This window comes from Aphelocoma coerulescens, chromosome 3, assembly GCF_041296385.1.
Source record: "Aphelocoma coerulescens isolate FSJ_1873_10779 chromosome 3, UR_Acoe_1.0, whole genome shotgun sequence".
Taxonomy (NCBI): Eukaryota; Metazoa; Chordata; class Aves; order Passeriformes; family Corvidae; genus Aphelocoma; species Aphelocoma coerulescens.
The window spans coordinates 3,918,696-4,190,000 of record NC_091016.1 but is presented as its reverse complement, the minus strand read 5'-3'; the positions used below and the strand labels follow the sequence as shown (position 1 = coordinate 4,190,000).

General features: G+C 40.4%; 1 long non-coding RNA gene across 2 annotated transcripts; it reads right to left on the bottom strand.

Moving 5' to 3' along the window:
* Nucleotides 1–64,878: 64,878 nt before the first annotated feature.
* Nucleotides 64,879–187,454, bottom strand: LOC138107113 (uncharacterized). Of its 2 annotated transcripts, none has more exons than XR_011149234.1 (3): nt 187,392–187,454; nt 147,650–147,704; nt 64,879–65,113 (listed from the first exon to the last, which is right to left on the bottom strand). It is a non-coding gene; the product is annotated as an uncharacterized lncRNA (long non-coding RNA). The 2 variants fall into 2 exon arrangements; XR_011149235.1 differs by lacking the exon at nt 64,879–65,113 and adding an exon at nt 134,038–134,167.
* Between the last annotated feature and the right edge of the window lie 83,851 nt (nt 187,455–271,305).

Here is a 271,305-nt window from a genome sequence, read left to right as displayed (position 1 = left end):
GGGAAGGTTATCGAATTCCCCCATCTCTGCCAGACACACAGAGCTGGAAGTTCTCGGGCCGGCGAGGAAGCTGTGCAGTTGCACCAAGTAAGACGTTAGAACTTGTAAACATGTCATCCAATATTGTAACAGGCCCGTGGGGCACAGACAGGCACACAAGTCGGGAGGGCACAGGGCCGGAGATCCACGGAACTGCCTTAATGCACCTTTTGGGTTCGTTTTTTTGTTTAAACGGCACAATAGGAATTAGCTCCAGAAAGAGGCTGATGCCGCTTTCTTAAATCAACCAGCCTTGAGAATTTTCTTTCTATGATCTTTGGTGGATCTTCTTGGCTGGCAGAGAAAAACAGGGCATGACACTCTTGCACCTTCTACTGGATAACAGCAGAAAAGAGAGGGGAAGAGTTCCGTTCTACCGCAGATGGAAGATTTAGAAAATGCTTATGGGCAAACTTCTGCGTGTTTCCATCCTTAAGAAAGGATGTTTACGTAAGCACCTTTCCCACTGCCCCATTCTTGGCAACCTGGGAACGTGGCAACTGCTTGCAAGCGGAATTGTGCTCACCAGCGACAAGTCCTACAGGACTCACGGTGGCACCGCCTCACTCCGAGCACGCGATTAAACCAACGCAGAAAAAGCGTCCAAGCAGAGTTCACTCACTGAAAACAATCTGAGGGAATGCGGATTGCAACATGACCAGGAGCACAGCAATCAAGAACAAAAATTAGGTTTAAAATACACACACACACACACACAAATCAGAACTACTCCGGACACGAGATAATGCAAACTAACCTTGCCAGAAATGAGCTGCAAAATACCTTCATTTTCTCATACAGTGAAACCCTGATAAAATCACAACTGTTAAGGTCATACAGTATATCAGGTGGAATCACAGTCTTTAGAACTCCATTATTAATGCACACAACCTCACAATCAAAGAGGATAAGAGCACAGTTCCCAGATGCCAATGATTTGATCCTATCTTATTTGGCTGTTTACATTTAAATAATGTGGCCGTATAAATTTAAATAATAAGAACCACCAACAGATGGAATGCAGGGAAAAAAAAAGTGCCTTCCATGAGACCCTGAACATATACTACACGGTGCTTTACAATTTATTTGAGCAGAGCTCATATTAAAATTAAAAAAAAAAAAAAAAAAGAAAAAAAGAAGAAAAAAGAAGGAAAAAAAAGACTCATTTCTTCTGCCATTATGGAAATAAAAGGACTGGTGCTTTAGTTCGTTGCTAGCACTGCCAAAGAAACATGCAGTTCTCTAACCTCCAGTACAATGTACCCATAAGGTACCAAGCATCAAAGCATATTAAAAGATATTAACTGCATATTTGCTTATGAACAAGATAAAAAGCTGTAGGGCCTCCAGGTTCTCAAGCTGTGAGTGGAACAGCTTTGCAATTTGCCTGCAAAACTGCATTTTGATCTTAATGAATATAAAATGGCTGCCATTAAAAGTAAAACAGATTATTTCAGGTCTTTTAGGGCCCATAGCTCTTTGACGGTCTTGGAGGGGCACTATGATCTTTCATTAAAATCTCACAGCAGGACTCCCTCACCAGCAAATCAAGCCTTGCAGTCGAGGAGATTGGCTACATTTAAAAGTAATTTTCAGAAATCTACACAGATTTTCAATTTGGTAATGAAAGCCATAAGAGAATGCAGGCAGCATTTTGTTGAATATTGTTCCTAATCCAGTGCTCACATTCGTTAGAAATTAAACTGCCCCGTAACTACCAGGCTGATGGCAGCCTGCCATTCCCGCTCCGCTGTAAACTCCGGTTGTTAATGAGGAGCATGTGCTAATTGTTGTCAGCATCCCTGCCATACATCCCTTCCCTAACAACGTATTTTACCTGCTGAAAGGTGTTACCTCTTGTGCTGTCAGCATCCCGTTTGAGAGAACAAATCTCAGAACGGTAGGAAAAAAGGTTCGGCGTCATTTTGCACGGCACGAAACCAAAAGGATGTGTTTTAATATCGATATCCACACCCTCCTAGCACCTCATCCTGCATTTGCTACTCCTACATTAACACATCCAGGTAAGGCAAAGAAAGGTGTCGAACACTTTAATGGCAAAGGGAACAACAGAGGTAATTTCTCTGTGTTGTGACACCAAGCAAGGGATGCAGCTCCCAGTAAAGGGAAGTTGAAAGGTTTGAAAAGTTAGAGAGATCATATCTCCCATTATTGCAAACAATGTAAGGGGGGGTTAAAACAAAACCTGAGCTGGAGCTGCGAGGAAGCTGGATTTGGACACAAAGGTTGACTCTAAGTCTTATAGTCAGAGCTGATGACTGTGCTGCCCTCAGGTGGAAGGTCCTGTCGGGAGGGGGAGGCCTCCACTTGCAATGAAAACCCAGAAAAAAGAAAAATAATCATAATAATAATAAAAAAAGAAGAAAACTCAGCCTTAGTGGCTGCAACAAACCAAGACGCTCAGAAATGTGAGCAAGAGGGGTTATACCACATGAATTCTCAAATAAACCAAACGTGAATTGAATTATGGCAGATGAGAACAATTTTCATCTCCTGAATTGTAAATTGGGTTTGTTTCCAGTTCATATTTGAAATGCAAGGTTGATGCTTGGCTTTTCATTTTATTGTTTTCGCTGGGGGGGATTCTGACAGGAAATACTGACTTGAAACAAGTCGCAGCTGATTGAAGAGCCCCACCACACACCCATGTGACTGACACACATCCTCGGAAGCACATTTGGTATCACTGCATCGGGCAGATTTTGGTGTTCCAGTGCCACGAGCGACAATACCCGATATTGCTGCGTGTTGAAAATTATTCAGATCAGTTCTGTACACATACACAGGGCCTTTTAAAACAAACAAGTTTTTTTCAAGGTGCAGGAGCAATCTGGACAGAGCAATATTACAGAGGGTTCTGGATGACAGTAAAGCAGCCTAGTGAACTTGTTTAGCGTGTTCATTCGTGAGGGGGTTTTCAGGGGTGCACAAAGCATCCACAGCATCTCTGAGCTAACAAGATCCTTCTTTCCTCCAGGGCAGCCTAATCAGGGCTACAGCATCCCTCAGATTCCTCCAAACAGAGTCCAAAGTAGAACATCAGCACTTTTGGTTTCAGAACGCACACAAATGATTGACCACTACTCCAAGTGACTGGAAAGACTAAAGATGAGGGATCAGTCCAATCTGTTGGAATCTGAAATGGTAGTTTTCTTTTACCAGTTTCTTGCTTTCTTTTCAAATTTTTTTTTTTTTTTGTTCCAAGTTAGTTAGAACACCTTGATGATATTAGAAATTTCTCACCAGCTTTGAGTTTTACCACTTTCATTTTGGGCAGTTAAATTTTTCTAAAGCAAAAGACAGCAACATGGCTGTGCTGCAGGTTTGATCTCCTATTTTTTCGCTTAGCTGAATGCTGCGTTCCTGAATTTCTCCTGCCACACACAACCACACTCCCTGTGACAGCAGAATCCTCCTCACACCTGATGCTTTCCTCACTGTCAATACCATGGGCTGAGGGATGAGACATCAACTCCACCTAATCTATATCAGCTCATGGAGCAACAAATCATCTCCTTTTTCTTCTGTAGCTGCTCAGGATCCAGAGTCATCCCAGCCATCTCCAGAATGTATTTATAAGGTTACACTGCAGCAGGGGGCTTTCCATTAAATAGCTTTAAACTACTCCTGAGCTGGTTCCAGAAGTACAACCCAGAGCAGGATAGACGCTGATGGACCAATATGTTTGGGAACTTTACCCTACTAGGTCTGGCACTGCCCATTATAAGTCAATAACAGTGTTTCCAACAAAGGAAGAGTCAAATAAATAAAGTTTTATAAGGTTACCTTTTAAATAAATGCCTTTTAAAAAAAAAAGTTTCAGCACTTTCTATAAATTACCCATTTTTTTTTCCTCCTAACAATGCTACTTTTTTGAAAGGAAATGGACCTAACTATATCTTTGCAATCTTGGTTTTCTTTCATAGAAAACATATTCTAATTACTATTTGTCAGAGTCAGTGATCCATTTTGGGAGACTTAGAAGTGACTCTTTCTGCCTTTTTTACATAAAGGCAATTAAAAAAGAAGTGATTTTTTGAATGTCTGTGTCACATTTTGAAATAATTTAGTATAGGAAATATATAAAATAATATTATCTTACCATTATAAAGCCAATGCATTAATTAGATTAATGATCTACTGCATTTTCCTAAGCATAAAACCTGTTAGTTTAAACACAGACTACATTCTAGAAATGACTGAGTTGTTTGGGGCTTTCCTACCCTCTTCTGTTCTCTAATCCCTCTTGCAGGAGCTTTCCATTCACACATTTTGCCTCCAGATGTTACTGCTGGTTGTGGCACTCGTGAATTAGCCCGGGACTTTGAATGCTATTTCACATTCCTGAGGAAACAGGCCCTCCTGAAGAATTAGCTGTCCTCTGTATAGTAGCCGGCAAACAGGGAGGGGGAGAAAACAGGAGCAGGGGCAGAGGGAATGAGGAGTGGAAAGTCACATAAACTTCTAAATAAGAGTCCCACATGGGGACAATTTGAACAACGCAGGAGGAGAACGGAGCTAATGAAGCTGGGGTGCGGCAGTGCCTAATCAAACTCAGCTTTTACAAACACCACATTTCCATTTGCTCTTCCACACCCTTCACAATGCTCTCGATTGAGGTTTTCTGAACAGCCCCATCCAGAAGGAAAACAGCATGAATTAAAAAATGAGCCAAGTGTCACACACAGGATGGAAACTTGATCCCACTGAAGTCTGTGGCCAAAATCTGACTTCAGCAGGGACAGAATTTTTTACCTTAGAACTTGACAAAAGAGAGATGAGGAAAATACATTATCAAATATCATTGAGACAAAAAAATGTCTTTGAGCTGGAAAAAGGCTACAAAATAAGCAATTGGTTCTTATCTCACCAAAAAATGGCCCAAATCCGTCCTATATTTTTATTCTCTGGCTGAAACAGCACGAGAAGTTCTAAGTTCACCATCTTGATACTTAACAGTGGATATTTACACAGAAACTGTAGATCTGTAGTTAAATGTGTTAGACCCATAAAACATATAAAAGACTTCTTCTGTTGGATCTCCTGTGCTGAGGGGACCTCAAAACCAGTCAGGTCCTCAGGTTCCAGAATAAGGCCAAGGTCCACAGCCTGCAGCAGGGCTTAAACTCACTCCCATTCCAAAACACAAGTCCTTATGCATGCATTTCAAAACTGCTTTTTCTTCCTGCAGACAGTCTCTCTTTCTCAACCTTATCTATTATTCACAAAAAGAATTATTTCTGTAGAAGCTAATGCTTCTTTTCCCCAACTTTTTCTGATCAAGGTGACTTATAAACAGCTGCAATAAAAATGCTTGGGTTTTTTTTTTTTTCCATACAAGAGCATCCTCAATAATGTTTCAGAGAGAGCAGAGAGGCTAAAAGATCCGTGACATTCATAGATTTCACCCCTGAAGCCACAAAACCCACACTAGCAATTTCTTCATTTGACCAAAATGAATGGTCACCACAAAAACAAATGTAAGTTTGGTATCACTGATTTGGCTGAGACAGCTTAGGGGCTTGAATTTAATAGACTTCCTCTGACAGATTAGGATCTTCTGGTACGCCTGCATCATCCTGTCACAGCAGAGAGCCAAGTCCAAACCACAGGCATGGCACTGCCCTTGATCCATAACCTCAGAATACAAAATCACTAGCTAAACAATGTAATGAGACTCCGAAATACTTTCGAAGAGAGGATTCATTTTACTTGGTGGTCTTTTATAGAGGGGGGAAAGGCAAAAAAAAGAAGACAATTAAGCATTAGGAACTGATTGATGCTTAAACAAAATGCCTAACAGTGAAAGCACATTTCTATATTCCAAAGGACTGAGCAAAGCCATCCCTAAGAAGGGATTAACTACTATCAGATGATATTACTACTGGATTAATGGTGTTTCGCATTCACTATATTTATATTTAAAAAAAAAAAAAATCTCTTTTAAGGAGGATATAAGTGATTTGTATAACTGCCCCCCCCCAAAAAAAAAGATTTTTCTTTTTAGAGCAGCATGATGGATAGTATTCTCTTCATTTATACATCCTTAATTGCAAGAATTTTTCCCCCTTGGTCTGGAATCAGGCCTTGCACTGCAAGTCAGTTGTTTTGAGAGCCCCACAGCTCATGGAAATAGGAAAGCCATGTGTGGCTCCAGAACTGATGCTTTATGTTCAAGTGGATATTTTAAGCTGTTCTTATTTTAGAGAATTGTTTTTGCAATAGATATTGTAAAGGTGATCATTTTTCTTTATTGCTCGTCATTGCTGACTGAAATATTTTTACCAGATGAAGGTAATTACTATGACTGTATTACTTTTCTAACCTGTTTGGTCTACTGTACCTCAGATATTCCCAGTGTGAGATGCTGGATCCTCATTTACAAAAAACAGAGTGACATCATTGTGTGCTCTGGCCTTAATTACGTAAAGCCCTTATCGATGTTATCCAGTTTTCTTCCCTGCCCATCTCATATCTACAGAAGGTTACAGGAAAATTCCAGTCTAAACACAGAATTGTGCAGGTGACAAAACCCAACAACAGGCTCAAATGTTTGTGTTGCAAGTGACAAAAAAGAATCTGCCTTGACCAGAGCCAAACCACTCAGGTGAAGTTTTTTAAAAAGGATGCAAGAAACAACCACATTCTTATTCACCATTGGTCACTACCAGTCAAAATTATACATTAGAGGGAATTATTCGTTGAGACATCCTCAGGATTATACCCCCTGGAGATGGAACACAGCTATGTGTTCTCACACGAAGTCCTGTGTGCCTGAAAGAGACTTTCTTCAATCCAAACCATAATAAATGCACACTAAACTCACTGTTACAAATACTTCCCATCATATCCATTGTTATGATATCTCTTTTTTTCTTGCTTCTCCTGCTACCCCACCAAGGAGCCAGCTTACCTTAGCTCAAGGATGCTGTTCTATCTTGGTTATCTGAATGCCATGAACTAGAAACGTGGTGCAGAGGGAATAATTACAACTACCAAAACGCCAAACCTCAGACTTCCTCACATTCCATGCCAGACTCCAGCCACACACAACGTGGCTAAAATGGTGGTGGAGGATGCATTTACCCACCTCACTGTGGTATTTCACAACACAGCTTCTGCAGCAATCCAGTCTCCAAATATCTACCTACCCACCTACTGTAACTGTTTTAATCTCAATCCCTAGCAGGTAGGACTTTAAATAAGCTTTTCTTCTAAAATATTTCCATCAGCATTATCTGTTATTAAAGAAAAAAAAAAAAAGAAGGGTAAAATAAGATTTCTTACAAAAGGTAATTAAGCAGTATAATATCATAGTAAGTGGAATGAACAATAAGGAGTTGTACTAAAATATATGCCTTGTGCAGTAGAGGACTGGTGTTTCAGGAGATTAGCAATTATGATCACCAGTCCTCTTCTGTTTCTGTAATACTCTACACAATCTTTTCTAAATTACTTTATTAACCTTTCCTCCTAGCACAGAAGTGCCCGATTATAGATAATATTTCAAAATCATCTGAAGTGTAAGTGTGTTTGATTTGCTCAGTAATTATTTATCTACTTTATTACATTGACCAAGCACACAAGCTCCTTGACCAGTTTTATTTCAAGTCCAGTTAAGAACAGGGTTGGATGATTTTGTGCAATCGCTCCCTTCAGGCCCCTGAGCACCTGGAATTTCAGATGGGAGCTGGGAACTTGGACACAGAAATCCCACACTTCCAGCATGCAGAAATCAGTCTGTGATGCCATCTAAGCCTCAGGGGCCTGCTCATCAAGGAAGGGTTTGGTGCACGTGCCAAAGAAGTTTGTTCACTCACTGCACTGCAGACCACAGACACTTAAGCACAGCCATGCAAATTTGCCTTTCTAAACCTAAAAGGGTGTAAAAACCCCTACATATTTGTCAATGCATGCACTTGGCTGATAATTGATTCTCAACTGTTTCACCCAAGGCATTATTTCAATTTGGAGCTGAGGTATTAGCCCATTACCAGCTCCACTCTCCTCTCTGCAGCCTCATGCTAAACATATGGTGATCACAGGGAAATATGCATTTCTTACAACACAGGCCTGGAGAAAACAAGCCAGCACAAAAATAAAAAATGCAATGAAAAAGTTTCCGTGTTCTAACTTTGCAGCTTTGGAGGAAAGGAAAATAATATTTACATTTTTGTAAAGATGAAAATGCAATGAGATGAAACGCCGTACACAGTTTATTCCTGAGGGCCACCACTAGGATAAAAGCATAAAGCCTGGGGACTTTGTTTACTGTCCACAATCAACAAATCCTGAAATCTCCATATGCAGCAGGTTTCTAAAGCTCTGTTAGTAATACTGTATATTGCTGGTCAACTCAGTCACCCATAGAATTACAGTGTAGGGTATGGATGCCAGTATTTTAGACCCAAACCGAGCATAAAAAACACAAAGTAAAATTCAGTGTCAGCACAAAGTTGACAGCGAATGATTATAACAGCTTCGAAGCTTGAAAAAGAGTGTAAATAACTAGGATCCCCCGCGGGCTCACTCAGCCTGCATACATAACAACTGTGATGGACAGCCACTGTGGTAAAGTACAGCAAAAAAAAAAGTCACTCTGCAAAGATGCAAAAATTTCCCCTGCAACGAGCCTTAACTGTCACCTTTCTGACTAAATCAGCTACTTTTATAGAGAAAAAGTATCTATATTCTAAAGGGCACATTCGCAATGCAGGCTCTACTGGAACAGGTAAACCATTAATATATTTTTCAGGGCTAATAAGCCCCAAGAATTTTTATTTCTTTAAAACAAATGATTCAAAGCTACATCTTATCAAGTCCTTTCTCTCAATTAACCCCAGTGTAGAGACAACTCAGAGCACCAAGCTAAAGAACTTCAAACACGGCACATTTATGAACCTAAGGATGAAAAAACTCTCATCTACCGACACAGAAAAATTAGGATGCTTTTTTTCCTCAGGACTTTTTTGCTCCTAGGAACGTCCATACACAAGGAGAATATGCACATGTGGTAATGGCTCTAAAGTGCTGGCAAATTGCAAGTGGGTAGAAGCAGTGGGTGCTCAGGCTCTGTCAGACCTGTGACAGCACTGTGATTATGTGATCCCTGCACAGTCCCTGGCTGTGGGCTGGGGGCGAGGCAAAGAGGAATGCACAGCCAACACCAGCATATGCCTGCAAATTACTGCATTTTTAAAAAATCAATTAGCAAGCCAACTACTTAATTAACTAGGCTCTTCCCCCACCATTATTTATTCAATGAAAGCTTTCAATTTTAGATTTTAAGCAGTGCTAAAACTTTCCCGTGAACCCATTTTTGGTTATATTTATCTGAACTCAGTAGATGCCTTGAAATACCAGCCTTTGGTCACTGCACTATTTGTTCTGAGAGCTTGATTTTAATTTGAGCTAAACAGGAGCTCATAAATATGACAGAGCAGAGACATTTGTGATGATCAGGCAGTATCTAACTGATGAAAAACAAGCACATCTAGCAAAAAGAAAAGAAAAATTCTCTCATCCAATAGTATAAAAGCCTAACTGTGAAGTTCATGGTGAGTTATGGAAAAAGAAAACTTCTCATCCTGCAAGTCACTAAATGCAAGCACAAAGAGAGATGAGTGTTCGACACTTTGTAGGTTGTGCTCATCATTTTGGTGAATCAGACACATAAATTATGGCTTTATAATTTTATCAAGTGAGAGAGTCACTATTAGGTGTCTGAAAATCCTGAGCATTTTCAAAGCTGGCCCTCAGCAAAGGGCTGACTTCCACCCAGTTACTCAATCCTTATGTTTTGGTGGTGGGTTTTGACCTTTACTGCTGTTTATTCAGAGGTTTGCAATTCTTTTTCCTCACCTGGAAGCACACTGATATTCAAAGACCATTTTGGAAAGCCAGCACAGACACAAGTATTTGGTTTAGGCCACTTAATTTTCTTTGTGCTGTTAAATGTGTCATTTATTCAGTATGTTCCTCAAAAAAATTAATTCGAGTCCAGGAGTGGTGGGATAGGTTACTCTTGTACAAATTTCTGCAGAGTTGTTCTGTTCAGGGAAATACAGCTCTTCCCATGACCATTGGTTTGGCTGAAATAGTGGGTGGAGGTGGGCACCCAGTGCTGTTTCTGGGCTGCTAAACACACATTTGCTTTAAACTGAGTGACAAGGGACAAGCTCAGAGAGCCTTAAGTAGTCCCCTGCACCCCAGCTTTCCTGCATAAAAGTGGCAAAATAATTGCCAGCCTATTAAGTACAGGTTTTTAGCTACTTTAGAAAGGAACCGGTTTTGTAAGATTAAAGATATGGAAATTTTGCCCAATTTCATGATTTACATCTGACCTGGCAGAGTTGCTGTTCTGACCAAAAGGAGCTGATTGTTCCTTTTATATTTTACCTTGACACCACGATGCTAGCCTAAAGAAACTGGGACGAAAGGCAGAGTGCATCTACTTGGAAACCAGTCTTATTAACCCAACCACTTCCATCAAGCTACCCCTGACTTGGGCCAGAAGCCTTTGCAAAACTCTTGAGAAAGAAGAACACAACACAGAAGCAGCAAAATTAATATTGTAGAGTTGTAGTCATAGCAAAATAATAACTCTGAAAAGTGAAATTCAAAGCTGCCTTTTGCTGTCCCTTCCTAGGAGTGACCAGCAGAGCTGCAAGCAGAGCTGGCCACACCAAGTGAAGCTGCATTTGTAACCCCACAGAAAAAAAAAGGCACAACAGGAGATATTATTCCATAGCAGAATTAGCATAACCCAGCACATCAGAATATTAAAATTTAACAAGGATTTCAAACCATCCTTGTATCATCAGCAGAGAGCCATGTCACAGGGGTTTTTTATTGGTTCAGCAGGATAGGTATAATTGTATCAATATTTTAATGCTTGATGCATATTGTCTGTGATAAATTGCTTGCATAAATAAAAAGCACCAATATTCAATTGCCAATGAAATAATCACACATTCTAGATCTTTATTATATCATGCATTATTTAATTACAATAATCAGAATCCTTTTGAAGGTAAAACAAGATTAAAAAGGTTTTGTTTTATTGAATCTATATATTTGATTTACACTTTATATGTTAGCTTTGCATTAAGAATTTATAAGGCATCAATTCAAATGGTGATATTACAAGAGTTTATTCTGTTTGTAATTAGTACAGTACTCTTAAAGTACTCTGGCTACGAGAGATAATATTTCAGTATTTTAATGAGCTTTTTAAGTATAATTGATGTAACAATCGTTGAATTACACATTTCTACCTGAAGAGTAATGAAGGAAACATTTTAATGAGAAATGTAATCATTATTAGCAAATGATCTACTAAACTGCCATTTACTGACATTTAAAAGCTTAATAACAGAAAACTGTATTTTTGTACATCTGCATCACTACAGATGATTATCAGCTCAGTTGCTCAAGCTTTCTGGTATAACTTCCCCTGCTAGGTTTTTGTTGTTAAATTTAAGAAAAGCTCTCTTTTACAATTGTCAGCTTCCTCTGGAAACTATGGGGCTTGACATGTATACAGATAATTTAAATAAATTAGCCCCTTTTCAGCCTTCAGCATTTTTTCAGTATAAAAGGTCTCATTCTGGGGAGTATTCATGCTTGCATCAGCTTGATTTTGATGAATGCCCTGTAACCTCCCTGATAGCACCTCAGACATGGCCATCCTGCCAACGTCGTGACAGCAGTGTGTGAGGCTACCACATTCCCTTTATTAAAACAAAAAAAAAAACCCACCATAAAAACCAAACCCAAAGCACACCAAAAACCCATTGATATATCAATATATTGATCAATTATTGCAGCATGGTACCAGACAGCTTTGGTTCACCAGAGAAAGGCTTAATTTAAGGAAGAAAAAAAAAAAATTGAGGCTCTACTCTGTAATTTTCAAGCAGTGACTCAGTCTCTGAATAAAAATTGGGAGAGCAACACAAAAATAACCTAGTGCAGCATTATTTGTATGAGGTTTCTCTCTTATGACTGCAGCTCCCACTGCCACCCACGAGGAAAAAATTCACTTTGTTCCATGTGGGTCCTAAAAATTCTCTTTCCCAGTGTCTACAGGGACAAGAGTCTAGGAAAGGGGCAAAAGAGGAGTTGGATTTAAAGATGACATTTCTTTTGCTAACAAAATTCTTTGCTAGCAATGATAGAAAGGTCTAGGAAAATCTACAGGCTAATCGAAGCAAACACTACCACCTTCCTCAAAAAAATCCCCACCTGACTATGAAGACAAAAAACCATGGAATTAGCCTCCTGAGCAGGAAGATGTCTGCTGACAGACAATTAGTGCCTGTTCATAACACCACCCAAGGTAATTCAGGCTCCTCATCTCTGGTACCTGGACAGCCTCATTATCTCTTTGAAACACTCCCTCCAATGTGTAGGAATACACCAGGAGTGCTTCTGCTCCTTCAGGAGGAGAGGACTGAAAGGGGTGGATGGGAAGGTATGAGCCCCCAAAAGGATGCTCATCAGCAGAGGTTGCCCACCGATGTCAGGTGTAGCTCAGCTTTCACACGCAAGAAAAGCAGGAGGACTTGCAGCTCCTCACCACAGGTCAGGTTCTGCTCCAGATGTGGATCCTGCAAGTGCCAGCAAGGCTTTCTGATGAACTTACTGAGCTTTGCTTTATTCCCCCTCTGTCTCAAAAAGCAGCAAGCTCACTTGCAGGAAATGTCTTTCTTCTCAGGGTCAGAAAAAGGAGAGAGGCCTCAAGGGAAAATTACATGGAATTAATTCTCAGGGAATTCACACTATAGGCTAATCCATAGGTGGATTACAGAGGAAAGCCCTTTTCTCCTTAATGCCAAAAAGCTGCAAAGGACGTAGCCAGGAACTGATTACCAGCAGTCTTGCAAGGAACTACTGGGGACCCTGGGATCTGCATTCCATGTCCAATCCCTGTGTATCCAGCACAATGGAAAACCGCCTCGGCTCTCCCCTCGCTCCTGCAGAATATTCCTGTACATCTCCACTTGGAGACAAAGCCTTTTAAGACTCCGCAGCATGGCTCTAGCTGGGTCTTCTGAGCTTTCCAGGACAAAACTTACTCCTGTTATCATTAAGCAAGGGCTGGAGAGGCCTTAATACATGGACTTACTGCACAAAAAGCCTTTGTAAAAGTAAAATGTGTCTAGAAATTATACCAAATATATATATCTCCAGGCTCTTAAATAAGAGCTGTTCTGAAAATCAGGTGCACTGCTCAGCTGTTGTGATGATTTAAGTGAGCTACCAGGGAATATCAGCAAAAGTGACACAGAAACCAGAAGTGGACAAAGGTGAGTAATAAAACCAAGAAAAAACCTTGAGCCAAAAATATATCAAAGCCAGCTCCACTGATGTATTTTCATTGCTTAAAGACGTAGTGCCGTTCTCATCTGGTTAATTCCAATTCAGCCTTTCTTTGATATACCTTTTATAAGTTTCAGTCTAATTATAATGAAAATAATTTTTCACTGTAATTTTGCAATAAAAATGTTTCCTTGTTTCCCATTACCCAAGAACACGATCTCAGCCCAGCTCCTGAGCATGCTTATGATGTGCATACTGCACCTTCTCTTTCTTAGCATTTAATCTCTTCATAGTCTGCAGATGTCAAGAGGTTCAGATTAAGCTTGTTAAAGATCTGCTTCACTCTAACTCACTGATGATTATTTATTTAGCAGTTTTATGTAACCCTGTCATTGATAAGCACTCTATTAATTTGCCGAGGGACAAATCAACACCAGTTATTTTTCTACTGGCTATTAGATTCAGTGCTGCTGTTTGTTACAAACCACTTGCCAGTTAATTATAAATTATGGGTCCTCTTTGCCTATATTAATTGATATCTCCTCTGCCTTTGTAATACTAGACAAATAAATTGAAGGCAAGATTTATTAAGCAGCGCGTGTCTTCCATCTCTTGATTAGTATTCTTTACTTTTTAAACATTTATACTTGTTTATACAGAACAGTGCATTAGAGAACGGATCCTTGGGGTGTTTTTGGGGGAGACAGGAAGACATATTTAACAGCTTCCCACAAATTAGATGGAAGTGACACATGGTTTAAGTTCAGCAATTTTTAAATGCTCCTTTTGATTTAATCAAGTCTCGGGTCACAGTGTCTCTCTGTATAGAGGCAGCATACACATATTTTACAGGAATTGTGGATGTGCAGGTATGTGAAGCATAATGCCAAACTCAAGTTCCCTGGTTTCAGAGGAATGCCAAACAGTCACACCACTCTGAACCTGGCCACTCATTCCAGTGAGTTTGAATTTAACAGCAGCTCATTCCACCCTCCAACCTTTAAAGTTCACTGCTCTGTGTGATAAGGATGTGACACACGCACATGTTCATCAGGGTTATAAAAGGTTTTACCCTCCTGCCACTTGACAGGTGTCAGGAACCATTGATCCCAGAGATTACAGTTACATTCCAAACCTAATTATGGCCTGTTTTTAATGCAATTAATAGCTTCATCTGCAGCGCCCCGAGTGTTTTGCTACATACCATGTTAGATAAATTCAAAGAAAGCACATTCCTGACCCTCTGGATGAATGCATCTCTGTATTGACTGTTCACAAGCAATATCTCTCTCATTAATTAACTCTTACAATGCACTCATTAGTATGTGTGTATGTTTTCTACCAGGCAGAACATCTGTATCACCCTCTGGAGGCCAGCTCACAGAGACTAACAGCACCATCCTACCACAGCTCTCCTAATTCATGGAATATTCCACAATCTCTGCTCTCTCTGAGTAAAACCACACAGAAATGTGTACACCACAGTCAAACTGGAGCTCAAGTGCCTTGAAAAGCAGATGTCTGAAAATCAGCTCACATGGCTTATTTAAAGTAGCAAAAGTTAAATTAATTGTGCACATTCTTGTAAGGGAAAACCTGGTGTTTGTATCAATGCAATGCTCCCTCGTCAGCAGGACTAAATACTCCATGAGGGGTGAGGGGATAATGTTCTGTATCTGCCAAGCTTCCATGTTCAGCTTTGTCCCTGCAGAGCGTCTGCACCCAACCCACACCCAGCTGCATCAAACACCCACCTGATGGCCGAGGTGAGGAATGGGTAAATCATTTCAAATGAAATAGGAAATGACCTGAACTGTTGCTGTAAACCAATTTTTTTCCCCAGATTCACAGAAGTTTGAACAGCTTTCTTGTTCTATTTTCCATTTTCTTTCAGAAGAAACGTAAAATTGAGGCCTTGACCACTCAAGGTCATTAAAAATCTCATTAACCTTTTCACAAGGTAGGGCTTAAGTAGGGTTAATTAAGCAATATTGCTTCACAAGGGTCTGAAGAAGCATTTTTCTTTCTAGTTTCAATAGATATGCCAGTAGGTTTACATGCCTCACACCAGTTTTGTTTTAAATTTTGGGTCATGTCCCCCACAAAGGAAAAAAAACCCTAAAACAACCACCAACGAAAAACCTGCAGAAAACCACACAAGACCCCAAATTTACCTGGCTGTAATGTGCACCCTGAAATACTCAGATTCCACATGTCCCACTGAAAATGATGCCCACACTGTTTTAAAAGAGACTCGGTGGCCAACTGAATGGTTTATACACCCTGAAAAAATGTTTTTAAAAAACATTTGTACACTCCAGAAATACTCTCATCACTGTAATGAATTAAAGAAAATACCGAGTCATTTTCCACACACCATAAATAACCATTTGCATTTATTCATTGCTGGGTGCTGGGAGCATTCTCAGAAAAAGAACTCAAAGCAATGATAAATCAGTCATAAAAAGTGAGAGAAATATGATAAACTACGTATTAGGCCAGAGAAAAATCTGCCATACAGAGCTTGGAAACTGTCACCATCCAAGAAGAATCTGTGACTTCCATCTGCAAGTGCCTTCAATCATCTTCCTCCACACCCTTCATCAGAACTCCCCATACACATCATTATTCAGGAATTAGCAACATATAGAGATAATAATCCCCAGCCAGAATCACATTTGCAAGGTGGTTCTTTTCACATACAACTTGAAACACTGCAAAACTCAACTTTTTCACAGGAATCCCAAAGTGTTTGCAGGCAGGAATTGCAGCAGAGGGATAACATGATCCTCTGTGCTGTCTGCTTCTCCTGAACCACATCAAGCTGAGCCCTGGCTGGGTATTAATTCTCCTGTGTTGCTAACTCATGGCAAAGCCACCTAAAAGCAGGCAGAAAAATAAACTTTTCAGCCTGTTGTGTTCAAGAAGTTAATTATGTCATTAATTCAATCAGACAGTAGCAAATTCAAAACATGACTTTTTTCTTTTTTTACAGTGAAAAAATAGACTACAGGACTTCCTGCCACAAGATATCCCTGCTAACAACGCAGCTAAATTAAAAGCATTGGACATTTATGTGGCTGGAAAGCACATATAAGAGCAAAATAAACAAACAATGCTAAAATAAAACACATTTTATCAGGCACAGATTTATCAGTGTCCCCACAGCAACCTTCCTTTTCCTAAAAGATTTTTTATATTAACTGGATTATGACAACAACTGCTTCCAGCCCAACTTTGGGTGAGCTAGAAAAAGCCTCTCTTGTGTTTCTTTCTCTCACCAGCCCCTTTAAACACCCACCTTCCAGCACTGTATTCCCTGGCCATATGAGCTGTACATGGATGGGTTGTCAATGGCAGGACCATTTCCTGACAAAGTGACCTCACAACTCCACACCATCTGGGTTGGGTTGTGACTCTGAAGTGTATTGATACTTGTCAGAGGGAATATACACATTAAAATCTACTTATCTAAGTAGTTGAACAAGAAACCAAAGTATTTTAAGTTGTGACTTTGTCTGAGCTTGCATGAAACTGGTCCCCACTGGGAATTTCAAAGCTGGGCTGGACTTACTCTGCATTTCCTTGTTCATCTACAGCTGAATAAAAGAAGAATGTAAAACCGATGGAAAACCAACATCCTTAAAGTGTCCTGGTTGGCTGCACAGACAACCAGGCATTGCACACTTGTACAAATAACTCTTACTAAGACAAAACTTAACCCACTGTTCCCCAGGAATCCAACTTCTCCTCCTCCAGAACCTTTACAGGAATAACCAACTCAACATCTCACAGAACCTGCCTGATGTTCTGTGCACAAAAATGTCCACGCACAGGGAATTCTGATGGGGAGGGGAGGGAGTGGCCCAGAGCCACAGCCAAATCCAGCCTTAAATGTAGAACCAGGACACCTCAGCTTCAGCTCTCACACTCACGTTCATACAGCTGGATCCCACATCACTATAAAGTATTACCTGAGAGAATCCATATTTATGGAAAGGGAAGTATATATATTTTCTGCTGGAGTGGGAAATACTTCTCCTTTTTTAGCTGTTAATATTAATTTCATGAGTTCTGTGCCTGAAGATCATTATTAATGTCTTCTTGAGATTTCATTAACACTACAAAAAATCCCCAGAAGACAGTTTTGGTGCAAAGCTTATTTTAAGTGGGTAAATTTCCCTGTTTTTCCTTTTTTTTTTTTTTTTTTTTTTTTTTTAAAGCCAGAAAGGGTGGATAAAAGACCTATAAAATAAATGCTGAGTGAATAGGACTCTCTAGCTATAGAACTTGTGCTGTGAAAATTCTACTTTGTCTGGCAAACACTATTAAACAGAAATCTATGAACAGCATTTTTTTTTTTTTCCATTTCATACAGGGGAAAAAAGAAGAAATCAGATCTGACCCAGTGACTTCGATGACAATGGTGAGAGTCCTACTTTGTACAAAGAGTTATAAAGACAGAATTTTTACTCTTGGGTGGGCATTTTAACATTCCCAGCAAATGGTGCTTCACTCTTGGACTTGCTGAGATCACTCAGTCAGCTCTGGCTGGTGGCACCAGTGACTGGTGTGTCCCAGCAACCCTGACAAGCCCTCCTTATGGGCTTGGTTTGGGGGGGAGTTCAGATTATTTTCTAAAACACACAGTAAAATTAAAGAAAATATTGTCCAAGTGTGGATTACTATAACAGACGTCTGAATGCCAAATTTGAGTTTCAGGAGGACAAACTTCACACTTTTACAATAATTTGGGTCATCTCCAATTGGAATTCAAACCCACGTGTCAGCGGTGAAGTGCCTGGAGGCCACCAGAATAACTGACTGTGTCACCTTGTCCTCCTAATGATCCTTATACATTTAATGTAAACAACATAAAAGCAAGTGCTTGTTCAAGCAGGACCACTACATATGTTTACCTGGGACTGTTGCTCTAACTTGCACTGGCTATAAAAAAAAATAACTGGCAAGAGCAAAAGAAACATTCAATGCTACAACAGAGCATCAAACTATGGATTTGGAAGCCTGATGCCTGCTGGTGTTTCAAACAAACCCCAGAAGCTGCTCTTGGGGGGGGTCATAATGGCACATACAGCCTATTTGGAGACCATTTCTTGTCTTCCAGTGCTGTGTGGTTCTCATTATAATGATAATATCCAGCATTTATGTGGCTATTTACATCTTTCACATGCTGTACCAACAACTAATTAATCCTCACAACACCCTGTAGGGTAGGTAAGGATTATTACCCCCATTTTATAACTGGAGAAATTGAGACAGAGGGCTAACAGTGACTTGCTGGAAGGCACTCAGCAAGTTCAAGGCAAAACTCAAATGAAAAGATGGGGGTGTCTGGCCCCCAGCACCCTGTCTCAAGAGACAGCACCTGATTTTAGAGCCACTGTTTCAGCCAAACCTGTCCAAATATCCAACGTGAGAGTTTCCATTAGGTGCCCAAGGCATTTCAATCCTGGCAATGGAAGAAGTTGCGCAGGCTCAGCCTTGGAGCTTCAAGACCCCACTGGACAAAAACTCTGAGCAAGCTGGTCTGATCTAATGGATGAGCTTGCTTTAGGCCAGATGTTGGATTTAGGGGACCCCCTGAGCCTGAATTATCTGATTTTAGGAAGCAGGGGTGTCCTGGAGTGGTTACAAATTTTGCAACGCTTTTTTCCCAGCTGGGTTCTTCCTACAGGTGCTCCCACCTCCACCTGGCCTCTGGCAGACAACCCTGCAGGCAGCACTAGGTCTGTGCCAACATAAAGAAATAAATGTAAGGGCATCAAAGGCCAGTTAGCAGTGAACAAAGCCTTTTCTGTGAACTGTTTCCCTGCTTGTATCCAAATTTAACATCATCACTAAATATGGGCTTTTCCATGAGAAAAAACAGCATCCAGGTTTTCTTCCAGGTCTACACTCTGTGTTAGAGGACAGGAGAAGTCCTGTCCCTGTGCAGCCCTATCGTTGTCACCAGCTCTGGATTCAGGGCCAAATAAGAAATTGGCAATAGCAATATAAACCCTCTTGAAATGATTCTCTGCCTAATGACCCTCACTGCAGAATTACAGCTAAGATCAAAGCTGATACTCCATCTCCTCAGCAGCAGCTGGTTATTTAGGGGAGTTCAAGCTCCTTTTGGGGGAAAAAAACCCTAAGTTTCAAAAACTGCTGGGTATCCTGTGGTTCCTACTAAAATGCAACCAAGCTGTTTGGGAACTTTTGTTATTTCATTCTGATGCCTAATGGGAACTGCTGGATGCAAAATTGTTTTAGGAATTGAGCCTTAAACATCCTTATCAACTCCCCTGCTCAACTATAAAAGATTGTTTGTATTTTTTTCCAGGTACTTCATCAGACAGATAGAATTACAACACTGACTAACTGGAAGGGGAATTCGTAGCCACGTTGTCACGTAGAAGCCAAGAGAGGAGAGTGCACTGAGAGCAGATAACACTGAACAGTAAGTTTTGCTTTTATAGACCCATCACACAGGTTAAAAGCCTGGTTCCCTGGTCACAGCCACCTCCCTTAAGAAAGAAGGGGTTGAAAAGATGAAGTTGGTGGTATTGGTTACCTTTCACCTGTGCTTGTAATCCCTCAAGAGAAAACAGTGGATATCAGTAACTTGTACCTGATCCTACAGCTGGTTTATTCCCAAACCTGACCCATACACCCACCTACACTCACAGACTATTTTGTACAGAACTGCATTGCCTAAAGAGTAAGGAGATCCCAAGAGCCCAGAAGGAGCATCTCAATGACATGAGTTTGTACAAAAACTTTTTTCTCCTACTTTTCTTCCTCTGTGCTTTTCCAGGAGTGAAGCCAAAGCCTGATCTGTATTTAATACTCTCAGAAGCCACATTTAGAAATATGTACAAGCTTGTATTTATCCAGGTAGGGCTGCCTGTCAGACACCTGTGGCAAACAAGGTTCCCTTGCACTCTGTGAGGATCAGTTTGACCAACACACTGGGAATGGCTTCTGTCTCCTGGCCATCCCCCCACGGTGCTGCACCCCACACATAACCAGGAGACAAAAGGCTGGGCTTACACAGGTGGCAAGGTGGGTTTAGCAGCAGATCCTCATGTTCAGAAAGAGCACAGCAGGGTAGTGTCAGAACCCTTTTAAAACACTAAATATATACCTGTACCAGGCTCCCCCATGCAGCTCCCACACATCAGTGTCCACAGGGGTCATAGTGCTGATTACAGACAGCAACACAGACAAAGCTGCTCCAGCAAACCCTTTGTGAGAGTTATTAAGCTGTTGACAATATGAGAATCAGATGAATTTACCACTGGTTCAGTAATTGTCTTTCATATATGAGCAACCCCCTACATACAACTTTTATGATTCATCATATTTATTTTTTGTTTCCTCAAGCAACATCTTTTATTAGTTGCACACTCACTACAGAAATTTAATTTCTGCAAGAGAACAACAAAGCAGTTGATTATTATTATTGAGAATCTGGTACAACACAGAGTGAAATAAAATCTATAAGGCATTAAAATGACAGATTAGGCAAGAGCTGTATTCATTTACAAGTGTTAGAACATCATGTTAATGTCTCACAAGCACAACATAAAATGAAAATCAACTCTTTCATGCTGCTTTACTAATACTGCAAAGCTCCATGGAGCACAAACAGTAGTCCCTGTTAAAGAGGCACTGTCCTTTTGTAGTTTTTACAGGCAGTGGGTTTATCATTAACACTTGACAGAAAACTCTTATAAGTCCATATTAGCCATAAACTTGACATTTCTACCACTTATGGATTTAAAGATGATTATTACCCATCTCTGCCAGACCAAGTGTATTAAGTATATGGCTGTCCCTCAAAGAAACTTTAACATTTGTGCACAAAACCTCTTTGGTTCAAAACATTTGTTAGGAAAGCATTATAGTAAGAACTTCACTTTTCAGAGTCACTGCAAGGCTACCATGCCTGGATTTCCATTCATATTAAAATTTGACTGCAGCTTTATTTACTACCAAAATCCCTGAACATAAAGTGACAGGACATGCAAATAGCAAAATCTGAAATATTCACTTTGCTCACACCAATCCCAATTGATGGTGTTTGTATTCTTTTGATCATATTCTGTGTTAATAAAGCCTTGATTTTCTTGAACATATCACCGTTCTTTTTTGCTTAAACTCACACCTTAGCTTCAAATTTGGAAAATGATCCACTGCTTTGGAATATGATGCTGTTTGTTCAAGTCTTATGGAAAGGAAATCCCTGGACTTTGTTTAGTAACAACCAGACGTACAATTTATTCCTCAATAATTGCTCCTCAATACATCCTCAACTATTTTGTAAAACATTTTGAGGGATGTTTATGCTCAAAAGGACACCTGTCAATCCTATAGAGAGCACAGCAAGATCAGCACAAAATTCAACAGAGCAGGAAAAGGTTTTAATGGGCTGGAGATACATTTTCAGATTTAGGTGGCCCTGACCACCTTGCTGTGGCCACCAAAGCTGCCAAGAGCATCTCCTGCCTGTCTAGAGCCGTAACTTTGGAATAAAGACATCCTTTGGCCAGGTGCAGGGGAGCACAGGACAGGCCTGAGCCTTGGAAAAGGAGCAGATAGGTGGGTATCAGATCATCACAGGAGAGGAGGTAGGGAAGGACTGTGAGGAAGGAGGATTATTAACAGTCACAAGATATTTGTCTCCACATGGAGATGGTTGGTATGCAATTTCCACCTCTTGTTCCACCACTCTGGGTTCCAGCTACAAAGGGGATAAAGCACAAGGAACAATAGCACGTAGAACACCACCCTAGTAGCAATTTAAACTGTGCATCTGAAGTTGATAAATTGTAAATAAATCAAATGCTGGAGCACAACAAGCCTCCTCCTGAAAAATGCTCCAAGGAAATTACCATCACAGATGCTTTACTTCATCAAGGGTTAACACTTTGTGTGTAACATCCCTTGGAGAAACAAACTGCAAACTTTCTGATCTACAAACTCACTAATTTCTAAGAAAGCCAGAAGCAATCCAATTTACTGTGATGCTGAATAAATCTGTAAATTACCTAAATCACAGAGGGTTGAACTTTACCCCTCTTATTATAAACTATCCTTTGATGTGATTATAAATAATAAAAAATAGGCACAATAAAGTAGCTCATGCTCTGAAAGCACTATTGAGGTTCCCTAAAGCCAGGTGCTCCCATAAACACCTGGAGCAAGGAGAGGGGAGATCTTTTCTTAAATAAGACATAAAATCCTCTCCCCAAGTTGCCAGAAGAACAGTTGCTATTTGGAAGACACAGCCACTGGCGGATATACACTGAAGTATTTATCCACAAAAGAGTGAATGACAATATGGAAAATCCTAAAAAACATCAGGAAATAATGAACAGTGCTTTCCCCAAAGGCATAGCTGGAAGTTGGAACAGGATTTCCCCTCTCTCTTCTTTCCAGCTTTATAAAATGCCCTGTCCTCATCTTGCTTGAAGGGTGAGTGACAGCTGGGTGAGGATTCTCTGCAGGAGCACTCACCTGACCTGCTGGTGTACCTTGGTAATAACGTCACCAAGCAAACTACCTTTGCTGGAAACCTGACAAACCCTGTCCTCCAGCAAAGACCCCTCTTCTTCTGCCCATATTGCTTTCCTTCCCAACTCATTCAGTATAAAGTTTGTCTTAATGACTCCTCTGGAACACCACCACCAGATTCAGTGTAAACTGCCCCAAAAAAGATAACTTGACGAAAGTACTTTTCAGGCCACCTTTCATAGCCACAACAGAGATGGTTGTATTTTGCCAGCTCAGTCTCACCAACTTATTTTTCACTGCCCATGAGTTTCTGTTTGAGCTTTAATCTTGCACCAAAAAAAAAAAAAATATAATTCAAGAAGGTTTCTAACTAACTATCTGCGCAGGCAGTATTTGGGGGCTGCTTATTCATATAATTAGCTGCTATCCTTCAAAAGCACTGCAGAAATCACTGCAAAAATCTCAGAACCAGATGTTTTGACATTCTGTGCATTGCAGGCACCCTTATTACTTTTAAAAAATTGATTAATTGAAATATCTCCTCTATTAAAATGTCATTTTAAAAACTTGAGAAATAAGACTTGATAAGGAAGAGGTTTGGATTTTTCCACTAGATGTGTTCTTAAAGATAGACTGATAAAGTCCTGCATAAAATATTAAAAGCACAGATTTAAAAAAAAAAAAAAAAACAAAAAAACCAAACCACAACAGAGTGGGCATGGAATGAATTACACCAGCTTTTAGGTTCAGAATATCACTCCACAATTTCATTGCACATGTAATTGCAAAGGAGGGGAAGAAGTTTAAAGCCTGAAATGGAATGTGCACCTATATTTTTTTTTTCCCTGTTTGGAAGTCAATATTAAAGTGTTACAGGACAGTGTTACAGGAATTTAAAATTATTTTTTACATAAAACATTTCAAACTGTGCACTACATCCAAATAAAGTCTGACAGCAAGCTGCAATAGCATTCCAGGGGATCCTGTTGTTTCAAGGAACCAGTGGCGAAATCATGTCTGGGAAGGAAAGCACACAAAAATGCAGAAATCCTGCTCCAGCCCAGAAAATATAGAAATAAATAAATAAATAAATAAATAAGGAGAAAAAGAAATAGCACCATAAGACAAGTGCAATATTTCCAATGACACAAACATGCAAACTGCTGGGAATAAAAGGGAGTGTAAAAACCAGGCAGCATTACAAAGGAAGGTTACTTCTTCAAGGAAGAGGAGAACCTGGGAAAAGATTCTACCCTACCAACGCCCAGTTGTGTCTCAGCTACAGCCATTTGTTCACAGACTCTTTTGGGGGAAAGTTCAGATGTAGCTTTGCGGTCATGAAAAGCACATATCTGTACAAGCATCTTTACTCAACACTCAAAAACCATCTGAACTGCAGCATACTTGAAATACCAAAGGATTGATAAATATTCCATCTATAACATAAAAATACTTTTTATTGTTACATGCATTTCAAAAGCATTTTCAAAATGACTGCTTAATTCTAACCCATTACTACTTGCTTTTTTCCCAAAATGAGCCTCTCCAACCCTGGCATTGCTGCACTTTTCCCTTTACCTCCAGGAATGCAGGGGTTGGTGTCTTCCCTTGAATTAACTTATCCCACAAACAAGCTGTGGATGCCAACATCCTGCTGAGCAGTTACCAGGAATGGGGTATCTTTTCAGGAATGGGAAACTTTTCAACCTGCCGTGGTCTCAGTACTCGGGGTTTTTGTTCCTGTTGCTGTCCCCCAGGTAGAGTGAGTTCAATCCAAATCCAAAATGTGACAGGGACAGCAAGGGTGAGAGAGTGGGATTTGGGGCTGTTCTCTATGCAGTCATACATAGAGCATGTTCCACAGAGAGAATGAGATTCCAGGAGGCCAGTACCAAAACAGGGGCAGAAGTTAACTTTGCACAAAACTCTCCAATGTTGATAAAAGGGTCTGTAAGGACAGGCACAGTGTGGCTTGAAAAGATTGACCCATAGAGTAATTTTGTGCAATTTTATGCGTGTGTCAAATACAAACACCCAGCCACTATAAAAGCCTGGCTCAGGACAAATTCATCCTGAACAACTTAGGGCCCCCTCAACCTGCAAAGGTGTTTAATAAAGGACAACTTACTCACTACACCTTGAAAAGGGGTATTTGGTGACAATTCTGCTTCTTCCTGCTGTGGAGTTCTTAAGGCAGGGATTCTGTCTTGTCAAGATATTTCTGCTTTCTGATCCAACAAAGAGAAACTTGTCACCCACCTTGTTTGACAACCCTGAAAGGGACAGTTGCCATACTATCATCAGCATGCCTTTCCCTATGCTTGGAGCAATTCCTTCCCTTTCCTAGTCCTGGGAAAAAAACAGGTGCTGTGAGGAAAGTCACTCAGTTAAAGTTCAGTCTGTTATAAGGAGACCAAGATTATGTTAAAAGGAAATTTCTAGGACTGTGCCAGCACCAATAACTGCTCCATTACCCACAGCCAGGGATCTGTCCATTGTCATAGCTCTCCATGGTCTCCAAAATGCCAGAGCTGGATCTGCCCTGACAAGTGTCCTGGAGAACAAAAGGGACAGTGGCAAACTGCTGCCACCTCTAACTTTGTCAACAGACACAACTCCCCCCCTTTTGTTGTGTCTTCTCATCCACTTTCCTTACTTAGAAGTCTTATTAGCTGCAGCATTCCCAAATTGTAATTAAATGAGAAGGCAGGTAGGAGCTTCATTTTGATGGGGGAAGGTTGTCCATCAGCGAGCAAAAACATCATTCACCTCTTGCCTTCATTTTCTGTCTTTCCATAACTGAATAAACAAGGTTCTAGTGGGATTATGGTGCAAAAACTCAGCAACTGCCTGTGTCTGAAGCATAACAAGCAGCACCTCAAGACTGAGCCAGAAATGCCAGAATAAGAACCCTCTCAGACAGAATTAACCTGTCCCCCAACAGCCATCCTCTGAGCGAGATCTAATAACTGACAGGAATGACAATGCTCAAATCTAACTTGGTTACAAAAGGAAGTTTACAGAAATCTAAAAAAATGGGCTTGGGGGCCTGTAAAAGAAATGACATTATTGTTCCTACTAAACATAGGATTTCCACTGGTGGCAAAGCAGATCTATTTGGAACTTTGGCCGATGCTTAATAACTTCATAGATCAATGTAGGGTTTAATTGATGGAACAGATGGAAGACACAGACTCCACAGCATTAAAGAGTTATACTTAATGCATTGGAATAACTTGGGTTTAAAATGTTCCCATAAGTGTCTGGGCACTTTAACAGTGGCATGAATTCTGTTGGATATTTCCACTCATACTGATTTACAAGTTTATAATATAAGTTTGTAAAACTGATGAGATCTGATTTTCTTAGTGAGGAAAAATTTAATAATTAAGCAAAAAGAAGAGAAGTTTTAAAGAGAGCTACTCTTGGTAGGACAGAGAGCTAACAAAGGCCAAGGAAATACAGCTGTAAGGTCAGCATAGCACCCAAGAACATATTTAAGTCCTCCCTGCTCACCAAACAATCTGAGTACACATTTAGATCATTTGATGAAAATGAGTGGTTTGCACAGGGTCTCCACACTCAAGAGCAACACTGAGCAAAAGAGCCAGATCTTCCACAATTAAGGATAAACGTATCTTAAAATTACATTTTTGCTTTGGATTTCTGTGCACCTTTAACATTAATTACAGGTGATTATTTATATACAAGAAGATGGCAGATTTGTTGATAAACCAAGATTTCTCTTCAAGGCTGATTGACCCTGAGGTTTTCTTGAAAAATTATTCTTTCCAGCAGCACACAATAAATGGTAATTTGGTAATAATCTCTCTCATTTATATCAGTGTAGATAGACAAAGTTGGACTAGGCCTTATCAGTCTTTCTTTGAAGAAAGACCAATCATATAAAGTGGCTGGGGCAGGAATGAGGGTGGCAGGGGGATGTTGCATATTGAAAAATAATATGAACCTACTCTAATTTGCTATTATTCTGCTTTCAAGCTACAAAAGGCAAAAAGGCAATGCACTTATTACAATTTATTTCCCATTACGTTACTGTAAATTACAACATTTGCTACAGAAAATAAAATAAGGACTGGGAAATCAATTCAGGCTGGACTGTATCTTCTGGACAAAGCTAAAAACATGCAAGCTGTCCAGTGCCCAGAATGGCCTCAGAGAGTCTCAAATGACTGAGAAAAATACCCACCCATCTCCACCAGCTCCTCTTACGTTCACTGTAGCACTGCATTTGCGTGATCCCACTGTTCCCTAAAAGCCCAGCCAAGGACTGGCTTGTCCCTGTGCTGGTAATTGTTTTCCTGTGGGATAAATAAACACCACCTTCATCTCCTCATCCCAGACTTCAGCTCCTGTTACAATCCTGCAGGATGGTTTCTATAGTCGATGCTATTATATAATGACATCACATCAGCCCCAGTCCACCCTCATCTCTTTAAACATCTGTCTTGTAAACTGCACAAATAGGTTGACATAAAATGCTCTAAAAGGGCAGCCTTAAAAGACTCCAGTCCTCCCTGGCCATATTTTAGAGGCACTGGATGTCTAAGAAGCATGAGACTCCTACTGATTTTCCAGTATAGTGAGATTCCTGGGAATTTTAAAATCCCATTCAGCATGTTTTGCAGCTCCAGGAGCACAAACACCAAAAGAACCTGCCCAGTGCCCTTTAAGATGGCCACTCAATATGGCATTTCTCCTCAGTGCTGATGACAGGATAAGCGGCGAGTTATCCTTTCCCTTTACAGACATTCCCATATGGAAAGGGGTGGCTGTACCCAGACAACTCCCTCCCCACACTCTGGCACAAGGTGACTCCCTACCCAGTAACCCCAGTCTGGTGTTGTACAGAACTGAGAGGAGCTACCAAACCACTCACCCAAAGATACAGCTGTGATTAACGACAGGTAAATTACCCAGGAACTGGATAATTCAGAGCAAGGAATAAACAGGACAAACATCTCTGCAATGGTGCTTCACAGCCCTTTGCCACACACCTTGGCTACACCTTGTTATGCCTCTCTTACTCCATCAGGTTTCTGTTTTATTTTCAATAAGCAAACAGCCCACCCCCCACTCTGCCCTAATAGCAATGGTAATTCACAATCAAAGGGACACCCCCGCCCACGTTAACATTCATCTGCCCTTGCTTATGCAGGAAAAGTTGTTTTATGGGTTGTCAGTAGAGATACAGCCAAACCCTGCCCCTGCACGGCTTCCAACAGAACACAGACCCGGTGTAAATTGTGGTGTTTCCATTCTGTATGAAATTCAATGGGCTTTTCATTTTCAGCATAAACCTAAACTAGTTCAAGTCAGCGTGTGGAAGTGCCTCTGCCATGAAACAGCAGTTTGCATTAAAATTACATTTTATTGTTTTGACATGTCTGAAGCAAAGGTTAAAATCATCTTTTTGCTGGACATTGTTTCTGTAATATTGCCCCACTGCAGAGCCGCAATACGAACAAGCCCAGAATGATGTGAAATATTTCTGATACAAATTTTATTTTTATGTGAAACTATTCAAATGCTGCTGTACAGCATGAACTACCTGAACCAAATCAAATCCTCAGGTCAATTCCTTCTTCCGAGTGCTCCTTAGATAACAAAGTCTTGTTCTGCGAATCTGTTCAATATATTAAAGTTGATTCACTCGGACAGTGTGTAAGATATAATACATTAATCTGGGCCATTTCAATTTCTGAGGCTGGGACTATAAAACTGGTGTGCTGCATATCTAATTTTTTTTGAATACCTGATTTATGCATCCCTCTGATGCATAGTGTCGATGGTATGGTGGATGCGGCTGCTGCATTAACAACGGGCTGCATCAGCACTCAAATCTTATCTTGTTAAATCAGACAAATGTAGCTCAATGAAAAGGAAGGAATAAATGCCTGGGATGGTTGAAAGGAGTGAATTTTAATCCTGTTTGTTAGGGGACTTTCATGGTGGGGGCTGAGTGACTGAGGCAGCAATGTCCACCAAGAGCTTATGGGACTATGAATTATTACATGCTCTCACATACAACTACAGAGGCAGGGTATACAAAGGCACAGTTTTTCATTTTATTCTGCACAGACAGGTAGACATCCCCACACCAACATCCATCCAGATACAAACACACACCTCTATAAAACTGCAGAAATAAATGCCTTTTAGGAAAAGCAGGTCTATATTTACAAAGTGTAAATTTCCATCTCTCTTGGATTCAAGAACAACCGTAATTGCTTCTTTGTATATAATTTATCATTTTATGCAAGGAAACAAAAGTTCTCACATGGCCTAAGTATCCAGGAATAGATTAGATTTTCAGAGTAATTATATATGTTTATATGATTTTGTGGCTGGATGGAGTACTGCCGGCGCTCTATACACAGTCAATATTAATTCTCAAGGAAAGAAAATGTTCCTGTGTTTGCACAATCAGCGAGACCTTTAGAAATACGCTTTCTGCCAGCCAAGGAAAAGTTTCAATGGCACACACTCCGCAGCTTCAGCCGAGGTATTTACAATAAATGGAAGGTATTGTTGGAATTAATTCTTAGGGAAGACCCTGAATCGCTCACTGTAATTTGAATTCCCTTCTCTAGTCAATTCTCCTATTTCATCCTCAAACCGTAACTTGGTAAAGAACCTTAGTTTGTCTATAAAAATGTATTTGGGAACAGACAGGGATCACAAAGCTCTTCTACAAGGCTACAACCAAGGCAGCCCCAGCAGCATAAAGCCTCAGTCCATTCAAAGCCAAGTTATAGTTGGAATTATTTAATAGGCTCAAAGGTAAAATTTCATGCCCAGGAAAACACTGGAAATATATTATTAAAGCAGGCATCAGTTCAGCCCTTACTGCTTTTCTCTCTCCATAAAGATTAATTATAACAGGAAAAAAAGTTGCAAGATCCATCTCTGCAGGCTCTTCCCGTGTCCAAAACTACAAGGTCAGTTCCTCATTTGTGACACCATTCCTGCTTGCTTGTTGTGATGTCACAAACACTGTTTGTAATGATGCAGTATTAATCAGGAGGAGGGCTGAAAAGAGCCTGTTGTGCTCAAATACCACGTCTGACAACTCTCCCATCTGCAAAAGACCTGGGACTAAATCCTTGAAAAGAAATTTGAATGCTGTGTTTCATTTCCCTTTTGACTGAACACAAAGGCTCATCTTTAAATTCATGAAATATAAACATTTTAGAGTTGCTATCTTGAGTTAACTTAACCCAGCCTTAAAAAACCCAGTAGTAAAGAGAAGCGGTGATGGAGGCCCAGACATGACAGAGACAATTCATTATAGACCTTTTTGATCCAATTATCTGGGAGAGGTTGGGATATGCAGCCCAAATACGTGCAGTGCAATGGAAGAGAATACAAATAAAGGCCATGTTCTCACTTTTCCTAAAAGTTCCAATGGCTTCCCTCTATCACATGCATATTAACAAGTGTGCAGATCAATTCAAAGCCTTATTTCTGTTTTCAGAACAAAGGGGGAAAAACGCATTTATACCAACAATTCCAAACCTAATAAGAAATAAGAGCTAATGGCTTTGACTGCTTTGGAAAACTGTACTGCCAGGAGGAAAGGTTCAATTTCTTCACCAGCCTGGTGAGCACTGCACAGTCTGGAAAGCCAGGAGAGGTCTTCCAGAGGGACACAGGGAATGCTCTTTGTGTGTTTTAGGGAATTTACACTCAGCATTGTGCCACAGTGATGGCATTCCAGGGAGGACACGCCTGAAGTCATGGTGGCTGCCAGCCCCAACCACTCCTGCTCTCACTGAGAGCCCTGCTCAGGAGAAGAGCCAGAGAGACAGAAAGAAAATGGCCAAACCTTGGGGAAAATACAGATAAAATGAGCAAATCAAGATAATTGTGCTAATTATCATAATGAAGGGAAGATTCTGTGTTTGCATGAAGGCTCCCCCTCCCCCGTCACATGCGTGGTGCTGCGGCCGCATCCAGGATAAATGAGTTCCAGGCCTGGCTGGATGCTCGGGTTTCTGTCAAAGTGGCTCCATTACATGTGTGTCCCCCAGGGTCAGACTGCATTAGCAGACTCCTTTATTCCATACACGATGAACTAAGGGTTTGGCAGAGCGTGTTCCAAAAATCCATTTGTGATGGGCATTGGCAGCGTCCGCAGGAACTTCGGCTCACTTTAAAGCAGGCTGGGGGTTTCGGTTTTCCTTTCTCTTTTTTTTGTTTTTCTTTTCTGTTACGTTTCCATTGGTAGAAAAATAAACCCCGAAATGTCTTTGAGGTCACGGAACAGTGACCCCATTGGCTGGGCTAATTTGATTGTGCCAGAACAATAGCACTGTACTCCTCTGCCAGCCAAGTGCATGCTAATTATGCGATTTGCCCTTGATAAGACCTTGGTGGGTCATTCAGCAGTTGTGATCTGTCACTGACTTCTAATCATGTATTATCGTCTGGGTGAGTCAGAATGGTACCCTAAGCTTTCTGTCTTTACAGCAATGTGGCACTCTAATTACCTTATGCCAAGTGGATATGCAGAGACTGAATTAAGTGATCACTGTGATTGCCTTCAAAATCTTCTCTTTATCCTTTGTGTTGCTTCTCTGCAATTTACATTTTAAGATGCCGAGAAGCTTTTGGTGAGACTGAAAATGCCACTCTAAAAAAAATAATCATTTTTTAATTAAAAAAAAGCATATCGCCAATTTCTAATAGTATTTAAATGCTGCTAAACAATATACCTCAATAAGACTCTCTCAGTAAACTTGTTGGAAATTATAAGACATCATTTACCTTTTAATCTGCAGCTGAAAGAGAAACAAAAGGGAAGCAGCCTAATCTCTTTCCAAAGTTTTAACAACTCAGGATTACTATTTAATATGTAAAAATTAATTATCAAGTGATTTTCCACATAGATTCTGTCTGTGAAATGTACACGTAGCTATAACAAATACTATGGAGCAAATGTAAAGCTGGAAAAGCTTCACTGCTGTGCTCATCATGTTCATTAATAGCAGCAAAGATGGGTTGGTTGACCCTGGGAGTCTTACAAATTGAGGCACAAATTCCTCACCTATTGGCTCAGGCATTTGGTGGCAATTCAGGGGATCTATGAAAATGCTCCATATTTTACCCAAGACTTTAAAAATCAGGGTTTTAAACTGCACTGTGCTCCCCTATTGTTGCACAGCAACTCTCAAAAACTACAAAGCAATCTGTTATGGTAAACCAGTCCTATTAACATCTGTATTTGCCCCAAGAATGATCTAATGCCTTCTGCAATGAAAATGTGGTGATACATCTGGGGGTTAAACAAACAAAGTAATGATTTATGAAATTTGATAAGATGCATTTATCTGAATCAGCCTTGAAAATATGAACTCTGAAGTGCTACTTGAAAGTTGTCATAAAACAGACAAAAAAACCCTCGCAATGTTAAATTTATAGTACCACTAACAGAAAATAAGGATTTTCAAAGCTTTTCTGTATTGTATGTCAATATTGCAGTATAATTTTTTTTTATAGAAACAAACTGGGGTGGGGGGGGAAGTCAATAAAACCCATAAAGGACAATTGAGAAAAAATTGCAAGCCTTATTTTCCTCGAATCACATGATGCCCAAGCAGCATTATTTGCTGAAACCTTAGTTTGTTTGGGGGTGGGGGGAAAAGGAGAGAGAAAAAGAGAGAGAGGCAGAGTGCCTAGAAATAAGATGCAGTCCCTGGGTGGCAAAACAAAAGAGCCCAAGAAAAAAAAAAAAGCTGTAGAAAGTTGACACAGTCAAGAATAATGGCTAAATCTATCAAGTTTGATCAGGTCTGCTATAATGAAGTGGAGCTTCATATTCCAAGCAGGGACAATGAAGACAGAAGTCAGGCTCTAGAAATGTGCTGCTCACTTTGTGCTTGGAATATGCAGCAGCCAGCAGGGAGCCACAAGATAATTACACAGTATTTGTGTGGTTCCAGGGAGCTTCCTGCGCAGGTTCAATGCCCGCGCTATATTAAAAGGCAGCACAGTGAAATGTTTTTAATGAATATTTTTGTCAGGGAAAGAAAAGGTATTTGAATGATTTTTTGTGTATGCAGGGAAGGAGAGGTGGAACATCACTGTCAAAATACAGGTACCTTTGTTTATATTTACTCCATTACTTACAGTTTCAAGAGCCTGATGTCCCTTCAATAATAAAAACCACAATGCTAGCTGAATGTTATTTAGGGCTAATCGCACTCACAGTCCTACCTAATGTCTGCTGTTAGTGTGTGTTCCACTGAAATCCTGCCTCGACTGCCTTGAAACTACTTTTATTTTTATTTCCAGTAGGAGCTGAAATGTTTAGACACATTTAATCAGAAAACTCAAAGAAGTAACACAGATGTTGATACTTACTATTCAGTAGCCCTTGGCAGTGATAGATCTAAACCACAAGAATACATTATTCCAGCACTCTGTAATTCTCACCTAACAGATGTGAGTAATCCACCGAATTAAAACCCCCCAACATGAGACTCATAAATGCTCGTTTTGCAGTGCGAGCCATCACATTGATCACAACCTGGACTTGGGAAAAAAGTTCATTTCAAAGGCTCTTCGGTGGCCCAGATTTCAATATTATCCACACCTAAGCAAGCCCCTGTTCTGCTCACAATTGAATCCCTTCTGGTTTGCACGGCCTGAGACAATTTGCTGTTCTGTGCTGCTCAGTATCCGCATGCAGGATTAAATCTGGCCCTTCAGATTCCACAGCATCTCCCTCCACAAGAAAGACAGGAACAAACACCCACTTCCTGCTCCATGTCAGGGACTGCAATTCATGAGGGTTTTTTTATTTTTTATAATAAAAAATGAATTTTTAAACAAATACAATGGCCAGTTTTATAATTCAACTGTGCTTCAATAAACTCCCTGACTGAGAACAGAGGCCCAGGAACCCTCCTGTCCTTCCACCCAGGATCAGCATCTCCGCCTGCCCTGCCCCACCTCCTTCCCACCCAGAATGTGGGCCAGGATTGAGTGGATTTATCACCAAATAGCAAACAAGAAAACCAAAAGGTTCTGTTTCTAAAGATTTTCCTAGAAATGCCAAAACAAATACATATAATAATTTCTGGACAACTTGGAATCAAGGAATGCAATTAAAAGGAGTCACCTCTTCGGTGATGATGCTTCAGGTAACCCACAGCAGCAGGAGGCACAAAGAGTTTCTTCACATCATCACAAATAGAGACAACTTCCACCCTTCCAGATTTTTAACTCTGTGCTGACAAAAATAGTGAATATTTGTGATAACAGTCCTGGGAAAACCACAATGAAATAGGAAGATGCTCTATCTCAATTCGGTTATTGAAGAAAATAACCTCAAGGATCAAGATAATGCAGCCAAAGAGGTGTTTGGTTTTGTTTCTTTTTAAAGGACATTAGCAAATTATCGAATACTTCTGATATTACCACTGATTTTACAGTTTTAAGTACCTATGAAGAAAGGTTGTTACAGAATAACTATGGCCACAAATTAATCTGCAATGTACCTCCAGTTATTTCCTGTATGCTACTGGATTCAAATGCATCTAAAACTTGAAATTTGTAAAACAAACAAACAAACCCCCTTTAAACTCCAAGTTGTAAAAATTATTCCTCAGAAATTCTTTTATTTTCAATTCAAATATTCGCTTCTTGTATATTTTAATTTTTTGAGAGCTCTAAATTAAACTTCCTTGAATCATTGAGCACATCAGCAGTGTCACTTCACCCTTGCTACCTGCAGAGACTGATTCTGCACCTTTGAACAGGAGATTCACCAAAGGCAGGAACAAATCCTGATGCAAAAGGGAATAAAAGGGTTTCACATATGTAGCACCTCCCCCTTTTTTGTTTGCATTCCTATTTTAGCAACACTCTATGGTAGGATTTCTGCCATGATCAAAGGGCTACACTGGAAATGCCTCTTTCAGAATGATCAGTGCTATATTTTTGCCAAGGAATTGAATGCAATTTCTGCTCCACTCTTTGTCTACAGCAGCTCTAATTTAAAAGGAAATCTTTCAATTACCAGATGAAGAGGTAAACAGCTGTCACATTTGGAGCCTGTGTGAGCATTATAACCTACATTCCATACCCCTGAGCAAAGAAATCCAGAGGAACTTCCTGCGCCTCAAAGAAGCCGATGGGAGCTAAGTGAGAGTTTGCATTTTATTTTTGGCAAATTGGTAAAAATTTTTGCAGATTTAAAGGCTCGAGCCCACCCCTTGAATGGAGGGGAAATAATTATTCCTTTGGACCCCTGGCTGTTGGAGGTTGCCTTTTATGATTAGACCAAATAGTCACAACTAATCAACCACGACAAGTCATGTTTGCTTGGTTTCAAATAGTTCACTCTACCAAATCTGGTTTTGAGTAACTGAAATAGCTAAGATTACACCTCAATACTTAAGAGCTGAGCTCTCTTCCACCCACCACAGTACTCAGAGCCTGTGCTCTGTGTATGCAGCTCATTTCAGTTTTGCTGTTGTTACAAATAAGCTGAAAGAATAATAACCTCATTGGGTCAGATTCTCGTTCTCGTTCCGCCTGTCCATTTAATTCCATGTAAGCCAGTGCTTTACACCAGATTTACAGCACTCTGAGTGACAACAGGATTCACTTGGGTTCTCACAAGTTTTAGTGAGAGCAGAACTGTGCCTCTAACCCAGCAAAGAAATCTTAATACCATCCTTGCTGTGCACCCTCTTCCCTTGCAGCAGCCATATAAACTGGGTAATGTAGGCACAGCTTCTTTTTGTATCTGTATATTAAACAGTTATTTTGCCAATATTTATATGCCCATATCCCTGGGTACAGGCAGAGCCAGGGATATCAACCATAGCTGTTGCATGAGATGAGCTTTGTATCAAAGGAAAAAAGGCTCCTCTCCATCTTGGATGCTTTATTTTATTCAACCAGCTCTTTTTCACATTGTTATATCCAGTCAATGTAGCACGGTTGGATTCAGAAGAGAACCTTAAGCGTTATCATAATGCTTAGAAGCAATGGCTTCACACTGTATAATCTATCAAAGGTGTCAGATTTACAAAATGCAGATTTTCTGTCAAATTTGGGCACTATAAGCACTGTATCTTTTCACTAAGGTGCTGACTGCTGTTTTAATGAGGCCCTTTGGTGGCTGTAAAAAACTGAAAGGAGAGGATTATAGGGGTTACCCTAGGTATTGTCTATTTGTCTTACAAATTTCACACTAACTACCAATTACATCGCCATAAACCTTTTGGCTACTTCAAGCTATATGCCATATAATACATAAAAAATACGCTGTGTTAACCTCTCCCATATTATACGAGTAACTACAGCCACTGATGCAAGTAACATATCTAATGAAGCCAATAATGAGGCTCTTTAAAAGTAGTCTTGTTATAGGAATAATATTAGAGCAGTTCAGTTAAAGGCTAAGGTCCATTATGGCACGCTTCCTATGTTCTCCGGTCCCAGGGCTGAAAAGATGCTGACATGCTAATTCAGGCTCAAGAAGGGCATTAATCTCACAACCTTCCACTTGTCATGCTTAATGGGACATCCTGCCTAGGTGAAATGAACCTGATGTATTCAGGTAAACATAATTTAATAAGTAAGAAGAAAAAAAAAATAAAGGAATAGCCAGGGTCCAACATAATGGCGAGAGGAATATTTACAATTTATTTATGTTTGTATCTCAGTGGAGCAGATTGTTAACACTCAACTGAGAATTAAGCAGTGTAAGAAAAGGGCAAATAATGCAGGATTTGTTTAAAACCCAACTGCTGAAATATAGGTGCATTTAAAGGAACACGTTAATTTGCAGGAGGAAGAGGAAGGGATACGCTAATGTGGGGCTTGGAGCACTTGAGTGTAAAATAGAGATCTGGAGCCATAGAGCCTGATATTTAAAAGGCAAGCATGAATGTCAGCGGGTAGCTGTAGATCCTCTTTGGGCTGTTATCAATCATAAGTCTAATAAGCCACCTAAAATTATGTCACAAGATACAGAACTGTACCAACCGCAGCAGCTAAAGCAGCACATGCCCCACTTGCAGCCTGAGTGGGAAACACAAAACCCACCTCCCAAACTCCCCAAGGCACAAGGAAAACACACCCGGACATCATGTGCATGGTTCTGGTGGTCCATGCTGCTGAATATACAGGCAATGTTTGTGGCCATTCCCTGGATTAGCAGGGGATCAAAGTACAAAGTGCAAAAAAATAAAATGTTGCCAGCTCCATAGGAAAAACTGATTCATGAAGAGCAGTCAGGTACCTAAGAAAGCCAAAGCATTAGGTATGAGGCTGTAGGATGGAGTCACTAGGTTTTACCCCTAAGAAAGGGTCTTTATTGCCCTAGGATTTGCCCTTCACTGCCCCCAAAGTCTAAAGGTTGCTCTACATACTTCTGTGCTGGGTGAGGGAGCAGGATGGAATCATCAGACACTCAAAGGGAATAAAACTATTGCAGATGCTCCTTGGTGACTGGAGAAAGCAGAACCCCCCCACCAGCGCAGAGTAGGGCTGTCGTTCCCAAACTCTGGGGCACTTTTAACAAACTACAGCTTCATGCCTTTTCAGCCCAAACATCACTGCAGCATCAAAAGCCCAGGGGAAAAACTGTGCAAGCTCTTTGGCTGTTGTTGGGTTTTAATTGTAGCTACTGTCTAAATGAGCAGGGAGTGTGTGTCACATCACCAGGGTAATGGTGTTGAGAAACCAGAGAGAATTAGGTAAACATCCCAGTGTCATGATTGTGGAACAGCTGTGTTACAGTCGTGTCCTGTTCCAGAAAGGGAGCCATACCCACTTTCCTCCCAAAAGTGACTCCTTTTGCTGGACAAGCAGAGCCCAAACTGCCCTTGTTTCACAGCACTGAGAAGAAATCAAAACTTCACTTTTAAGCAGCAAAACCCCCCTGGTACAGAGACAGCACCATTCAGTGGGGCCCTTACAGGCTCACACACACAGGCGTTAATCTTGTTAAGCCTCCAAACGCACACTCCAAATAGGCCTTTGCTGCCTCACTGGCTCCCAATGCACCTTTTGACCATAAACATCTGGGTATTTTATCTGGGCTGATTTTTGCAAGCAGTTTCCTCTAAAGCCACTAATGCAGGCTTGTTGCAATGGGGCTCCACGGTGTCTATCAGGTGCTGGCCATGCTGAGGCAGGGTGTGGGCTGTGCAGATGAACTGCTCCACAGGGAGCTGGAGGAGACTCTGCTGCTGGAAGGCACAAACCCTCCTGGAGCTCTCAGGTGCACAGAGGAGTGCACTTGCTATTAAATTATTTCACAGGGAGAGGCCTATTACCTGGGAAAGCTTATCATGCTCTAAAGGCCAGTGCAAAGGGACCATAACCCTTCTTTGGGGGAGATGAAGAGTCCGGAGGAAGCAGCCCCAGGAATCCCAGGCAGCCACAGGCTGCAGTGAAAACAGGCACTTGTGCCAGGTGAAGGTTGTTTGATGTGCAGCTTCCCATCCACACAGACCTGATTCTGCCACAGCATGGCCCAAAGAAATCAGCAGTTCAGAAGTTCAACCCATTTGTTCCCAGCAATAGCTTGTAAGAGGCGTGGAAGTGGAGGCCAGTGAGATTACCCCAAAAACACTGACAGGGTTTGTTGATCCAGCACAAAACCTCCCCCTTAAGGAAAAGGCTCAACAATATTCCCATATTTGAATGCATTCTCTCTCCAACAGATACTTTCCCAGCCTCTTTCCTGAAGTTCCCCAGGTGTTGCCAGGCAGTTCTCCCCTCACTCTTTATGATTTTTTTTTTCTCTCCATCCAAATGGGAATCATGTTCTGCTCTGTATAAAATCAGCTCTGCAGAGCTGGATAAAATATGTCACCTTAGGCACCTGAATTAATAGTTTGGTTATGTACTCTGTTAAGTCTTTACTATAGATCAGCATAACTGTGCCAGACAGACAATTCTTTAGAGCTAACATTTTAAAAAGGTGCCAAAGCCAAGGGCCCTTTGAGATCCCACTGAATTATCCAGATTAAAAAAAGAAAGCACAAACCCAACCCAAAATAGACACCTTTTTTTTTCCTCTGGCAGCTTTCTTCAGTACCACTAAATACAATATAGTGGAAAACACTGGCAGGAATAAGCAGTTCCATGGAGTTGCTAAAGCTGCAATTAATGTTTATGAAGCTGTACCTTATACAGAAAGGAGCCATAGTATAAATTGGATAAGTAAGAAAAATGATCAGCCATTGTGCTCTTCCCATACCGTCCATCAGGGTATTGCCTCTGCGAAGCCATCTTGATTTGAAACCATTAAATAAACCAAAATAAATCTGCAAGCAGGTGTTCCTTGGTGTGGGAGTGCTGGAAGTTGTAACGCAAACAGCCTAATTTTAGCTTCTACGGAGAGAGTGAAGTAAATTTACTGCTCAGCGATGCATCGAGTGCAGGGAGGACACGAGCAGCGGGAGCTTCCAGCAGGATGATGCTATTAAGGCAGGAAGACTTCCCGCGGCTGTAAAGGAAGTAGTGGAAGGCAGGTGATGGAAGTGGGGGTTTGCCAGGCAGCCACGGGCCCACTGTACATGTTAAGTTGTTGTTTTCTGCTCAGCTAAGCAGCAGAGAATTGATATGTTCGCAATGAAGTGCAATGACAATTAAATTGTAACTGACCTACATGTTACCATCATTACGCTTTCTCTTTTTTACTGCTTTCCCTCTTATTTAATCACACAGTATGGGGTTTTTATTAGGCTGTAATGTTAAAATCTTCATCCATTTAGCCATAAATGTTTGACTGGATATCTATCAGACTTCCCCACACTATACAAACAAAACCATTTTGCTGAATCATTGTTGACTTGTTTGTGGCCTAATTTAATGAGTGTAATAACTTACATGACTACCCAGTTAACATTTAGGAGCCCAGAAAAGACCTGCTAGCATGCAGCAAGCTACTGTATATGTTTTCTATTCATATCACTCCTCTTTGCAGTAAATTTTATACAATAATACGCACTTCTTGCAAGGCTGCCTTTGCTTTTACTCAGCCCAGGTTGAGTGTTCCTTAGCCAGACTGCAATGCTGAAAATCCAGGGCCACAAATTTTCAGTGGAGTTTCAGCTTTCTAAGAGTCAGGTAACCTCTTAAACAGCCATCAAAATCAAAACATCAAGCACAGACAACTCGGCACACGTCCACCACACTGTGCCCATGCAGGAAGCCACCTTACTGAGGAGAAAAACACAAAACCAGTTCCTAACACTGACACAGAAAAAGCTTTTTCACTTAAACATAGAAACTATGGGAAACTAAATCTTATTTCAGATGAGGTGAAAGAAACATGGCTGCCTTATGACGTCAGGGCCAATCCCAGGTGTTTGGGACTGGGCCTGCCTGAGGAAGGAGGAGAGGATCCCCTGAGCCTGGGGAATCACAGCAGCAGTGTTATTCCATGGGATGCTGCAGAGCCATTGAAGCATCATTTTTACTCCATTATCCTGAAAAAAAACCCCAAACCTTCTTGTCACTACCTACACTTTCAGATTCATCTGCCAGCTGACAGCCCTGCAGATCAATTAAGTAACAAACTAAACTCTCCATATTCATACACTAATTTAACACATACTTGGCAAGACAGAGGCGTTTTGCTGCTTGCAAGGCCATAACTCAAACACCAGTAGATGAAGGGTGACAATTTGTGAAGTGCAAACGCTGAAATTTTCCATTTTCCACACAAAAATATAATTTCAGTGTGACAAAGGGATGGCACCAATTATATTTTATTGCAGACATCCTTTGTTAATGGCAATGAATCAAGCTGTACTGGGGAATTGCAATCTCTGCTGTAGAAGTGATGCTACCCCAGGTAAATCCCAAAGCATGGAAGAATCTCAGCTGTCCCCCAGACACATTCCAACAATCTTCTTTTATCCACAGGAGACCCCTAAAGGCATCACAACAGACAACAGGGTCACTTGGAGTCCCTTTGAGTCTCTATGAAAGGACTGAGCACAAGGATTTCAAGTTTAGGACAAATGATCACGTATGGATTTGCCATTTTATAAATATTTTACCTGGATTTCTCTATTTTTATGGAATGTCATGAACTTCCAGTAAAATTTCTTTAAAACAAATATGAAACAGTTAATATTTGATGATTATTTATATTTTGGTCACTGTTTTATCATGAAGTGAAAGGCCTTGGGGTTTTTGTTCTTTCAGTCTGCAACATGAAATGCACTCTATCAATAGCATAATACTGACCTAGGAAAGTCACATCAATGATTTAATTGCAGGAAAGGTTTTTGGGAAGATGCTTGAATTCAATACACAGCTCTATTTGGTTTTAAAATCCTTTAAAGACCTCAGTAACAGCAAAATGGGGTATTTGTCAAAGAGGGGTGTATTTCAAAGCCTTTGCAGGACCATGATCATGAGTTTTATTTTGAATGGATAATACACACCCCATGTGGCCTGGCAAGTCACTCTGAAGACTTCTATTATTAAATCCTGCAACCTTAAATATTTGATGGTTTTTCATTAGTGTTTCTGACTTTCCTTCTATTCCATTTGGAGGATTGAAGAACAGGGCTGGTAGTAAAAAAATCGGATGGAACAAGCCTCTGACTCACAATTTTTCTGCTTTTTTACCTTCTCAACATGGCACAGAAAACACAGCCTGGAGAACTTTCAGGCTACAGCTCAGACAACAAAAAACCCCCAGAATTCCCCATGCATAGGATTCAGCCCTGTGGAATCCAGCAGGAAATGAAGGTAATATTCATAATTGAGTACTTCTGCAACTTCCTGAACAGAAGATCTCCAAAATTTCTACCAAAAATATAATCCCATGTTATTTTTTCAAACTTCAGTCGCTGCTGTCTGTGCCCTGCGTGGAAAACTGAGGTAGATGAACTGGGAGTCACAGCAAGACCCAGAGAAAAATCTAAATGCTTTTATGCTGGATGAATATACAAAAGCTGGATAAAGTTAATCCTCAGGGTTTGTAAAAGGAAAACTGCCTTCCAAATCCCACAATCCTGAGATGGGAAGTGAACTCCAGGAGTTGTTCCCTCACTCCATGCCTGCTCTGTGCTGTGCAGAGCCAGGCAATGCTTGGTTTAACAAGGATTTCTCCCTGATGGTGCTTGTGGGTGCCTTCCCACTAAGGATATTTTCTGATTTTAAATCCAGGAGCACCCCTTTGCCAGCCATCAGTCCCAGGTGTCCCAGGACATTCAGTCCCAGCCACTGCCCCACCAACTCCTCTGTTTTGACACTATTGCACTTCTGGCTCTATCAATACCTCTGTGAAGGATATTTGTTCTGGTCCTACACTGTAAACAACCTAAGCTACCTCAAAATATTTTTCCTGTTATTGGGATGAGGCAGGTTGGGAATGGACTCCAAAATTCTTGTTAGCACAGCTAATGGGTCATGTGAAATGTAGATACATGTCTGAACAAACACACAATTCCCAGTGTTTCTCCCTTCCTCCCCAACTCTACAAACTTACTTTAATTATTTAATCAGTTTGGTTGAAATTCAAAGTAGTAAGTTGTTAGTTGCTACTTAACATTCCTTATAAATTGCATTTATTAGTTGCAGGAAGGAGACTTGCCATTGTTACAGTAATTTAAATTGTTACCACATGGCTACAGACTACTGCTAACTGAAGGGTTTGGGGCAAAATCAGCTCTTTAAAGATCTTTAAAAAGACACTAGAGATAAGCTAACCAAACTTTTGTCCTGGAAGTCACAATTTATCAAAAATGTAATAAACCATGGATGAAATATTCATTGTAAGCAGCATATAATGTGGTCCATGAAATTACATCCTAGCATCTCTCACTCTGGTCATACAGAAGTTTGCTGACAGTGCAGGGTGATGCTCCATTGATATTTAACAGTTCCCAGCTCTGTGGTCCTTTGTGACACTGCAACTTTATCCACTCCAGTCCATTCTTTCCCCAGCACTAAATCAGTCAGCTCTGACACACAACACTGTTCCAAGTCCCTTTGCTCAATTTTAATGCTGGAGATGTTTTAACTTCCCAATATTACTAGGTTGGAAAGCAACTGAGGAAAGAATCTCCTCCCCTCCCGATTTTCTCTGCACTGCTTGGATATGTGCACACCCTCGTGATAAACCCTGGCATCCTTCTCCCAATCCTAAGGAAAAGGATGGTCTCTTCTGGGGATCACTAGAGAAATTTTACAGCTGGAGACTCTAACCTTGATGTAGCACAGACAAGAATACATCAGCACCTCATAGGAAAATTCGGATGAACACCACACATAAAATAACAAAATAAAATAATAGATTCATCTTCCTGCAGCTAAAGATAAATATTAAATAATCCTATCTGCTTCTGGCTGAAAATTAATTTCTTCTAAGGCAAATAGTGTAATATGTATGTGTGTTTCAATTCCCATTTGGCAAAAAGCCTATTTTCAGTCTGGAGTACATAGACTTTTGAAATACCAGAACTACATTCATCACAGACACACTTAAACAAATAAAATCTTCCTTCGGGTACCAATTCGCTGTGGTCTAGTAAAATATATATGTATTTCAAACCATCAGTGTTCCCACCCAATCCAGACAGCTAGATTAGAAGCTAAGCTCTTTGTTTAATATTTAATTAGTCCAGAAAACCCCTCCAGGAGGGTTATCCCCAGCATCCAAACTCCTGTGCCAAGCAGGACCACAGACACTGCCCACTCATGCAGCCCGGCGTGTGCCACACCAACAAACGTCTGTGTTTTGGGATTGAGCCACCCACGAAGCACTCCTGATTAACTCATTGCCTGGGAAAGGACAGGAGAGCAAACACAGAACATTCCAAGCCCAAAGTGTGAGCACTCTTGTCTCCCTGCCTTGGCTCCGATACAAATGTCTCCATCTCCCCGTGCCTTTGTCATTCCCATGTTGCTGAGTGCTTGGAGACACTACTCCACAGGCACAGATTCACTGTGCACTAATCAGGCCCTGCTCCTGTGTGGTGTGTGTGTGGCTTGCCAGGTGAAGTGTTGTGACAGAAAGCCTGACGTGCCATGACATTGTGCAGTCTCATCAGCTTCCTGGGAATGCACATTATTCTCTCCCTTTCCCACCAAAACCCTCTCCCTCCTGTTGCAGGGCAGCATCCAGTTGTTTCTTGCACCACCCTCCACAGAACTTCTTTCCCATGGCATGTTCTGGGTGCATTTTATCCTCTCTTGCTATTAAAAAACTTCCCTCCCCATGCTTGGAGCCCTCAGGAATATGAATTGCTCACTGCCTTGGAAAGCCTGGATATCTTTCCAGGCCCCATCCTTGTGCATACAAGCATACGCATTTACAGGTTTGCCAGCCTGTTCTTCACTCAGACCCTTCTGCAGTCCAGCCTGGGCTCTGACAAAGTTTGTAGCACGCAGTTCTTTCTCTGAAAACTTTTGGAGATCTCTTCATCTCAGTCTCTTACCCAGGACCTATTTGGCAGTACCCAAAGCCACTGCTCTGATGCAGGATGCACAGATAAGATATTAGACCCAGCTACCATGGTGATTGATGTTCTAAAAATATCCAACTCAGCTGTACTGACAGATGGGTTAAATATATGGCTGTACTATACCTGGATCTGTTAGGATGAGGATGCAGATAAGGACCAGCAAGTACAGTTCAGTTTGGGAAGTTTAAAGAAAAATGCACAAAAAGGTACCTATAAACCCAATGTTAAGGAAGCTCTACTGGTTTCATATGTTAAAAAGGCTTCTTTTTCATTTTCTCTCTTTCTACTCTGGCAATGCTATCTGGTCCCATTCTGCACTCAAGGAGATGACAAATATGCAGATTGCAGTGGTAGGGAGAAGGAATCCAGTTCTTAGCAAACAGAACATGACAGAAAGCATTTGTCGCTGCTGCTGAAATTTGTGTATCTAAGCATTCTGTGAAGTCTGATGTGATCTTAGGCTGCCTGCTGCCTTGGAAACTAGTGGTCAGATACCCTCAGCAGTGGGTATAACCAGCTAGAACATTTTGATTAGATGAAATTTCATGGAACTGAAATATTTCACACACTGGCTTCAGTGAATTTCTGTCAAGGACCGAAAGAGAGAGAGCACTCCTTGAAAATAACAACCCCCACATCCTGGTGGGTTTGGACACAGGGATGTTGCAGCTCTAGACTAAAATCCCTGTTGGACCAAATGAGCTGGAATTAAATCAATTGCACTTTAAGCCAACAACAGGCCAGTCAGGCTGCTCACAGAAAAAGTCAAGAGATGTAACTCTCAGATACAAAAGAGAAAGAAATAAACACAAACACATGCTTATTTTCCATGCTGTTTGACTCTCCATTGCAACCCTGAAGCTTTGAGAATTCAAATAAAATTTGTCCATTTGCCCAAAGCAAAACACTTGGGTTACAGAAGTTACCTAGTACAGAGCTAAAAACTACCAAACCATCAGGTAATGAGGATTCCACTTCCTAATAACATTGGAGAAACAGAAATCCCTTTTCCTCAGATACCATTTTAAGGTTAAGAGGCTGAACAGAGAGTTCTGTTATTGTAGGAATAATTGAATCAAATTAGCAAGAGAAAATGTATTCGGATCATGAGGTGGATTTCCCCATGTCCCATCTCGGCAGCACAAGGACTGGAGTTCTGAAAGCAACTTTGGTGCATGGGGCAGCTACCAAATATTGTTTTCCTCCAGCCAGCAACCTGGAAGCAAGAACATAAACTGGGTGTGGGCTGTCCCCACAGCCTCCAAACCTCAAGGGCCATTCCCAAGCTGTGAAAGGCATTTTGCTTTTGGCAGCTGCTGTGATTACAGGGAAGGGCCCATTTGCAAAGTGCCCCCTTCAACCCACAGAGCTGCCACTGCAGCTCCTTCATCCGATGCAAGATTCCAGCAATGGGTCAGGCCAGAACTGCAGTGGCAAGATCCTGCAAAGTGCCTCTGACTGCCCATTAAATTAATGCTCTTTATTAAAAATGTCTTTTCAATCACTCGTGGTTTTTGCATCCAGATCTGAACACTCCTGGGATTTCTCAAGGTCAGCTGTGCACAGGGATGTCCCTCTCATATTGCAACCCCCTGAAGTGATGATTTCTCCTTCTGTCTTTGGGCTCAGAGCAGAGCTGCCCTTTGCAAGCACCAGGTGGGTCACACTCCCCAGTAACAGCCATTAGAAGGTATGGCTGGGATTTGGATTTCAGCATATCTGTATGGAAATCACCCTTGTGGTGTCATTTTACTCCTTATAAATCACTTCAATACCAGGCTCATAAACCCAAGTGATTGTAGAGAACAAATAAATACAGATGCATTCCTGGAAATGTGCAACAAGGAATGTCGCTGGACTGTTCTCCAAGGGCCACAGTCAGCACAGGAGAGGTTTTCCACCCACTGCTCCCTTTTGCAGCCACCCTGTTTCTACAATTTCAAATTTAATACTTTTTCTAATATATTATACGTTACCTCCCATGTATTTAAACTGTACTTAAAAGCATGCTAAGAACTGGTAATTCTTTAATGGTTGTTCACTTACAAGCGATTGTGGGTCATTACACAATCATTTAAAGGGCATTAATGAGAACCATTTAATGGTTTTAGTAGAATATCATTGTAAGGGACAGGGGAAAAGTTACTGGCTGTAAATTTTTATGACCATTTCTTACAAAACGTATTACTTTAAAGATTTATGTATGTAACAATGAGTACAATAAAAGCCATGCTAAAAATAATTTGAAATCAAAGTAATGCATATAGATAAGGTCCCACTTGCTGCAGTTTTCGATGCAGAAAGATTCTCTTTTCTTTTAGAAACCTTTCAACTTGCAGTGCAGCTTCAGCTCTCCTTTATGAAAAGTCAGAGCAGAAAAAAAGGTGCTCAACTCTACATTTTTTGCAAGGCATAAATTGTCCTTTACAGTCCATATTTTATTTTTACTTTTCACTCCTTGTTTTGCATATAAAGTCAGTGTTTTCTCACTTTTTCCTCAGATACAGCACAATAAGACAGCTTTTAACCAGAACGCAAGGAGAATAAGGAGAGTTACTTCCATAAGCATCTCAAACTGTACATTTCATTGGCTTTTTACGAATGGAAAATAAAGGAGAATTCTGCACACCAACATTAAAAGGTTGACTATTTCCCCACATGGAAATTCTTTATTACTGTACTAGACCAGAGCTTTCCTTCAAAACTACAGAAACTTATTTTGAAAACCATTCATATGGATGCATTAACCTTATTAAAGTGCTTTAATAACAAAACAGTCATCATATTATGCCTGGTTTTGTCCATTTGTGATTCATGTGGAATATCTAATGAGGAAGACAATGCCCTTTTTCCCCAGTATTCTTGCATAAGTAGGAGAATATTTCTAATTAACAGGCAGAGTTAGTACAGCACATGAATTGAACTCAACCATATCTCTAGAAATGCTGATATTTTTACTGTTTGCATTAAGTAAGGATTGTATTTCTCTCTGAATCTGACCCAGTACCCATTACCAATAAGATTAAGATTTAAGATAACTTGGTCAAAAGATGGTGAATTATAACTTTTAATTAAAGCACAGAAAATAGTTTCTTTAAAACAAACATGGTAATACTTTCAAGATCATTAATTTTTTATGTAATGAACAACAAACCCAACCTGAATACTTTCAAGTGTGACACTGCAGAGGGAAGGAAGGGGATTTTTCAAAACTTCAAGGCAACAAACATAAGCAATGTAGCTCATTTGCAGCTTTTGAATGTTTGGAAACACTACTGCTTTTTCATGGGGAGTGTTGTTGCCCTTACACTCCCCAAAATTCAGTTTAAATTCTAACTGAGATGACACAGATATCAGTGAGTTATTGGGTAATGGTTATTACTGTGCTTTCTTTTACTTTTTAGCACTTGGCCCTCTTGTGAAATGACTGAAGAAATTTAGGAGCTGGACTGATCTGATTCACTTCTGTGTTAGAGATTGTGTACAAAGCAATGCTACCAATGATTAATATGGTGTGAAATGGGTGTCTCACCTTTAATACAGATTAACATTTGATTGGCTTCTCAGAATTCTTGTGGCTGCAGCTTAGTCTCCAGAATTCTGCAAGAGCAGGATGCAACTGATTTTATTTAAATTGTAAAGCACGGGGAGGGACATGCAGGGTCTGTGCAAGTCATAAGTCCATCTCCTGCATATTTCCATGAAGTATTCCCTGTGTGAGGCAGCAGATGCATCCCCACATCCCATCCTCAAGCTGCCCCAGGATTCTGTTTCCTGACCTCTTGTGAACAAGAAGCGTCACTCACACTGGACTGTGTCACAGCCATAAAACAGGGACTAATCCTGGCACTAGGATGAGCTCAAATCCCCTTTTACCAGCACCCTGCACTGGGACTTATAACCTGCATTTCTGGAAACAAAAGGGCGACACACTAAAATCAATGGACCACTTCATTCCCTGGTTTTGTGATCCTGCTCATTATTGGCATTTTTCACCTCTCTCTCACATTTTATTTTTCACTGGGTATTAATCACTGCTAACTGTATTTTCCCCTACCAATTCTTCACCTCATCAGAAAACAGCACCTGCACTCAGAGCACAAAATTAAGAGATTCATAAAAATCAGGGAATGAAATGGCACATTGGTTTAGTGTGTCAGAGTTTCACCTCCAGGGACACAGGACTGTGAAAGAGGAAGGGGGGAAAAAACCCAAGAAGCAAAAATTTAAATAAAGAGACTAATAAGGACACAGATCGGAAGAAAAGACAGGCAAAGAGGATGAAGATGGGAACATAACTAAAAAAGAAAAAGGCAAAATTTGGGTGGATGAAAGATTAAGAATTACATGACATTTTCTTTATACACCTACACACATTTCCATGTGCTATAGCATGCACTAAAATGAAGAGAAAGGTGAAGGCAAAGCATTGAAATTGTTCACTTTTTTCCTACAGCCCCACTAAAAAAAGAGGAAATTGAATGCCATAAATATCTTCAAACAATAAAGTTTTGATTTACAGAGAGAAAAGCAAATAAATTGTGAGTAATGATCTGAGGTTGTAGAGGTCTCCAAGCACTACATGATTTCTATTTGTCATGTGTGTTTCAGTATTTAGATTCACTCAAGTACATTCAGAACACAGATTCTGCTGAGTTTTTTTGAAGGTGTTTGGCTTGCACTGAGCTTTCTCCCCTCTCCTTAATCAAATTCCAACATGGACTGCACAGGCACCTTTGTAATTGCAAGACAATATGGGTTTGTTGCAATTATTGACTTCACACGCACACACGAGTGCCTCTTCTTCACAGCTTTTTGAATTTAATCACGTTTACTGATGATCCTTGGCTACTCATAGAAACAAACATCTCCACAACTGCCATTATTGTGAACAGCATTCACACAGGGCTTTAATCCATTGCCTTGCCCCTAAAACTGTTTCAAATAGCCAAGAAGCTGCCTACAGTTCTGAGTTTCCTCTTCTGGCTTTGCAGAAGTTAGCGGCAAATGGATGGAAAATACAAAATGGAATTCAAAGATAATTAATTTACTGTATATTTTCAAGGTACCAAACTTTAAAGCACCTGTAACTGCTATTTTCAGCTTTCAGTCAAAGTAGCTGCCAACACCCACAGCACAAAGGAATAATTGCACAGAGGCTGGGAAAGCCAGGGAGACTTTCAAAGCAGAGTCAGTTTGGCTCCACTGATCTGATCCATGACATCTTAAATGCAGATATAGCCAGTGTCCTGGAAAGGTGATTTGGGATCAGTCATGGAACGGTTTAGGTTGGGAGGGACCTTAAAGCTCATCCAATTCCAACCCCCTGCCATGGGCAGGGACATGTACTTGTCACTGTGGAACCATGAGTGAACATTCAAGCTCTGTATTTCAGACATGCAAAAGATCCTGCTCAGAAATACATTTTCTGGCAGAAAACACAGAACTTGAGCTGTTAATATCTGATCTACAGGGTCACCAAAAGACAGAAGGGACATTTACTGCACCCAAGAAGATTCAGAGATACTACATCTGCTGATCAATAAAAACTATTTTAAGATACAGTAGTTAGAAATGGTTTATTAAACATGATTTTATTACAGACTGCAAAATTTCCAGGGGGGGAAGTCATTATACAAATGGACCCAGAGCCTACCACACACTGGAGCCCTGACTCTCTCTGGCTGTTACCAGGATACAGGCATGGCTGTCACAGCACTCAGGGGCACAGATCACCATCACTGTCCTGGTGTGCTAACTTCCTTGGAAAAAAAAATCCTGGTGGCTTCTGAGAGAAGCTTACAAGCCAGGAAGCTGGGAAGAGGGACTTGTGAACAATGTATTCCAATAATCCACTCAATCCAAGTACAGCAATCAGGCACAGAGTGATCAAAACAGCTTTAGAAGTGTGTGCATGACAATCTAGGACAGGTAGGAAAGATCCCTGCATTTTGTTCAGCCTGGAAAAGAGAAGACTTTGGGGTGACCTAATTGTGGCCTTCCAGCACCTGAAGGGAGCCTACAAGAAACATGGAGGACTATTTACAAGGGATGGAGTGACAGAACAAGGGGGCATAGATTCAAACTAACAGAGGGCAGGTTTAGATTGGGTATTAGGGAAAAAAATCTTCCCTGTGAGGGTGGGGAGGCCCTGGCACAGGCTGCCCAGAGAAGCTGTGGCTGCCCCATCCCTGGAAGTGTCCAAAGCCAGGCTGGACAGGGCTTGGAGAAACCTGGGATAGTGGAAGGTGTCCCTGCCCATGGCAGGACATGGAATGAGACAAGCTTTAAGTTCCCTTCCAACCCAAACCATTCTGCTATGGTTTTGATTTTACAATTTTGCTCTTCTTCCCAGCACTATCAGCAGACATTGCTGGTACATAACACTGAATTTCTGGTATAGCACCTCTGCATTAAAAAAAAAAATAGCCATTTTGACCTGTGTGGGTCTATGTGTGGATAATTTTACCCCGCTGACACCTCAGCTTTCTCTGTGCATTCTTCTGCCTACCATGCCTCTGGGCATGCCCAAAGAAAAGTGTTAAAGAATGGTTTAAAAACAAAATTTGGGTTTGTGACTGGGGCACAGGAGCAGTTTCCCTGTGAATCTCTGCCACAGCCCTGTACGCTCCAGCTGAGGTGTAAGCATGGTAGAACTGATGTGCCAGGTTATTTTCCATGAATCCAGGAGCACATTTTAATGCTGTGATGCAGGCAGTGCATCCTCTGACACAAGCTGGGATGCAGACAGTCACCAGCCTCAGTTCCTGCCCGAGTGCCAGTGACTCCCTGAAGGATTTACCTCTCGGCTTTTGATTCCCCATGCGCCACTGGGGAATAACAGCACTTACCTACTTCACAGCCAGGCTCTTGTGAGAGCTAATTACTGTTTGTTGCACAACACTTGGAATTTGTAAAATGTCATTTAAGTGATAAGTATTATTGCCATTATCATCAGTGTTGTCCTGGGGACCACAGACACACGAAATGTGGCTGCTCCAAGAGCTACTTAATACATTAAGAACAAGGAGCAAAAGAGTACAAAAAGCATCAAATCTCTGATTTTCTTAGAAACAAGAAGTGCTTCAAGTATATATATAGTGATTGACATCACCTGCTTGCCTTAAAGGCTTGTCATGGTCTCACTCTGACTGGGTCCCCCCAAGAAGCTGCTCCAACTGGTTGCCAATGGGACCATTGTGGAATGGCAGTGGAGCCCACCACTCCAGGACCTGCCCAAAAGGCTGCCCATGTGCAGTTTAATAAGTCTATTTTCCCCCAGCTTTTCTTCCTGTGGAACCTCATTTCCCTTTTTAATTTCATTTTCCCTTTCTAGACAGCAGAGTTAAGGTCATCAACCAATGATGTAATAAGCTGGTTAGGAAGGTGCTGGAACCACATGAGATCATAACTATAGTTAGAAACTTTCAACATAAATGATATTGCAAAAGTCTATTTATACAATTCCTTCTGTGGATATATTAAAAGCTATTTTAAGTATTCATACTCGTTGGGGGGAAAAAAGAAGCTTAAATTATGCCCAAAAGGTAAGGACATGATTCAGTACATGAGGAGAAAGACACTGAAGGTTTATCTCCTTCCAAAAGGCAGGGATTCCAGAACAATCCATTAGTTTTATCCGTGGGACAGACACATACACAGTTTGGACCTTGTACCCTACCAACTCAGCACACTCTGAAAAACTCAAACTACAGCACAAGGACTGTGGTTCTCTGGAAACTTTCTCCTCATTAACTTGAGGTTCTGGGGAATCAACTCCAACCAGGGAGATATTTACATCCAGATCAATGGGAAATGAGACTTCCCAACACAGATTGTGTCCTGCACAATATTTTAGTGTCCCAAACCTATTAAGTGCTATAAGATTTATACCATCAAGTTCATGTACCATGCTATAATTTACATTTGAAAGTTGCCTTGCAGCTGCTTCCCCTTGGCCTGTTCTTCCATTATATCCAAATTAATAAAGTCTATAACCTGTGCTTTCCTGTGCTAAGGAAAATGAAGGAATGGAGGGTAGGTTGGAAGGAAAGAATGAAAACAACAAAGTCAACATTAAATGACAATATTTCTGAACTGTTGTAATGTGGCTGAAAAAAACCCTTAATTCATCTATGATATTGTGTATTAAAAACAAAAGACTTTTTCATATTTTTGACTTCTCAAATGAGTGCCTCAGCAAGGGATCACTGTGGCAGCCACAGTATGCAAATACAGAAGGCTCCAGCTGGGATCATCTCTGTTAAATCCTCTGTGATGCAAAGCATAGACAAAAGTGCAAATAAATTAATAAATAAATAGCTTTCAGGATATCAGTCATAGCTTGAGAAAATAACCCTTGTAAATATAAAGTGATCTTGCACCACACAGGTGGGGACAGGTCATTCAACACCCAGCACAGGGGGCTGACATCAGTGGGACATCAGTGAAACTGGGCTGGGCTGCTACCCCATGAGCTGAATTCAAGTCCCCAGCCAGGAAAATACATGGAATTTTCCTTCCAAGTTATCAACTACTCAATGGGAATGAAGAATCCAGGAAGACAAAGCACATAATGGAATGCAAATTACTGAGGGAAACTACCTAAGGTGAGGTCAAAACGTGTTTCTGCTGCACATTCTCTGTGCCCCTTAGAAGGGCTCATAAGAAGCAGGAGAGGAAGAATGGTTGGTGTGGTGCAAGCCAACAGACCAAAGGACAAGCAGGAGCAGGAATGGGAGTGGTGGGAAGGGATGAGGTTGTGTTAAACACTCAGTGCTTTCAGACAAAGCATCTCATACCCTCCAGTAAGAGCTGCACCAGCCCCAACCTTTATTTACTACATATCCACATATCTTTGACCTATATTTTGAGAGCCATTAACAATCTAGAATAAGGACAAACAAAAATAAGAAGAGAGGGTTTTTTTCATTGGGTTTTTCCTCTTCTGTGTTAAATAGCACAGCCTCGAGCCATTCCTTAGAGTTAGAGATGTTCAAATGAGGCCTTCAAAGGCTGGAGGCTGAACTGTCCCGGGTGGACTCTGTTGTAATCATTAGGCTAAGCAGAAATACAAAATTGCTGTAAACAACACACTTATAAAAGAGAATGTTAAATATCATGCCACCAAGTCAACAGGAAACTGAAGCTCTCTGATATACAAGTCACGGTCATGATGCACACTGTGCTCACATCAAAATATAACTGGGTTTTCTTCTGTTTATTCTTCTATTACTTTGTGAAGAATGAAAGGCAGCAGGAGAAGAGAAGCAAGACAGACAGTTGCAGTAACAACAGCACTCTCAGCTGCCTTTAGCCCCCATAACAGCACCATGAAGACAACGAAAACGACCATATGCTGCAAGTTTATAAAGGAAAAAAGGAGGGGAGAACTCCCAAAGAGAGCACAATCCAGAAACAGCAGATTTTGTACTGATTCATCTTTAAAGCTGGAGCTTTTTCACAAGATAGAGAATCTGGAGAGCACAGCCCTTTAGCAGGCAATAATTAGGGATGGCACCCCTGCCTGCCTGCACAATCCCTCTGCTCCTAAGGCCTCTCCTGCTCCAAGACTTGGAGCAACTCATCACTATTGCCCCCAAAATGTGAAACTTGCTGCAGATGCAGCTCAGCTGCTGACTAAAGAAGCCAACAGAGCTTTCTTGAGCTAAAAGAACAACTTGATTTTTGTGACAGCAAACTAATGGGTTTGTGATCAAAATAGGTTAAAGGCAAAAACTCTGTGCACTACCACTGGGTTCAGACCACCACTATCAAATATACAGATGTGCACATCAAATAATTATTTCCCAATGACATAAAAACCAAAGTGCATTCAATGATAAAAGTTTTCAAAAGAATGCTCACAACAATTAACAGAACATGCTGCATTTTCACTTTCTAATGTCTCCAGCTAAACGCTTGAAATTACTAGTAAAAATGTATTTATAAAAATACATTTAAAAGCAAAGAGATGAAATTGGAATTAATAATAAACTTACTGCTTGCAAAAAAGCTGCTTTATATACAGCATATTTACTGAAAGCACATTCCCAAGAGCCCTGGGTTCCGACTGTAACACTTTCCTGTACAATTGCACACTCTGAATACTAAATTTGGGCTTAAAGGGCTTGCACACTTTGTTGCACCCAAGCTCTGTGCAGGCACAGCACAGGAAGCTGCTCTAATCCAAAGCTGCCTTCTGAGCACTGCTCTAAGTTATGCCACTGGCATTTCTTCTGAGGTACTGCCTTGGTCAGGGACAGGGACAGCAGAGGGGACCACATCCAGTCAAATTCAACTTCAAAGACAAACAGACCTTTGTTTTGCCTGATTGGGAAAGCCAAAATCTTCCTCTGAAAAGCATGGCACTTATGATTTGTCATGTAAATTGCTCTTAAATTATAAAAAACAAAATAAACTTTCAACTCATGCACTGCCTGGCAAAGAGAGAGAAACGCCCAGCTAAAAGGACTTTAATGAATTAAGTTTTCACTGCAGGTGTTACTTTTCTGCTTTAATTCCTCAGGTATTCCCTCTCAGGACATTCACTAGAATCATTTAATGCTGATCTAATTCACTTCCCAGAGCACCCCCCAAGTACCTCTAACATTTACAGACCCCTGCCCCAACCACTAATCCAAATGGAAGCAGCTGTTTTCCCACCTCATTGTTGGCATCTAGACCAGCTGCAGCACCTCTGTGGAGCTCAAAGATTTTCCTGTAAGGAAAACACCAAAACAGTTCAAACCAACGAGGGTCTGAGCCATACCATGAGTCCCATGGCATGTAACAAGTAATTTCTTTTGTTCAATTTCAAATTTCACTTAATGCTCTGTTGTTCTGGTACAGATTAAAATATTAATAACTTCTTGGTAAAAATTAAAGCATAGAAGTTTCCCACTTTATCACCAAAATTTCTATGATTCTGAAGCAGAATTCCTCCTTCCTCCCTTGGCACAAGCCTCCCCCTTCAGAGAAGTAAAATTAATAGTTTCCATTCACACAGCTCCTTTTGGGAGTGAAGTTCCTGGCATTGCTCAGATCCTACAACACCAGCTTTAAACTCCAGACACAACAGGTGTGCTGAGCTGCCCTTCCCTAGGAAAATACCCAGTCCCTGGAATATGGGATTCACTCAGGGCCATCCAGACCTAGGGCCTTAGAAGGATAAATGCAAGAAGGTGTTTAGAAAATTTTCATCTTTAAGCTGAAATTTTCCCCAGGGATTTAAATTTTTTACTTTCCTAGAAGTGGGTTTAGGCTAATTTTGAAAGAAAATCTGCCATGACAGATGAACCTCTGTCAGCAGGAAGAGGAGGCCCCATGGAGCCACGTTCTTAAAGGGAAGAGTGAAAATGAAACCTCTGCTCCAGCATTTCCCTGGATCAATTCTCAATCAAGCCCCAATTCCTTTTGTTTTGACAGTTTTGGAATGTAAAATAGAACACACATACAGTAGAAACACAATCAAAGTCCTTGCTACTCGAGACTCTGGAAGTCTCTCCTATTTATAAATAGCAAAAATGTATGTTTATGTAAAGGGAAACACTGATTTACTAGAACTGATTGCTTCACAGTCTAATTACTTTTCAACTGGCTGTTCCAAATTAAGATGTCATTGATGGCTTTTTGTGATATATTTCATTTTAAGCAAATTTATTCTATAATAGAGCACATCATAATGGAAAGCAGAGTTTCCACTCTTCCCTCCTCTTTGTAGCCTGATATCTTGACAAGTAAATTAAATTTAGCAGTTAAAATGCTTCCATTAGTAATTTTATTAAGTTAATTAAGGAATCTCTCTTTCTGAATTTTAACTACATTCATTTCAGCACAACCTTGATTTTCTTTTTTTTAAAAATTCCATATATTTAGTAACCATGATGGTTTCTAGGACAAACAACTACCTTTAGAACAGTCACGAGATGATGACAAACTTAACTAAAGAAAACCAGAGATTTTAAAATAAAAGCTCATTTTTCTTTAAATTCTTTTGCTTCAAAAATCAAATAAGACTCTCCTACTCAAATCTAGGGACAATAAATTGCTGTGAGCAATTCCAAGCTCTAGAAACCACAGCAGAAATTGCACATCTAGAACATTTCTGCTCTAGAAAACAGGTTAATACGTGTAAACTGGTGTCACTAAAATGAGAATTAGCTGAACCCTCAGCTGTCGCTTGAGCCAAATTCGTAACTCCTGGTATACAGAAAGTCTACATTTCATGAATACTGCCTTCCCTTTTATCTTTTTCATCTTTCAAAACAGAAAAAAACATGGATATAACCAAACATTATGCATGCAACTGTTTGCTTTTCTATCCCTCCTCCCTGAAATGTGGGACTATGAGAAACCCCCGAGATTTTTCAGTCACCTCCAAAGCAAAGAATTAGCAGTAATTTGTATCCAAACTAAATTCATATATTGTAAACAGGAGCTAATAAAGTGCTTTATTTTTTCAGTCACTGCGATATGCAAGAAGCCTCTTGTCACATTTTCTGATAGTAAAAAAAAAAGAAAATCTAGTTTATCTTTTCACCTAAAGGAAGGGGATTTTTCAATAAACAGCCAAACTTTTAAGGCGCCCCAGGAGCGGGGCCAAATAAATGATAACGTCCACTTGACATTCCATGGTCTGCTGCAAAAAATGTCTTCAAGAAGTAAAATATGATTATTTAAGCCCAAACACTAAGCACAGGGAAGGCTGACACTGATTGTGTATGACAAGGCCACCCAGGGGCACGGCTCAGCACAGGCAGATTAACATGTACAGATGTAAGAGTGCTCCCTATCACAGCCCAACACGGCCAGCACAGGCAGGAAACAACAACTGGAATGGGGAATTGTTTGCTGTAGCAAAGATCAGCTGACACAGGTACGGGAGAAGATTTGAGACATGGAAATGGGGAGAGATGCTGCAAGACTCACTGATCCAACCTGATCCCAGCAGGGACCAGGCAAGACCTGCAGCCAGGCCCTGAGGTGCTGTGGGACAAGGAAAGCTTGGGCAGAGTCAGCTTTGGGAGTGTAGGGGAGGAAAAATCCACTTGGATGAAGCAACTATGTAAGCATCACACACAAAATCCATTTCTGACTGTGAACTCCTTGGGTATTCTTTTCTTTCCTGACTTTCCTCACCAGAGCTCTCCAGCACCCACAGGACAGGCAAGGAAGAAGAATGCTGGGCCAAGGATGAGGTAAAACAGGGAGCCTAAATTACTGCAGCACAGATCATCCCTAATTATGGCACAGTGGGGCTGCAAATAAAAACAGTGATAAAATGGACTATTAAAAATGATATTCATGTTGTACTGATGGAGCACTGCCTATGGAGATGTTGATCCCACTTCACAATGCAGTTCCAAAAGCTTTCAAAAAGCACCAGTAGGCGCCTTCTGCCAAGAGTTTTGGCTGAAAGATGGGAATGAGGTCAAAATACAGCAGAATTTCTCTACAAACAAGAAGCAAACATAGACTGTGGTTTTTTTCATTAGTAATGGTCAGAGGACTCAGGATGAAACTTCTCCCAGCTCTGTTACAAAAATCTGTACCGTACAATTTATTTTTGCAGGAACAGGAAAGCCTCAGACAAATTTTCCAAAGGGAAAATATAAACAAAGTTCATCAGTTTCAATCAAAACATTTGGTTTCATATTTATAAATTAAAATATTTTTGGGGTGATAAACTGCATTTAGAGCAAGGTTTCAGTCATGGAATAAAAAACCAGTAAATTGGAAAACACATGAAGCCTTTAAGTCTTTTTTCCTACATCAAGCACAATTAATCAACCATTACTGATATATCACTGATATTAAAATAAAGTAGTAAAGCAAAAGTTGGTTAAAATTCTTTAACACTTTGTTAATAATAAATATTTCTAATACTTAGATACATACACAAGCTTGCAGAACCAACACACTTCCTCATCCCCAACATTTAAGGTTAATTACCTTCTGAATCTTAAAAATGGAGCTGATTTACAAGTAACAGTGATCAAAACATGATACACAACTTCTCACTTCATTTGGTCTGAAGCCTGAACTCTACTTTTACAGGTAGGAAAACAACAAAATAAACCAAGAAGCCGAAATAGTCTCCCCAAAGTGATTTTTGAATCAGACTAGGACACAACTTCAGTGCACTCACCACCCCATTGTTCTAGAAATATTCTGTACCATGGTTTTAAGCAATGAGCAAAGCTTTTAGACACAGGCACAAGGTTTGTTTGGGAGAAGATAACACCTGAAAAAGAACAAATAAAGTGCAACCCACACCCCTGATTTTCCTCATTTTCAACCTTATTTTTGCTTTGTGGTGGCTCAGTAAGGGACAGTAGGAGACCAAGTCAACTTCCCATCAGGCTTCCAAGATCTGAGAGTGGGACATTAAACTGGGAACAGAGGGATCCAGACTTTCACTACATGAGGAACAGCAACTTGCTAAACATTACCTCAAACAGGAGGGAGAAGCAGGGATGTGCAAGCAATTCCTAGGATTACATGCCTCAGACTCTCCCAGTTTTGTTTTCAAGAACTGGATCCAAAAAAAAAAAAAAAAGGTGCCTGGAACTGTGGGTCTTTACTTCCACCTGCAGCCACCCACAGGTGTTACCTATGAAGTGATTCTGAGGAGAGCAGTTTCTCTCTGTCCCTTAATTCAGTCAGCCCAAAAAGTCTGGCAAAGTTTAACCCAAACAAAAGTACCATCCTTCCTTAAAAGTTCCTACTAGGGTTGGATTTTCTTTCCGTAAGTCCAGGGATTAAAGACTGTGAACAAATAAACAAATGCTGCTGGAAACAGTCACCATTTTAACATCTCTACCATAGAACTGAAAGCTATTTGCAAAACCACAGGAATGTGAGAGATTGGGGAGTCCATCCTCAGGCCCTAAATCAGGTTCAGGTGTATCTGCATGATTTTTAAACAGGTGTTTTTCCATCTTGTTATTTAACACCTCTAATTGCAAGGTTATACAATTGCTCTCAACAGCTCATCCTCATGGTTAGAAAGTTTACATCTGCACTAAAAATAATTACCAAAAAAATAAAAGAATCAACCTTGCTAATAATCAAGTCAATTATTTCTCGTTCAACACTTGGTGGATATGGAGAAGAATGATTGCCTCATAAACTTCCATTCTTTAAGACTATTCAAGGACCTCTCACAAACTAATTCTTTCTAAACTAAACACACACAATTATTTTGACCAGGAGATTTTCTACTTCAAACATTCCAGCTAAAAAGATCCACAAATTTCACCTCAGTTTGTAGAGTCAAAAAGAAAGCATCAACTTGCCCCCAGTTTGCAGCTTCAAAACCAGGACCACATTAGGACTTGGAATCAGGCATCCCCTCTCATTCTCCACACTCACACTATGGCCATTTTCTCTCTTCCCTGGATTCCATCAACCACAATCCTAAAGCAGAAACACCAGACTTCTCTGCTCAGTCCTACAGGACCTCTGTAACACAGGGCATTGCCTCATCTCAAAGCACCACTTAGCAATTTACACAAAAAGAAGAGATAAGCTTGCATAAAGAATTGTTTTCTGGCACTTCCCAGTCCCAGCACAAACACACAACTTCTCAAAACACTGAAAACCAAAATAATATCCTTAGTCGGCTTTGGAAATAGAGAACTCTTTTTCTCCTCAGCATTAAGTTGTTTTAAATATCTTATCAATGCATTTATTTCCTTCATTAAAAACAGACGTATTTAACTCCATGGCTTTTATTGATGTACACTTAATTTCCAAAGCAAAGCAGACATATACAAACCCAGCACAAATCTTTCAATAATATGCACCACACAGTGTAACCAACAAACAATCCTGCAAAACTTCCATAGAAGACACAAACTTACTTTTGGAGAAGAGCCTCTGTGTTCTCCATGTGTCCACTGGTGGCAGACAAAGGACTTTCGGGTCAAGACCAGCTCGCTGCAACTGGAGAAAATCTAAAACTCAAATGTAGCCTTCCATAATTTTATTTGTAGAAAACTGAGGAACAAAACTCTACAGAGTAATTTTAAATAAATCCCAATTAATTACAAATGCATCAACTAAGTGTAGCAGCACAATTAAATAACTAAACCCAGTCTGAAAAGGCTGGAAATCAAGATTACACTGACCTGGCCCCGGCCTGCCCAGGGCTTTCTCTTTGCTCCCAGAGCCCAGGATTGGTTCCTCTCTAACAAGGGGCACCTGTTGAGAGCACCTGAATCAAATTACACTCAAATTATAACGGCTGATTTTCAGGTGGGGTGTTAGTTTGGTTTGGTTTTTTTTCCCTTCTTGGTCAAATATAACAAATTTTCAAAAATTTTCCATGGAACTCTTTCTAGAGTATCAACCTGGAACAAAATCAATCTTAATGTGAGAGCTGGAGCTAGAAAACATTCAGTTAAAAACACTGAAAAACACAATTGGAAATAAGTGCTTCTCTCCCAAATGCTCTCTGGTGGATCCTAACATCCTGTTTAACTCCAGTGCAAACCCACCCTAAATGAAAACACACCATACTTCAGCTAGTGAGTGTTTGTGGAAGTTGACAGAACACCAAATTAATTCTGATCTCCTTTACCCTGTGTTAAATAGAAATATTGCATGAGCTGTCAACTTCTTTCTGAAAGATCTTCCTTTCTATGCCAATTTTATCCTGCCAGCAAGTACAAACAGCACACTGACGTTATCTCCAAACATCAAATAAATACACTTCTGGGTCTGAAGGGAGCTGATTTGATTCCAGACTGTGCTTTCCCCGTCACTGGGGCCAGGATTTCACCCCTGTTTCTCAAATGCTTTGCTGGATTGTTCCTCCTTTACATAATACTCTTGAAATGTTTCCCATCTAAACCAACCCAAAAAAGTGCTGCTAAATAACTCAGAAAACTAATTTGGAAAGATCCAAACTTTCAAAAGCTCACATACAAACTGCCTTTAAAGAAAAGCCTAACTCTCCTATTGCTGTGTCCTAATCCAAGTCTGAAAGTCTCCCTGAACAAGAAGTTGCCACACAGGGAAGACTGAGGTCAGAAGGGAAGGATTTATTCCTTCTGGTTTTCTACTGTTATTCTTGTCCTAGAGTAAAGACCTCCAGGAAAACAGAACCTGCAAATCCAACAATAACACTGATAATAACTTAGAAATTGAATACCTTATCTGAATTATATGTGAGTTTATTATTGAGGATACCCTGAGTCATGGCAAGCAGAGAACATGAAGACTTGGGGGGTAAGAGGGCAGCACTTCATCCCAACACTGCAATGCCTGTCTGGGCAGAGGGAGCTGAGACAGGAGAGCCCAGACAGTTTCTGTTCCAAAGAGCTGGAGCCCAAACAGCTGCTGATCCCTCACAGACTGTACCTTGCATGTTTACAGCTCCCACCCAAGCTGTGCTGCTCACTGGTGTTTACCTGCTGGGCTGGGCCCTGCACTGCTGTCTATGAATTGCAATTATAAATTTAGCACACCTACCTGTACATGAAGCATCTTTCAGCCATGGGAACAGTCAGACGGCAGCTAACAGCTCCATAATTCTCCAAGAACTTTTGAGGCTGGTGGAACTCAGGGCTAAAAGACAGTTCACAAAAACTGGTGGGTTTGGCCCTTCAGAATTTGAGGGGGATGAATCCGAGGAGCTGTAAATATACAGGAGATGGACAGGCTGTGACCATGGACCACACTGGATCTTGTGGAAACTGCTGGAATTATGGTTCTAATGAAATTGTCAATAGTAATTCTGTTACTGGGAGCTTGAAAACCCTTTTTAATGAACTAGACAGTAGCAAAGCAAAAATACTTTAAAAGCTACAGTAGGAGGAAATGTCCATGCAGGAATGCAGAGGGACAGCACCACCACCCAGCAGCATGAGGATCATCAGGGCACTGCTGCTTTGTCACACCTCCTGGAATTATCAGCTGGAATTCGGGGGTTGCTTTACCAGCACAAATTCCTTGTCATGCACCATGTGAAATGGTCAAAAATGTAATGGCATCTGTGTGGAGAAGTTTGCAAGGGTTCAAACAATTTGATGCTGAAAAAATCACATCAGCTGGCAAAAAAGGATGTATTTCAACCCAAGATTTTTAATGCCCTCAATTTCTGTTCACAGCAGACAGACAAATGGGGTGCAGCAGTTCCATAGCACCAGATCCCTTGCACAGGTACTGAGGCTGGATTTGGGGATTTGGGGGTTCTTTTTAATGTTTTCTTCAAATTTATGTGGCTAAGGTGCTGCTACAGTTTCACACAAAACATATAAACATGAAAAAAAATCAAACAGCACACAAGTTTCTGCAAAGAATTCATTTTTATGGGGAAGAAAAGGAACACAGGAGTGCAGAGCTGAAATCTTTACCTGACACCAACTAAAGCAGAATGCCAGACACAGCAGAAATAGGAAGATAATTTCCTCAGCCTACTGTTGTGAAATTTAGTAAAAATTACTTCTCTCCACCCCCAAAGAGACAAAAGATTTGATTTGTCCATCCCAGTGGATAAAGGGAAAAATCAAGATGGATGGTTTCACCTGCACACCTTTAATAACAACACCTCATTCCAGCAGATCCCACAACACTTCTGAAGTGCTTTGAAAATGTGGGGAAAGCATGATGAGAAAGGATTTTTATCAGAATATGCATCTAGGAACAGAGCTTGGCAAATGGGATGCAATTCCCTTTTGTTGCATGCGGAGTAAGCATTAGAATATGAAAAATGTCCTTGTTTTCTATATTTTCTCACTAAATATACAGTTTAAAGACCAGGATGAAGAAAACCACAATTCTTGGAAGGATGGTCCTTTGCTGCTGATAATTCCTGATATAAAAGGGAGAGGGACAGGACCCTCCTTATGTTCAGCAGAGGACAGGGATGGTTGTATTCTGACCACAGAAAAGAAATCAACTACAATAACCTGGGCCTTGGCTACAACAACTTCCCTCAGGCAATTTGTCCCCTATTTAATCTTTCCTCCAACACTGATTTAAAGCCTAAATCTGGGTTGTGTTTTACAAGGTGCTGGTTTCAGATCAGAGACTTTACTCTTCTGAGTGTAAAGGGAGGAAGACCTTGATGCATCTCTGAAAGAAGTGGGTCTGAAGCCAAAGTGAGCCACTGTCATTTGCACAGGAAATGCAGTTATACAAAGTTTGGGGAGGGTTCATTATTCAGCACAACATATTAGTCAATGTAAGTGTGATCAGGGCAGGCTGGGATAGGCTGACAGGCAGAGAAAGGTAACACTGAACCTTTGTCCTGGGTGAAGATGTACCAAACCAACCACTAAGAGGTGGCAAGGAAAGTCAGCACAGCTAAAAATGTCACAGATTTTAAGGATGCTTCCAAGGGTCGGTACAAAGACACTGATATTGAAGCACCTGCCTGCTATTACTGGCATCACCATCACTAAAAATTCAAAGTAAGACACTCTCCTGTCACCAACCACACAGTCATGTTCTTGAAGATTATTCAAAAAAAAAAAACCAATTGGACATTTGTTGTTCTTCCTGGGATGGAAAAATGCCACTAGGAATGTGCCAATAAAAAAACCCCAAACATAAAAGCAATAAAAATATTTACGGGGGTTTATCAGGGAAACATTATTGTCTATTACTTATGTCTGTAACATGTCTATTAATAATAACACCTAAATATTTAAAAAATCCTTATTTAGAAGCCATGTCAGCACTGGATTTTATTAAAAGAACAGACAACAATGTCTTCGATTCACCCATACTTCCAATGGCTTTATTTAAAGAAGAATAGTGAGGATATATTAATTGCAGTTACATTATTCAGTTTTGTTTCTAATAGATCTATAATTGCAGAGATGTTGTGCCTAGAAAACATAAAATGCCACAGAACCACCCAACCTCATCATCATTGTCCTGCTCTTGTTGGCTCAAACCAAGCCCAGCTACAGGAGGACTCAAGCACCTGCACATGGACATGAGTCCTGGGAAGGAAAATTATGAATAAAGTAATTTCTTTGATGGACAGAGACTGAGTTACAGAGCCTGGCTTCTGAGTCCTCAGGTAGCACTGACTGAAGGCATTGTTGGGGAATATTTAGGGCAGAGTGAGGGATCTGTTTCTCACGCAGGAGGCCCTGCAGATGGTGGAAGAAAGCTGCAGTAGCTCAGATTGCTCAATCTGGTAATGAAAACCATGGCAGAGGACATGGCTGAAGGCATGTTCACAGCTCTGGCCCAGCCCACTTGTCTCAGATGTGCCACCAGGCACTCGTGGCTTGCATCACTCTCAAGCCAAGGTCATTTAGCACCTGCTTTATTCATCTGTAGGATATGAAAGAGAGATTGGGCCCAGCAGCTTCTGCAGCCATGGGCAGATCCATTGTCTAGACCCCACATCTCCATGAAAGATAATGTGTTTGGTTGGGAGCAAGTGAGCTTGGACAAGAACTCGGCACTTCTTCTGTTCTTATTTACACTGTGATGAAATCCACCCCCCACACACGGGTGGTTTTAGAGAAATACTGGCTCTGTTTTCCCAAAGTCTCTGCTGGGCAGCCCCACTGACCCCACACAGAGCTGCCAGTCCTGCTGTGGGACCCTGCCTTGCACCTGAGATGCGCCACTCTCACTTCTGCTGCCCACATGGGCTATGTGGCTCTTTCACTGTTGCTCTCTCTCTGCACAACACATCATTATTCCAAATCCCTCTGTTTCTTCTCATCCCAGACAATTTGTCCTCCCACATTCATGCGAAGCTGTGGATACACAGAAACAGAATGTAAATGCAGTTTATGAACTTGTAATTAAAGATGATGTTGTTTTAGGCTTCCACGCTGATGCAGCTGAAAACGCAACCTATAGTTTCAGTAAGAACATGACCGTAAATTTGAGTGAAACCACTTTCTTTGCTTAGACCTTTCATGCCTTCAAACGTATAAAATACAGAAATACTAAACACAGCAAAACTTCCATTGTGAGCTCATCACAGAAACCTGAGGCTTGGTTTGTCTCAAGGCACCAGGTAAAGAAAAACTTTCATAAAAGGTTGTCGGTATAAAAATGTAATAGATACAATGAAGGGAGGTGTTCACATAGAATTAACAGAGTTGGGAGAAAGCTTTGAGTAGAGGGAATGGGGTTTCAATACATTTATAAAAACTGTTTTACATGGAAACAAAGAAATTCGTTGAAAGACAGTGGATATCAGTTTAATGTAATGCAATTACTTTCTGCCCTGTGTGATTTGGTGAGCATTTTAAACAGCCAGGTGTGAATCCAGCAGAAGGTGTGATGGTTTATTTTTGCTTATTTATTTTACTGCAGGAGGAGGAATTACTATTGGTCTAATTAATGGAATTGAAATAGCTACATCACAAAGAAGATGAGAGTTAAAGATCAAAGTGTGACTGAACCTAGAGAAGTCATTTGGGAGCAGATTTACATGCCAGATCTGAATCAGCCAGATTCAGGTAGCCTGGGCTCCTCGCAGGCCTTCTGCTGTTTTTCCTGTCTGATTGGCTTTGTCTTGAGAGGCACCCAAACAATAGGAAATGCTCTGCACTGGGGCTTAAGAGAAAGGAGCCTCCTGGGGCCTATTGTGGTTTCAAAACTCTGAAATCAACAGTAATTAGGTGCTCATTTTCTTTTTTAATACCTAACATGCAACTATCTGCATTTGCAGATACTAAAATACCTTCAAAACGAAATCTTTGATCTTGCTCTTAATTTAACCACTTAGATGCCACAAAAGTACTTTGGGGGAAGGAAGCAACAGGAGAACTGCAGACAGGGAAAGTTGGGAGAGTGATGTGGATCTCAACATTCATTAATAGCACTTCTACAGAAAATAGATGGAATTGTTCATGAAGTATTTTTGTGCTAAGGTTCACAGGCTCAAAATCTAAGCAACTGGGATGGTGATATATCCTCTTAACCTCATATGTATTTACAAAATCTATGCAAATCTCTATAAAGTCAGTTTCCCAAAGAAACAAGACTTAGCCCTTTTTTGTCTCTCCTAAATAGTCAATGCCAACAGGCCAGAATGCATGAGTAACCCAGTAATAATAAACCAGTAAGTCCACATGAGAGGGAGTGGAAAGCAAAGAAAACAGATCTTAGGTTCAAGTTTCTAAGAATTTTTTGTATTGAAAACTAAAAAAAAAAGCACTCAGTTTGCCCAAAATGAGAGCTACAAGGTTTATCATGGGCTTTGCAGCCAAGCAGCTTCTCTCTGACATTTTCCATTGTCCACTGCCCTGTTCAAACGCTTCCCTTCAGAACATGAGGGGAAACTCCCACCTGCAAGAGCTCCTCTGACTGTGGATGCTCAGGCAGGGCTGAATCAGGAGTAAATCTCCAAGTGCTGGAACGAAAGGCCAAGGAATGTTACCTGTGATTACAAAGGCTTTGCAGCAGCTCCTTTGGAACAGTTTGCAAAATCCACATGAATCACAAATGCTGGCATTTCATCCAGTTGTTCTCTGAAAAAAACTACCTGGATTCATGGCAAAACACAGCACAAACAGAGCTGCGGTTCCAGGCTTCCCGAAAGGGGCTCCCTCCTTGGAGAGTTCATGAACTTCTCCCGATGCTCTGGTTTAGGTCATCGAGCATCGAAAGCATCGAGCTTGGCTGGCCTTGGTAACGAGTGTGGAATAACCAAAATCAGTAATGATCAATGAAGTGCAAGAGGAAAAAAGAAAAGGCAAAACTGCAAGAGAAAATGTTGATTTCCCAACCATGGCAACGAAAATGCTCTGATAAGGAACTGGGTTCACTTTCCCAGTCCCAAGCATGGCAAGCATCCTTCCTTTTCTGAGGAAGTGCAGGGCCTGAGCTCTCTACCAACATTTACTGCTCACTTTAAAACTTAACTCCAGCCATATAAACACTGGTGCCTATGTGCAGGGCTGAAGTGAGTAACACAGCTATTTTGTTTAAACAGACCATGCTGAATCTGTCAACCTTTTTCGGTGGCATGACCAGTGGGTTCAGGAATGCCGTGTGTTTGGACAGTGTAAGACCTTTGTTGTTGTTGGGGAAACTCTGGCTTGATGCCTCTATCCATCTAAATAACTGGAATAAAAGCGCCTGGAAATGAGAACCACATGTGGGTCTCCAGATCTGTGTTTTCCCTGTGCAGGATAAATAGGGACTTTTCATCTCTCCCCAAACCATTCAGGCATTCACTGCCATGTGTCTCATTAGCCAAATGAAAGGTTCCCCTGAACCTCCCAAGGAAAGGGAAATGGGGTTCCTGCCTCCAATAAAAACATTGGACTTTCAAAGACTGGCCAAGAACATTCATTTTGTGCCTCTGCTTTCCTAAGTACCACCAGTCCAGAAGGCCACTGAAATGTCAGCTTAGGGGTGTTCCCTGAGAAGGAAGAGCCTTTTGATGCATTTTAACACATAGTTGTTGTGCAGCCAGGCACAGACTTACTGCAAATTGTATTTTATACTTCTTGTTTTATCAAATGAAAATGAAATTGAGGAGGGATATAATCCTGGATGTGAAATAAATTACTGGGATAAAAAAAGGAGCCTGATTCCCTTCATAAGCTATTAATAACTGGCTTTTGCAAATATCATTAGTAGGTAAACTCCTATTATAGTGCTTTTTGTAGTCTTATGAATCTCAGTGTAAAAGTATTAAGATAAACCTTGAATTCCGAGTCTTTCATGTACCCATTTAAAAATATAAATATGGGCTGCCCCAGGAGAATGGTGAGTTCAGTATCTCTGCTGGTCTTGGATGCTTTGTTAACACATTTTTTCCATCAGTTATGGAATCACAAGGAGAAAAGTGCTTGGAGCAAAGGCCCACAGTTCCAGTCTTTTCACTACAGGTCCATCTCTGAGCTGAACAGTGATCTCCCATCAGGCAATGGCAATGCCTTCTTCCCAAGACACCTTCCAGTGAAATAAATAATAATAATTTTAAAAAATTCTGGCCAAAAGTGTGCATAGAAATATTTAACTTAATGGCTTTTCATGATAGCTCAAGAGCAGGCTTGTCTGTTTTGATAATAAACATATCAATGCTTGGATGGGGGTGACAAAATGTTCTTGGGTGACAAGAGATTCTGAATGTTACATACACCGAAAAGTTACAATTTTCTTAAAACCTGTGAAATACTTGGTGATTTCATGTGGAGATGAGGTATAAAGAAAGCAAATCAATGGTAATTTATTCTGTTTTCCTTGGTTTTCATTAGGTATCTGTTTTCCATGACAGTGTCCCTACACATGTTTTTCAAACCTCATGTTCACTACGAAATCCTTGGGAAGCTGAGGGCAACTACAGTATCACCATGAAAATGAGCATTTGACAGAAATATTTCTTAATGTTCATGAAAATATTTACAAACTTTTGAATGTCTGAGCATTTTTATAATCCTACGGTTATTTGGTACTTTCCCCACAATAAGAATCTCAAGTCCATGTTTGAAATCTGAAGTGTTACATTTCACTGCTAATCCAGTTTCATTGTCAGAGCTGATCTTTATGCCAGATTCTGATTCCCCTTAAAATATTCCAGATTCAGGAACACATGCACCAATGACAACTGAAATATATGACATTTTTCAAACCACACAGAGAGGAGAATCAGGTCAAATGTGCTTCTGGCAGCAATCTGGAAATTCCATAGGAATCAGAGCCCTCCAGAGACCTCACGACAGGGGCTGTGCAAGAACATCCTCTGCTGAAGTTTTTCAACAAGTCCACCTAAAAACCATCACTTGTTTCTGAGCAGGGGGAAAGCAAAGGAACAGAGAAAATGTCTGAAGCTCTGGAAAGTTTTTAAGATTCATGTTTTGAAGATCCCAGTCTGCCTTAGAAATCCCAATCAATTCTGCTGGGCCAATGACCAGCGCAGAGCCAAAGTCTTGCAGACTCAGCTTGGATGTTCACTTTCCCTATGGAGTGGGACATGACAAGCAAGGCTAAATTCAGGGATGAGATAACACCTCTAACTCTGTGGCTTCCACCTAGATAACTGAGTTTCAGGCTGTCATGTACATTACAATATAGGATGGCGTATGATATGCACAGTCCTGTCCCTACAACAAAACATAAACACTCCTATAAACACTTCAGTCCCCAAAACAAAAAGGAGCAAAATTACCCTCAAATTAAAAATAGGTAGTTGAGGCTACTGAGCTGAATAGCAACACTCTGACAGTTTTCTTAAGAATTCCTAATCAATTAATTAATAATTGACCAGGTTCCTACATTTCCTGCATGTAGGTCTTACATTCATAGCACATCCTTCCTCTCTCCTCGATTTTTCAAGAGGCCCTGTCTTCCTCTGAAATTCAAGCTCTAATTCTTATTTCCTAATTTTCTTAAATGTAAATTGAAAGTATAAATATTATGTTCAAAAGCACCAAAACAATGGTGCTGAGGGACAAAGAGACTTGTTCACTCATTCACTCAAAAGCTGCAAGGAGAATGCGGGATGTAATTTGCATGGGAAGAATGGTACCAACATCAAAAGTTATTCCAAACAAAATGACTGATTCATTCCCAGGGAGAGGCAACGATCTTGTATATTCAAGCACATCAGGCAGAGTGAATTACAATACATAAACACTATTGTATTTTAAGATAAAAGCACGGAGTTCCCAAAACATAGTAGAAAATTAGCATTTGAGTTCTGAAGACCCGAGTAAGCGGAATACATTTCCAGAGAGAAAAACCACCTGGTTCACCCAATTATAAAAAGCTCCCTCTCATTTAGCTACATGGAAATGACAGCTGGATCCTCCCTACACCTCTAGCTTAATTTTTAGGTATTGCTGCTTGTTTCAAAGCATGCAGGACAAGATGATGATGAAGGAATTCTGTGTATTTATTACCAGTGCAGATAAGATTTACATCTGACATCCCAGAATAATGACATCTACACTGGTACCTACGATATTCTTGTTTCAGAACTGAGCAACTTTTAAAATCCCCTTTTAAGCTTCGCAGCCGCAGAAGACTCTTAATAATTGATTATAATTGATTTTAACCTTGTCCTAACCTGGGCAAAATGGCAAAGCCAATCATCTTTGTCCAGATGGGATACGAGAAAAGAGCCCCCAACACACAGCTTTAAAAGCTCCAGACATGAGCAGAAGATAAAATATTTAGTCTGCAGAAGCCTTGACCTCCCAATTCCAGCCAGTTTTGAACTTGAATTGATTTCCGACAAGGCATCTGGGAGATGATTACAACAAAATGCACTAAAGCTGGGCAGCCTTTATTTTAACATCCCAGCAGCTTAACCTGTTAATAACAGCAATTGTTTTAGATACAATACCAATTTCAGTACCAGACACTGGGAACGGGCCATGGGATACAGTGGTGTTAGAGCACAGCCACTCGCATTCCTCTTGTTTGTGTTTTCACCACAAACCCTGTGTTTCAGGGCTTCAAAAAACTCAGCTGAGGAAACACCGGCCAGGGCTGAGAGGCTGGAGATGGGCAAAATGCTGGCTGAAGCCAAGGGGGCTTTCCCTGAGTAAGGATAAGCACAATCAGAACTTGGGCATCAAAGAATTTATTATGAAGTAAGAGATGAAAATACCAGAGCTATGTATTTCTTAAAGATTTCACTCAAAGGATGAAAAAGCCTTTGCAAGTAGAACCACAGAATGGTTTGGTTTGGATGTGACCTTAAATCCCATTTTGTCCCACCCCCTGCCATAGTCAGGAGCACCTTCCACTATCCCAGGTTGCTCCAAGTCCTGTCCAACCCAACCTTGGACGCTTCCAGGGATGGGGCAGTCACAGTTCTGTTCTCTGGACAACTTGTTCCAGTGTCTCACCACACTCACAGGGAAGAATTTTTTCCCAATATCCATCTAAACCTACCCTCCGTTTGAAACCATTCTCCCTTGTCCCGTAACCATGTGCCAAATAAGGATTTTCCCAGAGACATTCCCACTTCTGAGCAGCCCCAAAGTTATTCTAATACTTGGAAAGAAAAAGACAGATTTGTGGATTACTTATGGATAGAGATTTGCTGACATTACTTATTCAAGCAAGTCAGTGGAATTAGTTTAATGAATTAATTAAATAGGGTGGGGCCTTAAGTTGCCAACACAAAAATCCCACTTGTATCTAAAGAAAAAGATCCAGCATTACATAATTTCTCTCACATTTTCACTAATTTCCCTTGTATCACCAATAGTATTTCCTACTGTAAATATTTTATGTTCTAATATACTTACATATCCCAAACTTACATCAAATTCTGAAGCAAAGAATATAATTTACAGACTGCATTTTCAGATACCATAAAGGAAGGTATGTGAACTGCCCATGGAACAGAAAGCAGAAATATTTATAAACTTTAAAAAATGAAATTGTGAGACCACAAATTAAATTGGCAGAAAGAGCAGGCAGACAGAATGGCTTGGAGATACTCTTGTTTCTTCCCACCCTATTTGCCTGGGATCAGCAGTCAGGACCTTCAGTCATGTAGACTTCTTTAGTACTTTACTATTTAGATTTTATATTAATAGGAAAAAATAAGGGGAAAAAAGCCCCACTTTTACAAAGACGCTCCTGTTTGAAGAATTTGCAAGGTAAATGTCAGAAACATCAGCGCTGGGCATATCCTGTGGGAGTCTGGAAACAAGACTAAACTGTACTATTATATTATAAACACCACCTAATCCAATCACAATTAATAAAGTGGTGGCTCAAACTGCTGTTTGATTGGGTGGATTTTTTTGCAATAGTAATCACTATTGAAATATTCCTTATTTTAATATGCAGATGTTGCTTTAAGCAAGGACATTTTAAGCTCAGCTCTGGTATTCCATGCAGTGCCCAAATTCCTAAGCATATTTTTTGACTTCACCCCTTTCCCATTAGGGCTGGAAGATAAACAAGTGTGTAAATGCAAAACAATCCTACATTTATGACTAAAACAATATTGAGATTTTCACAAGTAACCCTGAGACAATTACAGCAGTTGGTACCATATTTTCACCGTGGAAACTTTTGTTTTCGTTAACAATTGAAATTACAATCAGATGTGCTCATCCCTTGTTGAAGTAATGAACAATGGTACATCTGAGAGAGGGATTCAAAGTGCATCATTTATCTTATCCCATTTTCAATTAGGCCGAGCGCAGTGTAAGATGGTTCCAAACTACACCACAGTAACAGGGCAAGGAAATTTATTACCACTCCAGTGCTAATCTTAGCAGATGGTAAAAAAATATTTTTAGCATGAAATATGCTAAAGCAATAAATCTAAACAAGGTAGATGTTATCAACTAATATCTCCCCAGTGTGAGGTAAAACTCCTGCATGACAGCTCAGCATTCCTATAAACTCGGGGTGAATGCTGGAAGATATAAGTCTCTCTATAGGATGAAAAATAACAGAAATTAGTTGAAAAAGCATTCCACATGCAGTTTAATACAGCATGCCTAGTGGAGGAAAGAGAGGGGCAGGATTTTGCTTAGCAAGATTTTTTTCCCCTAGACAACTAATTTTTTTCTTACAGGAAATTTTTCGTTGACTCTGGGAAAGATATAAATCCAGTAATTCTCTCCTGCTTTGGAAAAAACTCCCTCACTACCTAGTCTTTAAATAGAAAACAAGAAGACAAATATTAAAATAATCTTAAAAAGGAAATAGGCAAAAAGGGATGCAAAGAGAACCCTTCTCTTGCCAATCTATAAGCATAACAAAAAATGTAATAACAGGCAAGAGTAGAAGGGAATATGGTTTCCATTGTTATCAACACACATTACAGAACATGTGAAATTCAGAAGTTAGAGTTCTGCACCTGTGCAGCAGTGAAGATACTGAAAATACAGGGAGTAAAAAATGCTCAGGAAACTTTGGAGACATTTTATTTATTGTATTATAATGAAAAGAGTTCATTAAGTTATAAGAAAATTAAAATCAGTAAGAATTTGCTACAGGCAATGATGCCTTTACCATTTTAAAACTCCTCCTGCTGCTGATCTATGTGATGGATAGTGAAAATAAATGACAGGTTCCAAATTATAAATAAATAGAAAAAGTGGTCCTTTTTGAGGACAAGAAATCAGGATTTTGGCCAAAGCTTTTGCCTGAAACGGCAAATAGCAGCATCAACCCTTCTGTTTCAAAAGAGGAAAACAAAAATAAAGACTTAAAACCAACTTAAAAATTTGTTTAATATATTTGAATGTGCATTTCAATTTTCTTAAAAGTGTTAACTTGATGAGCAAATGACATAAGGAGTTCCTGTCAGGAGATGGACTTGTGAGTTTTAGGTAGGGAATGGGCACCGCATGAGAAATAAAGGAAGTATACATAGCTCAAAAAATAAGAAAATTTGCTCCCCCTAGGAATCCTGCAAATTTTTCTTTTTTTTTTTTTCTTTATTCCACCTTTTCCAAGCATCAGGTACAAAGTATTTAAAATTAAAATAACTGCTCATAAACTACCAAACAGGACACTTGTGATTCCCAGTAATTTCACCAGACTGAGCTCTCTGGGTAACGAAGCAGAACTGATGACCAGCTTGGTGGCCACAATTAAACCAAAGAACAACAGGAATGCAAGAACCTCATATATTGAAAACAGGATAAAATGTATAAATTGCAGGCTAGAGAATTACCCAGAACTATTCCACTCCCAAACCTTTCCAAGGGAAGACTGTCCAAATTGAAATTAGTTTAATATATTACCCAAAACACTGCTGTAATCTTCATTCTCAAATCACTTGGCTGAGTGGCTCAAGTTTTTTCTTCTAAAACCCATCAGAGCAAAAGTAAAAATGAGGAATACGTATTTGTCCCAACAAAAGCTAAAAAGCTCAGGTCTGTAGTTTTTACTCAACAGAGAGACTGGCAAAAGGAGACCTACCTGAATGAAGGCTACAAGAGCAAGCCCACAGAATTTAAATAACTTCCTTATCTATTAAAATATAAAAACTTATAATAAAATTGTGGCCATTAAAATCATAGAATTAATCTATATTGTGTCTTTACAGTTTTGCTTCAATAATAGAAGTAAAATAGATTAAGGTTTTAAAAGCAGTAATTTTGTTGCTCTAAGATTTGGCTCTTGCATTTTTATGCCTCGATTAAGAATTTCCTTAATTTTTTCCTTGGTTCAGGTGCACCCCAGCCTCACAGGCTGACCACACAAAGGCTGAATTAATTCAAGGACTTTTAAATAAACCTCAGAAAGTTTTTACAAACCTTATAGATTAACCATGAGCCCACAAAGTGGAGATGAGGATTCAGACTCTGCCAGCACCTGAGGCTGAGATGGCATATGCTGGAGAGGGCTCCCTGTGTGCCAGGCAGGCACAGGAGAGCATCTTTTCAAACTCAGAGATGCTCAGATCAAGAGTCTCTGTGGTGCCAACATCAAGTCCAGAAGTTCGACTTGTACAGAATCAAAGTTTTAATTCAGCAGGCCCAGGAGAAACCTCCCAGGGGGCTTCGAGTAGGGGAAAAGAAGAGGGGAAAGATTATGCACAATAAGGGAGCAGAGGAAAATCACAGACCTAATTTGGGCTGGGGTTACCTTTGCATCAGAAACTGTGAAGAAGGTGTACTGGGAGCGAGTGATGGATGATACGTGAGGAGAAGCAGCTCCGGAGCCGTGAGGGCAAGGATCGGCCCGAGCCGTGAGGGCAGGGATCGGCCCGAGCCGTGAGGGCAGGGATCGGCCCGAGCCGTGAGGGCAGGGATCGGCCCGAGCCGTGAGGGCAGGGATCGGCCCGAGCCGTGAGGGCAGGGATCGGCCCAAGCCGCTTCCGCGGGAAGGAGCTGCTCCGTGCTGACAGTAGGGCCTCTGCCAGCACAATTCCCGCCAGGAAGGCTTTGTTTGTGCCCCACACAAACTGATCCAAGGCTGGAAACTGCTCTCAGAGTGACACAGATGCCCCTGGGCTGTAACGCCATCGCCAGACGTGTGTCAGCTCCGAGCTCCGGGCTTTGGAGCACACACGCCTGAGGAGGTGAACCTGTTCCGGGGACGTGGGACTCCAGCAGATTTCTGGACACAAAAACCAGCAGGTAAAGTAACAGCAAAACCAAACAGCTTAGGGAAGCAAAGCAAGGCGCCTCTATATAATTCCTGGAAAGGATTTATAACCTATATAAACACGGATCATAAAGTCATTGGCAAACAGATACAAGTTATTTCTAAAAGCTGCTTAGTTTAGATGTCAGAATTTACAATTCTGAATGAACCGACCCCGCTCCTCAGGACACCTAATTCCATGCCTTGGGAATGTACTGGCTGTTCTTAGCAGAGACTTGACTTTTGATCCTTCCCAGCGCTTGGATTCCTGTCCAAGGATAGGCTCTCAAGTAATCTTATGAATGCACTTTGAGATAAATGTCCAGATGAAAGATTTTCATAAAAAAGAAGCTTACAGCATCTGGCCACTCTGCTTCCCTTCAGCACAGTTCTGAAGGACTTAAATGGAGATATATACTGAGGGGTCAGCACCCAAAGTGTAATATGCATGGCAGGGAAGCTTTCCATCACTTGTCACATGGAGTCAAGTTGCTATAAATCTTGGGAACAAGATGGCTTTTTCTTCCCTCTGTTTTTATGAGAAACAGGTTGCTGATAATAACTGGTCTGACACTTCGACCTACTTCCTAGTGAATTCTGCATCAGTAGGTTACTGTACATAACTCTAAGAGGAGAAGCTTTTCCTCTCAGAACTGCAGGATGGATCTGAGGTTCACTGTGCTTTTCTGCTGAGATGCAGAGATCTCACACGGCTGTCAGCAGTGTTAGCACAGAGCCAGCCAGACCTGCCGACAGCGTGAGGGCTGGGATCCTAAATCGTCCACAAGGTACTCAGCTTCTGGGCAGCTCCAGATGTTACTTTTGGCATTCCTTGTATATTTTTTTCCTACTGAAGAAGCTCTTATAACACAAACCCATTAAGGCACAATCCCAGATTTCTCTGGTCACTCAAGAGGCAACCAAACCAATATTGACATTTCACAGGGTGTCAGTTCATAGCATCATTTTGTTCTGCTCCAGAGAAAAGACCCCCAGCTCTAAATCCAGCCAGCAGGAGAAGATCAGGAGATCAGAAATACACCTGCTTGTTAGGGTGCATCCCTGTTGTCCAGAGGCACAACTCCCATTCAACTGAATCAACAGATATCCCATATAGGAAATAAGTAGATAAATGGACTTGGTACTATAGATTCATCCTGCAGTGCAAAGCAGTGCAAAGTTTTATGCAGGGAGGACATCTGTGTTTTGTGTTTCTGTAAGTTTGGGGAGTTCAAAACATCAACTACAGAGAAAAAGCAAATAACAAAACACAAGTATGGTTGTTGCAATGGAATTTTGAAAAATATTTCACCTGTTTCAGAGTAGAAAATGCTGAGGGAAACCATGTCATGACTATTACTTCTGTTACTTAACCAATCTATTCTTTCTAGTAAAGAACCAGGAGAAATAAAAAACCATTGATCTTTATTTATTGACTTCCTAGTGAGTATAGTTGAAGTTGACACAAATCAATCACAATAAAGTTAAAAGGATAATATAGCGTAATATGACTCAAGATTGAACTGCAAGTTTAGTTACTGAAACTCAAGGTTTTAGCATACATAGAAATGGCCAGTTAATAGTATTCACATGCACACTGTAAAATGAAAGGGAAATTCTTAGTGCTTGTAACATTTGAAAATGTTTTCTTAGCCAAAGCCAGTAGAAAATACAGAAATGTGAGGAAAAATAGGTCTCTTTCTGAGGGAATAAATGGCTCTTTGATTTTCTTTTCTCTTCACTTGTTGCCATTAATTTAAAACTTTCCAGGCATTCTGCAGGCAGTAAAATGGGCCAAAATATTCCTTGCTGTCAAAAGTAAATCTGGTTACAGTTTTGCTTTAAAGATGGTTGGCAAATGGCAAATGAACATGCCAATAAAGAGCACTGCTGCCTTATGCTCCTTAAACATGGTAAACAAGAACAAGAAATCTTTTGAGATGAGGGAAAGCAACACTAAAATCACAATTAAGAAGACAAATCCAGCTGATTTCCATGGCCTGTGGCCCTGGGAACAGGCTGATTGCCGTGGGATGTAGTGGAGGTTTGTAAAACTATGAGTGGCTGGAGGCAGCATCAAAGCACGAAGGAAACTGCTGCTTCCTTCCTTTTTAGAAGGATCCAGGAGACAGCAAATGAAATAGAAACATGTCATTCAGAACAAGGAAATATTTGGGAAAGGTGGAGGGAAATGATGTGGAATTGCTTTTTAGCATCATCTCCCCAGCTGCCTGGTGATGGTGACACCCTCCAGAGCACCCAATACCAACCCTCTCTGAAAGACTGAACTGACTCAAACACTGGAATAGAAATGAAAATAAAGGCAACCTTGCCTAAACTTCAAAATGGAAAACATAAAATTATATTAATTGGTTAATGTCATCAAAAACTAATTATCATAGCTGTAATTTTCCTACCCAGCCCTTTTTTCTCCCTACTGATAAATAATAATTATCTATTGGCTACAATAATGTGATCGTCACAAAAGCACAATCTGTTGAGATTTAATTGTAATTCCTACAAGGAAAAGTTTCTCCTTTTAGAGGATCCAGTGGGATTTGCAGTGTTGGGACCAAGCTCTGCAAAGGCATCTTGGGGTGAGCACAGTACTGGTAGTTCTGATGTATTGCTAAGGACACAAGTGAGACCAGGGGTGTGGGCAGAGATTCCTCCATCAAGGAACACTGGAAAAACACAGAGTAGGGTATTTAACTCTCATTCCCAGTGCCCTACCTGTGGAAATAACACAGTGAGTGATGTGGAGTGTCTGTAGTTTTCCCACTGCTCAAAACCCGCCATTGCCTAAGATAAACAGAAACTTCAGCTTTTCACCACAATGCAAATGGACCTTTAAAATATAAACAGCACTTAGAACGAGCTCAAACTTCAGCAGCCAGAGGGGACATTAAAGAAATTCCTGGCAAGAGCAAGTGCTGAGTCATATAAAACTGACAAAATAATATGGGCAGTTATCACCCAAATGCATTATTTATCACTGAAACCCATTGACGCCTGTGCTTACACAGGAACCCTCCTGTGATATTGAAGGCCAAAGTGTCTTCTCTCCCTAACAACAGTGTTGTATCTTTGGCAACTCGAGCAGGGACTCGGAAAATCAATAGCACTTCATGAGCAAGGTCTCGGGCTTCCTCTTTTACGAGGACTCTGTCAATGCAAGTGGCCATTACTGTACTTTAAAGGCACGATATAAAATTGCCTCAACAAGATATAAGACACACGGTTGGAAAGAACCTGGGGAGAGTATTTTAGTCAAAGTTAAATAGTTTCATCATGTAATTACTTCTATTGGCACATCTCCAGCTGGAGACACTCATGCAGGGTAGGGGCTTTCTGGGATGGGGTGGGGAAATTGGAAGAGAGGGCTTTCGATTGGGCTCGGGCTGAGCTAAACAAGGTCAAGCTGTTAAAATGGAGCCACAGCCAAGCACCAAGACTATTGACAGCAACACAGCAAAACAAAGTTGCTGTCTTTTTGTTTTCATCTTTTTTTTTTTTGGAAGCTAAGTGGTCTGAAAGTAGTTTTAGTTTTATAGCTGAAAAATATGTCATCCTGATTTGCAGACTGGTAATTCATTTTCTAAGGACTGTTTAGAATTTATTCAGGGGGAAAAAGGAAGCTGTGCTGGTTCCTATAACTGATTCACATTATATGACAAAATTTAACTTTTGTGTTTTATGGGATTTTATGAATTTCACTAAAACCATTAGCTGGTTGTCTCTTTGTGATTAAATTTAACCACTTATGCAATACTTTAAACTGATGACAGTCTGGCCTTTATTTATGTTTTCTTTTGTTTAAAATGCACATCATTGCAGAGAATAGAAAAAGACACTTCCACTGATTCTCTGGGAATGAGAGAAAGACAGTATCAGCACCAAAAAATAAAATCACAAAAAACTAGAAGGGTTAAAACATTTTCTGCATGAAAAGGGCCACCCACAGCAGAGGTATTTTCCTGAAAAGGCTTTTCAAGTGCTAAATACATTAATTCCATGACTTGAGTGTCACTCCCAGGGTTTTCCACCTGGGTTCTTTTTTAGGAGTGCTCCCTTCAGTCAAAACCTCACAGGTTTGGGTTAGAGTTCAGAGCAGGACACTGCCATCCTACAGGGCAGGGGATCCAAGACTTGCTTTGCCTTTTGAAGCCATCTCAGAAGGCTTCGCAGCATCTGCCCACACGGCCTCATTTTATTCCCTAAAACATATCAGAGCTGTCCTCGGGGCCAGGGTATAAAAATTCCACTTCAGTGGCTCAGAGTACATAATTCCACGGTGTTTCACCCCAGAACACTGGCTCAGCCACACCAGGAACCACACAGGGTCAGGTGTTACATGACATGGCCGTGAACGCGCGGCCGCACAAAGCCCCGATCGAGGGGACATCAGTCACTTTGCACTGCTTGGTGTGGGAAGTGGAGAGCAGTCCTTGATCCTGGCTGAACTGAGAGGACTGATGTGCTGTACCCACAGGACAAACCCTCTACTTGTGTACACATGGATAATGCAGACATGAGCTTCCCATATTAAATTGCATGTATGAAGCTACTTTGATACCTGCACTTGTCCTCTAATCTGGTTCACTTGGGTTTTTTTGCAGCTTCACATTAATCAACTGCTTCAAACAGTTCCTTGCTTTTTTTTATTCTGTAATTAACCAGTGTGAGGTTTAAGACAAGAAATATTTAGTCCTGGAACAATGACAGAAGTAAAAATGAATACTGTATCACCCAGCAAAGCCAGACATAGGGTTTCTGACCTCCATAAAAACCCTTTCTCTCTATTTCCAGGGAGACACTCTCATATATATCTCTGCAAGCTATGTCAAGGCCTCCTAGAAATTTTTCTAATACATTCATTATAAGTTCTGCATCTCTCTCTCTCTCCAAGGTGAGCCAGTGCCTTTGGACTGAGGAGCTAAAGGGTCAGGAATATGATAAAGAGTATTGATAACGCCCTTAAAATGATAACTGCTTAAGTGGGATATATTTAAAAAATCATTGTATTTCTTCTGGAGGCTGTGATTTTCCAAACTTCACATTCTTAAGGCTCTCAGAGCAACCAGAGCCCTGTACCTGAGGGATGCCAGTAGCTACAATTACAGGGAGCTGAGGCTTTCTTAACCAGGATCCATGCTAAATATCTCATCACAAATTGCATGAGATGATGATGTGTTCCTGGAGCTACCAATTCATAAAACAGTAAATTCTATTTATTTGATTTTCACCTTTTCTTAGAGGCTTCCAAAATACTTTTTCTTAAAATGCATTTATTGAAACATTTTTGTTTTCACAACCCAGTTAATTTATGTCTATAAGGCCTCTGGATTTCTCCTCCTTGATTTCTGTCAGACTGCCCCCTCCATCTAAAGGCATTTCACTTGCTAGTATGGATCAAGGTTATTGGCATGTGAGCTCTGTGTTGTTGCACAGCCACAGGGAGGGAGGAAAATGCCAAAAAATGCTCCTTAACATAACAAAAAGCAACATATCCCGTCTATGCACAAGGATCACCTAACAGTACACTACAGACTGGATCTGGCTCATCAGAAAAGAATAAAAAATTAAAATTCCGACTATTTATTCCACTTCTCATTCTTTTCAGGTGTTATTTAACTGTGTGCTTTGTACCCTCACTCTTCACTTAATAACCTCTTAAACTTTTGAATCCTTGGGTGGGAATTTGACATCACACCTGAACATCTAAGTGCTGTTTTCCAGGCAGTACAGGAGCACAACATGTTAAATAACCAGCCATTAATGTCAAAAAATCAAGCTTTACCATACATTTTTGGCATTAATTTTATAAGTACCATAAAACAAGCTTTTTACTGGGTAGTTTTGGTATATAATTTCTTCCACAAGAAGAACAGTTTCTGTATAGTTAACACATGTGGCAGGGTAAGGAAGCATAAAAACAACATCACTGTAAAATTCATACTAAATGATGGAAATAATAACTGGAATAAGTGTAATTTGAGTAGCAGCCTGAAACAACCGGCAGAGAGTTGAGCAGTGCTGAAGTAGACACACTGCAAAGGCAAGTGGTCAAACCTGAGACCTGAGCAGAAAAAGGGGAGCACTTCTCAGTCAAAAATACACTTGCCATGGAGAAGGGAAGTATTTGAAGGAGCTGGTGTGACACCAGTCGAGGAATTTCATGGATGTGGAGCTGTGGGGGCTTCAGCATCTCTTAGGAGGGGGGAGAGGCTGGGAGGGAGCTCAGGTATGGACACCTGGCCGTCTTAGAGTGGGACCAGCCCTGTAATTTTCCAAGTAGAGCAGCAGGATGTTATTTAGCACAGGTGTCTCTGTAATTGTGGGACCGAGAGAAATCGGTGCGCAATGGCCCACGGCCTCCCCCTTCCACCCGTGTAATGCGGCAAAGAGTCTGCACACGGGGAAAGGAAAAGTGGGAATCTGTGCCATCCACGGCACAAAAAGCATTGTTAGCCCCTCACTGACTCTCCTGGGTGACAAACATTTATTCAAGGGCTGCACTTTCTGTTCCAAACCAACTTTCCTCAATCGAGAAAACAGATAATAAATTTACCACTTCGGTATTTTTGTACTGGTGTAGCAGGAGCCATCCTGAAATGTTTCTGTTTCTTCCAGAGGTAATTATGTCCCCCACATAAAAAGGTATATTTCAGACCCATATAATCTTTCAGGCTTTTTCATTTCAACTGCTGCAGTTTTAGAAACAATGAAACTCCTTTCTGAGGACAAATGGCATGAATAAGTCAAAGAGTAATTTTAAGGAGCAGTGTGAACATCAGTATGTGGCAAGCCCACTGTATTCCAGTTCTATCCTTCCACAAAAATATGGGAACCCACAAAACTCCAGATTAAGAGTAAAAAACTTCATGTTCAAGGGAAGCAATACTTCTGCCATAAATCTACAGGTAGGAGTCTCACAAAAAGAGAAGAATTTGTTTACTCTTCCCATGGAGGATTTTCTTCTCCCTTTCCACCACTTAAATAGCTACTTGGGAAAGTCAAAATAAAATATTTAAAGGATTAAGAAGAGGCAAACATGCTCTCTAGGACATCAACTTACTCACAGACATGTTAATAACTTGGGATTGATTGAGTGATGTTACAGTAAACCAAATATGAAATAAGAAACAACCGGTGCCAATATCCACCTGGATTCATTCCTGTCCATCACCTGGCATTTGAGACACAGCTAATAAAAAAAAAAGCTCTTTTTGGAAAATTTAGTTAAAAATTCAATACCTAATGATGGTTTTGCTTTCTTACTGGTCCTGGTTCTAAACTATGGTTGTTAAGGCTACGTGCAAATATTCCTGGCCTTAAACCCATGTCAAATATGTGATTGGGAATCCAACTAAATTGCCATAAACTGCACCTTCAGCTAGGAAAGACTCAAACAAGAGCGATAAATTCCAGCAGGGAGGATGCTCTGGTTTAAAGACGAGGAGGCACTCACATGCAAACGCCTTTAATGCCAAGCACACTAAAAGGCATGCTCAAAAACCTCAGTAGCTTCTAAACTAAGAAAAATTGAGGAGGAAAAACCCGGAGTAAATCTGTTTATCTGACAACATGCAGCATTTCACAACATAGGCCAACACAGTTTATTGTGCATTTAAAAAGTCTTTTAAAAGGGATTTTTTTTTATTTTTTTCTAAAAAAGAAGGTAACAAATTTGCTCTGTATGTTCTCATGCTCTCAGATTTCGGAATAATTCCCCTCTAACAGCAATTGGACCCTGCTATGCCAATCAATTAAGAAAAAACACTGTCATTGTAAAACCCCACACAGCAGAGCAACGTGGGGTTTTGCACTATATAATTGTGCCAGCCTCAAACATGCATTAAAGGCAGCCATGGGGAAGCTGACCATGCATTTCTTGTTAAAGACAACAAAATTATCCCAAATCCTCTTAAGAACTAAGCATTCCATTTAAAATATCAAGTGCAAGTTAATAAGATACTTTTTCAAAATCAATAATTCAGATTTTTTCAATAAGTTTTCTATTAGCATTTCCCCCATCCCCCTAAATACCATTATTTTTTCCCCAGCTGTATAAATAGTCTTATAGAATGTGGCCTGAATGAATGCACCGTTCAGAAAACAACATAATTACAGCCATTTCCAGCAAACTGGGTGCCAAGAAAGTTACAAATTAATTGAAGGTTAGCACTGAAAATTAAATCCTAGTCAGGTTGAAGTCATTTTTTAGGCTAGTTTATATAAAATTAAATAGGAAGTTCAGTCTTCCAGTGTTCCATCAGCTTAGTGGAGAGATTTTTAAGGTTCAGCTGAACAAGTGGCTTGTGCTGTTGTGTCATGTGGAAAACCCTACATTTTTCCCTATGGGTATTTCTTCTTCTCAGCTTGTTTTCTAGGTTCTCCAAATGGAGAGACCAAAACTCCTGGGTTCTTTCCCAGTTCTCCTAGATATGGACTCACTCCAGAAGAGAGAAGAACCTATTAAGGTTCATTGACCCCAGTCATTATGAAGTCAGTTTTCACTTTCTAATTCACAAGCACACACTTCTCTTTTTGACTGTTGTGTACCTCCAAAATGCAATGGCTAAAAAGTTTTATTCCTAATGTAGAAAAAGCAAGAAAACATAAATCAATTATTTAGAACCCACAGTTTCAGGTATTTCAGGTCTTTTCATGGAGTCCAATCACAAAAAACCAAGAAGGAAAGATTCAACATGCCAACATCAAGAAGCTCAATTAAAATCCTACAGTTAGATCAGAGAACCCAGCAAAAACCACAATAATATTCAGAAAACCCCTTCCATCCATCCAGCTTGGAAGCAGCTGTGGAGCTGTTGCCTTTTTGTTTCTTTGATCATCCCTCTATGGAAGCACAGCATCTGGGGATGAGAATCAGGTGGATTTTCATGCCCTAGGAATACATCAGATGGGCTGGCACTTAACATCTTAAATCAATTCCCAGAGTTATCTGGAAACTTTACATGAAATCCCAAAAGCTGTTCCTATCTTTGCTGGAAAGCTCTGCCCACACTCCCTATCCATGCTGGGCAGAACACTCAACCTCAGCCATTAATCTTGTGTTTTGCCTGCAAGGGATACAAACATGCCTGTGTTGAGAGGTAAAATCCAGGAGGCTTTCCAGCATGGAGAAATTCAGCTTTCGGTCCAAGGAGGATCTGTTTAGTTTCCTTCTTCTCTCCCAAATCAAAGCAGCTCCCTAAGGAGACATCCTCTGCTAGTTAGATTTCCCACTCCCTTTGGGAACCTGCTAAGCCCTCCTCATCCTAAATGAATTTAATCTTTCATCTCCCAGCTCCCAGGGAACTGCTGGAACCATCAAGCTGAGACTGGACAACCCCTGCCTTTGCTCCTATTTGGCAGACAGGTGACAACAAAGTAACAAGGTGACCTGGAAAAAAAGTTACCAGAGGACACCAAGGAGGCAGTTCTGAGGGGCCTAGGCATTCCTGGAAGAAGGGAGAAGCCAGGGCTGGATGTCTGCTCTGCGGGATTTTTATTCTTGTGTATCAACAGTTTCACATTAAAGGCATAAAGGAAAATTTCTCTCCTTCCCTGCTCCGACCTCAGTGCCCAAACTGACTTCTGCACCCACCTGCCAAAGTTACAAGACATCTCAGTAAGTAGAATCTCAGTCAAAACTGCCAAAGCAAAGTCCAAATATTTCAGAACTGTTTCTCCAATGAGTTACAATTAGTCCAATATTCAATTGAAATATTCTTGTTGAGCCTCATTAGCTTTTAGGGATCTAGAAACACAGCTGGGGAAGCTTTAGGTCAAAAGGCTGTTACACAGGAGGCCTGAATTTTGAAAACATTCCTGGCAAGTATTTTCTGACTTATTCCCAGCCCCTTCATTCTTTGTTTTCGATGCTCTTTTTCTATCCACGAAGGGTATATAAAGGGCATCTAAAACTTTAGTCAATAGATCCATTATTATGATTGGCTGAAAACCATAAAATGCATCCATCAAGCCATTGTGTTGCATCTTGTGTTAAATTATGGTGATAAATAGTCCTTCTTTCATGACGTCACCTACTCAGCTATGCAGAAATCCATTCCCTGCTGCCATTATGCATCACTCAGGCTCGTGCCAGCCCGCTGAAAAATCCTCCCCACGCCACGGCCCTGCAAGGCTGCGCTGCTCTGCCGAGACAAATATTTTCTGTTGCTTTTATGTCCTATTGTGAAACAATTGTTTTCCTGGTTCCCAGCGTTACCCCAAGTGTGCAGTAATGTCCTCAGCTATCAGCTCTGGGCATTGTAGCTCATGTACTTTTAATTGTTTACAACTTGCATCAGAACTGGATTGAGTCCATTTGTACTCATATTGTTTTATCACTACGAGATGATACATTTTGCCACCTTCTTCTAGGTCAAAATTGAATCCTATGGAGAGCCTTTGAACAGAGAACTAATATTCACAGGAGCTGAGCTGGGGATGTATAGCAATTTTATTATTATGTTTGGGATTTTGCTTTGAATTTAGACAAATCTTTCTTGTATAATTAGATTTCATAACACTTGAATTACAGCTTACAAAAACAACAATGAACAAGAATAAAAATATTTGCCTAAAATTACTTTAAATCAAATGATTGCCTATGAAAACAAAGAACACTAACAGCTTTAGGGTTTTTTTCATGTTTCCTTATTATTATACATCCAACTTATCTTTTGTTTAAATAAATTGTCTTTTTCTTCCCTCATTTAGTAAAGAACAGACGAGACAGGATAAGTCAGGGACAGCTTTTCTAAGATACTGCTCTTCCATTTTGACACAAAGTGAGGAAAATGAGGGATGTATTCTAAGGACCGCAGAAATACCTTGCATTTACAATTCTCATTTAAAATTAAAAAACAACCCCAAAATTGGGCTAATTTCCTACTTCTAATGGGAAAAGTATGATGTGAAGGAGCAGCGTCAGAAGCAAGAATCAACAGCAAAAACATCCTATCATTTTCAGGCTCACATAATCTTCTTTTCTTGTTATTATCAGCAGTACAACATAAAAACAAAACCAGAGAAAGCAGGTAGCACCTCTTCTTACACAGAAGGATCTGCATCACTTCAGGCACAAAAAGCAGCTACATTTTTCCCCGTCTCTCTTCCTCTCTTTGGTGTTTCCAACACTACTAAATGTTGAATTAAGCCTGGGGGAAGTTGGCTTCAGCTCAAGGTAGGAACAAAAAACCTAAGGGATGTAGTAATGATTCTTCTCATCCCTTCTGAAGGAGGAATGGACATGCAACAGGCTGAAAAGAGCTGTACCTGAGCACAAACCCTTCCATGATGATGCTGGAAGAGCTTTCCATGTGCACTACACACAGAGCCACCTTCTCCTTCTCCTATGGGTTGTGGATGTTCCACATTTCAACACTCTAGAAAGGAGAGGAGGAAGGGAAGGGGAAGAACACTCAGTGCTTATCTGGAGCCCAGGAGCCGAAATGTCACCTGCCAGAGCTGTAATCACCACCTGCTCTACATCAGTGACAACCCCAGTGGTGGTACTGTCACACCTGCAGCTCAGCACCTCCCACTCCTGCTCCAGGATGAAACACATCTCCACATAATTAGCTGGAGAAAGTAAAGTTCTTTCACCAGCACGGCTGAAACACAGGAATAGATTGAGCTGCCCCCAGGGAAACACCAACCAAACATTTCTAGACAGCTCTGAAAATGCAGGAGTAGCTTGGATCCTGTCTTTAGGCACAGCCCTTCTTTGCTTTTAAGGTACTGGAAGGTACTTATCCAGACTCAAAAGGTCTGGATCCGGGCTGGGATCTGGATAGGGGAAAACCCAGATTGGGTCTGGGCTGGGATCCAGAATCTGGTCTGGAGTAAAGCCTGAGATCTGGAATGGGGGGGGAAAAAACCCAGACTGGGTCACAACCCGGATCTGGAAGGGGCAAAACTCAAATTGGATCAGACTTGGGATCCAGAGTGGAGGCAAACCCTGACTGGATTTAGGACAGAATCAGGAATGGGAGGAAAACCCAGACTGGATCATAGCTGGAATCTGAATAGGGGAAAACCCAGACTGGATTAGGGTTGGTATCTGGAATGGGGGAAAACTCAGACTAAAGTGGGGCCAGATTCAGGAATGGGCTTGGTTTTCCCATCTTTAGGCATAGCCCTTATTTGCTCTTAAGGCACTGGTTCCAAAAGATTTGGGGGAAAAAAAGCTGAAAAGTGAAAATTATCACTGTGATATTTTGAAGGGATTCAGCTGCTGAACAAACCCCAACTGATTATGCAGCAGAACTTAAACCTAAAGCTCCCCAATATCCTAAATACTCGTAATAGAATCTGCAGAGCTACTTAGTGGAAGAGAATAATGCCTTGTGCCCCTTTTTGTCTCATTCCTGTTGCAGCTCTAACCTCTACCCTGTGCCATTACCTTTACTGCTAAATGATGAAAGAAGGCACCGTGCAGTTCATAAATTGGATTGGGTTGGAGGACTAAATACCTAAATATGTCTGAGCACTCAGCGAAAAGATTTGAGGTGGGAGAAGGAAATTTCCTTCTAGAACCCCTAGAAAGCCAAGAAAATGTAGAAAGACAGCTGAAGTGCTTTTGGGGAATGCAAATTGTCAACATAATTTTCAAATTCTTTTCAAATTCAAATTGCGGCTTCTGTGGAGAGCTGCTGTACAGTACATAAGGTACACTTTGGGCAGCGTCACTGGGAACATTTATAGAAACTTCCCTTTTTTCCGGCCATTGAAAAAGTAAAGCGTAAGTAGGATACATTCAAAGATGATTTGCAAAATTTTGGCTTTTGCTTATGTAAGCAGACTGTCAGCTGAAACTCCCCCCCAAAGATGCTCGTAAGGCTTTACGCTGGGAAGTTTGCTTGAAGAGCCTGACCAGAAGAGAACGTTTGGAAAAAATCCATGCTAGGAGAACAACGGGAATTTGGTTAAAGCTGAATCAACACGAGTATTTCATTTGCTTTTGATACCTCCCAGTTTATATTAGCAATGGAAATCAGCTGCCTGAATGCTGAGAATCAAATGGAGATTTGATCAAATGGGGAATAAAAGGTGGGGTTTGATGCAGGATTAATCCAAGAGCAGGGAAGCACCCAACAACTCTGAAATGACCGGTTATTGTCAAACATTTTAACCAAAACTCTACCAGAACTTACTTTGAGAATGGCATTCAAATCCTAATATTCAGAGGTGCTTAACACTTGTTGAGGGTTCACAAAGGGGGTAGGACTGTACAGAAGAATTGGCCACAGAATCTGAGCAGTTTTACACGACACCTTTGTATTTTGTACCTTCAAAAACTGATTATAACAGGGTTTAGTTCTTCCCTGTCTCATGTAACAGCTGCTGATGACTGAGGCGATAAATACCACCTTGGAGAGTGTCCCATGAACAAGCAGTGATTTTACATTTTCGGAACACCACACAGCCGTTGCCTTCCTGAGTGTTATTTACACCTCGTTGTGGAGCACGTAGCTGTGCTTTACTTTTCCAAGGGATGTACTACTGCGCCGTGGCATCAAGCACACTTGTCTCATTCCACTGACTTCTGAGGCATGATTTCTGTGCAGCGAGGGATATATTTATCCCACTGCCTGCTGCCCACTGTATTTACCTGCTAAGTGTCCATAGTACGAGGTGATAGTATCTATAGCACCAGGTGATAATGCGCTATTGTGTTTTCAACAATCCAGAGTGCAATGGAATACACCATTAATTCTGATAGGTCTGTGAGGACACCTTTGAAAATGTTTTAAAAGACAGATTAGTGTCTCATCAAGGCAGAGATTAAGTGAAAACACTTTCAAATTTGTCATGCAGCGTGGTATCTGTTGGGTTATTTATTATTTCATAGCACATGCAAAGTAATAGATCAAATACACCTTAGAGACTCCTCGGAGATATCAATGCCTTTCAGTGTATTTAAATACACTGGCCAGCACAACTGCAGCTTGGCATTTTACTTTCTTCTTAAGACAACAAAGAGATTTTCAGTGCCTACAGAGACGCTGCAGTTCCCTGCATCCCTTGGTTAGGAGATCCAAATTCCCTCTAGACTTGTTCTCACTGGGCTGAACTGCCGTTCTATGGACGGTGCTGCATCACCTGCATGTCCCCTGGAGTCTCAATGTTAGACCTGGCTTGGAAGGGCTGTTTTTCCATTGATGTCCATTTTCCTCTAATTGCTAGGTTCAGATGGAATGCTGGGATGGAGCTGCCACCAGCACTGGCCTGGACACACGACAGCTTCTCCTTCACATGGGAGAGTGGGGCAGCGGGATGGACGCAGCCGACAGCAAGGCAACAGGAAAAGAACTTACTTCTCCCTCTCCCTCCTTCATCTGATTGCACATAAGCAAAGAAGGGAAGTAATACCACAACATATTGTTTGCAATATGCTCTCTTGGCCATAGGGAAGGGAAACAGTTTGGGGATTCTTTTAAAAGCACTTAGCATGACATACAGTCTTTATATTTTGCTTGGGTGATGCCTGCCTTCTGCTTGTCTTACTTATTTAGGTTTCAAGTCCTCTTAGCAAGAGTGTTCCTCTCAAATACATTTTGCAAATCCAGCAAATGATAAAATAATTAAGACATTATTAACATTCATCCTTACAGCTTCCCACTCTCCTGACTTCCTCACCATAATGTTCCTGCTGAAAACACGAAGTTCCCTACCACAACGCTTGCCTTTCTCCAGATACTTTGTCTGGAGACAATTAAAGAAAATCAGAATGACAACGATTATCAAAGGCAAAAGATAATATCATATTCAAAGAACAAAAATAGGATATGAGACCTCAAAATATCTTTACACAAATATCAAAGTTAGAAAGAAGGAAAGAGACTTAAAAAGAAATTATTAAGTAACAAAAGGCTCTTTTTTTTCCCCATGCCCTTCAGATCATTCATGGCATTCTGATTTGAAAGGAGGATGACAGAAAGAGTGGGAGGTTGTCTGAAATTTTACACTGGAAACAAACAGGTGCAGACAATGAGAGAATAAGTGTGCTGAAAGCTGCAGTTCTCCACTAAGAAATGTTAATGCACAAGTCAAATCTATCGAAGGGGAAATCGCCTCCCACAACAAAGGGAAAATGTAGATGTGACAGACAGAGAGATGCCAGGCAACAATCAAAGAAAACAGATATCTAACCTAGTTATTCAGACATGCAGTATAACTCCTATTATCCTCCCATTATTATGAGGATAGTGGCATGTGCTGGAAAGTCATACACAGTGTCCCAGGACACACTTGAAACACAGCAGAGAAGCTCTTGACTTCAAGGATCCTATATTCAGTCTCCAGTGAAGACACAGGGTGAGATATTGCAGATCTAAAGAATATCATATAGTTAAAAGCTGTCAGAGGAGAAAAGGGGAGATCAGCTGTCTTGAGAGATAAGCCACAGCACAGGCTCACCACAGAAATATACAGAAATTAGGGCTTAACAAGTTCCCATACTGAACATAGCTACAGATCTGGCACACAAAATTTGTGTTCTCTATATTTACTTCTGTATTATCTCCCAAATGCTTTTATCTTGGTTAAAAGAGCTTTAATTTTGGAAGGAGAACATCTAGTCACTTTGTCATTACCCCTAATAATGTGAATGGGGAACAGAATTCGTCAGTCTTGCAGTGGTGGAAACAGCTGGTGTGAAACCCTCCAGGTTCTCTTTGTCCAGCTTGGCAACTGCAAGCACAGTCCCACTGTGCTGTTACAATCACAGTCTCCTTAAGAATGGACACACTTTTCCAGAAAGAAGGAAAGACTGAGCAGTGCCATTTGTAGGATGAGAGAGAACGGGGTTGTCCTCCAGCAAGAGGCTTGCAAGGGTGAGGAAGATGGTAAGGAAGAGTGTGTCAAGCATTAGCTGCTTCTCTTCTGTTTTTCCTTTTGTTACTCCTTTATGGTTTTATTAATCTTGTACAATCTGGATTTCAATGAAACCTTCCGTTTTATTCCCCAGTTTTTGTCCTTGTAGGATGATTCCTTTTAATGGCTAATCTGGAGGTTTGCTTGTGGCTTTGACCTCACCCTGCCACTTTGGGATTAATGATGCCCACCAAGGTGCACCTGATCAGCTGCACATACTGACAGAAGCATCCCCTGAATGAAGCAGCAGCTTTCCCAGAGTCCCTTTTGGGCTTGTTGGGAGAAATACATTGGGATGGGCCGCTCAAAGCACTATCAAGAGAACAGAAAAAGTTTAAATTTTAACAGCCCATTCACAGCACCTATTCTTACAAACACCCTGTCCAAACATGAATCCCAAAAGGAGTAAAAAAAAGAACTTTCCACTTCCCCAGAATCCATTCCCCCATAAAGATGGAGTGAAGAGGACACACACTTCAGCCTGATACCTCCACAGCACTTTGTAAAACAAACTGATTTCTCTGGGAGGGCTGTTACTCTTGGCAGCTTTTCCCCAACATTTCCTTTATTCCAAAGCCATTTCAGGTACTGCACTTTGCACCTCTAAGTGCAGGTTAAAATATTGTACAACAGCTATGTTTCAACAGCAGCACACAGCCACTCAGTAGACAAAGATGTGCTCAGAGCTTCATGAATATATTCAGCAGTTAGGAATTGGGGAGAGAGGAGCACAGGGACATGGATTTACTGTTTGCATTCATTTCTGGGCATGAAACATTTTTCTCTCATTTAAAGAACAGTATTTGACTAGTTTGACATGTTGAAGATCCAGCTGGAGAGCAGCACCAGATGAGACCATGCTCACCAGCAACAAGGAAATGTCTCCAGTGCATGTTTCCTTGCCAGTGGTTTCTAGGAAGTGACAGGCGGCGCGGGATCCGCGGATCAGCCGCTTCATTGTGCTCATTCCACATTCCGGCGCTGGAGAAGGCACATGTTGGGAACTCACCCCACTGCTAAGGAGATCAGCACCGTGATAGCAAACGGGGGGAAAACTGTCCCAGGAGAACTGGAAAGATGGGAGCAGAGCCCTCCCGACACCTCAGGCAGTGCCTGTGCTCAGGCTGTGCTGGTGGGAGCCATGCTGACCACTCTGTTAGGGAGCCAGGAATACTCCTGCTTTGACTCCAGCTGTGATGGTAAATTCAGTAGTGCCAGGAGTTCCTGAGCACTGAGACAGCACTACCTGCACATAAGTTACCAGCAGCTTGGACCAGGGTCAACTGCAGCTCTCCCAACAATTCCTGGGTCAGGCTAGGACTCAATGTATGGAAGGGCAGATGCCATTCCCAGTTGGCAATTTTCAATAGGACAGAAGTGGCCAAATGTCTAAATGTTCCAGAAGCCAAGATTCCTGTAAATGAAAGGACTGAATGCAGGGGTGTGGAAATCAATAGGGTGACTCCCTGTACCCCAGACGTGCTCTCTTCAGTTAAATATGTAGCTTAAAAATTCAGATTCATATTCAAGGATAAAAACACCCTTTGCATTTGCCCTTTCTATTTGGCTGTCCACCCTGTATACAGTTCAGAGCCTTGTCCATCACCGGGACAGTGATCTCCAATTTTAGACATCTGACTTCCCCTTGGCAATTCTGAGTGGGTGTTTAACGTAGGTGAATCTGAACTGTCCTCTGGAGGAGCCTCTCTCTCTCTGTCCACTAAATATTTATTAATGAATAGACCTATATTCCTAATTTAGGTATCTGAATTTGATACTTAAAATTAAGCAAACTCAATCCTCACTAGAGTTCTTTTTGAGGTTCTGACACTGCTGGTGGCTTTCCGCAAACACAAACTCATTGGATCATTCTCCTGTCAAGTAATCTTCATTGTTGAGCAACAAAACATGTTCTTCCTCTTATCTGTGTCTTTGTTTTACAGGATAAAAAACTGTAAATTCAGGTGTAAATTATGTCCCTATCAAGGCCTTTTGGTGAAAAATTTGAAGGCAGGGTTTCCCAGTGAGGTAACCAAAGCTTAAAGCCCTCATCTTCCAGCCTCTGGGACACCCAGTGTTTCTTTTGCTATGAGCCATTTTTACCCTTCCTTCTATTCGAACCTCTCCCTTGACTCCAAAGAGCTGTAGAAAGCTCTGCCACTCCTGATTCTGTTCCCTTCTCAGAGCACACGAGGACTGGCCCTGGTGTGCACCTGAGTCTGCCCATGGTGTTTCTAAAGGAGACAGCTGCTGGAAATCCTGAAGCCAGAGGCCAACAGGAAAGGAAAGATGCTCATCAGCTTTCCCAGCCTGGTCCTGCCTTTTCACCTCTGATTAGTCAGCTCTTAAACATCTCAGCTGGAGGATGCCACTCGCTCCCTGTTTGATTGAGAAGGTGGGTAAAGCTGCAAGTGTCAAGGGACAAGGGATGCCACTGTGTTTCTGACTTCTCTGGGTAATCCTGACTGCCACTGATACAGTCACTGCTGGTGTCTCTTTCCCAGCTGCTTTAAGCTGCCAACCAGTTTGAAAAGATGGGAACTTGGATGTGCCTTTAGATTACCAGGAAAAGCAAGGCCGCAGGTCTGCCCTGCCAAAGCTGGGAGTTCTGTATCAGCTTCTCTAATTAAAATACTTTGTATAATGCACACAAATACACAACTGTTGGGTTAAACAGGAAATTGCCCTCTCCCTAAGGAACCTAAGATTTCCAAAGAACAAATAATTGCTCAAGACAGAGCAATGAAAAACTCACCATGCACCAACCTGAAACTACCTCACTAGTACAGAAGAATTACCTTTCCAAGCTGCACAACATTGTGCTTCTTTCTAGAAGTTATTTATAACTAAATATTTCTAAACAGTTTAAAAAGAAGAGCTACATTTACCAAATCTCAAATTGGGAAGCTGGCCTCAAATTTCCCTGCATGGTAGATCAGCTGTAGAGGACAGCAAAGTGGCTGCAAGTGCCCAGAAATAAATAAATAAATAATAACTAAATGTGGACAAGCAGTCAGGATGTCTGTCAGGGATGTGCAGCGCCTTGGGTATAAATCAGTGTAGCTCCACTGACTTTGATGACACCAGGGCACTTGGAGGCAGCTGACACCGAACTGCGTTTGGGCTGTTTGTACCACCACAGCATCATCAGCTGCTTCCCAGGGTTTGCCTTGCTCCTGGGGCCAAACACATTCACCATCTGCACCTGAGAATAATCACCCAAAAGGGAAGTTAATCTATCTAAAAAGTGTTCAGCTTTTTGTTTGAAATAAGGTAAATGAATCCAGATTGTTGTGGGTTTTTTTTTTCCCAAAAGCAAACGTGGGGAGTGATGGAAATTATTTTTCTATAAAAAGAGAAAAGGCTCAAAATTTAAAACTTTTCATTATTATTTTTAAAACATCAGAACTCTTCACTACCAGGCCAGCTGGATAATGCTGCTGAGATGATCCCACCAGCTATTTCTCCCTGCAAATCAGGGGACATGATTAGATCCTAAGTGGCTTAAGACCTGGCTGGTTCGGAAATCTCCTCTCTTCTTATTGTCATATCAACAAAGATCAGCAAAACTGCTACACTTGGAATCCCTTTCACATAAACAAAAGGAATTGCTTTAGCTTTGTATTCCACACAGACAATCCTCAATTTTGGAATTTTATCCTTTCTGATTCAAAGACCCACTTTATTAACCTCCGGAGGGTCTGCCCAGGACCATCTATTTTAATTAAGCAATTCAGGAAGTGGGCAGCTGAAGGCCAAGGAGCCTGGGTTATTATTGCTATGATTACTTTGAAAGAGTGTTATTCATTTGCTGGTGCTTGCTTGTTGCATACTTGCTTCTTTTATTGTTATACAAAGGTGTTCAGAAAATGAGAGCCTGCTTTTAAATATTGAATAAATCAAAATAAAAAGCAGTGTATTACAGAGGGCAGAGGCAGGGATGAGCACCACAAACACTGTTGAAGTCTGGGCACCATCCTGAAAATTTTCTGGTATTATATGAACAGATGAATAAAGCAAATTGTATGGGGACCCACAAATTTTTCTCTTATTAGGATTTACTCCTGGTGGTTTGATCTCTGATCACATGTAAAAGCAGCTCACATTTTTTTACCAACAGGGTTGCCAAACTTTAAAAACAATCATTCACTTCATAAAATATAGAGAGAAGAAAATACAAAATTACTGGGACCAGAGCCTCTTGGGCCTCCCAGAGCCATAGGCTGAATTCACCTTTGCTGAAGTGACCTAACCTTTGAAAGTCCCATTTAGGAATTGTTTGTTGAATTACAGATTGTAATGTTTCCCCCAGATGCTGTTTCCCTTACAAGGTGTCATTCTCCCTTTCTCCCTAATTCACATCAGAGCCATGTTCTCTGACAGTCCCTTCCCAGTGGGAGCACCAGTTGTGTCCCATGTTCTCCTTGGCATATGAAGAATTCACCGCTTCACCTTAAAGAAAATTTTGCCCCAACTGCCCATTTTTCTTGTGTTCAGAAATGGAACCCGTGTTTGGAAGCACATCCTGTATCTAATTTTCAGTGAGTTACAAGCATACAGCATTCCACCTGTAATTCCTTCAGATTCTAGCGCCCTGGCTGGGATCAAATGAAGCAGACAGGCCATTTGACATAACCAGCAAAGCCATCCCATGCCCACATTAACACAGCCTTTTTCTAAGATGTCCTTTGACAAAAACACCGAGGCAAATGGTGGGCAAACTATGCAGGTTAGAAAATACCCATTTTGTACATTTGTTAGGGGCCTTTTAAAAGAAAATGTGCCATTATGAGATAATAGCTGTGTCTAAGGTTCATAAAGGAGCATAAAGAAGTGAGGTGTTCAAATTATGTTCCTCACTTGCAGTGTTTCTGCTTAACTGGTCATCTATCCAAGACTCCCGAATATTGTAAAGTAGATTTTAGCACCACAGAAATGACTGGTGATGGCAGCAATGAGAGAGCAGCGATGACAGACTGTCCCCAATGAATATTCCCCCTAATAAAACCACACTTACAATCTGTGCTCCTCCCATGTTTTCTCAAGGCATCATGAATCCAACCCTCAACCACTGTAAATCACTGCAGTTCCCAATTTAAAATGGGTAAGGATCAGACAATGAGTCTTTAATGAGCGCTGGGTTGTTTTCATGCAACTGTTACACAGGGATGCCACAGGAAGGAAGTATTTTAAAGGCCAACTGAAGTAGAAAAATCCCCCATAAATAATATCCAATAAAACTCTGGTACGTGGAAAAAGCTCCAGAACCTCATCTAGTGCTCAGGCCCATGGATTCTGTATGTGGCACTGGCAAACTGGGAACACAGGGGCTGTTTACTGTCCTGCATTTCAAACTCTGTTGGAGGACCAGGACTGTGATCTGAACAAATCAGGTCTGGAAACACCTCACACAGACCTGGGGAAATCTCCGTTACCGCTCCTACAGCCAGGGAAGAGGCCACACGCAGCACAGCCCATACAGATCCCACAGTAATGTTGGGAAGCAGGATTTCAGGAACCTGCACAGCCCTGAGATGCAAACTTAGAATAACAAAGACATCAAACAGTTCCATATAGCAGCTAAGGATATTTTTCTCTCCTGTCTCCCACTTTCCCCTCTCCAAGCAGGATCTGGTCCCTCGTTAGGCATTTCTGACTCCTCTCAGGACTGAAAATCTTTGAAAAGACACTTTTTTCCCCCCAAAAACCTTCCAATTGCTTTGCTCCCTATTTAAATAAGAAATACAAATGTGATAATATAACTGCAGACTAGGAATTCAACCTACTCTGGTAATTGTGTTCCTTATGTTTCAAAAAAATGGGTAGGGCTCCAAAGACAAGTCTTTGGAAAAAGCATTACAATCCTACAGGGGCTTATAGATAAAATCACATGTACAATTTCATGTTAAGTAATAAAGAGTTAATGGTAATTTAAAAAAACACATGACTTTAGTAATCGCTGAATCATTTTTTTTAATTCAGCACTTACATTTAGAGGGGTAGATTTTTTAATTTCACAGAAGCTTTGCTCATTATTAAACATTTCCGAGAAGGTTTACAGCCATAAATTGTGGATTTTTCTGTATACAGCAATTCTATTGTTATGACTTAACCTAAAGAATACTAAATTAAAATTGATTTACTAAATAGGTTAAGGATAGCATACTTATTCAAGATTTCAACCCTATTTCATGCTTAGACAGGCAGATCTTAATTATACACAAAAGAATACAAATGTTATTAGCATGATAATAATTATTTAGAAATCGTCCTCTTTAAAAAAAAAAAATTAAAGCAGCATTGTCATTCGTGCAGGCACATTTTTCAGTGGAGTGACAGCTCCGCTAGTCCTAGATATGTTCAAAGAACATATACAATATTCAAAGCTGTGCAGCCGACATGTTATCAGGATAAGCTGGAGTAGGTACTGCCAGCACGGCACTACACACTAATCATTATGTCCTACCCATGCTACTACATGCAAATACAATCCTTTGTGACATTTTGTCAAATATTTGGAGCTTTCTGCACTTATCGTGGTTCCCTTTGCACTCATTAACACGCAGCCACCCCGAACCCAGCTTGTTTGTACTTGGGTTCTTCACCAGGATAACACCATGACAAATTAATGAAAGGCAAATTAAAGATTTAAGTATTTCCAAGTCTGACAGAGGAGGCGAAGGGCAGCAGAATTTAAGTTTGCCTTTGCAGAGGGGTTTCCTCCTGCCTGCTGCAGCTGTGCTGTGCAAGATGTAAACACTGCATGCAGCACCCAGCACACGACACCCCGGATAAATCAATTTATAGGTGCTGGGTTTGCCCAGCCCACGCTGCAGGTCAATACTGGCTGTCAATGAGCCCACGTCCTATCAGGCTGAGAAAATGTAAAAATGGCTCAGGACTAAACACTTGGCTCCCGTACAAACGATGCATTTCTCAGCATTGATTTGCCAGAAGTGTTTCTGTTGTCTTGTTGCTCTAGGCTGGCATTTTTAATTATTTCTGAGACAAATGGAACGTTCATACACAGAAAATCTGTAGGGCTTCTTGTCAAATTAATAAAATAATAATGAAAGTAGTCATTTTGGACTGCAAACTGTCAAAATACCTGAAAAGCTCTACAGTAATCTACATGCTTAAGCAAACTAAAATGCTTCCCCGTGTTATTTTAAATCCTAAGTACTACGACATAAAATAGATTGTATAGTGTCCATTGTATACAATGACACCTACTGTGACAAAACCGACTACGTTTAATGACCTTTTTAAATCTTATACCTAGAGTCCATAAAAGCATTGTAATTCAGTTGTAAAACACACTTTAATAATCAAAATGCAGCTGTTAAAATAGCATTGCTCATAATTCTAACTTCAGGCAATTTTTTTGTTTTCAATGCAGAAGAGCAGACCACAGTTTAAAATTCCTATGAGGTCACTATTGGCCATTACAGTGTTTTTTTGCAACTTAATAATAGATGTTTTAAAGTTTAAGTGCAGCCTCAGGCACTCATAAGCATTTATTACAAATCGCTGGTTGCCTCCCTTATGCAGAGAGGAATAACATTTACATACAGTAGCACAGATTAATAAGATAAAAAATTTGAAAAAGCCGTCAGTCAGGGAGTGAAACTGGTGCTAATAAAGCCCACTATATTCTTCGGAAATATCAAGCCGTCTGTTCCAATATTTTGCCATTCCCCATGAGGTATACAAATCCAAATCAGATAAGACTCCAGCAATGCCAAAGACATGCTGCTCTGCTCTCCAGTGGCATCCAGCTGAATCTTTTATTTATCTTCAGAGCAATTGTACATTCTCGGGTACTAAAGACTGAAATAAACCCAACATCCCTCATCTGAAAGTTTCATAAAACGGGGCCCCACTCCTTCCCTGCTTGCTAACCCTGATTAGTGGCTACAACCTGGAGTAAAGGGTGTGTAACAGCAGGTGAGGTAAAAGCACCACGTCCTGCTCTGCATTAACACGATGCTCACACGGAGCACAACACGGAGGAAATCAAATTGCTTAAGCAAAGGAAATCTAAGGAGCCTCACACTTCCCTGCTTTCTATTAGACAGAAAACTCAGGAGCTGGGCTGCCAAAGGCATTAGGAACAGAGCAGGTCTTGGAAAACAGCACACACAATGTGGCATTATGATTAAACTGCAAAGGTACTTGTTAGAACAAATCACTTTGTAAATCAAATAAACTGCAGCATAAAAAAAGAGTGTAAAATCATTTCTGCACCCTTGTAATGCCAATAATTTTAAAAGTATGGCATTAAGGACAGGAAGTGGGGAGAAGACCAATCAGGAATTTTTAGTAAGATTTCTCCCAAAGATAAACCACGTTTATTTACACAAGTATTTGTGCGTCTCTCCTCCTGAGCAGGGCTGTGAATTGAAGACAAAACAGAGATACTGTTTCCTTCTCATTTTTCTTCAAGAACACTGTCATATTAACATTGAATAATTACTAAAAATTCTAATACACTGGTGTAATATTACCTTTTGCCAAATTGCATTAATCAAAAAGTGAGCCCACTGCAATCAAGTAATTAAGTGTAAAAAAATTCGGTGGATTTGCATAGCCTATGTGCCCAGGATTGTTTGCTGTGCTGCCGTGGCTTGAATTCCTGGGCTTTTTTCCTTAGGTTCAGTTGCAGAGATGCCAAGGTGAGGAAATGGGAGTAAAGCAGGGGATGTGGAGTAGGGAAAAAGTGCCCAAGCCGGGCTGAGGAATGACAGGCACCTTGCCTGCTCCGAGTGTGCACACAATAAAATAAATCCTGCCTGACCTCCTCAGGAAACCAGACTATTGTTCACCAGGAGAAGTAGTAAACACGGCTGCTTAATTACACACAAGCAAGCACTCGGGTCCATCGGGCTCATGAGACAAAATAAGGAGTTTCTTGTTCTCCTGAGGTTTTTTCCAGGGGAAAAAAAAATGTATCCATAGTAAAGATCATTTCAGGTATATATTAAACTGGGTAAAGTCAGAAAGAGCTCCTTTGTATAATGTCACAAAGCAACCTTCAATGCTAACAGAACAACTGCTCACACAATTATTTTTACAGCCTTTTGTCTCCCAAGTTTATTTGAGAGGGGAGCAAAGGTTTCTTTTCCATATCAGCACCTGAACTTGTAGAACTGCCGTGCCCCCCAAAAATTCTGAACTGGGGAGAGGAGCCTTGTGAGAAGCAGGGGATTTTTGCGGCTGTTTTTGTTGTGTGAGGGAGCAGTGTCTGTGCAGTGTGGTGGCTCCCACCAGCCTCTCCCGGGCTAGCTGTGAATAGTGCCCATTTTGAGATTAGGAGATTAGGTTATTCATCACTTGAGATGCTCCCTGCTGTGCTGCTACTATCAGAGCGCAGCCAAATCAAAACATCTCTGGAAGGCATTTCAGAATAATTGAATGCATCATAATTTCCCTATTAATACATATCTCATATTACAGATTATGCATGAAATGTTCACATTATCTGTTACTTTTTGTTAACGTCTTGCTCCTTGCCAGTAAATTTAATACACAGAGTGAATCAGCATGCCATGATGAAGGGATAGGTTACTGATAGCCATTTTTTCAGGATTCAGTAGAAAATTAAAGTAAATCGATCATTTTATAGCCCCACTGGAATGTCTACAAGGGCATGTTGCTAAGCAAATGGTAATTTAAATGTACTGTGTAATTTTTCTAAGCAATTTACTGAGAGCAGATTTTATTTCTCACTTACTTAATATCAGATGCTCTTTATCTGTTAGTGCATGATGTATCAGTTATAGAAAAATTATTAATCTATGCTTTAATCAAATGGTAAATATACAGCGATTTGACAGCCAGTATACATATTAGGATGTCTTAATTCATGTGAATTACAGTGAAATCACTTGCTATTATCTTAAAAGACACAGGATGATTAAATTACATACATTAAAAACACAGTAAGTTCCAGGTAACTCAGCATAAATCCTAAAGAAACAGTAATCCAGCTGTCTATTAAATTTCACAAAACCCAGCAATACTTGTCATTTATACTTTATTTTATTTTTTTGCGTGAATAGATCTACTCTTTCAAAAGTTATCCAGCAACAGGGAACACAGCACCCGTTATGGCACCCACAGAATCCACCCAGCTTAAAAATGAAATAGTGGAAGTGACAATTGGGATGGGATTGAAAAAAATGCCACGAATGCTTCAAGGCGATTAATTACCAGCTGGGTGGGAGCTGTGCCCAATTTATACATTCAGTGCACATATAGTGCTTTTAACAAAGAATATTCAACATACACCCAGGTAACTCCTCACCCTTGTTTAGGCAAAATGCCAGGTGGCTTTCATTGCAAATTCTGCCCCAAAGGCAGGAGGATCAGGTTCATCAGAGTATTTTAACTTTAAGAATGCTTCCAAGTATGAGAACAGTTTAAAAAACAAATAAGGCCATAGAAAATAATCCCTCTCTGCCCCCCCGCCTCTAAAATGGGCTTGATGACAGCCTTCATTTTTATGAAATACAAAGAAGTCTCCATTTATCCTTCAGGTTCCTTAGAATGAATGTAGGGTCCTCCTACTGCTGATGCACAAAATGTATTATTGTCATTAATGAAAAAGTTAATGGGCCATTTTCTTATATATCAATTTACATTTTACAATTTGAGTATACAAATGATATGTACAGCAGAGAGCTGATTATTTTTGCTCAAGGAAATAGTTTTAATGTGTTTTATGGACATCAAATGTTGTGAATAATGATGCATCCACAGAATGCAAATAGGATGACAGTTCTTGTGCTGTGATCAACAGTCCTTGGATAAAAGGTCTGCAGCGACAATAATATTCTATGGAGGGTCTGAACAGTAAAAAATGGGAAACAAGAGGATACCATGATGTTCAAAATGTACACCAGGAGAAAGATTTGAAATTGTCACTAGCAGCATTATTCCACAAGTACAGGAGAATGGCAATTTGCAAGTGAAATACCCCCCCAGTTTGGGGGCTTTCCTGGCAAGTGGGTCATCTGGCCTTTTTAAACAGCTTTTTTTTCTCAAGTTGAAACTTGTGTTTTTAAGCAAATATGCTTATCTGGTGCATGCCCCGTGTTACATGAGGCCGGCAAAAATTTATTAGCAGCATCTCCCAGGCGTATGAGGCTGTAAATCTGCCAAGACAGCCTGGGCAGTGGGAGTGACCACACTCCATCATTGCGCTGGGAGCAGGGTGCCATCCCTCAAAACATCCAGGGGCTCCCCAGGACTGTCTCCATAAAAGGCTGCTTTTCCTAAAGGAAGAATTTCACTAATTCCCAACAGGAGATTCCAAAGGGGACTGGTTGTATCCATTGGACTGAAGTCATTGCTACTTTTGGGACCTAAAATCACACAGAGCCAAAAGCAGAGGAAGGATTTAGAGCAGCTGCTTTGCACCCCAGCTCTGCACAGCACAATTCCCTACCTACCTGAGGAGAATTTCCTACAATATATTTGGATCCTATTTGAAAAATAAAGTACAAGATACATGATCAGACAGAACTAAAATATTCAAGTGTTTCCTTCCACAGCACTGGACTAATTTTCACCAGGATATGTTTGTGGATTGTTACCAGACCTGCAAACTGTTTTCTAGAGTTTCTCACTGTGGCTATAAAAGGAGGTGAAATTATTTTTAAAATAAGTTTTTAAATTGTTTATGATCCAGCAATGCATGTCAAAGTGCAACACAGGATTTTTATTTCTCTTTTCCCCCAAATCCAGTGCTGATAAACAAACTCTGCTGTGCCAGCACATCTTGGGTAGTCTCAGATTTCAAGATATACTTCAGTTACAGTGGCCTGTGTAAATCAATCTGAACCCAGGGTATTAGAAACAGAGTTACCCAAAAGATATTCAGTTCATAAAGTGGAGGGGGGGAAAGTAAGACCAGATGTTGTGGTGGGGTTCACCTTTGCTCCATGTGCCGCGTGCAGTGCCCCGTAACCACTGGCTCTGTCAGCAGTGAGGGAGGAAGTCTCAGGCTCACTGAGGTTTTTTTCAAAGGCATTTAAAAAAAAATAGAAAGCATGACTGGTCTGATGCTCCTCTAAAGGCTTAGATGTTGCCAAAAGACAACTGTACGCCCCCTTCCAAAACCTACACAGTGTTCTGTGTAAAAACCCTGCCAAAGTACTTTCCTTGGTCTCCCTGAACTCCTGGGTGTTGCACCTGAGCACAGTTACAAGGAAAGAAAATACAGAGTTATGTCAGTTCATTGCTGCGTGCCCTAATTAAAATCGAGGTGATGACTAGAGCTTGTACGTGAGCTGAAATATTGTGCATGGATACAAATACAGGAATTGGGGCTGGGAAACCTCCAGGAAGCTGCAGTGGGCAACTTCAAACACATCTTCTCCCACTTACCAAAATTCAGGCTGATGACAGAGCTCTGCCTAGAAACCAGAATCAGGAACAAATTTAAGTTGATGCCATTCAGCTGATAAAATCTGGCAGATTGAGGGCCTTGTTCTCTAGTTACACCTGAGGTTTCTTCTCGTGAGGGAAATGGGACTGAATTCCCTTCAGGCACAACCCCTTATGTTGGAACACACGTTTGGAGTTTGCTGGTGGCACTTTCTGTTTGATTCATGTAGCAGGAGGACAGCAAAGCTCTTGGCCACCTTTGGGTGCTCTCTTTGCACCCGGAACTTGGGAGGTGCACATCAGTCATTCCTGATCCTTGTTTTTAGGAGACCAGTGCTGATTATCTCACACTGGCAACAGTGGGGTTGGGATGAAATCTATCCGGTCACATCATCAACAACAAAACATATTTTTGGTTTGGTGCTGGTGCTGGGGAATCTAGTTAAGCATGAAGCAAACCATCAGTTTTTTGGGTGCTGTGCAATCTCTTCACCATTATGCTAAATCTCAATAGTATTTTAACAGCTTTCCACACATAACACCACCCTGGAAGCATTTTAACCATACTTTGAGCTGATCATCTGTACAAAGCCAATGTTACATGAAGTGACAATTCAGTGCCATCACCCCGTTCCTTTAATTAGCATTTCTAATTTTTTCCAAATCCTTCCAACAAAACAAAGCTTCTGATCAGAGGGAAGGGCTCATCTGTGCAGCACTACCTCAACCCAGAGTGACTGCCATGAAAACAGAGGAGGGCACTTGTCTGCTCTGAGCTCCAGGTGTTTGTTGTGACACATCCACGCTGATCCCATCTCCAATGGAAGAGGGAGAGAGTCAGAGTTGGAGCCTCTCCCGTGCACAGAACATGAGGATTTCACCCTGCTCACAGAGCTCTCCTCAGAGCTGCTCTGTGAGCAGCAATAATACAACCCCACCAGGGCAGGGACAGCAAAACATGGATTTCAGAGCTGGGAAAACACAGAGAAGAAAAGAAACATTCCCTCAAAGTAAGCCACGTTAATAAAACAAAAATATAATTCTCCCAGACATGACAGACACAATCTTTTTTTTTCCTGTAAGTTAGCAATCCATCCTGAAAAATATAACAAACATCCTGCTGCACATCGATGCATTTTGTAACAATACAAAACTCTCCACCAGCAAAAACACTTGGAATTTGAAATCAGGACTAAGATTTACTGTATTTCAGGATATATGCATCAAGATGCAACTTCTGAATAATACCAATGATTTTCTTTTTTACCATTCTGTATCAAACTGTAACTTAACTGTGTCAAGGAAGCCGGAAAGAAAAACCAGAAAAATCTGACGAACAGCTTTTTCAAAATATTGATCCAGTCCAAGTCCTGATCACCCAAAAACCTCACTGATATAAAATGAGGGGTAGGCAGGCACTGTGGTACATATTTCCTCTGAAGGCATTAGGTACTGCAAGGATGTTTGCTTTTAAGCATGTGGTAAAGTGTTTTGATGAACAAGGATAAATACAGGTTTGCCTGTGTTGAAATGAATGTCTAAATGCTTTTTTGGACTGCAGGTCATCTTTATGTTTACAAAAATACAAACAGCATCTATTTATTTTCAGTTACCTGCTTCTTGTTGTTTGCTATTAACTTCCTAAACAAGATCACAGCACGTTTGGTGATAAGAAAAAAGTACCACTGTAGATTGAAAGTAGCAAATGCAGCATCAGCCTCAATAAAAGGAAGCATTTTGTACAGCATTTTTGTGGTACAAAAAAAAATTATTTTGAGCATAATCTTTCTCGCACTTAACACGCCAAAGATGTTCAGTTGTGAGGTGGAAAGATGGGATTCAAATTTATGAAGGTAAATTTGTTATTTAAAAAAGCAAGGATAAAAGATCATGCAAATCAGAGGCTTTGATTGGTATCTCTATTCTAGGAGCTGATTACTAAAGCAAGGAACTGGAGTTGGCCAGTTATTTATTTACCTGTTAGCCAAAACTCCTGATTTGCTGACAAGCTGAGAACTCAATGACCAAAAGCATCCTGTAATTCCTGTGCTGTAATACCCAGGATAAACTTCCTGCCATGTGCCACCAACTCAGTTCTGGTTTGCCGATGTCCAGCCCAATTCCTAATTTACTATAATGTCCTTCCCCCTTCCAAGTCATCTAATTCAAGTGTTGCCAGTGGAGGTGACTGAAAATGGGTTCCTTTTCCTGGGAATTCTAAGCAATCTCCCTGGAGGAGTTGGTTCACCACCATTGCTTCCTAAGAAGCCCTAAGAGATGTTCTTCCCTGGAGCAACACGAGTTTGTGCAGATACTCTGCTTAACCTCCAAGCTGTAGCAGAGGAGTAGTAATTTTTGAACAATGTATTTACTTAATTGTGCCAGTGGGTATCATTTGCAAGTTTGCTTTCGGTGGAAATCATCTCCTTCATTTTAAAGGTGTAAAAATTGAACCTCATGAAGGTTAAACGGCTTGTCAAGAATTACTGTAATCCTGATTCTGACACTAACTAGCTGTGCCAATTTGGATTTGTCACTTCATTTCTCCAAGCCGCTCCTTCCCCATTTGTAATGTCACTTGCAAACTTTATTTAGTGGCAAAGTGCTAATGTAAGTGCAAAGTATTACTAATCCTGTGTGCGGCAGACACTGGGACGTAATTCAAGATCTTCTGGCTCCCAGTCCTGTGCTTAACTCCATAGATCTTGAGATTGCTGAGGACTGTCTTCCCTTCTTGCATCTTTTAACAGAATGTCATAGGTTAGCAAGCATAATCCCGGAAGGGACATCCTTGCTAAGGGGTGCTTACAGCTTCCTCTGGGACCTGATAGAACCTATCAGCTGGCCAGTTTGAATATGGACAATTCTTTAAGCCACTTAAAGTTGTGACCGCCTCTGTGATACACACTTAAGAACAGCAAACTCCCCCTCCAAGCTCTCTCTCTCGTTTCCGGCGCTGGGACAGGTGGCTGCAGGCCCCGTGCAGGGGCCAGCGGGCCCGGCCAGGCCCTGCTTGGGCCAGGCCGGGCCGGGCCACGGCCAGCCTGGAGCCATGGGCCTGTTCCAGCCATGGAACCCCCCCCCACTGCCTTGCCGTGGGCAGCCAGAGCGGCTCGGAACCCCCCCTCTCCACTGCGGCCGAGATTCAGCAAAGCGGCCCCGCTGTCCGGCAGAGGTCAGGTGACCAACTGCGATAAGCCACATTCCAGCTGTAAGGCCGAGGTGAGATTAACCCTTTTATTGCTGTGAAGAGCTGAAAACCTGAGGGAAGAGAGAGAGGAGATGCTTAAAGCTGAAAGTCTGTTGTGAAGCTATGATATATTAGAGTATCCTGTTGTAATTTCATGAAGATATGGGGGGTGGAGTGTTCAACTCATAAGCAGAAGCACCTGCGCTGAGATAGGCAGATGCTGACGCAGCTGTAATTTCATGAGAAGTTTGGACAGAGAGAGATGAACCAGATGAACCAGATGAGGACTTTTGCTCCAAAGAGGAAAGGAGAAAAACCTCAATTCCTAGAGATGCTTCCAGAGATAGTCTTAAAGATGAAGATGACCCTTTGCTCCCAGGGAAGGAGAAGGGCCTCTGTTTTTTTCTTTGTTTCTGAACAGCTCAACCTTAAAATTGTACCCCAGAAAACTTTCAAGAGTGGACCCTCGAAAGCAGTTGCGGGAAAAGCTGCAAGTCGGAGGGGGAAGGGACTCACATCGCAAGCAGAGAGACTCCTCTTCCTAAATGGACTGAACAGTATTTGGAAGTGGGTGGCTGTCTCGGTGTGATACTGTTTTCATAGCATGAGCAAAAAGAGACTTCTCTTTCTAAATGGACTGAACCAGGTTATTATGGAAGTGGTAAACAGACTGAACATCTTAAGGGTTGTCTTTACATTGTCAGTGGGAGAAGGGAGGAAGGTGGGGGGAGGAGGAGAGTTCTACAGGTGGTATAATTTTTTTTTTCTTTTCTTCTTTTAGGTCTGTTAATAAACTTCTTTATATTCATTCAAGTTGGTGCCTGCTTTGCATTTCCCCTAATTCTTATCTCACAGAAAATAAACAGTAATGAGTATTTTAGACCAAACCACTACACTAAATTGGTGTTTCTGCCCGGTTACAAACCCAACCCGCGACACAGACAAAGGGTTGGGGCTTCTCTTGTGAACCTCATTAGGAAAAATATTTCTGCCAGTTTCAGGAGACTTTTACTTCTAGATGCTCTCTGAAAAACACACAACTTTTTAACTAGAGAAATAGAACATAAAATATTTTGGCCAGTCCTGTTCATTGCTATTCTGCATAACTGGCAGCAGGAGTACATAAAGGCAGACAGAAAGATAGAGGAAACCTAAATGGGAATTAAAGGCTGTTGTTTTAATTGGGATGGGAAGAGAAAAGTGGGAAGATGTGACCTGCAGCTCAGTTGTTTATTAAAGTCCTCATCTCCGTGCCTTAGGTGAAAATCATGGTGCAACCTCCTTGCAGATTTTCACATTTCCAGCTGTCTAGCAGGAAGCCACATTGATCTTTAAGCACTGAACAACTCAGGATGCTGAGGTACAGCCAGAACCCTGGGCTCATTTGTTCCACAAAAGTTTATTGCTGCTCCTTGATAATAAGTTTTAATTGGGTTGTAAAATTCTTCTGTCCCCTATTTTCCTCCTGACCTCTGAGTAAACAAATTAACACGTGGCACACATGTGGGATGTGCTACTTCTGTGCAAATCTGGAAAAGAGTTTCTGCGTGTATTTTCCAAATAATCACCTGATTTAGGACCATGAACTTGCACAAGGAAACACAGATTTTGATGGGATCCAGCAGGAAAGGCTGTCAAACGTGAACAGGCTGCCAAGGGAAGTGGTGGAGTCACCATTCCTGGAGGGATTTAGAAGATGTATAGATGTGGCACTTAGGGACATGGCTTAGTGCTGGACTTAGCAGTGCTTAACATTGGACTCCTTGATCTCTGGGCATTCCAGCTGAAATGATTCTGTGATCCCAAGCACTGATAACCCCCTGTGCCATTTCTTCTCCAGAAAGCACCTAACCCACACCTGGCCTGTTCAGGCACTGGGCATGTGACCCTCCCCTGCTCTGGGATCACTGCAAGCATTCCCCAGTGCAGTGCTGCCAGCTCTGAGCACAGTTGTGGCAATCTGAGGTCTGCCAGAGCATATTTAATTACAGATAACACTATTTATGTGTCAAATGTGTCTGAGGGAAAAAAGCATCTGAGGAAGGCTAATTTCCCATGCTTTCATTATAAATGGCTGCAAGTGGACGATAAACACATGATGCAACTCATTATTCCCTTTTGGCCTGACTTTTATCAGAAGTTCATTAGATTCTCCTGGCTTGGAGCAGCTATCCTTTTCCAACATCAGTTTCTTTGTATTTAGCGTGGAAGGCACCTACTCGCTCTGGCACAGGGCCATGAAAAGATGAGCTCCTACAAAGGAGACCAAAAAGTTCTTTATGGCTGACAAGTCTGTCATGTTTTCCTGCCCTTTAGCAGTCGGTTTAACAGAAGGAGAGACAGAACAAAGAAACAACCATCAGTTTGTTATTGGCCATCAGAGCTGCCATTTGTTTCTGTAGTTAAGCAGCAGGTATTGATTTCTAGGTCAAAGTCACGTTGCATAATTCTCCCATTTCCAGGGCAGAAACAAGAGTGGCTTTGACCCACCATTTTGTCCTGAAGATCCAGGCTGCCGTGCTACAAATCCACAGAATTTCCTCCAGCTCCGTGCGTTTCCCACAGCCCTGCTTGGGGAGTTCAGCCATGCTGAAGCAATTCAGGGGGTAGATGTGCAGCTTGCTTAAATAGCTCTTCCTCCCATGGGCTTGGGGAAGCTCTGACCAATTTGCAGAGCGGAGGATGTGGCTCACTGTGTGCAGCAGGGAAGGCTCTGCCCCGGCTCTGTGCAAGGAGCACGGGCGGGATCACCGGAGCAGGCTCGGGAAAGGGGCTCTGGGCCTTTGGGGGATGCTGAGGCTCACGCAGGAAAGGTTAGGACTGGCCACTTTTTTATTTGTTTAACTCCACCAGCTTCCTTCTATGAAATCCTATTTACTCTGCTGCTCTTCTGTGGCAAGGAGAGTAAATATTAGCTTAATGTAGAGAATCTAAGTAACACTGAATGGAAAAAAAATAGTAGCAGGAGAGGAGGCAACAAAATGTGCCTTTAACTCAATCAGTGCTTCAGTTTGATTATTATTGTTTTTTGTTTATTGGGCTGCTGCATCTGGAAGTTCCTAGCAGGAATAGCGTTAGTATTGGACATTAAACAAGTTTCCTCATGAGAAATGGAGGATGAACCCTTCTGGTGGATGAAAGCAGTAATACTATGCCATTTTTAACTGCTGCCCTCCCAAAAAGCTCTGGCAGAGCTGGAAAGTGACCTCCCTCCCCACAATCCAGTGCCTTTCTCTGGCCACATGCAGCCAGTTCTCCACAGGGAGAGCCACTTACGTCACTTATATTCTATGACCGAAACATGGGGAGAAGAGCAGGGTTGGACTTGGGTTGGGTTTTTTAAGGTGAACTGAACAGCTGAACCTTCCTCTTTTGTGAGTTAACCATTTTTATTTTTCTTCCAGCTGCCACCAAACTGATTCCAGACTAATAGTTTATGGCAGTGGATTAGAGAGATCAGATTTCTTCAAGACACAGAGCAGAAAAACTAAAACTGAATCGACAAGTTAATATCTTGCTGGAAAGTGGGTTGGGATAATGAGTTGTGATGTAAGAAGTGATAGGCTGAGCTTGAAAAAAGTAAAGAAATAAGATATTTGCTTTATTTTGAGATTCAGAGGGCCCAGCCCAGCTACTGGCTGAGCAGATGAAAGCGTCAAAGACTTCAGTGGATTTGCCTGTGTTTAAATCCTTCCCAGTGGTCTGATCTCTTCCCAGTTCCTCAAGGAAGCAGAATTTGGTTCAGCAGCCCTCGGAATCAGCACGACTTTGGCCCATCTTAAACAACAGTGAAAAAAGGCACTTTTAATTCAGAAGAAATGCCAGACTCGCTGTCATTCAAACCTGCAGTGGTAAACCACTTTCTAAGGCTTTTCCTCCTTTTTGTTCAGAAACCTGCCATTTTTACATTTTATCCTCTTCATTCCAGGAATATCTGCCAATCATTTGGATTCTGCCAGCTCTCCTTTATTAATTGATTAACTACTGGAACAACCTACCAGTATTTAACAGACTTCTATCCCCAAATAATTACTCTGAAAACCTAAATATATTTAACTGTTTCATCCTCTTTCTGAAACCACGTTGCTTCATTTTCCTCAGATTCCCACCAATGGAAGCACACTGTAGTCCAAGGAAACACTGATATTTTGATGTTAAACCCCACACTAAAGAAGTTTCCTGGTTTTTAAATATCACTTGAATGCAGAGCTGCATTACTGGTGTGCACGTGGCCATGTGAAGTAGGAAGACCTAATGACAGAGGGCAGTCAAAGCTCAGGGAGGTTGGGTGAACAACTATTTAATGACTCTGAAATTACTATTTCTTTTACAGAACATCATTCCAATCCTCAAGGATGTGAAAGCCAGGGAGAAATATTCTAAACCCAATTTGGGAAATTTAAAACTTGATATATTCCAAGTTTCTTGCAGCCCTGATGCTTATTTTGTAAGATAAAAGCTCATTTTGGATCCACATAAATCAAAATAATGAAGATCCTCTTAGGAAGAAAAATGTAGAATTTCTTAATACATAGAACAATGTTTAAGCAGCACAGAATAAGCAAATTCTCACATGGGAACAGCTGAAGTCAAGTCTAAATATATGAGCTTCATTTGAAAATGGCACTTTTAAAGGAGTTCAGTGGTTTCACTGACTAAAAAGGTAGCATGGGGAGTCTAAAGCACTCCAGGGATTTCAGATGGAATCCCACTGTGGTTTATCAAGTGGGGAATCATAACCTTAAAAGAAGTGAATTTCTAGGCCTTGACTTGCTGAGCAAGGAGGAACTTCTTTGGATGAAGTAGCTCAGGTAGGAACAAAAAAAAAATCCACCTAGACAACTGCAAGTAGTGGTGCAGGATTCCTGCACAGCCAGGCTGGAGATCCATGGTCCCTCCAGCACCTCGGGGAACCACGGAGCATCCCAAAGCCAGGAGAAATGAAGGCTCCTTTGTGACTCCAACAGTGGGACTGTCTGAGATGTAGGAGTCACCAGAGTGATCGGAAAGAAAATCTTTGGAAACAGAGACTTCAGAAGTTCCACTTCATACTAAAATAAAACATATTTAGCCCTTGGGCACTAATTGGGTATTTTGGTACTTGGCTCTTGGAATGTGGATTCTCCTCTTACTTCACCTCTGCTGCCATTTTACTGGAATATACTTAGAAATGTTGCTCTATGAATAAAATCATTGCAGAACTCTCATGGCAAACCTGCACAGATTCCAACCCTTTATTCTTTATTTTATCAACTCTGATCACAGCATAACCAGCATTTACACACTAAAAAAATCTGTTTTATTCACGCCTCTCTACAGCTTAATGTAACCAATGTGACTTATAGAGAAAATACATATATAGAGAACAATAGGGCAATGAACTAAGTTCACTTTAAAGCAGGTTCTAAGTTTTCTACCGGCATTAATTAGAATCTTCAGTGGAATTTTGCTTTATTTTTTTAAAGTGGTTTATAATTATATTTTATTTTTAATGAGAACCAGTAATGAAAAACATAAATAGTGTATCCTTTAATGATCAACACACTGACTAATTCCACTAATGCTGAGTAGCATGTGCTGAAATGATGGATTATCTTAAAATATAATTTTACTAGCTCTGCTATGTAATTTGTTAAGCATTTAGTAATAAGTATGTCTAATAAAATATGAAAAAAATATTTAGAAAATGAACCATAATTTTAATATAATTTTAATTAATGGGAGTGCAATTGCAGTGGTTTAAATTACATTCCCAGTGGTAAAAAGCCTTTCAAACCTAATTTGTAAGCCAAGATGGTGGCTTTAATGACTGGCAGCAAAGTTTCTTCAACAGATTTCATGGGGCATGATCCAAAGATAATAGGTTTTCAGCCCAATGACAATCCAATTACAATGCCAATCAAAGCCAACTTCATGCACTCTAATTATCAGATTTAGCTGTCAGTTCAAATACAAACATAACACTTTTATTTAAATAAAAATTTAATTTAGAAAAAAGAAGACTTCATGTGTGATTTATTGAGATTGCGAGAGCAATCTAACTTATTCCTCTAGTAATATAATAAAATCAGTCTTGTATTAAAAATGTGAAAACTTTTCATTCTCCTGTATGTGCAATGCTGTATTATTCAGGAGTTAATTTAAGCAAAAAAAAGCATAACATAACATGGCAGCAGATATTTGCAGACTAGAAGTAGGTTAAATAGAGTAGCAAGGTTTCAATGAGACAAAACTCCAAGTGAATAAATGACAAAACCTAATTAGTTTTTTACCAGTAATCAGGAGAAGCTGTGTTAAGACCACAACCCATTTATATGGGTCTGGCACAAGGAATTTATTGTACCTCTCCTCCCTTTTCCTTCTGCTCCTGTGCACAAGGGGTGTGTAAATGCACAGCTTTTTATTACATGCACGTATTTATTTGGATACATGCAGAAGAAATATGTAAGTTATAAAAAACCACAACAAATGTTACCTTAAAATGAATTTAATGTTCCAAATATAGGCATCTCCCAGCTGAAATAGCCCCATGGTACCTACTGACTGCAACCTTGCTGTTATTCTCTCTCTCTATCAAAAGTTATTATTTATTAATTAACATCATTATAAAGTTCTCAATATAGGAAGGAAAAGCTAGTTCAGGACTCTGTATGGTCTAATACATTATAGCACAATTACCAATTCAGGCTTGGTTGAAACAGAGGTAATTGTCCTATAACATATTTAATACCTATAAAATCCTGTCTCCCCACAACTACAAGAAATAGGAGAAAAGAATTAGAGAAGGAGCAATTATTATACCATTCTTTAGGAGTATGAACTAATTTCCCCTGGCCATTTCCTGCCCCTGGTTTATATCAGCTCCTGGGTGTTTGGCAGCTTGTTGGGTACAGCCAGCACAGCAAAGGGAGCAGATCCTACAGGCTCCCATCTTCAGGGGATTCCAAAAAAATATGTCCAGCAGATATTGAATATAACAAAAGCAAGTCCTACATTGGGGCTCACCGTGCGAGGTGCAAATGCTAACAGTTACAGGCCAAATATTCGGAATTCATTTCTATAGCTCCACTGTATCCAGACACTGTAATGGAAGGAGAAATCCTGGATTAGAATAGCAATTGTTGGCTTGCCTGTGCTCACCTTTTTTTTTAAGCCTTTATGCTACTTCTGCAACGACAGTATTCTGTGTCATAAAACACAAGCCACGCCAGCCTCACCTTCCTACTACTTTCCATCATGTAATTCCCACTACATTTCATTCCTCTCCCTCTCTCTTTCAGATGTCCATGACATCATTCTTTGCTACTGCAAGGGACTCAACCTCATGACCACTGCAAGTGCAGAGAAAAAGGATTTCAGGAGCTGGAATAAATGGGAAGGAGAGGTACCACATTTATACATAATTCTGAGCGGATCATCAATCTGAAGATGGAGCCACCAGATTCTTGAACTCACCATCATTGCTCATTATTTGGGGTTCTAAATAGCCCTGTAATCCTTGCATTTGAATCCATAATGACTTCGGAGTTCAGCCAACACAGAAATATGAAATGGAAGGGCAGAGCTAAGTTCAGCAGTGTTACATTTAAAACCTCTCTGGAGATAACCATCCAAAGCCAAGCTGCTTCCACAGTTGGTGGCCCCTTTTTCCCTGGCTCTGCCAGTCACCCTGCAGCTCCTCTATTTCTCTACCAGAAAGCCCCTCCATGGGAGGCACAGGAGGATCCTGGATGCAACCTCAAGACCAGCTACTACCTCAGAAAAGATAAGAAACTCACAATTCCACTTTGCCAAGGTCATGACATTGCTCTGCTCCCTCCAGCCAAAGCTGGAAGTTAAGAACTCAGTTCCACCATTCACTGCAGTTGTTTCAGCTTGTGGTATTACCACTGTTTGGCTAAGACATTGTTTTCTATATTTTTTATGTACATAACATTGTAAATTTAGAGAAGGAAGGTAGTAATGATGTAGCTACTGCACATGGAAGGCTAAAAAGGAAAAGCACAGCATATTTAATATACACCTCTCAGCAGCCTGGGCTGGGCCACGCTTTAAGAGTCCCTGGATTTTGTTTGCATTCCTTGCCAGATGTAACAGTAAAATCTCCTGACTTAAATATCAGGAGAACAAGAGCCATAATTTATCAATGTTACTATTATTTTCATTACTATTACCTTTATTCTCTAACTTGTTCAGGCATCAATAATTAGAAAGATAATTTTCAAAGCCTGTTTGACCATGCTTCCACATAGGGAATTTAAAAAATACACTGAATATCATTAGAATTACTGTACTACCTACCTACTGTTGAGGTTTGGTCAGGGATGGGAGGAAATGTTCTGAAAAATACCTTTTTCGGTCAGCTTGCCTGGCAGCACAGCATAAAACATGTCATGATCTAAATGTGCTGCCTCCCATTGCTGATCCAATTAATAGGATCTATAGAAAATTAGACCTAGCTTGTAATTACATCACTATTAATTGGCTTTTATATTTGTAGTATTTTATACTGAGATAAATGAAAGAAAACTTTTTGTTTGTATAAATTCTTCTGTATTGTCCAAGACATTTTTTTTCCTGCCACGTTACAATTAAGCTGAACATTTTGGAAACAACAGCCAGCCAAATCCTACAAGGCATTAAAAATGTTTTCCAAGGTAAAGCATCATGCCAAGGACAATGCTAACACTCAGCACAGAGGAAGAGATAAGAAAGTAAAGCAAAATATACCAGAAATTTATCCAGCTAACCTCAATTAATAGAAATACCTGAAATTCAATACTTCCCTCATCCTGGGTCTCTACACAGAAGGTGAAGTTTGTTAGGATGCTGAATGAGGAATTTAGCCCTGCGTGTTTCATGCCATCCATGAAAAGCTAAGGTGTTTTATTTTCTGAAGACAGGTAAGAGCTGATGCACCACCTCTGTGCATTTCAGCAGAATTTCACCAGCTTGCAAGCGACAGCACAATTTTTATTATGATTGATCCACTCAACCATCACATATGCAACATGGAAACCCACACTGAACTGGTGAGCTCGCAGTGTGGACTGGGGTGCACCCTGTTCCAATGGACACAGCTACACTGCAGCATCACTGCTCCTAAAAACCATTGTTTAAGTCTTCAAACCTGCAGATTTCTTCATATTCATAAGGACTGTACGACAAGGACTCCAAATTTACAAATTTACACATCACCAATCTTTTGCTTCATTTTAAAAACAAGATTTGAATGCTGAAAGCAGCCTGACCTGTATTCCTGATTTACGTTTTTTTATTTCCTTGAGGATAGTGACCTTTCACAGAGTAAGACGACTTTTATCAGCCTGAGCTGGAGAAAAATGTGACACAGATTTATATTCCTACACTCTTTTCTGATTTTGATGTGGATCCAACTCTGCCATCCTCACTCAGGCCGGCAGAGTCAGGTCTGCAGTGCCTTAACAGTGGAGATCTAGAGCGCAGGGAATCTGCAATAAGCAATTACAAGTTCTAGACAGGATGAACTGGAAAGATGGAGGGGGGTTACTTCATTTCATTAAGATAATGCAGTGGGAAAGGTGAATAAGTGAAAGAGTGCATGTGCATGAGAGAAAGAGCTCAGCAAACATCCTTCTTAAATTAGATGGCTTCTCAGTTCTCTGTTACCTTGTTTGCCCTTCAGGACAAGCAGAAAGGCAAAGGATGATTTTTTTATTTTATTTATTTATTTTAGAAAGTTGTTCTTTCGTGGATGCTCCTGGCTGGTAAAGGAAGGTCATTTCTCAATGACTGTTCTTTGAGATGAGCAGTGATCATGCACAGTCTAACTAGGCCACACTCATGTCTCAGCATTGAGACTCACAAATTTTCCTTTGCTCTTCCCCTCCTCCTACCTGTTGTGGGACACACAAGGAAAAACACACCCTCCACTATTCCAGGCACCACTCAGTGACAGGCTCTTGGGGTGCCAAAGAAGGAGCGGATTTCTGTTGTCACAGATTGGTGAATGGAGCCCCTCACAGCTGCACAGGAGATACTGGAAAATCCAGACTTTGTCCAGACCAGCTGCAGTCTGTTCCCTCACGCTGTGACGCCATTTTGGAGGAAAAATGAATCCCATTACTCTTAGCTCCCACTAGCTCCAAAAAAGAGAGTAATCTTGTGACATTACCAGTGTTTTGACAGGGATCCATTCCACTCCAGTATATAATATTAATTTTAAACATTTTGGCACTTCTCTAATTTTAGAAGATGAATATTGCTCCATTACACCAGAGATCCAGGGAGCAAATGCCACAGGCAAATGGGATTAATGCTTCTCATCTCAGGTAAAGAAACACAGCAGGTCAAGCCTGTGTAAATAGGTTTTAAGTTGTCACTTGGAGCCAAATGAAGTTTGAGACTTTTAAAACCAACTGGAGGTTTTAGCAGCCTTTCTTCCCTGGAATGGGATTTTGGATTGCACTTTACCTCTTTTGTCAGCTCGGAGAGAGTGGGCTACTTGTGCTCCAGGTGAAATCTCCCATGTTGTTATGCAAAACCAAGCTGATGGAAATGTAAACATCTGACTTATTATATGCTTGTTCCTTCAGCAAAACAGAGCTTTAGCCTTAGCAAGCCATGGCAGTATAACACGTTGTAAAAACAGTAACAATAGCAAAAATTATTAAACATTTATCTCTCCCATGAGTGAACATCTGGCATGTATCAAAACGCTGCCGTGGGGATTTAGCACCAGAACCTTTAAGGTTTTATGCAACAATGCCTAGAGAGGGCAATAACAGAGCATATTCCACATAGGATTTTTAATCACTGGCCTCTTGAAAATATCAAGAGCAGAAGCTGAGCCAGGTATCAGTTTATAAATGAAATGTTGGCGTTCTCATTTGTGACGCAGGAAAAAATATCAGCCACATTTTTAATTAAGTAAGCAGAAATTTAAAATAAACAGAATACAAGATATGATACTGCAGATAGCAAACAGATGTGATAGAGGTTCCCTTTGTAGACCTCTCATGAAGGATGCTTTGCTAAGAAGGACTTCTCTGACCTAGAAATGTTTCTGATGGTTTTCAACTCACTACCTCTACAAAGCTTTTTGTCTCTTCACCCAAGTCTTACAGAAGTTGCATTTTAATCTTGTCTTTTAAAACATCTTTAGAAAAATGTATGAATCTGTTTCTAAATCTCTCCAAGAACTTGAAAGCAACTGCTTAGAGGGAGGGGAGGAGCGAGTGGGGTGTGTGGTTTATGATTACATAAAGATCACATATGATTACACAAAGATTTATGTAAGGCAAGGGAGGAATGCATGTAGTGAATGATACAGGGAAGGAACAGAGCAAAACCTGGTAGTGGAGATTAAAAGTGCAGGGATCATGTGGATCACGTGTTGGGTCAAGAAACAAATGTGAGGGGAGAATATCAAGGGTTCTGTTTGGACTCTTGTTATAATAAGAAACTATTATACAACTGTACAGCCATGTCCTCCAGCAGCACTTTCCTCTCTCCTGGTAATTACAGAGTTGGGGCTTTCTAAAGGGAAGAAGAAAAACTTGAGAATTTTGTGATTAATGTTACTATTAATGAGATTGTCCCAGGGCCATAATCTCATGACTAATCCTGTTAGTTTCTTAAATAAGCAGCATGAGAAGTAAATAATTTCTGATTCTTTGGTTTTGTTTCTTTGTAATATTCTAAGATCTATTAATACTTTTTGTCAGTATTTAAAATAAATGAAGGGTTCGGCTATTTATCTTACCTAAGTGTTTTTCTAATGTATTTGAGGTTCTATATAAGCCCATAGCAGATTTCCTTTCTTCATAAAGGAGCCCAGTCAGTTTATGCATAATGTTCAAACAAAAGGTTCTAAAATAATGCATTTTGGAGGAGATAAAGATACTGGAAAAGACAGAATTAGACAGAGGATATACATTAGTCTAGTACTTCCAAAGATTAGCATTTCTGGCTAGCACAAAGGATTCTGCTCAGGAATTCAACCCTGATTAAACCAATGGTGGATCTGGTACAAGGAAGGAAAGAATGGGAGTAAGCAAAGAATGCTGTCACAGGGAAAGGGAGGAAGAAACCAACAAATTGACAGACTGATGGAAAAATAAAGAACCCAAAGAGGAAATCACATCCAATACCCTAGTCATGTACTGTTTAAAATTTAAAAAATCCCTTAAAGGTTGGGGACATCTTTTCTGATGACCAGGACTCGGCACATGTAGGAACCCAAGGGCAGTGCCAGGAAAGGATGTTCAGCAGTCCCTAGACCCCGCTGTTGAAGAGGAGAACACACACTCTGCTGGGAGAGGTTCCTGAGCTTTTCCAGGCACAAGGAAGCAGTGCTGCTGTAAGCTCCATGAATACACCCGCCTAGTTCAGCACTAAGTAACCTAAGTTTAAAATGGTATTTGTAGCATGAAATGAAATTATGATGCCAAAGTAAAATAAACGTCGAGCAAACTCAGTCAATCATCTGCATCATTCTTTATGGCTCTCATTTATATTTGATATTGAATTGCTCACTTTTTAAAATTCAAATAACTCCCTCATCGATCCGCTCCTGAATGATTTTACTGAACATATCTTTTTAGTATCTAACACACTGTGATTTTGTTCCACATATGTTGTGCACTGGCTGATTCCATCCTAACCTCACAAAACATATTAAGCTTAATAAATATATTTATGAGAATTACTTTGTATAGTCCTTATGCAATCAGCCATGCTGTGTATGATAGCCCAAGACGATGAAAACCCATTGACTTTTTGTAGCAAATTAGTCTACCTCCTAATCGGTGAACCCTGCTAAGCTTTTGAATTATGACGAGAACCAGCAGCTCAGTTAGAACACTCAAATGAATTATATCAATTCATAAACTTGTTCATGTCCAGATTTCATTAGCCACACATTAACAGCATTTTATGTTTATTACTGCTCTGACATAATCTATAAATAACTGAAATGCTAATCATAGTGTTCTGCCAGGCATCATCATTTAATCATAAAGAGATACATTATTATAAACTATAATAGATAATAACAAGTCCGGGTCAATGGCCGCATATTAAAAGATCACAATTATATCCTATAAGGGTATGTACCTCATACATTTGGTGACACAAAGGTCCATATCTAATCACTTGCAAATGTTTCCCCTCTGACACACTTACAGTACAAGGTGACACAAATTAAGAAAATATGCTTGTAAAACAGGGCAATCTTTGAGCATCAAAGTAAACAGAGAACAATTAATAGTGAGGGGAAACATTACAGCATTTGCCAATGGCAGTGCTGGTTCACTCTTCATTTCTGGGTTTTTTTTCCTTACTAAAAGAAACCATAATCACAACACTGGGAGAGTTTATTATAGATGAGAACACTGACTTACTACTGCAGCAGCCACCAAGCCCGGGCTGCTGGGTGTTACCTCTTGGGCTGAAAATGTGGCCCAAAAGGTTAAGCTGCCTTTCTTTTGCAATCCTATTGTCCACTCCAACTCATTCTTTCAGTAACCTCATGTCATTAAACCCCTGTGATTTTCAAACGTAGCCTGTGTGTCTTCTGTTAAAGAACATCTCAACTGAAGCCACTCTCAAGGGCCATTTTGGAGGCTCCTCTCATGGGGGCATTCTGATATCAAAGCTGCTGCTTTTTTCCCCAGAATTATTTAGATTATATTTTGAATTTAGGTGATGATGGTGGAATCAGTGGCTTACTGAGTGAAGGTAGTTCTATGTTGTTTACTAAAGTAAAATCTCCTGGCAATACACCACTTCCTAAACAAATAATTTCCATAAGAGCTTTACCAACTAAACTAGTTCTGAGTGAGGAATTAGTCTGACCCAAGGACCAGGAATTAATTGCAGATTATTAGAATAAAGTTGTTTTCTGTGGGTTTAATTTTTTTAGGTTTTGTGTTGTTTAAAAAAAAGAAAAAATATTTAGACTAATTTAAAGCTTTAGTTGAATAGGAAGCAGAGATGCAGTCTGTCATTGTGAGCACTTGCACCTCATAGCTCAGGGTGAACTGAGGGAGATAAAGAAAGGAATGTAAAACACTATGGAAACCAACCTCTGGAGACTTAATATTCTGATCAGCTCACCTCCGAACATCTGGCTCTTAAATGTTCAAGCACAAAAACAAGAGAGCTAATGAAAGCAGTACATATTATCTCTCCCATCAATGTACCTCACAAACACCTGCTAAAATTAAAACAAATTGAATCTTGATTGCTGATTAAGTACCCCTTCTTTAGCTAGATATTCTGTCATTATTTGCCCTGGCACACAATGCATAAACTGATGAAAAGCCTGTGGTGGGCTGCAGCAGCAAAGGTTGATAAAAGACGATCAAGACAGAGCTGCATGTAAACTGCAGCACATTAACTTTATGTACTAGAGCCCTCAAAAAGTTACTTTTAGATTTTTTTTCCTCATTTCCAGGGCAAAAATTATTTTCGTTTAAAAGAGAAAGCACATAAACTGAGCACATTTTTTTCCTCCAGAACACTCACATCCCAGAGGGGAGGTGATAGATGGACCTCACGGTATTGACCAACACCACTGCCCAGCTACTGAGCTGAAAAATCCCTCTGAGCAGCACTGCTGTGCCCAGTGTGCTTGTGGGGCATTATCCTGGATGTGGGAAGACTTTCAAGCAGTCATCCATGTACAGCCATGGAAAAAAGAGCCCAAAACCTTTTCAGGAATGTATGGCCTCTATTTCTCTTCAATAGATGCTTAGGCAATGGCAGGAGAAAGGTTACAGAGTTTACTGCCAATAAACTGGGGGAATGGTCTTCTTGCACACTTCAGGCAGGATAAAAACACCCATTAGGAATTTCATCACACCCATATAAATACCCTCCTACGTGAGCACCGCTGACAGATGTGTGGCTAATCTACCATGTTAACTTCATTTGAGAAGTTGTGGTTTTGTTCAAACTTTATTAGTTAAACTCGAATTGATCCCACTACATTTTAAGTGAGTATTTATTCTACTTTAAGTATGTTTCCAGATATCATAAACTCTTCAGACATCATTGTGTTTACTATATATAAATATGTGTATTCATGTAAATTTCCCTGTTAAAATAATCAACTTTTATTTGACTCACAGTTCTCCAATAATCAAAAAAGAAAAAAACCAGCAACATGACAGTGTGTAAATCCTTCTCAACAATAGCACCCACAAAACCTGTTTCTTGACTGACAATAAGGTCATAACAGCACATATGTTTGGCATATGTATTTCATCAATGGTGATTATAATGTGAACCAAGAATTAGCTTCAAAATGATGGGTTACTTAAAGACCTGGAAGAGGACATTTAAACAAAAGAAAAAAAAAAAAAGGCCTGAATCACTTACTAGAGCTTGACTTTTTTTTTCCCCCTTATTGCATTCTAAATTATTTAAATATACTATTAGACACCATATTGGAAAAAAACAGATGTTTTCTAATTATGAACTGATTTTACAGTGTGATGGTGTCACATATTTAAATTACAAATACACATTTTTAGCATTCCAGCTGTGCTTTACAAGAGTTTAATTTGCTTCTTGTGATATGTCACATTGCACCTGCCTTTTAAAACTCCTATAAATGTAAAGCATTAGCCAAGCACAAGTATTAAGACATGCTGATGAATTCTAAAGATTTTTTATCATCTTACAGAGGATGAAATTTATAGAAAGATTTAATAATGAACCAGCTAAATGTTTATTGAAAATAACATTTACAGATACTTTCCAGAAGTACCAAGAGGGACTGATGACTTGTGTAGGCAGCACAGAGAATTTAATTGGCGCTGCTCTGCTCCTTCCACACACAAAGTATTCCACAGCAATCTATAAACTAATGAGGTTAAACATGGATAATACAGTAAAATGTTGTAGAAGTCAGCTTTGCTCTCAGCCACCCCACACACAGAGAATCTGACACATGTTTAAGACCATCAATATCACAGTCAGAACAGGGAGATTGTCAATGACAACGCTGGTGATAAACTATGATAATGTATTTCTGAGAATAGAAGAGCAATAATTTCTAGGATAAACTTAAACTTTGAAGTAATTAACTTGTGATTCAGAGAAACATGATGAGAGCATACACAGCTATTTCTTGTCTTGCACACACCCTGGAAATAACAACTATTGGTTTAGATTCAGGCATAAAAAGAGACGATAAACAACCCATGGAGAAGATGTAACACTGTGGATGCACCTTTTAAACCTGGCCTTCTAACAACAAAGGAAGAAGAAACTTCTGAAGCACTGCTCTTACAAAGATGTATTAAACAATATTGCAGGCAAGTGGAGATGCTCCTTTAGAGGCAGTTACCTGCTGCTCACTTTCTAAACACAGGCAGGGACCTGCTCATTAACAAAAGTAAATTAAAGGCAGCTTTTGCACCGCCATCGATAGGACCTGGTGCAGGCTCTCCCAATGTCCCCCAAACCTCATTGCAGTGACCTGCACTGGGTCCCTGTCACTGAATGGGGCTGGCACACAGGGACAGCCCTTCTTCCTGCCCCCTTGGACAAGCACTGCCCTGCCCATGACACAGCACAGAAATTATTTGCCCCAAACCAGAGCTGTCACCTTTGTGGCCTAGTTCAGCATTGCAAAGCCCTCAGTGTGCACACACAGATGAAATGGCAAAGGGAAAAGGGAAAGGAGGGCAGGGAAAGCCCAACGGGAGACATGACAGTGAGGAAGTTGTGATAATCAAACTGTGTTGGATAGATTTTAAAATGTGGGATTTTGGTGGCTGCACATCATCATACCTGCAATTCAAAAGCTTCCATGCACTTCAATGCATTTGAGAATAAATGTGAGGGCACTTGGGCTGCAAAAAATGTTATAAGTCCTTTGGACACGCTTTAAAGAGACATTTTCAGGGCAAGGTTGTGTTACAAAACCGAACAATCCTTCCTCAGGAGACCTTTCAAAGCTTCCTGCCTGAGTTTTGACATGTGCTTTTTGTTTCAGCACTGCCCGGTGCAGGAGCCTTTGTCACACGCTGCAGTGGCACAAACAGGCAGGGAGAGATCACGGGTGCTCTGCCAGAGATGAAAAGGGGATGCTCTGCAGATCTCAGGGTTTTCAACCAGTCATTAGGGAAATTATTTTTGCTTTTCTGCCATGAAGTCCATGGTACACGCAGCAGAAATTCTGCGCTCTGTGCAGGTGAAGTCATTTTGCAGGAAGTTGCACTTTCTGCAGTGAGCAGACTGAGGCAGGAGAGCTGCTTTACCTGCAGCTCCCTGGTTTGTATCACATTAGGAACATTCATGGAATATTCACCTTGCATTTTGCACAATTATTTTTTTAGACTAATTTCAGAACTTAATGCAGTCTGAAAGCAATAATAAAGAACAAAAAAAATTTCAAAACTATCTGAAAGTCTCTAGTCATGTGTTTTTCCACTGCCAGCAATATTTTAGCTTTTATTAAACATGCCAAGCCAAATTTACTCTATTTGAGATCACTTCTGTAGATATCACTGTACATGATATACTCACAGTAAATTATTAACAGCAAAAGATGGAGCTAGGATAAACCAAGCCCATTCTGGGAGAGGAACTTGAGTCAAGCCTTACATTTTTATTTTCTTTTTGAGAAGTGTGTTATCTTTTTACCCTGCTTTCCTTGATAAACAAAACCTGCAGTGGGGTTACTTCATGCTAAAGGAAAAGTGGGTGAGACTCACCTTCCTCCTTACCACGTGAAGATGGAGGATCCTGTTCCCCTCAACTGGCCTATTCCTATTTGGCCCTAATTCTCTATTAAGTCAGAACTTTCACCTTGACTCCATTTGGAAGAGTCAGGGAGAGGCTGTCTAAAATTAAGAGTTTTCTATTCCTGTTCTTGAGATAATATAGATGAAATGCAAAAATCTAATTAATTTTATTTCTTTCTCCAGGATTTGACCTGTTGGAATATCATCCCTAACTCTTTTACATTCTTAATAAAGGAGGAGAAAAAGAAATCAACAATTCAGTCCATGTTTCGGGAATGCTTTGTCTGGGGTTCCATGCTATTGCTTCCTGTATCATGAAAGTAATATCAAATTGAAAATATTTCTGTTCAGCAACTTCAGCAGCTCTAAATTAAGAAAATGTGTAGTTTATTGGCTTTCAATGCTTGAGCAGGTTAAGAATGTGTAAGCAAGAAAGATTTCATTTAGAAAGAGAAGTGCAATGTCCATGATACCAACAGAGACATTAAGAGAGATTAGGCCATCTTCATAAACTACTTTTCAGCTACTAGATTATAAAAATAATGAATGCCACTCATTAAAGAAAACAATTTTTGAAATAAAGAAAATTCATTTTTAAGGCAGTAACAGCTCATGGGGATAAAACTGGATGACAAGCAGCAAAACAGTTTTTACACTGTTGCACCAAAACAGGCATTGACCACCACTTGCTCTAGAGCAGGTGGCCTTTAGGTCACACTCTGCACGTGGCAGAACTGCCAGGGACTGGGAAAAAAAGGTGGTTTGAGGAAGATTTTCTTTCTGTGACTGGAATGGAGATCTGTCTCTTCCACTTTTGTTGCCAGTTTTAATAGAGCATGATTAAAATCTGACTAATACATTTCACTTTTAATGTGTGTGTGGGCTTCAAAATTAAATCTCATTTACGCTATTTTAGAAAAGATTAACAACCTCTGAATGAAAAGGTACAAAAAACAAAGATGCTTTAAATTTTGGTGGTATCTTAGCTACTTTGAAATGTAGCTGGGGTGTGATGGCATTGCCCTTGTTCATGTTCCTGGAAATGCACTGGGTGTTTCCTGTGGTTGCTCCCTAAGACATCCAGAAGCACAGCCTGCTACTGGAAGTTGAGCCAAAGCATCTCCAGGGATAATTTAGCCCTGCACACTTCATCTGAAGTTCATGAAGTAGTCACTCAGCTCAAGTGGTCTCTGCAGAGGTGCTTCAGAAGGGCTCTGCAGCAGGGAAGTGATCAGGCAGAACATGATCCATACCACGATCCCCCTTCAGAAGAACTGGATTCAGGAGTTTTCCCCCCAAAAAGGCAGGTGTCAATAAAAGGAAAGCCCTGCCATTGAGGGCAAGTGGCACAGAGAGAGGCTGCAGTCAGGAAAACTGTGGGGATTCATCCCTGCTGAGGACCCCAAGCGTAAGGAAGTTTCATTCACCTGGAGCTGATGGCTTTGTTTCAAGGGGGGAAGCAGGAAAATGCAGGTACGAAGTTGAATATTCAGAGTCATGATGAGAGAGATGAATCATCTTACAGTGCAGATGAAAAATGAAAAAAAAAAAAAAACAAGCAAAATATGTGTTAAAACCAAAGTCAGAAACGACACTTTTAAGAATTTTTAAGAAAGGACACAAAGAATAACCCAGAATTTCTAAAGCATGGGTAAATATGAACCAATTACTTATTATTTCATTAAAGTGGAGATGGGAAGGACCAATTCCTAACTCTCAGTGTTTGCCTCCTGGGGTCCTAGATAGCTTTTCCTGTCAAATTAAAACAGAAAAAAAAAGATAAATAAACATGAGAAATTAAGATTGTCTAGGTAGGTGAAGGAGAAAGGAAAAGAAGCAAGGAAATAATGTTCCACAATTATTACCAGAGCTAAGAGAAACAAAATTACTTGATCATAAATTCAGGATAATCTGGTTTTCTTTATGAGTTTCCATTTTATTAATGAAAGGAAGGTAACACCTTAGTGTACCCGGATGAATTAAAATGCCTATTTGTAGAAGCAATCCTCCATAGGGGTCTTTAATAGAATCTGTGAACAATTCTGGAGTCGGATAATTTAGCTGTAAAAAGGCAATATTAATAGCTCACCTCTGGGTACACAGCCCAGGCTGGACAGGAGCAGGAAGGAGGGAATATTGGCATGGAAGGCTGGGAGGTTTATTTGCATTATCCCAACCTCCTGCAGCCAAAAGGCTTCACACAAGCAGCTCTGTAAAAAAGAGGGAGAAGGTAACAAGCACCAGATCTGTAAATTGTCCGCCTTGTTTATCAAATCCAGCACATACTCAAGCTTTGGCCTGGATGAGCCTGGAACAGAGAGTATAAAAAAGTGGGATACCAGTTCACAGATGTCTTTTTTAAATCTCATTATTCTAAAAGAAATAAAATTTAAAAAAAAAAATCTTCTTTTAAATACAATTGATCAAACACTTCAACCTAACTCCTCAGCAGGGTTTAGTACACCTGAAAAAATATCCAGGTGTTTCATCTGCCTCAGCTCTTGAAAGAAAGTTCCCAAAACTTTCCACAGTCTTTGTCCTAGAAAATGTGTGTACATCGGGGATGTAACTAATTTTAATGATGTATCATACTGCAAAAGACAATGACTTTAACACTGAAAAATATTTACTTCCTAATTTTAAAGAGGGTTTCTCATTAATCTTTGAAAGAGAATATATAAAATATCTGAAGTATCTTCTCTGTTATTTTGAGCAAATCTGACAAAGATGCTGCTCATGAAAATTCCAATCAGACCTTATTAGCTGTAGTTCAATTCCATACATGGCAGAAATTCTCTGTGAAATATGAAGAGAAGAAACAGATGAGAGGAAACAGTTCAGGCCAGCTATGGGTACCTGCGACTCCTGCACCAGGAAAGCGGGATCATTTCAGACTTCAGAAAATCAGGGGGTTGTTCACTGGGGTTTGAAATGGGACCAGGACTCTCTTTCCAGAGGAGAGATTTGCAAAAGGCAGAAGATTTCTTTGCATCAGCCCCTGGCAATCTTCGTTTTACATTAAGATGAAAACGGCCATTGGTGCTGAAGAACCACAAACCCGTGAGTTTCCTGGGGAACTGCAAGAGCTGCTTGGAAAGTTTTTACAGAAACTATAGAAAATGGACTTTTTCAACTCAATCAGCTTGGTTTTGATGATGAACTGGTTTTATGAGCAAGACTGGAAATAAAGTATTATCAAAACTATGGATATTCCAGCCTGAAAATTTATACATAAGAGTAGTTCTGGTTCACTCCTCCCACCCCCATTCCTCATCTTTTCTACAGATTTTCTCTGATAAGAGTCAACCTCCCATGCTGAAACTGCCCATCTCCACCTAGAAAAGCAGGAAAAAGGACAAAAGAAATATCCAAACCTAGATCTTTTCTCAAGATAAAAACTGGTATATTGCCCTAACCAAATATCCAAACCACTGCTTCCCCAGTGTAGGAGTGGCACACAAGACACCAGGACTCTGATTTTACATTAGGCCGCTCTACACAAGCCCTAAAAACTTGTGGGGGATCTTTAATGTGTAATATTGGAATCTCTTATTTCACAAACACTATTCACCTTCTCCACAAGGAAAAAAATTCTACTATTCTCTATATCAGTTGAGTAGAAATGAAAACAAACTAAATTGGGCAGATTATGACAAAGGTAATTTTCTTCTAGGGAAAGGGGAAAGGGACAAATAAGGCTTAATCCACAGAGAAATTACTTTCAGGAAGATCTGTTTCTGTGTAGTTCAAACAGACACACCGTGATGCAACCAGTGACTTCCCCCCTTCTTCCCTGGCCTCCCGAGACCCCACCTGGAGTCCTGTGTCCAGCTCTGCACACAGGAAAGCTGTGGAGCTGTTGGAGAGAGTCCAGAGGAGGCCATGAAGATGCTCCAAGGGCTGAAGCCCCTCTGCTCTGCAGCCAGGCTGGGAGAAGGGAAGGCTCCAGAGAGACCTTAGAGCCCCTTCCAGTGCCTGAAGGGGGCATCTAAAAGGGAGGGAGAGGGACTTTTTATATGGGCGGACAGTGACAGGACAAGTGGCAATGGATCCAAACTGCCAGAGGCAGGGTTGGATGGGATATTGGGAAGGAATTCCTGGCTGGGAGGGTGGGCAGGCCCTGGCACAGGCTGCCCAGAGAAGCTGTGGCTGCCCCTGGATCCCTGGCAGTGCCCAAGGCCAGGTTGGACATTGGGGCTTGGAGCAGCCTGGGATAGTGGAAGGCCTCCCTGCCATGGCAGGAGTGGAACTGGATGAGCTTTAAGGTCTCTCCCAACCCAAACCATTTTATGATTCTAATAATTCCTGGGAGTCTCTTCCCCTCCTGAATTCCAACATACAGGTTATAGGGAGCTACTATAAAGTTGCAACATGATGGATCCATTCCCAAGAATAGACAGGTAAGCAAAAAGTCTACGCCTATTTCTTTCCTCTTTATTTTAATATCTATTCTGTTTTGTTATTGGGCTATTATATTTTGCTGTTGCAATTTAAACCTTTTATCAGAAATAAATCTTTGAGTTATCTTGTAACAATTCTGTAGGGACAGGCATTTCAAAAAGCTGAAAGATAAAAATGAGAAGGAAAAGAGCATTTTTGCAGGCCTCTATTAAAGTTTTCACACTGCTACATTGCAGCTATAAAATAGCATCTTTGATAATAATTCATTACATTTCCGTAATACACATGGAATATGTTATGCTGTATTAATCAACAATTCTGTTTTGCTAACTTATTAAAATCATTCATTTGAAATTGCATATTATTTTAGTGCCATCTCGTAGCTGATTTATAGTGACTGAAAGTTTATTGATAGTTTCTCATTCGCCTGAGACCTCATGAAATTTGCAAATAATGTTGGCTCTTTCTTAAATGTGCTTTTAGTCAGTAGACATCACTAAGGTATCATGAAAAACACCTGACACAATTTAAGTGATCACTGGATTTGGGTTTTTTGAAGGTAACACTCCAAGAGAAAAAGAGAAGGATGAAATAAAAGGAATGAATGGAAGAAGTTGTGAAATCTGTTGGAAACCTGCAGAATAGCAGAAACAAGAGGAATCTCTGTCTCCCTGAGCCAGCATCAATGATTCATTAGCCACTTGCTAAAACTCAGTAATCAGTTCATGATTTGCTGAGTTCAACCATTATGAAAACAATATACAGAATCAGTAAATAATGGCCTCTGATGAATCTGCTGCACTGTATTCCTTTTGGAAGGATAACAATAGAAAGATCCAGAATAAAAGTAGAAAAGGAAGCAAATGAACCCAGTAAATCACATGGAAGCCTAACTTTGTACTGTGTATCTGAATTTACTCTGTGCGTCCAACTTCTTTATAGGCTCAACACACCTGCCTGCCTAAAAATGAGTTCATTTTCAAACCCTAAATTTCACATTTTGTTGTAACACACTGAAAAGTAATAAGGCGGTGGGGCTTTAGGGGGGATTGTTAATTTTAATTTTTTTTAGCATGTTCTGAAGCAAGAAAATTCTCTTTCTGTTGAGCACCACTGGCAGAAGTATTTTTCACATGCAACAATATGTTCTCACTGTCATGTCTCAGAAGAAATCCCTTGGGGCTCAAGATCTGTGCATGTAATACCCACACAGAAAATTAAGCCTCAATTGACTCCACAAAAAAATACCAAATCCTACCTCTAAGAATATCTAAGCATTGTTTTTTAATGATGATTAATGAGATCCTTTTTAGGGTTCTAATATTAGTTACACCCATTTGTGCCAAGGCTAAATTTGATATAGTCAGGGATTTCTTGAAAATGCTGGGCTGGGAGATAATGAGTTTCACAAATTTCTCCGGTGCTCAGGAGAATGCTCGATCTTCACAGAATCTCGGGACCAGCGCATCTTTCTTCCTCTGAATTGAAACCCTTGCTGCCTCTGTTTTTTAAGTTTAAACATGGAGGTTTGTTCCTGTGAATGGGGTTCCAAAGCAAAGGAAAAAAAAACCCTTCAGTCCCATCCGGCGTGTATTTTGAAAAGTTTAGCTTCCCTAAGGTCTTAACAAAAGGAGATTCTGCTTGTGGGAAGAGATGATTAATCCGAGACGCTCCAATGTTGTAATGATGAAAAGGATGCTCAACAGGTCTGCGCCTTTCGAAGGGAGGGTCTCGCTCATCTCTGCCAAGGTGTGGTTCCTGAAGCATCTTTAGCTCTTGACACAGCAGAGGGCACCTCGGAATAATACAGCCTCTCTCCAGGGAACAAGATGCATTTCCAAGCCTTTTCTTTGCCAGGTTAACATTTGACAAGCTTGCTTTAATGCTCATTCTCCCCACGTAGCTCAGATGAGGAGGACAGAAAAAGTTTGCGGCAGAGGAGGACAGAAGGGAAAAGGAATTCAAGATTTTCAAAACAGTGCCAAAAAGCAGACTTTCTTTCCTTGCTGCAGACACCTGGTAATGAGTACAAATGGATTGACCAGGGATTATTCTAGAAGCCTGGGCCAAAGAAAATGGGGTTTGCTCAGCTTTTACACACAAAGACACACACACTGAATCTTCTGAAATCTTATTGCTTAAGTGTATGGGCTGAAAACTGAGTAATGCTTAAATCCTACTGCTCCACACAGCCAACAGAAGTCAATTAGCCCAGCTTCAGCCCTGCATTCATTTTCCCACAGTTTAATTATTATTTACATGATACCACAAAGGTGCACAAATGTGGAAAGGTGTAGCCCCTGTCCAGAAGATCAGCTGTTCAAAGTTCACGCTAATATCGATACAAATAATGGAACACACTTTTGCTCTCGAAAATGGCAGTCAAAGCAAATTGGGCATTCTGAGCTGGGCTCTGGCAGCCTTTTGTATTGCTTTCATTAGAGTGTCAGCCTCTAAAAAAATAATGTGACAAAGGAAGGGTGGCTGGTGAGCTGGCAATCATACAACGTCTAAAGATCTGAGCTCTTCTGTAATGATCATATGTGATTTACAGAATCAAAGGGTCAAATTCTGCCCTCAATTACACACCTATTGCTAGGTGGTACAGCACCACGTGGCAGGCGAATTAGAGAGATTATTGTGTTTCTAAAGAAACAGGAAAAATGCTCTGTGGCCTTCAAAGTAACAAATTCAGTGTTGATCCTGTATTAAATAACAACATATCAATGTACGGAAATATCAGAGCTTCTTCGGGGCATTTTTTAAATAGAGATGGTTTGCGGAGCAATAGAACTGCTGCCGTCTCTGGTACTTGTCTAACACTCCACATTTCTGGTCTAATATTCTATGTTCCACAAGTCCAACTCTGGAAAAGAAAAAACTGGCATTGTTTTGGGCTGCTTGGACCCCAAAGCTTTGACTGACTTTGTCAGTAGTTCCTCTTCTCTGCTGTATCCGGTGTTACCATGGGACAAGTGCTTCTTATTTCACATTTCTGATGTGTCTCTTAACTAATCCATACACACTGTACAGAAGGATTAATGCAATTTATTCCTCAGATGCACAAGTTATTTCATTTTATTTGTAAATAAACGTAATGGCTTTTTTTACTCAGAGCTAGAAATAAATTCTGACTTTCCATTCAGGCAAGACACACAGATGCAAAGTTCAGGACAGTTGTGAGAACAATCTGACCAACAAATGGAACTCACATAGGAGGAAACAATGGAGAAAGAAATTAAACAATGAGTAGGACTATTAAAGACCAGCTCCATGGATTTGGACATGCCACAGAAACATCCTTGCCTCAACCTCTCTGTGTCTCTTTCATCCCACTGCAAGAAATTATGCCATGATTTATGTTGTAGGCGCTGTTTCTCTGTCATTTTAAAGGAACAGAATTTTCTGGATCTTCCCTTTCTTAGTTAATACACATGCACACCCTCACACAAAACATATGTTAATAACTTCAGACCCCAAATTTAATTTATCTCAGCTTTCCACCTGACATCATTCCTTGTCATGTGGCGCATACCCATCCGTAAACAAAATGGGGATTCATTTCCATAGCAACAGCGAGTGGGACTTTGATCAGCTCCAATGATTATTTGTAGGCACACACGTTTACAGATATCAAAATTCTAACTGAAGGCTGATTACCCTTTTTTTTCTTTTTGAAATGAAAGCAGTTCAGTTGGTTTATATGTACACAGAGGAGTGCAAGGTAAAGGCACTAAAAAATGCCTCTGGATGGCAAAGGAAGCCACTGGCCATTAGCCCAGTGTCACTTCCAGTTCCTTGGGAATATGGATATTCCTAATATGTATAATCTGATGTACGTGTCCTGTGGCAAATAAAGTATTTTCTTTGTGTTCGCTGGCAGATGTGCGGGTTCAGGCTGCACATGCAGGTGTTTGGGGGCTGGCTTGTGTGGGATGAGGAGAGGTGGTAGCCTGTGGCTTGACAGAAAAAGAGAAAAAAAATCTGAACAATGTGTTGAAAAAGACTCCAGTCAGAGCTGCACAGGACCAGCTGTTTTTTTCTAATTAGAATAACAAGAATAGCACATGCTAAAATGTTTTTTTTCTCAAAAGCAATGAATGCTTCAGGAACTATAAGGAAAGAGCTCTAAAACCTATTTAAATGAAGGAATGCTTCAGGAGCCATATGGAGAAGAAAAAGAAAAGGCGAAAGTAGAGAAATGTTTTATTTTTAGCTAAATCTGAAGCATTTCGATTCTTCATCCAATGTTACACAGAAATTATCTTACTTTTAAACTTCCAAAAATGTCAGTGATGATGCTTATTGTATCATGGCTTAAACAAGATATTTAAAACACTTAGTGCATTTCAGTGGGGTGTTCTTGCAAGCATTGTAAATTCCATTATATGCCCTGAACATGCACTGAGATGTATCCCCTATGATATATATCTGGTAATGTATGAGAGCTGCACATAATGAAGTATGTGACAAACACTCAAAACACACCCTCTATCATCAGTCTTTTCTCCTCTTCTCTTTTTTTTTCCTTTTTTTTTTTTTTTTTTTTCTTTTCCTCCACTTCTCCTGAAGCACTGATGATTCCAAACTTTGACTACAGAAATAACATTTGTAACAACTACGGCATTCTGGACATCTGCACTGTTAGAGTACTTTAGAATAAAGTCACATGGCCATAGGGAAATTTCACAGAATTCAAATCACAGTGACTTGCCAAGGTGTATAACGAGTTTGTTTTCAGCTGTTCTTCTCATGAATAATTACCAAGCAGGCATATCCTAAAGCTAGCACAAGCTGTCATTTCACCAGAAATATTCAATATTTAAAACAGAATTTCGAATTTAGAATTTCATAAATGAAAATAATTACAGCACAGGCAAAATAGCACAGTTCAAGTGCTGTCAGGTACTGCTTGCCTTTCCATGAGGCTTCCCACAACCAGACGTTGCAGTCACATTAAATTATTTTTACAACGTAAAGAAAATTATGCAAATGCAAGAAGAATTGCAAAGATCTTCTTTTTCCCTGGAATTAATACTTTGCTATCATTTTCCTGACTATTCCTTCACCAAGCACAGGAAGAGGTAACAGAGTACAATCCCAAGACTTCCATCTGTTCTGGTCCCTTTGGCTCAAACACGCGCCGTGTCTTCTGCAGTGCAGAGCTGGACAGGAGGGAGGAGAGGCAGGAATGAGAGGGAAGTGCAGGAGATGGGACTCCAAGCCTCCCCAAGATCCTTCACCGCCAGGCAGATCCCTGCAGGAAGCACAGCCCTTGCTGTGCCCATGGGAGAGGCTTTGGGAAGGATTTCAGCCATCAGTGTCCACCTCTCCCGAACGCCCATGGAGCTGGGAGAGGGACTGGGGGCAATGGGAGCAGCTCCAAGAACTGGGATCTCACAGCCCCCCCAAGATTGCCGGTGACCCCTCTGCTGCACCCCATCCCCCCATCCCGGGGCTTCTGGGCTGGCATCCCAGAGGGACGATTGCGAACCACAGAAAAGCGCTTGCCTTTCACACAGGGCTTAATAGCGGCACATTATTCTAATATTATGAAAATCTTTATTGCAGCTTGAATAATGCCCTGAAATAGATATTGTGCTGGTTAATAAATTACATTTTCAAATGAGAGAGATTTTATCACCAAAACATCTCACGATTAATTTCTAATGTGAAGCTTATGGCCCGAACTTAAAACATTTGATTTTGCATTTGTGTTCAAAGGTTGAGCACTTGGTAAAGTTTTTGTAAGAAACTTGCTTAATTTTTTTCTCCATATTGAAAAAAAATCACTAACCTGTTAATCCACTATAACTTCATAACCTCAATTACAGCTCTTGAGATGAAGGTGATTAAAAATAAGTATTTTCCCCCACTTTCAGACAGGAGGTCACACCTTCCAAAGAAATCCTGTTTCAAATTTTGCAACGATACATTAAGGGCAATAATTAGAATTGGTCAGAAATGTTCCATAAGATGTTTCCCATTTCTCAACCAGTTCTAACTATAACTACTTGGAGTAATGACATCTCGAGTAGCAGCACTGGAGTAAATAGTGTTAATTCTATGGGGAGCAAGAGGGGATAATATAAAACCATGTGTGCTATGAGAAAAAACTAGGGTATTAAAATTAGGAATTCACAGTTCCCAAATTTACCTATGGACCATGAGACCAAACTTCTGCTCTAATGATTTTTTTTAAATCAATAATTCATCTTAATGATCATTTTGCTGAACTTGGCCCACTGCTAAGATTTGTGGCCCCATTTTCTAATACATGTGACTAATTTGCTGTTGTTGCTTGTGGGCAGCCCATGCTCCATCTAAACCCATTCTCAAATGACCAAACGAATCAATAAATTGGGGTGCCAGAGTCCACAGGGAAAAGCTGCAACTCCCTTTCTCCATTTTCTGGATATGTTCAAGTCTCAAGGACTAAGATCTAATTTTTTACTTGATTATTTCCAAGATCAACACAGCACTGCAAATATGCTTATACAGTTGGCATTCATATTGTTCATATTCTCAAGAAATTAATCAAAATTTGGCTTTTCTAACTGCTAGCCAATCAATAATCAAATACTCTACTATTTACAAAGAGTTGAAAAAATGAACATGAAAGAAACAAAGGAAATTAGATGCCAGACAAAAATATGCACAATTCAGACTTTAATCCTACTATTTGCCAGAATGTGTGTTTAATTTTAAGCACAAAAATTAGTCCAGCCTAATGATTTTGGGCAGGTTGGCTCGTATTATTTCCCAAGCACATTTTGGGTGGAAACACAGCAGCTGTAAATGGGGTAGGCAAAGCCCACAGCAGCACCACATTCCTTGGCCTGGTGATGGGACAGAATTAAAAATAAAATTTAAAATAAAATTATTTGTGCATTTAGAAGAAATATCATTCCTGCCTAAAAATCACTTTTTGTTTCATTTTGAAGTTATTTTTTAAATAAATAAATTATTGCTGTGAAAAAAAAAGTACCTTAGTGTGATCCTAAAATCTGGAAAAAAAAATGAGAAACATTCTCCCAAATCTCTCTTGTCAATCCCGGCTTTTTTAATGGTTTTCCTTTTTTCCTGCAATACTTCTCCAAATTGTGTCTGTGGCTGATACTTCCTACCCTGCCTTCCTCCCATGGGGAGCTGGAGCTCCACCTTCTCCTCTTCCCATTTGCAACCCATTTTAATAACTTTGTCTTCTCCAACAAATAAGAAATTTGCCATTGTCTTTAGGGGAACAAGAGGGGATTTTCAGGGAGCTGAGCTGTATAGGTTTTTGTCTCATTTTAATCAGGATGTTGGTTGCACAATTCAATACTGATTGTGTAATCAGAAAGCAAGAAGAAACACAACACAAATGAATTACTACGGAAAAATTGTCCTCATAATGGGGTCATGAAGCATAGAGATATACATTTATAATGCTCTGTCAAATTACATTATGCAAGGAAATAAATTATGTTAAGAGAAAGTATGTTTTAATTACGAGCACAATACTTCTTCAAATTGGGGAAAAATTGCTAACCCTATTATTATTATTATTAGTATTAGTATTAGTATATAAATTTAGCCTCAATATGCACAGAGGTGCATGCACATCCCCTGCCATTAAGGAGCCTGTGTGTGCACAAGCACAAAATTTAGGAGTGCAACATTTTCCAGTTCTTCTCTTTCCTGTAGATTTTTCCTGACCATCAATGTGTAAAATAAAGAGACCCAGAGAGTCAGACAACAGCAGTTTGTTGCCATGCACATGACAGCAGTTGTGCCGTGGTCTCACTAAGTGTGTGGATCATAAAGCAGATTATTCAAATCACCCAAGAATACAGAATAATAAAATAAAGAGAAAGCATGAGGTGGGGGGGTGGGGGTTAGTTTTCTTTTTTAAATCTAAACGAACATTTAAAGAAGAGCATCCTGGTGAGGACAGGATGTTGTTAGGTTACACAATTCGCCTTTCAATTGTTAATGGAGTCTGAGTAAGTGCAAAGGCAGAGACAAACTTTATATAATCCATTATAAAGAACAGATATCCATTATAATACCACAGGTATTAGCCCTGCCTGCCTGTTAGGTAAATTTAGAGAACTTATCCATCTTTTAAAACCATTATTTTTCTATATTTTTCCAGATTTGGCCACAAATCAAATCACAGTTGCTCGAAGTGCTGAGTATAATAGAGAGACAAGACTTTGCTACCTCAGCCTGGGCACACAATTAACCCCAAAGCAACAACCACCAAAACCAGTCTCAGCCCCCAAAGCTGTACCCAGGGGAAAGGGGGTCCCTCCTCCCAGCCCCAGTTTCCTGGGATAACAGCAAACAGTTTCAAAAAGACACAGGAATAGAAACCTGGGAAATATTCAGCCTTTGCTTCAGCACTCCTGTGAAGACCCTGAGCACAAGAAGAGGAGGAAAACACATGGAGCAGGGGAAGTTTGGCCGTGTACTTCTTGACTCAAAATTTAATTTTATTTGTTAAACTATTGCTTAAAAAAAGAATTTTAAAATCCCTGTCAGCTTTCAGATGTGTACCCTGCTCACCCAAAGGGTTCCTGGATACACTAAAGCATCTTTCTTACCACAAGGTGGCATCTTCTTATTTTTATATAAAACATCTGAATATTTACATAATTCGAAAAATTTTCGACACCTGAACGTTTCTGAGGTTTTTTTTTTTGTGACAGCCATTTAACATCTGTGCAGATATCCAGTGATGATGTTAGACTTCACCTCACAAAGGCTCGTGGAAGTTTCTGTGGCTGCTTTTCATGGACCTGTTCACAGCCATCACACATGCACTGAATCCCCTCCCCAACAACGTGCTGACAACACTCATAAGAACCCACAAATACTCCTTGAAAATTCCAGGGCAAGCCAAATTAACAATTTACAGCACGTGTTCAAAATGCTGAGTTTTCTCCCCAAACTCCTATTGAAAAAACACATTACTGGATATCTCAGCATGCAGGTATTTTAAAAGATAACACAGAAACCCACGAAAGCCAGGGAACTTTACACTCCAGACTCTGTAACATAACTCAAACCAATTCTACAAACACAGGAAAATGCATAAAAAGCATCAGCAGGGTTTTGTTCAAATCTGCCCGGATCACTACTAATAAAACCCGTATGAGAAGTCAAAAGGGAGAAGTTTAAAGCCTCTGTCTCTAACAACTTTCATTTTGCACAGTCACTGGTCTCGCTCCAAAGGTGAAGATTTTCAGCTCATCAAGAGCACAATGTCCAGTGACAATGTTCAACTTAACACAAGTGGGAATTCTTACATTACACAAAGTGAGAAATCAGAGCATTGAGTTCCCATGACAGAACTCAACCTGACCCCACTGCTCTGCAATTGCTTTAAAAGCAAGAGACAAAAAAGGAGATTTTTATTTTTAAAATACTACAAGTTCATTAAATATGATCCCACATCTGCTGATTCAACTGCAAAGCTGCTGGTGACTTCCAAAGGCTGTGGACTCGGGCTCCTGTCCCATAGCTAAGAGAAATTTAACTTGCATAGTACACCACAATTTCATGCCAAAAGTTTTTCAGGACAAAATTCAAATTTAATGCTTCTGAGATGTTTCAGAAATTCTTCTCTGCTTCCTCGAACTGGTCCTAACTATGAAATTTTATCTCACATGTTCATCTATTGCTAAGTTCAGGGACTGGACTTTATCTTTTAAAAGAAAATTGGCTTGGTTCCTAAATTTGAGACAATTTATCTTAAAGAAATTTTAATTTTAGATGCTTGCTTGTGAAATGAAGGGTTTTGAGTTAAAGGGAAGAATTTTCCCTTTCACAGCCAACAGTTTCTAGGCACAGTAATTCTGAATACTGCACCACTGGAGAAGAGCATCAGAGTATTTCTAAACCTGGTTCTTCCCTCCCTCTTTAAGTAAGATATTGGACACATAATTTTGCTTTCCATGTGCTCTCAGTTTTCCCCACTGTGTCTCACCTGAGACCCCCATCCAGGAGGTGGATGTGCAGATCCTGATCTGCTCGACTGGGAATGAGTAACCTCCCTTGACAGCAGAATCAGGGATCAGTTTAAGAGTAGTGAGACTGGGCTGCAATCAGCTGCAAACACAAATGAAGCAATAGCTCCAGCCATTACGTTTATTCCCAATTATTTGCAGCTGCAAAAACGTACAGAAGAGATTCTTCACGCACAAAATGCCATTTTTGGGGCCAGACAAAAATCAGGTCCTATCTCTTATCTACTATTCTGGTAAAGCTTTCAGAAAGCAAGTCCTAGAGCACTGAACTCATGTCTAGGAGACCATCTGCAAATCAAATTATTTCCAAAATGATCCAGTGAAGCCACATCACTTGGTAGAGACAGGTATGATTATTGCTTCTAAGGTTACCTGAGAGCTGAAATAAAGCAACTCCCCACTCCTGAATGCACAAGCAATGGGTGCTTGTATGAACACACTACAAATGACACAGCTCCACCTCAAGCAGAAAACAACTTGTCGAACCTGGAGAAAACCCCTGAGGGAATTTTAAAGGGTATTCCTTTACAACTAACTAGCCTGTAAAAATTACTTAGTTTTGATTTAATGGCAAGTAGGTAAGAATAAAAACAATCCTGTGCAGTATCACTAAGCAGTTCTCTAGATGTTTGGAGCCAAAACAATCAGGGAGACGGTTGTATAAATGATCTTTTCTAGTTCCAGTGGAGCTGCTCTAATTTAGGAGCTGAAACTCTGGCCTAACAGAGGAAACATCAGCATGAAGCCCAATTTCACTTTACTGAACGTGATCTTACTGGTAATTTTCTTTGTCAGAAAATGTCTTGATTTGTGTGCAGAAGATACAACCTGAGCAAGCGCCCAGGTGTTTGAAGCACAGGATGTGACATCCTCGAGCACAGGACTTGGCTCATGGCTTCAGTCTCTTCTGGGCTATTAATTAATGCTTAGAAAGAGAAATGCTACCAACAAAATAACTCAGGGGCAAAATCCTCTGTGCTGAAGTGAAAAGGAGGGTTCCCAGTGCCTTTATTGGGGGGCTGAAATCTTGCCCTCCATTGGACACCAGCTGGCCTAGCAGAGAATCTGTGACAATTCAAAGAAGTATTAAACTCCTCTTCTATGTTTTACTCTCCACACCAGATAAATTCATGTGGCTCAGTCAGTTCTGCTCAGAAACTGGGGAACACTCCACAGAACACACAAATATTTGTTGGTCCTCACATCCAACTTACCTTCACTGTTCTGTGTCTGAGACTTCCCTGAGCAGCACAACCACCCCTCAAACAGCACCTGGTCCAGCAGCATCTCTGCTGTTATCATCACATCTCCTCTGCATTATCTGGAGCTCTTTTTATCTTCTGCTTTATATCAGAATTTAAGAATCTAAAATAAAAGCCCCCCTGGCATTAACAGTTACCATGGCTCACATGCAAGACTGCTGTTATTCCACGTTACAAAGCAGCACTGATGGCATTCACAATCCCAATATGCTTAGTGTTAGCAGCTGGCTTTTCCATGGCAGCTATTTCAAGCTACCTCTCCATGAATTGCAAGAGAGGTATCAATAATTTCCAGCTAAATCAATACATTCTGCCTAGAAACCAGAGTTCTTCCACATGTTAGTATATGAAAATGAAAAGCAGATCTTTTCTTTTGGGCTTCTCTGTTATTCTCATAAATAAGTGGAGCAGACAGCCGACATCTCCTTATAGTTTACTCCACATTTCCTTTAATTTATCAATGCAAAGTTATTTAGCAGAGTCATTAATAGAATTTCTTCAAAGAGAGAAGCATTATTAGATATGTTAAATCTCAACAACATTGCTTCACAGCTGTAGCCATGGATTTTTTTAGGCATTAATTGAACATCTGTGCACTTTAATTAATTTGAACAAAATGCAATGGGGGAAAAAAAAGGCAACAGTAGGTACTGTTGAATTTAAGGAACTAATTTTAGTTTTCCAAACTCCCTCAAATAATGACTCTTTTATATACACATCAGAGCCCTAGCAGAGGTTATTTATCATGTGGCCACACTGCACAGGGTGAGGCTGATACACCTACACAACCCTTGCAGCACTCAGAGAAGCTGCCTAAAGTATCCAAGAGAAATGATGGCGAAGGATTGTCTTGTCCTCTCCTTGAGCACGCAAAAACATCAAACTGTACCAAACAAAACCTAGGCCTGCTGCACACAGAGTCTGGAATTGTCAGCCACAGGTGATACTGTGCAAGACAAACTTATAAGCACCATCCCCAGTTAGGATCACACCTTTTACATCAATCCTGAAGAAAAAATAGCATCATTTTCTGCACAAATGATATGAACTGGGTGAAGGTGAGACTTCTGAGTCTGTCGAGATCTCCTTTAACAAGTACTTGTCTGAGGGATGACACTCACTGAAGAGCTTAAATAATTAACCTGTGAGGAACGTTAAAGGTGCAAATAACATGGAGAAAGCAACTACTTCCATAGTCCCCTTGTCTACCCTGGAGGTCTTTCCTCCCCAAGACATATCACTGTCCATACTGCACTAACTGTTTGTTACTCTGCAAAACATTCTAGGTGCCACTTCAAATTAGAGGGAAAAAAAAGGTGCCAAGAAAACACAACTTTTAGGATGGGTTAAAGCATGGAATACCATAATTCCAAAGCTCTCCTGTTGAATCAGATCATCATAACTACTGGAGACTATTCTGAAACACCTTGTACAGTGTTTGGACTATTTAATGTCATGTTCAAACCACTCTGAGGCTGTTTGGATTTTTTCTTGTGTTGCTGTTCATGAGAATACAGCTCCCTGGCACATCCCCAGCACGAGAGGCATTGGAATAACCCCTGGGCTGCCCTTTGGCTGGCACTGGGATGCCAGATTCCAAGAAGGTAAGAAGTTTCCCCACACACACTCCCAATGTTCAGCTGCTCATAATCTGCAGCACTCACAATTTATCATCGAACCCGGAGCCTCGCTGCCAACTTATCAAAGTGGCCACTGGATGCATCTGATCAAGTCTGAGCATCTGGCTCTTCCCTGCTCCTGACATTAGCACAGACAACAGAATCAGTGGACTATTGAATGCAATTACAGTAAGCGAGACAGACAATAAAGATTGATAGCGCCTTCTCTTTTTATCACACACCAAACTAGTGGGGGTTAAAGCTTTGCCTTGAGCTGCCCTCATTTAACAATGATTGAAAATATGCAATTGTGATGGTAAAACACTGCAGCCTGTACCACTTCATTTACTGGACACATTATCAAATTAAATGAAAAGTGAACTGCCAAAAGCAACAGTTATTATATATTAATGATGAATATTTACTTAGCATTGTTCACAAATCACACCGAGAACAGAATCCTTCTTGTTATCTTCTTTGCAGGCTACAGATGAGTAGTTTAACATTTCCATGTTTACGTTAAATCTTCTGTCTACAAATCTCGAAATTCAGACATGTGCGAATGGTTTTGTGACCATCCATGTGGTTACAAATGTGTAATTAATAAAATGCTCCAGCAGTAAATGAATCCTAATTGCTGCAGGGATTCTTTACCTCAAATCACTGTTGGTATTCTTGAAAATACTTCACTAACCAAAGAAACTACAGAAAATCAGTATTTTGTTTCCAGCAGGCTTTTACATGGTGGGTTGTGGGGTGTGCAACAGCTTCCAACAAATGGAAAATCCAGGAGAAGCCAACATCGTGGATTTATCATGATCCATCTGTTGTATGGGATTTCAAACTGGTTACTGGTCTTTGGTTACTGCTAAAAATATGTGGTACATTGGAACTGCACTGATAAGAAAGCAGAGTTTTGCAAGTGAATGATTATTTTTGCTTTAAAGTTTAACTCCTTGTTCTACAGGAGCCATACTAACAACACTCCTGCCTCAAATTACAGCCAAATCATGTGCCAGTGGGTGCCAATAACCTATGGAATGACAGAGCTGGTGACTTCATGGATATGGCCTAGTTTGTATTGATTTTTTTAGTAGATAAACCAAGAAATTTCTTTATCAGAGTCTCATGTCAGCATTGGTGCCACACAGAAATTGAGAAAAAATGGTCTTTTCTACAACCTCAAAACTGAACGAAACAATAACTACACTGTCAGTACTGTAAAAAAAAAAAAAACAAACCAAAACCTCATATATCTCTGGTCAGTTTTAGATCAACTGCAATAAAGCAGTAGCTGGACCACATGTGGTGCTGGTACTGCCGGGTTTGGGGTTCCATATCCCACAAATGCTGACATCTGGTCCTTGTCAGGCACTGATACTCATGCAGGCAGATTTTGGAGATGTGAAGAGCTCTGCCTGCTCCAGAAAAGCTCATGAGGCAAGCACTAATGTCCATGCAAGTGGCATGGTGAGATATATGAGACTAAATGACTAAACTTTAAATAAAAAACTAAAGTTTAAATAAAAATAGGCATTGGCTTTTTTGTCCTATGTGCAGCCCGGGGTAGGAAAAGAAAGCCATTCCTAAATACTCATTAATCCCTGAGCTGTATTCTCCCAATTTTCCTTCTTTTTTCAAGCAAACCGATTGCATTCCAGGAATTTGATTTTTCCAAATTGTTGCTGTAAAGGCACTGTGGACTAAACAATACAAAAGAAGAAAACCGAGGAAAGAAGTTTGTTTTTTCTGGCCATATGCTGGCATATAAACAATAAAAGTGACAAACACACAAATATGCCACAATGGAAAACTATGTGCAGATCCCACGCAGTAAATTGAAAAAGCAACATGCTGGATGGTTCTGTTTAACAATAGTGCAAAAATAACTGTAGGAAACTCTGGCTAAGGCGGCCCACAGACAGTTTTGGAAGGGAGGCATCAATTGACAAACTACAAGCAGAACAAATGAATTATCTCAAGCCTACTGAAAACAGGAAACCAAGGACACTTCTATGTTCAAATGACATTTATTATCATTCCCCCCTCCCCTTTTTAAGCAGAAAACAAAGCTAAATTTAACCAAAATTTTTTCAAGAAACACAATCATTTTATTATGTTGCCATTTGCTGGAAGTATCAAGAGAAACATTAAGTAGAGGTTCTTTTTTTTTTCCATCTAAGCTTCTTTTTCCATTTGAATTTCCATAAAAAGAAACAATGATCTGTTCCACAAAGCAAGAGAACTATTGAAACTTGGTTTGCTCTGATCACTTTTTGTTCTGCCACACCACCTCATGCCCCTCATCATGCAAAGGACAGCAGTGAATGCTGTGGTTTGTCCCACTGCTGCTGCCAACGGAGAGAAGTGGCATCAAAAGAGCCCTGTCCATCTTTTCCTCAGTGAGGTACCCCCATTCCATATCCAGACACTGGTAATTATGCAACTCATAAAACATAATGACTTTGAGATGTCGCTCTCCTCTGCAAACAGGTTTAGAAATGCCAAAGTCACTGCAGGGAGAAGAGGAACACACCTCAGGCTGAACCTCACATCCTCAGAAAGCTGAGCTGGATGTGAGGTGCAGTCAGGAACAGAGCAGCTGAATGCCTTCAGGAGGCTACAGCATTCCCCTGGAATTTTATTTTGGAAAATTGCACTGAACTGACAGTCACAGGAATAAAACAAACCACCAAACAAAACAAAAGTTAAAAATTCTAACCTTGATGTGCCTCAAGTCTGGGAAGAGCTGACAGCTCTGCTCATCCATTAGGGAAAGGCACAGTCCCCACACCTCAGGGAGAGTCATTTTTAGGGATAATCAATTGCATCACAGTCCCAAGAATCAACAAATGTTGATATAGATAAAGGGAATAGAGATTCTGATTTTCACAAAAGCTGTACTTTGCATTTCCATATTCCTCCAATATATTTCAGTCAAGATATTGTCCAGCTGCCTCATATTTCAACAGGACAGGAATAATCAAGTCAGACATGTACCAGAGTCACTGGAGTGGAGAGATTCTGTTGTCTAAGGTCTTCTCTGAAGAGCAATCAACCTGATTTTTTTCTCTCTCATTTTGCCATTCCTATTGTGTCAGATAAAAACAAAGACTCAACCACCAAACCCACGAGTACAGTCTCACTCGGTTTCCTCCAATACTGCCAAGAGAAGCACAATTTCCAAGCCACCCTTTTGCACTCAAGTGCTCCCATGAACCCGGTGTGCTCTCCTTCCTCCAGGAAAGGCAGGTGCATTATTGCCAAAACTCAGGACTGTGGAATGGCACTGCCACCACACACTCCCACACATCAGCAGACACAGGTGAATTTTAGTACTCCTCTAAATAAGCAAATTTGCTCACTAATTTTAAAATACTGCAATGATACAATGGAATAGGTCACACAGCCAAAATACTACCTGAAAAATAGAATCAGAAAATATTTTGGTGTATATTCCAGACCACTTTAGATCCTAAACCTACTGATCCAAGCACAATGCTCTTGAATCCCCACTGAACTCTGACACAAACCTTTGCTGTGGCATCAGACAAGAAACCCACCACCTTGTCTGCATCTGCCTAAACAATGCTGTAATTTATTCATTGCTTTCAAAATACCACAGGTAATAATCCTTTATCCACAAATATCACAAGTTTGGGGAAAGAGCTTGTTTCAGCCACTTTGTCAGAGGCATGAAATAGGCAATATCATGCAAGATGAGAAATCTGAAAGGAGTATTTAGTGCAGAATGGAAAAACTGCTGTTGTCTAACATAAAAAGGTCCAATGCTTTAATATTTCCCAAAAGCTAAATCATGTTATTCTCAGAACACCTTCAGCATCATCCCCTCCCAGTCAAAAACTGATTTCATTTTTAGTGATGTCACGAGAGAAGATATGGCCTCAGTATGGAATATGCAAAATAGAAACTTGGTAAATTCTGAAAGAGATTCTTCTCATCACCTACTTGAGTTAAAGCCAGTTTCTTTAAAAACACTTAACTAAGCCTTTACTCACACTTTTAAAAACTAAAGTCTGAAATGGGCACAGAGAAGGTTTGGGTCATCCTGCCCGTCCACCTCTGAGACCAAAAAGGACAATTGTTCACAGTGATAAGAACTTCACAGGTATTTAGAGGGGGACAGGGATTGCAACAAAATCCAGTGCAGGACATCTGTTCAGTGAACCTCACACCTCATCAAGGGAGCTTTTCATTTGCTTCTTTCTGCCCCCACTGTCAGGTTCCTGTCATTCTAAGTCACAGTCACATTTTGTAAGCACAATGGAGCATCTTCAAAAGTTAATTACAGCTGTGCTGGGCTTCTTCAGCAGAGGCAAAAAGGGAAATGTTCTGTTTCATGGTGGTTTTGAATCAAATCTTGTCCTTAGTGAGGGTCCAGAGTGGAGAGATGCAAAAGTCTCTCCTAAGGCCCTTCATTGAGAAGAGGTAGGTTGTGTAGACGCCCTCCAAAACCCACTGGGAAAGGCTGAAAATGCCCAGAGGTCAGAATTTTCCTTTGGAGATCCCTGTCTCCCTTTACGGACTGCAGAGGAATCCCAGCACAACTCATCTCCTAATTAGACACCTTGAACCAGGACCTAAAGCCAAGAAGACAGGTCAGGATCCTGCAAGAGAAGGCACAAAATAGGAAGGCCCAGGTCTCTGGCAGCCCCCCCCCACAAGCTGGAGTTCAGTACTTGGGTCGTCTACGTTTCAATTCCGTGTGTGTAAAAAAGGATAACGTCCCTGCCCCAACCCACAAGGGCACAATGAACACAGCAATGATTATTATGTCCCCTGAAAATATGGTACTGAAGGTTGCAAGTGTGAACACCACCATTCGAAATGTTTCTGTGCATTGAGTTCCACTTACCAGCTCTCTCTGTCGTGCAGAGCTTCCTTAGGCAGGGATCCTGTGGCAGATCCTGGAGTGACCCTTGGCTGGTGCCCACCAGAAGCTTTGGAGCATCTGTGAGCAAGGGCTGTGCTGATGCCCCTCCAGTGGCACAGATGTGACTCTGCTTGGCAGGACGTCCACAGAGGATGGTGGCAGATGCCTCTGCTTTTATTTCTTTAATTGCCCTGTGATTTCTCAGAGTCTCCTCAACTGCTAAATTCCATTACCACCTCCATTGCCCAACCAGTCCCCTTGGCACAACAAACACAACTTGCAAAGGCGACCCAAGGGACTCCAACCCCAGAGTGCAAAAGTCTTTGGTGATGACCCTGCAGCATCCCCTGCTCAGCTTCAGCAGATGAGCACAAGCAGGAAGGCAGAGCCTACTCTCCAGCCCCAAAAACCTATTCCTTAAAAGCCTTCCAAAGTGCCATTTCCCACCTCTTTCCCTGCACTATTTCACATAAGGGAGGATGCTGTACCCCATGGCATCACCTTTCCTCATCAGGCATTTAATAGCAAAAATACTGTAATTTAAATTCTTGAAAAATTGTAATTTTAGTTAACTCTGAGATAGAGCAGAGAGTTAGAACATGTCCCCCTTCTCAAGAATCCCTTCTCTGAGTTTGAAGCTGAAAATCAATGTCTTACACACTGGGCATAAAGAGCTTCAAGTTGTAGAGCACACTGATGGAAAACTGAGAAAGAGAAGGAAAATGGCAACTACTGGACTAGTTCTTACTCAGGACTAAAAAATCAGGCACAGAGAGCTGGTGAAAAATAACAGGGTTACAGCTAAAGGCATGAACAGAGAAAATCCTGACTCAGGGCAAAACAATAATGTCAACATTACCTTAGAAATGCCTCAGCCCAGTCCAAAGATCTCTTCCAAGCAGCTGGTTCAGGCTCTGGAAATTAAAATAATAACAAAAATATAATTAAGACCAAAAAAACCTAATATAATCATCTGGACCATCTTATTAAAAGAGTTAATGAAAGATGCTTTTCTCCTTCCTGTAGCCCCATGTCTGCCCAAGAAAACAGGACAGAGCTGCAGGAGGGACAGCTGGACATTCAGAGAGCCCTGAACACAGCAGCAGAGGGGCCTGGTTGGCTCACCAAGAGATGATTGCTTCTCCCTTCTCTTCCCTAAATGTGATAAAAATTAAATTATGTAAAAATTAGAGGCATTTAGAGTAACAGCCCTCCAAATGCACAGTATTTATTCTTTCTTTCATTGCCCACAGTTTCTGGCATTGTCTGGCTTTGGGTGTGCTTTGCTATTTTTTTCCCTCCTCAGTTTACTCAGTATAAGGCTCGCACTGATCTCATCAATAAGAAATGAATTTTGGTAACTTTCAAAACCACTGTATTATTTTTCCTTTTATTTGTAGTGAGTTTTTCTTCTCTCAGTGGTATTACTGCAATAAGTCAGTCATTATTTCTTTATGTTTTCCCTCCTTTCTTTAGTATTTCATTTCCCTTTACAGCACATCTCGTGATCACAAAGAAAACAGAGACACTTATTTCTTTTAACAGTTGAAATTGCTGCAAGTGATTTAACTGTCATTTAATCTGATTCCTCTCTTCTGTCTGTGGAGAAATATGTTTAATGTACTGGAAATTATGTTAATAAGAAAAAGCATTATCTCATTTAATGAAATAAATATACAAATATTTCAAAATAAAATAAAGAGGCAATCTTCACTGAGGAAAAAATGTCTCTTATGGTTTGCATAAAATAAACAAATGAGAAAAATTAATGAATACATTGAAATATACTGACAAAAAATATGCCTAAACTCAAAAGGGGAAAAAAAAGAGAAGGTGACTGAATTGCATCTCACCTAATCAGATGCTTTGTGAGACAGCACAGAAGGAAGCTCAAAGGATCACAGTACAAATTATTTTTTTAAAAGATGTTTTTACCCTAGGCTAAACTTTTTTCCCCTCTTTTTAAAATCCCTCTGTTTTCCTGCCTTTTTTTTCGGTTGTTACTTCATTTTCTTCAATTGGCATCGAAATAATATTTATTGTTTAATGACTGTGATTGTTTCATCCTTTAATTATCTTTGATCCTGTGCCACAAAACATATTTAATTTATGGCAAAGAACTCTGAGCCCCTCTGATTTAGTTAATTGTGACAATCAATAACTCTGTTTCTAAGCTCTTCCATTCTGAAGGATGTAACTAGCATGCACTAAGGTTAAACAAATATTGTTAGTGGGGAGAGAAAAACTTGTAGTAATTATGTAATAAAAGCATGACCACTGCAACAGAAACACATAATTAGTGATTTAATTACAGACATCAAAACAAACTAAAGATGTCAATAAAAAAAAATCTCCTGTGACAAACTGATTTCATTTTCCTGCTCTGCAGTTCTAGATCTTCATGCATTTCTCTCTGTTTTCTTGTTTTCAGAAATCAAGAGCTCAAATCGCAAAGAAGAGCCTCGGTGCCATCCGCTTGGGTGTGACTGTGGTAGGAATTTGATGAAATCCTGGGATTACTTTCTCACTGGCAGAATCAGTGCCTTCACTGCATCCCACAGTGGATTTTTTTAAACTCTCCTTTCAAAGGGCCCAGCAGTGCTGAGTGTGCCGTGGTGCCAATTCCTTTGGGGAGTTGCAGTCACTTGTGTCACGAACCTTCTCAAGGCATTTTCTAAGTGCACCAGTTTCTCTCTCTGCTTCCCCACTCCTCACAAAGTGCTGTGGATCATAACAGCTCCGGCTCAGCCACTTCTGCTACCCAGAATAACCAGCCAGAGTGTGATGTGGAGAGATCTCAAGTGACTTTCTCACTTGAAATCCAGAGTTTTACTTTGCTACAGTTCTTCTTTCAGTTTATGGGCTTGTGAGCGGGAATTTGAGCAGGACAGAAGTTGTGCAGTGAATGATTTGGGTCAGTATTAAACAGGTCACCTGTTCATTTTTAAAAAGCACCTAAAAATCCTTACAGTGAAATTCTAAACCCACTGGAGTCAGGAACAAAACTCCCACCAGCTTCAATGGGGATTTCTGTGCTTCCAGAGGTTTAGTCCTGAAACATGCAAGGGGCAGACCATGAATCCAGATTCACCACTCCTGATGGAAATCTGCCATCTTGAGGGCCTACACGTGATTCATCTGGATTGGAGGCTGAAGCTGCTTGTGATCATTACATGAGATACAAAACAAATCCTAGAGAAAATGGTTGCTCTCGAGTGGAGCTTATCATTCATGTAAAACAAGTAATCCATTTAAACAAATTTAGAATTACTATTTTTTATACACATATATAAAAACCCAGACTCTGTACAAACACCAGAATTTGTTTTTAATTATGTACTTTCTTTTTCTGCTAAATTTCAAGTCTATGGAAAACATTCCCTACAGCTTTTGTGATCAGGGTTTACAGAGATATTCAGGAGAGGATAACTCCTCATATTCACAGCTTTATATTTCTAATTCAAGGTTTACTGGGCATTTAAAAACAAAAAGCTAAATCACATTGTATTTCTTTTATAACTAGAGTGAAGAGTGGTCAGCACTAGAAATGAATTAGGAAATTATTCTCCTGCTGGGAAAAAATATGGCGCTGGTACCATGCAGAAATGGCTCCAAAGTGCTCTGGGTCGGACCCACAAATGTGGCTCCAGCCTCCAAAGTCATCTGGGTTAGACCCAAAAATGCAGCTCCAGGTTATACCCATAAAGCCAAGTTGAAAAATGATAATAATCTGACGTATTCCTCTTGCAACAATACTTAAGGGAGCTGGATCAAAAGACTGGAAGCATTGACATTTTTTATTTCAATGTCTTTTGAGTGATCAAAAGACTATTGACATGAACAAACCATCCTGTCAAGTTACAAAGAAAGAACCCCAAAATCTCTTTTAAAAAAGGTGTCTGTTTTTAAACTTGCATCTAAAAAAAAAATCTGTAAGCTCTGCCTGACACAACCTGAATGTCTTCCCATTCAAGATTTTGAAAGACAGACGTCCTTTTTTCAAAGGATACTTGTACTGCAAAAGCTTAATGTTTTTAAGCAAAATCGAGTAAATCAAAGTTCCTAAAATCAACACCTTCTTTTGTCTTCTTTTTTTCTAACACCTTTGTCTCTTTTCCAATTTCTTATTCTACTCTTGACAGTAAAAAAAGCATGGAAGGAGAGAGCAAAGCTTCTTAAGGTGGTATTCAGCAATACATTTGACTCCAGGGAATTTTTTTTCACTGAACACACTCAGTATCCTGAATTTCAGCCATCTTGCACATTTAATTTTTCTTGTTTTAAGGCTAAATCTGGATGAAATCAAACCCAGGACTTGCTCCTTACATGTGCAGAGAAGAACCACAAATAGAGCCCTTTTCTACCCGTGCTGTGAATGAAAATAAAATCCCTTCTCTGTGGGTACAGCTTCCACCACATTTTGGGATCCAGAAACTTGTCAAGAGAAAGGATGGCACAGACAGATCCTCACAACCACATCTGCAACTCGGCTCATCTTCCAGCCCATCACAGTCTAGAAGACATGGGTGCCATGAGCAATGTCCATGTGGGATCTGAGAGCCACCCTCCGCAGAGAAATGAGCTCCTGCTTCTCTGGAATCCCGAGGGAGCCCTTCCCCCTTCACAACCTCTGCAGCAATTCACTGATCCCACCTGACCTGTATGGCCAGGGCCACACAGATTCAATGCTCTGTGTCTGTTGCCAGAAGCAAAGGGGAAGCTGCTGGTGCACCTCCCAGACCTTCTGGCTCCCATGGATTGAACACACTCCTGCAACACCCTGTGCAGCACCACTGCAGAGGCTGCAAGCTGAAAGGAAAAGCTAATAGTGTCTTATGTACTTCTGAAGTTCCTCCTGCCTCTTTCATGTAATTCCTTTAGCCTATTATCAGCCTTTTAAAACATATTTGAATTTATTTGATTTTTGCATTTTCTCCCTCTGTTCCTTTAATGAAAGGAATTAATTTCTATACCTTTGAAGAGCTCTCTGCTTTCCCACAATGCAATTGGCTGTTTTTGCCGCAAAATGGGAGTCAGAATTCACCAGCCTGAACCTCAGGAATGTGCACCAATACTGAATCTAGAAAAATCAAGTAGGTGCTTGAAATCACAAAATGGAAACGCATCTCTTTGAGCAGAAATGCAGAATTTCAATGCCAAACAGTGAACGGCTGCACCTCTTCACCCAATGCTTTTATTTGGTTTCGTATTTGTATTTCTTGAAGCACATATTTTTGCAAACTACATTGTATCACTTCCATCGACTCCACAGGAGCACATCACTAACCCAGCAATACTGAAACACTGAAAATATACTGAAAATATCTGAAATACAGAGAATTTAGGAACAGGAGGAAGAGTAAACCTATGTAGCTTTGCAGACCGATTTTGGTTTTGTTATGCAGACTGCAAATATTGCTCCATTTGATTTACATCAAAGACAGCATTTTTAACCACAGAACTAAAGTAGGAAGTTGTGCCTAGTACTTTATTTTTAAATTCCTCCCCTTGTTTGTCAACAGTGACAATTGATAGCAGACGTCTCAAAACCTCCAGCATCCTTGATACTCATTTTGAAGAGATCTTGATACTTGCCTATCAGACTTCTACATTCTCCTTCCAAAAGCATTCTCAAAGATTTGAGAGTGAAAGCAAATGCAAAACATGGCCTTCAACCAGTTGAGACCATTGAAAAAGCAAAGTATGGCCTCTATTAGTGAGCTATTTTTTATGTGCTGCAGAATTCCACAGTGATGTATTAAACTGTGACAAACAACTTCAGCACAAGTTATGATACACCTCTAGTAAATACATAAATGAATAAATATTTGGGGGGGTAGGGGTAGGTCCCCTTAAAGTGAGGCTTTCTGCTTTCTTGTTCCCCATAGAAGCTGCTTGTGGTCACATTGAAATTACTGGGGACTTCTCACCTCATCCTTCAAGACTTCTGGGTTTGTCTTGCAGCAGTTGCAAGGGCAGCCAGCATGTCTGTGTGATTCAGCACTGACAAGTGGAGCTGTAGACACCTCATCATCCCCCAAGAATGTCCCCCAGTAAGTGAAACCAGAAGAAACTCCCCACAGCCTATTCAGCCCCAAACACAGAGTACATGAGCAAGACAGATGCTCTCAACATGAGTAAGACGGAGTTCCTGCTCTGCCAAATGAGCTTTTGTCCTTCCTTATCATTCTAACAAGTCAACCTGGGAAACCATCTGCAGAGCTGAGAACAAGCAGCAATTTTTTTGTGAAATATGTTAAAAATCGCTTCCTCACAGCTTTGGAAGGAACTAGACATATTTATCACAGTGCTTTCCAGGTAGCCCTTTTTAGGGATCTACACTGGTGCAGGAGACTTTTCAGGTCACGAAAACAGCCGTAACATCTAAATTTAGGGAAGTTGTCAGACATGGAAGTCTGGAGACTTGTAAACGTCCCTGTTTCCAGGTTTGCATGAAACCCAGTGTCCCCTGCTTCTCATCCTCATGGAAATTGGAAGCAGATACATTTCTTTGTGCTGTCTCCAGCACATCCACACCTGAACATTCCTTGCTACAATCCAAGGAAAAGGTGCTAACAAATACAATTAAATGTTTTCAGACTCCAAACACTGTTCAGCACCAGTCCCAGTGAATTAGTACAGAAAGGTTAAAGAAGATTTTCCCCCTTAGCATTATTTTTTGCCTTTTTTTTAGCTGACTTTCATGGGATACACAGTCCATTGTTGGCTGATAAAATTAGAACATCAGAGATAGCCTAACTAGAATGCAATTTATCACTGTAGTATTCCAGTATATAGAATTTCTATTCCTTAAATAAACATATTTCTTTAAAGTGTCAACACAACCAAGAAATCTGATCTCCTAGACAATATTCCAGGCTTGATGTATTTTTATTGCTCTCCAGTAATGAAGTTTTAACTCTTGATATATTCCTGCTATTTAACTGCCATTTCAACAAAACTAAAATGATCCATTTCCAAAGTTGGTTCAGGCAGAGCCCTGACATTGTGCAAAGGAACGTGCCCAGGTGTTCTCCCTGGAAGCTCCCACCATAATGCTTCACCGACAGGGGAGAGGAGCTGGAAGAATAAAGAACATATTTAAATGCATAACACAACTGCGGCCATAAATTCGTTCTGCACCAGTTGCACATGTAAATAAGGGGCACTGAGTAACTTTTTTTCCTGTATTTGCAGTTTGTGAAGAGAGTGCTGGTCCTCTGTAAAGCTCCCATGTGGTGGCAATGGCACTGCTCTATCACACTGCAGCGAGTCCCCCACACAGCCACTCCAGATTTAACCATGGTAACTTCTATTCAAAGTTATGACTGCAGAAAGAGATTTGAATGAACAACTTCTATCACATTTATACTTGTCATTTGGGATTAGCTAATCCCACATCAACTCTGTACATAATATATAATTGCATATCAACAATATCAGCCTGGAAATGTGTCTCACTTCTTCCAGCAGTTTCCCAAGTTAAGCATTTCTGTCCTGCTAATGAACCCTTTGTTCCAGTGAATATGATTCTGCCAGGAATTTAATGCATGTAAATGTAATGACATAAGAGCATTACATAAGCACTCTCCTACAGGAGTTGATACAGTACAGAATATAATGAAGCCAGACTATAAATGATGCATATACCTGCAAGGGAAAAGGAGCCTTTCTTCATTTAGTGAATCTCTATAAGTAACAACGTGGCAAGAAATGGTTTCAAGTGCTTCAAAATGTTTGGGGAAAGGGATCAATTGATGTGCTGCTGAATTGTTAAATAGAAAGGAAAAGGGCAGCTAAAAGATTAGAAGGTACTTCCAACTTTCTAAGAATTTTAAAGAAAAAAAAAAGCTGTAATAAAAACCTAGAAAAACCCCTACATTCATTCACCCCGTCCTGCATTACAGAATGTTCTCACTACTTCTTCCCTCACATTTTGGAATCAAAGGCACCTGCAGCAGGCATTGGAACATCCGGGACCAGATTCTGAAGCTGTTCCCCTCAGAACACTTCCCTTGACATCAGCTGGCTCAGTGGATTCACACCAGGCAAACACCACCTTCCACAAGGAAGGAAACAAACAACTCTAACAGCTTTTTTATGCTCCAAATAGAGGAAACTCAGCAATCTTTACAGAATAATACCTGAATGAAATTCTTCCCTCTTTGTCCTTCTCCCTCCCTTTTGACTGCACAGCAACCTTGAAAAGAGCAAGAAAAGGTAAAGCTGCACCCAACACTGAGCTGAAGCAACAGCTTGGGAAACAACAAGTGTGTCCCCAAAACAAACAGCCCATTTGTTTGCATGTAGAGAACTGAAAAGAACAACTGTTCATCTTGCCTAAGTCCTGACTTTACCTAAGACGAAGCTGCAGTTCCAAGTGCACTTCCTAAAACATTTTGTGCCGGGGTTATTTATGTTATCCCGAGTAAGAAGTGCTCCTCTTGTCGCATGTATAAATAAATTAGTGTATAAGCAGACGCTGAAGTGTCTCTATTTTGCATACAACCGCCTCCCTATTTTCCCCCATCGACTTTGTGTTTGACAGAAGGAATTTCACCTCTGCCCACTCCTTCTCAGGCTGGTACCAGTGAACTCAAGGCAAAGAACCCACAACTTCTGACTGAAATTGAATTATATTACAGAAATTCTTTCTGAATTTTGAATTTCTTATAATTTGCTGCAGGGAGATGCAAAACATATTTCTGAGGATCAGCAAAAAAATTATATTAAAGATGCTTAACTTTTTTCCATTTTTATTTAGCCAGAATTAAAGCCCAACTTTTGAAATCTTTGAATATGATAAGCCAAAACTCTGGAAATAAGTTTTGCAGAAAAAGTCTGGCTGTATCACAAATGAAACCAAACTAAAGCAACATTAAGGTGTGATTTAAGATCTTCAAAGTGAGGGAGCTCAGACTGAGGCCTCTTACTTTGTGAGAAAGGTGTGTTAGTACAAGTATTACAGTTTTTTCTTCAAAAATATTTCAGTAAAGCAGCAAATAACATCATGGAAGTTCTGTTTGGAATACGCAGCAGATAGCACAAACTAATTTGTCACACAAACTGATAAACTTTGCACAGCATTTGAAAAGAAGGGAAAGGAGACAAGTCGGCAAACTCTTGGGATTCATGTATAAATTGGACTTTTTTTCATGCATATTTCATTGCCATGTAACTCTTCCCTCAGTTCAGACTTCGTAATGTACTGCTAAAAAGTGCAGTATAGATTTTCAGATCCACAGCGCTGCCGACGTCAATTTTAGAAGCATTTGTATGCAGGTACCCACCTGCACGTTTTAGGAGCTGCTCACAGGTCCTCACATTCGCACATTTTGGGCACTGGGAACGATTCCTGCGAGTCCATTCACACAACAGATTGAGGGATTTTTCAGAGGAACTCTTTCCAAATTACACCCAAGTAAGACACCATTTCATCAGCCCCCAGGGCAGATTCCACTTGGGCCGCAGGTATTTACAGCTCTTTGAGGTAATGAACACCAAATCAAACCCCATTTGCACACGGGCTGAGGTCATGCAGTTCTGATCCTGATAAAAGAGAGAATGTCTGGTATAAGTAATTATTTTGTTATACCATAGCCCATTTTGCTTGTATATATAGTGTTAAAAGCTAATATATTATTCAATAGCTATAAAGGGCCTTTTTTCTGGTCTTTTCAGTGGTGTTATTGTCTTTCACATCCTGTCAGAGCATTAAGATGTCACAGAACTTTGCAACAATTTACTGCTCAAACCAACGTGCATTTCACTAATATCATCTGGATGAGGAAGTGTGCTGGCACTACTTTATTAAAATACAGGCTTTAACAGCCTGCCCAAAATGTGGCAAAAACACCAACTGCAATTAGGGGAGGGACAGAATGATTGGGTACAAAACGACTGGGTACAAAATTTCCAGGTATATATTATTTTGGAAGTAAGAATCAGTCAGTAACGTATCACAATAAAAATACAGATTTTATACATATACTGTCTAGCCCAAATGAACCATTTAAAAAAATAAAAATCACTTGTTACAGGTGGTTTTGAACACTCTTAATATAGGGAGAAAACCAGGGGTGCAGCAGCACAGGTTGGGAGGGCTGTGATTGGCACTCCTTGTAGCTTCTCCAACAAAAATAGCAACACCCTAACGCTAGGCCTCCCTTTAAGAAAATGACAAGAATATTCTCTATCCTATGGAATGTTTGCATCAATCATGTACCTGTGGCTCTCACAGTGAGCTGGACTATTACAAGATTGATGATAAGCTCAAACACAATACTTGACCTAAATACATTATGTAGCAGTGGATGCCTGTTAAGTAGGTCAGCATGGGCTCTTAAAAGTTATGCAAAACTTATTGCTGCCACACAGGCGGCATGTCACGAGTCGAGAGGGATGAGAATCAATTTTATAGGCTGCAGGAAATCTCTTCTCATCATATGAAAATCTGTTTTGCCATACTTAAAAGGTCTTAAATACTGGGATATGCTGCTTGTCATATGTCCTTAGGTCTCCGAGTGAAATACAAGTGAGGTGGGCAGCCCGTGAGAAGCCTGAGGATGATCCAGAGGTTCACGTACATGGCAGATTCCTCTTTGAAAGTAATTGTTCAAACAAATATTTTCCATTCTTGCAGTCAAACAAATTGTGATTTATGGGATGCATCAGACAAGCCTGTCAAGCCAAGGAAGTCTGTATTTAGTAGTGATTAATCAGAGATAGCTATATTACCCTGCCTGGATCTTGGAAGCCCTTCAGCAGCGTGGTGGAGAGAGGACGAGTGTCCAGGGACTTGCCGGGGGTGGTCCCCACGTGTGAGGAGTTTGGCCACACAGCAGGGCACAGATTGCACCTGTCAAAAAGAGCTGGGAACTGCTACCCCACCCCTTTCTACACACTTCGAGCACTAGGGAGTGGACAGGCCTTGCAGAAGTTAGAACAAAAGCATCTTTATTGACTGAAAAGCTGCTGAGGTCCACTCTGCATTGAGCCATCAGCCACCTGGATGTTCATGCACACTGAGCCTCTTAAGGACACAAGTCCAGCCTGATTCTAGTGGCTCATGTTATGTGACTTGAAACCTTTGCAATCTCTAAACTCAGCTGAATTTCTGGCTTTTACCAACTGGGTACCTCTTATAGCAATAACTGAACAAGCCATTAATGCCTCAAAAGAGACCACACCGGGCCTGCCCTCCAAATGTGTAAGAAAAGCCCAGAGATGCAGGATTTTCATGTTTCAAAGACTTGCCCTGTCACACTGTCATAGTCATTTCCCCTCAGTACAGGAGGAGGCATGGCCATGATGTTGTGGTGACACTGCTGAGTGCTACGTGGAACCTTCTTCCTTCAAAGAAGCCTCTTGTAGATGAGTACACATTAGGAGTGAGGACTTACACATCACTTAACTCTTTGCATTTCCTCTACCCACACTCAGCAACTTACTGACAAATGTCAATAAAAAACCCCCAGGCTATTCACCAGTTACAAGAATGTACCAAGGAAAAAAAAAAATCAGTGATAAAAGCAAGTTTTTTTTTTTCTGAGGAGAGAGAGGAAATAGGTGTAGAAGTGTGTCTTGAAAAAGCAAGGCTCATGAAGGCTTCCCACCAGCCTTGCAGTAATGTGGCTCATGTATGCAAGTTGCATATTTTAGTTAGCATTTAACTCAGAAGCTTTTCCTTTGAGACAAGTGATTGTTTTCTCTTCCTGTCTGACCTAGTGAATACTGCAGTGCTCCACGATACTGTATTTGTGCCCTGCAGGCAGCAATGTCTCACCAACTTTCCACCGAATACACAAGGCAGAATGACACCAAAAAAATGAGGAGTATTATTTTGCATACTGCAAACAAATACATGCTATTGTGTTTCTTCTTTTATTGTTTTGTTATTTCATCATTATTCACCACAGTTCTTGCCTTCATTTGCAGAGTTTGGGTTTTAATGTAATGGCCATTCAATAAAAATGTTGCTTTTAAGGGTTTGCATATCATCCCATTTTCTCTTCAACCCTTCAGCAACCATATGGCAAGCAATCAGGTCTGCAATCACTAGGTCCATATTATGTAGAGCATGATTTCAGCATTATGCTATTACCCATCTGTTTCTGTAGAAAAAGACATGAACCCTTGTATAAGAGGTCAGTGGTTTCATTGCACACCGTATTCCAGAAATCCATCTCTGTTCACTTGAGATCACTTTCGTGATTTACTGTAGTCTTTTAGGCAAGGCTCTTTTAAATTTTTTTTCCTTTCTTTTTTTTTTTTTAAATACTGACAAGCAGCACAGTTTGTCTGTCTGTTGTATAAAAATATTTGTAACTGTCATTGGGTGCACTTACGCTCTCTTACTTAAAGATGGTCTCCTGAGATGGCTCCTCTCGTGCCATTTTGTTAAATAAGAGACAAACAAAAGAGAGTGGAAGGTTCACCTATTTCCATTTGTTTAACACATTACTCCAGGAATAATGAGGTTTGCTGTTCAGTTAGGAGCTAGAAAGAATTCTCTTTTGCTTTGTTTCTTTGGTATCAGCAATAGGCAAAGAGGTATTTGACTTTCTATAGCAGAGGAATGCACCATAAAAGTACAGACATAATGGAAATGTCAGTTTTTAATTTGACCTAATCCCTGGATTCTGCCCACAACAAAGACAGATCAAGGGACTTCAACTGTAGCCTATCAAGCTTAGGAAAGGAAAAAAAAAAGAAAGAAAGAAAAAAGAAAAATTGTCTGATGCCAAGGAACTTAACTGCAGGCCACTCTGTTAACCACAGCATGTAACCGGACACTTCAGTTCCCTGCTGCCCTATCGCCAAAAAGTCTCTGCCATGATAAAGAAATACAAAAACATGTCCAAAAATAAATTCAGCATTCCTTAAGTGTCACACTATTCACTGCTTGTACAACATGTTTAACAGGATAGCTATGCTTGACTAGAGAAACACAATGGAATTCTCTTTAACAACCTCTTTTAAGTAAACCACAAGCTTGACCTAAAACAAAAATAAATAAAAATTTCTACATACGCGCCATTCAACAGCACAAAACTGATCCTTTATCCAAATTATTTTGTAACAGCAGCTTTGTCAGACACTTCCCAGACTCAGAGCTCATAGAAAAAAAACCCAATTAAATAAAAAAGTTCAAATTCAAATAATTTGAAAACACAAACAGAATAAGGACACAGAGGATGGTGCCCAGACAGAAGGCAATAACAGGCTAAGGATGGGAAGGAGGGCTCAAAGTCAAAGGTGCTACAGGGATGTTAAATCCCTGGAGCAGCTTGAGAGAGGAAAGAATGGATGAGGTTGCTAAGATGTTCTTGTTGGCTACTATGAACTTCTCAGAAATCAATTATTTTGTTGAAGGAAGCTAAAACAAAGAAACTAATTTGGTAAAGTTGGACTTAAAATGGAAAGAGAAAGCCATAAAAGGTTCCAAAACATCTGTGGTTCATTAAGGGTAGAAGAAGTGGCTGAAAAAAATTAATTCCTAAGTTTCCTTTGCAGAAGCAAGGCCTTAGGGATAAAACTCAAGCTGCACAAGGAAAGGAAACGTTGCATCTTCACCAAGGAGAGCCTCTGGACAATGCTGGGGTACAAAAAGCCACCCAAATCTGTGCAGTGGCTTCTTCTCACTCACAAAGATTAAACAAAGTAGAGTAGATCTGCAGAACAGCTCTTGGCCAACATTCAACAGAGCTTGTTTAACTCCTGAAGCAGCCTGGATGTGGCAGGCTCATGGAAGCTTGATCCACTAATGGGAGAATTAGGCTTTTGTAATGTATGCTTAAGTATCAAACGCCGAGAGTCATTTCAATAATAAAATCATTAAAGAAACGATACATGGACGTATTAGGTCGATTAGGTAGACACAGGCAGACAGATTAGATGGGATGACCACAAAGAATAAAGTAAATATGAAATAGAGAAAAGTAAAGGGCAGAAAATTGAATCTAAAAGAGTATTATAGATATATGAACTTGGCAAATAACTGCAGTGATTCCCCTGAAGAAAGAAATATTAAGCTGGTCAAATAAAAGCTGGTAACTCACTTTTCCCTTTTACTTTAATCTCTGACTTTATATGGTGTAAACACTACAAAAATTAGGGAAAACCAAGTGTTCAGAATGTAACTATGGAAATTACAGGCTGACAACCATCAATTACAGAATAAATGCTGTTCAAAAGCAGATGTAATAATAGCGGGCAAGAAACATTAATACAGTTTGACCTACAGTTTTATTTACTTCTTTCAGGCAACCTGAATGTCATGGTGCTTACATAAACAATGCTTAATGCTTTGAACTTCAATAAAACACAGCAAGAGTTAATTAAAATGATACAATCAAGGCATATCTCTTTCGATATAATAGACACAACAATAAAGGGAGACTGTTTATTATAGATTCTAATAATTATTCACAAAAAGTATACAGTGAAAGACTAAGCTTTAATTTTAAAGATAACTTCTTGAGCTGAAAAATCTCCTTGCTTTGATGTTTGCGAGCTGCTGAAATTCACGCATTTGGGAGCAGAGGCTTTGGCAAACAAACCCTTAATACACACGGATGAAAAGCTATTTTCAATAACATTAATGTTTAACGCAAACGGCTAAAAGCAAGAAAATTCAAAGTTAAGGCTGACAACTCCATTTCTAGCTTAGAGATCAGAGTTAAAAAAGCTCCAGCATCTTATGCCAGAACTGTTGTAAGATTGCATTCAGAATATCTCAGCTTTTGTTTCATTTTCCATTCTCTGATTCTTTCCATTAACGTGCAGACTTGGAGGGTTTTGTTCTATTTTAGTTGGTTGTTGTTTTGATGGGATCGCCTTTGTTCCTTTCAGCACCCAAAAGCCATCAACAGAAGGAACAGAAGCAGCTCCTATTATGAAACCTCCTGTTGTAAGTCATCCATCCACCTTTCCAACAGCAGCCACTGTAGCCTCAAGCTCCCCCTTCAGCAAGGTGGGAGTCAGGAAACTCGAGAATTTCCAACAATCCAGAGTGTTGTGAGGTACAGAGCATCTCCAGGAATGTTCTCCCATATGGAGCCAGGTTCACGTCCAGCTTGATCAAACCCAAATCCCACATCTGCTTGTCAACAAAGGTGGCCAAGCAAGGGAAATTGTATTCGAAGTTAAAAAGTTTGAACTTCCCCACTTTTGGTTGGGGTGTTCTTTTGCTTTTTTTCCTTGGGAGGAGGAGATATTATCTTTGACTAAATTCATCTGAAACAAACAAAGCTGCCTTCATCAGCTAAGAAATATTGGATCTACAACCTCCTGTCCCCCGATTGCCCTTTTCTTTTTCTTCACTGTCACATTTGTCTGACATGAAAGAAGAGAGAAAAAAATAAGAAAAAAGAAAGAATAATAAACCCAAGCATTTATTTTAATTTCTTCTTTTTCTGTTTTTTAGATATCACGAGTTAGAATCTAAAATGCTTATTCAAACTAAATTCCTAAAAATACTGAAGACCTGCTTCTAATTAAAAATATGCTTTGAATAAAACTAGTCTGTGAGCTGGTTAGTATACCTTGGATGTTTTCTCACAAATTCCTGTTTCTAAGCTGGTACCACATTGCTGTGCCCTCTGTGCCAGATGAAGCCCTCGCTGCACATAAGGCTCCTTTCAAAGGTCTGACTTCTGCTCTGAGCAGCAGCTGTGCTGCAGCTCTTCCAGTGATCAGTCTCACAATACCTGGAGAGTTTTTACTGCCCTGGTTTTCCGCAATCTTTACTTTAAATAATCATCATCATCATCATCATCATCATCATCATCATCATCTAGTTTTTTTTCAAGTTAGAAGTGAGTTTTTAGCCTTCACAGTTCCAGAGAAAAATTTGCAACTGTGATCTTAATTATGTTTGGCCAACAGAAAGCAAATGAAAACCCAATGATAGTTTTATTTATTGATCATGGCAGTTTTAGCCCATGAGATTGATGGGAGCTTCCTGACTGGAGTATCCTTTTGGCCAGGTCAGCTGTCCTGGCCACGCTCCCTCACAGCTCCTCGTGAAGCTCCTCACTGCCAGAGCACGGGAAACCCAACAGTCCTTGATTTAGGGTGAGTTCAGCAACAACTAAAACATCCCTGTTTGATGTGTCATCAATGCCATTCTCATCCTAAATCCAAACCGCAGCACTGCACCAGCTACTGGGAAGAACATTAACTTTATCCCAGACAAAAGCAGGAGAACAGATAAAACTTACTTTAACTTTCCCAAATCAGCCTAAACTTGCCAAGAGTTCTAAAAGTAGTGGGAAATGCTCCTTGTTAAGGAGACACACCCCATTGCTGGTCCCACTGAATTCAGAGATCAGCAGAAGATTGTCCCCCGTGTACCTCCCAAAACATTGGGACTTCCCAGCTCTGCTGGGTGCAAATCAAAGCCCACCCACTGCCACCTACAGCAGCAAGTCCCACACCACCCGTTTCTGTTCCTGGTATTCAGGCAGAGGTAACAACGCTCAGGACAGATCTGTATCCATGGCATGCACCTTAAAATAACACTGCAGCACTCCAGCTAATCCTTTCTTAATTATTGTTTTTTAAAGGGGGCAATTCTTCTGCTGTATATTCACAAGTGCAGCAGCATGGCAGGGGAGCTGATGTGCAAAGACAGGACTGGGTGTTATTCCCTACTAAAACAATTATCTGCTGGCTAATTGGGATCACTACACTGGTGTAAGTGCTGGAAATAGTTCTAATCAATTGTTGTAATAATGTACCAACTCATGGAGAATTTAAAGAAAAAATGAAATTCCAGGATGTGAAAAATTACTGAATTACAGTGCAATCTTTAGTGTTTTAATTGAGCAGTTTTCTCAGAATATGGGGGGAATGACTCATGCAGTTCCCCACCTCCACAAGCAATTTTTGCCAACCCATCTGCCACCCCAAATGTTTCGTCCAAAGCAACCCCATCAGTGGACTTCTGCTCCCTCTGCTGGATCTGCAAAAATAGGGATTAATAACCCAAATCTGCTTCCTTGGGAGGCAAGAGCACGACTTCCACTGGTTTCACTGGGAGAAGGACTCTGCCCTAGCACTGCCTCCAAAGTGGTGCTGACATCACTGCTAACACTGACTTGCAAATGACTAGCCAATAAACAGCTGTAATACTTTTAAATAAAAATATTTTTAAGCAAAACTTCCCAAGACCATGGGGGAATATTGGTTAAAAACAAAAATGACTTAAGAGATGATAATTTTTGTCAATGGTCTCTGAACAGAGGTGCAATCAAAAGGAAATGCCAACACCCATTTAAGTTTTCAGTGTTTCTTTCAACCTTTCACAGTTGTTTCCTCCTAGCCCATGATCCTGCTGCAACATGGAGTGATGGCTCATTGCCACATGTGATGGGAGACAAAGAAAACATCCTCACAATGGACAATAAAGTTTTGCTTCTGCATTCCAAGTCAGAAACAAATAAATACTGAATCCCATTAAAACCTCTGTTCACAGGACTTTTCCTGTAGTCTCCACTATAGATGCTTTTAGTGTCTGACTACTTAGAAATCACAAGTGTTGAACTGTTTAGTGACTCTGATCCTCCTATCAGTAAACTGATCTGGTGATAAAATGTAAAGGGCTTGTGGTATTTGCATTTTTATTCAGTTTAGTCACAGATCACAAAATAAATTAGTAAATTGAGCTACGAGGCTTCCAATTTGCAGCAACCAAGCCTTCTAAATAATCATCTATGCTTAAATACACACAGCCCGTCAAATGTAATATTTTCTTTGTCAACTAAAACAAAAATTCCATCCCCCCAAATGCTTCCACAGAATGAATACTGTAAAGAAATCAGCCAAATCAAAGTGCAAAATTTCGCCTTAAACTCCAGATAATTACAAATACCCAATGAACTGAAATTCTAAAATCACCCATGGTATTCCTTCTGAGCTGTCAAACACTGTTACTCCAGTTTCACAAAAGAGAATTGAGAGCTGTTTTCTCATAGAAAAGAGCAGAAATCCTGCCATGGTACAGGTGCCTGTATCACAACCGCGAGCATCTCCAGTGCCAGCAATTAGCATCATTACTGGCAGCATCTGAAAAGCAGCCAAATGCATGGAGACTGAACAAATCTCCCACTGCTCAGGTCCATCCTTCCAGGGCAGGGCTAAAGCACATCCGTGGCCCTTGCAGGGGAAGCTGCAGTGCTCCTGTCACGCCATTTATCCACTCACTTCCAGAACTGGCTCACAAATATTCTATCTCTCCCAAAATATGGGGACTTGGCGTATGAAATGCCAGGTCTCTGTTTAACATAAATTATTTTGTTAGATATGTGCAGGAGAACTATTTCAACACAGCACAAGTGTGGTTGTGTCAGAATTAGGTCACTCAGATGCTTAACCTGTTATTGATGTGGCCCTGAATTGCCTCCTCCTGCAATTTTCGTTTACACACTCAGACCTTTTTTTGATAAACACAGGTGTAAATCAACACAAATTCCAGGCAGGTTCTGTGATGTCTTACTTGGAATTTGCAATGTCTTAGGACAAATGTTACAGTTTCCCTTGACCTATATTAAAAATATTTAAATGTTTAAAATATGATTCCTTTCATTCATATGCTAATGACTATAAACACTGCTCCAGCCAATACATTACAAAAGCCTGAACAGATTTCACCAGGACTTTACATCTTCTTAGTAAATTAGGTATAACAGTTAGTAAATGGATGTGCTGAGGGCATTGTAAAGTTGCCAGTCAGCTGTGCAATAATAGAGGGACTACACAGTCCTAAAAAAAAAAAAAATTACAAATGTGCCATGGGAGTCCAAAAAAAAAAAATTAAAAAAAAAAAAAACAACAAAAAACCCCCCAGGAACTCCGTATTCTGCTGGGTACAGAAATCCTTTGGTGAGCATATATTTCCTGCTCATATCAGAGAAATAGTAAAGAGGAAAAAGTGTGAGGTTTCAGCTTGCAAGGCTTTGTTTCTGTGCGTGTGATTTGTCCGTTGTCACTGCTGAAGGGGTGCAGGCACTCGCTGCATCCATCCCTGCACATTCCTGCCTGATGCTAATCTCCTCTCTCCACTCTGATATTTCCCAACAATAGTGGTCATCTAAATGCTGCTAATCCTTTTAGCACGCACTAATAATTATGCATTAGCACAAATAATATTAAAGCTTTTTTTCAAATAATTACATATATAATGGATGTGTCTTTAAAAAGTTGTTTACAGCTAATTAACCAATGAATAATTGGTTTCTCTTCCTGAAGCAGGAGAAAGCTTGTCTTGGAGTCACAGTTAAAAATGCTTTCTCTCTCCCTTCTTTAAAACAGTTTTACAGATGTTGTTAGCAATTAAAACTGTTAAAATGCCATTAAACCAAAATTTCTTTATTAAAGGGATTACTCAACCCAGCTGAATTGTTTTTTAAAGTACTGGATCATTTCAAATAATTTCCAATTTGGATGATCAGTGAATGGTCTGAACACACCAAGACCCTGTTCTGAACAGTTCAGATCCTTTAGTACCACAACACAGGCTGCTTGTTGCTATATGACTGGTTTAATTGTGGGCTGTAATAAAGGTCATAATTAATATCCCAACACAGACACTAACAAACAATTTTAAATTGCCAGCATAATCAAATGATGCAAACATCTATGAGCTACAAAAGTTCATTGCCGCAACTGACAATTTCTTAATTGTATTCAGTCATTCATGGAAATTTTATTAACATCGAACTGATGTATCCTGCCCTTACTCTGTCACAACACCAGGGATCTAATTTCATTATTTTCCACAAGATTTGCTTGACTACTGCCATGATTCTAATATTGCTTTAGTCCAGATGTTTATGCTATTTAAATTAGGAAGAAAAGGCTTTTGGGTAAACACAATTAAAGAAGTTTTTTTTCTTTTTTTTTTTCCCCTCTTTCCAAATTTAGTTTAACAATCTTCTTTTAATTAATGAATATAGCTGCAAAGTAGATGGGTTTTTCCCCCTCATTTTTTATGCTCATTCCCCACTGTGTGCAACATACATCGAGTGTATGGCTCCAGCTATTTCTAAATATAACAACCTTTTAATTTTTCACTTACATTTGAGTGCTCATTAAAGTGAAAGATAGCAGGGCATGACAACTGCACTTTTCCTCCTTTTACTCTTAGATCAACCCCAAATATATTTTGAGCATAACAGAAACAGTTTAAATCTTTCTTCCTCCTCCCATGGTGTTACCCCCCTGAAGTGGATCTATGACTGAAGGATAACCCATATTTCTGGTGCCTTAAGTGTTCAAAATGATTGTACAGCACCAACTCTGTGTGACAGCAGAGGAATCTGGAGGGCTGGAACGTCGGCATCCAAAGGATTTTGTTTCTGCTTTTTGATATCACTTGAATACATTCATTTTCTCCTCCTGTTGGACAACAGCATTTCATTCATATCAAATCTCTTGCCTAGGAAACAATGCTCTGATGGCTAAAGTAGGATTCCCCTCCTTTTGTCTGTCTTAAAGCAAGCTGGTTCCCATATAAAAACATGAATTTTTGCATGAAAGAGCTAATAAACATATTCAGGGCCTTTTTTATGAGGCACAGCATTATTTCAGGAAGGTCAAAACATGCCCAAATAGTGAGCACACACTTCTACACCAGAGCTTTACACCAGGGCTTTATGCGCTGGAAGATTATTCCTAAGTGCAAAACTTGGTAACTTCACCGTGCAGAACACAGGCTTTGAAAAATAATAGTCACAGTCTTTCCAAAAACTGTCTTGAGACAGTATTTTTGAGGGATCTGAGCAAGAATTTTCAAACCAGCATTTTGTCAACATTTGTAAAAAGCCTGAATAATGTGTGTGATTTGAGCCGACTGAAGATTCACACCGCGCTGTGCCAGACACTCATCAGATGCACTGAAAACTTCCTGCTGTAATTAGTTAGCAACTGCTTTTGTAATTCACCAGCACAAAGATATTTATAAATACCCTCAGCATTTGCTGTCCTTACGGAATGGGGTATTTATTCTGTGTGCAGAAGAGGTCATTGCCACCCTTCCACTCAGCAAATCCCTCCCCTCCCCAAAACCGTGGGTGAAGGGTGCCACAACTCGACTGAACTACGCTATTATTCCTTTTGTATAACCCACAAACGCCACTCTCAGTCCATCACCCACAAAATTTCCATGTGCAGGAGCATTTGGGAAGCCAAAAGTCCGACTGGGTTGTTGTTGGGGCTGTTTTGTTTGGCTGAATTGAGGGCAGAGAGCTCTCCGCGCCCCCCGGGAGCCCGGCAGTGCCGCAGTGCTGCCAGCGGGGCGAGCTGCCCATGCTAATGCTGCTCCACATTTTTCCCCGGTATTCTTTTGTATGGGACCAGGAATAAAATCCAGTGGGACTTGCACATGCAGAGAACACACTGAAAAACTTTATTTAAATAAAGAAAAAAGGGCGTCTTTACGTTAATGGAGTATAACACACCCACTGGAAAATGATCAGAACAGTTCATGTGCACAATTCATTTGGATTTTCTGTAAAATACCTCCAAACCTCGGTGCTATACCTTTAAGTGTTGCTCTAGTTCCATCATGTGCTGATATGGAGATCTGTGTTTGGCAATCTTTCCAAGTATTCCATGTCAATTTTACAAAAACTAAAAATATTGTTGAAAAAATATTATCCCAAGAACATACGTAAAATTATAAATATTCAGCACATCAAGCTTTTGATATACTTTAGTGCACATGAACTGAGTAGCTGTCAAAATTACAACAGGCAACTCAAGTAATTATGCAGATTTATGCAAAACATTAACAAGAAGAATTAAATGCACAAATGAGGTGGCTACACTTGAATTGTTAAGATTATGAATAATTACCATGAATCTTTTTGCTCTTAATATAACTTGTTTTTGATAAACAAAGCCTTAATTATCAGAATACTTTTGAGAATTTTGGTGACCTTCATTAATCTTACAAAACAAGTCTCTTGTGTTCTGCATTGTAAAAGGCACATGCTTAGAATAAGTACACAAACCATGGGAAAAGCATATGTTAATGGCTACTACAAACCAGTGAATGATACCTCAGGTTGGAAGTAGACGGCATGCTGCACACGTAGGTGAAATAATACTGAGTATTTGGAAGTACTCTGGGCTGAATAATATCTGACAAAGGCTAGGAGAAGGCTGCTATATGAGAAATTATTTCATTTTGCAAAATAACAGGTTGTTTTAAGAATAGAAGTGAAATATCAGCCTACTAATTTCTCATCTCGGAGATACAGGAGGTGCAATAAATCATTTACCAAAGCAACAGAGAACCCCAAACATCCCCGCCCCCACCTCAGCCCGGATTCGCCATCTCCTCCAAGGCTCAGCATTCCCGAGGTGAACGTGGCTGCCACGCATCCGCATTTTCCACACTTGCATCCAGCTGCCAGGCAGGACGCGGGGAGCGATTCTCCTCTGCTTCGCCGCTGATTTCGACACTGCCCTCTCCCTTTCCGAGGAACAGTGGGACCTCTCCATGTCCCCTCAGTTAATTTCAGAATTAATTTGCAACGCTGTCATCGGCAGTGTAACAATCCACTGCTCAACAGTTGCGATTCTTCATAACACTGTCAAACTCCCAGCTGCCACCGTGGCAGCCGCTTCGCCCAGGCCCAGCCACTCTGCCTTGGGACCAGGAGTAAAGGAGAACTTTGGAAGCATTAAGTCTTTAATGCCAGCCACACTCTGCCTTCCCTAGAGAGCAAGCTGTCAGATCAATGGCGAGTTTGTCATAAAATCTCTCCCAGGGACTTGAATTTGTTTTGACAAATGTCAAATAGCTTTGATGCATAAAAATTAACTTAAGGAGGTCATAATTAGACAAAATCCAAACTTGCATTTTGCTGGTACTTGCATCACTTTATGTCCTTGCATAACAAGACTCAAGCAAACACTATCTGGACAGCTGAAGCCCTGGACAGCAGGAGCCTCCACTTGGAATTCATACAGCGACCAAAATCCTGTTGTTCGTGAGGAAGGGCACAGGCTTGGCTGCACTTCCAAAAAGGTTTGCCCAGCTTGTGTTATGTAACACAGACAAGCCCGGGTCACCATCACCATCCCAGTCCTGACTCCCAGCTCCAGTGGGGAAGAAACCCCTCTCACAGGGACACCACTCCTCCTCCCCACACCATGTAGCCACGCTGGCCACAAACTCTTCTTCCCATGAGCTCAGGCCTCTCCTCAAGCACGTGCCCAGGCACAAGCCCATGGTTTGCTGCCTTTTCCCCAATCACTGCTCCCCTCTCCCCATGCCAGGCAGTGCTGCAGCTCCCTGCTCAGCCCCTCTGAGAACTTCAGTCAGGAAATATTTCACTAGAAATGTTTCATGTACTTGGAAGCGGTTGGAAGAAGAGCTTTACAGCAAACTAAAGCAAGAGGGTCAGGAAGAGACCCATGACAAATTCAGTTCCCACAGTAACAGGCTCACTGATGGGGATGTGCTCCCTGTCTGGTCACAGAGCAGACACCACATGCTTCCCAACCCCTTCCCTCTCCTCTCGGTGCTCCTCTTCCTTGGAGGGGTCACTTTTCTTGCTGTCAGTTTTTAGATCCACTCAATCCTTGGTTCCTTTTACAAAAACACTGATTAGAATATCAATTCCCAGGACTTTTTTCTTCTGGCAAAACTGATATTCAACAAGTGGGTATTGCATGAAGGCCTTCAAATTATTTCACATCAGCCAACACCCAGGAAACACTTTCCATTCCCAAACGTCACTTCTGGCTACAGAACAAGATAATAGGTGCATGTTCTGCTGATGTCCCCACATCGCATTCCTGAACTTCCAAGAGGACTCCATCACTTCCTTGGAATACAGCAAACACTTCACTCCTCTTGCCCTATGGAGTAAATATTTTAGGTAGCATAGAAAGGAACTCTGGAATTCCAGCTGAACTGCACAAATAAATAAGCAGTGAGGCTTTTCTGCCATGTATTTTGTTTGTTTTGTGAGCTGCTGGTGAGCTTGAAAGCTTCAATCATTCAGAACCATGTGAATCAACACTAACCTTCCTCAGCAGAGGAAAATCCTGCTATCCAGTGATGTCAACAGTGAACTCCAGTTGGGACCAGAGAGTCCCAGTTTTCCTGCCTAAGTCACTGCCTTCCACAGAGCCACCAACAAAATCCCACTTGTGAGAGGAAGATGAGAGAGACAGGCAGAGATCAAACCCCAGTGAAAATTATAAAATGTGTGGATTTAGTGTACTGCAAAGGAAAAAGCAGGTAGTTTAAACTCCATGCCTTAACATAGTCATAGGAATCAAAGAACAGCTACTTGGTGCTATCAAGTTATTTTTCAAGAGCTGCTCAAACACACACTGCCGGCCTCAGACCTTAAATGGACTATTCCTATATGGCTCTGATTTTTATAGTCATGTAAAAATAAAAAATATCGGAAAAGAGGAGCCTTCCCATGAAAATTCTGACAGAATCTTAATGGTAGCAGCACTACTGGGAGCTGCTATAATAATAATATTCTTCCTGCTACTTGTGCCTATTTTCTTTTGATACCGTACTAGCAGCAGTCATTTCCTAGATAATGAGCCTGTTGTGGAGAAGGGCTAATTTAGAAAATCAGAATGGGGTTACCACCAGCAGACATTGTTTTCTTAATAAATGATCATTTTATTTTGAATAAATGTGAAGCTATATCCTGTCAAGATGTTCTTGCTTTACATGAAATTTCCCAGTATCCAAAAGGTTAGTGTAACATTTCTCCTTAAACAGACAGTGTTGACATAATTTTTCCTGGTCCCTTATGTAAAAGCATGAGAAGAAAAGAACTTTACTAAGGAGATAACATTTATTTAGAGACACAAGGAATTACGAAGTAGCTACCTGCACCTTTTTTCCCACTGGAGTTTGAGCATGGTGACCACAAAACACCGCACAGCATTTTAAGGGAACAAAAACTCACACAGATCATGACCATGCAAGAACAATCAAAGTTGACTGGTTGAGGGTTTTAATCTACACCAGAAGAGAATTTACAGCCTGATTTATATGGGATTAATCAGGCTGGACTGCACCAAGCTTGCACCAGAGACCTGACTTAAGATGTTAAGCCAAATATTGATGGGAAATGTGGTATTACCTAAATCAAACTCCCAGTGCTGCTCATCCTTGAGGACAAACCATACTCTACCAGATAAAATTCCTGAAATAATTCAAGTGTAAGGCCACCAACATCCGCCAGCAGGAGAAGAAAGGAAGAAGACATTCCTTAGATTTGTTGGGATAGCTTCATCAGGGATACAGGGATATGATCTGCAGGCTGTGTGGATTTCAAAGCAGCAAGTTTAGCATAAGCTGGAGGGACCCAGAACTGTAGCAACAGCTGTGACGCTCATCGAGCTCCATAACAAGCTTTGCAAATCGTTTGCTGTTGCACCTGGCTCTATCATTAAGAACAAAAACCCACAGCAAACAAGAAAGAAAAAAGAAATAATGACAGATTCTCTCTGGAAAAAAAATTAAAATAAAAAACAACAACAAAACCCCAACATCATAAAAACCCACCAAGCCAGCAAACGTTTGACTCGATCTCATCTCTTATGATTTCTACACAACTTAATCTTCCTTAAACTGAGCCTTTTCTTGAACAACATGTTTTTATCCCAGAAAGCTCATAGATGTCTGCTTTGGATAGACCAGTTCTAGTTTGCACCTAACAGATACATGAAATCTGGAGATGCCACCACACTTCTTATCTGTGTTGTCTTAAGCGTGGCCATTTTAGCATTCAATAAACCCCAGGAGCAGCAGTGCAAGCCAGCAAAGAGCTTGTCTCAGGGTTAGCATCCCATCACACAGACAGGTGTTTCAAACACAAATCCAACAGATTTAGCCTTACCCAGAATCCAGCCAGAGACCAGTTCCCTGGCCAGTGAACAGAAACCTGTCAGACAATCACGACAGTCATTCTGACAATCGTCCTCCCTTTTGAAGTGTGAGTCTGGAGAGTAAGGTGACCTCAGGATCAAGCTGCAAAAATGGAGTCTACTATCCTAAATTCAGCAGGAATGTCTGGGTGAAGAAGTATCCTGTCAGATACTGGAACGTGGAAAAAAGTGGCTCCCATCATCAAGTCTTTCCAGAAATACAAATGTATTAAATTCAGAGAAAACCAAAATGTCAAGAGCAACTTAGCCTTCAAGTTCCCTTTAAAACCCTTCATCGAATCCTAAAGCCCCCAACAAGTGGACTAAATGCTCTCCTTTCCTTTGGCAGGTACATAATTGAGGTTTGCTCTCAAAAGAAGGTAAAAATAAACAAACATTATTAGTGAGAATTCATTCCCCGAGAGCTTTTACAGCTGAACATTTATCCGTATATGGAAGATATTATATAAAGTGCTTTTTAATCAAAATCCTCTCGATCACCAACACAATTTTTCACCCCTCTGAGCACTTCTCTCCAGATCTCTCTGGTTACACTTTCAACTTTTTGAGCATTAGTCTTCTGGTCCTGGTGCAAGACAGAACAGTGACAGGGATTTCACAGAGATTCATGCCAGGCTCTGCTCCCACTCCAGACAGAGAAATACTGAGATAAACTGAAAAACTGGTGCCCTTTGGGTCAAAATAGAACAAAGTCTCTGCTGTAAAAACATTAACAAAAAGACTACTCCACACAGCACTAGTTTGGAATCATGAAGAGTTCTGTATAACAGCCTAGGGATTTGTGCACACCTCCTTTTCCTTGCCTGTTGCTGGGTGAACACACACACGTGCAGTTACCCACACGTGCAGTTACCCACACGGACTAATTGCTGTTTGCTAATGCCTTTACTTATTTAATCTAGTCAGACATTTTGGGTTAGGGCAACACAGAAATCCCACTTCTGACATTAAAAAGAGATTAAAATATAAAGTGTTGGTTTTCCAAGCCAGTGACAACAATGACTTAAATGTCTAATCCCATTAATTACCACCAACGCTGAGGGTTTAGCAGCGCTGTTGCACTGAAGTGTCAGACAAACAAACAGGAGGGGTATCTATCCTGTGCATTCACACAACACACACTTCTGCTTCTAGAGCAAGGGAAACTCTCTGAAAAGATCTGAAAATGGTCTTTAAAAACCTAAAAACCTGGGTTTGGTTCTGGGTGCATCTGTCTCTACCAAAAGCTGTGTGTGTACATAAAGTGCACATTGCTGAACATTCAGAAAGTTTTAAGAGCAGCATCAGCTTCTGTCTCAGACATTTGTGCATCATGAGCCACAATACCTTACTCTTTTGCACCTTTAACCTTTATATGAGGCTGAGCGGTCATTTTAAAATCTGTATCTTAATTGCAGTGGATTAAAATAACTCATTCACTGCAAAATGTTTTTAGGAATTCTCTTTAAAACTTCCTAGTTATTTCCAGCATGAATTTAGGTAGTTTCAGCTTCCACTCCTTTGGCTCCTGTTCCACCTCTGTTTTATATGAATCCACCATGTTAAATAAAGCACTAAAAGTCAATAAAATGATTCTGTATCAGAATGCCATCGGATCTGTATCAAAATGTCATCACATGCAGATAATGCTGCAACACATTGAGGTTCCTTGTGCACAGCAAGAGTTTTCAAGAAAACAAAAATCCTGCAAGTGGAACAAATTTGATGAGAAACAAAATGATTTCCATACCCTGGGACTCATCCCTGTTTTAGAGGGAATATCCAGTACAGATATTTTTTATACGAAAGATAAATAAAGAGAGCTGCTCTCAACCTTGCACCCCATATTCTTTGTATGATTGGTTTGGAGAACTTGGTTTGGAGAACTACTCGAATGTGGGAAAATGTGCATTGAAGATGTTTAAAAATATGATTTGTTAAAAAACATGGTTTCCCTGCAAGCACTTGGTCAAAGAGGAGACCCAGACCAGAGTCAGAGGTTTATCCTGGTAAAACTGGCTCCTACAGGGCACCCATTCCAACTAAAATACGGTGGCTGGGCTCAGTATTCTCAGGGTCTCCTCTGTGCAGGAGGACTCAGTGAATGCCCCAGAATGGGGAGTGCACTTCAAATCTTCCTTTGAGAAGCAGTTTGAGGACTCGGAGCTCCGGAGAGCCTTTGCAGCACCAGTCTCTCCTGGAAGCTGGCACCTCTCTGACAGGCAGAAAGGGGGGTGTGAAACGGTGCCTAATTCAGCAAACTCACACTGCACCAGGGGGTGTTGGCCATGCCGTGCAAAAGATGTAGGAAAGTTCTTGAGTTTATTCATCTACAAAGATCCAACAGCTTCTGCTTAAGACAGAACTTTTTTTCCCCCCTGCAATGGCTTTCTCCCACACTTCTGGATCCATGGATCCACACCATGTAAGGATACAATTCCCAGTACCATAAATACTTCATATTAAGAAACTGGTGAAAGTTTGAGTATTGGAAGTTCTAAGTGCAAGAAAACATGTACTAGCAAACTCAGAAATAGGAGAGAACCTTGAAACACATCATTTCACTTAATATCCTTTTTTTGAAAGCATAAAATACACCCCATGCAAATGTAAAGAAATCACAGTGACAGTATACAATCCCTGAGTCCTACAGTCACTTTGTTTTCAAATTTAACAGTTAATTTTTTCCATCAGTCATTTGAGCAGATGATAAGTGGGAAGGGATTTTAGTCATAAAAACTATCATTTGTAAAGGCCTCATTTAAATATGCCTTAATTAGCATTTTCATAACTGAGTTATCAGGTTTCCATTAAACTCTGAAATTCTCACTTCTGTTCCCACTGGACAGATGTCCACATTGCAAAAATAAAAACTGCACAAAATCTTACAACACTATAGTTGGCAGTAGCTGGAAAACAGTCTGGGAAGAGAGAATGAACGGGAAGAGCCAATCTTTTACCACCGTTTTCTGCACTGAATCCAACCATTGAGACAGTGTGAGAAAGTTGGTACTATCGGTAAATAGAAAGTTTCTTGAGCGAGCAAAAGACAGGACTCCCGTCCTTTTGGCAAGTCAAGCTGATATCTTCAATTAGTACTATGCTAAAGAAAAGGAAATAAACAGAAACTCGGAAAAGTTACAGAAATTCTCAAACTTTTCTCCCTGCAGATTATATCACATCTAAGAAATGAAGATGACATTCCTGGGCAGTCTTGGAATGATCCAGATCTGGCACGCTTTGCGGAACTGCTCTTTCCCAAGACAGAAAAGTACTGAACTTTTTCCTTCGCTGGATGTTTAGAAAAAAATCCAAACCCATGAAATTCAAACCCATTCTAGTCCAAAATTCAAAAGGAATGATCTGCAGTCAAGCTAGAAAGCAAAAGCCTAAATACATATAACACTTAAAAATTATATGAACAACCTATTTCTTCTTTTGAGCTCCAGTACAGAGAATATTCAGCTATAATCATTGCTTTGGAAAATGCATGATTTATACTGCACAAAATACTTTGAAAAATAAAAAAGCCCTCAAAATACGTTCTCTCCACTCAACAAAGAAGAAATATCAGGCTCAGTCAGGACATTGCAGCATTATTTGCAGCAATCATGATAAGTCAATTTTGGCTTAAACCGTGATTGTTATAAACACTCACAAAGCATATTATTTCCCAGAGGGCAATCTTATTTAAGCAAATACATCAAACTTCTGTTTCATTATTATCAAATAAGGATGAACTTGTCACTGGGATAACCCCCAGTAGTCACACACACCCTCCTCTGTAAGCCAACACTATGGTGTTCTTTGAGATCTCTTTTTCCAGGACCAAGCCTTGAAGAGAAATGCCTCAGTTTCCCTGTTAAGCTGAATCCTTCCCAAAGGAAGGAAATGGCAGCTGTGGGTTTGGGTTTGACTCCCAGCTGTAGATTTGGGACCTGACTGAAGCAAGCACGGGGCTGCTGAGGCCTTAATGGAAATGCAACGTTGCCTTCAGCCGTAACAGTTGAGGAGAGTGCAGAGACACTATGGGCTGAATTAATTATGTACATTGAGGCATTTGCAGACATATTTATGGGTTGGCTACAGCACAGGAAACTCTGCCTGGCTGCAAAACGTCCTGGCTGCTAATGCTGACTCTGCCACCGATTTGCTCTGTGACCTGAGGCAATTCACTAATGCCAAAATCTCCCACCTTAGGCACCTTATTCACACTTAAACCCTTAAACAGTGACCTGATTTCCAAGGTGTTGAACATGCACCACCCCCACTTAAGTTACAGGTAACTCTATGCATATTAATATAGGAAGCCAAATTCAGGTTAATTTTGGAAAAATTCAGCCATGGCCACTGTTGTCTGAACCAACAATGTTCCCCACAAATCCAATGTATCCAAATCTCTCTTCAGAAGAGAAAAACTCCTGTCAAGAAATGATGCAAGATAACACAAAAGGCAAAGGATCTGCACTTCTTGGGACAGAATCCATCCATGTGTGCATATAAATACATACATAGGTACACACAACTGTGCCTACATAGGAAGCTTTTGAGGAAGTTATGAGAAATAGGAGGGAACATTCAACAGAACCTTTAAGACAGGGAAAAGTGCAGTGAAAATCCTCCTGGGAGTCACAAGGAAGATACAGCAATGCTGGAGCTTCCCTTCTTTTTCCCTTGAATTTCTTCCAAGACTCTTTAGGTATCTGATTAATTACCAGGATGAAGACAAAACCAGGAGGCAGGAGCTTAACTCTCTTCCCGGATGGATGAAATTCTTTCAGCAAATGATTACTTCGGGGCTCCACGCTGCTCCTTTTTGCAGCATGCCACAGAAATAAGGAATGTCTTTTCAGGAAGATGTAGGTCACAGGCTGGGAAGCACAGTGTGGATGCCTTAACAAGGAGGTGGACACGAGTTTCCCTACAAGTTCCAGGGATAAGGCAGTTTATAGGAACAGGCCTTGCCTCCTCCACAGCCTCCCCTTTCCTTCAGGCCCCTGCCTTTCTCCCAGGAGCATTACCAGGTGTGCATAAGCCAGGCTAGAGATGAAATGTGTATTTTAAAGATCAATTAATTCTTATTATCTACTGTGTGTTTTAAAAGAACATTTTACCATAGTCCCATACTTCATACAGAAATATCATCAAGTAATGAAGCCTCCAGTTCAGGGATTTGATGCTTTTAATAACATTTGCCAAGCAACTATCCAGACACCCTGGCTTCCATTTTAAGATGTTCCAGTGCCTCTGGAGAGAGCAGGCAATCATGGAGTTATAAAGGCACCTAAGGACATTGACTAAAATAGTCATTACACATGATTTTCAATCCAAGTATTCACAGTTATAAGTTTAATAGGCATTAAAGAAAAAAAAAAAGAAATATTTTTACTGCTACAGAGAATTGAAACTGACCTACTGGGTTCCTCTCACGTCCATTTGCCTCTCCCTTCAGAGTCAGTCCTGAGGACAGCTCTGGAGTCCCAGTCAAGTGTGGAAAGTCACTCTAAATCAGTGCTTCCAGCAGACCTCTGGAAGTTTCCATTCACTTTCCACGTGTTCATGACTAACAAGAGAAGTACTTAGGGCAGAAATAAAGTTATTGAATATTTAAAAGGAAGGACAAGATGAGTGTGATGGTTGCCCTGCCAGACACTTGAGGTGGCCTGAAACAACTGGGCTTGGTTTATACTGAGCAGTGGGACCACGTGTATGTTAAGGAAGAGGGACAACGTATATCTGTTTCTGGTGGAAAGGAAAACCAGCCAGGCCATCATCTTGGTTCAGTCTCTCTAAGATCCTCTTTAAGCTCTTTCCAAGGCCTAAGTGTACTCCTGAATGAACTGTGTCTTTAAAACCCAGATGTTCATTTGGACACAGGAGCTGTCATCACATCACTATTCAGACTCCATCGTGCAATGAACTCACAACTTAGATTTCTCTGTGTTATGCTCATCTTTGATTAGGAGTTGCTCATGCTGAAGATATGCTCAGCAAGAAAAATTAACTCAAGTGACTTGCATTATTTATCAGCACTAATCCGGATGTACATTCATCATGTAGTGTAAGTGGCACCATTACAGAGAAAACAAAATTAAAAACAGGACTTGCCTTCTCAGGAGGAAAAGGATTACCTAGTGTTGTCACCCATGTGTCATATTTACCTTCTGTAACTGGTTTGTTTCAACTCCTATTCCATGGAATAAGACTGATTTCAAGAGAGCTAAAGCTACTTAGGGCATCCCTATGTCAAACAAGAGCCACACCTTAAGTCTTGGGCCAGATTCCACTCCTTTCAATGACACAGAAAGCAGATTTAACACTAATTACCTATGGCCCTTGTTAAATTTCAGAAGGCCTTCTTTTCCTTTAATTTGATGACTTACCATGGAGAGATATATTCATATCATCTACCTTAGCAGGAGCAGGTCTCCTAAATCATCTATAAAAATAAGTAGGGTCCCAGTTGGGCACTCTGTTGACTGTTCTAGGCAGCTCAGACCCTGACTTTGCACACTTAAGTCAGCTGCTGAAAATTAGACAGTGTGAAAAAGCCATATTGTGCAGAAATCTTCCCCACTAATTTCTTACCTCTCCCAAAATCCAAATTTCTTTTAAGAATTTTAAAAAGCAACTTTGTTATCACAACATAACAAATAATTAATGGCCATGGAAAGACTCACAGCAGCAGCACTTCCATATTTCACACAAGGTGCAGCACCAACAATAGAAATACCACATCCTGATTCACAATGGTCCTTTGCCATTTGGGAGCTGGAGTTTAGTGGGAAACAGTGCAAAAACCCAACAAGGTTGATGAGTTAGAGTCAGAACCACCTTATTCTGACAAATACAGGAGTATATGATTTTTATGGTTTTAATTTCTGAACTGATGTAATGGTCAATGTCATACAGGGCAAGGTGGTCAAATACTCACTGATACTCCTACAAGCTGCCAGCACGTGAACAGCATTTATTTAGGAGATGATTAAAAACCTCTAGAGAAAAACCCAAACCAAACAAAACCCCCACAAAACTGTATTTTTATCTTTGAGAAAATTTTGCACAGTGGGACAGCAACATTAACTACTCAAAATTAGTAGCATGAAAATCAAAAATTCATATATATTCTAATGCCAGAACGCAGGTGGCAGCTTAATCAACCATATGTGTACTCACAGATTTCCCTGTCAAGGTTATGAACATTTAAAGGCATTTGCAACCCCTGACATCCACCAGGAAACATTTCCAGATGAAGCCTTGGACTCGTGTCACCTGGAGCCCAGACAGCAGAATGGACCTGACTTTAAGTACCCCGTCCTAAAGTAATTAATTCAGTGCCGTGGCTGATGCTTAAATAGTCCTGTTTCTCCTTTGAGCTGGGATCATCTCTTGGAGAGAGCATAAACCTTTTTTTCCCTTGAGATCAGTTCTCTCCTCCTTTTTTAACTGCTGTTTTCTTGCTTCACCCAGGGGTTTGGCTGATTTTCCATGAAGACTCCAACAGACAGGGACTGCTCACTGTGCAGGCACATGGAAAACTGCAGTGGCACCAGGACCACAGGGAACAGTGGATGTATGTCTGGATCTGCATGTGAAATATCAATTCCCTATCTCATCATGTGTTTTCTCCATGTGCCATCATACTTTACATCCTGTATCACCATATATGACTTCCAAAGGCAGCAGATACTTTGTTCCATGTTTTCATTTGGTTAATACCAGCAAAAAGTTACTGTTTAGCAAAATAAACAAGACAAAGACTAAAGTAAAATGTTTCGCATTACATGAAGGGTAGAGAAGGAGTGTTTCAGCAAGGTTCCACATTGCTGGGAAGCAGAAAGAAGTAAAAAAGACTATTCTCACCAACACCCTGAAAAGGCTGACACTCTCTTACACTTAAAGAATTAAGGATTTATCATTTTTTATAGCATTAAGTACTTCTATCTTTTACTCCCCCCTTCAAACATCAATACTACACCACTCAGAGAAACACTAAAAAGACCACTTTGGCTTCTTGAATGTTTTTGATAATATTTATTGGTGTAAATCTGGAGTATTAGGATAGTTTAGGAAATGAAGACTTATAGTCTAGAAGTCTGAGGTTTCAAAATTTCTACAAAAATGTTCAAGTACAATGTTTTTAAAATATGAGAAAGTTAAAGTACATCATCATTTTCTACTTCTATCTCAACCATAATTGCACTGAAATTCTTCTTATCACTTCAATAACTAACAGTATCTTATCATGTAAATGCTTCCACATGACAATTAAGATCTCTGTTTGCCTTCGAGTAAATTTAAAGAGTTGTCTTTAATAAAACAGAATAAAGCAAAGAGATGTCAAGTATCATCTCTTAACTACCAAGTACCCCCCTGCTTACACAAAATTATACAGGATTAGTTTGCCTGGCAGTTTTAAAGCTACAATCTGGACTTTGTCAACTTTTTGGCACTAAAATTCAAATGAAACCCAAGAAGATTACAGCTGGCGGTGTCACTTTAATAGCAACTTTGCTGAGCAGCCTTCCAGAGAGTTCAGCTTCACCTGATATAAACCCCTGGATTGGAAAGGCAGCAAACTGGGAGCGTGAGGACTGCCAAGGACTGAGGCCACCTACGGCAGGGAGTGACAGCATTCCCACAGCCCGTTTGGCTCCCGAAATCCAGCGCCAACAGCAGCGCAATAACGGGAGAGTGAGCTCCTGCTGCCAGAGCTCCCTTGGGAATGGGGTGGCATGGACAGCTTGTGACCTGAATGTGCTCTTTGGACATCTTTGCATTGCCTTGTTGCAGGAAATGCCTGAACTGGGTTTTTCTCCTTGAGCAAATTCCAACTGATTCACCTCCATGAGCTGTAAGCAGAGGAAACTCCACTTCTCTGCTCAGGACAAATCAGATGGGCAGAAAAATCAAGGGGGTACAGGTAGAGCACAGAAGAGAAAACTGCTGCACCTTCTGGTGGCACAACACACAGACCACTCTCCTTAATTGCATCAGAAGCTTCTGGCAAAAGTTTTGCTCTCTGGAATTCTTCTTTGAATTCTGCCTCTATTTTGGACTTGTGCTTTAAAAGTAAAATTCAGCACTGACAGCACATTGCTGGCTGATTTATAGAACAGTTGGTGTAACTTCCCAAACAGGGTTACAGTGCTTAAGATTCAGGGCCAAATTTTGTTCTTATAAAACTGTTCATCCTTTCCCCAAACACCCTCGGGAAGGAACTCCAGTGGTGTCCAAAAGAAGCAGGATGGAGCAGCTCCAGGCTTCCCTCGCAGTGGGCTTCACAAAGCAGAAGGGTGGGAAAGAAACCTAACTTGAGATACATTCCCCAAGCCACAGCTCTGTATGGAAACTGCCTCAATCCAGGCCTTCCAGAATATCTCCCCAACCTTTAACACACAGGCAGTGGGCAAAGGAATAACAAACAATATAAGCGACAGAAGAAGAAAAAGGAGGAATTCAATGTAACTGGGACTGAAGGAAATACTTCTCCCAGACTAATGCTTGGCCTTGCAATGAGCATAAAGGAGTTCTCATTTCAATCTATGCCAGCTGAAGAAAACTAAACAATTTTAAAAAGGCAAGCTTACACAAGCTTATAAAATGCACTTTTAGAATGAGCTACATGAGCAACAGACCTAAGAAGTCTGAATTTTCTATTGCAAAGACTATATATTTTCATCTCTATCCCCAGTAAGGGCAAGAGAAACAGTTACCAAAAGGAGAAAGGAAAAAAAAAAAGCAGCAGCAAAGGATAATGCATAATTCAGAGTCAGAAGTATTGGCCCTTGCCAGCTGGACAGCTACAGTAATACCTCCAGTGGTTTATCCAGAATTTCCTCAAGTGAAAGACGACGGTTTGTTAAAAATGACACCTTAGGGATGCATATATAATCCCTCTCTGACTTCCATGTCATGTTTCCTCAGTTTACTTCAAGTCAAAATGCATTTCCTTCCCTTGCTCCCAGCCCTGTAAGGTCAGCCCTGCTAATGAAAATCAAGCTGTCTTTCTTCTGCTATCAACAATAGTCAGATAACAAAATATAGGTTCTGAACTTGGCATGTTTAGTGTTGGTGATGATGCAAAAGCTGAGAGCAGACAGCTTCATTTTCTTTTAGCTGGGCTGACCCTGCAGAGAGAGAACTGGGGAGGAAAAGACCCAAAACAATAAAAAACTTCTAGTTTTGATTAGCAGTAAAAGAGTTGAGCAAACATGACATGACACAGACGTCAGAGTGCATAATATAACTGCATGAACTGCAGTAATATCGAGAGAATGTAAAGAAACGTTAAAATTTGTGTAACCAACCTTTGGAATGCAGTTTATGATCTTTCATGTCTTAATTACAGATATTAATGCACTGATGACAGACAAAATCAGAAAGGAAGCCAGGAAAGATTCCTACACCTACACCACTTTGTTTGTTATTTTTCTCTTCTATGTAAATTCCAAAGCACACTTTTGAAGCTTTATAGCACGTGGCACCAACTTCCTGACAATCAGCATAAAATAACACTCCACTGCTGGAATTTGCCTGTACCAGGATGTGTAGAAGAGCATCAGGGTTGTTGTGGGTGACCCATAAAACGGCAGCGCACCCGTAACGTTTTAGAACCTCACTGAAACAACTGTGCAATTACAGAACTTTCAACAGCAAGCAGGGTTTAAAGTTATCATGTAACAGCATGAAATTACACAGAAATTACAGTTTAGTGGTGCTGCTAGTTTGCAGCTGATCAGGAGGCCTGTACCATGCCCTCCAGAGGGAAAAACTGATGCCATGGCTAATTATAAAACAAAAAATTGGCATTGCCCTGAGGCATCGCTCCACTGCCACTCTGCTTCCCAACTGGGAGCAGCCAGGACCAGCAATCCATCACCTTTGCCACACCCTGAGAGCCATGGAGCAATCTCAAGCTGCCACTGGGTACTCAGCAGGGCTGTGTTTGGGGCTGCAGTGGTTCTGTTCTGGGCTAAAAGGACAAACTCCGAATGTCCTGCCCATGCTCAGAGCAGGCTGCGAGTGTGGGGAAGGGACTGAAGGAAAATGGAATGGTTTGGGTTGGAAGGGACCTTAAAGATCATAATACAACCCCCTGCCATGGGCAGGGACACCTTCCACTGCCCCAGTTTGCTCCAAGTCCCTCCGACCTGGCCTTGAACACTTCCAGGCATGGGGCAGCCACCCTGTGCCAGGGCCTCCCCACCGTCACAGGAAAGAATTTCTTCCCAATATCCCATCTAACCTTGCCCTCTGTGACTTTAGAACCACTGCCCCCTGTCCTGTCATTATCTGCTCATAAATAGTAAGACACATCTTCCCCCCCATATTCATGTGACTCCAAAACCAAAAATTCTACTTAATTTTATGTAGGATAAGAATATGATTTATCTGACTTCCTTTCCTCTTGAATTTGGTAATTGCTCATACAAATCAAAACTACTCCTCTAAAAAGTCTGAAACTTTAATTCTTTAGAGTATATCCATTCACAAAACAACCACGAAACTCAACAGGAATTTGGGCTTTGGAGGTGCTCCAGCACAAGGTTTTAAATAGACACTGACAGCATAGAGCATGCACCAGCACAGGGAAAAGAAATACTCATCTGTGAGGGGCTATTGCAGCTCAGCTACTTCACTCTTCTAAATATAGAGTGCCCAGGATCTGCTGGGGTTAGTTATCGATGCTCTCAGCTTAATTTAAAAATCACTGATATTTATTTTGATTATTTTTATGATAGTCTTGGACTTCCTCCAAGAGCTACACAGCTTTTTCTTTTTTTCTCAGTAGAAAGATTTGCAGGGAATTGCAAGACATTCTTGAATGAGGGGCAAAGGGAGACACTGTACTTATAATAAATGGTGGGGAAAAATCTTAAAAACAGTTTGTTTGTGGGAATTGTGTATATGGGAAATTAAGGCAGGAATAACAAAGGAAACGTGCTCTGTATGCTGCAGTTCTCATAAGTTATGATGAATTGTCTCCTGCTTTCTACGACTGCCAAAAAATCTGTATTTTTGACTTTGTTCACAGTCAGAACTGTGAGCACATGACTCACCCATACAAGGTGGCAACCACTTAGGTTTTATTGGTGATGTTTTCCCAAACCATGAAAACATTCTGGGGGCTCAGACTCGCAGCATATGCTGGCTTCTTGTTTGCTTCTGTTCTCTGAGAAAGAAAATAACTCTGCCATCTCTTGCTCCAAAGTTCCTTGTTCTGCAGGTCTCCTTTCTCTTGACCCAGGCCACACCCAGCAGGATGTGCTGGTGCCATCTGACAAGTTTTGTGCTTATCCACAAAACTCGGCGACCTGAAGTAGCAAGGACAGAGCCTTTCCCACAGGGTGCCCCCAAATGCCTGGGAAAGGGGGCTCTTCCTGCCTGCCTCTTTCCCAGCACTGCACAGGGACTCCCTCTGCACTCCAAGCCCAGCCAGATGCTCACCTGGTCAAGCCAGATCGAGTCAACTCAAAGGTTGTTAAATCCAAAGCAAACTGATCCCTGTACATGTTGGCATCTGCATGAGAGAAACTGGGATTTCACTACCAGGTCACAGGAAGTCATTATCAGCCCCAAAAGGCTCACTAGCAGCTGTTCTGAGGAGGGATTTTTCCTGGGTTCATCTTGTTCCTTTTTCCATCTTTAACACCACATTCTCTGCCAAGAAAAGCGAGCAGAGCTTTTTGACTCTCCACATTAGCCTGACTGAAGGTAAACCTCTTGTAAACTTTTCTCAAGCAGCAAAGAGATACTCATTTTATTACCTGAACTTTCTAACTTCTTTTCCTCCACAAATTTAAAACCAGGAATATTCAGCAATAGCATTCAACAGGAGTAAGAGCCATATTATGCCTCAAACACGAAATTCAACTGGTTTTTCATGTTGCACTATTTAAAAAGCATCGAGCAAAATTTTCTTCAACCTCTTCAAGTCAATTCTCTTCCCAAAACAAAAGGTTTCTACACTGCTTGTTACATTTTAACACAGGAATTCAGCCTCTGGGATAAAAGTTGGAGCAAGTTCTGCATGAGAAAACTGGGAGCCATAATGTAAGAGCTTTGTAAAACCAAGTGTAAAGCTTATAAACACATGATATAAATTTTATACGTGTGTGATGGTATGTGCAACACACTCATGGAAAAAAACACCTTTGAAGTTCGCTGGAGGCAGCTCGACTCTGACTTAGCCAAATTTTACAAAGCCACATTTTCTTACATAAAATGACTTTAAAAATGGGATTGTGAAATAGGGCAGTGGATATAGAATGACCTGACCCATGCAAACACATTCTACCCCCAGGTAATTAAATATGCTGATGGACCAGTCTCTCCAGCTCTTGCAGGCCACCACATCCATGGAAAACACCTCGGTGGGCAGGGATGCAACTCCTAGGAACAACCAACCAAAAGAAACTGGCTACAAAAAAAGTGCTTCCCAGGAACCCCCGCAGTGAAGTACAAATGGCACAGCTAACAATTCAGTCACCCTACAAGCATTTAGGCTGGAAAAGACCTTTAAGAGCATGGAGAAAACAGGCACGAGCGAGTTTATAGTGAGAATTGCCTAAATCTGAAAGAGCACCAGAAGAAACAAGCAGGAACTCGGGAAAACTCGTCAGACTGCGGCTATAAGAGGATTGCAGTAACCTTTTTATACTTCAGTGAGGATTTTACTGTCACTTCATTCAGAGTCAGTGAACACTCTCAGGATACACATTACAGCACTATCTGCTGAAGTGTTAGCATTGCTTTAAAAGCATAAATGGCAGGGATTTGCTGGTTTTCAGCAAGTATCACCATGGTGAAACTCTGTCGAGGAATCACACTAACACAGGCAGGGCTGGCATAATGTTTTACCTTGTGCTATCACCGGGAGCCTGTAGTTAGGTCAGGATCACATGGAATTGCTGTGAGGAGGTCACAGTGGCACATCTTGCAATACTAATTCAACATCCCCCGCCAACAGGCACGGAACAGGGCTGGAGCTCGGCAGCAATACAGCAGGAGCTCCTCAGTGGCTGGGAGAACAACACAGAATGAGCCTGGATGCAAATACTGGAGCAGGGGAATGGATTTCTACCCTTTGAACGAGCCAGTCTTTGCTCCAGTGAGTTTCAAGGAGTCCAAGTGGGAAAGCTGAACTCCATAAATTGCCCTTCACTAAACCCCTCAATCTAAATTTGGCAGATGATCTGACCTGGTCAATAACCTGCCAGCACATGGTACTTGCTATCTATTTCTAGAAAATATGCATCTTTGCAGGGGCTATTTAGAAGGGAGAGAGCCCATCCATTTCTGTCATGCAGAGAAAATGTTCCAAAACAAAAAGGAGCAATGAGACTTTCCTTCATGCTGCCTTGAAACTGCGCTGCTTCACCTTACCTTTTTGATTGCCTATAATTTCATGTTTCCAAGATTTATAAATGTGCTGCAAATGGAGGAAAACATTGCTACAAACACAGGCTGTGTAACACACTTCTAAACCTGGATCAGCCTTGCACCAATTCCCTTAATTCCACCTCCACACATCATCAGTGGCCAAACGCTTCTCAAACGCTTCAGAGGAGAAATCACACAGTGGGCGATTACGGCTCTCAGGGAAAGTTTCTTTTCAACTTTTTACAAGTCATAGATTTTAACTAATTCTCCAAGGATGTTGCCAGTACTGCTGCACATACCTCTTTTCCCTGCACTCCAGACCCTTTTCCAAAGCTCGTTTGAAAGGTAGCTTTTAAGTCTCCTGAACACACCCCCTTTTCCCAGCTGTGTCCCACCTTCATTACCTGTGCAAACCTCACTGAAGTCAGGGGGCTCCTCATGTGCAAAGACTTTGCTGTGCTTTAAGAGCAAATTAAAGTGGAGAGTTGAAGATTTTCAGCCCTGCACTTCTGCAGATACTGTTTTAAGAACCTAAATGTCCTTATTATGATTCAGTGATCTTTAAATCACTATTATTTGGAGAAAAAAAAAAATCTGCCCATCTCGAGGCAATATACCGTTCTTGAAATTAGGAGAGGAAAAAAATACACATTCAGACAACACAACAAAGCCACATCTTTTAAACACCCCCTAATTCAACCAGCACCCTGCATCTTACACCAAGTGTGACAGTTCCGAAAACTACACTCTTTGATTGAGTAGTAGAATTAATTCCCACCTGAAATCTGCAGGATGGGCCAGTGCATAAATTAAGTACTCTTGCCTAAAACTACCTGTATTTTTATACTATTAACATTTTTAACTCTAACATTGCAGGATAAAATATGATTTTTCCAGGTAAACATTTCCTTAACATTTAATCTCTATTTTTTTCCTTAGTTATACTGCAAGATGTAAAAGATATCCTGCAATTTTTAAAAAAAATCTAATGCAATTTTCATCAGTGTGGCTTCAAGCCACTGAAGTCACTACTGAAAAACACGGTGAAAGAAAAGGCAGAATTTAATCTCACCTGCATTTTACTTTTCTATCTGGAAAGGAGAATGAACCAAAAATGGTCACCTCCCTCCCTTCTAAAAGCCCCGCACAGCTGTTGGATTACTTCCCTCCACCACAGCTCGGTATTAAAGTGAAGCTTAAGGGTAGGGTGCTTTTTCTATCTTTCACCGTCAGGGTTTAATAAGCATGGAAGTTCAGAAGGCAAGAAGAAAGAGATATTTAATGGATTTCATCCCAGAGGATATTCTGGTGTAAGGCAGTTGCCAATTCCTGCAGACAATACCATAACTGTACATCTTCATATACACATTTCAATCCTTCCCTGCTTTCCAGCCTAATTAAGAGGCAGGTTGTGTAACTTTTGAAATAAAACATATTGACTTCTGTTTTCCCCATCCCTGTTTTGACATGGAGTGATTTGCCAAGGCAGAAAGTCCAAGTGCAACAGGCGCACGTATCACAAACTTCCCCATAATGGGCACGCACTCACCCATTGGATCAACATCTTTCCATTTATTAGCATGACAAAGGACACAATTATTTTGGATATGCCTGAATGCAATTTTCATTAACTTTGCAATGATTTATTAACAAAAGTGTCAGGAATGTAATAAAAGCAGCAGGACTCCTCAAAATACCAAAATAAAAAAAAATAGGGAAAAAAAAAAAAAGAATACAGCAGAATTTCCAAACATGCCTTGCAGCATCAGGTCAATAAGGTTGCTTGATTCTATCAAAAGCATCACCATGGTGAGTGAACTCTGCAATTAACAAAGAGTAAGCACAAAAAATGCTAATATCTCATTTGAATGTAATTATGCACAGATTACTGTTCACTGGAACAAGAAAAGGGATTTTAATTGTCACCCAAAGTTACGTGCAAGCCCAGGATTTGAGTTAACTTTTTTTTGTTCAAGAGAGTTTCTGCAACACTAAAACTGGAGAGTTCACAAATTCTTGTGTTCAGTGACTTTGTGAAAGGACTGCACTGACTTTGTACCAAGTGTGCAACTTCCCAAGTCCTTTGGTAACATCCCTCCATGTATGTTGGCAAGGTTAGTTTGTAATAAGTTTCCCCATCGTTTGCATTTTAATACTATTTGATCTCATTTACATGTTTAAATTTGTTCCTGTAATAAAATTCATTAGTATGTTTATCATAACCACATAATGAATATAGCCCTTATGTAAAATAAAAAATTGAAAGTACATTAGAGACATTACAAGCTGTTTGAAATTACTGTGCTTTGCATATTATACCTTATTAATTAAATTATAAATTATTTATTTATGTATGTCTTTAATCAGGGGCAAGCACTAGAACAATATTATATTAGTATAAGAAACACAATACAACTCCAAACTAATTCACACACGGACCAGTTTTTCATCCACAGGATTCCTTTCGCCACAGGATGGCAAATGCCATTCCTTGCTGTGCATCAGGGGACACACACCAGCTACTTAAAGGGCAGTGAGGGAAAAATGTTTCTTATGAAAGTGAAAACTTAACTTGTTAAGATAATATCTCCTTCACATTTCCTCCTTTGGAGCATAATTGAATCAGATATGCAGATGGAACTGGAGAATAAGTCATTATTCAGGCTAATGCCACATTCACATTATACAGAGTCACTGATTTTAAAAAATTAATAAATGGGAAAAAAATCTTTCAGTGTTTTGAAGTGGTTTCTAAAGTTCAGCAGACAAAATTTAGCATTTTATAATCATGGAGAATGTTAGGAAAATACTGCAAGAGTGCCAAGACAGTTTTTTGAATTCGTATTCTTTTTAACTAAACTGTTAGGAAGAAAAATTAATCCACTGATGTGCAACATTATTACTTTAAGAAAAAACAAAATTTATAAAAAAGAATTAATATTTGGAAGAAAACTATCATGTATTAAAAACAAAACCCTCAAGATTACAGAAAAATGAGACTTGTATGTTTAAAGATCAGAACCTGTAGAAAATACCAAGGTATGAAAAATGTGAAAGAAATTAAAACAAGATGCCAAGAATAAAATGACCAAATGTATAATCGAGAGGGAAGATGGGTACAAAACTTGTTCCTATTCTGATATCGAGGACTGTGGCTCAGTTTCAGTTTCAATCCCACTGGGAATTCTGAGCAGCTCACGTTGTGTCCTGTGAAAAGGGCTGAACGATGTGCACCTTTGCCATGGGCTCTCTTTGTGTCAGTCTAAATCCTAAAGAGTAGCTGGCACCAGGAGTAAAAAGCGTTAGAAGTGTGTATGTGCACAACATTCACACTGACAAGGGAGATCAGAGCAGCTGCAAACGCTGACATTTTTAAGAAATGGTGAAATTATGAACACAAATCTGAACACTGATCTTTGTTCTGTAGTTACAAGAAGGGGTGCTTCATAAAAAGGTGACGTTCAGAAAAAAAGCCCCCCAAAGTTACTTTCCTCTACCAATAAGAAGGGGAATATTGCTCTTGTGGTTGATGCCTCGTGCTTCCACCCTAAAAAACTGCCCTGACAAGTTTCCAAGTGGCCTTAGGAAAAGCATGGATCCCTTTCCGTACATTCAGTATTCCCTCTGGAGACGCTTCTCTCCACAGACCACTATCTTAAATCATGTTCTCTATCTCCAACATCTCATCAGGAAATAGGCTTCTAATGAGTAATAAAACCACAGAAGTTTGGGAAAGACCTTTCAGATCAAGGCTAACTGTTAACCTCGCACTGCCAAGGCCACCACTAACCCACATCCCTGAGCTCCACATCTCCGTGTCTTTTAAATCCCTCAGGGACTGGCACTCCACCACTGCCCTGGGCAGCATGTCCAGGACACCAAGTCACCACATGCCCCAAAAACCCAATCAAACCAAAACCCCCAAACACTGAGGTTGCCTGGGGCGAGGCTGTGGTCATATCACCATTCCTCACAGAAAAGAAACACGCCCACATTCCTGGTGAGCACAAAGGAGCTGGGGAAATGAATTCCTATTTGAGGGGCCTGGAAGCACTGCACTTGGCACTGCTAATGGTTGGACTCGGTCTCCAAGGCCCTTTCCAACCCAAATGATCCTATGAGTCTATTATTTGAGCAAAGGATAATTGCCATGGATTTGGATGTCCACAAGCTGCTCTTGGACAGCACCAGGATTTGGCTGATCAGCCGGTGCAATCTTCGGTGCCTAAGGCATGGCCAGTTCCAAGATTTCAGCCCTTCCACCAAGTCCAGAACATTTTGAGGGTACCAATTATCCCAGAGGACACAGGGAGAAAAGAGCCAAATTAGTGGGCTGCTGGCTGAGTGTCCTGCTCCCTCCCTTTCATGGCTCTCCTTGTCTCCATGCCCGTTCCCTCTTCCCTTCTTTCCATATGTAGGCTCCTAGCCTGTCAGAGATGTCTGGTGGGAATAGGGAAAACTCTCTAAGTGCTCAGAAGAAGGAGATATTCGAGAACCTGCTTTAGATCACTGCAACAGGAGTGTAAAATTTACAGTACAGCCACTTCTGTGGCTGGACTGTGGCATTGAGCCCCATGAAATGACTAGAAACCAGTGCTGAGCCGGGCACAGGCTTTTCTACCCTGCTTGGAGAGAATGAGGAAAAACACAGGAAACCTTCCACGTGTCCAGGTGAAGGGCAGAAGGGACACCTCAGCTGCACTTCTGCCCAAGAGGCTTCATTAAACACCAGCCTCCATGGATTAAGACAGTGGTGAATTCAAGCATTTGGAGTTATCAGAATAAATGAATTTATCACCTCTTCTCAGTATTACTGGGAATTCAGAGTTCAACAGAAGGTCTATGCAAGAATGCAAGGCACTTCAAACACTTGCTGAAAGTTGCTGAAAATCTTAAATTGATTAAAATGTTCTTTGGTTCAGGAGTTTTGGGGTGGGTTTTTTGGAAAAAGGAGGTGGGGGAAAATATTTTGAAGATTGTATCATTATAGATCAGGCAATTGGTGCAGTATTTTGGAAAAGTCATCATTTTAAATGAAAATGCAAAGAAAAATCATTAAAGATATCAGAATTTGACACAGCTTGGGATGGACAGAACACCAGCAGCTTTTTGCAAGCAGCAGGCAGGGTGCTGGTGCCCACTGTAAGCTTGATGCTGCAATTTAATTCTGACTTTTACAAGGACGTTCAACAAGAGATTTTCTTCTCCTACCACTGAGCATTGGATTCGTCTCACAAAGCTACAGAAGTGTTCTCATTGTCTTTATCTGATACAGGATTCCCCTAAACAAGCCAGTTCAACTCTCTGACCTGCTTTCCTCCCCCTCCTGCTCCATCAGACATTCTAAAATTAATTTTAAAATACGATTCCTCTAGACTTTAGATAAGAGCTTATTAATACCTTAAGCTATGTCAGGATTAAAAAGGAAAAAGATAGATAAGCATTGATAAAATTGCTCTATTTCAATCAGGAAAAACATGGTTCAAGTAAGAAAATCTACTCATTAATTATCCTGGAGATGGTGGAGAAGGGAGGATACATCTGGAAAAAATGATTTGCATAGTTAAAAAAGAATACAAATCTATAATGGGCCAAACTTAAGACTTTTACTGAAAAAACAACTGTGCCAAAAAGAAGTGAAGGGTTTTAGGTATTAAAAAGAAAGGGGAAAAAAGGCAACCACAAACCCCAAAACATTTGTTCTAATTACCCTCCTTCACTTTTGTCAGCAAAGAAACTATTTAAACAGGCTATTCCAGACTATCCTTACCTAAGTATTCTATCAAGAGAAAGAGCAGCACAATCTTCTCGTAATATGCGTGTAAAAAACACGGCAATTTTTTCTTCAAAGAAGCCAAAGTTACGGCCGAAGTAAAAAAGTGATTTTCTTTCTCAACCAATTAAAAATCCTTAACAAACAATTTAAATGCATTAGGTATTTTCTGAAAATTTACATTGTGGAAGAAATAGGGAAAAGACATCTGAAATACTAAATTATTCTAAATTCTGCTTCTCTTCTACCATTAAACGTGATCATTATCCAAAAAATCCCTGTGATGGTACAGGTAATATTCACATACACCTCCCACCATCCTCAAAGCAATTTCATTTTGGGAAGCTCAGGACACTGGTTCCACAAGGCCTTACTGGTATAACCTATAGACAGCAATTCCCAGAGTATTCCAGAGGTGTTTCAGTCCTCCTGGCTGCTGCAGATGACACAGAGATACAGAAGATGAAAAACTACACAGGGATTGAGGGCTTGCCCCTCTGCTACACCTGTTTCAGGTGTGCATTTCTGTGCTAACAGGAACCACTGACTTCCCAAAGCGAGTGCAAGTGCTGTCAAATTCAAAATCCAGGATACTTGGATGTTTTGTCCGGTAGAAACATTAAGGGAATCATTACTCAATTTCCTGAGATTAAATTCTCAACAGTAAAACTGCATTATAAGCTTCTTTAAAGTGAATTACTGTTCCCTTTAGCTGTAATTGGCAGGCAGTATTGAGTTCCAGGTGTCCTGGTTTTGTGGGGTTTGGTTGTTCTCTAAGAGTTTAGAAGATTTCAGCTCATGGGATGAATGTTTAGGGAAGTTATAAGTGTGATGGCAAACAGGGAGCTTTGACAAAAAGCATTCCTCACTTTTAACCATCACAGGATGCAGTTGTGTCTGCTGTAATAAATCCTTTACTGTACTGAGTAATAAGACTCTATTCAACTGTCCTAAAAGTATTCATTTTAGTGCCATGATCACAAGACTGTTATTACCTTAATAAAAGTCATTTGGTTTACAAGTTAAAATATCCATGGTTTGAATATTGGAATAATCCAATTTGATTTGGGTAACAATATGAAAACTGCTTCCATAACAATTCTGAACCATTTTCTAATGGACTTAAGTTATGTGTTTGTAAAGGACATAGACAGACAATATATTTAATTTTCCTGGGAGCAAACTGGAGATCTTTAAAGAAGGAATGTTTAAGCTAAAGCAGATCTAGATATTTCAACATGTCTTTAAATTGTTGTTCCAAAACAAAGGCATTATCCAGGTCCCCTCTACTTTTGGTGACACGGAGGAAATAAGAACAAAGTCCAACTTTCTCTAGCTCCCTTGAAAATAAAGAACAACAGACATGTCTTAGACAACAAGGATAATATTTGTGTGTATTTAGCCATTTACATGAGAAAAGTGCTATCCAGGTAATTAAAGATAAGCAGCTGAATCCCACCCTATGGCTGGTTAGTTCGATAAGCCCCTTGTACAAAGTTTGAACAGTTACAGATATTAACGAGCCCACATTCATTAAGAAGCATCTTTTCCATGATAGAAGAGAGGGTGCCTGAATTTCAGAAGAGCCAGCTGATATTATCCTGCACAAACTGCTCTCCAGGGCCAGGAGATTCCACACTAAACTGTGGACAAAGCACTCTGCAGGATCAGAAGGAATATTACTTTCTGATCTTAGAGACCTCGTGCTTGGCTCAGTCTGCAGCAACACATGTTCTGAACATACTGAGCGCACTGTCAACGCTTGGAAAATTAGTAATAATTGTGGAAATCTTTGCAGGACTTTTTCCTGTGCCACAGAAGCGAGTTACTGCAATCTGCTCCTTCTAAATTCCTTAAAGAATAGTTCTTGTGCTCCTGGCAGGCGACCAGTTGGACCCTGATTTTGGCAAAGCGTTGGGTCTTGAGTGTTACACATACACACAGCTTGTGAGGATGCGTTTCCTGATGAAGTTCCTCTTCTCTCAAATGTCTGAGGGCAGCAGCTAACCTTGGTTTAACTCCACTGATTTTAAGGAAATTGAACTGAAGGGATGAATTTGGAGCAGAGTCAGAGCTGAGTGCCATGGAAGCACCGGGCAATTTATAGGGAATGAACTCTCCTCGTATTCTCGGTACCTTCCACTGTGAGCAAAGGCCAAGTACTGAGAATTCTTGGACTTACTAGTGGAATGAAGATTGATTCAAACAGGAAATGAACTGGATTCAAATCATAATATTCAGATAAATAAAAAAGAGTTTACCTATCAGAAGCTTTATCACAAACCTAATCATCCTCATTTTACACTCCAATAAAACAATCTATGGCTGGCTTTGTTTTCAAAAGTTTTTAAAACCCAGAGGTGAATTTAAAATAATCACAGAGGCAGGCCCTTACTTTAAAAGATGACACACCAATGCAAAGCAATAATGTAACACCCAATTCAATAATTGTCTGCATTTAGATAAAATATGGTTCTGTATTTCATCATTAGGTATTTCTGAGCCTAGTGACAAGAGAGAGATAAAGAGCCTCAAGACTCTCCACGACCATAACCAGAAATGAAATTCTCAGGAAAACAAATACAATAAGATGTTCAGTGAAATGAAAACACAGGTCTTTCAGAACAAATATCTGTGTGTGTGTTGTAAGAATCAACATACATACAAGTATGTTGGGTTTGTGTGTGTACACACAGATTGTTTGCACGAGTGTTTAACATGTTTGCATGCCATGTGTATTTAATACATACATTTATGGATTTCTACACAGCTGTATGTATTTTTCCCTGTCGTAAGTTAAGGGTTAATGATGTGGTTGGCATAAAAAGAGTAAGTTTTTAATTGAACACCAAAGTTAGTGGCTACTCTTAGGCTTGGTTTGTTTTCATCTTCATTGCACAATGGTTTTGAGAAGCCAACAGAAGCTACTGTAATATTTTCTCTTGCAAAGTCTGTTTGCTAATCAGTAGTGGATCTAATCAAGGACCTAATAAGTGCATAATGGTACATTTGCTTCCCAGGAGAAACCACTGTTTCTCATCATACCAGAAAATACCCCCTCTCAAGGTGCAACCAGGATCCATGGACTCACTGCAACAGTCTAATAATTTAATTGCAAGCCCTTAGGCAGGGATAACTTAAATTACAATTAGGAGCTCTAGCACTGCTGCTAACATCTGTGTGATGAACACTGCACTGATTAAAGGCTTTTAAAAGAGAACTCAGCACTTCACACTCCAGAACAAGTCACTGCAGTAACTTTGAAGTCCTCTATCGGACTATTTTAATACTTGTGATGCACTCTGCCTAGTCCTTCCTGTGGGGATTCAAAGGCTCTGGGCTCAGTGTGGTGTCTGCCCTTTGAAGGCCCACAGGGCCGTGCTTACATTAGAAATACCTTTTATGCAGGTGTAACACACACGACACAAAGTCATTCCACAGCACCGGAAGAAAAGCACCAGACACAAACATTACCTTGCCACCACCTCCAAAAATGCAGTGAGCTTTGGGAGAACGCAGAGCTCACAAAGCAGTGGGAATACAAGGCCTGTCCCCATCCTCTGCACCCAATCCCAACGGGATTCTTCAGTGTGCACCCTATGTACAGTGCTGAGGACAGAGAGGCACCTGCAGGAGCAGCCTGAGCCTTCTAGGGGAGCTCACTCCAGTTTTACACTCACATCCATGCAATGGCTCCACATGAGGCAGTTTGTGCACAGCCCAGTGATTTTCCTGTTGGCCTACAGCACGGAATACTGCCAGTCACAGGAATAATGACATAAAGGGAGCATGGAATATGTCCAGGCTGACCTATGCGGTGTTCAAGAATCCATGAATATTGTGACTGCGCAATCACCTCACCAGTACCTCACCAGTACCACACCAGTGACCACAGTGGTCAAAGTCTGTTATTTTAGAGCAAGAAGACGCCAAAGACCCAATTTCCAGGCTATTACATAGGTACAAAACTCCAAAAGCAATGGAGGTCACAGCACCAAGAGGGCCCTGAATTTATTCCAATCCTGCTCCCAAAGCTGTGGTGTCCCAGCACAGTCTCCCATCCCAAAAGCAGTGACTCCCAATGGTTGGCAGTATCATGAGCTATTCATTATTCATGGCCTGTTTTAAGGAAGCTCAGCTTTCCTGTTTGATTCCATCTTGGGAAGCCCTATCTGCTGGAGAGGGCAGCAGGCCCAGGGAAACACAGGTATTGCACACATGAAGCAAAAGAACTGTAATATATAACTTTGATTTTGTGAACACGCTGCAGAACTCAGCAATGCATAAGGGTGACAGCTACACTGAGCCTGAAGTATGTGAATAAAACAGTTTCCCTTTTCTGACAAGAAATTCCACTGTTTGAGACAACAAAACAGAAAGAGCAGCAGCCCTTAAGATACAGCCTGCACAAAATAAACTTTTTTTTTTAAAGAAGAAGAATCTTGGCATATGGTAACAAAAACTATATAATTCTCTTGATCTTTAATCTCTATGCCAATGTCTGTTTTACAGATTATGGCCTCAGCTACTGACAAATCTGCTTAGTGAGTTTTTGGCTGACAAATCTGGCAACACAAATGCTGTCTGAAATACATTCAAAAGGCTAAACATTTTCATAATAGCTACTTTACACAGCTTAGTAGGTTTCCCTTTAGGACACCAATTTGATTTTTTTAAAGTGACAGTGTTAATTTTTATGATTACACACAGAACTGAGATTTTTATTTAATACAGTGGGTCTTCTAAAGCTTTTCAACGGGATCAACCACTTTGCCAACAGACGGGTGTTACAGCAGGGGTGATTATAGTAATTTTTCATGTAATTGGGAGTCACCATTTGGTTGCTATCTTTCACATGCTTGTTGCCTCATCATATAATCCTTCATAATGGGGGTTTGTTGTGCGTCACAAGAATGTGCCAAGCAGCCGGGAAATAATAAACAGAGGAACCCCCTGGCTCATGGGCAGCACAAGCGTTTTAACATCTGCCCAGCTTCCTTCAACTGCAATAAATTTCAGCTGATAACAGTGACCCAATATGAAGGCATTTTGTTGTTGTTGTTTTTAGGACAAAATCTTGAACATCACACTTCATTATCTCAGCTACAGTGGCACAATCTGTGAGGACACAACTTGCTGACAAATGGCATTGCCTGATGTGAAAGATCGTCACTCATCAGGAATTAGGAGAGACATCAAGTTCTTGCCCCAAGACGACTGGGCTTTCTGAGAACTGCCAGAGTTGTCCTATGCAATTATCGGCTGCAGTTGCTTGCATGAAATTAGAAATAATTTCACTGGAAATTCTGAAGCCATGCCACCTCTGGTTGTGATCTCACCAGGTCTCCTCCAGCAAAGAAAGAATAAACAGGGTCAGTTGACTACAGCAGGAGCTCTCATCACATTCAGTCTGGCACCACGAAACATGGGAGTACCTGCTTGACATCAAACCCAAGAACTGCACCCTCAAAGTTACTGGGATCAGTTATCAAGGTAATATCAAGGGATTCTGTAAATTTTCGGCTTTATTTGTAAAGAAACAAAGATCCATCTTTCAGTTTTTCTAAATTAAAAAGAAAAAAAACCAACAAAACCAAAACCATAAAAACCTCCCCAAATTACCATTAAAATAAACCTCTCTTTAATATGTGAGTGCCCAAAAGAGCACAATTTACCACACTGAATTCTTCCTCTGACTTTTAGATTTATGCTTTTATATGTTGCCTCTTCAGCTTCCGCAGGCAAAGAGCTGGACAATCTCCCGGCTGATAGAAGGAAGCCCTTTGGAGCTGTCTGTCCTGAAGGCAGCAGAATAACCCATCACCCACTGCATTTCCCCTTGCCTGGAGCCAGGAACTTCACTTCCTGGATCATTAAGATGAGAGGGCCATGTTCACAGCTATGCTTCAGTGAAATCTCCTCATATTTCATTTACCTCTTGTTGACTAAGAAAATGCATATAGATTCCCATTCCAATTCTGCCAAAGCTTTCTGAAATATGCACGAACAAACTGTACTTAAAGGTGTAGAACAAAGTCCCTGGCAGAGGAATAAAGACCACAGGTGACCACCCTATGGCATTCCTGTCTTCTCCACCCAGCTCAAGATCAGACAGCATGTTGTGGCAAGTCTAAGTAGCCTCTTTCTTCAGTACTTGTAAATTAATTCCGTAACAAAATGCAGCCCATGGTTGGCCTCTTTCATCCCTCCTACAGACACATAATACAGCATCAATGTATGCATGGTTTTAATTACACCAAACAGAAAACTAAATAACAACCCAAAATACAAAAGGCACATTTTACTCCAATAAACTGGCTACTGCTCAAGCAGCACAAGCTCTTTTATATTCATACAAAACATTTTCAACTCCAGAATGATCCTATTAAAATTAAGAAGTTCAAGTTTTACTGAATTTGGTAAGTTCAAACATTAACATCCTAAACTTGACAACATTTATCTGATTTTTATTTCCACTACTGAAACAGTTTCAATATGTAGTATGCCAGGAAGTTCTCGCACTGATTTTTGACCACTCCTATAACAGGAACTGTAGATCCTGGCAGCAAAAAAGCATTTGCACTTTCTGTACCAGAGCTGGGGAAGGTAGTCTGGGACAACAGGACAAACATATTATCTTGATGTTCCTGCTAACTGATGGGTTGTTATTAACTGTTGAACTGCTTAATTAGGTCTTCTAGTTAACAGGCTGTTATGATTAGAGGGGACAATGCCTGTGCGTGGTTGAGCTATTGTTTCAAGCCATTTGCAAATTCAGAAGAAACATCACTCAATTCACGCTCGGGAGGATCTCTCAGCAAGCTGAGAACAGAGCAGCTTTCTCTTCTACACAACAAAACTCTCACTTCAGGCAAGAAGTGGGTGAATTCCCCAAATCAAATATATCCCCCAAAGGATGAAATCACCCTGTTTTGGCACCTGGGGCACAGCAGAGATCACTGACCAGGGCTGACAGCAGTTTCATCAGCAGAGTCATTTCACTGCGCTTGGGCTCCTCAGCTTTGTTTCCGTTTTCTCTGAGTTAACACTCACTTTCTCCACCTGATTTTAAATGACATTTTCCCTTTGCGTTTCAATGGCACAGCACATTCCTTTTCCTGTTATTTTAGGCTCTTTCTACTCTTTTTAGAATTCCCATATACAGAAGCTCCTTTCTACACTTCTATTTACCTTTTCTAGTCACCAGCTGGTGGTTTCATCTCTTTCTAGAAACCACTCAGCCTCCCAGTTTAGTGCCACGTTCGTTCCATTTCTCCTGGCCAGCTGCCACACCTTCCAGGCCCACTTTATCATACTTCTCTTAAAAGATATGAAACCTTGACACAATCCCTGCTCAATTGTTTAGCAAATCCACCCCCTCCAGAAGGGCTTTGAATCACCCAAAATTTCAGAAGGTACCATCAATTGCTTATGGAACCAATCACTGCTTGCTGTCACCCTTTCTTCTTACTTCTTGTATTCAATGTTTCTCCTCAGTTTTATCCAGACACACATGAGAGACCATAACCACACTCGATTTTATAATTAGACTAATACTGCATAACTACACATTAGGAAAAACTCCCAAGGAATTCCTGCTAAGTGAAGATAACATCGGAGGCCGCTTGGGGGAAAATCAGGTCAAGTTACATTCTGCATAACCTTCACAATCCTCTTTACTTCAACACAAAGATAACAGAATATTTCAAGGCATCCGATTCTTCCCCTCCAACTATTCAGATCTGTTACATGAACTTTTGCCCCATTTTTATATAAGCACAGGTCAGCAGAATCACCATCTGTACTGCAGAGCTAAAATAATGCTCCCTGCCCCTGGAACACCCCATTCTAAAACCCTCTGAGGGCATATCCTCTCCTTTGTGAGAAAATGGACTTTTATGTAAAATGCATACTGCTAAGGAGCAAATTTCTCTTATTCACAGACTAGCCAGTAAAAGAAGAGTTCAGTTCCTTTCCACACAGAGTCTTGACCTTTCTTCAGGTGGAAATTATGTACAATATGAGGTAGACATACCTGCTGAAAGACAGAATGACTGGGAAATTATTTCAGAGAAAACAGGTGGTAACAATTTTCATTAACTCCAGCTCTTTGCCAGAGCTGGTCCCACAACCCAGCGATTTGAAGATCTCAATGCAAATTCTCAGCTGCTGCCATCGTTCCACTGACCTCAGTAGCAATTGATTTCAATCATACCTCACATCCATGGATTTTTGTCTCCAAATCCTGTTGTGTAAAGGACTGACTATGGAAAACACTGAAATTAATCTAACAGTAACAAATTCCTCAATTCTCACTCCAGTCACCAAAATTCCAAAACTACTTTAGATAGTACAGTCCTATAGCTACTTGATTACATAAATTCCTGGCTGCGTACAGAACAAAATCCCTGCATGTTTCAGCTCATGGGAAGGGTGCAGAATGGATTCCAGACAAATAAGGTTTGCCAGCTTGTTCGGGACACCAGGCTGGTTTCCCTTCCCATTTCACTTGTTGCTGTCAGTCAGCTGTCAGAGACACAGATTTTTCAATAAAAAATAAATTTATACATTAAATCATTAAGAGGTGTCTTGGCATGTTCAAAGCCTGTTTTGGCAACCCACAAAACAATACAAAGGAATCAGGATCCATTAGGGCCCCAGCCTGGGAAATGTTATTCAATACCAAGATGACACAAGGCTGGCCCTTATTTGTTTTACCTATCCCAGTCCTCCTAAATATTTTAAGCAATGCCTTCACACTAGTGATTTAAATTAGAGCAAAATCCAGCATATAAATCTAAAGAATAAATTTCATTTATTACAAGCACCCTGCTACAGGTTTTTCTGAAAGTTCTAGAAAAAAAATGGTTGCTAATTGTATGTCATTTATGGAGATGGGAGACAACTGGAAAGTTTCGGTTGTCAACCAGTACATGCAACCCTGCTTCCAAACCAAAGCAGTTTGAAAGCCCTCCCTCCACAAAGGCAGGAGTTCAGCTGAGTTGTCAGGCACCACCACTAGTGACCACATACAAATTGAAGCCTTTTTCCACACATGCAGGCCAGACAGTCCTTTTTCTGCGCTGGAAATTAATGCTCTGGGTTCTTGACAGACAGGAATTTTTTTTTAAGGTGCTGGTTTTCTGGAGAAACCTATTTTGTACTGCGCTTGGTTAAGTGAAGACTTCAGAAAAGGTTCTAAGAGGGCCTCTCAAGTAATTGTAAAATACCACTATTTCTGCAATAAAATGGATTTGCATGGTAAGCCATGACTACACATGTTGATCTGCTGCAGTCCAGACACTGCCAAATGACCTGGATGAGGGATCAAATGCACTCTAAGATAGTTTGCAGACAAGTTGGGTGGGAATGTTGATCTGCTGGAGAGTGGGAAGGCCCCATAGAGAAACCTGGACAAGCTGGATTGATGGGCCAAGGACAATTGTATGTGTCCTTGGGGATATGGGCTAGGGGTGGCCCTGGCAGTGAGGGGTTAACAGTTGAGCTCAATAATCTTAAAGGGTCTTTGCCAACCTTAATGATTCTATGAACATTCAAAGAAAGCAGAGCAGCTCTCTTGCTTCCTGGGAATCTGGAATAAAATCTCTCATAAATACACCAGAGAAAATAATAAAATTACAGCCAACTGCTATATCCTGAGGAACACTTAATTCTGACTCCACAGCCGTTGGTGCTACCTGCTGCAACATCTGTCTGGATTCCTCCACTACACTCTAGTTTATTTCTAAGAATACAAACATTGTCCCTGCCTTCTCAGGCTCCATTGCTTCTGCTTCCTTCAGAGCCAAGGTTGGTAAAAATCATCCTTCTGCTGCTGCTAAAAAGGCTGCATCTGCCAGATACGGACAGCACTGACAGCTACACACAGGTCAAGAGTGTGATTCCGTTCCTATAAAGCACAGAAGAGTCTTGATATTGATGTTAACAGGGATGGGATCCAGATCCAGAAGTCCTAATTTTTCCTGCTGGAAGCCTTCCAAAACCTCCCAAATGTCTGAGCTCAGGCTAGAAGAATGAAGATAGTCTCAATACCCAACAAAGACACGAGTACACACACAAGTGGCTATGAAAGGCAAAGGAAAATAGGGAAAAAAAGAGAAAATAGAAAGCCTTTTTCCCTGTATATCCTCACTCAGTCTTTTCTCCTGCTCTTACCTGGCTGTCAGGCCATGGCAAAGTACTGTGCACAGAAATATGTGATCAGTGAGGTAAAACACCTGTTCTATTTCGGTGCTGCCCCTGCTGCGTTCTTATTTGCACAGGTGTGAATGAGGATCCAAGGAGAAAGGCAGTGGTGACTGGGAGCAGCATTCAGCACTCCCTGCTGCAGGAGCTGTCACCAGCTCTACCCTGGCTACACATTGTGCAGATACTGAAGAGCAGCTGCCAAAGCCACAGCATTTTCTTCCCACCCTCTTGCCAAGTGCACCTGCTGCCCAGAGCCCTCGCTCCGCTCCTGCCAGAGCTGCTTGTTGCTTTTATTCTCTTACTTCCTCTTGGGTCTGAAGTGTGTGATGCATTCCTTCCACCACATCAGAAGGAATATTTAATCCCTTTAATTAGTGGAGGATGGACATTGCTGGTCAGTGACTTCCAGGGCTTGGGCCACATTCTGGTTTTCTGCCTGGCCCCAGATTCTGGTGCTGCAGACACCTAAGGCAGATGGAGGGATGGAAGGGTCCACCTGGACATTGCTGCAGCACTGCAACCTCACCTCTGACAGGTGTCTACAGATTGCTGCTATTTTTACACCCTCGCTGCTGCTACCTTTGTGGTCATTGCTCACAAAGCAAGCTTCCATCACAGGCTTCCCAAATCTGGATTTTCTCACAAAAGCAAACATTTGAAAACACAACCCCTCTGGCCATTTCTAATTCCTGCAAAGTTCAAACCCATCCATCCTCATCACATAACAAAGGAAAATAACACAAAAACATAAAAAATCACACTTAAGCAATGCTGATGAGCAGCAGCACAAAACCAAGGTGAACTTGTGAACCACAGGCCTCGTTTGTCCTTTCCCGCAGTGATCTCGTCTGTGCTGCCAGGGATCCGTCACGTTCCCAGCACCACTTGAACTCAAGGGTGTCTGTCTGCGAGTGCATAATACAAAGCCCAGCAAAGCGCCTTGAAGGTACAAGTAGTGGCACTCAGAGATCCAGTGAGCCTGCAGGGAGCAAGCTGCTCACTCTGAGGAGCACAAGTCTTTTATGACAGCCACTGGTTTTTCTTTTCTTAAAGTAAATATTATAAAATAATAATAAAAAAAAACACACACAACTGCACCATCACTGGTGCTAAAAGGATTGGGCCCCTCTGGTGATTTCAGATGTTGCTCATTTACTCAGAAATTAATCCTCCCTCCCCTCATATTCAGAGCCACTTAACGCCAACCAACAATTATGCCATCTGATCACTAAAAATAAAATAACTTTTCTTCTTTGTCTCCGAGTGTATTCCTTCAGGACCCATTTTTTTCTGCTGCTCAGTGAGCCAGAGAGACGGATATTATGAGTTCTGGGTGTTTAACAAACAACATGACATGCCACACTCTTGAAGAATACAAGTGCAGGTCTTCAGCTTTCACAACAATGGATCTCATTTTGGGAGGAAAAATAAAAGGCACGATTTTAATTTGTTTAATCTTTTGGTTAAGTAAGAAATGTGGTCACAGTCACCATAATAGCACTGAAATACAAGCCATGCTCTGTCCAGAGAATGAATACTGTTATACTGAATGAATACTGAATACTGAAAACTCATATGGTTTATGAGCAGCGTTGAAAAGATAAACAGCATAAAAATAAAACTACAACACTCATGAAAGATCAGAATAAACGTTGTGTTACTCTTGGTACATATGTAACAATTAGGAGCTAGGTCTTGCAACCTTTATTTCCAACAATATCAATAGGATTACTGAGTAATCCTCAGAGGGTTTCAGGATCAGACAATAGTGTTCTGCTGTGTTTTCATATAACAACATATCTCAACACATCTTTCAACATCTTTAGCCAGAAAGTAAATTGGTTGTGTAGTGATTCTCCACAAAGGTAAAACAGAAAAGGCTGTCGTCCCTCTCTGCATAGAAAGGCACCTTAATACTTAATGTGATTAATTGAGGAGAGATTAATGACTGAGTCAACAATCATTCCCGTCCGGAGTGTTTGCATAGGAGTGTGTGGGTATGCTTGCAGGAGTACACTTGTGTGCAAAAATCAAACACAAAACCTGATCACATGTTCACAGCTGGAAACTGTGTTCGCCTTTATTCAGTAAGGTATAAGGCACTATCATTTAGCTCTCCCACAGCAGGAGGAAAAATGGTGCCACAGAAGAGAACTATCACATCAGACACACTCCAGGGGTCTCTTTTACCTACATTGTTCCTCTCCCAAATGTAGCTCTTTAAATTTTAAATAGAAAAAGAAGACACAGAAACATTGTGCAGTACAAAAATGTCACAGGGAAAAAAACGTGGAAAACATTCCTCATTAAGCAAGGTAAATACCCTGAAGTTCAGGTGTAGCTTTGATGGTGCAGTGTGTGCCTTTAAGACTTAAAGAAACACCTACATCAAAGTGTTGTCTTAAGATGGTGGGGCTTTAGTTCAAACATAGCCAAGTTGTACAATAGCTGATGTGGTGAATGTCTACACTATTTTTATAGTGAATAAAACATGGCAAAAATACAGGCTGGACAGCACATTTTCAATTTGTTCGTTTCTTTAAATTCATAGAGGATAATGTGTATGCTCATATATTTACAGCAAGCTACACCCAAAACATCAGCTCAACATTACACATCTTTTTTGTGTTTTAAATACTGCCCTAAATGTTCAGAAGGCTAAATACAGAGAAACCCAGCAGAAACACTGCTAAAGCACACAAATATCACAAGTGTAAAAAAACCCAGAATACTTTTTTTTGTTTTTTATTCTCTGTATATTTTTCAAGGTAGAAAACACCTTTTGAGAATTCAGATTGATATCACTAAGGAAGAGCTTTCCTCTAGAAGATTCTCAGTGTATTTCTCTCTTGCCTTGTTGATTTGTGTTTCCTAATTTTCCTAATACAGCTTTACTGTGCTTATTTTAATTCCAGTGTGCACAGACCACAAATATTCCTCCCCTCCTGCCCCACCTGAGCCTGTGCCCAGCTTGTGAGGAATGGGGGAGCCCCACTCCATCCCAGTGCAGTGGGGCTCCCCCATTCCGCACAAGCTGGGATGCAGTTCCCCCTGGGATCCCACAGTTCCCCCATCCCCTGCCCCACTGCTACACCAGCCACAGGGAAAAGCTATACAGAGCCAAGGAAGGTACTTTGGAAAGCAAGTGGGACCTCATCCAATGGAAGAATAAATAAATATTTCCACATATGATCCAGGCAAAGTTGGTAGCACCCAAAAAAACCTTGGAATATATTTTAATCTACACGTTTCAAGTATTAACCATTGGCCCAATTCAGTGAGGACTGGCTTTGGGAAACAAGGACTGCCTGTGGAAATCCCACCTACGGAATACTTCAGTATTAGCATTAACACCTTCTCTAAGAGATGCCTTGGATCTTAACGATGGTGCCTTGAGCAACTATTCTTTATATTTATCACTTCTAGTGGAAATTGAAATAGAGCTGAAGTGAAACAAACCGTTGTTCACATTGGCTAATACAGCTGTTAAATATCAATACAAGCCACTTCAAATGATCGACTGGGTAATTAAAAATAGAGATGAAAAAATGTAAAATTACTGTTTATGTAAGAGACCTAAAAAAAGTTCACAAGAGAAATATTGTCAGAGTGCAAACATGAACTGTCAGACCTACCTTCTCTGGTATCAAATTCTGAATAAAAATACATCCATTAAACAAAGGTTTAAAGATAAATTATTTAAAAATACATCAATAAAACATTAAGCAACGCTGCTTGCTAAAGAAATACAAGGCCAGGAAATCATACCTTCCTTAGCCATGATGAAATCATAGAAGGGAAAAAAAATACATAAACCACTTCATGTAGCTCGGTGATGTATTATTTGATAGGAAACACTTCCCTGCGAGTGTCCATTAACTGATGCTTACACTGTAACTCACAGTCTGTGACATCCATATGAATCTCAAATGAATTCACTCCTATCACTGCTAGTTAAAAGAATACTGGGTGGATTGGGGCTCTTTCTTGAACAGATGCAATCTGTTCACGTATGATGAGCTCTATCTGAATCGAAGGGGTTGCAGTGAGCTGGGTACAAGGAAGATGCACAAACGAGCACGAGAGGTTTAATCCGGTGGCGCACGGAGATCAGGAAGCCAGTGCATGTTCTGAGGAATGGGAGTGGAAAAGCAACTGCACGACATGGTAAAAATCAGATCCTAGCCATGATATTAAAGAGCAACAGGAGTGCACACAGAAGGAGTACGAACTGCTATTGTGTATTGACAGAAGAGAAACAATGCACCAGAGCGTGAGAGAAAGATGATGTTGGGAAAAAAAAAATTAGAACAGAAGGGAAGTGAAGAGCCTTTTGGTGTGTAAAGATTAGGTACTGATTGAGGACACATTAGTAAAACAACCTGTGAAGGAGACTAATTGTGACCAAAGATCAAATAACAAAAAACCTGAAAAAATTAGCAGAAACAGTTACAACCTCCCATTTCAGAGAGAACAAACAGCACAGGGCCAGTCTAGCATCCCAGGACAAGGATTTCTTGGAGAATGTCCCACAACAAGATAAGGGGAACAGAAATCAAACAGGTCTGCCACAGCAAAAGAACCGACCGTGTTTTTTCATAAATAGCCAAGCAGAAGTGAGGGCTTAGTCCCACAGAAAACCCCCACTTTCAATTCAGAGAGTCTGCCAATGGAGCTAATCCTGTAACCAGCCATGATCCAACTCTATAAAGTATCCTCAGAACTGCTGCTGCCACCACTCGTAGCTCCCGCTGCTCGTTCTTCACTTCACAGCATTTCTAAGACAGATTGTCTTGGGCTTTGAAGAGTTTACTCAACAGGGAGATGAGCAAAGAAGAAGGAAAAGATGTTAAAAGTTCCACTACTGCTGTGGCTCAGAAGTAGGACTGGTTTACTTAAGCTGCCTGCCAGAACCAGTACTGCACTTTTTAATGAACATATCATTTATTCCCCATAAATGCTGGCTGACATGGAAACAGAGGAGGGAGCCCAAACAGGCTGAACCAACTCCTTTCCCATCAATGCAAACACACAAAAGACTGAACTACAACATGAGAATGCAGTTGTCAGCAGAGAAGGCTTTGTCCTGTCTGGGCCGTGAGTGATTCCAGTTCTACACCAATCTGCAGTGATTAAAATGAACATATTTACAGCAAGGGCCGAAAGAAACACAATATACATACAGGAGTGGTATTCCCTCTTTCCATATTTGCAGGAAAAAAAGGGACACAGATATAGTATCTTTCCCACATGCCACCAGAAAAACACATTTTGTGCCAACATTTTTAACAATTGCTTTCTGCCTTTCTTTTTTGATGTTTTCCAACCTTTCTGTTAAGGTAGCCTCTTTCTCACAGAGCCACGTGCCAATCCTCCCTGAAGACAAATCTCCTTCCTAGAACAACAGGCAGAGGTTCTGAAATTGCCATAAAATAAAGCCAATTCTTAAATAAACACTGTTTGATACCGGGTCCAACAACTGAAGACCTGGAGCAGTTTGCCTGGACATCACCGGCTCCCAAGTGGAACACAGCTCCAACAACATTTGTCTCCCTGGGTTTGAAGATGGCAGTGCTGGATCATTCTCAAATTCTCAGATAAAACACTCATGGAGTCAGGGGAAGAGCTTTACATAAGGTTGTTAAGGCTGGGGCACTGCAGCTACATGTGCACTATCAGGTGTCACAGCCCTCCCCAGCTCCCTGGGATGCAACAGCCAGTGCTCAGGACCCCCAAACACATTTCGGGACACTTATTTGACCCCTCTGTGGTCTCAAGACCCAACACCTGTGAGTGGCACACACACACACACACACATACACACACACACACACACACACACACACACACACACACACAGAGTTGTACCTCTGTGCTCAGTTCCATGTGCTTTGTGGCCAGTTCCAACTGCTCTGCACTGGGAGCCAAAGCCCAGGATGTGGGGCCAACAGGATGTGGCCAAAGCACAGGATGTAGGGCCAACGCTTCAGTAGCCTGCTCCTGATCCCCACCAAAACCCTGGAGTGAAGACACCCAGCTTAGGCTGCCAGCCTTTTTGTACAATTTACTTCAAACTGTCTCACACTGTATTTTAAAAATACACAAAATCATTGAAAAAATGAAATCTAGCAGGGGGAGGGGAAAAAAAAAAACATCCTAAGTGTTCAGTAGTTAATGTTACATTCAACAGTAATTACTTAACACATACAAAGCTCAACTGCATAACCTACAATTCTCCCACTTTGTGTAGGCTCCTTTGCTTCTACTTTAAATAAAAGAAATTCTTTTCATTTTGTCAAGAAAACTTTTCTCTACCTCACTACTGCATGACAAGGGAACAGATGGCAATTTAAGGGGAGAATTTATGAGAGCCACAATCTTAATGTTGCATAAAGAAAAGAAAAAGACTCGCATCAAAACCACTGACAAATGTACTTGCTAATATTAATGCACTCCCCATTCATCCAATATGCTTCCTAATTGCTTTTCTGTACATAATAATGTGGCACCTGCTGCTCAACATTGCAAGCGCATCAGGATTTCTCCAAAGTCAAACAGCTCTGCAACTGGCCCTCTCCCAGTGATAAATGTAGAGCACTGTATCACGCACAGTTCCTGTCAGTGGCATAATTAAAATTTTATACTTACAGAAAAAGATAGTAAACAATCAGTTCTTAAATGGATTCACAAGAGGAACTCTTGTTACAGCCAACTTTATAATTAGTATGCATCATGTAATGCTAATATATCCATGACAAGAAAATAGGAAAAATGTAGGAACTCAGTTGTTCTCTTTAATGCAATGTTAAACTACACACCAAAAAATGAAAGCAATCAGCCTATTGTTATTTCAGTCTTCTATTTCTGCTCTTCATTTTCCATTGAAAATAGCTCGGCACATTTTGCACTGGAATGATGGTCGCTCCCTAGTGCCACATCTCTGGAATTTTCAAACAGCCACTAGGATAGGCTTCAGCTTTATGATGTTTATTCATTTTAATTTTACATTAGACAAAAAATATAATTTATTTTGAACAGAGCTCGGGCCAAAACGCACCATCTTTATTAGCTGACAAAACTCCCACTGACAAAGACATCCCAAACATTTCAATGTATTTTTCTGCCGAGGTGGTTGTGCATCATCCGAAATGTGACAGGCTATAGGCAAAAAAAATCCTTCCCATCAAATGTCCTAAATTAACTCCCGAGCCTGACAATATTAAGCACAGGGATGCCATATGCTTTCTGTTTCTTACTGAAACTATTCTGTATCTATCTGCTACAGAATACACACATGGATTTGCATAATGCATGGCTACTCTGTACATTGCAGATTATAATCTGAATATTTATGATAACATTTCAGCCTGCAGATATATGCACCTTACAGATATTTTTGCTTACAAATGTGCTGTTTACACTCACGCCTGCTCATTCAAACATACACACACACACTTCTGATCAGTTTTCTAATTGTTTTTTAAATTATTTGAGAGAAAAATTTTGGAAATATGGCTATGCAAGAATCTGCTCTGCCCCAAAAATCCATACACTCTGTGTGCAAGTCCACAATAATTTAGTGTTCCAAAGTTTAAAGTAATATGCATCTCCCTGCATGTATTTTTAACTAAATCAGTGGTTTTCATTTTTAAATGCAAGCTGGGTACTACATTTAAGAAACTTTTTTTATTCAGGGCTTCTATTACTTTGATTTGTAATATTTTAATTATCTTCTGAGGAACTGGGTGGAAAAATTATTTTTATAGCCTATTCAAAGAAACATTTTCAAATACTATTATTTATGATATCACCAGCCAAATCAGAAGCATGGCTTTGCAAAAAAAAAATAATTTCTTTCATCCTTTTTTAATATAAATAATATGCAAAAATAATTTTGAGGAGAAATATTTTCTAGAATAGAATATAAATAAGTATTTCCTTTTTACCAATCTCAGTGAAGTATAATGCATGCTTGGAATATGTGTTGGCAGGGAGACAATTCCAAAAGCCCCCGATTCACAAAGACATCCTGGTAGCCTGCTTAGAATATAATAGTTCAGATCTAAATCTTCTTTATCTTCATTGGGTGTGATGATGTGCCTGCCAAAAATTAAAATACCCTTCCAAATCAGTGCTGCTGTGTTCCAGAGGGGTGAAGGTTCCTGAGCTGGGAGGCAACGCAGAGGTCTGAGGCACACTTGCATTTACACAGTGCTCTTTTCAAACAAGAATGGTGCAAGATTATCTCCATTTATAGCTTCAACATTTTTATTGAGAGTGCTATTTCTTCAAAGGAATATTGCAGAACATCTTTTTAAAATGTTCAAGAATCTGAAAACATGAATAGCAATGAATCCATTTCTATATAAACATCCTCAGTGTCCGCCTAACTGGAGCTATCAAAAGCTTCATTCTTACAAGCAAGTGAAAAATTCTCAAGGCAGGCTCCTATCACTCAGTTACAGAAATGGCTCCATTTCAAGGGTCAGAATCACAGTGTCAAAACAAGAATAAGCAAATATTTATTTTTATTCTTTTTTAATGTAAATTCCCATGAACAAGATGGTCACAGGTATAAAGAAAATCTGGAGGTGACCTCCAGGATTTTTTCTGAAGATGAAGAGAACAACTGCTGGATTACAAATGATTGGGAAAATTTAGCATTTCAGGTTTAGTAATGTGGAAGGAAAAAAAATTTAAAAAAGGAAGAAACAAAACCAGCAAACCACAAGTCTAAGAAATCAAAGCAGGCCACAAGGTAACCTGTGACTGGAAATCTATTGCTAAATGATTAATTGATTCCCAGCACCCATCAATGCCAACTCCTCCACCCCTGAAGTTTTCTCTATGGATTGTGACAAGAGAGAGAAGGTATTAGTACAGGATGGAGTGGGGAATTCAAAACCTCTGTTTCATCAGTTTTTCTGGGATGGGAAGAGCCACTCCTGCAATTGCCATTCCCAAAACAAAGCCAGGAACAGTAACAAACAGGTGGAATGAGAGCACACATTTGCACAACAGGTTGGAGTGGGGCAAATTCATTCCTGGTGTAACTTCACAGGCACCAAGTGAACTCCATTCAGAGTCATTTGGATCAGTAAATATAAAGAGATGATCCCTTGTCACTGTCCCACTAATCCTGCTCCCACTGCTGCTAAAACTCAAACTCCCACTGTTTTCATTGCAGAATTTGAACTTCTCAAAAATCTCCTAAACCCTCTGCAATATTCTCAGCAATATGGACAGAAGAAAAAATGCTTGTTTACTCTCCACTACTGACAAAGGCTTTTCCAAGTGAACTGGAACAGTCAGGGAACGACATTCCTGTGTAACAGGGAGTGGCACTGAAGCATTGGTTATTTCCCCCCCTGCTTCACCAGATCCCTCTCAGCAGGAAACATTATACTTTAATGCAGATTTCCTGGATTTCCAGCAAAATCCCTTGTTGGCTCCCCATACAGCACATGCAGGAGTCAGACAGCTCTTGCAATTCTATTAAGAACCATTTTAGATTAACCCAACTTCCATAACCTACCTAATATAACACAAATATTAATATATTATAGTTATTTCATCTAATTAGCTTTTCATTGTTTTAACCCAAGTGCAATCTCACATCATGTTCTCCAGTTCTCTAATACTGGATGTACTCGGCACAATATGATAAATGAAAACGTGTACCAAGCTCATTAAAACATAGTTAAAAATCTGTCTTAGCAGAAGCCAAACTGAACCCCTCCGTCTCTGGCAAAGACCAGTTTTTAATTCTGATATGACTTCATGTCACTGCAAACTTCTTCATATGGAAAAAGCTCCAGCTTGTACTGTCTGTGGCAGCCTGCCTGCTCAGGGGACAAGCTGGTGGCAGTGCAGCATCCCAGATCTCCTCTGAAAGAAATTCTAATTCTGTGTTTTAGCCTTGATTTTCAAAACCTACCAGGATGGGCTGGGCTGAGACTGCAGGAAAGAATATTTGTCCTTTCTCAACAGAGCCTCTCCCAACAAACACATTGGTAGAAACCCATGGGAGTCAGCTGTGTGCATCCCAAAATCTGCAGTTTCCCCTGGGATGTGACTGAGCTGGGGCTCAGTTCTTCACCCAGCACAGGTTTACAGACACAGCTTCACATGGGCAGCACCCAGCTGCTGTCCCTCTACAAAATATCACATGGAACAAGATTTCATTGTTGGAATCTGGTTATCATCAAGAAATTCTATTTTTCCTTTAAAAATTAAATTTAAAAAAGGAAATTTTTATCCATCCTGGTTACACAGAAAAACTGAAAGTATGTCCCAAGTATATATTTCAGAAGGTTAAAATAAAAAAGGCGAAGAGCCCCAAACCACCAAATGTATTCATTAAAAAAAAAAAAAAAAAAAAAAAATCAGGTGATTTGCAGCCCTACCTCATGATTTTTTAATGCTTGGGTTTCCAACAATGCAAATGCTACCATGAATAATAAAATTTTAAAGCAACAACAGTGATGCCTGTGAAGAATAGGAAACCCAGATTTTTTGGCAGAAAAGCAGGGGTGTGGAACATACTGTCATAACTTATTAGAAAAGTCACAAATCTTGCCACTTTCAGGGCAATACAAGACCCATCAGTTCACAATAAGTTCAAATACCTCCAGGATATGGGTAACAACAGAGAAGGAGAAATTTATTTTAAATTAAATAAATAAAGGGAGGGCCAGGGGGGAAGGAAGAGAAACAAAATAAAATAGCTCAACTGAGTAACTATGCAGTCATTCTAGAGCAATATAAATAATCTCTTGCAACTTCTCACACAGAGAGGAGGTATCGTAAAAACATGAAACATTTGTTTTCTGATTTTTAAAATAATGTTTCCTTACAAATATCTTCCCACCTTAGAGAGCATTTCAAGCATCTTCATTTCCTTTCTGCACATACAGACACTGAACCTACAATGTAAGTGTTGAGCATATACCTAAAGCATTGCTAAAAATGGGTATTCCTCCCAAATAACACACTCCTACTGAACATTTACTTCCAGCAGCTTTCAGAAGAAGATTCCTCTGCTAACCTTCCTCTCAGAACCGTTATTTTATTGCCCCAACACAGGGTAAATGAAGGTTGGAATATACTTGCCAAGTCCATTAAAATTGTGGCATTAACCAATCATATTTTAGCATGCCAAGAGAAAATAAGGAGGCAAGCAAAACCCCAACTTGGACAGATTATTATTTCCCCACATTAGTCACAAAGCCTTTAAAAATTCTAGAACTGTGTCTTTCAAACGGGTTCAAAATGTGTTGTAAAATTATTATAACACCTAAGAAAAGCAGTTATTTAAGGCAGAGCCTTTCATGTCAAACAGCATTCCTTGTCAAAACAAGCAGGTCCCCCTTTAGATATCATACTGATAAAATAACTATATGATATTTCTCAATTTAATATGGACAAGGATTCAGGAAAAATATTTTTTGTGTTATTGTTATTAAATCCATGTTAAATGTATTATGTGCTATATGTCATTTCCCACCAGCTCTGCCATTAACTCCATACCAGCTGGTGCTCACTGCACTAAACTCTAATATAATGAGCTTGGATATTGCTCACAATTCCAGAGTTAAGCTGAAAACATCCTCCAAGTACAAAAATAAGCCTGATTTTTCACCTAGCAAGAAGTTAAAGTTAACACCTGCCTTAATTTGAAATGTCAGGGGTTTGAAATATATATAAACATATACATCCACAAAAGCAACAAAGAAAAATCACAGTTGAACCAATTCCAAATTTCATGTTCATCACATGCATCACCACAAGAAATCATTTAAACATTGTTGTGCCTTTCTGACTTGTGTCAGATGGCCCCTATTAGTGTTAAAAGTTCAAAACCCTAAAGTAAAGGCTGTGTATGGTTATTGGTTTTCTATACAGTTTCTGTACCCTGTGATTTTAACATCATTTTAGGATGTGATGGTATTACAGGGTGCAATGCAGGAAAGTCTTTAATATGAATTAATCCTCCTCACACTTGGCTCTCTCAGCTGCTTCTCCAAAGGAGACAAATGCTACAAGTACAGTGTCTACAAAACAGCCAGGGCAGGAAATCTGGAGTGTTCCTGGACACCACAGCCCCACCCAGGACACAGGTTAGAGACAGAAGGAGGTGCCCAGCACGTCCAGGGAGCTCCCATCAATTGTGCCTGCAAGGCTGGGTGTAGAGGCCCAGGAACTGCAGTCCCCAGACCCGCAGGTGCAGCCCTGGCACAGTGATACCTGTGAATGGCACAATATGTATTTGTCCTAAAGGACAATTCCTCATGCCCTAAGAGACAGCATTCAGCATTCATCACCCTCTGATACCAGTCTCCCTCTTAATCTTCCAGTCCTCTTCTTGGGATCCATAATCACCAAGAGGGACCATAGTCAAATAAACATCTCCCAGTTTGGGGTTCTTTTTGAGGCCCTGACAGAGCAATGGGCTTATACAGAAAATATTCTGATTGTAGACGTTAAGTTCTTATTTAAAGTTTTCTTCACCTTGGGACAATCGTTTTAAAACAGACTACATGTGAAGCAACACTGTGTCTTGCCAAGATCCAGCCCCAAAGGGCCCTGTGGGTTTTGGGAAACCACTGCTGTTACAGAGAGCGTGACTGCTGGTGGGAAGCAGCATTTGTCCCTGTGAGAAGAGTTTATGAGAGTAGGAAAAGTTATAGTGCATTTAGGGTGGGAAATAAATTTTTGATGACTCTAAAATGATACATCTGTGCATAAGTATAGACACATGCATACACTGAAGTGTTAGTCTGTAAAATAAACAGCAGCATTTCCTTCTGGATGGAAACCCAAATTTCCATTGTCCTCAGTCTTAACACATGAAGTATTGGGTTAAACCTTTTTAAAGCAGCTACTGATTTTGCATCACTCAGACTTTAGAGGCACAATGGGAAATGCTATTAATGCGCTGGATTTTTGAGGAGGGGTCAGGACTTTCAGGGAAATGGCACTTTTTGAGAGCATCCCAAACCTGAAGTCATTGAACCCATTTGCCATTTTTTCAGTTCCACAGGGCTCAGGTTACTCAGGTTTCCAGCACCTCTGGGCCAGTCTTAACCAATCCCAGTGTACTTTAACTCCCAACACAAATCTCAAGCTTTTGACTTCTTGCTTCTTATCCATCACTATGAACTTGGTAAGACTTTCTCTAAATCCCTCCAGCAGCTTCCCTGGCATCATCACCAGAAATTAAGGCATTTTGCCCTTTTTTTGATGGAACTCTGCCTCTCCCCCATCCATCTACTCCCATTTCCATGCATCACTACCAGGGATGGAGCTTTGAGACCTCTGGCAACTCCCAGACTGCAAGGCCACAGTCTCCTCTCTCAAACCCCTCCTTTATATTCCTCTCTGCTGCAATGTTTATAAATAACCACGGAATTCTTTACCAGATGGGTGGAATCTGGCCTTTACTACACAAACATATATAAAATATTTCTTTAAAATGCAACGTGCATAAAAATATAAGGGAAGGAAGGTCCGTAAGGAGAAAGAATATGTTTTATTTAACTAGCTGATAAGAGTCTGAAGAAATGGACACATTCACTTCTTGGCTATATCATCTCATTTGGTAAACAAGATTACCTAATCCTTCCATCTCTCACATCCAGAGGGAAACTACAGCAACCATCCTGCTGTAAAAATGTACATTTTACTGCACCCTCCTCCTATACCAGCGAGCTGCCAGTTACGCTCCTGCCACAGAAAAAATCTATAGCAGGAAACAGCTCTTCACACACAAGACACCCAACCTCCACTTTGGTTTAAAAATCAGGATGTGCCTGAAGTAATTCAGGGGAAAAAATATTACAGGAGTCTTGATAGCAGGTAAGCATTCATAAAGAGAGGGATACAAACATATGAGCACATATTAAAAATACACACCTGCATATTACCCATGTCCATGCATAGGTGCTCAGCTCGTTACCTGCAGTGACATGTGGGAATATCACAATAATGATGATGATGAAAGGAGGTATATTATGCTGTGGGGAGAGGGCTATATGCATGTTTTATTTGCTTGAGTTACAGTGAGTTGTGACTGGCTGTGACATTTGGCCATACTGCAGCCTCCAATAAACATAAAACAAAGTCTACACTGCCCCTTTAAAGACATGTTTTCCATTCATTCCATAGGGCTGAAATGTGTTCTAATGCTCTGAAGGGTTTTAATAAATATGAGTATGTATAAAATGCTGCTGATGACTCAATTGCTAAATCACTTGTAACAGCTGTAGCACTGTGATGTCTTCTGAAATAAATTATGTCATGGTGATTACCTAAGCAAAGTGCATTTCTCATATGATATTGTATGATGCGTTACAGATTAAATGGGAGCATAGTGTGTATTTATTCTGCAGCCTGCATTTAGTGCAGGTGGACACACCATCATGGACATATATGTGTGTCATTTCTCTGACACCACAGGCATGGCTGGGGGAAGGACACACAGACACTCTTTGGATTCCTCTGCTAAATTTCTTTATTTCATCAGTCACCTTTTCCTAGGACCGACTGATTAAGGCTTTAAGAAAAAAACAGAGGTTTAGTCTCTCCATTTCATCCAGTGCATTATCATTGTAACATTAATCTTTCTGGAATGGATTTCATTTTATCTGCTTACATCTCATGGCTATGTAAAAGTATAAAAAAAAATGCACTTTTATTTTCCAAGGGAACATTAGCACCTAACGTTAGTAAGGGTAGAAGTAAAGCTCTTGTTCTAAACAAATTTAACAGACATCCTGCCATCAGAGGGAGGGCCACAATATTTTCACATTAACTGCTGATTTTTTCTTTAAAAGATGTTCTATGCCAGTAGGATAAAGAGCTGCTGATTCAAAAAAGAACACTTTCTACCTAAAGTACAGTATATTTCTATTATTAGAAGTAGCAGTGAGTATTTTTCCTCAAAACTATGTGCCATAATTTATACACATTTTTAGGGAAGTATTTTAGACAGGTAAGAAAGTAATAGGGCACTCACAAGGTCCAACTGAATAGAATACAGTCACTAAAACCCAGGAGGAGCCTTTTGGAGGGTTAAAAAATGAAAATATATGAGTGGTGATTAAAAGACAGTAGAAGAAAAATCCTCCATCAAATACGTTACTATTGGGGTTCCTTTGTGTTCAGGTCAAATGCTAAGGACCATGAACAACATAAACCAATCTTTTTAACATTACAAATCCAGTTTCGAATACTTCATTAAACTTTCCAACCACTGGCAAAAAACTTTTATCAACTTTATGTGTTAAAAATGAGGCTTTTTGTGGCAGGCCTCTGCAGATCAGTATAAATTCAATCCAATTTAAAGCCCAGTAACGATGTGGGCAGTCTCAGACTATTACTTTCAATGGGATGGAGTCCCTAAGGATGACATAGACTTAGTCCCATTGAAAGTAATGGGGTAAGCAATCACATGCCATTACTTTCAAGGAGACTCAGTCTATACTATCCATAATAACATGGTAATATAAATCTGGACTGACTCATCAGCATGAAGAATGAAAATGTAAAAGAATGGCAAAGCGGCAAACGTGCACCCGGAGACAAAAAACAGCCCCTCGGTTTCTCTGCATCCATAACTCATCAGTGGGGAAAGTTTATTACAGGAGAGCCACAGAACAGCCAAAAAAGGCACAGGAATGCAAGGTGAGGCGTGAAAACCAAGAGGAGGCTTCAGCATCTGAGAGTTCCGCTAGTCTCTACTGCCCCTCCCCTTTTCTTTGGTTTTTTTTTTTAGCAAATTGTTCTGGTTCTTTAAGTCCTCAATTTAATTTTTTTTATGTTTCCTAAATCCAGCAATATGAAAAATATTTGTTCATGGAGACTGTCTCTCCATAAAACCATTTATTTTTCATTTTTTCCTCACTGTACAACACAGACAGCTACAAATAGTCTCTGCAATCTTTCCCTCTGCAAATCAAAGACATTAATAATATATTAAAAGGCTAGATAATTCTGAGCAGGTGGACAGGGTGGTGATTGATCCATTACTGTGCAAATACCTTGGTAATGGCTTGTAAAAACTTAAGATCCACAAAACAAAGAGATAACAAAGCCCCACCATTAAGACAGACACATTTATGGCTAGTAAATTTTTTACAGATTAATAGAAAAGACCGACTCAAATCCTCCCCTTGATCTAAGAATAATGCGCAGGTTAGCAAGGCTCAGGAGTAAAAGCCATTGGTAAGAAGTAAAGCAGAAGCCCTGCCCTGTACCTACAGGGTAGATAAGATGATTTATTTCCTTGAGGAAGTTGCCACAGGTTCAGTGAAACAGCGAAAAGCATTTATGTAATATTCACACACCCCAACAAATCCCTCTGTTGATCTGCTAATGTCTTGACAAAAACCAGCCCTAATAAGAACACCTACTTTGCATATAAGCCAACTTTTTATTTTCCATTTCCTGCCACTTTCCTGGGGAGTTAAAAAATATGAATATAAATGTTTATATATATACATATATGCATTAGAACATTTCCTCCCCCAGTGGAGTGATGGAAAAGAAGTCCTCTGGCTACTGAGCAGTAATCGAGAATACGGAATCTTTGTATTCCATAAATTGCTACAAGGATAAGAGCTGGAAAAAAATCACAGGCATCCTAAAAGTTTGGGTAGGAGTCTCAAATCATTCAGTCATGGAACTGTTTGCTAGAGAATTACATGGCTGTGACACAGTGGGTCAGAGTTTAGTGGTTACCAAGTTATAATTGTCAAGGAAAACCCTAATCCTGATGAATCCAGTATGGATTTGGACATATGGGACAGGAGCATAAATGATGTTTACAAACAAAACTCTACCTCTGTCACCAAAATAAAAATTACAAAATTTGCAGCAATAAGATATTAAATCCCATGATATGAAAATGTAACTACATAAAAAAATAAGTATTTTAAAAATATCTGAATGCTGTTCTTTGAACAGAAGGTGAATGAGGTTCACCCTTAGGTATATAAAGCCTTCACATAAGGTTTGCTGCAAGAACTGAACCCTACACTTTTCATCCCATAATAAATATTTCACTGGGAGGCTACTTCATCTGTGGACTCACTGGATCTTTTACCAGAGCCACAGCAAATGCCACGTTCTGGGAAATGCACAAATCCCTGCAGTTTAAGGGGATCCTTACAGAAATAACTGGAGATTTGGCTGGTGCCAGTTCACCAACTGGAGCTTGCTCCTGGAAGTACAGAACTAGGCCAGTTCCACAAAGGGCACAGGGTAAGATTTGTAATCACAGCAATTTCTGCAGTGTAATATTGTTATTCTGGAAACATTTTCATACACTGCCAGCTTTATCTGCTCCTTCCAACAAGATGCTGCTTTGTGCATTTCATAATCCTGCAGCTTTAACCAGTTGCTGCCTTTTCTACTCATTATTCCAGCCAGACTTAGCACCACAGCAGCAGCTTATAAGTGTAATGAAGAAAAAGCTAATGGTTTAAAAAAATCTCAAGGTATCTCCCTTCTTCTATGCACATTTACATTGCAGTCTTTCTCCTTTCTCTGCCTGTTTTTTTTAAATAGTAGTTTCCCTTTCTTAAAAATTTAAAAGACAAAACAGAAGAAAAAAGCTCCTTTAAAAGGAAAGGGGAAAAAAATGGACGATGACCCTTAATAATTTAAATGCTTTTTCAGACAGGATAAAAAAGGTCACCATATGAAACACTGGAATTAGACTACAACCAGTTGTAACTTTAAACAGGACCTGTTTACTCAGATCTCTCTCAGCGTACGTGTAAAAACACAGGCCTTAGTAGAGCAATATGACTTTTCTCCCTAAAATATTTTTCTGTTTGTTTGTGCACCTGCATCTTTGTTATCAATTTTGAAGCTATGAAAAAAAGCTCTGACGGGCAGGATCACATTTATAGGAACAATTTGTACTGAACGTGTTTGTACACGGCAAAGAATAGAAATATTTGAAAAATTAAACTATAACATTTCTAAGTGATTTAATGTTATGCATAATTTCATAAACAATAATTAATAATAACAGAGATAGCATAATGAAAATGGCCAGCTTGTTTAGCAAATATGCTATAGCATATATATAGTACAGCACAGCTTAATATACAGCTTCTAGGAACGTATACACCCTTCTTGATAATTTTGATCATTTATTTTTGATAATTTCTGGTTTCAAAATATGCCGCCAGGTTCAAAGGACGGCTGTGTTTAATTAGAGTTTAATATTCCCTTGGATTTTAGCCAAAGGTGGCATTTGATCCCACACTCAGATCCATGGGCAGGAGTAGCAGCAGGCACTGTACATCATGTAATGTTATCCAGCACAGTCATGTGGAGTAACCAATTTTAAAACACCCAGGAGTATCTCAGACAGGATCGAGCCCTTAGACCTCTCTTGCACCTGCTGACAACACTTCTTCCTACATGGTTACAATATCTTGAAGTGAAACAGGTTGCAGTGCAAATCCTTTTTTGTTGTCACTTTCAAACAGAAATCCAAGTTATTTACATTTTTTGGGGTAGATTTGAAGTACAGTAAAAATAAAGATTGGGGTGGTTTTTGTGGTTTGCATATTTTAAGTTCACAAAAAACTATGCAGTAAATAAATCATTGATACATTAAGAATGATTACCATGGCATAAAGTGGAATGCTGAATTACCTTGGATATATTACCCACAATGCTTCTCAAGGCAGCAGCTAATTAGCAGGAGAAAGGTCACACAAAAAAATAATGTGATTAGAAGAGGTTGAAAGAAAAAAAAAATAGCCACATATTTGGACATAGCCCAAATTTCCTTTTTGCCACTGTAACTGAAAACCATTGCTTCAATATTTAATGAAATGCTTATGTTGCAGCACCTGGTCACATTGTCAGCAGCGCCTAAGCACTGCCTCCCCTGTGGGTCATTACTGCAGCCATCTGAACGGGGGCAAACTGTTCATCGACTACAATAATGCCACTCTTTAAGAATCTACAGCTACAAAACAGCAGGAGACAGAGTTACTTTGGCTCTGATCTTGGGAAAAATGGCTGGGGGCAAAATGCTGTTTCCTACCATCAGAGAGTGTACAGTTAGCAATAATTCTGTAAGTCAAAGCCCAGGCACCAGCCCCAGCTTGGCTGCCCTGTTCTGCTTTCCCTCCCTCTGCAGAAGCCTCGAAGCTCCTGGTGAGAGATCCCTGTCAACAGGAAAACAGTAGTTCACAGTCCCCTGCTAATGATCCAATGCTTCAATAGCTCAAACAATCACAACAAGCAGATGTCCTAAGTTAATATAGACTTTCCTGGGATTTTACTTGTGAGACATTGCTTTAAAAGGCATTAGTCTTTTGTCCTCACTAGAGATCTGCTAAATCCTGGCACCAATTCCTTGGGTATGTGAACCCCAGCCTAATGGAATTTAATTACTTTAGTGGTATTAATCATCTGTACAGTAGAGCAAAGAGTATTTTATTACCACTTTTAAGGGTTATCGGCACATTTATTTCAAATGAACTGTCAAACTGCATTACGTGGAAGGCATGTCAGGTTTGAATCCTGCAGCACAGGTGAAAAGACATTTGCTGCTTCAAACTCTTGGACATGATGAGGATGCCTCTGCCTCACCCAGGAAACAGAAGCAGTTTATTTTAAACTAAAAACAAACCATCATCGGTTTTAATGATTTATTTTTGCTCATGCTGGTTTTTGTCAACTTCTAATTTCTGAGCTGGGAAGGGCGCTCTTTTCCAAGGAGAACAGAAACACCAGTTGGCACCAAATAACCTGTGACACTATTACAGGATTAGTTACACAAGAGCAATACCAGTCTTGTCCATTATCCAGCAACAAGCGCTGGCTCAGTAACACGAGGTTTTTCTAATTCACTTAAATACATCAAATCCTTTGCATTCATATACATGGAAAAGTGTGTCTGCACTCAGTGTAGTGTCTACCCTTGCTCTGGACAAAACTACACATGCTTGAGAGATGCTCACCAGGTCACCAGCATCTTCCTTTTCTATCTGCTGGGCATGTAGCAGCATATTTTACATGCTGCAAAGTTGCAACTAAAATCTAGCAAAAATTAATAGCCATTGAAAGATTTATTTTATTTTTTTATCCCTTTGGTGTGAAGTTTCTTTTTGTTCTGCCCCCAGACTCTTCACAGGTTTTAGACCTGTCCTACACCTGCTTTAAGCACATTGTTTTGCACTCATCGTCTCTCAGACATTCTGCACTGAGTAGCAAATGAGAGCAATTTGTGACACAAGATACTACGACATGTGGGAAAGACACATAATTAGTGTCAGAATGAATGCATTTGCTTTTTAAAGCCTATTTGTCCTAGGATTTCAAATGAATCAAGCTGCTATGTCTCTCTCAACAGCTCCATACTGCTGTATAATGAATTAAAAGCTAGTGTTGCTAAAATGTGCAAGCTTCAGGAATAAAAACTGTATGCATCTCAAAACCAGGGATGAGAGGATCTTAAAAGGCTCTAAACTCTAATGTAGCCTATTTTAAAGCCTTCCAAAAAACTAACCCATTTTGCTAAACAGAGAATTCTCAAGTGAAATCACTCCTTTCTGTGACAGATTACTATGAATTTACAAAGCTCCTTTGAGTCTTGTCTTTCTGAAAGGAAAAACCTTAGACTTCCATCCTCTTTGCCCCATGTCTCAGTCAGGTTCCCCTCCCCAGCTCTCTGCATGCAGCAGTGCGTACAGAGCACATCTCAGCGTCCTGTACAGACAGTTCTCTCAAATAAATCTTCCTTCTCTCTTGCCAGATAAACATTCTCATCTGCCTCTGTTTCCTTCCCCTGCCATCCAGATATTCAGACCATTATCTGTCAGGCACTATCAGTGACACCGTTGTGCCAGTGTCCTGCACCCAGGGACAGCTGGCACCACCCTGGTAGAGGAAAAAGGGGCACTTCAGACTTTTTGCCCCTTCTCTGTTCTGACATCACTGATTGAGACTCTTTGCAAGACCATGACCTGATACTTTGCCTTTCTTTATTTTAAGCATCTTCAGTGGATTAAAAAACAGAAATGTGGTGTTCACCAGTCCCATCCCAGTGACCCCAAAAATTAGTTGGGAAGTCGATTAGAGGGACCTGAGGCAGCAGTTTTCTTCCAGGCACTTGTAATCTGGATTCATTAATTGAGGTTGGTTGTAGCTGAAAAACAACTCTTTAGTAGGACATGAGGTTCTCTCAGTAAGCCCAAATAGCCAGGCTTTGATCAGGGGAATAGCACATCAGTAAGCAGGAGAAGAGGGAGTAAGTAGAGCATTTCTGTAGCTATCTTGGTGCTGCTGGCTGGTGCTGAACATATCCTGGGCCAACAAGAGCGATGCCCAGCAGGTCACAGGCCCATCTGGCAACCCTGTGGCCAAGGTTGGTTTTGAACCACTGCCCACAGAAAGGCCCTGCAGATCCAGGTGGCGCATCCTGCATCCCAGACCCACCGAACACCCTCCTGCTCTCCCACTGCAGCCCAGATTCCCCCAGCTGCAAAGGTGCCATTGATTTCCCAGCCCCAGGCAGCTGCACATCCAGCCAGACGACCTCATCAGCTAATAGGAGAGGCCCATTTTTAAATGCCACTTTATGATTAGGTAACAGAACAAACACACACACGTGTTCCTGCGAGATAAATGTCTCGGAAGCAGGCAGAGATACAAGGCACAGCCAGATGCCTCCAGTGACCCTGAAAGAATGTTATCTTAATGTAATGCACACCTTTGACTGCCTTGTTGTATTTAATGCATAAAGTAGCCTCAGACACAGGTTCAGGAAGAGTTGTGAGATATCCCACACGGTGGGTACAGCACTGGACTAGCAAGTACTTCATTTCAATATTTACACAGATATTGCTGGACCCTGCACCAGTTTTATCACTTTATCTGAAGCATCCTGTGTATCGTAGCTCAGGCCCTGCTGCTGTGCTCACACAAGCAAATCTCAGAGTCTCCTAAGGCATTTTGCTTATGAAAAGAGTGCAGAATCAGACTTAATTTAGGATAGAAAAAGGAATACATACTGCACTTTAAAGTGAAGATTCAATTTTAAAAATAAGGAAGTCATTTATCAGTAAAGTAGCATGGGAATTATGCAGTTAGCCCAATCTTGTTCTGATTAAAGCCAAAAGGAGTTTAGTAAAAGGTGGCAGAACTGGGCCCAAGTCTGAGATGATTTGAGACCAATTTTCTCTTGTAGCAGTTACTGGAAAGAAGAAAGCCTGTTTTTTTTCCAGGAAAAAAGGGCATGTTTCTTTCCTTGTTCTCAGCATTTTGTCTTCACTTCAGTAAGTCTCTGGCCATCACTTTTAGCATCCATGGGGCTGCCCAAGCTAAATGCAGAGAATTATAACTGTGAAGTTCAAAGTCCAGCTCTATTAGCTTTCAAAGGAGCTGTTAAAAGCAGGTGTCTGATGCGCCAGGAGTGGCAAGACTTGCATATAAACTGAATCTTACAGGAACAAGCACTCATGGAAGTCAATGGGATTACTCACAGTGCAGGAAGTTAAACGTGTGCATCCATTTCGGGGAGTCTCATGCAGAGAACAAACACCCTTAATGCTGTGCATTGCTGAACTTCCTTGTAGCATTTCCAAGGTGGCAGAGGGGGCCTTTCACTAAAACCTGAGAGTGGGGCCAAAGTCTGATTTTGTACAGCAAAGCCTAACCCATGGAGGCTTTTAAAAGGGACCCAAAAGAGCTGATGCAAGCAATTAGCTGGGAGTTTGCAGTGCTTGTCTTTCCAAGGCAGTCTGTCCCTTCTGGTTCAGGTTTAGGAGGGCTTTGTTAATGCACACAATTAGTAGTTCTTACAGGCCTCTCCTCTCAGTAACAAGACAAAGCAGCGTTTGGTGCAGAGGATCTGACTTGCAAAGCTTTACCTGAATGTAGTTATTATTGTTTTAGTGCTCTTTGCCCGACACCAGAGGAGAGCTACTCATCGCTGGGTGACTTTCCCCAAAGCAGTCTGGGTTCCCCACAAATAACTGACCCCAAAGTTTAACTCCAGTGAATAATAACCATGTTTTTAGACAGGACAGTGTTAAACTGACACAGCATCAAGCCTGCAGGCCCCTCCAGAGAAGAGGGTTTTTGAAGCAACGAGGGTACCCAGTGGGAACAGTTTTGCAGACAAAACCACACCTGGAGCTCAGTGCCTGGAACTCCCAGGGGGTTCAGGTATGGGAACAGGTCCCTGAGGATGTGCCAAGGTACAAACGGCTTTGGGAAAACTACTACAGGCAGAAATCCTGCGCCATTCCCCAGATGTCAGCACCCCAGTGATCTTTTCCATCTAATACAAGATCTGGCTGACTACTAAATTCAATCAGTTGTGCAAGAAAACCACAGGCTACAGAGTCAAGTGAACTCTCAGCATGTCAGAGGCTCCTCTTAGACTGAACTGCAAATATTTACCAGGCCAACAACAAATTCCAACAGGCTCCATCCCTGGAAGTGCTCGAGGCCAGGCTGGACAGGCCTTGGAGCAACCTGGTCTAGTGGAAGGTGTCCCTGCCCGTGGCAGGGGGTGGAACGAGATGATCCATCCAACCCCAACCATTCTGTGGTTTTAAGTATGCAACACTCTCAGGGAATTGCAAATACTTTGCCGGCTGTCAGCCCCATTTAGATTTTGCCAGAGATAAACTCTTCTCGATTAAGATATCTAATGAATTTTAAAAAATTAAAATGTTTATAGTTAATTTCATCCAAATTAAGATTTTCAGAAAGAAATTTTGCAAGAAAAAAACCAGTAGAAAATAAAAAAAAGATATTGAGATTTTTCAATTTTTAATTAACAGTAAGATAAGGAATGACAAATTTAAAATGCTTTGATGTTTTTCACAGATATTTGAATTATTCTGAAGTTAAATCACATTATGTAGTGATCCCTCATTGTTTTCAAGATACTATATTGGAAAATTGCTTATCACCTGCCAACTGGAAAAGACCATCCTCAGTCACACCACCGCCACTGTATTGACTGAAAGCATTCAGAGTGAATTTCAACAACCAGGTTCTGGTTAGGACTGTTCTAATTATTTTTAGCAGATGCATTTGTTTTCTAATGCAAAAAGGTATTGAGCGCACGTGACTCTTCTGATTGGTATGAAATACCTTCACACCCCAGGTTAGTTCTGCACCAGGACACTGCCACAGTCTTATGGAAAATGGGTAAAACACAAATCAAACCAATGTGTCCACACAACCAGCTGGCCTTTGCAAGGCGAAGTAGGAGATGCTTCTTGAATTTGTCACTACATCATGAAGAACATCAAGATGTGACATCTCACATTTCCTACGTGGACAGCAGACAGGACAAGAATTCTTTAACAATCTGGGCACTTTCCCGGTGAGGAGTCCAAGGAGTTCCCAGCTCCTCAGAAAAACCAAAGGCTCAGACAAGCAATCATGGAAGTAAATGCAGACAAATTACTTTGTGAGTAAAGGTAGTATGGAAAAAAACAACTGACCAAGCTCCCCCCAAAAAACCCAGCACTGGAAATGCATTTTCCTGAGATTAACTGGATACATTGACTCAGTGTCTGCACCTCCAAAGCACTGCACAGATTTGAGCACCCACACTGGGAGTTTATGAGCACAATACAGTGACTGACCTTTAACCAACCTGAACTAGACAAATTCCTCCCACACTTAGATGACTTCAAGCCAGAGAAGGGGGAGGAAGGCAGGTCTTTGCTTCTCACTGAAAATACAACTGCTGGCAGGAGCAGGTGTGACTCCACCCTGCATTTCCAACACAGTCCCATCCAGTTCAAAACACAAACTGAAGCTTTTCAACTTGGTTTACCATGATGAGGAACCTAAAAGTGTCTGTCCTTAGTGACCTGACAAGCTACGGTTTTCCACTGGGGGCTCCTGATCCAAAGGAGACTCAGTCAGGCCCAGTGAATCTTTTGTCACACCTCACTTCAAACCACAACTACAAACCTCAGGAAGCTCACTCCATATGCCACCCTACAGAGAATTTTCCTTCATGCTTTTATGCAGCCCTGTAGGCATCCAATGCACTTAGCCATACAATTAAGTGTGATTTTTTCCCTGAAACCAAGCTTGATTGGTGAAAATGCAAATAACTTTGAAAATTGCATTTCTGTGCAACAGATGTTATTCTCACTGTGTTCAAATACTTGGTTGAAATATAAAGCCTAATTTTCTCTCAAAAAAAAAAGGAAACGTAACAGCTCCTAACAACAGCAAACTGTGATAATGAAAGTTCCGTAGCATGCGTCACTGGATTCCATTTTGGAACTGTGTAATGCACAGTGGTTTTGTCTCATGATTACCAAAGAATGAATGTCACCAATTGATTTTATTATTATATTAAGACTCCAGTCACATACAAATTCAAATCCATGACTGAAGACCTGCAGATGGGATATGACCACCTTTATTCTTGCTCTCTTAATGATCTTTAAGAGAGTTGCATCTCTCCCTAGTAATGCAGGATACCTGCAAAGACCAACTTCTCTATCAGACACCATTTCTTTTGGAACGTTAAAAAAAATTGCCTGCCTAGGAGTATCCATTTTAATTTTTTAAATAAGCATAAAAATAACAGCAGATTATCACAAAACAGAAACCTCTACTTAAAATTGGGAAAAAAATATTGAAAATCCAGAGAATCATAGGGAAAAGCATCCTCTTTTGTCACATCTCCTTTCTATGTTTGCGTGTCACTGTTGGGCTGGGAAAGGCCTGGCCAAAGTTACTTGGTGCAGATGAACACTCAGGGCTTCAGATGTGAAAGTTAATTTGAAAAGACAGAAGTTGACAGTCTATACAATCAGTTATTTAGAGATCTAATTGAAATTGCTGATACAAGCAGCCTGTCACACTGTATCAAGAAACTTCACTATTAACAAAAATCAATAACAAATCAATGGGATTAAAGTTTAATATGTACTCTCGTAACAGTAACAAAGCATCAGTAATTTACAAGCAAGACGCTGCTTTTGCCAGGTTTCATCTCCGGATTTTGTACCACGTATGGAGTTCTTTAAATAACTGTGCTTGAAAGAAAAAAACGTGTCTGTGTGTATATATATATATAAAGAGATGAGAACTGTGCAGCTCTATCTGCAGCTAATTAGCATCCTGGATGTCTCCACAGTACATGTGTTGACTATCTTTTCTCAGATACAAGCAATATCTGGGCTTTCGTGTTATCCAAATGAGGTAAATGCTGAACTTGTCTCTCACTTTTACGTTCTGCTAAAGAGGGATGTCTCCTCTGCAAAGGCAGCTCCAGACCTGCAGACTCTGCTCAGGTGTGTGACACAACCATAAAAGTCAGCAACAGAAGTAAATAAAAAACATGGGCCACCATAGAAGATACTGAAGTGTTTATAGGAGCAAATAAAATACTGATGTTGTACTACTTCTGTAATTTCTCATAGCCGTGACATTGCTAATGTCACAAATGCTACACTTTATAGTTCCTGCTTCCCTTCATCCTCACATTGTTTTATATTCCACAAGCTTTGTTGCTTTGGGAACACTGAAAAGCACTGCAAGAGGGAGTGAAACGCTACACTGAAAAAAAGTCAAGTGCAAACACACTGGTTTGCATGGAAATTCAGATTTAGGGATACTTCCTTGCCATTCCCAGCCTAAACACCTTGAAACATCAAAAACGCTGCATTGACACTTTCTTAAAATTGCCATTTTGAAGGCTAAGATGATTTTTGAGGTTTCCAAAGACCAGAAGAGCACTGGTTACCCTGCCTGGATGGAAATTAAGAGAATTAAGAGGCCAGGTCCTTTAAGCTTGCATCATCAAGGTTACAAACACAAAAGCTACTGGTTGCTCAATCTATCAAATCTCACTTTGCACCAAAGCATAAGGATGTGAAGAACACAGTTGAGTGGTGTGTAAAAAGGAACCAAGCTAAATGGTCACTCCCTGTGAATCCCATGGCTACCGTTCCCTGTGCTGTGTAAGCAAAATGATAGGAATGAGCGCAGTGGAATCCCGTCCTTCGGGATTTTTTTCCAAGTTAGTTTTGCTCCTCTTCAGTTCCTACATTCCCCAGCAGATGCCAAACCCATGCTTGAAGGAGGGAAAGCTCACTTTCATTCCTTTATTGATCTATCAGACAAGAACTTAATCAATCTTCTTTATAAGCTATTAAAGCAGAGCAAGAGAAATGAACTCACCTGATACATTCAGCATTGATTGCTTCTTTCTAAGAAGGGAATGTCAGCCTTATCTGCAACTACAGCTGGGATTCAATTTCTCAGAAACAAGTTCTTCCCCTCATTAGCTCCCCAGAAATAGGGCAATTAAAAATGTATTTTAGACAAAATAGAGAATAAAATCAAAATTAAATGAACACCACTTTCATTTAAGTTTCATTAGTTAAGTGTGTTCCAGAGAACACTGAAACCATAAGATCGGTCCAGTTAAGGAAAATCTTTTAATGAAACATAAGCTGTGACCACCCCATTACTAATTCCAGGGGAAATTCTGCATGCCAAGCAACTCTGGAATCCAACAAGAGGAATTTCCACTGTATTAGACCTATCAAAAAAATAAACCAAAAAAAAAAAGGCAGCAAACATACTTACTACAAAACGGACTGTATTCAGGGGATTTTCAATATTCAAATTATCATTTTAGGTCATCTTAGCAACACCTGAAGGATTCTGATTCGCCGAACTGTGCCCAAACAGTTTTGTTAACAATATAACCTTATATTAGGTACATCCATGGCCAGAGGAGCTCCTGGGAGCTGCAGCTCAACTCCTTCCTTCGAAATCATCCCCATGACTCAACAACTAAATCACCTTTCCTCTATGTCCTTGCCTAATCCTCCCCTTAAAGGAATTCAAGTGCTGTAGGAGGGTAGATGAATCATGGGAAGTGTAGTTTACAATTCCAGAGCCAAATTCAGAAGGGGAAAAGCTGCTGCAAACCACAGCTCAGTTAAGATCTTATCACCTCTGTTATCACCTGCCTTGTGGTGTAGCACCACAAAAAGGACCAAAGCCAATGTGGAAGTGATTGGAGAACAACAAACAAAACATTTCTGTTCCATAAAACAAACTGCTGGGTTCTTTTGGCAAGAGGAGATTTTGATGTAATTGAATTTATTCGCAGGTGTTCACCCTACCAAACACTGTGATAGTTGGTAGCTTTCACGCCATTTGAAATGGGAGCAGGGATCAAAACCAGGATTCCCACTGGATGAAGAGCTTGGGGTTTTTCCTTGCTTTGCCACGATTTAATGCACACACTCCCCTAAACACAAGGAACTACCCCCATGACCACTGCCAATTTATCTCCCAATCCAGATAAAAATGTGGCCTTTCTTCTGCTGCACTGTAGAAAAGAGCCTTCCTTTACTACAAACAATCTTTACCATACAAGACACTGGAACTGGGAGAAGGCACAACTGCCACGTGTCAACAAATCTTTCTGGAATCTCAGATGGAACAGAATGGAAAGCATTTTGTCTCGTCAAACAGTAAAATAAAAATGTTGCTTTCGAGCTCTTTTATTTTTTTCCTTTCACTGGAAGGGAAAAAACAGCCTGTGCTATTAAGCGTGTCTATTTTCATGGGAAATCCTTCCATTTGCAATATCTGCATATCATGTTTAAATATCTCCCCCAGGAAGATATACCACTTAATAATGCTTCTGTTTATTTATTGCAAAAATCAAGAATAGCTGGAAGTCCATTATGAGAATCTTTTAGCAAATTTAATTAATTTGTAATTAATTTTATTGGTATTTATGAGAGAAATCTTTAATCAGCATAATTTAGGCTGAAAATTACAATATTAACTAATATTAATTAAACAACAATGTAACAATTTCAATAGTTTTAATTATTTTTAGATTAAATTACCTGCTAGTCAATTCTACCCTGCTTTTGAAATTAATTAGCCAACTTAAGCATGCTCTGTATCCACTAATCTACCAAGGGTAGAACATGATGTCTAAACAAGCCAAGAAATACTCCCTCCAAATGTCAGCTGGGTTGTCACAGTTTAAAACACTACTTTTTAATCCTAATTTTAAATAAGACATGTTCTATTTGAAGTTGGTGGCAAGCTGCTTTTTAATCCTGATTTTAAATAAACTGTTCTGTTTAAATTTAGGGGAAGTTTTCAGGTAGTGTAGGGACTTGGATTTTGGAGCTGCCTTTCCTTTTAGTCCCTTTCCAGCTCGTGCCTGTGTCACCTCTTATTGATAAAGCAGAGTCAGTGCAACATTATTTTTCACATGTTTGAAGTGAAAAGGGGCAAAAGAGAGGCACTTCACCTCCAAACTTAACAGGAGCTCCTAAATACTGCAGCACACAAGTATCTATCAGATTATCGCCAGGACATGTTCCCATACAGAAAAATGAGTTTTCTTGGAGCTAGAGCAGCCCTTCTTCATCACACAAAGTCCACTGAACAGGACAGACTCAGGAAAACAACATTTCCATTTCTCAGCAGGCACTTAATGGGGAAAATGTCGTATATCATCTTTCCACCTTTGGACTCTCCTTGGAATTTTCCATGAAGCAAAAAAACCCTGAAAGGACAGTATTTCTTCTGGTTCATCATACTTTGAGTTTTACTGGGATAGTATTGTGCTTCTCACTGTGTACAGGCAGTGACAAAAGAACAAACCTTGCTGTGTTCAGTGCTTCCCTTCCCAACCAACACTGTGATTTTAACCATGAGGAAGAGCACAGCATTTGCAGGATATGGATCCATCTGTATGCTGGCACCGAGTTGGGTTTGAACCTTGGCCTCCTACGACATCAATATCGCTTTCATTGATCTCTGGGTCACCCAGATGAGGACCAGAGTGAGTAAATATTTCACTCTTACAACAACTTCCATTCATCTGCTTATACTTCAGGCATGGAAATCTGCTGACAGAGAATTCTCTAAGTGTTAGGCACAGTTCTCAAAAGCAACCAGTCATTTGCGGAAGCTGAGTTTTGTGTGCTGAATTTGGAACTCCTTGAAGAGATGAGAATTTCAAAGGGCAGCTCTGCACACTCTGAAATTCAGGCTGGGTTTTTTCTGTTTTCAGGCCAGGCATTGAATAGGTTTGATCATGGCAAAGCTGTTAGAGATCTAGAACACAGAATATAGAAACCAACAGTGCCCAAAAGGCGAGCCATAAAGCACTACATTATCTGGCAGGGCAACTGTTACTCTTATTTCTTTCAGAATTCCTCAATAAAACACCTCCATGGCCTTAAAGGAATTACACAGAATTAGTCCAATGAATAAAGACCAGGTTTTCACATGTATTTGAGCAACTCCAGTTTCTCAGGTGCTTTGGAAATTCTTCCTGTGTGTTTATTTAGACCTTGAAATTCCTAAGAATCTCAGGAAATCTCTTTTGAGTGTTGCAGGACCTGCATTATTCCTCTGAATGTCACAAAGAGACCTACAAAAATACAGGATGTTTTCCAGGGAAAAAATTAGGCCCAAAAGCTGACCTTTAAACAGAAACGGTCCCTGGTGCAGAGGGTCAGGTTGGCACCCACAGAGTTAAACTGACTAAGTCTACAACAAAGGAAAAAATATTAGCATTGCTATCTGTGTAAACGACATTAGTAGCAAGACTGAATTATCTTCTGAATTATTTTATTCCAATTATATTTTGATATAATTCAAGGTCTAGTGATTTTTTTAATGTTTGCAGTCCCCCAGTTTAATACCAGAAAAGCAATCAGTCATTTGCTTCTCAGACACCAAGTGGCTGGAATAGTTTTTCCATCCATTTGAAAAATATACAATCTGTATTTGCCTTTAAGTATACATTAGATGACTATTGTAAGTGATTCGTAATTGTTTTTAAATAGTTGAACTTATTTTAATATGTATTTGCAGTTATATAGTTATTTAAATGTTCATGTTATCAGCAGTTTTTTTTGGATTAACAAATTGTTCATTAATTTTTCATTTTTTTTAAAAAGGGTGAATAGGAAAAAGATTAAAATGTGCTTTATTAGAACACATTTTATTGTGTTACTTATTAAAAATCTCCTCTGTAACAACTGGTAATATAAAAAGCTCAAAGATACCTAGAAAAATATTCAAAATGATCCATTTGGAAGTCCAACACTCCTTGTGTGTGGAAAGGCAATACAAGGACCAGCTCAAGACCTAGGTTTTTTAGTCGTTCAGTTTTCTGAGTGTTCAAAAGTTCCTTATGATACCAAGGCACATTTGTTCTCCTAAAGGTATGATTTTAAACCAGCTTAATTCAGTACTTAACGGCATCTCTGTTCCAAGGGTTTGTGCTGCACATCTTGCCCTAAGTGCAGATCTAAGCTACAGAAGGATTTCAGTGTCAACCAGAAAGCTCAGAACACAGGCACAGCCTAGAAAAGCCCCATGTCAGGGCTCAGCCACCCCATCTCAGCATGTTCCTGCTCCTCAGAGGTTTCAGTAAAAGTGAAACTGGTGGTAAAAGAAATCCTAAACACAAACAGGACAATCTAGCAAACACTTCCCATTCCTCAGGTCTGCCTAACTACATCCTCCAAGAGCAACCCTTCCATTGCCAAAACAATCTTGGATCCAAACCGAAACTAAAAAGCAACTCACAAACCTACTATGCAATAAAAACGGTGAATTGTTCCATTATGGAATTGCTTAAATGTGTTCAAGCACCAAGTGGTCCAGGACAAGAGAGAGCCTGGCTGCTCCAGTAGGCCAGGTACCTGATCCCTACTGCTCCATGCAGTGGCTATCAGAAGAGGCACCTGAAGGAGCAGCCTAACACAGACAGTGCGGGACTTTCCCAAGGCCACGTATTTTCATTCCTACTGATGTGAAGAAGCCCAGGCTTATTGACTTGCAGAAGCCTTCCAGTCCTCTTTATTATCCTTGGCATTTGGAAAAGGAAGCGGTTTTGTGGTATCAAACACAGGTCATTATTGCCTAATGGCCATTTGTTAGTCTATACAAACTGAATTTGGTAGTTCCAGGTCTGACTCCCAATGGATGTTTGCTATTATTATTTAGCAGCAGCACACCTGACAACACTTTTAATGGCTTTCTCCAGGAGAGAAGTGAGGGCTGAATGGACCAAAGGAGAGAACTCTTTCAATCTGAGTGCTGGTTTCTCCAGCAAGGGCTGGAGGTCTCTCAGCCAGGCAGTGGAGGAAAACAGGCCTCTGGTCTGCCAAATTTGTAAGAAAAATGGTTTAAATTTATCTTAACACATGAGGAGAAAGTGGGTAAGGCTGCACTGGGGGTCAGTCTGTAAGTTACACAACACCCCCCCCCCCCAGGTTCATTTTCACAGTTGCCTTGGCACCTGTCTACAGCCCTGCGATTATTCATTTTGCATTGTACCTTCCTTCATCTCCAGGAACTGTTTCCACCTATTTCCTAACACACTGAGCTTCTCACATGCATATCCTTGATCCCCATGCTGATTTGAGACATGACATGACCTTCTGCAGCATTCCAGGATATATGTTGAGATAAAGAAGGCACCCTGCAGGGCACTCACATAAGCACCTCCAAATCGATCCCCATCAGTTACACTATCAATTTGAGGTATCAATCATCCATCTTCTTTGGCTCCTTTTGCCTCATGTACTTAAGTAGCGGAATTGGAAGAGACGCTGGCTCAACCAGATCCATGGTATTTTAAAAATTAATTCTGTTTTGGACAGGTCAAGGTATGGCCTCCAAGCCAGTAAAATACAGCCAAAGAGAAGAACTACACAACAAGCTGCAGTGTTCATTGCTCTCACTACCTCAATTATTGACTAAATTTGATTAAAATCTATGGATAATTATCTTTTAACATTTAGCAAGCCTGCATTTATCTAAATCTTACAAGATCAGATGACACTGGATATGATCACCTGAAGCATAACTTTATTTTCAGCTCATTTTTGAAGCCCACGTAAGTGTAAAGAAGCAGTTTGGAGCAGAGGCTCCTCTCAGGAATGTGTGCACAGACCCTGGAGCAGAAAGAGCCCCTGTCCATAAATCATCTGGAGCATCGTTCCCTTCCACACTGGAGAGCAGGCAGGCATTTCCTTGGAAGAGCTGACCAAAAACATGTCCTTCCCTGCTTCTCAGCACACTGTGGACATGGAGCAAGCTGCTGGCTGAACACATGGAAATAACCGTGACCCAGACCAAAGGCTACCTGCCTGGAAGTAGAACTGTGTGAACAGTCATATTTTTATTTTCTTGCTCTTTGCCTATTTTGGTAAAACTGGTATTTTCCTGAAGCTACACAGTGATAAGAGCCACTAGGAAAACAAAAACCAGAAAACAGCAATAGCAAAGCATTAAAATGGGGGAAGAATTCTCAAAATTAAGAATAAAGTTTGAGAAAAAGTTATGATAAATTTCTTTTGAAATGTGTAATGCTGCAATTTAATTGAAACATTTCTATTTAAAAATCCCACCTTAAAATCTCTTGGGATTTTAAATTTTGGACAGCCTAAATTCTTGTCTGAGATGGAACTCCCTTGGATTGCAGTTTGAGTAGGATATTCCCACTTCTGGTAGGATTAACAGCACACTAATATGGCAAAACTGCTCCTTTTATTGTGATGACTAAAATTTCTCTGTAGCCAACAGCCCAACAATACTGGCATGTGGCTTAGACATTTGTTGATTGAATACTGTATGTTGTCCTGAAGGCTTGTATACAAACAGGAAAAATTCTAGAAATATGTTATCACAGCAAGTGAAAGGCTTGGTTAAGAACTGAAGTATTTAGTTAAAAAAAAGGTTATTATGGGTCTGCCATATATCAGGTTAAAAGTCTAGGCAAGGCATGCATTCTGTTTACACACAAATACATTATTGATTTCTAGCAGTTCATTCATTTGCATAAAAAATCTGTATCTAAATAGGATCTTCAGTTTTAAGCCATATGTACTAAGAGCTTGACAGACTAAATAGTATTTAAAAGTGTATTCCTTACATACGGCAAAATGGAAAATATTGAAGTTCTGCACTGCAGAAAACAGAAGATTTTTAACAATGCATAGGAAAACACATCTCTTAGATTTTACCTGTTCTCGAGGCACCAGAGCTGCACACTTGAAATGCATCTCCTTTCAACAGCTTTGTAGATTTTGTATCATAACATCACTTCAGACATTTGTTTGAAAGCAAACAGCAACTCTGTTTTAAAAGCAAAGCCATTTAAATCCCATCCAGTCCCAGATTTTTGCATCCAATTCCTACTGCAATGCCTACAAGCTTCCCTGGTACAGAACAAAACAGTGCTGCTCTACAGACAAACACGTACAGAAAACTTTAAGAAAATGTTCTAAGGTAAACAAATGAGGTTAAAGAGAACAGCAATAGAGACACCCTCAAGATTTATTTATTCAAAACAATAGTTTATCATCTGTTCCTACTTCTGAGCCACATATGTGCACACTCCAGAGCGAGCAGAGGGGACGGCAAAACACAGTTGCTGCAGTTTGCTCTTGGCTTCCAGGAGACCTTTGAAGTTTCTATCCTGGAGACAGCACAAACACAATCACAGAAAGGTGCCAGGTTTGGAGCTGAGGTCTCCTCGCGACTGGCTTAATCTTGGCCCTTCCCCTCCTGGCTTTTATTAATCTGAGGATTCCCCAGCTTAAGTTCTGAAACTTCATTTCAGTGAACGTAATGCAATTTTCCCTTTCTCCTATTGCTCTAGCTTTTAAAATCTTTTGCAAATAGGCTGCAAGACACCAAAATGAGGAGTGATACAGTCAGCCTGCCTTTGGAGTACACTGACATGGACCCTTGTGACAAGGTTTGTATCAGAGAGAGACAAAATAAATGCTGCGGGGAACAGCACTGGGCAGGGACTCATTTTAAGCTGCAATGAAGAAAGTTGCAAAGAAGAGGAGCTGAAATAAATGAAAAATGCAGTCAGGGGGAGATCCCAGGGTGTGCAGCCTGTCTGAAATTAAGCTACATTTGCAGATATCTGAAAAGTCTTAGGAAAACAAATGTCCCCCAGAATCTGGAAAAGCTCTCTTTTGGTAACCCAACTATGCCAACAGCAGCTCACTCCCAACAGCTGAAGAAGTGAGCTCCACTGCAGAAATGAAGCAGCTGTTTACCTGCAATGAAAGGCAAAGCTGTCGTTTTGATCTATGAAAGAGAGAGGCTGAGAGGAACAGATTGTGTTAGAGCTGGGATAAAACCTCAGCTAACTCACTCTCACTCACATCCCTGTGTCAGCTGAGCTCAAGCAACTCCAGTGGAATGGGAATATACAAATGTGAGTGGCACCTAGATATTAGTCAGAATTCCACACTGTCTCACTTCACCCACCTAGGAAGAGACAGAAATACTTACTACTCAGGGAGACAGAAGCTGACCCCACTCAAGGACCTTCAGGTCCATCCCTGCAAGATTCCTCAAGCAAATCAAGAAAACATTTATGGATACTTTACCAGTATTGATCTAGAGATCAGCTGCCTTAGATAATAATGCTGTGTCTGTACCAGAGCCAGGCCTAAACTCCAAGATGTGCAGTGAGAAAAAGACACAGGAGTTCATTCACACAGAGCCACTGTAAAGCTTGGACATGAAGGAATAAAATAAAACTGAATTCATCCCTAACTCTCACTGTAACCTGCCATAAATAAATATTCAGAGGGTTCTGTGGCTGCTCTATGCCACAAAACTATCACTAATTTCAAACACACCACTCTGTTCAGTGCCACTTAAGTCTCCACTACTGACATGCCTGATATTCTTTCAAATATTTAAACACTGGGATTTTTAAACGAATCCATTGAATTTTACTGGAATTTGGGCACTCATATTCTTTAATCTGCTTTCAATATATCAGTCATAGTTCCTTAATATTTAAACATTTTCTGTAATTTATTAACTCCAGAAATACTTAGATATAACAGGAAAAAAAAAAAAAGAGATAAAGAAAAAACCCATCCAGCAACTTTTAAATGACCACACAGAGGCCAGTGAGTAAGAGCAAGCACACAAGTTCCTGTTTAGGACTGATCATATTATCGACTTTGGAAGGATTTACAGGTCTCAGCTGCTCGTGTTTCTGTACCACACTACATTACATTTATGTGTACCATTGCCCTCTACAGGATGGAATCCGGGATTTATGTAAGTGTTGCAATTATTTTGCTTTCTAGGAGCTCACAAAGCAGCACATATTTAATTCCAGAGGTGGAAGACTGTAATTTTATCACAGAAGGTTCTAGATTCCAGACCTGATAACATATTCTGTGATATAAAGAACCAAGCATGAATACAGACTACTGTGTACTGAACAGCTGTACCAATACATACAAAAACATATTCAGAATCATCCCTTCAAAGCACAAATGTGATTGTAAATACAGATGCAGAAAGCACCTTTACCTCCCAATAATGGCTTTCTTGTTATAATCAGCATTTTATACAGGACATGTGCAATAAGCACTTCTGAATATCTAATTATTTTTAAAATAGATCACATTTTAAAAATGTGAAATGTGAAAAGCACTTAAAATATAGAAGAAGAACCCTGCAAATTCTGATCTGGCATTCTGAGAGCACAGTTCTAGCATTTTATTTCACCACGATTTGCATTCACAAAGCTGCAGCAGCAATTCTGGTTGCAGAAAAAGAAGATGGTTAACTTTTACATGATATTACTTACATATTATGCCTATATTTTCATTTACAATCTGGCCTCTGGGCACACTTGGAATACTGGAAAAGGTCCACAGTGTAAACAAAACCCAAGGTATGTTTATAAGTACAAATGGACACTGAATGAGATCTCAGTAGAGCAAGTGAGAAATTTTGGGACTAATTTAAAAAAGGGTAAAATTCTCATGAAACTCCCATCTGAAATTTCAATCTTCACAAAGTATTTATCTCTGAACTTTAAAGTGCACAAAAATGAGTTTCAGCAGAAACACTGAGATCATCTCAGTTTCCATCATTATCGGAACTATCACGTCTCCAGTTTCGTGTAATTTTCAGATTTCAGATTAAATCAAGGGATTTCTGTAAAGACAGACCAAGAGGCCACTGCTTCAGGTTAGCTGTTAACAAGGTTCCCTTCATTTAGAAATTAAACTTCATTGTGTAAACCTCATGCATAAAAAAACTGAACAGATACAGGTAGGCCTTCTAATACAGGATGAGATATCCCTACCAAGGCTTTTACCTCTGTCAGTGGTAAAAAGAACTTTTAAAATTATCATTCATCTTCCTTTTTGTTAATTACAGAGAAGGAGAAATATTCTTTATGGAAAGAAAAGTTCTTTTAAAAATACATTTAGAAAAGCATTGAACAAGACATTAATAACAAACTGAAAGGATAAGCAGAATGGAAGTCTGAAAATTTCTATATTTGTATTATACAGGCATTGTTTTCATTCTTGGCACCTTATTTTTCATGTACATAAAGAGAACACAAGCTACAGCAGGGTGAGACAAAGATCAATGCTGAATGTATTACTTGGCATTGGTCAGACTCAGTTTAATAAGAAAAGAATTGATCCATTAAGCTAAACCTAATTCTTGGCCAAAAATGGTTGAAATCTCTTCTTTATACTGCTAGCTTCATAAAGACCTATAATATTCAGAAGAAACAACTCAGAGCTGAGTTTAATAAGATTAAATGTATTACAAATATACTTAACAAGAATCTATCAAGTTGTTAATGATTACTATTAATATCAAACAATTTTTGTATAGAATTTTTTATTAGAGTGGTTGTAAAATATAGCCATGTGAAATGCAATATAAAAAGGGGTTTAGGTAATTTGTAACAGCTACAATTGCAGAACCAAAACCTTAACCTATAAGATACAGTAATTTATTTTATCAATCCAGTTTCTCGTACAAGTGCAATTCAATTTGTAAAGTATTTAAGTGCCAGTCATTAACACTGTATAGCAAAGTGCAGAAGGACAGCATCTACTGTATGTGATTGTGTTATTCTATGTGAAGAGACTGCAAAATAAATTACTTTTGCTGTCAGCAATGCTGGAGCCCTATTGTTAAAACAGAACTTCAGATTTCTATGAACTCCTCTACAAAGCCCCATTTCGTAGCTCTGACAGCTAAAAGCAGCTCTTGGTACTGTGGGGATGCTCTGTGCTGCCAAAGGGACACAGTGACAGTCACCTCCCTCTGCCACTCCTCCCCTGAAAAGCAGAGGTGCAGCATCAGAGCCCATCCCAAAGCCTCTGTGAGGGCCCATCCTGCAGCATGGCATTGCTGGGATGCACCAGGGAGAAAAATCCCCACCTTGGGCATACATAAAAGAGTAAGAGCAGGAATTCTGCTTCACGTAGGATTTGAGCAGAAGAGGACAGACTTGGAATCTATTCAGCAGTGGGTACAATGCAGTTAGAGTTTTAATTAAGATGACAATGTGGCAAAAAATACAGGCACACAAAATTCAAACCTCTGAATTCAGCGAAGAGAATTATTGAAACAGTGGGTGAGAGTGAATGGAAAACAGCACTGGAGGAAAAGACAGAGAAGGAAATGGAAAAATACTGAAAGTCAATTATTACATGCCCAAAGGTGAGATGTGCTGTCTGGCATCAGAACCTTGTGTGGTAAAATATATACTGAGAATGAAGAAAAAAATGAAAGAAAATTAATTTATGAAAAAGGCATATTTAAGGTACAAAAATAAATATAGGGAAGACAACTAGAAAGATTATAGCATGAAGTTAAGAGAGTGACACACTGATAAGGAAAGCAAAGGGGGAAAATGAAAGGAAAAGTTCACATAAGGTGAGGGAATTGTAAATAAAATTTTTTTCTTTTCAAGCACGTAAAGAGCATAAGGTCACTGAGAGAAACAGAAGCACGCCTATGAAATGGCAAATGGCAGTTTACTAACAGGAAGGAGAGACTGCTTAAAAATGAACTCTCTATTTTATTGTACATAAAACAAAGTTGGGACTGATGACAGGATCTGACATAAATTTCCTGGGGGAGGAAGAATAAACACCAAAGAAAATCAGTAACATGCCAGAACAGCTCATCAAGAAATTAGAAAGTCTGAAGGTTGACATAACTCCAGGAATAGACAGAATTAATTCAGAGCTCAGAAAGATATGTCCAAAGAGGTAGAGAAATCATTAGCAGATATATTTAACACCTGGTCACAATATGAGCTATACTCAAGAGAGGTTAGTGATAACCACGATCTAGAAAAATACAAACCCCTGACTTCACAGCCATGTCAGACTCTTGAAATATTATTATTTCAGGAAACAATACCATTAGGAGTTTGTACAGCTGCAAGAGAAACTGCTGGCACAGCTCACCAAAGGGATATCAAGCCTAAAGACGCCCTCAGCACTTTTAAAAGAAGAATTACAAGTTACTGATCACAATGGAATATACGGGCACATATTCCACACTCTCTAGAAAAGCTTCTGCTACATTAATACACGGAAAACTCATCTACAAGGTCAGGAAGTGTGGGAACTATCAGTAAGGTGACGTGGTATGTTACAAAGAGGAAAACAGGCCAGTTCATCAATGAAAATAAACGGAATGAAATTCAGACTGACTAAAGTACACTCAGAGAGACTGGAAACCTGGCAGAGCAGAAGTGTAGACAGATTCATTCAGTGTAGACAAATCTATGATAACAAAACTAACAGCAGATAACAAGCAAAGGGGCTCTACCCTTGGAGGTTGTTAAGTTCAGGTCTCCCCCATTGATGTACTTCATTAATTTCAAATTTTTCATTATCTGTCCATGATAACACAGAGATTTCCACAAGAAGTTAAAGCTAATACAGAATATAAAAATTGATTTAAAAATTTTTAAAAGCTTTCTAATACACATTTCCAGGAACTGTATCTCTCATCAGCCTGTTAATTTACTCAGTTTTGGCAGATGCTTCGAAAATCCTTCTCCAGACTTTTAAAATCTTGACTACCCTAGATAGCAGCATTTCATCTGCAAATTCTGTTCAAAGTTCACCCAATTTTAAACCACAATATTGAATAACACCAGCCCTAATCCAGCTCAACCAGTGCTATCATTGGTATAAACCTCAACTTTATCACTTTAGCCACAATTCTTGGATAAACACGAACATTCCAGTAGATTAGAGATTAGATAGATTCTATTTTTCTTTTAAATAATACATGTTGAATTATACAAATCACAAACTATTTACAACGGAATGCTCTTTTAAATCAGGCACATTTTTAAACTTCCAATTTTCCACCACAGTAGCTGGTTTCAAAGCGAAGTTATATTAAATGATTACCAACATATTAGCTGCATGAAGTGGAATGGGGCAGTAATTGCTACAGAAATGGGAAACCAACAGTTAAAATGGAAATGTAGCATGAGCAAAAGAAAAGGGTAGATGATTTCTAAATTTCAGCAGCCACAGAACAGAGTCCTTTTACAGAGCAGGTGGGCAGGTAACATCTTCAGAACTAAATGGGGTGAGGGAAAAAACACTTATATATTTAATCCAGATACAGTTACTGTCGATCTAGAAAATAATCTCTTCAACTAAACATTAGATTACCTAACTCCACGCTTTGATATATAAATACTCTTATACCTGTGAGATGATGTGTTTTCACTTTTATCTCTATTTTGGTTTTTCTCCTGTCTACTTCATACATTCCTCCCTAATCAGCCACAGCTGCCGTTGGCCTCAAGGCAGGATGTCATTCAGTGCTATTACAAGTATTGCTTTGAAGCACAAGAATGAAGATGGAATTCGTACCTGTTTGGTTGTTAACGCTTAAAGAGGTTTGCCATAAATTCCTTTAGAAAAGCCAAAATTAGGTAAGTAAAACTTAAAAAACACCTAAAAACATTTAAAATGTGTAACATTCAAAAATACTCAGTTGGCCTAATTCTGTTAAAAATTTGACTTCAACAGATGCAGAGTCAGGCCAGCACTGAGCACAGGAAAAATCACTCCATACAGTATAAAGTCTGATCAATGAAGGTTTATTTTTTATGACTTAACAGTTTGTGAAAGGAGCACATTGAAAACTCTCTCTTTCTCTGCACAGCACATCTCATCATGAACCAGTGCAGCACCAGTTTCTTGATGAAATTAAGGCATCTCACACCTATCCTTTAGAAGTGAGGAGACTTCTTCATGTCTGTCCAGCCAGATGAGAAAGCTAGCAAGATGGGTATGAGAAATGGGGAGCTCTGTGATGAACACCTTTCAAGCAGACTGATCACATAAGACATGGTATGGCCAGCTGACTAGGACTAGGACTGAGATGGAATGAAATTTATATCACTAGTTCCTGGAAAACTTTTTGTATCCAGTACCAAATTCTCAGCATGAGATGGCAATTGAAAATCTTAGGGGAGAATAAACAAACCCCAGTAAAAAAAACCCCACAGAGACCTCTGATTATGACATCTGTGATTTCTGTCATGCCTATGATGTTTCACTTGCTGCAGTTTTTATGGACTGATTTAGTCCTGATAGGCGGAAAACAAAAAGGAGAGCCCCAAATCCAGTATTTATCACACACCCTTTGTCTTTTCAAATGAAGCTGTTAAAGCATCCCAGAAAAAGGTCCTGGGAAGTATCACTGTGACAGAACATGTGTGTGCAGTGTATAGGAGGTGCAGGTGGGGGATAGGGCAAATTGTTAGTTAAAAGGACCAAATGAGGGAAAAAGGAAAAGACAGAAATTACGGTAGAGCTAATAATATGCCTGTTATACAGTGAATGCTCTTGCATTTACTCCATTTGAAATCTGGTACATGTTATTGTCTATTTTGCTTTTTAATTTTCAGCATGGTCTCCTTCAGTGGTGCTCGTGTTGAACTCGGGAGTTCCTTGTTTCAAATTGTAGTGGAAACCTCATTTTGAACAATTTAGTCAGGCAATGAAGGAAAGCTGGAGGTAGTCAGGCAGCAGAAGTTTCTGCTATACCTTAGCATGCTGTCCTGATTATAGTGCTATTATAGTTTGCTGTTCATAGAAATCAAGGAATTTATGAATCATTAAAAGGGGCAGGTGATAGAGAAGCTATTATAATAGCACTCGGAAATATTACAGGAACTATCACAAAAGCTACAGTGTTAATACCATTGACTTAATATAAATGTATTTGTGAAATTATGTGATAGCTGAGGATGTGGAAATGCCAAATTTTCAGCCTCAAACCAGTCACTAGGCATGTGCACATTTTTGATATATGGCTACATCTGTACAGAACTGGTTTGGGAGTATAAAAAATGCACCAGAGGTCATTAAAAGTGCATCGTGATCGTGACAAGACCCTGGGCTGGAGCTTGTGAAAACACAGGCTTGGGAATATTAATAGACCTTATACTAAGTTCCTCATTTTCTTATCTTTTGCTCAGAATTGCCCAGTGTATTAGCAGTGTATCAGGTGCCAGACATACCAGCCCATAATGACACCAGTGACCAATTCCATGCATTCCCCATCTCTGAGGACAAGACTTCTTACTTTATTTTTTTCATTCCACAATGCATCCATAGGACAACAGGGAAGCATTTTTCTTTGTGTGTGTAAACATCACGTATTCAAAAGATAGAATAGAAACATTTGGGGCAAATCCTTATTTTGGTTATGTGAAGACCTTTAAAATTAGTCTGACTTTCTGAATTTCAAATGTGTCTCCTGAAAACCTGAGCAACTCATACTTAACATGCACTGCTACCACCACCAAAGGCATCAGTGTTTGTATTGATATTATTATTTTAGATGCATAACCATAAAACTACCAAGACCAAACCCAGAACTATTTAGGGACTATAATTTCAGAAAGTTATTCAGCTGGATTTTAAAATTGCACATCCTTTGAATAAAAGCAGAAGATGTTTAACAAGGTTTAAGACACGTCCTACATGTAAATAGAATCTGTTGTATCTGAAAACTTGCTGATTTTTTTTTCTGGTGTTTCTTACACCTATAATTTTAATTGACTATTTAATTGACTCAACGGGGCATAACCAGAGCTATTCTGCTGTGCTGCTATGGGAAGTTCTTAGCCATGGTCATTTTGCCTCATAGGACACTGCCTGTTCCTCATGTCAGCCCCTACCTCATCCCTCTGCTCGGTATTTTCCCAACATCCTTTAAAACAAAGGATCCAGACTCCATGCAAGAGAAACCAGATGAACTGCACTAACTATAGACCAATTCCCCTTTCTCCTCTTTGAACTAGAGAGGCCTGGCAGTTCACTGAGGGGGTCAGGTTTGCAGGCCATTAGCACAGCTGGGAGCGCCTGCACAACACCTCCCCACGCTGCTCTCACTTGTTAGAGCTGCAGCCAAACCTCCCTTGCTTTGACGGCCACTGAAATTCATCAAGTTCAGCTCTCAGAACACATTTAAGACAGAAGGAAAGTAAGTATCTTGACCAGTCTGCACCATCTTTTCTTGACAAATGCGTGGGGAAAAACAGGCAAAATTCCTCAGTTCTGTGTTATCTGTATTACCTCCTTCCCTGGGCACCTTGGGAAGGTCCTTTAGTTTCTCCAAGTCCTAATCCATCCAGCTGCAATATAAGCCCTCTTGCCTGTCTGCTGTAGAAGAGGTACAGCCACTTCAATATTATATTCACAGATTCTTCAATTTAACAAACTATAAAGGACCAAGAAAAAAGTATTTAAAGACTGCTCATCCGTTTCTTGCAGTGTTCCTCAGCAGCATAAACTGCAAAACGTTGGCCTGTATAGAAAAGACACTGCTGGAATTCAGACCTTAAAGAACAGCAAAGAAACTATAGGAAGTGTGTGGAAGGAGGTGTTCTCTACTGGAGAGGAGTCATTTAGTCCCTGACAAATCCCCAGTAATAGTAAGCTGTAGTTTTACTCTTCATCCTAATAGCTGGGATAGAGGAATTTATACATATAGGTTTTCACAATGTTTTGTCTCAGAAATATTTATCATTCTAAGAGGCAATAGATGACATTCCATAATGCTACCTCTTACTGTAGTTAACACTGCAGGGAAGAAATCTGTCTCTGTCTTCAAGTTCCATTATAATAAAAAAAGCAATAAAAGAAAACTAACAAGTGCATATAAAGTAAATAACTATTTCTGACAAATGTATATTTGTCATCATAGCTGCCAAGTGATGTAATCACTTGCTCCTCCATCACAATTGAGGACCACCACAAACCAGTAATAGTAACAGTTTATTTTTATATAGCACATCACATTTTAATCTGAAAGCTCTCTGCAGAACAAGGGCAAGGTGCTGAGAGACCACAGTCAAAAAAACTGTCCTACAGCAACCTACAAAAGACAGTCAGGAATCCAGTGCAAAAAACTGCCCAAGTTTGAGATTTCAGTCTGTCTGAGTAATCTGTTCCAGCATTTGACCAGCCTCGCAAGATAAATTCTTCCTAAAACCTAATCAGAATTTTCCCTATTGCAGCCCATGCCCGATGCCTCTTCCCCTTTCACTGAGCACCTCTGCAGAAAGTGTGGACCTGTCTCCTTAAAAGGACACATCCTCTCCCATCACATACAGGAAGACAGAAATAAAGTCCCACTTTAGCTTCAAATCTAATTTTTCAAGAACATTCCAAAACACCATGTGAGACAACTTACTCTACCAAATTTATGTATCTCTAAAGGAGAAAGTGTTGTATCAATCCAACTGGGATTTTAACTTTTCCTAGAAACACTTCAGATAGAATTACTCATTGATAATTGATGAATTTAAATTACTTCTGACAATTAACAAAAATTACAAGTGCAAAGTCCTGCTTATTGGCAAATAAAATGTGCCGGAATCTGCCTGCCTTCTTCATGTAATATTCCCTGTGCTGGCTCCCCAGTGGGATTTTTCACAATAAAATAAGCTGGTTTGTGCCCAAAAAGCACGTGATAATAAAGCTTTCCCTTATAAAGCTTATTTTGTGCAACATATCTTGTTTATTTGTGTAAACTTATATTGTGCACTTGTGGATGGCTCCAACCTGAGGTCAGAATTATTAGAGAGCTGCCACAGTTCCATGAACACAAAATCTTTCCTTAGCAATAAAACGTTGCAGGACTCCTGGCAGGTGCTGTGCCTGCAAGGATGGATGCCATGCAAATCCAAAGGGCAGGGAGAAGAAAAAGCTCTCAACATTCACCTGGTGAAAAGCTGCAGATCCACAAAACCTTCAAAGACTGTGAGTAACTCACAGGCACAGGTTGCACACGTAAAAGATGACAGGTCCTGTATGTTAGCTCAAGTGGAAAGCTTGGAAGTGCTACAAACGCAGCAAGTGTTGATGTGTGTATGTTTTAATGGAAAACAGTAGAAAAATGACACAGCAACTGACCTTGACAGTTTTGCAGGGATAGTGCTTCCATGAAGAGCATTGGTTATTCCCACTGAGTGCCACAGGGCCGTCCAACAGCAGACAGAGGTCCTCTGATTTTTTATTTCTCAAATGAAAGAATTTGTTGTGGAAAATGCAAAACTGAAGTTGCTTTAAAATGGAAATCGCCTAAATAACATTCCTAAATAATCTGAAGCTATTGCTCGGTTTTTGGTTCTCTAATCCCATACATCCTTTGTTTTCACTTGCAGGTTTCAAAGACTGACCAGGCAGGTAATGGAATTTATCTGTTTTACACAGGCAAAAAGCACCACAGAAGAGATAAGAATTAGGCCCCTACTATTTAATCAAGTCTTCTATCACCTTTGTAATTTTAACAAAGAATTGCTATTGATATTGACTTTCCCTATGGCCTTTAACTAAATAGCCAAATGCGTGCACTGGTGTCAGTAACAACATCTGGGAGGATCTAAAGCAAAAAATAGCAGAAGTTTATCTTGTTGAGGATTTTCTTTCCCTGTGAGACTCAATTTTTTGCATATTTCACTTGACAAAAAGTCTTCTTTATTTCTGACCAGATATTTTTTTACTCGATTTGATGTTGTACTGTTCATTGTGAAGGAAAGACAAAACCTTCAGCTCTTTACCTGGTGCTTTCAGTCAAAATGTGTGACCAGCAATTGAACACCCTTCAAACCCTTGTTAAAACATACCTGCATATTTAATCACATTTATGGCAAGGCTTAAATGGGGCTCCCGACAGCTCAGATTCTCTTAACGCCAATGTTTTAATGAAACCAACAGTGGGGATCAAAGGTTTCTCTCATACTCTGTTTCCTTACTAAATGCATAAGGTCCGGCTGAGCTAAATGTCACATTCTGACTTGCTTGATTTAGCCCTGCTATTTAGTAGTAATTATGGACAGAAGTCTCATTTAGGTGTATTGATCCAGTCTTTAACGTGAGGAATAAATTCAGCAGCTGAGCTATGGAAAACACTGGATGAATTCTCAATTCATGGCTCTCCACAAAGAACAAAGGAGCAGCAATGCATTTGCTGTAGCACCAATTCTCACACACGTATGTCTGGAGTTAAACACACTAAAAAAACCTTCTCCTCGGGGAGAAGCCACAGCACGAGCAACAAAAAACCTGTGGCCCATCAATAAAGCCATGGAGGAGGAAGGCTCCAATCCTGCCTCCATGGAAGGCAGTATCCCAATTCGGGAAAGCATTTAATCATATGTTTCGGTCCATCAGAATTCATGAGAGTCCTTAAGTATGTGCTTATTTTTTAAAGATGCTTAAGTGCCATTGATTTCAAGTACATGTGTAAGTGCTGTCCTCAATATAAATGATTTCTGAAACCAGGGTTGATGGGAGTTTTATCATTGATTTTAATAAGAGCAGAACAGGAACTGAAGAATTTAAGAATCCCAAACGCTTATCCAAATTGAATGCCTACATGACAATAAGGGAAGTATAATCATGGAATGTTGCATATTTATATTTCTGCTACCTAAGTAAAGAAATTCTGAAATTAATGAAAACTCCTAAGCTCCTCATGCTAACAAAAGACATATACCACTGAAGGGATAAGAACTTCTCTATCTCTCTATCACCCTAAATTTTTACCTTTACACATATTTTCCTATTTTAGAGGTTTGTGGAGGGTTTTTTTAAGACTAACAATACAATTTTCTGGTAAAATATACTTACTTTATAAGTTATAAAAAAATCCATAATATAGTTCTATGAGAGTTACCATAATAGACTGTAACAGCTGCTATGGTCTATTGTGTAAATAAGTAATTACAGAATTTACAGACTATCATGTAAATATGTAATTATGGACTTTTTAAAATGTGCATTATTTCCTCGATAGTCTATCGTTTAAATATGTAATTATGGACTTTAAAACATGTATTATTTACTCAGACTGCAACAGCTCCTTGGGACAGAGCTGTTCTGGCCTATTGGGTAAACATGTAATTACGGAAATTTTAAAAATATGTATTATTTATTTGCCAGTGCTGCTGTCGATACATCATGGCAGCCATTTGGAAGTGGGTATCATATAGTCAATATTCTGTCAAGTTTTCATTAGTCACTTGAAGTTATTCTCTGCATGTTCTGGTCTGGTCCAAGGGAAGAAACACTCCCAAGTATGTGCTTCTGGCACGGTTTAATCACAGAGGAATCCAGTTTTGGTTCTGGAAGACCACTCCACACTGAGAACCCCAGTGCTGGAAGTGGGCCTGATCCCTGCAAACATTATTCTTGATCTCAACTAAAACATCAAGGTAGGAACACCCACAGAACACAATCCATGGTGCCACTTGCATCCTGATTTCTGTGCATCTTAAGCACGAGACAGGTTGGAGCAAACAGTTCTACAGATTATGAAGTGTGGCATTTTTGTAATATACAGAACTATGAATTCCAGATATGCTTCCAATGACAAGAAAATACTCTTCAAAGTGGTGGGAGAAACTTATTAAGGAGGTTTCACTCATCCAAGATGGAACTTCAAAGACATTATTATTCTGAAAAAGGGGCAATTACCATTACCATTAAATATTTATGTTTCTAAATTACCCATAGGCCCCAATCAGAGACGAATTCTAGGTGCTCTGCAAACATTTATGAATATCCCAACCTCAAAGACTTCACAATTTAAGAAATATTTTTGAATATATTATACTCTATAGAATGCTTTTTAGAAGCAAAATGAATGTGGTCTTAGGTCAAAATGCATGCACTAAGTTTCTGATCTGCTGTGTCTGCATCTATTTACCAATAATTCTAACATTTAGGCATGATTTCCCTAATAGACCACAGCAAAAAGCAGAACCAGAATACCTTATTCCTGTAAATACATAGACAGTTATGTAGCACAGGACTGTGTTACACTACAAACAATTCTATCCTTACACTGGAAATAGGAGTGGAATTGTCATTTACCTAAAATTATCTTCTCACCTAGAAAAGGAGCGAGAAGAAAGAAAAAACTCAGAAAATAAAAAAAATATTTTACACATAAGGAATATTGCCATAGTAAGGTACATTTATTATTTATTTTTACTGATGTCACTGTCTCCATAGTCTCCAAGCCTTGTGTAATAATAAAGCCCTAAGAACTGAAACTAAATAGAAAACAGTAAGAGCACTGAAAAAGCCAAAATAATTCCCATCCTGATGAATGATGGCAGGGCACTGGCTGCAGTTAGACTGAGTCCAGCGAAGTCAGCTCAACCCTTTGGGATGGGTCTGGACTAACCAGTGCAGGGCTGGAATGTGACCTCTGAGGAACAGGGGAAGAACCTGTGACTGCTTAGGCGTGAGAGGGGTGACTGGAAGGGACACAGTGAAGTTCTTTGGATACATCAGAAGACAGAGAGGAGTGAACAGACTCTGCTTTATGTCCAATTTAGATAGAACAAGTGGTAATGAAATTCAATTTGCCAAGGGAGATTTAGGTCAATGGGGTGCCCAGAAAGACTGCAAAATCTTTGCAGTTTCTAAAAATGGAGTGAACAAACTTCCACCAATAACGGCACAGCTATCCTGCCTTTGAGAAAGGAAGATGGACTCTCCACATCCTTTCCTGGCTGGTTTCCATAGGGTTTTTTTGCTCCAGAACTGACCACAAGCCGTAGACTCAGTTTTATACCTAAAAAACCAATGAAACCCACTGAAATTTTAACAAGAACTCAAAAAAAGAAGCTGAATCACACAGATCTTTGACACAGCCTAAATAATGTGTATTTCAAGATCCTGTCTCATATCAGTTCTCCTGAACAAGAATGTCCTGCCCTCTACCCAGAGTCTGGCAGCCCATATTCAAAGAGAGCTCTGAAGAAGGGCCAGATTGCATCAGGTTGTTTTGAACTGTGAGAAAGGGATGTGTGGGAAGACATTTTTTTATCTCCATATATGTGCCACGCACATACATGTTATTTTCAACTTTAAAACCATCACAGTTTATTTCAGGAAGATAGAAAAAAATAGTTTCATCCCAATCTATTGTTCACTCAGCAAGAGAAAAAAAGCTGGCAAGAAAATGTATGGGAGAAAGAAACAAAAGCCTGAACAAGTGATGAATGTGGGTGTTGTCACACCATGAGAACCAACAATCCACATGTGGAACATGGGAGCTGTGAAATCTCCAGCCATGACGAGGATTTTCAGTTCCCTGTGATGAGTTCCACTGACCATGGATTTTCTGTAATAACAAGCCTGGTTTTCTGATAGTAGTTGGAAATTGTTGTTCTCTGGGTACTTCACCACCTGTGTAAAGCAGGTATGTTTTTTAGGAAGAGTCTCTGCAGGCTTGGAACCAAACACTGGGATTTCCTTCCAGAACCTGGGAATCTGCCATAGTCCTCGCTCTTCTGAGCTGTTTATTCTGGAGCTCAGCCTGCATTTGCAAGGTCATGCCGGATACTACTCGTCACACTGTGTTGCCTATGCGTGAAATCCTCATTTTGTGCAAAGCTCACAAATATATACTCATGTCATAGCACCTTAACATCCAGGGATGGTTGGAGCACACCAAAGCAAGGTGGGCTATCCCACACACTCTGCCTTAGTGTGGAAAAACAAGGCCAAGTGGGAAGCTGTCAGCTGGAGACTGGAAATCTTATGCGAAGGTTTCTGGAACCAGGTGGAGGGGAAAATACAGACCTTGCCTTGTGTGTCTGCAATTAGTTATGTGTGAAGTAGACCCACCAAAATGGGAAGCAGTGTCCATTTTGTAGCAGTAATTATTATCGTGAAGCCATTTTCAAGGTGGGATTATGGGCACTAAACCGCTGGGACTGGCTGTGCTGCCCATGCGTTAAATCCTCATTTTGTGCAGACTTAATGAAAAAGATAGTTTCTTGTAATATGTTCTGTCTTGTCAGTTGCTCCTACACAGCAGTATTGGGATGCTTTCTTTGTGCTTAATACATGCAGTGATAATTTTTTCACATGCTCTTTCTGTAAACGTTCCACCACAAAACATTCTGTTAAACTGGAATTAAGGTTGTAAATATGCATTAATAAGTTAGAGCAAATTCTGTACTAATTGCTTGCCTACACAACCTCACTGCCATAGATGGAGAAAAAGCTACTGAAGAACATTGCAAGCTGGGTTCTCATCCCAGAAATGTTATTCTATCTCTACGTACAGTGGTCTGACAGAGAACCAAATCCTGTGCTGAAGTTTGTAAGAAACACATACTTGAGTATCAGGAATGCAAGATTTCACTCCCACTTTACAAACATAAAGGACAGGATTGCAAAAGCACTTGTCAAGGGCCTAAATCTGCTCTCCTTGGAGTAAATGGCATTTTCACCACTGGCAGTAGAACTAAGCCAGTAATCCCTCCTTTTGGAAACCCTATCCTGGGAGACATGAATTAAACAAATCCTATCCTTTGTGATTCGAATTAAACAAAACACTTTGGGTTTCTTTTGTTCCCTCAGCTAACGTCTTTGTACAGTCTCATCAGCCTTTCACCTGCAGTTACATCACAGGATGAACCACACATCAGTGATCCCAAACTTACTTTCTGTTCCAGCCACGTAAAATACATCCTACTGGCAAAATTCTCTGCTAATTCCTTCAGGAATCAGTCAGTATTATTTTCCCTCTTAGCTGTGACAGATCTGTCCATTCCCATGGCTGAAATTAATTTTTTTTTCTGTTTCATAAGATCGTATTTTATTGTCAGCATATTAGGAGGGTAGAACACTATCAGAGAGTAGACAAATCAGATAATAATTAACAGAAAATTAAATAACAGTAATTAATAATGATACCTTTCACCTAGTCTCTGAATGATAATACAAAAATTCATAATGGTGTTGTGAAGCTTGGTTTATTCCTAACTGTAATTTACTTTGAGGTCTTAGCATAAAAGGTGCTTAGAATTGAAAAATATCATTATTAGCATAAAAATGAGGTATGTTCTATTTATTTTGTGTATTAATTTAGCAGAATATATTTTTACACAACTTTATACTGTAAGCACAAGGTCACACAGGATATGACTTGTCACACTGTGTTGCCTATGCATGAAATCCTCATTTTGTGCAGAGCTCTGAAATATATATTCATGTCAGAATATCTTACTGTCCAGCGACAGCCCCAGAGTTTCATTCTATTACATACTGGGGAAACAGATTCAGCATCATTTGAGAGGTCTCTTCTTCTCTCAATACCCGAATGAACTCTCATTAATCAAAAACCTACAAACACTCACCACGAGAGAGCCAGCCCCACTAATGCTCTCCTCAGCCTGAGACATGATGATATCCATTCCACCAGCATTGTTTTATCATTTCGGTGTGACTACCACGGTCAAACAGCCAAAAGAGAGCATTGATTTTACAGTTACTAGAAAACAGAACTTAGCTTCACAATAAATGAAAGAAATTGTTTCTAGGGATGGAATTTCTCTAGCACTGCCACTGTTGCATGCACTGCACAGACCCCAAGACAAATAATACACCTTTCTCCAAACTTCAGTCGGCCTGGGAGCCCACACTGGAAGTTGAAGCTCTGCTTACGCTGAACACACTGATGTTTGCAGCTAGATAAACAGGAGTTCCTGCAGAACTCTGTTAACCACCTACCCATCAACTCGTCATTGTTTTGTCCAGCTTTAGATGTTTTTCTCCTCTAAACACATTCCTGCTACAAAAACAGAAACAAAATTATTTCAGTGCTATATCTCAGGGCAGCCTTTTTTTTCAGTTTCTTTTTTTTAGCAGCCATAAAATTGAGGTTTTTGTATTAACAGTTTTAAGTGGGACACCTTGCTCATCAAAATCCTTAAATCTAAGGCAATGTCAGTTTGCATTAAGAAGAGAAAAATTACCTTGGTCTTCAATAGCTCAGTAGAAAGCAACAGCAGTTTAGAGATCAGAGCGGATCACCAGTGTAGCCTCCAGACCAGAACAGCAGGTTTGACATGATACTCAAGCAAATAGCCAGAACAGAACAGCAATTAACAGTTAACAGGCCACTTAAATTAAGAGCTTTCCTTGAGAAAACAGCCTCAGACCTTCAGAGACTCTAGGAAGTAAAGTGGCAAAAGATCGAAGTGCATGGGGAATTTCCTCAATAGGCCTTTTATCTGCAGAATGTACAAACCCAGAAAAGCCTGGCCGAAATGTCAATGTAGGCAAATGTAGCAGCACCGAGGAGGAAATAATGAGAGGAAAGGAAACAAGAAATTTTGAGTAATGACCTTCTAAGCAATGGAAACATAACTTTCTTCGCTGATGTCTCCAGAGCCAAAATTTTGCATGGTTTGACATTTGGTGCTACCCTGTGTTTTGTACCCTTGTCATGCAACGTGTCACCGCAACATCCGGTAATGGAAGACAGACATCAAGGGTTTGTAGCCAGCCACAGCCCTTGGTCAGGCCACTGACCCTCCCTTGGTGCCCCCAGACTTAGCAAAGCGATGGATACACACTACTGAGAACCAAAGCCACAGTTCCTGGATAAACACAGCCAGCCACGGCACCAGTAAGCACCTCCACCCATTTCTGTTTCACTCAGTTTCGGTGCACCACTACCACTATGCTAATATGCACACCAGCTTCTCACCATCACACAACACACAACAGTAAAACCCACTGCCACAGATGAGAGTGAAAAGTGAATGTCTCAAACTCCCAGTCCCAAACCCTTTTTCGCTTACACTGCTTTGTAACTTTACAATATAAATCATTTTTCTTTCATTCATGAATTTGACCTCCACGAACTTTTTAAGTCAAACCGTTCAAAGAGTCAATAAAGATGTATCTTTGCTACTTTTCTCAATCTCACATATCTCTATGCACTCTGAATTTGAGACGTGTAGGAACACAGCCTCAGAAACATTTGTAGGTTCAGCACTGCGACAGAAAAAGCCTGGAAACAGCCAAGTGTCTTCCCCAGCCCCTACGTCCTACTACCTCAGAAGTCATTTTGCTGGTCCTTCTGCTGCCAAGCCCTGGAAGCAATACATGCATCTCCCAAACATTCCGATACGGGGATAAGTGCGGTGCAGCAGGACTCACAGCCAGTGTGTTCGGGTCACAAAACCAGGGGGAGAACACTGCCCCATTGCCACATCCAGAAGGGCAGAGGTGCCAAATTAGCTTTACAGCTTTCTAGCACTGAGATGTGTCTGGGGCCGGGGGACTTTTTGATGGACGCATGGGAGCAACACTTGCAGCCTGCTTGAAAGGGTCATTTCCACATTTCACAGCAGTGGCCTATGGCGGGGGGGGGGGCAGTGTCAGATCAGCAGTCTGGGGGCTGGTGTTGGCAGGGGGAGGGACCCAGGCACCTTTCTGGCTGTTTCAGGGGTGGGGGTAGGACGTGGAACATAGTTCTGAGCAGCACCAAAAGCTAAACCTGTTACTTGATTGAGGGAGGTTGGGAGCCAAGAGGGTTTTGGGGGGTAAAATGTTAGGAGTGCAGATGTTTTAGTTCAGGAAGATCGGGGTTGGTGCTGTTCGGGGGTGACGCTGTTTGCAGACAAGGGCGTTTGGGAGCGAGGAAGACTGGAACAAAAGCATTGGGGGGCAAGGATGTTTGGAAGCAAGGGCAAGGACCATTGAAGGTGAGGGTGTTGCAGGCTGATGGCACTTGGGGCATAAGAGCATTTGCAGAGTAAAAACATTTGGGGGAAAGGGCATTTGGGTCAAGGGCATTTGGCAGCTAGCACGTTTGGGGGTGAGGGTGTTTCGGGGACAGGGGTTTTGCGCTGCTGCCAGCTCCCAACCGCCTCCGCCGGTGCCCACGCTCGCTCTGCGCTGCGGCTCTCGGACACCGGGAGAAGCCTCATCGAGCCGCCCCCGCAACCGTCCGCGCATCTACCCCCGCTGCCCATTTCGGGGCCTCTCGCTCCCCAGGAGCGGAGCCCCGCGGTGGTGCGGGCGCGGCAGGGGAGCCCCCTCCCCGTGCCCGGGCGGGCAGTTCCCTGCGCCCGGCGGGGCACGGCAGCGGCGGCGGGCGGGGGGCGGCCGCGGGGGCGGAGCCGGCAGTCAGCGCCGGGCGCCGTGACCCCGGGGCGGGGACGGGCACGGGGACAGAGACGAGCACGGGGACAGGGGACTGGCCGGCGCGGCGGCGAGCGCAGCCCGCGTGCCCCTCGCGACACAGACACACACAGACACACACAGACACACACAGACACACACACACGCATCGGGCGGGGGGAGCCGCTCGCCCCCGCCCCAGCGCCCGCCCGGGTCCGGCCGCCGCAAGCTCCGCACTTACCCGGGCCGCGGCGAGGTGTCGGCGGGCGGGCTCCGGCGAGCCGCGACTGCGGGGGGCCGGGGGGGGCCGCTTGGGTTTGGGGGGGGGTCCGTAATCCAAGAGGCTTTGGGCTGCCAAATGTAAACACTCCGCCATGATTTCTTTGTTTAGATAATTGAACCTGCCTCCCTCTCCCTCGCCGACTCTCGCTCGCTTTTATTTATTTATTTCCCCCCCTCCCGTCATCATCATCATCATCATCATTATGGCTTGTGTGGGGTGTTTTTCTTTTCTTTTTTTTTTTTTTTTTAAGGGTGGTTATTTACTAGCTGCATTTATCATTTGCTGGTTTTACAAATATATATATATATAAATATATATATATATATATATTTGAGTATATCGCTATGGGGGGGAGCGGTGGGAGGCATGAAGGACAGGAAGTTGTTCGCGCAGGTTTGGGGGTTGAGGTTGTTCCTCCTCCCCTGGCTGCCGGGGCCGGCGGGGCCGGGGGCAGCGGCCGCATCACCTCCCGCAGCGCCCGGCGCTCCCAGGGAAAAGGCAGCGGCTCCAAAGGCATCGCCCGCTCCAGCGGGAAGGATGCTGTGTGCAGGGGGAAGACGGGTGGAAACTTCCAGCCTTAAGTTTCTTCACTGCATTTCCTCAAAATTCAGGCTCGACAAGACAGCGGGCATGTTATTATTATCTATTATTGTTATTATTATTATGCAAGAATTCCCTGTCAGGAAATAGGGGTTTATTATAGGAACTGTACAGGAAGTGTTAGCATGACATGTTCCACCTGCAGCCCTACTTTGGCAGCAAGTTTTTCTATTTGGAAATACCAGTGTATTTCCTGTCAGTACTACTTGAAAAAGACCTCCATGCACTTCATCAGTGTCCATAAATCTCTTTCCATAGACCTGATCCTATCAGATGCTCATTTCCCAAAGCTCTGGTGGAAGTGCCTAGGGATGCAGGAGGCTGACTTGCAGTGCCAACCCTGTCAGCTACCCAGGAACGACCTGGTGCCCCACAATTCTCATGGGGTATTTGAGGAATTTTAGGCACCACATCGCTCAGGAATTGTGCCAAAGACTCCATAAATTCTCCATGGCTTGTATTTTATTCCTTTTTGTATTAAGGAAGAGCACCACCTCCTGATGTCTCCCTATTAATCATTTCTAGGAGGTCCTCAAATGCCACAGAATGTACAGCATTACCTTTGTTGCTCATGTATAGAAAGAGTGATACAGCAAAGACCGTCTAAAGAGCTGTTATATAGAAAAACAAGGTGGTTTATTCACCCTGTTACACAGTAAAAATAAAATGCTCTGTGACAGCTACCAATCATCAGATGAGTTCCCAATCCCTTTTGCCCTGAGCCTGGTGGTATGAAAATGGCCACCATTTCCACAGCCAACTGCCTAGGCTTTGGAAATATATTGACCATTTGTGCATTATTGTACCTCAAATATTGTGTCTGCTGTGGGCAGAGGTCCTTGTACCTTAAATATTGTGTCTGCCACGGGCAGAGGTCCTCTCTCGGCACAGGGATCACCCGTTTGGACCCCCAAACCTTCTCTAAGTCTCACTAATCCCTCAAAAAGCCATTGTTAATTGTTGGGATAAGGAGCTCTGTATGTACAGTGAGCACACAGAAAAATAAAAAACAGTATTCGTATGAATTACACTGCCAGTCTGCAGGAATACAGGGCTGCATTACAAGTTACATTTTAGAACTGCACAGGTATTTATAAACTATTTTACAGTAAAAGGGAAGGTGATTGGGTCATGGCCAGAGTGGAGCAATTGCCGTGCAGGCCTTGGAGTTGCTCTCAATAGTTTGGCAGCTCTCAGGTCACCCCTCACAGTCTGACCTCACTCCTGTATTCCAAATACCACAACAAACACCGTCATTTAGTTTTCCACAGTGTCCCCAGCTCTGCTGCCCTACTTTTTTCTAGTTCTTTTATACAGAAGTGCAAGAATATTTCCCAGTTTCTGCTTTCTCTGCTTCCCTTTTTAAGGTTACGCTATTTGCTTACAATGCTATTTTTATTTCCCTGCCAGGATTTCATTGCAATCTCCCCTTTGTGGATTTTTTACTTGTGGCCATTTAAATTCATTTCAGGCTAGAACTTGGCATAAAAGTTCGCAGCTTCTCAGCCAGATTTGAATTACTATATTTAATCCATACTCAGCTCTTAGGTTTTTTTTGTTTTTTTTTTTTTTTTAAATGAGAGTGAAGATAGAAATAATTTTGTTGTGGTTCCAAATGGTGCCATCATTCTGTACTGCTTTCAGATCTTGTCTTCATTCCACTAGCTTTTCAAAAGGACATGCCAGAGCATTTGAGACGTGACTTTAGAAGCATGTTGCTTTACAATCCTTTAAAAATGGGTTATTTCAGTATAAAACTTTGTGAAAATTAAGCATTGTGGGTGCACAAGGCTATTTGTATTGCACCTTAGATATGGCTCGCTGAACAGCAAAGCCATTTTTCATGTGGTCTAAAGGAGGGCAAAAGTCTTTGTTATGCTTTGAAAAACAGTTTTGCACAATTGTGTTTGTGTTATTAATTTTTGGGAATATTCAAGCAGTGCTGTGTTGGCTCTGCAGATATGAAGAAGAGGTAATGACATGCAGAATTTTATTACACAAGATTCCATTGGATAGCCTAAATTTCCTTTCTCTATTTATCCATTAAAAAAACAAATGCAGTACTTAATCCAAGATGAATTCCATTGTCCAGCTGAGTAGTTGCTTGAGAAATATTTCTACAAAGTCAAGCTTTTGTTTGTTCCAGGGTTGTTTATTATTATTATTATTATTATTATTATTATTATTATTATTATTATTATTATTATTAAACTATTTTACTACAGTGACCAGCATAATGGCAGAGCTACTGGTAGTATTAAATAAATGTAATTAAGATAGTGGTTTTTATCACAGCACATGCATAGGTGGTAGAGGGATCCTGTGATAGATCCTGCAGTGCTGGTTAGAGGCAGTGTCGCCAGTCAGGCTGGACAGAATTTTCCAACCTCTTGCTTCCAGCTGTGGGAAGCTATGGAAAATCATACCAGACCTGCATGATAGTATTTCCTCTGACTTTATAGAGCTGCTAATGATTGATTTTATAATTAGCTATTGTATCACATGCTGATGTGATGAGCAGGAGCAGAGAGGACCCTGTGGTGCTGGTGACAAATGGGATAAGTGGCAGTCCCCTGTCTCGAGAGCAAGCAGGCCCAAATCCAGCAGATCCATGGCCAACTCCATCCTGACTGCCATGCTCACCTGTGCAGGGAGCAGGCTGCTTATTGCACACTTTGGGAAAGGCTGGCAGAAGGAGACTAATTACTGGCCTGAGTGGGGATGGAAGTAGAAGGATCGTAGGAGAAAGTGTGCAAAGACCTGCAATAATGTCATCCATACTCAAGTATCTTTATGGTGTCTATGATGGGGCATCTCGCACTGGAAATGGGCACTGCAAAAGGCTCTTTTGCAGAAAAAGTTTGAAAGAATGTCACAGATTTTTAAAACTACAAAAAGATCAAATAAAGGGAATATGCACATTTTCCTCCATTCTTCTCATTTGGGGGATAAGTATTTATGGTAAAGTAACTAGATTCTTTGCAAAGCTGTTTTCTGTATTAGTTTACCTTCCCTGAGATTGCATTTGAAATGTCTGTGAAAAAAGCAATGATGTGTAGACTGGGAGTGTTTTAGTCAATGCAATATGACAATGTATCCCCTGGCCATAAAATGGTTGCAATGTGAGAGCTCTGTAATAAGCTGCCCTGTTGTTCAAGGGAGTAGGGAAAAGATCTTAAAAACAGCAGTAAAAGTCTTGCCTAAGAAGTCCAGATCCTAAAACAAGGTTGAGATTAAATCTGTCAGTCTAAGAGCCTGCATCTACTGGACCAAAAAATAAAAAGACTCAGGTGCGGAGTTTCTCTTTTGCAAGCAGATCTTTCTGCTGGAAATAGGGGTAAAAGCAATTATGGAAGAAAATATGAAAAATAAAGTTTTCTTTGAGTGCTTTGCACGGAGTTAACAAATTGCTATTGCACAATAGTAACACTGCATTAATTATGTCACTATTTTTCCTTCGTGATAGATTATTGTTAGTAATTCATCACTGTAACATATTAATAGTGGTATTAGTTTTTAAACAGAACAATCATATTAGTAGCATACTTGTCATATTAGTGAAAATTAACAAAATGATGAAAAATTACTACCAAGGCTTTGGGGCTCTAAGACTGCAAGGAAATCACTTTTTTCCCAATCCAGCAGTTTTTCAATGAGTTTTATATTTTCTTGCAAAGATAAAGAGACTGTTTTACAGTGTTCTCTGTCCAAGCCCCAGGAGCCATTTCAAAATATTTATGCCATCCTTGTAATGCCAAATGTGTGCATTCTTTTATGATTCTAATACTGTTATGTTCTGCCTTTTAAAAGCCTGAGTGCTGTCATTCACAACCCCTGGCATGAGGTTTGAGGCCATTAACTCCCTTTTTGTTGGGGATTGGGAGCCTGTACTGTCTGGTGAACTTCAGGAGCACAATCCAACTGGCCTTTCTAAAGGATTAAGGAACACAACCTGCAGAGCCACTTATCTGTGAACTTTTCAGGGGGCTTCTGTTTTTTTGAAAAGGAGGTAGCTTCAGGCCTCTCTGACCATCCTCCATCCCACTTCCTCATCCTGGCCTTTTGCATTTTCAGCATCTTTATCTCTGCCATAGGACCTCTAGCTAATATACAAAGATGATGTATGGATTTCCCTCTAAGAGTAACAACTTGAATTAGGGAATGGGGTTATAGACTGGATTTCCTGCTCCTTGCCTTATGAATATCTGGTGCCTCAGAATCAAAAGAAGAGATAACATTGACCAAACCCTGAGAATCCTATTTGGAGCTGGAGTCGCTGGTTTTGCCTATTGCTTTGTGAAACCAAGAGACAAATCCTCAACCTCTTGTGTGTTTAGAAGCCAGCAAAATACAACATTTTCCCCATTTTTGCGTCTACTTTGGATTGGCTGTTTTATAATTTACAAAGCAGTTTCTTTGGCTTAAGTCTGCTAATTTAATGGAAGACAAGAATAGATTTAATTTGATTAACAACAGAATATCACACTGGGAAAATAAGTATTTATGACCAAGCAATTGGCCACAACAGGCCACCTTTTATTCAATAATCACTTGAGCCCAGTCAGTCAAATGCAGATGAAATGATACATTTCTTGAGTTTTCAGAATGACCAAAACGATGGCTTTATATTCTTGTCTCTGTGCAAGATTGCTTTCTTTGACTACATGATTCATCAGTGAAAATATTTTTGAGACTTAGAAGCACAATCAGGACCAGAATTCCCAATATCTGTCTTAACAATCCTCGGTCTGTTTTTTGCCAAAGCGTCTCTTGACAAAATCCATACTGCCACAAGCTGGAACCATCCTAGGGGAGTCAGAGCACTGAACGAGCCTGCACCAACCACAGATGTGACCCACACACACAACAGGGTTAATAACAATGCCCTCATTGCAAAGATTAATTAATGCTTATAAACAGCTTTTATTCTCAGAACTGTGGTTGGATTAGCCAGGCCACAGCATCTGTGTGAGCAAAAGTATATGCAACTGTGACACCTGGGCTGCGCTTGGCTGAAAAAAGTTCCTCAGTAAACATCCACAGTGATGTTGGGACCAACTTTACAGTGACCCCAAGTCCATACCCAGCGACCATCTGCCCTGAAAGCCTCTCAGCTTCTCCCACGGCAGCAAGTCTGTGTAGGGTTGGAAGTGCTGCTGAGCTCCCAGCTCTGAGTTGGGCCTGGCCCCTGTCCCCACCTCCCCCACCTTTCCCACTCCTGTGTGTAGAACTCACGTAGGCACAGCACAGCTCACACAGGGGCCACAGTGTCAGCCTGTGCCAGCCCCAGGACCCCCTGCTCTGCAGTTCCCTTCATGGAAACTCAGCTTTTCTCTGTGTTTTTCCTAGCAGCAGATAAACCATGGGGAGAAGCAAGTGGCTTAGGTGACCTCCCCTTGGTCTGTGAGTAACAACAGAGAAGTAAAGTTGGTATTTTACTGTCCCTCTTCTGAAATTTAATTTTCCAAGTATTTCTAAGCTCTAAGGTGTTGTGCAAATGATGGCTACAAGCAGCTGTACACTTCCAAATGAAAATCTCCCCAGTGATGTTTATAGAGTTGTGCATGTTTTGTGGCACTGATTTTAATACAAAACATTAGATTGACATCCAATCTACACGTAACATGCATTTGACTGACATGGGCATTTTTTATACATTGATGTGACATATGCCAAGCATAACAACAGCTCTGACTGACAACACAGCAAAAAAGGACTTGTGTTATCCATGCTCGAGTCAGAATGTTTCCATCCATTCCTATTTAGTGGTAGTAATTGTGCTACTCATAAGAGAAGATATTTTTGGAGTAATACAGCACTGGAAATTGGCCCGAGTGGCATGTAAGTCCATGGCAGAAAGAGCAAGAGGTCTTTTTAGTCTCTAAGCATTTAGAAAAGATAACATAACTAGGGCTCCAGTGAATTGGAGTTGTCAAAATTCACACCTAAGAGAAAGGGGGTGTTGGGCCTGTTGCCAGGAAACAGCATCTGGTATCACATTTCTAACAGGATGCATGCATATGAATGCAAGTGGGAGCTGCAGCATGATAAATCTATCCCAGAAATTGCACCTCCTCACTCTGTGTTGTGGCACCCGCCCATACAGACTTCCTTGCCCTCATTCCCTAACAATACTTTCCTCAACAGCCAGAGATGTGCAGGCAGGTCATCTGCAGGGCCAGTTACAGGGTCACCTTCCGTGTGGCTGGTGCCACAGAATGTGTGCCACCGACTGTGCTGGGCCTGAAAGCAAGCCTGGCTTCTCTTTGTGTGGGTATTATATTATATTATATTATATTATATTATATTATATTATATTATATTATATTATATTATATTACATTATCTTCTTGCACAATGTCTAACTTGCTCTCTGGCTCAGTTCTGAGGCCACACTTGGACATGGTTTGTGTGAACAGGACTGCATTAAGCTTGCCTCCCACCACTCCTCCAGCACTGTCCCATCTTTAATATTTTCTATGGCCTGATGCCACGGTACAGCAACAAACCCTCAGAGTGTTTCAGTTCCTGAGAGCACAGACACACTCACACAAGAATAATTCTGTTGTGTGGACATGGGGACATGGCACAGAGCTCAGAGGAGATCCAAGGTCAGTGTGATCTTGGCCCGCTAATCCACCCTGCCCTCAGGGAAGAAGATGTATCTGGGCCTTGCTTTATTCAGGGAGGAGAGATACAGACCTAGGAAATGGAAGAGAACAGAACGGGGTAATACTGGAAGTATTACCTGTGATCAGGGCACCGAAATAGGTTGGTATGGGAAGTTAAAAATATTCACTCTTAACTTTTCCAAGACTGTGGAGTTCCTTTGGAGGACAGAAATCTATGGAATATATTGGGGTAAAGCCAGGCAAAATCCTGTCTGGAAATTCAAGGCCCTGGGCAGGCTCTCCTCACCCAAGGATGGTCTGGGTAGACATCCAGGGACTCTGGGAACATCTGGTGTCCTGACAAAGTTCCCAGGACAGTTTTATGATGTGATACTGGAATTGTATTAATCAATATTGAATGGACACTATGTTACTGAGTTTTCATAAATTTACAGACTCACAAATATTTTGTAGTTCACCAAATTAGGAAACACACTTATTCAAGAAGTAAAACCTGAATAAATAACAGGCTCTTATTCTGGGCACCCATTCTATATCATCTCAGCACAGTTTTCACAGAGCTCTTTTTTTAAACAGCATTTCTGTTCACTCTCAGAATGGGCCATAATGCTGAAGACAAAGACCTGTTATTTATTGTTTTGGGTTTTTTTCAATAATTCCCAGCAATAATTGTCTTCGTTCTAAAATTTAAGTGATTTTCCCAACCAGATCATATTTCTTAGATATGGAAATCTGTTAAAACTTAAACTACCTGACAACATTAAAATTGAGGCAGACAAGGAGATTTAGGAACTGGCAATGTAAAGGCCCTTTTCTGAAGAAAGTAAAAATTTCTTATAGGAAAGAGAGTGTCCCCTAACTTCCCCAGTTAGGAGAATGGCTGCTGAATGGTAAAATCTGGTCATGTAGAGTTTTAATTGCCCACGTAGGTGTTGCTCCAGGGTAACAGAGAGAAAAAGTTGGACAAGGGAGATACACAGTAAGTTAACATTCTCACAAATTATTTGTCCCCTTGTGTTTAAAATGCCTTTCATTTCAGATGGCCTTTGGCACTACAACTGTTCTGTGGCTAAGTAGCTAATTCCTTTTGTAGCATGTCATTCCCGTGTCTCTGTATGACTGTTGTATTTATTTTTAAGCAAGGCCTTGGCAGACCAATTTGTTTTATTTATGGTTTTATTGCTAATTTTAATCACATTAACCTTGTATATTTGTAATCTCTTAAACTGTGCTTTGCAATAAAGCACTCGGGTGCTCTTGGGCAGCAGGTTTTACAGGCACATTTTCTGAAGAGACAATTCGTCATATATTATGAAATCAGGTTATGTGGCCTTTTTTTAATGGGTTTATTTACATGACTTAACAGAAAAGTTTTTTCAAACTAAAGGATTTTTGAGTGGAGAATCATCGATTTGTGTTAGAATCTGTCCATAGCTGAACAGGACAGTATTGCTTGGTACTGCTGGTCACTTGGTTTAGGATTCGTCCTATGAAGGCTGATTTATTTGAATGCTACTTTCTGTGTTGTTCAGTACCTTCTAGGATCAAGAGTCTTACTAGAAGATTCCTAACACTGATTTGTGAGTGCACTTAATATAAAAACCTGAAAGGAAATTTTAGTGTAGAATTTACCTCTTCAATGCCATTCACCAAGCTGTGTCACATGCCAGTTACTTGTAACTGCTAAATATTCTCTTTATTCTTCATATTTACTCACAAGAAACTTCTGCAGATCAGATATCAAAGATCTCATATCAGCTGAAAAAATTTGTTAAGTTTTCAATTGTAAGTATGCAAAATAACAGGTGTATTGTAATTAGAAAAAATGTCCAATGTTCAGTTTTCATAATGCATTTAATAAAATATTTGGAAGTAATTAGTAATCGATAGGTTTTTAATATACTGCCTTCTTGGCAATTGTCAGCAATGATCTGTATCACTTACTAGGAAGAAGTAGGGCAACTAATTTTTAGTGCACGTGAAAATTGCAAATTAGAACAGGAAGCATATCCAGAAGTTCTGTGTTGTTATGGTGAGTAAATAAATTTCCTTGTAGGCATGTTAAATGGAAACAATAGTGGAGTGGAGTTCACGTATCTTATTCCACATAGATGTTTTTATAGCCTGTTGTGATTTTTTTTTAATTTGCCTGCAGTAATATTAGTTATTAAGAGCCTTTTAATTAATTTGAATAATTTAAATTAATCATGAACAGTTTTTTCTTTAAACCAGCTTTGCATGTCTGTTGCTTTAAATTTTCTGAGGTACGAGTTCTGGATGGACAAGCCATATTTCCAGATTTCCCAGATTTTCCCTCTGTTTTGTGTTATTTTGGCTGGTTTTGTCTGCCAGAGGGTACAGAAGAGGTTTAAATTTCAGAGGGATAGAGATGCTAAGAAGCAAGAGTATCCAAAAGTGGATAAGGCTGTGTGCTACATCCCACAGTCTCCCTCAGCTCCCATACCAGCGCTACTGAAAGTATATGGGCCTAAGATTTTGTATCAATGTGTGCTGCTCATGAAAATCAGAGATCAACAAAAACGTGACATGGTGACCCCTCAAATCAACATCGTGTTTGAAGAGGTTTTATTGTGCCCTATGTGGCTTCTCTAAAAATGTAAATTAGCTGGTGATGTGTGAAAAGGCAGCAAAACAGAAAAACCTGCTGGGGAGGTGGTTGCGAGAGGCCACGAATAAAAGTGAGCTTTACCATTGCAATTACCTTGATTTCTTTTGGAAAAGCAGTACATGTGCAAAATAAATTAGTTCTCCAAAGAGACTTCTTACTCTTTGTCAACAAAAGCTGCCTTTGGATAATGCTCCACTTGAATTGTCAGTAGAAGTTTGGAATTGAGAATGTAAATCTGGTTTACTTGCAGAAACATCTTTTTGTTTTAAATTTGTCCAATCCTTAACTTAAGTTCAGGTCACTCTTAAAACTCGAATCCAATCTTATTTATGAAGATTAATTAATACTGAAAAAACGTAAAGAGCAATTTTTTGAATCTCTGTTGCACAAGAGAAATACAAGAGTTAAAGACCTAGAATTTCCTGCTGGCCTCTAGGTTGTGACTGCCTTGATCTACCACCAGGGAGGGGCCATGTATTAACCAGTGTGAAATATAAACTGGGAAGGGACAGTCTACAACTCTGACTTTTGCAGTCTGAAATGCAAAATATTATTTAAAGTCTCACACACAGCTCTCAGCAAACTTCTGTCCCTTTGCAATGCTCACAAGATGCTATTAGATGGTTTTGCCTGCACAAAAAATTGCACACCATGTGGAAATTCACTGTGGTTGTGATGCGCGTCCACATGGGGATTCATTAGGCAATCAGAATTAAGTTCATGTCTAACTCCAGGTAGGGTTTAGCTTTAATGTTTGGAAATTCTAGTTACTCTAACCCCTGTGTCCTATCAGATACTTCATCAAAAGTAGTCACATTTCCAGCCACAGACCACATGTAGCACACCAGAAACACTGTCTTGTGGTTGAATCTGACAAATAAATTCAGTCACTTGGAAAAAAGGATTCGGGTGGGTGGAAAAACTTTCTGGATGGCAAAGAATTATTTAGGTTAGTCAGCACTACAGAGCACTGCAGAGATGTTCAATGAGACCTAATAAGCTGCACAATGGCAGCCAAATTCAGCATTGACAAATATGAAAATACACATATTGGAAGGAACAGATTGAATTGCTCATGCACATTGCTGGGTTCTAAATTAACTGTAACAACTTGGGAAAAAGACCTGAGGGTCACTGCGGGCAGCTCAATTAAACATCTGATCAATGAGCAGTGGAGGTTAAAAAAGCAAACAAAATGTGAGAATGTAGAAAGAATGGGATGGAAAACAATGACAATATTATAATTGTGCAATTATACACATTGTTGGCACACTCTTCCCAAATACAATATTCATTTCTGGTCATGCTATCTTAAAATACATAGAGGAAATAGAAGAAGCCCAAAGTTAGGCAACAGAAGGGAACAGAGACAAGGAGGAACCTCCATATTAAGAGAGATTTAAAAGATGAGAAGTGGTTAGTTGGAAGAGGAAATTAATAAGTGGGGACATGATAGAGAGATATAAAATAATTAATGGTATGGAGAAGGTCAGTTGAATGCTCCTATTTACTCTTCCTCATAATGTAAAGAACAAAGTGACATCCATTAAATTGAAAAGAAACAAATTTAAAACTGATAAAAAGAAATACTTTTTTTACACAATGCATAATTAGCCTGTTGAACTCACTGCAACAAGCTATCATTATGCCCAAGAGCTTAGTAGGATTCAAAAAGGATTATACACTTATTTGGATAATGAGAGCGCCCAGGGATACCTTAGATAGGATAAAAATGGTTGGGGGTGGAGATGTATGAACCCTCATGCTTCAGGGCATAAACCAATCATTAGCTGTCTGGGATTAGGAAGAAACTTCCCCTATGAGTAAATTATTCAATAATTGTCCATTATGGGCTTTCTTGCAAATTCCACTGAAGCATCTGGTCCTGGCCACTCACTGTAGAGACAGAGTCCTAGACTGCTGATATGATCCAATGTGGAATTTACATTTCCCAAATTGCCATGTGTGCTTGCCGTGAGGCTGGGAAAGCCATCTCTGCACCAAAAGGGATAGTTCCCTCTGTTCTGTGACCTCCCTGCTGCCTGGCAATTACTGTGCAGTTACTTATGTATTTATTTGTGACACAGAGAGGCCAGGATCAAGTTCCATCTCTGGGAGGGGACAGCTTTTCCATTTGAAATGCATCACGCCCGGCTTGCGCGGAGCTGTCTGACGCCAACATGTGAGAGCGTTTTATCCTTCAAAGTTCTGGAAAGCCTTTTGTGAGATTCACTGATAGTCAAAAGAGCATGTGATTCTACTGAAGTGTTATTATCTCTATTTTGTTTTTTATTTTGTTCCTTTTGATAGTTCACTTGACAGATTTTTTTCCTTTTTTCACTTGCTCCACAAGTGGGAAATACACCCTGAAACAATGTTTTAAAGAAGCAGTACTCCAGTCTCCTATCGCACTAGTCCTATAACAATCCAGGTTAGATTACCCAAGGAAGGAACCTAAATTTACCCATCCTGGAAAATCAGTCAGATACTCAAAGTTACTTCCTGGGGGTGCTTTGTCTGCAGCGAAGTCAAGTAAACCTGCCAATTTTTCCTACTGTGTAATATATTAAAAATGACATGCCATTGAGATACTTTTGCATCTATTATCACTTTATGGTTTGTTCTCTGCCATTTACCCTGTTTTTAATTCATTCACTGCATCTTATGATCAAGTTTTACTATTACTATCTAGTTTTACTATTTTACTATTACCATCTAGGGGCTTTTTACTATCACTTTTTTTTCCTACAATTACTATCTACTATTTTACTATTACTATATAGTTTTACTATTACTGTTATTTACTATCGAGTTTTACTGTACCATTTTACTACATAAAATGCTGCAACAAAGAGAGTGTGAGATGAAGATGGAACCTCTGCATTAAACCATGTGTGTACATGATGTAAAACCAGTGTCATCATTCTGGAATATCCCTTTCTCACATTTGGGACTTACCCACCGACCTCTGGAACTCTCATCTACACACATGTTTACCTATGGGTAGTGCTGATAACATCCAGTAGGATCAAATAAGCACTAAATACAATCTAAACTGCCTTGTTTAATATATGTAATTGTCAGGACTCATTGTAAGTTTTTATGGTACTGCGACCTGACAATATTGAAAACAAAAGGATAAAAATGCCTCAAAGACAAACTCTTTGTGGAGAAAGGAGTCAACAGTGGAGAGAGTAAAACAAGGCAGATTAATCTGAGGGAGTGAATTCTTAAAGTCAATAGAAAAACAACTTTAAAACATGCAATTGTTTCATTATGCTGCATAAAAATCATCCTTAAACCACACAATTATACAACTATGTTCCACACAAGAACCATGTAAATATATTTAAATCCAGTTTATGGAAAACAGATAGAAAGAGTACTTGTAATGGTCAAATAGCTTTTATGTTTTAAACCCAACAGAATGGTTTAAAGTTTTGTAAGCTTGCTTAGAGTTTGGAAAATTTGGAATAAGATTTTCATACAGCAAAAAATGTTTTCCTCATATGTAATATATTAGTCTGCACTATTTGTATGTGTGTTTTAATGATACATTTACCTTAAATAATAATAGTAACCAATCTGATTTTGAAACTTCAGGAGCCCTTAGGAGATATATCCAGTGTTTATCAATCTACAAGTAGCAGATGCAATTTCAGATGGAATACAATGGAGAAAATGAATGATGAAGCTGAGTGCAAGGATCAGCACTTCCAGAAAGCCTCATGAATAATGACAACTAAGTTGGAAGCATAGCT